General features: G+C 39.4%; 1 protein-coding gene and 1 long non-coding RNA gene across 5 annotated transcripts; one reads left to right on the top strand and one right to left on the bottom strand.

Annotated features, from left to right (window-relative positions):
* Positions 1 to 36843: 36843 nt before the first annotated feature.
* Positions 36844 to 194740, bottom strand: CALCR (calcitonin receptor). 4 transcript variants are annotated; one of them, XM_064677812.1, is made up of 14 exons: positions 194374 to 194726; positions 156866 to 157008; positions 104015 to 104103; positions 95460 to 95613; positions 92043 to 92153; positions 85048 to 85160; positions 81717 to 81808; positions 76729 to 76855; positions 61205 to 61358; positions 56249 to 56309; positions 56086 to 56152; positions 53377 to 53595; positions 44877 to 44918; positions 36844 to 39135 (listed from the first exon to the last, which is right to left on the bottom strand). In XM_064677812.1, exons 3-14 carry the CDS (start codon positions 104060 to 104062, stop codon positions 38914 to 38916), a joined length of 1410 nt encoding a protein of 469 aa, XP_064533882.1. In that variant the 5' UTR covers positions 104063 to 104103; positions 156866 to 157008; positions 194374 to 194726; the 3' UTR covers positions 36844 to 38913. The 4 variants fall into 4 exon arrangements, with proteins under 4 accessions (XP_064533882.1, XP_064533874.1, XP_064533890.1 ...); XM_064677804.1 differs by lacking the exon at positions 156866 to 157008 and having other exon boundaries at positions 194374 to 194740; XM_064677820.1 differs by lacking the exons at positions 156866 to 157008; positions 194374 to 194726 and adding an exon at positions 193419 to 193507.
* On the top strand, positions 174984 to 176373 carry LOC135420771 (uncharacterized). The gene is made up of 2 exons (XR_010433730.1): positions 174984 to 175281; positions 176180 to 176373. It is a non-coding gene; the product is annotated as an uncharacterized LOC135420771 (long non-coding RNA).
* Positions 194741 to 232538: the final 37798 nt, after the last annotated feature.

Raw genomic sequence — 232538 nt, 5'->3', positions numbered from 1 at the left:
TTTTTGTGCAATAGAGAATATTGCTTAAATATCATTTATGTTTTAGAGGAGAGTTACTTTAATAATAAGAGAATTTCCTTCAGTCTCCAAGTAGAATGACCAGCAGTGCAGAGGTGGACAGTGCATCTATCTGTCCTTCTTTAGCCTAATGAAGACTTTAAATCCTGATCCCCATGCAGTAAGGGCTCTGATGTTTGCCAAACTCAGCTGGAGCATAGATGAGCAGTTTTCAAGTCTCTGATTAGGCAAAGCCTGTCCCTGCACTGATCAGTGCACAACTGGGTTTTCAGCAGTCAGCTTCTCTCAGTTACATCTCACGGTGATGCTGTTCTGCAAAGAAGCAGCTACTGGGACAAAAATAAGGGGAAGCCAACTGATTGTTTGCTGTGGCCCTGGCGTAAGATTGAAGTCCTTGCTTTGGAGTAGGTTTAATTATTCAAAGCAGAATGGAATTGCCGGGAAAGACCGCCTTGGAACAGCGGTGTTTCAGCTGATGGGAAGTGCACAGAGCAGCCCCTGGAGGTGTTAATTCAGATGCCTTATCTGGTTATGTACACCAATGCTCCATGTTTTCAGAAGAGTAGCTACATTTTCAGGTAACTGACAGTTCTGGATTCTGTTGTTCCCACATGGGTAAGAGTCTTCCCATGTCTAAAATAAAAGCTTTGCTTGCTTCTGAGAAAAACTAGGCCCTGGCCATATCTGCTTAGCGAGCCCTGGATGTAGGGTATAGATTATAGCTTGTTGTTCACTGAAAGAAGTACCTCCCTTGTTTTGTCCCCACACCGTTAGGGGGGAAAAAAAGGATGAGTGATCAATGGCTACCCCAAAGCTTCTGTGAGAGGTTTGTATTCCCTTTTAATTTTTGCAGATGTGAATGACAAAAGCATATCTTTGATAGATACCCAGTGAAAAGCTGCAGATGTGGGTTGTGCTCTTGACTTGTTACTGTGCCACAGAATACACAAAAAGATCTCTCTTCTTACTATGGAAGTGATATATTGGGGTCTTTGCTGTTTAAGACCTGCTATACTCTAAATGATGCAAATGTGGCAGTTGTCAGATGCCTGATGCAGTTATTAGCACAGTACTAAGCATCTGTGAGTTTTTAGGACCGTTTATTTCTGGAAGTGTAGGAAGATGTCATTGATGTAAATGACTTTGACCAGGGACTGATTCCTGGCCCTGAGCTGCCAGCTCAGCTGTCTCCTCCAGCACAGTCTGAATATTTAGGCAGCCAAATGTTCCAACCATCAGCATGTTCATGAATGGCTTATATTTTGCTGCATTTCAACTAGAGAAAATTTTTGCCATAAATAGTAGTGCATCATAGCTGTTAGCCCTTCCTTCCCCCCTTGCACGTGCAGCCCAGTGTTGTGCTGGTGTCTCTGCTGTTTAACAAGGCACTTCTCAGACCTTTATGCTGAAGTCTGTTTATTTTTTAATAAGATGTTTACCTCTGCCTTCTCTTGCTCAAAATCCCTGTGGGAAGATGCAGGGCTCTGGGTGATGCACATGTGTTTTTGCCTGTGTGCAGTAAGATAGCTCTTGGTGTTCGTGGCTGCCCTGGCCGGGAGGATGGATCCCCCCATGGATGGCACCTTAGCTAACAGGTTAGATACCTACAGGTTGCATACCACAACAACCAGGTCACGGAGCTGTCCTGAGCTTTGATTCAAGTTCTGCTCTGTCTTGGTGCCTGGTGTAGGGAAGTTTGTTTTGTTTTCCTGTATTTTACTCACCCAAGAGTAAAAGAAATTATGTTGTCTCTCATGTTTTATGAAGTGCCGTCAGGCTGTGGTATCATAGATGTGAACTGGACTTTTAGTGACCATTGGTGACTTAACCCCAAGGAAGCTGAAACATGAACTCTTCGTGGAGAAGATGGCACATAAGGAAACTTCCTTTCCTGTGTCTCAGGCTTTTTAGATGCTGTTTCCCTTGTATTAGGACAGAAGCCAGTAATCTCATACAAGTTCTTCTGATGCTGTGCTCCAGACCACACTGGGCTGTGCCGCTGCACGTGTGGCAGGGAACCCTCCTATGGACCAAAAAACATGGGCTGAGCTATAGATAGGACTCTCCTATGCATTACAATGGTCTGCTACTACCAGACAGATTAGGTAGGGAAGACTGTCAACAAAATTAAAGGGAGATTTATCTCTTTTTTTTAAATGATAACATGAAAGGATACTAAAAATATATACACCCTCATGGCTGTCCTACTGTACACCATCAGTAAAAACTCATGCCCTCTGTGTGACTCATGGGAGTAATTAGCTACTATGGAGCTAAGTACCCTGAAGATACTGCATGGATGCAGACTGAAAGATGCCTTATTGGGAGGGAAACTTCCAAAGAGGCATGAGCTATAAGATGACAAGACATTTGCAAATAAGATCTCATATGTATTGTGATGTTCAATGTGTTTCTAGCTAAAGGAAAATGTATTTAATGAGCTTATCAAGGAGTTTTTCATTTAGGGTTCAAGCCTTCATCTTCCCCTTCTATGTAAGTGGTTTTCATTGCATGAGTTCTCCTCCTCTCCCATTTGTGTGTACCTAGAGCCCATGCTTTCCTCACTACATATCCAGACACCTGGAGTTATGCAAGGATCCTTTCAGAGAGCGGTGACTTGTGAGAAGTCTACCTGCAGGAGCCCACAGCAGCACTGCTGGCAAAGCACTTGCTGGAAGAGGGGCCAAGAGGGGCCACAAAGGCAGCAGGCTCCATGTGGGACATCTTAACCCAGTTATAGGTCTCTGCTGGCTTTATGAACCAAACATTTGCTGTTCATCAGCAGAACTTCTTACCCCATGGAAAGAAGCAGGAGAGGCTCTGGGGATCACCTTTTTCTTTTCCTTGAAGCACAAGTTATTTTTCTTAAGGTACACAAAGTTCTTGAGCATTTGTTTTCTTTACAAATAATGGGGTTTTTTTTTGCGAAGCCCAAATCTGAGACTGTTACAAATGAAAAAATCAGGTAAAGAGACCTGGGAATGTTTTTTTTAATGCCTATCCATGCTTTTTAAGATCTGTGTTTTCAATAATGGGAAATAAGGGGATGATATCTTTAGATGCTTTTTTTTCTGGGGGCATTAAATTGATTAGCTTTAATTGTCTGGGTGAGTGTGCAGACTCTAAGCTGGTAGGCTCTGTTTAAGATTCTACATGATTAGAACTTGTGTGCTCTTATCTCATGTCTTTATGTTGAGACTCATTTCTGTATTAAATTTCAGTTTTCTGCATTTGAAAGGAGTGAATTGTATGAATTATTAAAACACATTTATTAATCTCTAATGAATGGTTAAGACTGGGAATTGGACTGAGTGACATATGTGCACGAAATTTTGAAGCCTGCACTTTGTAGGTATGAGAAAAAAAATCTTGAATTTGATTAATAATTTTCTGGAGGTTAGTTTGTGCCTGGATTACAACCTGAAAAATAGAAGTACAGTATTCTCTGGGGGGTTGTCTGGTACTTCATAGTGAATCTTACTGCTTTCATTATTTCATAAGGTCAGTGAAGGATTTTCAGGCTGAACTCTTCTACTCTCTGTTCCCACATTTTTTTCCTGAAAACAGTATAGTGTTCATATTTTGTCTTTTATTAACTTTAATTTTTTAGGAAAAGAAAATTACAGAAAATGCAGAAGACTGGGCTTCTTTAAATATTTTATTATTATGTTACCTTGCTTTACTTTTACAGGATGGATTACTATGTAAAAAAAATTTTTGCATTTTTTTCTTTTGCATTCTACTGTACACTGCAAAATCAAAAAGAACATACTAATGGTCAGTGGCAGCTTGGAGGAAAGCCTTTTTCATTGGCATTACTACCAACTTATATGAGTCTTGCAACAGCACTCAGGAGCTCCAGTCATAGACCCCATGATCACTCTGCTGAGATTTCAGTCAAAAATATGAAATTAATGGTTTCTGTTGGCTCAGAATTGAATTTAACATAGGTAGCAGGCCATATTTGGGCAATCTCTGCTGGCTTGTTTATATAATTACAGCACAGAATCTCCCTCATCCTCCCTCCTATCCCCCTCCCATAGGGTGCTGAGTCACCCAGTGGAGCTGCCTCTCTCCCCAGAGACCAATCCAAGCCTGTGCTGCTGCCAGCACCTTCTGTCAACACAGCCAGGTTTAGCACTGGAGTCAGTGAGGGTGGAGACATCAACCCTTGGAGTTGAAAGCAGAATCCAGCCCTGCGATTGTTGAGGTGTTGACTGTGCCTCTGTGGGACCTTTGTGACCTTCTGCACTGTGCCAACTGTCCTGGCTGTGTTGCTCTTCCAAGGAGAGGGCTGGAAGTGGTGGGGCAGCTGGCCAGAGAAAGGTTGCGGGGCACTGGGCAAAAAAAGCGGGCTGGCTGACAAGGACCTGGGGGCTGGTGACCAGAGGAGACCTGGCTGCCAAGAGAAAGTCATCTGGTTTGTTTTACTGCCTTCCCCACACTGTTGAAGCAGGGGAGCAGCCTGAGGGACTGCTTTTCTCCCTCAGAGTCACGAGCTCTCAGCCACGGTGCCCAGAGAGGACCTCTCTCCTAGAGAAATCACCAGCCAGTCTCTGCTGCCTGCCCTTTGTATTAGTGGAGTTTCAATTAGGCCATCACTCCGAAGCACCAGCCTCTCTTTGGTAGTGACAGATGAGATGCAAGTATAATTAAAGGAAGAAATTAATCCAATTTGATGCATCTAATCTTAGTTTTAAAAGAATGCTCCAGGGAGGCAGTGGGGACTTACCTTTCAGCATGTGCTGTAGCTTGGCTCTGGCTATAGAAGCATTTCCATGCCAGTCTTGGAGCAAGGCTGACTGAGGGTATCAGCAGGGTCTATGATATAGAATTACAAGAGTAGCCAGGCAACAGGCCACACAGGGTCACCACCTTGCAGGGACAGTATTTCCAATATGTTCCTGGGCTAGAAAGGGGAACGAGTGGTGAAAGTCCCACTACAAAATGGATGCATTTTTATATTGGTTTTGTGGTGATGAGATTCAGGACTAATGCCGTGAGGGACCAGAGAAATGGAAAATACTCTGCTCCTGTGTTTGACAGGATCTCCCATGACCTACCGCAATATATGGACAGGAGGACAACTGAGCAAAGTGGCCTCTCTGTCACCTGCCATGGAGAGGGAACAATAACCCTTCTAGTTCCTTCCCTGTGATCTGTTAAGTCAGCCTAATACCTAATTTTAAGTATTCATCTCAAATAATTATTTTGTATTCAAATGTATCCAAATAAATGTTGAACAGTTTCTTCTAGAAGGTGCAGAAAACATTGTGTTTATATAAGCAGTCAGTCTTCACTGTGCATTATATACCTGCCTGGGGTATCAGTGAAAAATTATTTGGAGAATGGGTGTACATGTATTGTCTGTTGTTTAGAATGCCTATTTTGTGAAAATTAGGCTAGTCCAAATAATTAGGTGTAATGTAGAGTAAGCATAAAGGTGCTATAAAAAGACTGAACGTGCTCTGGAAGAAGAGTTAAAATTTCATTACTCCTGTTGCAGTCTCTAAGAGCAAGGTAACCTGAGCAGGAAAGGGACTGCTTTGACAAATCACTTCTATTTTGCTTGCTACAGTAGCTTGCAGACAAAAGACAGACTTTTTGTTTAATGTGTTGTGTCAGATCATTCTCTCTTCTGACTCAGCCACCTTCCCCCAACCTTAATTTACTCAAATGGCAATTTGATTGTACATATATACATCCCATTATCTTCCTAAATGTGGGCCTCAATGTTTACTGCAGCACCATGGCCTGTATTTCCCCTATGAAATTTAAAGGTCCCAAACAGTTCTGTGTGTAGAGGAGGAGAGGTGGGATCAGGCAGGTGGCATTGCCCTTGCAACCAGAAGCAATCAGGCCATTGCCAATGTCCTCTCATGCATGGTTCAATCATGTGCCCTTAACTGGAAGAGGTGAGGAAGAAACCTGAGCAGGGTCTAAGGTGTCTGAAAACTGGACGTTTTTCAGAACATTGGAGCATTTAGTCCTATATAGAAATTGCTGGCCAGAAGCTGAAGCCACTCAGCCAGCTTGGAAGATAAATTCCTTTTGTAAGGGACAGGGTGACCCAAATGTGGAGGAGACCAGAGGAAATGGTGAGGGTCCCTGTTTCCTGCAAACAAAGTCATCGGGTTTTCTTTACAGAGCTTTCCTGTGACATTAACCTGTGATATGACATAGCTTCAGTGTCACTGTGCTTTTGTGGGTCAGAAAGGAATATGACACAAGCTTTCAGAGTTTCTCAAAGGTAGAAAAAAATAAATCCCAAAATACAGAGGAGACTGTCATGACTGAGGTAAAGGGAAGAGGACTGAAGCAGTGAAAGTCCAGAACTGTTTCTCCATAACACCAGCGGAGCACAGGAGTAGGAAGGTGGCAGAGCCTGGCTTCAGCCAACAAAAAGGCAGTGAGGAAAAAACTGACTTTGCAAAGAAGAACTGGGAGGAAACAACCTTGAACAAAATATTGAAATCCAACCTTCTATCAAAAAATGCCTTGGAATAGTAAATCCATCAATTGAATTCCAGTTAGATTCAAAAGACTCTGAATCAAGCTTTTGAGATGAAACAAGTAAAATGAGAAGGAAGTAGTTTCTGCCATGGAAAGTAAAATGTCCTTTTTATTCCATAGAGACACTCATGTGCTCGGGGCCACTGCTATATGTGAACTCTGTCAGAAAGACACTTTTCTCTACCATAATCCATTTGCAAATTGAGTCAGTGAAGTACCAATTAACCTTAGGTCATTAATTTTAAATACACAATCAATTTTCTTTCCTTTTTTTCTTTGCTTTCTTTTTTCTTTCCTTTTTTTTTTTTTTTTTTTTTTTTTTAATTTGTCTAATGTTCTGTGGGGAGGCTTGGGTCCTTGGCCTTCAATAGATCTTTTTTTAATACACCAGTATCAGGGCTCAGATTACCATTATCCTTGGCCTTTGAGCTGCTGAAGGCATTTATATGCTTTCAGTTTTACTCTTTATCCTCTACTTTCCCAGGTGAGGTGTTTTACAGAGGGCAGGAATTAGTTCCAGCTTTTATCTTGGTTGAGAATGTGAGTCTATTCTGAGTATTTTTGGGAGGCAGAGAAGGAGCAAGAGTTCAGGATCTATAAAAACAAATTCCTGCTTTCGTTCCTTTAGTTAAATGATTTTTTTTATTTTTATTTTTATTATTTTAAAGTTGTTTCCATATTGTTAGGTCTTATATTTCACTTTTCCTTCCAGATGTTTTTTTAATTTTAATTTAAGATTCAAAAGAATAGGATATGTAATGGCTTTTATAATTTGCCAAGAGGTCCTCTGCTCTGAGCTTCTTAAGCATTTGGTAGTGTCTCTTGGTCTCCACATACAGTTTGTTATACAATTTTTAGCTCCTCTTAGGGTTTTATTTAGTAGGGGCTACATTGAGAACAATCAGCACAGTGATCGTCTCTGAGTTTAATCTTTCAGGAATCAATAGTGCTGAGTGGTGCTTGTCAGCACTTCCATGTTCTGGTCTCCGATTTTCTACCATAGTGGGGAATGCCTGAAAGATTTGCTCTAGGAGGGGCTTCATGATGTTGACCTAACTGTCCTGCTTATGTTAAGCCATACTTAACAGTGCTTGTAATAGTGCTGCTATAGGAATTGCTGAGTATTATGGGAAACTACACAATTCTTTGATTAGGCAGGAGTTCTATTTATATAAAGGAGTTCCTTTAGGAGACCCATCAAGTGGTTTGCCAGCGACTCAACTCATTTGCATGCATGGCTGATACCATGAGGAGCTTCACTGTGCAGCACCTGAGTACAGTCAAACATAGGCTCTAATGACCTAAGAGCTGCCCTGGAATGGATTCTTCTGCTTGTGAAAGAAGAATGATAATGTCATGCCACCTGATTTTACTCATTTTCTTATCAGCTATTTAAAAAGCCCAGGTGTTTAATTTTAAAAATTGACCACACTAAATATTGGAAGAATACTAAAACCCCAAGGCCCCTCCATAATAGATAAAATGCACAATTAAATCTGAATTTTACGTGCATGCAATTTAGTAGAATAAATTTCAGTCACTGAACAACGTCATGGGAATTGAAACACACTATGTCTAGATAGGTGGGTGTTAAAAGGATTAAATTTTTTAAAATGAGAGAAAAAAAATGAGTCAAGGATGCTTTCTCTCAAACCAAACAGGGCCAGTGACTTGTCAAAATATGACAGTCAAACTGCAGAAGAATTATCTGGACAAAAATTGACCAGATGTATCTTATCTGCCCCTCAGGTTACATTCAACATGAACAGACACAATATTTTCTAGCGAGAATATTGCAGCTCAGTGAATTGCAATACCTGCTTCATGCCGGCTCCTGGCTACTAACAGTCTCTGGCTTCAGCTCCCACTTTAGGCCACTGTAAGGGTTAAATGCACACAGGTACCCCCAAAATACCAAGCAATGGAAGGATTTAGGAGAATGTATTTCCAAAACAGTTGAGAACACTTAACATCCTGGTACAAACTGCACCAGACCTAAGAAAAATCATGCCGCCTGTTCTCGGGCTTTTATCATTCCCAGCCACCCTGTTGTAAGAATTTATCTTCTCTCTTACCCAGGGAGTCAGCTTCTCTGGTATGCAGGAGGAGAAAACATCTAAAACTGTCTCTGGGAAAGATGTCTCCTTCTAGTCAGGTGAACCTTCTTAAGCAAAATAAACCCTCATCTCCTTGTAATGACTCTTCCGGAAGGGTCTTCTGCGCTTACAGCCACAAGCTGTGTGGAAGCACCTGGCTGCAGGGAGCCTGTCCAAGGTGTCCCATGCTGCCCCAGGGCAGAGGGAGGCAAGTGCCAAGCACAAGTCTGTTACCATGCCAGTAATCTAGCAACTTGCCAGTCTTGTTTCTACTTGCAAAGTGACTACAGCAAGAGAGAATTAGAAGTCCCAAGCTTCTGGAAGGTGCTGGACTTAGCATGCACCATGTCTGCAGGGGAGGTGTTGGCAACCCCGCATAAATCACAATGATTCCTTGTGAGTTAAACTCCATGTTAACCTTCGACGACTCTTCCATGGCTGTGGAAGGAGAGCTGGCTCAGATCTGCCATCCTTGCGTACACATTTTCTGAAACTACCAGCAAAAATTCCAGATGATCAAGAATGTGTAGTTGTTTCTAAATGGATTTATATTAGTTCAAAGAACATATGGAAAGGATCTATCATTTGATTTAGGAGTTTACGATGTTGTTTCTCAGAAATATATCTTAGAACCTCTAGTGTCTTTCTACCTGGCACAGGAAGGATTTCTACTTGCAATATTTCATGGAATTACAGCTTGTGTAATTCCTGACTTACATTAGGAGCTGTAGTGTGTTGTCTCTGTCAAAAAGTGTTAAAATAGTTCTGACTAAAAATAGTCCATCAATACTTTGAAATAAATTGTACTTTTTAAAAAAGCAAACCACCTGATTTCTGCATATATCTGTGCTTCCTGTTTAGAGTTCAACCCCCTAACTTTTATGTCAGAGTTTTTGCATTTTTGTTAATATTAATTCATATTATTTAGCTTCCAGTTGCTTGGTAACCGGTGACAGGCTTATGCTTGTCCTATTCATAAAGAATATAGGAGAATATATAACACAAACATGAGTCAGTTGTCCTGCCATCCACTCAAGACATGCTATCCAGGGCAATTCTTCCATCTGCTCTACGTTTTATTTCTCTATTTTCTTGATTCTATGCCCTTTTCTGGAATCTACTTGCATGCTCCTGCTCCTCCTCTCTTTCTCCCTTGCTCTCCACTGCTTTTTTAAGTAGGAATAATACTCTTGAAATGACCAACTGCACTCAGGTCCTCTGTGCATAATGACTAATTCTTAACTCTGATTGCAGTGTGACAAAAGCTCCACTTGGCCTGTGGCTGCCAACAAGAACCTTTAGCTTTCCTGGAGACATTTGCTGTGCAATGCAAATGAGTAATTCTCTGCAATACAGTGGCATTTGAGAGTCTGAGACAACACAAAATGGATCCAATCTAATAATAGAGTAACTATTCATAAGATATACTGTATAAGTGGTCTGGGTGGGAGATCAGCTGAGTAACCAATGGGGTGGACAGGAGGGAAACATTTAGGAGGATTTTACTCTTACGCTGAAATTCTTTTGATCGTCAAAAGAGAGAACATAACTTTATATGAGAACACAAGAAGTTGTTGTTGGTTTAATTAAAAGTTTTTAGAGTTTAATAATAATATTATTCTAGTTATGATACTGCATATTCATATTCCATATACCTAATTCAAATTAATACTGGAAATCCTTGATAATAGTGTTAAAATGTTATAAAATGTTATAAAAGTTATAAAATGTTATAAAATCTCCTTTCTAGTATATTTCTTATGCTCACCCCTGTAATGCTCCTGCAGGGTGACAGGTGAACATTTTCAGTGTATGTGCCTGTGGGGGGTGTTATGAGGAGCTGCCAGTGCCCTGCAGCATTCACCAGGGAAGAGAAGGGTTTTTGGTCTCCCTCCTCTTTGCCAGGAAAAATATAATTTTAAGTTTCCTTACTCCACTTTCTTGGGATCCACTTGGGTAAATTTTGTTTGCTTTTTGTAGCAGTTTGTTTCTGTGCTCTGTGCACTGCTTTCCAGTTATTCAGTTTTTCTATTTTTTTCTTACTGCTAGAACTGTTTTTACCAAAGCAATGCAAGGTTGCACACCTGTACGGACTGCTGACTTGATCAGTGTGATTTGTTTTATAATCTGTGACCTCCAGTATCATCCTGCATTTGCCACCTTCTACACCAATTTCATCCCAGACAGTTCATAGGTTTTTTGATTCACACAACATAGCTACTTATAAAACTATAAACTACAACTTAACCAAAATTTTCTAGGAGTGATGTTCAGTATAAGATCATTCTGGCTGATATTTGCCTATATCATGTGCAGATTTTTTTCTCTTTCAGGCACAGGTTGACCGGATCCATCGTCTTGGGTCAGTCCAAGTCAGTCTGAAATTTGAGGGTAAATTTATATGTGCATATGTGGATTGCATAATTCTTTCAAAGATGATTATTTACACGTGTATGCTGAATGGTAGCTATCGAAAAGGCCTGATCCCTTGAGCACATAATATGATTAGTTCTTTGTGTTGTTTGTGTTTTAGATAATCATTGCTGAGTGGTTGATCCAAAATACATGGAGTCAGTGGAGAGAGCAACATCAAATCTTAAATCCTTAAATCCTCAGTCTTTGCCTTTGACTGTGGAAGCCAGGTTCTGCGTGCTGTTTCATTAGGGGAGTAACACAGAGAGTTGTACAAAGGAAGAGTAATAGACCCAGAGCAAGCTGTTGTGAACACTGTTGTCTTACAGCTGATTCCTATTTCCTTCCCTGCAATCCCAGTTGCTGCTGTTGAAGTACATAGGTTGATTAATTTTCTTCATGTAGAGGGATGCTTAATCTTTTGAGTCCATTTCCCTGACAAGTTGTTTGGGTGTTTTTTGTATGTTTACTGAGAATAAACAAGTTGAGGGCAGACAGACTGTAGGATGTTTTGTGTTTCTGCTAGTGATGTGACTCTTCCTGTTTTTCAGACTGAAATCTCCTGTGGAGCCCCAGAGATAGAAACCAACCCTGGGAGTTCAGGCATGGCAAAGGCATCAAGCAAAAAAAAACCCAAGGCAGCAAATTTGTGGGAATATAAAGCCCCCAGAATCCTTCCTTATCTTAAAGTCAACATAGCTTCATATTCTTTATTTCTCAAATAAAAATATGGTTCCATTTAAGAAAAAAATCCAAAAGTATGAATTAGTTCCAAATTGTTTTTTGTTGCTTTGCACAAAAGTGCTTCAAGTACATACATTTGTATAAAATTTGAATGTTTCATGTCATACTATTTTCTTCATTGTATGAGTATATTTTCTGTCTGGTTCCATTTTATGAAAATAAGTGTTTGATGTAAAAAGGAGTAGCTCCAATAGCCACCAGCAGAGAGGTAGCTCTTGTGACATTCATTTGCACTTAACAGCAAAGTACTGCAATGTATGCTTCAAATATTTTGACTTTGTGCTGAAAGAAATGGGACCATTCAAGCAATTAACTTTAGATGTTTCTTTAGATACTTTGTTGAATCAGCATATAATTTAAGGGAGAAAATGTTATATAATGATTATCTTCAGAAAGCTTGGCTGCAAAACTATGTAGGCAATATAAAGCACTACTATATTAAGCACAGGTAAATCAGTAACCTAGGGTGAGCCAGGAGGCAAAACTGAGGGAGGGCAGGGCAGCAGCCCAGGTCTTAGGCACTGCTGGGCAGAGCAGCTTCCCTATTCTGAATTTTATCTGTATAATGCCACATAATGCATACAGGATGCCTTAGAGCCCCACAGGGCTAGGCCAAGGAGGAATAAAGTGTCCTGGAAAAGGGCTAGACTGAGGTAGTAAGCACTGGGACCAGCCTGTGCTGTCCTCTGCTTCTTATTGCTGTGGACCTCTCCTGGTGTGATGCACCTAATCCCAGTTTTCCCATTTATGAAGGACAAGTGCAAGAGTGTATTGCACGTAATAAGGGACTCAACTATCAATATGCTTTTTATACAAAGGCCTAGAATCATTTGTAAGAGACCATCCTTGCAGAACAGATAGCAGCTCCCTGGTCAGGTGAATGCAGGTCCCCATTCAACCTGCTTCAAACCAAGGACTCAAAGATGCTGGCACCTGGCTGTCAGGCAGGGTTGCTTGTGCAGTAGTAGCAGGTATTACACAGGGAAAGACCTGGCTGAAGTAATCATGGGTAAAAATTGGGTGTAGTTTGTTCCTGTGAAACACAATGAGAGGAAGTAGCATCAGAGTCCTCTAATAGTAGCTTCTATTAGAATGCTTACCGTGGGGAATGGACTCACATGCTGCATTTTGATAACAATTATCTAAAGTCATTTCCCAGATGTAGAAATTCAACCTTTATCAATTTTTCTAGGAGTTAGAGAGATAATTTCTGCAACACATGGCCATTTTCCAACTCATCCTGCATATCCGGTGCGTTCTTCCCCTAATGTTGTTTGTTGTCACTCACAGACACTGCTAAAAGATTTTAATTTCCCATCTGGAAGCTGTGGCTGTCTTAAAGCTGTCCTCATCTATTTTATCAGTCAACAGGAGGAATGAGGCCCTGGGGTCTTGAAGTGTAATTATGAGTGAGATTAGCCCAGCAAATGAAAGACCTGCATATCTCTTCTATAAAGAGACACTGCTTTTCTGTGGTAGCTTGGATCATAATTTCAATAACGAACCTAACTGGAGTTTGGTTTGCTGCATAATGCACTCATCTCTTTATTTTCAAGGAATTTTTAAAATGCTGATTTGTTAGTGTCTCTATGACCAGGTTGAGCATTTTTCATTCAGTTTTGCTCAAATAGCAGCTGTTAAATGAAAGACCAAACAAAGAGACTTTAAGTACATTTAATATATAACTGAAGGTAAAGGATATCTGAAATAAATGACTCTGAACAATCTAAATAATAGTAAAATCCATCAGGTTCAAAAGTACTAACTACAGACTCAGCACAAAAGTAAAACAAACTTGCCCAAAACAGTCAGACACAGTTAGCCCACAACCCACGTTCAGGAATTAGTGAAGGTGAATGAACAAGGACCAAGAACAAAGCTTGAATAAGTCAACAGGAGTTTTTACTTTGGTATTAATGGACTTCGAGGCCAGAATTCTTGGTTTTCTTCTGTCCCTCCTAAAATCTGCATCAGAAACCCTACTGATGTCAGTGACTCAGAAACCGATGGCAGAGGTCCTATTCAAAAATTAAACACAAAAATCTTGCCATTTACTCTGAAATAAAATATCCAGAACTGGGTGGACAATGAGGATGTAAGATCATGACCACAGTACTAGCTTTTAGTGGTCCTTCTGCTCTGTGTAACTCACGGCCCTGAAGTGTGGGAAAGGTTTGATATTCTGGCTCTTGGGTTACTGTGGACATAACTACTTGAAGAAACTTAAGCTCTTAAAAGCCATTTACTGCCAACGATGCAGTATGTAGTCATGACAAATCTTCAGGACAAGATGGGTTTTCAGGTTCTGCACTTTGAACTTAGGTGCTTAAAGTGGAGTTCAAAGAACTCCACTTTAGCATGTTTTATAATTGATGCTTTCTTTTCCTACTCATAATAATAATATATTCTTTATTTCATATTTTATTATGCCTGAAGAAATGCTAATGTATTGTCATTCAAAGAACTACATGATGTGTTTACATAGAACACTAAATTGCACAGTTTTGCAGATAATGAGGTTCATATTGTAAATAGAAATATTTCTGTCATTGTTTCAAAGCTATTAAATTTTCACCTACTGCAATAAAAGTAATTGACAATTTTTATGAGTCATAACATTCACAGTTGCCACAAATGTTAATGAAAAAATGGAATGAAGAAACTGCCTGAGTGACAAAATTCATAACTTATACCAGACTTAATTTGTGCACTAATGATAAGCTCAGCCTTTTATGGATCCACAAGTTCTGTCTGCTCTGATCTGTCACACTTTTTCAAATATTGACAATACTGCAGCACTGCTGCTCCAAACAGTACTGCTGCCATTGTGGGGCCATTCTCTGGGGACATAAATTATTTTGGCTCAGACCTGAAACTGTTAACAACTGATCAACAAAATTAGAAATCTAAGGTCTTATGGTATTGGAGCTGAGACTCTCCTTGGCATGAAAACTGCACAGAGATTTGGTTTGTTTGCAGATCTGTGTGTCTTTGAAGACTGTCTTGTGCTATGATAATGAAACATGAACCAGTGAGAGCTGGAACAAACATCCTGAACATGCAGCCAAATTTTGAATCAAACGACTGGTAAAAGCTGTTTGAGAACACTGGCAGACTCAGATCTTTCTTGTCATGGAGCTGAGAATGACAGAGAAAACTAATGAGCTTCTGGGTGAACTTACCAAAGATGTGTCTGCTGTTTTCTGGAACACTTCCAAAGAAACTTTGCAGTTGCTTTACATGTCCAGGAGATCTTAAAAGGAAAAATGTCCTCAAATCAGTCAAATGAAAATTTCATGCCAGACTTATAACTTCAGTGGAAGGTCTAATATTTTTGATTTTGATATTTTATGATGTTGTTCTCTTTACTTACAGGACTGTGTGCTGAGAAGTAAGGCTGGTAAGGGATGATCTTAATTGAAACTGAATCTCTCCCAGCTCAAAATTGGAATATTGTCTAGTTCAAATTCCTTTGTATGTTTATAAACTGATGAGAACAGAGGTGACTAGACATTATAGTTAACAAAGTTAACTAAGTTGTTATTCTATGAGCTAAAGGATATGCAGAGTGTTGCACGTTAAGCTTATTAGCAACATTAAGACCTACTAATTATACACAACTCTCACTAAACTGCCCTTGAGGTACTAGATTAAAAAGCCTGATAGGTAAGTATTTAGCTACTCTAAGTGAAAATAACCAAAAAGGGAAAGTGCCTTTTTCAAGAGGTTTTAATGCTCAGGGCTGTCTTATGATTAAATATCAGGGAAAAATACTTCTAGAAAACTTCTGCATAAATCACTGTGGTATGAGAGCTGGCAAGGATTGCTGGCTCTCAGGCACTGTGTTAGTTCATGGCTCCCCACCTTACCCACCACAGTGCTGGGTTCACTCTGGTTTCACATGGTGTTTCTATAGGTTATTACTGTGTTTCTCTGACAGTAAAGCGTCTCAACGGTGTGCATCAGCCTCATATGGAAACTAGTGCATGTAGAAATGTCCAAGAGAGTATTATCACTATATGCACCATACTCTTGTGCTGCCAGTGCAGTCTGTAGCTATGCTAACCCACGTCAAACCACAACAGCAATGGGTTTTTCATTAAATCCCTTTATCCTTTCAGCAGAGCTCTCCAGGAAACTGCCTGCCTTGTCTGTGGTGTAAGTTGTATCCTCACTGCAGACTTCAGTCAGTGTAGCTACGTGAGTTGGGGTAGGGTATGTGGAAAATGAGACCTGCATAAGCTCTCTCCTAGACTTTACCTCTGGTACCAACCAGTGACATATGCAATGGAGGGTCTGCAGCAAGCAGGTAACTTCTCTCTCTCCATCCTTTGTTGCTCCCCAGTCCTCTAAAATACCAAATCTGAGTTGCCTGTTTTCACTTTGAGCCCAAGAAGTTCACCATGGCCTATACCTTGCCCAAAATGTCAGCTGTCCTCATATTGACTGCTTTCCAAATCACCATCTTTGTGCTTTCTCCTATTCTGTGTCTCAGGTCTGGGGAAAAATGGCTTATCAATAACATCCTCCTGCTGACCATGCTGCTTTTCTGCAAATCACTCCCTAAAATTCTTTCCTTTGCTTTGACATTTTCAAAACATAAGAAACTTATGAAGTTCCTGATGTGCCAAGACTAGTGTCTGTCATGGTGACCAGCACTGTCTCCCTGGTTTCCTGAACTTCCCATCTGTCTGTGCTTGCTTTTCTAAAGTGCTGAGAACAGTGACTCCTCATGACACCTACGCAGCAGAACAACACAGAAACAATAACAATTGTAAAAAATAATAATTTATAACAGCATTATAAAACAATGGAACAGCAGGTAAGATAAAACATCTGTTAAAGAATCTCTATTAAGGAGAAAAATGAAAGAGCTTAGCTGCTTGACTTGATTCAATAGCAAGTGGACAGTACAGAGCAGAGGACAAACATAACTTGGGAATACTTATGGAAGGATGACTGTGTGATGCACAGAGTAAAGGTATGTGCTTTGATGGGAGAACTGTCACCACTCAGATTTTTCTGGAGGCAGGCAGGCTCCTAGGAACATTGTGAGCCTTGTTGACTAAGTTCACTCTTTGTATACAGTCCTTTTACTACAGCCTAGTCACCATTTCTGACTATAGATCTCACACTTAAGCACCTTGTGGAAGTGTTTTTCTAAGCAGACACTGCTACAAGTCCACCTCTGCACCATGGGCAGAACTGTGCCCTGTAGTCGCTTCACCACAGGGGCAGAGTATGGGCATAAAATGGAGGTGGCTCGTGTGAAACAGTGCAGTAGAAGGCTGAAGTCAGTCTGTATCACAAGAAGGAAATTGCAGACAGAATAGAAAGAAATGTATGACTGAAAAGGCATCAGTCAGATTTGTCATCAGAGAGATTTGTGTTACCTCAGAGATCCAACACAACTGGGATGTCTGATTGGCACTGGCACAGGAATATGGAACATACAGAAAATCCATACCTTTCTGGAGGTGCAGCACCTGAGCAGTGTATATTAGGGCATATAACTTAGTGCTAGGTATGACTTGTGCAATGAATAGTAGAGCTGCTTTCTTTTTCTAGACCTCTGTTTGGGCTTTAAACAAACAGGAGATTTTACAGAATAAAATTCACAGATCTTTCCGTGAAATTGCTTTAGCAGTGATGTTTTTAATCCACCAGTATCTGCAAGTTATTGTCATCTTTGATAACTGCTGTTTTCATGTGCCAATCCTTAAATTGCAATTTCAGGATTTTGAGATTTTTAGATGAACAAAGTGCATATAATACCAAATGTGGCATCCTACGTTTGTATGCCCAGTTAAAAAGTAACATATGCCACTGTCACTTTTTGAATCCCTCTATATCCTCCTGTATTTTGTTTAGAAACTTTTTTTAAAAGAAATTGTATTTTACTATAGGATAATAATTTAAACTACTTCACTGAAGCTGCTGGGTATGACAGATGACTTCCAGGACAAATGATGGGACCATTAAATGCCTCATTTAGCAATAGCTGTAATAATGAGAAAGCTTAGCTTCATGTAGGCCTAAGCAGGGGCTCAAGCACCTGATTGAATAGATTCCTCTAGGAATCCTGACATTGACTATAAAGATAATTTATATTTTGGGTTATTTTGCTCTGTGTATATCACTGTGTGTACAGAAGTGGCAGAAGAAGCAGAGAAAGGGCAAGAAACATAAGAAGACATACAGAGCAGACGCAATGATGGCAACATGGAAGTAGTCACACCTTGGTCCCAATTTGTTGTTGCCTTCTCAAATGGGACTGCTGATGGGTCAGGCATGGCACATTGTGAATAAGGGCACAAAAATTTAACTTCATATCTGAGACAGGCATGTAGGAAGGGTGTCCTCTATCAGCCCTGAGAGGTAGGGAACAGCACAGGCAGCTTCTTACTTTCCTCTGACCACACGTGCACAGAAATGAGCTGCTGCATTAGAGAAGTCCAACCTAGAGTGGGTCTCCTGTTGAATGGCAGCCCTCAGGAAGAAAGAGTTATAAACAAATAATTATCATCTTTAGGATATTCCCACTTTAAGTGATGGAGCCAATGAGAGGAAGGCAGATCTGATGGAAAATTAGAAAATGCATTAGTTGGCCCTGAGATAGATGGAACTGTAAAAGATTTCTCCTAACAAATTAGGACCACCTGAGATTTCTTTTTGCATATATTGAAAAATAATTATTCCCTTAAAGCCTTCAAAATATGGTGAGAAAATGAAATTAGTAAATATTGCTTTTCACATCAAATTTCAACCTTTCAACCTATTTTTTATAGGAAAAACATTTGCTAAGGTAAGGCAGTTGCATGATTTATATTTCCTTGTTGTTATGTAGCATTTCTGCTCTGCAGATATCAGTTAGATAAAGTAAAATTTTTATTTCACCAAATAGCTTGTGACAATAGGATGATTAAGAAAAAATTCACAGGACTAATATCATTGTAAAAAAAAAAAATCTTTGTATTTTTAGCAGAGTCCCTGTAGATTTCCAGCATCATCTTTGGACAATTCCAGAGGTCTTTGCCTGTTTATTAAGTATTATTTTTTTCTGTTAATTTTGGGATCATTTTCCATGAACCATATCTACTGTACCCCAAGCTTAAAGGCGACACAGGGCGACTGCTGAAGTCAGGGAGAACTTTTTTTTTTTAGGTAAATAAAATAAGTATTATTTAGCTTAAAGACTGTAGCTCTGTCATTTTTCCTTATGGTCTTGCTGCACCAAGGGAACAGCCTTCACAGGGTTTAACAGCTCAGGAAGCTGGAAGGTGTCCCCTCGTGCTGCTTGTTGCTGGAGCCATCAATCTTGATCAGAGCTGGCAAACATACCAGGCCTTTGTACCACAGTCTGAAATGACGTTCCACACTGATTCAGTAACAGAACCATTTTTTGGAGACAAAATCAACAGCTTTTTCTCTTCACCTCATTAATTAAAATTGCCAAATTCTGACTATTAAGATAGTCTTTGAAGGCAATGGAAAAATAAAAAGCTAATTTTTGCTTAAGGATGTATTAGATCCAAAAGCAATGTAGTTCTGCACTTGCAGAGTGTTTCAGTCCTAAGGGTCTGTCCACTTGGCTGATTGTGTGTCAGGAAACACACATTTTTCCTACACCTTGTCATCAAGTTTATCTATAAATGATCCAAAGACAGTAAACTTTCTCAATTCTTGGTAACTTTTGTGAAGTGTATCAAATTTGTAAAGCTTCAGGGAAAACTATAACTTGTCCTTAAAATGCCCTTCTGTTTTCATTTAGCCTATTGGTTATGGAATAGTTATTAAGGCTGTTTGTCCTGGTGTGGTGTGCTCCTTACATAGGCACCAGAAAATATATTATCCTCTGGTGTATGCTATAACAAAAAGGAATAAAATGGGCATTTGGGTATGAAGCTGATGTAAAAAGTAATTTTTTTCAATTTCCACAGGGGTTGTTCCCACTTGGTGCTTCGTCCCAGCCCACTCTGGTGCTCCTGCACCAGCACCCCTTTTCTTTAGGGAAACCTATGGTCCTGACTACAACTGAGGCTGAACATGGCTATATTATCTTCAAGCAGATCAGAAGGAAACAGCAGGGGATGCTGCTGCAGAAGCAGCTATACCAGGGACTTCACTGCTTGTTTGTCTGGTGCTTCCATTAGTCACCGCTCCGGGACTGAAATGGAACAGCAAGAGCTTCAGCAAACTTGTTAGAGAACTCTCATTATCATTGCTTCTTTTTAACACTAATGAACACTAATATTTGGTGCTTAATCTAGTGGATTTTTGTGTTGCAAGTAAAGGGGGTAATTCTGCTTAGTAAGACTCCTGCCTTTGCATCACTCTTAAGCCCCCTCAGTGTTCAGCCAAATGAAACATCCAAGAATGTACGTTTCTCTCTGCTTTCATTCTGTCTTTACTGAGGGATTACTTGTTCATTTGTCTTAAAGGCAGGGGAAAAATTGTCAAGATTTTATTAAGAATAATTGAGCTCTTGAAGTAATGTTAAATAGCCTCAGAAGCAGGCACAAAGGTTCTGCTTCTCTTTGAAAGAAAATCAAACAGCTGCAAAAGCAGACTTAAACCTGTTCTGCTGAAGACAGGGTAGTGTATACTCTGCAGTAACATCCCCATGTAGCTGTTCTTGCCGTGTCTGCAACAGAAACTTGCACTGACAGTTTGATCCTCTCATCCATCTGGTTTCCTGCTTGCACTGCTGCACAAAGAGCCCCCTCTGTGTTGCTGGCCCCAAAAACCTTGTCAGGTTTATGAGGAGATATTTGTTCAAGGTATATTGAAGAGATCTCTGGAGATTTCAAGAAAAGCTGCTGGGGTCCTGTGGGGACATTACACCTCACAGATGTCTCTTACCTGCTGTCAGACAACAGATGGTATGTATTTCTCAAATAAAGCTGCAAAAAGCTGCAACAGCAAGGTGAGATTTGAAGTATTAAGTATTGTTTAGTGAATCCAGAGAGCCTGTTACTTTTATTACTTACTCCTTGAAACCTTAGATTTAAGCAACTTTGCTGAGGTGGCACAACGGGCTTTTGGACCTCACTAAATCCCCAGCAGGGACCTCTTTGCTCTGGACAACTTTGCAGCCCACTGGGTAAAAGATCAAACATTTTCCTCTGCTTCTATCATCCCCATCTCTGAAGCAGGAGATACTAGGGCTGAGGCAGGGGGTACCAGGCTCGTCTCTGCAGCAGCTGCCAAATGGCCAAAGGCTGCACGTGAGCCAGAGCCAAGGGCTGGAGTTTGCCACTGCTGCCACTTCTTGTGCCTATGTGGCACTGTGCATCTCTGCTGAGACTCAGAGCTCTTACTCCTACAGTAAAGATAACTTACCTTGCTTTTCCTGCCGCTTTCTATCTATCCCACCAAATTTTAGAATCTCCCACTTTTGCCATGGACTAGCTGGCACTACACACATTGTGTATGGATCAGCAGGGATGGGAACAACTGCTGTCATTCAAAGATGAACTCTCTTGTTCATAAAACACAATGTCACAGTTTGAGCTACCTCTGTGACCAGAAAGCAGTTTTGGTGGGTTGTGCAGCCTTGCACACAAGCTGCTTTTCCATGTCCCCGGATGGGATGTGCTTCCAGCTTCACACCCACTTTGAGTCAGCCCCTGTCTGTCCTCTGTGCTGTACTACTTTAGGTGGTATACATCAGTCCAGCCATCCTCCAGGTAGCTGTGCTCCTCACTGTCACATGCGTTGGAATGAGTCAGGAATCTGCTTGCTCTGCTTTGTTCTAATGAAGCTTTGAGTTCCTATGAGATATTTCATCTCAGGTGGAGTGCAGCTATCCAAGCTCCTGTTTTTCCCCTCAAACTGAACTCAGTGCATTGCAGTACAGTTGTAGAGGTTGGATCCTAATTGAACCATCTCCTCTCAACCATGTTGAATATACAAATACTGTGTCCTTGCTCAGGTCATTGGAAAACAGGAGTCCAGCTGAGGAAGTTCATCTCCAAAGACCCAGATGGGTACAGGCAAAGGGAAAGTGGCTTGGACAAAACACTCCTCTTCGTGTGTTTGGAGTGGATTCTTTTTCTCTGAGCAATTTATCCCAGATTGTTTTACAACATGTCTGCTTCCTGTTCTGCCGACTCACCACTTTGAGCCTGTGCCCATGAAATAAAATACTTTAATTTTTATGTGTGTTTTCATTTCCTCATAAAAATTGCTGTACATATTTTTTTCCTCTCCAATCTCATTTGTGGTGCTTTTTTCTGATGGCAACCAGAAGCCTTACATAAGGCAGTAAAGCCCTCCAGGGTTCAGTAACCAAGTGCTGGTGCTTATTTCCACCTGCTCAGGAACAGCACAGAAATTGCTCATGGATACACTTGCCCTGCATGCAGCAAAGCAAGGAAGTGAGCAGGGAGCTGCTGTGAATGTTGTCAGCTTGTTGAGCCAGCTAATTAGGCAGGGAGGCCTGGGGGAGAGTGGCTCTGCCCCATTTTGCCCAGTGTTCAGCTGGGGCCACCAGCATAGAAGGACATGGATTTTTTGGAGCAAGCCCAGAGGAGGGCCATGAAGGTGAGCAGAGAGCTAGAGCACCTCCCCTATTAAGACAGGTTGAGAGAACTGAGGTTGTTCAGCCTGGAGAAGAGAAGGTTCCAGTGAGATCTTATTGTAGCCTTCCAATACCTAATGGGGGCCCACAAGATTGCTGGAGAGGGACTTTTTAAAAGTGCATTTAGTGATAGAACAAGGAGAAATGGCTTTAAACTGAAAGCAGGTAAGTTTAGATTATGTAGTTGGAAGAAATTCTTCACTGCGAGGATGTTGAGACCCTGCAATGGATTGTCCATAGAAGTTGTGGATATCCCATCACTGGAAGTGCTCAAGGCCAGGGTGGATAGGGCCCTGAACAACCCAGTCTGTGAAAGGTGTCCTTTCCCATGTCAGGGAAGTTGGAACTAGATAATCTTTAAGGTCCTTTCCAACCCCAACCATTCTACGATTCCATGATTCTGGAGGAAATGCTGATTCTCGCTCTAGTTGGAGTTCCTCTCCCTTGGTAGCATGGCTGGTGACTTACTGTGCAGTTCTCTCCTTTACCTTACCCTAGCTCCCTCTTTGGGTATCATTCTCCAAAGTGAAATTCTTGCTGGAATTTGATGAGGGTTGTTTCCACTGAATTTGCAAATGTTCGTCCCAAATGATATACTATTGTAGTATGTTACATGTTATGCTATTACAATACATAATAATACTATATAATGTATAGTATATTGACATATTGTATTATATTTCATTATATTATGTTATATTATATTATATTACATCTTCCTTGAGACACCTTCAGAGCAGATGTACCCAACCCAGACTGTTGACCTATGAAAGCTGTAGCTCCTTCAAGGTAAAATCCAACTCTGGAAATCCTAACTGCAGTAATCCAAAGTAACTAATAACTCAATGAAAAAAACCCTTCCTGTTCCTGCCTTTCTAAGACCTACATAAATATTTTTTCTTTATTTACACAAGGCAATCATACAAGAGTTTTCATTTTTAGTTTAGTTTCATGGTAAGTACATTTTTGTGGTGAATACTGTGTGTTTTGTTACCAAGCATAAAATACTGTTTATTGGCTTCCTTTGAAAGATTTCTGAATAAAAGTAGTTGCCACTGTTTATTTTTATGGAATGATGAGGGTTTTTTTCCAAATTATAGAGATTTGAAGCATATAAACAAAATAATTATTGTATTAGCCTTTTGACATAGTATTAAGAGTTTTCCAGTTTGGTAAAATGATTGAAAATATGTTCATAGGATATGATTTTCTCTTAGCATATGCTACACAATGTGTAGAGATTTTTGTTTCTAAAATTACTTGTTTTATGTTATTGATACATCTGGCTAAGTGACTGAAAGAAAACAACAGTTATACATAGCTTCAGTGTTCTTGAATCTCATTTGACAGAAAATTCATAGAATACACTTTTATCCCATGCATCACTTAGAGCATTGGCAATCATTTTTAGGCCTGAAGTGTACTGTCCCTAAATCAGAGACAGTTCTTGCAACTTAGCCCAAGACATGAAATTGATAGTGGTTTGATTTAATGGTGACCAGGAAAAGGATATACTTCTGTATCAGCCATTGGGAGAGATAAACTACATGGAAATAACAATTGCTAGAGCCCTTCCAGCAATCTCCTTGGTTTCAGTGCTTGGAAGCTGAACTAATTTTGGTCCTATCAGTCTGTTCCAAATCTTCAGTGAATTTATAACACGGCTGTTACAGGGACACATGTTTCAATCAACTCAGAGTGGGTTTTGGATCTTCCTAGAATATATTACTAAAACTCCTGAAAATGGAAACACAAGCAAACTGCAGACAGCCAATTAAGGAAGTGGATAATTAAGAGGATCATTCAGATTGAGCCTCAGCCTTCCAGTCATGACAGATCCTGACAATTTCAATCATCAGTTGCAGCAATGCAAAATTCCTATGCATTGCTCTTATAGAAACCAATAGTTTTTCCTCTCTGAGGCCTCTTTTGCAGAGACTGACAGTCATAATTGTTTGGAACCATAGATCAGAAGGTATAACCAAAAGATCTGTAACTAGAAAAATTGATGAAGTCTTCAAATCATGGTGAAATTCTGGGGACTGAGGCCTTTTGCAATAAATTGTAGAACATTTTTGTTAGAAATCAACCTAGACAGTGTTCAGACTTTTTGATAGTGGGAAATGGAGAAGGAGTGGCTGGTTGGGGTCTTCAAGTGGACAAGAAATCAAAAAAGAGGCTTTGAGAAATGACACATTTTGTTTTCAGGGAGAAAAACTTGTTTCCAAGTCCTTTCTGCTAGATTTTTACCATAACTTCCAGATGACCATGTAACAGGTGGTGCTACATGGTTTTTCAGTGTTGAGAGCCTGCAAAACTCCCCTTCTCTACACAACCCATATGATGAGGGTATGAAACATCTTCAAAAGCTGACCTTGAGGATTAGAGTATTAAACACCAAAGTGCTTCAACAGAAGTAGAGGTTTCAATTTACCATACATTTTTCTCCAGGCTCATCTTCTGAGAGCACATCTTCTCTTTCACAGGTGGTATCAGCCCTTCTCTTGCTGCCATTCCCCTTGGGTCCAATGATGTGAAGTGTGTTTTTCTCCTCCTGACCATAACTGAAGAAGGTTGTTCCCCAATTCATCATTCACTATGAAAGAAATTAAGCACAAGAAGTGGATCCATTATGCATTTTCTCTGGAAACAAAGCCAATACCGGGGTCTTCCTTTTCCCCCTCCTTTCCCACATGGCACTTTACATTTCCTCACTGCACCAAATTTATCAAATGGCTGAGACAGATACAGGATAAAAAGTAAATTTTTTTTGAGTTTGCAATTTATCTATTTATTTATAGTTAGAGAAGATAGTCAAAGTAGTCTGATTCTAACTGCGTATTTAGAAGTGGCTATCAAGCAGGTAGAGGGACACTTCAGGTACTTTTGTAAATTGCCATTAGTCTGCTTAGTAACAAATGCTATTATTCCTAGAAAAGAATCTTGCCAAAGAGGAGGGTGGACTAGATTAACACAAACTAGAATTAAATATCCAATATACCAGAAGCCCTAAGACAAAAATACGATGTTGTTTAATGTATTAAAGACTATACTCTGCTGGCTGAGGCACTGTGAAAAAAAAGATGACAGAAGAATTAATTAGGAAGTGAGGGATCTTGAAAATAACAAAAATAGTTCTTAAAGAAAAAGTGGAATTTGTTAACGAAGTGTTAACCTCTGCTGGCACTTTTGTAAAATAAATCACATCAGGTGGAAAACCAGGAAGCTGCAGGGTTGGGTGGGAGCGGCTGCAGGCAAGGCTCTCCTCCTTCTGCTGCAGGGACTGAGAGCTCCCTGAACCCCTGGTGCAGGACAGGTAAGAACAGCCCCAAACAAAAACAACCAAAACAAACAACCCCCTCCCCCAGATAGTTATTGCCAGTCAAAAAAGAAAAAAGCTTCACTACATCATAATACTATTTTAGTCAACCCAAACCCCTTTGTTCATTGCGAGGGTAGTTGGCTGCATGGCAGCCTATTTACCTCCTGGTTACTTTGCCTGCTCCAAACACACACATTACCCTTGGGGTGAACGTAGAGAATAGCTTGCATAGGGCTTCGATGAAATTTGTTCAAGTATTAAAAGGTACACACATTTACATGTAAATATATGTGTATTTGTAAGAAAACATATACATTTTTTGATATGCATTGCTTCTGCACTTTGCAGAATGAATTCTCAGTGTTCCTTCCTCAAAGTATGAAGTGCCCCATGCCCAGGCATCAGCCCTTTGCTCACCTGCTCTGTGTAATTTTAGCATGGGCTGTGAAAACAGTGTCTGTGGGCAGACTCCCGAGCTCTTCAGGGAGCAGACTCCCCTCTTGACTTTGCCTTGCTATACCCAGGAAACAGCACTTCTAGCCATTGCCTAGGATTTTTGGCAATGAAAACACTTAAATAAGTAATAATCATAATAAAGACTATGATTGTCTCTATCAGCTTAAACAGAACCTGAAAGATAGCTCTGAGCAGTAAAGGACACTGTTCTACTTGTGTTTGGGAGGAGTACAAAAAATTGCATGATTTTCTTTTCTTACTGGCCATCAGTAGAAAAAATATCAATAACTTAGCTAAAGAAGTCTGGATGCATAAAAATGTTGTTTGGATTCTTTAGAGATATTTCTAACTCAAACAAAATAAAAACAGATCAACACACGTTTTACCAATGCTATTTTCGTGCAGCCAAATTGTTTCTGGACAGCAGTGATGATAGTGTGATTTGAAAGCTCTTCAAGCCTGGTCTTTTGAATAGGAAATATATTCCATTTGGATGTCATGTTTTTTTAAAGGTGGATAAATTCAAATGTGTTAACTTGTATATATTCAGTTACAGTCGGATTGTCAGAAAAATTATAACCTTGCAAATCCCTCTATTTTTGGCTCAGGGAGGTTTTCTCAGCTTCATGCAGATTGATAATGACTTCTGCATGGGCTGTGCATCATAAAGTAAAGTGGTGTTGGTGCTCCTTTTATGAGACCCTGACAAGCCTAAGAAAGAAAGTAACCTTATAACATGTGTGCCCCACAACACACATTTTAAGGCTAGAAAAGCTAGAGAAGTTCTTCACAATAGAGTTTTTTCTTGTTTTGTGGTGCTGTAATTAAAGGAGCTTGTACCGTCTCCAAAGAAAATTCCTTGTAGCTCACAGGAATTTAATATACATCCCCACCAATTTTTTTTTAAATAATTTCTTTTTTTCCCCAGTCACTGTAATCTGTGTTGTTTGGGCAGTGAGGGAAACTTTTCATCTTTGTCATTTTGCCCTATGGGTGTGTGAGACCAGAATCATCACCAGTGAAGAAATAACAACCAAACCCCCACATGAAACCTCCCCTGAGAGCTGTGAAAACCTGAAACCAGAACCAAGTCAACAGGAAGACACAGTTCCTCCACTGTCTATGCCTTCTTTCAATATCAGGGGGAAAAAATGAAGCAAATAAGAATATGCTCTTAGCAAGGAATCCAAGAAGTGAGATGACCCTGCTCATGTGCATGGTCTCCAGAAATCCCGACACTTTGAAACCAGTTAGTTGAATTAGGATGACGATGGCAGTTGTCTGAGAGATAGACATGAAGAGAGGAAAAATTATGCTATAAGAAAAGATGTCCAAAGTGGGATTGTGCTACGAATTTTGCATTTTGAGTTCTGTACAAAAATGCAACTAGAACACCTATATTCTACCACCATATTTCACCATGGCTCCTCTTTAATCCCAGTTTCTTCTTAGTGTCAACTGTAACACTGTGTTTTGCCTATTGTAGTTTCCATCTTGGAAATTGTGGTTTAATGTTGCAGATGCTTCTAATTTGACCACACTGAAACTTGGCTTTATTATTTACTCAGATATGTTTTCCAAGAAATCCAATGAGCTGTGTTTTTTGAAGTGCAGCAAAAATAGCACAACTCTGTTGACTTCAGATCTATTTTCCAAGGTGCTGCATCCAACACAACCTGGTTTTGAGAAAATAGAAAAGTGCAAGAAAATTGCTCTTAGTCTGTGTCTATTCTGAATCTCTCACAACTAACTCACAAACAGTGGAGACAGACTCCAAACCCAAAGGAAGCTGATGAAGATTAACCAAGACTTCTACTTCCGTGGTTCTTGCCAGCAAAGGACAAAACAGCACTCTCCATCAGAGCTAGAATGTCCCATCCATTTCATGTTAAATTAGCCTGAGAATGTCAAAAGGATAGAGGCTTTCCAGCATGCAGGCAGTGGGAATTTTTCAAGGTTTTCATGACAAGGAAGAGTTTGGGCTTTTAGGAGGAATAAAGTGGTGGCTGTTTGCGGGCACAGGGCAATGGCTGTAGTCACAATAGAGGTACTGATGTATTATGAATCCTTCTGCTAGGGCAGATTATTTGGGGGTTAATTTTAGACTTGCAGAAGTATTCACTACCTTGCTCCTACACCATTAAGGATCAGATCTTGGTTTGGAGATTATTACTCTGACATAACCTTTTCCATGCTGTGCTTTATGGAATTGTTAAATTGGGGGATATTTAGCAGAACAAATAAAAGTACAGATATTTGACCTAGCAGAGCCAGGGAGGACAATTTTCTAAACTTGAGCCCATCCTTACATGAATTTTAGAAATTCATGGTACCAAAATACCTTTGAATAGCTAGGTTTTCTCTCTTGCTGTAACATGTAAAAGACTTCATGCCCATTCTGCATGTCTCAGTCACACAGTCTGAATACAAACCACCTCTTACCTGTGTCCTTGAAATCCATATGAGCAAAAATGTCTGGTGTTCTTTTTTTTTTTTTTCATTACAAAATCCATTCACACTCAAAAGCCATTTTTGAAAGTTACTAATGTCTTGCAGCAGAGAAGAATCTCAGAGCAATATTCAAAAACAGCAGAGAAACGTACAAAATTCTGTGAAGCAGAGTGGTTTTCAATTTGGAAATGGAGCAATCATCTTTGGCTGTTGCTTTTAAACTGCATGGACACACCATTTTTCTGCATTTCAAATCTGAACTACTAGCAACATTATGGAAAAATATCCATAGGGATGAAGTCTATTTTCATGGGCAATATTTTGAGTGCTTTATTGCCAGGAGAAATAAGCAACCCTCCAGAAGACAAGTAAATGTTCGAAGCTTGGAGGAGAGTTTCCCCACTGAAAATGGAATATTGTTAACAAGCAATTATTTGTTATCACAATATTACCAAAGACAACAGCTAGGTACATCTCTATCAGTTCTGAGTTTGTTTGTCTAATGTCCTTAAAGTACCTCCTAAGACAGACACTCAGAACCCTCTGGGGCCATCTGTCCCTCAAATGAGGAAGACTTTCTATTTCTAACACAGGTCACTGCTAAGAGAAATCCATAAATCTTGTAATTTGTCCAAAGAATATGAAAAAAAAAGTTTTCCCCCTATTTCTTTGCAGATACTCCCTAGGTGCAGAAGGTTCCATTAAATAAATACATACTTGATGCCAAAAAAGCATATATCTGTGAGGTACATTTGCCAGCCCAAGGAACCTGATGTGTAGCAATGTTCCAGCCTCTCCTGAGCATCTTTGGAATTCACTGATCAGAATAGCAAATGCAACTATATTTGGGAGGTGCCACTGAAAGGCTTTGCACCTTGACTGAATGAAAATATTCTTAGGAGGCATTTGAACACCAAGGTGCCCCATACAGGTAAAATTGCCTACTGTTATTTAAGTATATTGCTCATTGGTGGTGCTTCTAATGTGAAACATTGCATCAGAACCAGGTCTCTCCTGGAAGATTGATAAACACCTCTGCCAAAATTAGATTCTGCTGAGAAGCTGATATTTTTTGAATGTTAGTGAACCAATCTGGGAAAAACCTCTTGGGCTTTTTCTTTCTGAGGGATGCTGACATTCACATACACTGCAGGAATGCCTTGACCGTGTCCATTTTGCCCTTGTACCAACAGAGGTGTGTTTATCAGGTGATATAAAGGAGATTTTAACTTTCTTGGTAACTTTGTCACCGGTGGTGCACACAGTGGTTTTCAATATTGTCTTCTTGACCAGAGAGAGGCAATTTTACAGCAGAAACAGAGAAAATGAACATACAAAGGTTGCTAGCAAAGACTGAAGATAATACTGTATGTATTGCATGCATTTAATATGCAATTTTTAAAAAACATTTATATGTAGATGGGCCTCATTCATGGCGAAGGGTTCAGATTCAGGCATAGACATTTAAAAATGTGTGCAATATATCCAGCTCTTCTGCACACCAGCTGTGCCTCAGCCTAATAACCACCTTTCAGCAGATGAATTGCAGCAGCATCGTGTAGGAGCTGAATCCTCTTCCTGCCCAGCAACACTTGAAATTGCATGACTTGAACCACAGTCAGATGACTGGAGCTACAGGTGTGGAGTCTATGTAGGTATTTTGCATTATATGTGAATTTTTAAATATATGCATGTATGTGGTCTCTGTATCACAGCATGCTAGAAAGTTCCCTAAGACAGGGCTTTCGCAGAAGCAATTGTTGAATGTTTTTCCTTCTGATTCTTTAAAATGTTTTAAATATTTTAAAGAATTCACTATCCAGAGGGAAGAAATTAATTAATGCTCATGGCTGAACACTACTGCAAAGTACAAAATTTTGGTACAAAAAATTTTTGGTACAAAATTCCTGTCAGAGAGCAGAGAGCCAGATCAATCACTGAGGAATTCATTGTTTGCAGGGAGGAAGGGACAGCTTTTCCCCACTGACCATTGTCTTGTGGGGAACTTTGGACTTAGAGACAGCTTACAGACAGCTTAGATGTCTAGAATACATGTCTACAGTTGTCTGTCTACAATAAAATGGTCTGACAGGTTGAGAATTTTTACCAATGAAAACATGCTTGGAGTAAAGTCTAAATTCTGGGTGTAAGAGCCTAAATCTGTCAGTGGAAGTTTCAGTGCATTCAGTGAGTCTGGCACTTTGTTTGCAATCATTTTCTCAGGACCACACAGTAAGTCTGTGGCAGGGACATGACCCAAATGTAAGTTTGCCAAGTCCATGCAGTCCACTGCCTTAACCACAATTTTTTTCTTGATTTTAACAGATATTTCTGTGTTCTTTAATGCTATTGTGCTACTAGCTCATAGCTGTCAGAGACTTTAAGAAAACCCGTGAGGGTTATTCAACTGTTTAAGAACCAGTGTTTGGTGTTTGTTTATATCTGAATATCTTAACAGAAGACATTCCAATGGTTTTAAAATGAGTCTGACTTTAATTGCAAAAATTAAAATCAGTCTCTCACAAAGCAAAAATTTGCTGAATGCTCTATTCTATACCAAAGAAATTGCATCTAAAATGCTCCTGTGCAAGACATAAATTAAGAAAGGGTGATTGACTGGCACCTATCTCAACATGGATCCCAGCAGGGCAAGAGCAGGTCAAACTTTCGAGGGTATGTGAAAACCCTCTCCAGGGCTCTATGTTCCTGCATCTGCTGCATTAGGAAATGTCAGAGCAAGACTTAACTACTGCACTGTTTTCTCTAGCATTGCTCTCTCATCAACCTCCTCAGATCTTTGGGGGAATGACCTGAAAAGATAACAGCAGCCCCCACGTGTTTGCAGCTCCTGTGGGGGACATGGGTGTTACAGAGGCAGTACCAAGCATCCCCTTCCTGATCCATCCACAGCCATTAAGGCTGGTAAAACAGGATCTGTAAAGGATGAAATTCTTGTTCCCACAGAACTCAAGCAGCTGATGCTTTTGATTTCAGTAAGGTTGAGATTTCACTCACATCATTGGTCAGTATTTCTTTGTAAGATTTTCTACACTTGCAGGAAGGTTTAGCTTATGTACATCACACAGCAACAGAACAATTGGTTTATAATCAGAAACATACATGTGGTGTAGAGAATCATCAGTGTATTTTTATGGCATAAAAACACATTGCGCAGTAAATACTAAAGTAGACAATGAATTTCTTGGCTTATATCAAACTCAGGGATAATTCAATTATAACCGTGTTTTCATTTGTATCAATCATGAACAATGAATTTTTGACTTGTGTCTGTGCCTCGGATTTGCCAACATGGGAAGTCTTCCTATATTTTGAAGCCTTTTCCATTTTGTGAGCCATGCATTTCAAGCATCATCCAACAAAATTTAATTGCATAAAACTTTCCTGCCATGCGCATATAGTAATATTCTATCTAGATATGAATTACAAAAAAAAAAAAGGCAACCAAAAACTTTTATATACACATGGAATTGCTTAAATTATATCCAGGTTTTTTTGTATATGTTTCGATTACTGACAGTGTGTTGCTAATTTACAAAAACTGTATATGATGAGCATAAAATGTATTTATTTAATTTCCTTGTCCTGGTTGCATTAATTTCTTTTGCTGACATGCATTGGTAACTGGTTGGTAACTGATGTACCATTCTGCATTCAGGAGTGTTAGTACTTGTGTAATGTAAAACAAATGGATGAAAAACAGGGACCTTTGCTCGTGATATCCTGATGTATAAGAAAAACTAATACCGAGGACTTCCACATGGGCTATAGTTAGTATGGAGAAATATGACCTGTTTTTTGGGTATTTTTGGCATTTACCAAAACTTGAGAATTCATGACGAACTATTCATCATGTATATGGCAGTGCTTGTGTAGATGATGGCACATCTGGAGTGACCCGTTGTCCTTCACTTTCTCACTAACTCTGACTTCCCAAGAAGTCTGCTATAAGGAAGAAATTTCATGAAAAATCCTTCCAATCCCTCCTTTCAAAATTGAAGGTTACCTTGTGTTGGATACACTTGCACCATAATTGCCGTGAAGACTCTGAACGGCTGCCAGGTCAAAGCTGCAGCCTCTCCAGAGAGGCATCTCTCTTCTGCTGCTGGAGAGGCAATCATGAGCATGGCGGCTCGGTCCTTTGGTGTTAAATATTTGCTATATACCCAAAGACAATAAAAGAGCTCATAAAAGAAAAAAGCCTGTAGTATAAAATAATTCAATAAGAAAAACTTTTTCTTAAGCTATTTCCTCTTCATTTGTTCTGGGCCTGGACTTGATAAACCTGCCCACACAATCTCCAGCAAGCAGAATATGGGCTCTGACCATTTATAGAGCCACAATCATTATAGGCAGCTATTTTATGCACCTTTTTTCCCCGTGGAAGCATATAGTGGTGATGCTGTCTCTGAACCTGAGATACAGCTTCTTTCTTCATGGACCTTATGTCACAGATTTTTTAAATTGTGCAGAAGTCTCTCCCACCTATTCTCAGAAGGAATGTTAATTGCGATGCTATTATATACCTAGAGGGTTTATTCATTAAAATCTTGCTTGCACACACACACTGCAGTGGTCAGTGGGAAGAGCTGTACATCTCCATGTGTACCAATCATCTCCCAGAAAAACCTATCCAGATAACATGGTTCTGATCAGCTTCGTGCCACCATCTGGACTGAGACACTTTGACTTTGTTTGCCCAAAACTAAAGAAATAACTAGGAGGTAAGAGAGGAGAGTAGGATACAAGAGGTTTCCATCTCTCAGGTTTTTCTATGTGGTCAGCATGGACTCTGAGAGCCTTTTCCATTCTTTTTATTTTGATCTTCTAGAAGCTGTTATATGCTAAGCATTTAACAAAAGCAACTATTTATCTCTTTACCTATAACAATGAAAATATATGTTAATGGCCAAGTAACTTGTGAAGTTTGTCCAATACATGTAGCATATATAAACGTGGTGCTAGTAGACATCAAACATTTCTCAACTGTATTACACCAAGTATTTTCAGTGTTTGTTAATATTTAGATAACCTCTAAAATCAGAGAGGGAAAAATCCTGCCCTTAGCCACATTGCTGAAGTCAGTGAGAATTACTGCTGTATTACCCAGGGTAAAATGAAATAAAAGGTTTTCCATACCAAGGAGCTGCCTGATCTAAGGTCAGTCTTCTCCACAATAGTAGGTCTTATGCTGGTGAGATAAATGAGGTTATCTGTTCGAGAGTAGACATGCAGCTGGGAAAGAGATTATTCCTGCTCACCTCCCCGTCAGCCCTTTTCATCAGCTCAGCCCTGATTTAGCAAGCTGAGAAATGCAGTGTAGCCAATGTTTCTTGGCCAAGTCATTCCCATCATGAACACATCTGGTATGGGAGTGGGCAGATCGGTGACCCATGGGGTCCTCAGAAAGCATTAAGGTAGTTAAGGGAGGCTACATACCTTCTCTGCCCCACAGTGTCTTCCACTCCTCACTTCAGCTTTGTGCATTTTGTGGGGGATGATGGGTCACTTTCTACCTGAGCACAGTTCTTATAACAATTCATTGTAAATATATAATATAATTCATATGTATATATGTATGTATACTATCTAGAATTACCAGATGGTTGATTTTTTGGTGCCTTTTATCTGACATTCAACTTCTTAAGATTTTTTTTTTCTTTTCTTCAAATGACAGGATTGCATTCTGTCAAAAATAGAAAGATAATGTTACTCTGCTTCTAAAGATACTTGATCTGTGTGCTCAGACTTTTATTCTTAATTTAGCTTTAAATCTGCACCTACCATTTCCATAATTCCAGTGGGTAGTAGATGCAAACTGTAAAGGAAAAATGTTTCTGCTGAAAGTGTGTAGGATGCACAGACTGGGAAGTAAACGCTTCTTATGGTGGCAATACTGAGGTGGAGAGAAATGCAGAGCAGATGAGGGAAGGAGCTGTATCTATTTGACCACATTATGCAAACCAACATCACTAGCACTTGGGAATGGAGGAGTTCCATGTAGTCACACATCTGCACATTTCACATTACACAAAGTAACCTCCTGTGGTGTGGTCACTTCTCAAAGTTGCATTTGCTTACAGTGAGAGAAGAGGGACCAGATTATTAAAATTTGTGCAGCCATCCGATGTCCTTTAAAAATTGACTGAAGATAGTTGGTTTCTTTTTAAGATAGGCTTGGGAGGTCCTGAAATTGGATTATAAAGAAAATCTTAAGTGGCATTTAATGAGAGGTAAGTACCTTCCTGCCCCAGCAGAGCACAGTGCCCATCTCTGCTGCTACAAAATCATAGAAAATAAGTTTTGATAGGAATTTGGCAGGTCATCTAAATGATCTGTCTGCCAATGCAAGTGAGCCAGGCCTAAATCATCCCCAGTGCTGTCTGTGGCAATTTGTGTTTCGTGAGGCTCATATATAACATCCCTGTTAGTCATCTTACCATGCTGCTTTCTTCTCCAGCAGCAGTATGACATGCTCAGTAATGGTAACCTTCTCACCGCTTGATTTGACTGGTTAAAACAGCTCTCCTTCACTAGGATGAGGGGGACATACTGTTCTATATTTGAGATGATGAGAATTCCTTTATTTTCTCAATGATGCTCTAAATACTCAATAAAGGGATGCTTAAATATAGATTTGGGATCCATCTGTAAGTATATGAAAAATTCTGTACTGCACAGAAACATCTGCAGGTCATAAAAAGGGTACTTTGAACTTAAATCTTACAGGTACCCTAATTACTACAGCTGGCACAGAACTACAGGTGTCAAAACATTGGTGTCATTTCTGGCACCATTCTAGATCTCAGGGCTTGCCAGGGACTTAAATTTCACTAGATAATTGACTAAGGAGCTGATCGTGTTCTTCTTCCTGAGGTATGCCAAGCTGGAGGTCTAACTTTCCCTCACTGCTGGCCAATGACATTTTTTCCCCCCTCCATGTGGCAGCACTGAGTCCAAATTTCACAGCTGAGCTCAGGTTTTCTATGCCTCCAGAAGGCAGACAGGGCATGCTTCATACACTGCAGAGTCTCATTGGCTTGGGATCAACTACTGTATCAATACAAATATTTTTTAGGTCACAAATCCTGATATTTTTGAGCAGTGACCAAATAACTGCACATATTTAGCTTCATGAAGACACATCAGAATTTTAAAATTCCAAGCAGTGGAAATGTAGGTACCTTCACATTGTTAGTATTTCGGACTTGCGTCTTTGAAAATCAGCTCAGATTTTATTTATTGAGACTAGCAAAGGATGGGAGGACAGAAATTCACCATATTTGCATGGCTGTTTTTAACCCAAAGCAAAGTTATCGTGCTACATGAGTGCTCTGTAATGTTTTAATTAAGGTAGCATTATTGCTAAGAGTTTTAATACAGATAAAATTGTCTGTTTTACCTTTGTTGCTGTTTTATTTTAGCTAAAATATATTTATTAAGTAAATGAAATAAAAATCAAGTCTTACTTTTGACATTCCATGCCACAACAAATCTTTTAATTTGTGCTGTGTTTCTGTACCCTGTAAAGAATAACAACCAGCATCTTCCTGATAGATTTCGTTGCTCAAACAAAGCAACCACTTCTGCTGGAGCAAATTTTCAGTAAACTGGGTTTTCATGTGTTGGATATGGTGTGGTGTTTGAGAGGAAACAGATACTGCAGAGGTGATTAATGTAAGGTTGTTTTCCTCTTAAAATACACCTTGCATTCACGGATTCAAGTGTCAGCTCCTTCCCTACTTTTTGATACAATGATATATTAATTATGCATTTCTGCTGTTCTTGTGAAATGTACTAGAGTCAAACCACCCTACTGTCATAATTGTAATTACTGAGGTTGTATCAGTATTCCTAATATTACCGTCACTAGTGTACGGTACTATTTATAAAGCAGAGAATGAAATGTACCTTATGTGTGCAATGAAAATGTTTCAAACCATCTGGAGATGAGGAAAATAGCATTTCCCATCAGAAAGTATTTTGATAAGAAATGACTCAGTAAATACCTTCAAAACTCAGCCTTTCCTACAAAGCCCAAGGGTGATGACAACCCTAAACTCAGTGTGTATGTGAGACCAAAGCTTCAGTGGCTGCAAATCATCATCCCTCCACTGAAACCAAAGCTTCCACAAAGACTGCTGCAACCACACTGAAGCTCCAACTGAGACCCTAAACCTCAGATCCTGACTTTTCAGAGTACTCTACTAAACAAAGCAAGAAACTCTTAATAGTGAAGAAAGAACACAGTCATTATAATGGCAAAGCATTTCCATTTTGTACATCCACATGAACATAACAATGAAACAACTTGCACTTACATGTTGTAAACATGTACATCATTAAAACCAACATGTTCATTATTAAACTCTTAATATTATGCACACTTCTTTTACAATCAGCTCATTTGTATCTTTAGAAACCAGGAATGCCTTCTGGAGCACTCCCAGGAAGTGTGGTGTGTCCCAAAGCAGTTCAGAAATACAGCATTCATAGCAGAGCCACTTTATTGTCTTTAACAACTGACTCCTCCACTTCCTACTGTTCACTGGTGAAAATAGAAATAACAATGCGAGAAATACTGTTGTCTGAAAAAATAACTATCTTCGTATTCCTTGAAGTCTGAAAAATAGGTATGTGGTTGGAACAAAATACACATGAAGGTATTTTTTTGTAAGTGTTCCACTGGATTAACCAAGTGATGATCTGCAAGACAGCTTGTTCTTGTTCCCCAGCTCCTCTCTCTTGTTCCACGGTCGCAGAGCCAGGAGCTCATTCCTCACACTGGGAAGTGTTGGTAGTGCACAGAGGTTGTATGCGTGTGCTGGTGGCAAAAATGGAGTAACCCTCTTCTCTGCAAGGCATTGCCTCTTGTATGGATAGTGGGAATTCAGTCCTCTCTCTCAGTGCTGGGTTTACACCTATCCCTCATGAACTCATTCCTGGGAGGGACTTTTCCAGCAAGATGGCGACTCATGTAGGTAGTCATGTACATTGTCCCTCCATTTAATATCTACAAATTAAGGGTAAAGCAAGGAAAAACAGCCTGGTTGGATACAATATTTAAAAATTGTTTCAAATCACTATGAATGAAGTGGTCTCCTATTTTTGAGGTCTACACCAAACTGTATTGCATAAGTCATTCCCGAACACTGAAGAGAGTTGTTCACCACTCATTGAAGTTAGCAGGGATTTGTCTGCTAATTTCAATAGAATCTGAAATAGGTTATCAAGGTTTTTGGCAGGACTATCTGATGATTAGGAACTCAGGAGAGCAATCAAATTCTAGAAATAGATGCGTCCTGTGCTAAGACATTAGTTTCTCATTTCTTACATGGTATCTTTACCTTTACTGTCATGATCACAATTTTATAACAGAGACAAACATTCATCTAACATTAACCTCGGAAAGTCCATTAAATAAAACTGTAATTTCCAAACAAATTTCACAAAAAATTGTGCCTTAATGATGAGTTTCTGGGCAAAGTAATAGACTCACAATTTTTCCTATAAATAAATATTCTTGAACTCTCGGTATTATTAAACAAAAACTATTTTGAGATGCCTTCAAGATTTGTGGGATGCAGCCTGAAGAACTGATCTGTTTCTCTCAGGGTGTTTGAGATCTTGGTATGCAATGACTATTTCACCTTCATTTGCTTTATGCACCTGGTAATGGGATGATAATATTCTGGGTATCCTTTGGGGTTGGTAATATTTTGGGGCATCCTTTGGAAATCATCAGGATTTCAATACTTTGGAGTGATTTTCTGCTGTTTATATATTTGATTTGTCTTGCAATGTGCAAAATCTTTGAAGCAGTCATCAAGCTCACGAAAAGGGAAAAATAAAAGACTCTAAGCCAGTTACATCTTGTGAAAGTTGGTAGTTTAAAAACTAGTGTTAAAGAAAAGTAGAGAAAACAAAAAGTGCTGAAAGTTTCCAATTGCCACATACTGGTTCTTTCTTTCCTGTTTGCTATGGGCTACCTGCGGTTGTCACGAATGTTGGGTGGTCACTTTATATGGCTGGTATCAGGAGATGTGGAGATTACACAGCCTGGTAGGCAAGTCCATGTTCACTCCCTGCTGCAGCGCACAGGAAGAAATACTATTTCCAGGTCTGCATCAGACTCCCTCACACCACTGCTGTCAGAGGCTGATGTGGTTTGAATATGATGTGTCCTTCCACCTGGGCCTGCACTCTGACATAGCATCTTGGATTTCCACACTCCCACCCTTCTCCCCACTTTGTTCACAGGCAGAACATGAAACAATGTGTTTGCAATGGCTGGTGCTGAGCTAGGTAGATGTCTCTCCAGACTTTAATGCAACGAGTTCAGAGTCCTCTACATATCTTCCATTTAGCTGTTCATTGTTGGAATCATGGTGATACAGGTAAACGGGGACCTCTGTGATTGATGTTGCTGTGTAGGAGGTAGATCGTGTGGAACAGTGCTCGCGGCGCCTTTGGCCCCACTGGGTTTTGTACTGTGTCCATTGCCTCTTCAAAGCTCCTTGGACCTGTTAAAGAAACATACTTAGAGTGAGGCATAATGTAAACCCCTGAAACTGTAGAACTTTTAAAATAAGAAAAGGGAAAGGGAGGGGAAAGGAGGGGAGAGAATGAAAAGGAAAAGGAAAGGAAAATGGAAGGAAAAGGAAAAGCTCTAGGTCTGATTTCATCAGGTTCAGTCTGCCTCTCTCCTCCTGTCTTCTCCAGAAGCAGCTGTTCAGCTCTTGGCCTTAACTCTTTCCCCGCCTACCTTATGGCAGCAGTAAGAGTTTCTGCAGTTGTTGCTGCTTGTGAAGAGAAGGTATAAGTCAGCTCATCCTATAAATGTGGAACAGATTGCTGCATGGGAACACAGTAGGATGCTATAGTTAGAAGAGAGAAGAGGAAGAAGGAATGGGGATTAAAACCTATCTGATGCTGCAGCTGGATTCTCGCCCCTGGAATGCCTAATGCATTGTGATATCTGAAGAAATTTAGTCTTGAGTAAAACTGGCCATGAATGTCAAAGTGTAAGTACTTCTAGAGCTTGTTACGACTAATTTGTAGAAAGAAAGATTTGGAGGATTAGTAGAGCTAAATGGAGATTTTGTCCTGATAAGTTAAGAACAGGTTCTGTTCTTGCAAAATGTATAGCAGGTCATAGCCTGCTGCATGGCAGAGAATTTCAACCTTTGAACATTCATCTGCTAGGAATAAAACATTTTATTAATCTTTTACATTAACAGTGATGTTATACATGACACTAAGATATGATTTAAGCTGCTGAGTCCTGCCAGGGAAAATGAAGCCCTTCTCCAGATGCGTGTTCACGGTGCTGGCTCTTGGTAATGCTAAGAATATGAGCAGGAAGTGGGAAAATGTTGGTTTTTTTGTTTAGATCAATGATTCCAAACACAATGTGAGAATAGGATCAGTTTGATGTAATAATCTGATATAGCGACTCCCTCCTCCAGAGGTAGGCAGCTGCAGGTGAGGCACTGTGATGACAGGAATCCTAGAGTTTCTGTGCTCCTGCTGAAGTGGGCACTGTTTGTCATTTGGAGAATGTATTGCTATTTACTTTCTCCTAACAAATAAAGAAAAGAAAACAAATGGCTGAATGCAGATTAATTAGATATCGAGCACGGGAAAGGCCTATGGTCACAATGGCACTTTAATTGTGGGGAGTGTGAACAAAGTTTACTACGCCAATACTGAGAATTAAAGTGAATGGCTGCATGTGGTGATGTTTTATATCACACCATCACCAAAGTTTATTAGTGAGAAAGAGTTACTAGGTGAAACAGTAATGCAGTTTTAGTACTTGATACAGAAATATTACACACAAGGTAAAATCTGTAAAGAGTTTAGTCACTTTAAAATTGCCTTTTGATGTTACAGTATGAATATTGTAGCTTAGTCACTCCAGAAGCTATGGGGAGGGACTGAAAGAAGAAGTCTTCAGACATACTAAGACAGTGACTTTCCCCATATCACACTGGGGTAGTGGCTTGGCTAGACCATAACCATGTCTGTGCAGAGCAGCTCTGCCTGCCTGCAGCCACCTCTCCAACACCACCACCATGTTCACTAGCACCGCCAGCCATTGTGGACTTCTGGCCTCCTCTGCCCCACGTTGACTGTGTTTGCACTTTTTCCATTCAGATTAATCTCAGCATCTTTACTAAAGGCAGCAAAACCATGCTCTTAGAGCCCTTCTGTTCTTCTTCTAGCCCCCTTCCCCTGGCCTCTGCACAGACCCCAAGGCTTTGATCACTCTTGCATGGGGAGAAGAGCTGCTGTGCAGGTGATGAGCTCCTGATAAGCTCCCAAACTGCCTTCAGCTGAACTGGAATCTGACAGGCCACCAGGACAATCATAGGTCTGGAGATGTTAGCATAGTTAACTGAAGAGGGAAGAACAATGTCCCTGAGTGTTACAAAGCCTGTCGTGAGGAGCTTATAATTTTTTTTCTTAGAAGGGAGTGATGTTTAAATTGTATGTATGGCCAGGGAGAGAACAGGCACATCCCTTCCTGTTCAGCCCATGATTAGAAGTGCCATTATATAGGTTTAAAAGGCTCTACAGAGAAGAGAGAGCACAAGGTCAAAGCAGCTGTGTTTTTGTTCTCTGCTGAACCACTCGCCTGTGCAAGGATCTGTCCGCAAACGGATAATGGATTGTACAAGCTGCTGCACTTGAGCAAAACCTGTTAATCTAGATTTCTGCTATGATTCCAAGGATCTCAGATGATCATAATTCAGTGCCAACCAAAACCATTCAGGTATGGATTTTAAATACGTAAGCAGCATTACTGAAAGTCACATGCACAGCCACAATGTATTAATAACTGAGGAGGTGCCTGGGGACAGGAGGCACAGGGCAGTGCCTGCCATGTTTTCTGCTGTGATAGCAGATGAAAGAAAGTAAAAACTAAAACAATGAAGAGCCTGAGCTTATTTACTCTGCTATTCCAGACTTTAAAGGTTTTTCTGTTCTTCATTAGCCATTCATGCCTCATTGACATGTAAGATACATGGCTGTTTTTTCTCCAAACTGACTTTCCATTTTGTTGTCCAGCCTTGCAGCCTAGAAGCATTCCCAGGCTTGGAAATGTGGTCTGGTGAGCCGACTATTGCAGAAACCTTGTATCATCTGTACAACACTGTTGTTGTTGGACAGAGAAACTACAGTTCTGTTGGATACAAAGATTTTATATGAAAATGCACAAGAAGAGCTATCATTTTAAAAGTCCCAACCAAATCTTTTGTTTATGTGTTGTTCCACATGAATGCAGGCATTGGTACAACTTCTTATTACTATTTTTACATTTCTTTCTATAGATGGGATCATGGAACTAAAGTGAGATTAGTGAGGTAGTAGGCGATGAATGCACTGTAAAACACTGTCAGGTGGTTCTGAGTTGAGCATTGTTTGTCCTGGCTAAGCTTCATGTGTTTCAATCTTGAAGTTAAATACTCCAGCAGGAAAAAGTAAATCCCAGATTATACAGGCTTTTTGTAGTACCAAAATTAATCTCCTTGCCCCACACTGAATTTTCTCGTGAGAAGTAATTTTGACCTCTATGGCAGCAGATGTATGCAGCAGCTTGGAAACAATCTTCTATCATGATTAAAGACCAGACTGTGGCTTTGGTCTGTATTCTACTGCACACAACAAGACTGGGGGGAGTCAGCTGAGTTCACTTGGCCAAACTCAGATCAGCACTCCCTTTGGAAGGATATAATATCAGCTCGGCATTAGTCTGTTACTGCTCTTCTGCAGATTTTGTGCCTTATATATCTACAGATTGGGTAACTGCAGGAATAAAACGGGAGGAAGGGGATCACAATCCTTTCATCCTCTCTTGGCAAAGTCCAGCCTAGCTACTCTAGTGCATAAACTTTGCTTGATGTTTATTGGAAATGTGCTGATGCAAGCACCAAACTGTCTTGAGTCTGTCTTAGAGAGGTGTCATCACTGACTCTCTGCTCACTTTAATGGGAAATTTTAAAGAAAGCTTCCCTTATTGTCTAGTAAATAAAATTTCCTATAAGAAAACAATGACAGGATTTCTCAGAATTCCTGCCATTGAAAGTTGCCTGAAGCAGATACGATTTTAAAAATGGGTATAATGTTGAAAAGTACCCAAGCACCAACAAAATCACTCTCAACATGTCTGGGAAACCTGAATCCTCATGGCCATTTCTTCTTATTGCCTGACACTTGGTCATGTTTCTGACCAGCTGCTCCACCAAGGAATCATTAACTGTACATATTGGCAAGCAGATACTTCAGATATATTCATTATTGCATAACTTGAGAATTGTATTCCTGGAGTTGTAAAGGTGAATATGCTCTTCTGACACTGCAGCATTGCCAAAAGTACTTTGGAATTAGAGCCAGCTGATGAAACTAAGAAATAAACAGTCTTTAAGGCTCTTCATGTTTTCAGTGCCTTTTATTGCTGCCTTTCTTCTTTTTTAGCACTCCTACAGCCCTTAATTTAGACACAAATCCATGTTTTCTCATTAGAGTTGGAGAATTATGGAGTAAACAACCTTTTAAAATAAAGCTATAAAACAATAAGAAAATTTGTTCTGCAAAATTTAATCTGAAAAAAAATGGAAGGTGATGCTGGGAGAATGAAGAAGGCGATGTTCAAGACCAAGATTTTGGGGCAAAACTTAGTTTGGAGGCCAGTGCGGGCATACTGGAGCACTGCTTGTACATAGCTATGCAGTCATTCCTACAGGGAGAGGATGCTTCAAAAACTGCCTGACTGGTCTCTACTTTCTTCATGCCGGGTACCCCCTACCAGGGAGAATCAGAAGTTTTTCTGTGTTTCCAGGGCATGGAGACTGGACTGTGCCAGCAAGTGATGACAGTAAGAGAGAAGGAGAAAGGTGATAGTTGCCTGCAGATCCTGTGGACAGAAATGTCACAGAAAAAGAGTTGTACATCTCTTCAACTTTGTTTAGTTGGATGCATGAAACCGTGAACTTTTGTAGCGTGATCTTTACAGCTACCATTTCATGTTAGGTTTCAGGATTGGTAGTTGCTCACATTTTGCCGTTCTCTTTCATGTTTCCTGAGAAGCCATGCCACAGAACTGCAATGGGAGGCCTCTCACCTTTTCTACTCTTGAGTTTCTCTGTACATTTACACAGGGAGCCAGACACAAGCAAATCTACAGAGATGTCGACAGCTCGTGGCAGAATTTAATATTCTCTGCTATCCTGAAAGTTATCAAAGCAGCCAGTAGCACCTTATCAATAACATAATTTGCTTCAAGTCTCTATCAAAACATAAGTGTGGTCACATCATTACTTGGAATTTGCTACTTTCTAATAATATACAGGGATAAACAGGAGCACAAATATCTGTCTGGGTTGACATACTGAGAGTTAGCATCACAAAGTTTATCCTGTGTCTAATTCATCTGGTCTGGATTGAAAATGATCTTTTTAATGGAATTCCTAACTTTGATAAGATACATGGTGTTTTATTTTGCTACACTTGAATGCTCCTGATGTATTGAAAAGGCTTTTTTTTGCCAACCATCTTTGAAAAATGGCTTGCTGTAGGAATTTAAATGGTTCTTGACATATTCTTACCTGCTATTTTTTGTAAAAAAAAAAAAGGTAGTGAAGTGGACCTAAAAGCCAGTGTAGGTGTATATACACATATATGCTCTAGTTGTAAGAGAATGGGAGAGATCTTTGCCTCAAGGACTTTTATTTCTCAATTACTACACAAGAAACATTGACTGTAAAAAGGCCAGTGCTAATCCTCGAAGGAGTGAAAGTAATTGCACTCTTCCAGCTCTGGCAGTGCTACCAGGGATGGCCTCTGCCATGGCTCTGGGCCTGAACGCAGCACTGGGTTCTGCAGGACAGACCCCTGAAGGTCCCCACTGCTTACTGCAGTCCTTCCTGTTGTTTTCAGGCAGGAAGGGGAGTAGAGCATTTTTCTCCTTTACTTAGACCTCCATATCAAACTGCAGATGGTAGGGGAGAGTCTCATGCCTGTACCTCATTAGGTGCCATCTGCTTTGTAATGGTAATACACCTGATTCATCTGCTCAGAGACATTCAAGTCACACTCTGCACAGAGCTTTCAAAAACACACACAGCTGCTTGTCTATAGAGTAAAAGCAGCTTCGTGTAGTTTCAAAATTTGTGATGTGACATGCTTCACATCTGCATTAATGAACAATAGAGTGACTATTTTTCAAGTTCTGGTAATTTTCTGTATTTCACATACTTACCTCACCATTGAAGAAGCAGAATATAGTAGCCACGAGTAAACCCTAAGAGAAAGGAAAAGAAGATCAGAACATGTAAAATTCTTTAGTGCAATTTGGAAATTTGGACTTGATGGATACAAAATAAAAACATTAGTCTACTTCCTCTGCATCACAGACACTCCCCATCTTTCACAGTTACGCTATTAAAGGGATTTTTGTCTTTTTATCCTATTTTACCATTTTCTTCTGTATTATTAGCATTTATAGATTATCTGTTTTGTCTATGAAGTTATTGATATATAAGAGATGTAGAGAAGGAAAATTAAATGATTTGTAAGATAGAGAGATATTTTGCTTACAGCTGAGAATCACACTGCCACTGATTTTTCTGAAGAGATGGCAGAGGAATTGTGTCCTATATGCTGCCACTGACTCGTCAGAGTGCAGCTATCCAGTTAGAAGTGTCAGCCATGGAGAATCCAGCTGTGCCAGGAAGGCTATAAATTGAATTGTATGTCAGGATAAGTCAACTTGTATGTTGGGCATCACAATGCACAGAGAGGATGTGAAAAGAAGTGTAAGTGGTCAGAAAAAGGAAAAAACCCACAAAACAGATGAGTTACAAGGAAGGGGAGCAGAAAAAAAAAAAGATACTGCAGATCATAGCTTAGTCCTTAATAGCTTTAAATTAATTTAATCATCACCACAGTTGTTCAGATAATATTTCACCACTGCTACAAGATTAAGCAGGGCCAAGGTAGGAGTATGAGATGAGAAAGCGTGAAATTAATGAAAGAGAAAATTCTTGCACAGAGAATCTGCCATTCAGGATTAGGTAGTTACACTGGTCCATGTCCTAATTTCACTTGCTCTTATTAAAATAGCATTACATAGTATCACTGGGAGCCAAATGCCTTCATTTTAAATTACTTAAAGCAGTTATTATAAGCTAAACGTACAGCAGTTTGTGAAATTGAGGAGAAAACTGCAATGCAGCTTGTGTTCCCAAGGGCTGCTTTGAAGAGCTTTACAGCTCTATCTTTTTTATAAACCTTCATTTAACTGATTACCAGTTAAACTGAAGCTAAGGCTTTGTAAAATGTCTTGGACTCTCAAATGTATATGTTGGACCACAAACACAGGATAAGCAATAACTGTTTTAACAAAATGCCTATATATTAAAGATATACAGGCTGGTTTGAACATGTGCTGACCATCTCAATTTTGACAACTATTTTACTAAAACAGATTTTCCTGATGCAGAATTTGTAACTTGACATAACTTCAAATATCAACATAGAAAAGCATGTAGAAGAAGGATGAAGGGTAAGTATAGTGAGAAAGTTTTTTTCATGTTTTGACAAAACACTATTCTCAAAAAACTCAAATCCCAGCCTACAATAAGCAGTGCACATCAGTTTGTCCATAAGCTTTGGGCTGAGAAGCACCAAAACCTTACTCCTCCAAAGCAGGAGTTTGTCAGATCAGACATCCTCAAATGAAAATTTTTGCAAGGGGAGAAATTGCGTCATTTTCTGCTGTCCTGCATTGATGCTCTTCGTGCTGTGTGCACTGCAGTGATGTGCAGAGTCTTGCAAAACACCTGCTGTTGAACTGCATGGTTCATGGTTCAGCAGGGGTCTCACTATTTTGCTAAACATTTTTACTAACAGCAGTCAGCCATAATGGCAAATGATCTCCTCTGGGAGCAGGGATGCTCGATGGACAGTCCACAGGAGGCATGGCAGACACAAAAGCCAGCAAGAGGAGAGAAAGAAGCAGAGAAATTTTTTCTGAGTCTGTTCTTCAGTGAGAGTGTTTAAGGAGAATTTGGGAACTGCAGTTCACCTAAAGACAGAAATTGAACCCACTATTGAAGTGAAGCCATTTTCCATTTCAGTTCCTCTATAGTATTTGAATTCCTCTGTCACATCCTGCAATTGCCCTACTTTTCTTCTGTTCGAGAGTGTAGTTCCCTTAACTAGTGTCTCCTCCAAACAATTTCTGACAGAAGAGCTAAAGAGGAAGCTGTGGTGATGCTCTATAACCCCTTCAGTTGTTCTTCTAGTTTAGAGTGAACTGAAAGTACACCTGGCTCCTTGTTATTTTGAAACCATGCATATTGTACATGTTCTGGCTGAAGAAATTACCTTCTCTAGTCTGTCCCATACATGTTTCATTGCTTTTCGTCCACCTGCCATGGCCCTCTGGGCTCCGTCATCAATATTTCTATCTATTTCTATTTCTATTTCTATTTCTATTTCTATTTCTATTTCTATTTCTATTTCTATTTCTATTTCTATTTCTATTTCTATTTCTATTTCTATTTCTATTTCTATTTCTATTTCTATTTCTATTTCTATATTTCTATTATTTCTATTATTTCTATTATTTCTATTTCTATTTCTTTCATTTTACACATAAAGTTTTACCCATAGTTCAAAGGACTATTGTTATCTTCATTTGTAAAGCTACAGAGATACCAGTAGCAGACACCAACTTTGTCTCTTTGGAGCCAGGAGGGCTTGGGATGACCATAATTCTACAGTGGATCTATTACAACATGTGACAGACTGGATGTAGGTTAATTATTTCATTTAAGGCCCATGGGCTATTTCTCATATCTCATTGACATATGTCTTCCATATTCTCTCTAATTGCTGCTGGTTTTTGCTCAGGGTGCAATTCTTGCCAAGGATGAAATCCCTAAGTCAATTGTATCTCTCTTCTACTGTGTGGAGTTGTTAAATTGACCTGTGATATACTGTCTGCTCCCAGTAAGATAATCTTGGCTGTGGTATTGAAAGCAGAAATGAAAAATATATTTATTTTGAGATTAAGGCCTTTAATGACTTCTGAAATTCTTTATTTCTGGAATTATGTGAAGAACAGATGAATGTGGCTTTTGGCTGAATTATGCCTTAGGGATTGTCCAGAGTCAGCAACTCTCAGACCTTCATATACCTTATTGATACTGTAGTGAGTTTTTCCCTGTTTTTAAGTGCCTATACTGGTCCAAGGACATTCTTTGCTTGACAGGTATTTAATTTGTATCTCCCTCTCCTAGAAGACATAAGTGTCTTGAAAAGAAGTTCCAGTTATTTGCTCAGGTTAAAAAGAAACAAACAAAAAATACCTATGCAGATACTGCAAATTTACATAGGTTTCTGGTACCTCTTGCTTTTTTAATTCTATCTTATGTCTCCATAAAACCAAGAAAGCATATATAGGCATACTTATTCCTGACCATGTTTCTGCCCTAATTGATTACACACTCTGTTGCTGTTAAGGCTTTAGTGGGATGGTATATTTATTACTGATGGTAGATGATGATGGCACATGTAATTGTACAGATGGTCACAATAAAAATAATCAGTTTTTGATTCTCTGTGTGGACTTTGGTCAACATCCATTCATTTGTCACTTTTGGATCTGAATAGATAGCAATAAAAATCCACCATGGCCAAGGTTCTTCATAGAAGTGTAATTCCATTCCCATCTCTCTCATTTCAGCAAAGATAAAAAGCTTTGAGAAAAACAAGAGTGTTCCTCACCATCTTCATTCACAGCAACAGCATCTCTGAGGTAAATGACTGGGTTATAAATTGTTCATTTATGTTAGGTGAAGAAAAGAAAAGCAAAGTGAAGAATCTGTCTGTGCAGTTTCTACTGCTACTGAGGTGGGGAGATTGTCACAAGAGGGCTGAAGACAGCAACTCACCAGCTGCAAAATGATGGAGACATCCCACCAGCCAAAGCTCATGCTTCGCTTCTTCTCCTACTCTCTACTGGAGGTTTCATTACTGTAATTTTGTGCATGAAGTTTTCAGACAAAAATGGCACTTTATAATATCCAGCTTTCAAAAAAGTATTTTCCCCAACTTTTATTGGCTCAAAATATTAAAAAGTTTTGAAATTACTAATAACGCAAAAAGAAAAAAAAGAAAGGAAATAAAAAACTCCCACTTATGTTGTCAAAAGCAGTCCTATAACCTTAACTTTGCACAGAAGAAGAAAGTATTTCTGTCTGATGTGACATCACAGAGGATATTTATTTCCCTATAAATTGAGAAACAGATGGAATGAATACCTTCTAAAATGCATTCAAATATCTCACTATTTTTAAGAAGCTGCTTTTAAATGGGTTAATTTTATTCTGCATAAAGCTGCATAAAAAGCAAAATTTAAAAGTTGGAGGCAGTGGGGATATATATGTGGTCCAAACCCACGCCTAAAAGACTCAAAATACCCTTGTACCAGATCAGACCTCTGTGAGCTGCTTCGCCCTGCCTAGCAGGGCAGGTGCTTCAGTCCTGAGGTGCTACTTGGAAGCTGATGAGTGGCACAGAAGGGATCTCACTTGCAGAGAAAGAAGACTTTGATTATTCTCTGTTTAACAGATAAAACTTTTCATTTGCCAATAAAACTCAAGGCCTTATGCTGAATAGCAATTTAATTTCTCATTAGAGGAAGACTTGTACATTTAGGGCTACAGTCAGCAAGGTATTGCGAAGAATAACTTTAAGTGCTTGTGTACTGCTGTTGGTTTGGGAGCTGTTCCTCCACTGCTCCCTCACAGATTTCCACAGCTCTTCTCTGGCACAGTGACAGGGCCATGTTATGTAACCTGGCAGCCTCTACAACCACAGCTTGAAGGTGCTGGAGACAGAATTCAGTAAGATGGGACAAGTGGTGGAGGGAGCTTGCAAGAAGAAGTTTGTTAATCCCTGGGCTTGTTTTGAGAGCATCTGGGGAGGAATGTGTCTATAAGTGGGACTAACTGATGCATCATAGAGTTATTAAATTTTTCTGTTATTCCCTTTTCCTTGTGAGGCCTTTGCTGTGGACTGACATCAGAAATCAGAAGCTGGGATAATTGTCATTAGTAGTAGAACCTCTGTCAGAAGCACAGCACCCTAATCTCTTTGCAGCCTGGGACTTTTCCAAAGATTTTCAGTGGTTCCCAGGGTGAAGGAGGTGGCAGCAGCAGCCCCAGGGCTAGCAGAGGTGCAGGAGACCCTGCCAGGGTGTCAGGCACAAGCCACATTCTCTCTTGCTTTATCTCGGAATGGAGAGCTGAGTGCAGGACAGAGGGTTGTTGCTGCTCCACTCCTTTGAAGGAGGCACTCTCTTTGCCCAGGTGCACCATTTCATCTTCATTGGCCGAATGATGGGGCTTTTCAGGCTTTTTACAGATGTGTTTTCACGCCAGAGGAGTGCAAGGAGCCAGCACATCCTGTACCATAATGCTTTACACCCTGAGGGAGTTTTCATCTTTCATGCGCTTTCAGCATCATCTAACAGGCTTTTTAAGGTAAATCTGCAACTCACTGGCTTTCTGGAGTGCAGATGTTTGCTTTGTGATGCCTAATTTAGGAGCTCTGTTTAATAAGTTAGCTGTGTGTTCACCAATGTACCTACAGCACCCCAATCCATGCACGTCATTCCAGTTAAGGTGTGCTGGTTTTGTGTGGGGTAGTTAATTTTCTTCATAGTAGCTAGTATAGGGCTCTGCTTTGGATGTGTGCTGGAAACAGTGCTGATAATTCAGGGATATTTTAGCTATTGCTGAGCAGTGCTTGCACAGAGCCAAGGCCTTTATTGCTTCTCATTTCACCCCACCAGCGAGTGGGCTGGGGATGCTCAAGGAGTTGGTAGGGGATGCAGCCAGGACAGCTGACCTCAGCTGATCCAAGGGATATCCCAGATCATATGGTGTCAAGCTCAGCATACAAAACATGGGAAAAAGAAAGAGGGGGATATTTGGAGTGATGTCCCAAGTAACTGTTACGAGTGATGGAGCTGTGCTTTCCTGGGGATTGCTGAACACGTGCCCTCTCATGGGAGGGTGTGAGTGAATTCTGTGTTTTGTTTTGCTTGAGTACATGGCTTTTGCTTTACATATTAAACTGTCTTTATCTCAACCTGTGAGTTTTGCCACTTTTACCCTTCCAATTCTCTCCTCCATCCCATTATGGGGAGTGAGTGAGAGGTTCTGCGGGGCTGAGTTGCTGGCTGGGGTTAAACCACAACGTAAGGGTTGAAATATCTTTCTTTTGCCTCATGCAATCTTCAGCATTCTGGAGACTGAAGAGATGATACTGGTGATGGTGAGAAGAAATACTCATTTCTACTTTTACAGGATCCATGAGAGGTTGGCTAGCTGGGCTGGAAAAGTACACACATTCATATTTGCAGCGCAAAAGCCAGTCTTCAATTTTTTTATCATTTACATATCTGCTCTATGAATCTGTTAAGAAGAATCTGGTCTATGTGAGAGAGACATACAGTAGACATACAGTGTTTGTGAATTGCTCATACAGGCATATTTGAAAAAACATTTCTGCTTAAAATGGTGAGCATTGATAACAGTATTGCAAAAAGAGCAGGACAATTCAAAACCAGACTGGCTTCTGTTATTCAAAAGTGATTTCGGCAGAGGAAACCAAGCATGTGACACCTTGATGTGTTGTTTTTCTACTGAGAAACCATTCTCTGAAAGAAATACCATTACATGGTTTCTTGTGTGAAGAAATTCTTTCTCATCTTCAATCCTCTGAGTTTTGCAATAAACTGCAGTGCTTGTTTGCACCATTTCTGTGTACATGAACTGCATAACACATATCAAACCTTCATGCTCACTTAAAGCAGTGACATGCTGTTGAAAAACCGTCTCTCACTCTGTTCTATAAAAGGCATAAAAATTACTCATTTAACCAGTGCAGAAATGGAGAATGTATTAAATTCTCCACCAAAAAAAAAAATCATATTGCGCCCATGATGCCTGCTTGTATATGACTGACATGCTACGAGGTGCAAAAGCTAATAGACTACTGTTAGTTTCTGGAGGGGCAGGCTGTGATGTGGTTTATGAAAGCACAATAGCTAGGAGGGAAATGCAGCCATTACAAAAGCTGATACAATATCTGCTAATTACATACTCAGTCCTAATAGAAAATGAACACCAGAAGAATGATTATATAGCTGGCTATCTTAAATATGCATACAAGAAATGGTTGGGAAAGGATTAAGAAAGTTTATTTTAGAATATAATTAAAAATCCACTCAAAGTGGAAAAGGGAGCATCACAATCAGCTGCAGTTAGCAGGACAACTGCACAGCCCTCCTGAAAGGTCACATTTTGGCAGGAAGCACACTGAGATTATACTGCAGAGATATCAAGAGCTCTTCTGTGAGAGCAGAAGGAACCTATCAGAGATGAAACTTTGTCACCTTGGATCCCTCCCTCATCCAATCCCCTTCATCAGTACAACTTCCATTTTAACCTCAGTTTAGTGACTTTCTAGTGCATAATGATCACAATTAGAATTGTTAATTAAGACAATTATAATTGGTTTTGCAATTTTCCAACAACCTCACAGGATTTGCAAGCTATTTTAAGAGTAAAGTGATTATTGTAACACTCTCTTATTCTAACTTGCTAAAACTGTAAGCAAATAACTTGTCACCAGAAAACTAGTTTGGAGATATTACTTTACAGCTTTTGCCACCAAAGATGTGACAGTAAAGGTAACAATAGAAGAAACAGACTCTCATTCCTTTAAAGCAGAACTGTAACATAAGATGACATACATTTCAAAAACAGACCTATAACTGCAGTTATTCTATGCATGCAGTAGCAGGCACACCCACAGTTTTGAAGGGATAAAGGCAATAAGCAGGAAATAAAATCTGGCAGGATGCAGAGATTTTGACAGCATTATTTATCCCTTCATTATGAAAAAGTACCACTGATTTTTTAAGCTGTTTTCTTACTACAACATTAACATTATTTCTGCATTTAGCTTCTGTATGAAAGGAAACCAGAAGTAGATCACGGTATTCACCCATGTTGATCACTATTCACAAATGCATTGGAAATCTGCCTTTCCTAGTTAATATAAGACTGGATATATTCCAGTCAGAAAACAAGATAAGCCAGCATTTAAAGTCAATTAGGTTTGCTTTGTTATCAAAAGAAAATAAACTAGACTTGCTGAATGATGCTATATTTTCAAAGCACTGATGAAATCAACATGTCAGTCTTGTAATTTAAACTGCCTAGTAATGTAATTCTAACTCCTAAATGAAGCTTAATTGTCTCAGTGTTTTCTTCTGTGCGTGTTGGCATTCCCTCTGTACAACAGTTTGCATACACAGCTGATTTTAATATTAACTTCACAGCACCAGTTTCAGTCAATTTGAGCATTTCAACAGAAATTGTGTTGGAACACAAAAGCCCTCTGTGAACTCAGTTTTCTCTCCATAGTTTAGAAATAGTGTAATCTGATAATTTTGGCTACTTATTACATTGTTTCCCCTATCTTTTCTCTGTTCTTTACACAGTGGTGCTGCTTGTGCAAAGGCAGATAATCCAATAATGTGAAAGTGTTTAGAAAAGAACAGAAAACCCACAGACATTTTCAGCTTCAGGGAAAAAACCCTGACAGCAGTATCTTTGAGTAAATTAGCTTAACAGCAAACACTTTAACTACATTGAAGTTGCTACCATATAACATACCTGGTAATGCATTAATATATGCATGATGTAATCATATATTTCTCCAGCAAGTCGGTTTTCTGGTCTCCAGGGAATAATAACAAACTGAATTCCTAGTAAGGGCACCAGGATTAAAGTAGCTCTAACAGCTTTCATATACATGTTGGACTCAGCACGGTGGGTATCTCTCAGCTTTGTCACCAAAACTCGGACAATGTTAAGCAAAAAGAAAAAATTGACCTGCAAAGCCAAAGCCATTGTAGGTGAAAGCATTCAAATTAAACAGACACCAAAATAAAAGTACAGAGTACATAAATAGCAGTAAAGTGTAGCTTTTTAGCTTTATTGTATCTCATAATGGGCAGCTCCTGGGGAGTCATGTCTTGGTAAGTACTTTGAAAAGATAAATGTACCAGAAATGATATGTTAAGCAGCTCTACATGCTTAGGAAGCCTGCATGGATGCTTCAGGCAGGCAGGGATCCGTTCTAGGAAGCACTGATGTTTTGACACTGATGTGGGCAAATTTAGGATTTCCAGGGAACACTTAATCTCATTTTCGTGTCTAAAGTTTAAATGAGGGGGATGAACTGCCCCCTAGAAGTAACCAGTCTAACAGCTACTGAGCTATCTTGCCAGGTGAGACAAACCCCAGCATGTCCTTGGGCACATGGGACTTATGGGAGCACATAATTTCCCTAAGGAATATTCTCCTTGGGCCAATACCTCAGGTTTGTGAAGCCAGCAGGGCAGTAAGGCTGCTCTTGAGGAAAACCTAGGCTACCCCTTGCCTCCACCACATTGCAGGGACCTCATGGTGCTCTACCCATAGGTAAAAGGAAGCACTTGCTGTCTCGGCAGAAACGCCAGACACTTCCGAAAATTTTGCCCCTGACCCTTACAGTCAGTGATTCCAAGCAGCTCAGCATCTCATCTCCTCAGTCACTTCTGGAAATCTGATCTCAGCACAGTGGAACCTGCCCTTGACCCCTGGCTTCACAGAGAGCTCCTTGTGGGATGTGCTGAGAGCCTGCAGGAGCAGGGAGGGCAGACCCAGGCTGACAATGAGCCCAGTGGTTACCCTGTGGACATCACAGACTTCTCCCTCTCCAGTGTACCCAGATCACTCTTTTCCACTCTGCTACAGTAAAATCAGGCACCTATGCTTTGGAACTTTATTAGACATTTTTGGGGTGATTTTTTTAAAATAAGTATGTAAGTTGTATAACTTACATAGCTCAAATTCCATAGATAAAACTTCAAAGTTTAATAGCTCAAATTCCATAGCTAGATGGGAAATTTCAGTTGATTCTTTCAGAACGATGAATCAGTAAGCTTTGGCAAAGCATTTCATCACTTCTTAACTACACTGAGAGACCTTTCAACTGTTTTACATTTGTTCTCTACTGGAAAAAAGGAATAATAAATTACTTCTCAGGTCCCATTCAGCATTAAATCTAAACCTTATTCTTCATCCTATTCTGACTTCACCCACTCTGCTTAAACTTCACTTTTAGCATTTCTGGAAGTAACCAAAAAAGTGGAAAAAAGACTTTACAAAAGTAAAAACCTTTGACTCTTCTGAGTCAGTCTGTCACTGTGGGATTTTTGTAGCAAATCAAGCAGGATATTCTGTAGACATTGACAACTACACAAGAAAAGTAAGAGTGGAAATGGCATAAGCACAAGCCAGAAAATACAATGCCTTATTTTGAAAACAGGTAAAGATTGTTCTTTTTTTTTTTTTCATGAAAACCAGTCCCCTCTCTTTCTGTTGTGGCTAAGATGTACAGACTTGGATCATGATGATAAAAATAAAGGTTGAGTGGCCTCTCTTACATGTTAATTGGCATTAAAAGAGCAGATGCAATTAATATCAAACCAATAAACCCCAAATAGATGTGATTCTATGGGACGAACAGACTATATGACAGGGAAGGGCTCCTTCGCATTGCTGATGTTCAAGATTGCTTCTCAAGAAAGGGCAGAAAGCTTTGAGGTGGAAAGTTGTTTCTTTATTCAAAGGTGTTCCCAGTACTCACTGCCCTACTGTTTGATTTTGAGGTAATAATTGCACATACATCCATGCAGTGTTTGTAAGCATGAGGCAGCTCAAAAGCTGAAAGTTCATCTTGTGTGACACAAACTTAGGCTTGGGTTGAATAAAACCCTTTCTGCACCTTTCAGGAAGGTCATGCCAAACAGCACTACTGGCATACCACATGTTGTGTGTATGCACACTGTCAAGCTGCACTTTGAATCTTGTCCTTCTACTCAGACAGCCCAGTCCAGTCCCTTCCCTGAGACTTGTTTAGCTCCCTACCTTTGGACCATAACAGTTCAGTGACCAGTAAAACTCATGCTGAGCAACCAGCCTGTGCTCAGCTCACCCCAGCTAAAGCATAGCTAAATGCCTCATTGATGTCACATAAATGCAGTATATATTCATCATAAATAAGTTACACTGGGATAGAGTGACTGTCCTGATTTTCTAAAGCAGCTAGTGAGTCTGTTTGCCTCAAGAGTCTGATTCTTTACTGGGAAGTCCCTTTACAGGGACTTGTTTTTCTGAAGTATTGAGAACCTGTTCTTGTAACACTGAGTACAGAAAGTCCCTTGCTACTTCTGAGTTTTGACCAAAATAGTTAAAGTACAAAAACTTCTACTCTGTATAGATTAGCAGCATTTCTAAAATAATTACTCAACAGTTAATAGCAAATAATATTCTTACCAATAAAGCTGCCATTACAGGCCCATGAACAATATAGAGCAAGTGTGTGTCAACACTCATCCAGCAGCTGGAAGGGAAATACAACATTTATTATTAACTTGAATAAAATTTGCTGCACAGTTAAATACTGCTAACTTCCTTCAAAAATAGATATGATACTCACTTGTCATTGAAGTATCTGGCTCTTGCAACAGCATGAATGGATGCTGGCATTAAAGGGAACCCTGAAATGATTGAAGTTATAGATCAGTCTTGGTATTTGTTTAACTTGAATTTCATGTATCTCACACACTAATAAGTCTCTTGTCTACAAAACACATGGATGTGAAATCACAGCTTTCAGGTAAGAACTGTAATCCATTGCACTCAGGCCCTGGCATTACCTCAGTGGTGAGATAAAAAGAGATTAATGTTCAAGGCAGGTCAAAAGGAGAAGCAAAGCCCACAGACCATACTCTTCTGGGGCATTTCAAAGCTGCTGCCAGGCTCCCCTGAGCTGCTGTGGCTTGTGCAGTGAAGGGTGTGAGCAGGTGGTGTGGGAAGAATTCAGGGATCATTCTGTTCTCAGAGGAGTATTCCCTCAGGAAACCAGGGACACTTGTTAAAACCATGTAAATAACTATTGAGCAAGAGAGAGGCACATGTGTGCCAGATTATGGAGCAATAAATAACAGAGCAAAGAGTTTCCCTTTTGGAGCCAATGGTACAAGTAAATATTTGGAGCTAGGAGGTTTTTGGGGGATGGGGATTTGTAATATCTTCTGTAGGTTCCCAGCCCCTGTGCAGCCAAGCCCACCCCATGTAGTTTTATGTTCGTAGGGAGATGAGCTGTGGATACCATAAATCCATGTAAATACTGTGGATACCATAAATCCTGACTTATTTGTGACACCTCAAGGGAGGCCACTTCTCTGACAGGGAGATGACAGGAGCAAATTTGCACTGAGCTTGGGAACATGCCATGTGCAACAAAGTGGAAAGCTCAAGTTCTTATTTCCAGCCTGACACTGAGAGTGACAGTCTGGTCCACTCCTGTCCATCTTCCTTCAGCTTGTATGTCATATTCCTCTCCAACAGGCTAAGAGACTGGAACTGGTGAGCCTGCACTATAATGCTGACTCCAGTTTGTACAACCTTGCACATACAGACAGCTGGCCAGTGGGGAGATGATGTACTGCCTTGTCTGTCCTTTGCAGAGAGCCTGGAGTACACCTTTGGTGTTACTGCTGCCTGCTCCCTAAAAATTATGGATGTTTCTACTGTATTTTGGACATTCTATAATTATAAATGCAAATGTGTAAAAATATCCCGCTAATACCATGATTAGTCAAAGAGGGAAGAACATGGCTCCATGTTTCTTCAGGTGTTAGTGATTTCATAAACAATTTTAGAAGAGTCAGAGAATCCTTAGCCATATTGGGAGGACAATGCATCTGTGGGAGAACAAACTGGATTGCCTTTTCCTTTATATGTTGTTAGACAATGATGAGTTGGCCTCTGGCTGCAAAATGCCTTTTTTTGGGTGATGATGCACAGTAAAACAACAAAAAGCTCAGAATAAAAAGAAGGGAGCTTCCAACCTCAGGGTGAGCTTATGGCACTGACAGCTTGAGAAAATCGTTTTGATTGGGAAATGGAGCAGGTCTAGGGCAGTTTTTTCGACAGACTGAAATGCAATTTTTAAGGGGCCTTTCTGCAACAGCAAAAATTCTTCAGCTGAAAACTCTGGCCTGGAGTATTGCAAGTAGAGTGAGCCACATGATGTAAAGAGACCTTTCTTCTGCTAAAAGCATTAGGATATTTGGCTCAACAAACTCACAGGCAAATCTTAAAAATACAATGGAAAGTCATCACTAGTCAGTTGCAGGGTAAGAAGCTCATGACTCTCTACAGCTCAGATTTCCAGCTGCAGGCTGGATGGGCTCTTCTCTTGTAAAGGGCCAAAAGGCCGAGAGTTATTGAGAAGTGAAGCACCAAGGCCTGTGGGGTGGTGGTAACAGGTATCACTGCAGTGTCCCACCAACACATGGGGATCAGTGAGTAATGTAGAGAAGGTGTTATCCCAATCATCCCAGGAAAAGATATGATATATCACTTTAGGTCATGCCAGGTCCTTTATAGCACAAACTGGCAATTATGTCAATATTTCCAGTACAATTTGGGAGGCACTCAGTTTTAGCACTGTCCAAATAAAGGATTCCCTTTTGACTTTTATATGGGTGAAGCTGCCTGAAGCATCCAGATAGAATGGACTGTAGCTGGATGCACACAGTTGGTACTGTTTTATTTCCCTGCACAATGGTGATTTCCTGACCCAGTGAAAAAGAAAAAATGAGAAACGACATCCCTGGTGGCAGTTCCCAGAGAAGGGTCAACTGATGGCAGCAGCCTTGAAATACATCTGTCCAGGTCAGATTCCATTTGATCATCTCAAACCTTTTGTAGAAGTTTTTATATTTGCTCAGATTTTTACTTTTCTTATAAAGCTATTTTACAAATGTCATTAGTGATTTTTCCAAATAAACTGTATCTTCTTGCATAGGGATTAGCAACAGCAATGAATAATGAGTAACTTCATCTTGTGTTGTACATTTGCTTTGATCTCTTGAATTGCAATTCAGAGCACAGTCTGCTCTGGTTGCTCTGTATTGCTCTTTGGAGAAACATATCTCTCTCCATTGATTAACACAGCTGGAGGTTTAAAGTTAGACTGTGTTACTACTGCTTCTGGAATTAGGGGAATTACACTGATTCATGCAAATTTAAGGGATGGCCAGATAGTCCTAATGAGATCATTTTGCTATTAATACTTTCTACTTTACTTAGGAGGTACTAATGATCACCTTTTTTTGTGGAAGTATTCATCTAGTTTCATAAAAAAGGCTGCAGACATTGTCGTTAAGAGTTGTGTTCATTTTTATTAACCTTTTCCACCTCAAGGTATCAGCACCCTACTACCACAGCCACCACTCTCTTTATTTTTTGGGCAGAGCTGCAGATCTAATGAGTATCTTATCAGGTAACTTCACTGAATTACCCACCATGCTGCTAGTGTCATTCTCAGCACTATTACAGCTAGCTTGTAAGCTTTCCCTGCAGGCTAGATGTCACAGTTGCATTAAATTGTATTGCCTAAATTGAACGTCACCAGAAAAAAAATACGCTAATGACCATATTCCTCTTGCATAATTGGATATATTTTGGGAAGCCTTATTCTGCAAAATATGAACATAGAAAAAGCTTTGTCTGGAAGGAAATGTTTAAACTGGCTCTTCACACGATTGCCATTTCAGAGCCCTATGAGACCTTTTATATTCAAATATTCTGAACTCTGAAAATTTTATGGCAGAACATCTTCTTGCTCCGAGAGGACTCAGCTATTTGGATTGACAAAGTCCAGAAACCTTAACTTGATTTATGGTTCTTCAGGAAGGTTGTCTTCATTTAAGAGCTGATAATGTTCCACATACTTTTAATTCCAAGAGCATGACTGGTCCCTCACTTCTCAGAAAAGATGCCATTCTCGTAAGAAAAAAAGAGTGCGTGTTGGCATTCCCATTAAAAAAAAACCAAAAAAAACCCCAAAACTCCAAAACCAAATTCTTACATGCTTTGAAACTGTTATCTGGCACTACCATCCATATAAACAAGAAAATCATGCTAATTTTCTAGGTGTCTAATGTAGGTGTCCAGAGAGCACTAAGCCTTATACCATAAGAGGAAAATCATTTACCAGACTTTTAAATGAAAATCCAAACAGAGGATGAAAAACTTTCCACTTTGCTGTTACTGCCTACTTAGGACCCAATACTGAATGCCTACCTAGCAGTTGAAGACAGTGTTTTAAATTTCTTCACAAGATTTAGAACTGGGTCATTTTCCTCTGATCCAATGATCTAATTATCTATATATATAATTATCCATTAAATCTAATAAAAATTTCCTAATTTTTATCTGTTTATGCTGTAAATGAAATAATGGTGAAAAAATATAACATCTCCAAAGAGAATGGAAAACAGAGTAAATTGTATCTGTTTCCAACTGGGATTGCATGAACATCCCTAAGTGCAATGGGACAGTGGATAAAGGTTCATAATTTGCTGCTTTGCTGCCCCATGGGAACTGGCTTACCAGAAATTGGAATGAGACCAGAGATTCATGGTTCCCAAATTGGTGAAAAAACCCTTCGTATTGATTTTCTGTCAACACCGATGTGGACTGGATTTACAATAGTGATTTAAATGTGAAAGAGACTCCTTTGTAATATACTGGTTGCATTTACGTGGCCATTTATTGGACCAGACCGTCCAAAGGGTAAATATCTGCTGCTGCTACCAATTAAAAGGCAAGGCATCCCTTAACGTAAACAGAAGAAATCTGCATATTTAGAGGTGAAGAACCAGAACTGGTTCCTTGGGCAATATGCATGTGACTACATGCAGTTTGCATCCACAATGTGTGGGATTGTAACCTCTCTCAAATAATATCAAGGAGATTTACTTATTGACACCTGTATGTTTCTCTGAAATGCTTTAGAGATCACTGCTGTTGGACAAAAACAGCCCTGATAGCAGAGCTCTTATCTACTCAGTAGGTAAAACTGAATCTTTTCCTTTAAAACAACATATGCAAAAATATATCTGATACTGGGTTCACTTCCAGAGAAATTCTGGTTCCCCTTTTTGCATGCTGTGTTTTTTCGCTTTGTGAGACATAGATACTGATCTTTACTCTTCGTCATGCCAGAAAAAATATACTTTATAGGTAATGTCACACATTCATGTTTTTGCATATGTGACAAAAACAGAGAGCTTCTGTTCAGAAAAGAGATATGCTTGAATAGAAATATATTTATCTTCCAAAGCTTTTCTTAACAGAACTTAAGCATTTCTTTCTGGAAATCCCAAGATGCAGCAAATACTGATACTGAGCAGGAGATACTGACTCCTGCTGTTTTTTGCAAGTCTCTAAGCTCATCCAAATAAATGCACTGAAATTTAGGACCCGAGAACTCAATCTTAAGGTATGATCTAGTGATATAAATACAACAATTCAGGTATATAAGTGCTAGAAGAATTCAAACATCTGAAAGAATTGCTACAAATGATAACATACATACCCCAGCCCAAGAGGTAATACCAGTGCAAACGCTGCTCTTCAGCAAACACTGCCACTACGATCAGTGTATGAAGATAAATGCCTTCGCAGAGCATCCAGAAGTAGTTGCACCCCAACATGTACTGATGAAAGAATTGCAGCACTTTGCAGCTTACCTGTTAGACAAACGAGAGAAAGTCAAACACTTGACCAGCATTTTGCATTTAGGTAGGCAAGGACGAATGTTACTGCTAGGCTATAGGAAAACAAAGAGGTTTGTTCAGCACCTATCAGTGAGAGGGATTTTAAACTTTTATAAATGAGATGAACTGAACAAACGGCCCTTACAAAATAGAAAAAAATTATCATAACAGCACTCCAGAAGTACCACATAACAAAAAAATTCCCTTCAAAAGTCAGTAATCTGATATTTTTTAGAACTGAAACAAGCAATTTGTTCTACATATAAAAGGAAGGCTGTGAAGACAGTAACATAGAGCTCCAGTTTAAGTGATTTTTTTATCTTCTGATCAAAATTTTCAGAGGTTTATTCAGGTGTCTGTCTAAGCCAGATAAACAGCATCCAGCTCTCAACTCGCTCCTTTGGGAAAAGCAAATGCTGTTGTGGAGATTTTTTGGGTAGGGTACCAGGGGTACTGTCTTTGACTCTGCGAGAAGACAGGTTCACTTCATTTTGACGAAATAAGAATTGACACAAGGAGCTAAATGGAGCTGGTGAAGTGGTTCCCATATGTGGTTCAGACAAGGTTGCAGACATAGATGTTGACAAGAGATTGTGGCTTCAAGATGCTGGGAAGCGGTAGGGAGATGGTGGAGGGAAGCATGTCATGTCCACTACCAGAGTGCCAGCTTGTGCTCCTCTTCTGAAAGGATCTCGTGTCCCTTCACTTCCTTGGAGAGGGCTATGGGTTACTCTACCTGGACTTCCTTGTCACCAGCACCCAGGAGGGAGAGGAGAAGTGTGTAGGTGTTACTGTGCTGGCAGAGACCCGCTGCTCCTGGGAAACACCACATGCTATCTGGAAATCTGATGTCAGAGCAGTGATGGACTGTATGGGATGTTGTTAGGATTTACTTGTCTCTTTAAAGAAATATTTTGGCAGCTCAGTGAGTAGAGGATTGCATGTTTTGTGTCCTCTGGACTGCCCCTCTGGACCAGAAAAGCTTGTGAGCCATCCAGTGCACCATCTTCTGTTGCTTAAAATCATTCCCAATTGATCGAACATGTGTATTTAGGTCTGTTTCAATATTTGCAATGCAGCTTCATGCTCATTAAAATATCAGTTTATTGATAGGTTAGTATATAGAATTCTGACAGGATTAGCTTGAAGGACTGATTTTTATTTTCTGGTGATTCATTATTTCTGTTCATCACACAGGACGGAACAGACTGTCACATCTTTTCTCCACACTGCGCCTGAACAGTTCTTAAAAGTATGTACAAAAAGGATTGCATACCCTATCCAATCCAACCAACTAGCAACCACCACCACCAAAAAAACTCCAAAAAGTATTTTCTCCTTTTTCTGTGGGCAATTGTATTAATTAAGGTTCTTAAATCATTTTTGGACTATTTTTCATAGGTGTGGGTCAATATGTTTCTTGCTCTGCTCCCTCATCCATGCTCAATGCAGCCTCCCATCTGGTGGCTGGCCTTTCTCCCTTCTCCCCTTATCGATCACCCATCCCTACAAGGGCTGCCTTGACTGACAGGCACTTCCCAAAGACCATACACACATTCAAGTGGCACAATCTCCGGCATCAGCCAGACACCCTGGCCTCTAAAAGGCCAGGAAACTTTCTGAGCCATCACAGCAGTTTTCTGTGTCCCAGGTTTGGGCTGAGACAGCACCATGTCCCCCTGTGGGGGTCTCCAGGAAGGAGCTGCAGGTCACAGGATCCATCTGTGAGCTCAAGGTATTGTTTCCCTGACGACTCTAGCAGGAGTGACTCGGGGTGCCTGCATGTTGCACATTGGCTGGTCCCACTCCTGCCAGAGCCAAAGTTGTCCCAGCAGTCCATCTCGTCACCAGGGCTCTAGAAATAGCCTCTCCTTCAGCCTGGCAGCTGGAGAGGAGCAGTCCAGAGACGGTGAATTCTGCAATAAATGCACAGTACTTTCTCAAATTTGTCATTTTAACTTAATGCTTTCACCATTTCATATTGCCTAAACTGAAAGAGAGATCACTGTGGAGTATCCTTGCTTCTCCATGCCAGCTGTATGCACTGCTCACCAACTCTGAGCAGAGAATGACTGAACATACCTTCCATTTGAACTAAGTCAGTCTTTGCTGGAACTTTTATCTGTAGCTCAAACAAATGCACACACAGAAAGTACACTCCCTGACAGCTACAGAGCTAAGCTTCATTTCCTTCATTTCCCAACATTTCTTTCTTTCCTGTATCCTCCATCTGAACTATCACTTGTGGCTTTAAAAATGAAATAGTTTGCTTATCTTTTAGAGCAATGAACAACATATGACTCTTTTGAGGAATTTAATCACTTCTCATGTAATAAGTTACAGAAATAAGAGTACCAGTGGCAAAGCATGAAGGATTGGTGTGAATAGTACTTTGATACATATCATATTAATTTGAGAATTTATCTGAAAAAGTTAGTATAAGGAGTTTAAGCACAACAATGCATTGAGATGAATTATGTTAAATTCATACTAATCAAAGGGCAATAAAAATCAGTCTTTGCTTTGGACCTAAAAAATGCAGCATGTTTCATCTACGGCAAAGTGATGCAGTGGAAATACTTTCCTACAATAAGGAAACTGTTTTTCTTAGGTCAGAGCATGTAAAGGAGATGAACCTGTTACTGATGAGAACTGGACTGGTACAAATAAGACATGATAAAGATAACCAATATCTTGGTGTACATTAGTTTTAATTGAGGAAATTGCAGAAATAGTAAGATTCATATAGTGTTTATTACAGAAAACAAATAAAATAAAACTGCAAGAGGATGCAGAAGCAAATCTCGCACCAGTTCAATGCTTGATAACTGATTTCTTTACTATAATTTATAAATGTTTACTGTAATCTATAAAGACTTGTATCTATAATGTATAAAGACTGATATCTTTACTATAAGGGTGGTGAGGCACTGAAACACGTTGCCCAAAGAGGCTGTAGACAGCACTGCCCTACACACAGTGGTGACTATGTAGCAAGGGAAAGTGTGAAAAAATTATCAGGAAAGCCCTCAAAGCCAGCTAACCACCTAAGAAAGCACCTCCTTTGTGGGTCTGGAAGGATGTCCAAAAATAAACCTTTTTTTGGCAAGAAACTCACCCTGCAAGCAAAGAGGCTGCCTCCTGCTACTTGTTCTCACTGCACTGATGGACACAGAAACTGAGAAAGATTCTTTACTGATCTGCAGGACAGCACCCAAGAAAAAAATTTCCTTTAAGTTCTCCTTCTTTATGAAAGTAACCCACAATGACCTTAAATTCTGGCTAACTCAGGGGCAGAAAGAGTCAACAGGAATACAGTCAGTCATATTCTTCTCACTTGCAAATCTTGCTATGAGTCATGTAACTCTTGCGAATGCCTCAGCTGCAGTATGCAAGGAAAGCACCTCAAAAGGATGCTGGAACATTTCCCAGAGAAGAAGGTAAACAATTTATTCTCCTTTTACCAGGAGGAGCTACAAATGGTGTCTGTGATGTTTTACAGGACATACTGGCATGTTATAAACACTGTTAATGTTCCAGTCGAAGGAATCCCAAAAGTCCATCTGCCTACACAGGACCTTGGAATTGCACACTAATGTACTTGGCATGCTGCTCTCCTCAGCCAATCCAGCACCCCCATGATCACATGTGCTTTTAATTTCTCTGTTAAGGTTATCAGTTTATAGCTCATGGACAGAAAACTGCACCATTAACTACCATCACTACCCACTAGGGCAAATCAAGACAAAACCCTCAGACTACATAAACCCCAGTATACTACCTTTAACAATAATAACAAAATGTAATACAAAATAAACTGCTAACTGTTTTTGAGCAGGTCATCCCAGTAATTCAGTCAGAGTAAAAGGTATGACTCAGTTTTGGTATGGTAAAGTCGTACAGACTCCTGTGGGTCCTCATTCTTGCGATGCTTTCCTTGTTGAAGGGACTCAGACTGTCACGTTGGGAGGTCTGTGTTTTACATCAGTCCTTGTCACTCCACAGAGCCTCTCCTATGGAAAGTGAGGGTGGGATAGCCCCTCAGTGTGCATAACAAAACCTCTCTTCTCAAATGCCCCTGACTGACATTTCAAATAAATTGATAAGAACAGGCCAACCAAGGTTATTGATTTTAAGCCAAGCCAGCTATATGAGCCATCAATACAACTGTGCACTTCTTTGTTTAAAGGGAAGTAAACATATTTGACCTCACTGTCCTCTTCACCTCTGGGAAACCTTCCCAGCACATGGTGGCAAAGGACCCTCCCTAAGGAGGCCTTGCCACGGAGGCCAGACATAATTTATTCAAATTCAGTTTGAAGCCAATACAATATATTATCAAACATTCTAAACTTAGCATTTTAAATGACTAGCTTCAAGTTTGATTACTGCTCTGCCTTAAAAATTTGTTTTTTTTTCTATTAGAACACTATTGTATGAAAGTATTCCTAAATTCCAAGTATCCACATGTAGCACAAATAAGCAACAAAAAGACTTCCCAAAGCAAGACAGTACTAAGTATTGTAGCTGTAAATCACTGGCTATCAGAAGTTGTACCATTATACAATGTATCTGCAATGAGTCATCCATTAAACTGTGTTCCAGTCAGAAACCTGGCATACTGGGGCTTGGAAGAAGATTAATGCTTTAATATACTTTTAAACCATTTACGGAACAAAATGTACACAGTGGCTCAGAAGGATGCTAGGTTTTGTGCTATAAGAAAGCAAAATACGAAATTAAACAACAGGAGATATTCTTAACAGCATCTGTGTCCATGTCTATGCTATAGGAAAGCAGACAGCCCAGAATTACATATTCTGGACAGGAATTAATACAGTGACATCTGCACATACTTGAGTCCCAGCTGCTGTAGTGATAGCTATCCCTGGGCTGCAGCTTCAAACTGCAGGGTTGAGCTCTGGAGGGGTTCCCGTGGCACATATGGCTCTGTCTCAATATGCAGTGGCCACTGGCTTCTCGCCTGAAGGATGCACCACGGCAAGTGTCATGCGGGGTACAAGACAAAGCAAAACACAGCCTTGTCATGCCAGATGGGTTTTATCAGCTTGGTTTCTGAGCTGGGGCTGCTGCAGGGAGGCAGCTTCTCAGGGAGGTATTGTAAGTATGAGCCTGACCGATGGAGGAGAGCAGAGAGGCCATCAGAGAGGGAGAGAAAACAAGGGCAGTCAGGATAGCCTAAAAAAATAGCACAGAAATACTGCAACCTGCTGTTCATTTGGACAGGATCTGCTGCCACCTTCTCCCAGTGGTGGGAAGTAATCTCTGATGAAAAGGGGTAAGACTGCAGCTATTCCAGGCACCTCTCCTCCACCATCACACCTGAGCAAGACCCACCAGGCACAGGAGGACAGGACAAGGCAGAGGCTACTCAGACGTATCCAGGCATAGCTGAGCTCTGGGCATCGTGCCCAGAGCCAGGCTGGTTTAAGGCTAGGTGGAGTATATTTAACAGCCAACTGTACTTACCTTATGTTTGAGGTGTAACCTGCCAAAGCATTTACCAGGTACTAGGTAGATATATAGCTTTGATGACATACCTATATATATTCCATGATTCAGTTAAATGCTCCAAGAGTTTTCTAATGATATGACTGGTATTTGTGATACTAAATACAGACACCCAATCTGTCTCTCCTGTAATCAAAAAGGTAACGTGTCAACAGAGATGATGGAGATCACAGTACAAATTACCTCATCCTAAAGGATATATCTGAAATAAGTCAGATGGATAGTCCCTGGATGCATCTTTGTCTATCTTTAGCATGGGACGACTAGGTCAGCTGTATGTATTTAAAAAAATGGTGTCCAAATGTAAAACATACCTGACCTTAAATGCTTACGAATGTTTTAATGTTTTAGATGCACTCAGACTCTGTTCCAGTGTCCATCCTGAGGAGATCTGGTGCAAGGGGGAGTCCCCAACCCTCTGAAGGACGTTGGGCCAAGGGGACACCAGAAAATTTAGAAGTCAGTGAGTTGGGTGTATGCAACCATAAGACATTCAAAGGTGAAATGGTGAGGAAAGGAGCTCAGTCATCCAAAGAACTGACCTATTTTGGGCTAACAGCTCATTCTGCCACCTAAAGCTAAAGGCCATGTACATAAGTTGCCCAAACCTTCCGCTTTTTGCCTCCTGCTGAAAGTCATTACTGTTTCTTCTTCCATACACTTGCTCCATGTGCTTGGCTGTCATTTGTAAAGACACTTTGACGCCCTTTCATTTATTTCTCTTCTGCTTCAGGCTACTTTGGTTTGGTCTTAAATATCTTTGAGAGACACAGGGTGGCAGGGTTGTGGCTAAAAACGGGCAGTACTGCTGGACTGCACAGCAGTCACTGAAGGGCAGTGAAATAACATGGATGGTATAAATTTCATATAACCTGGAAATCTGACTTCATGGTATGGATGTGCAGGATGAAGTAGCCCCTGTAGAGGAATGAGCACTCTTCATTTATTTACCCTGACCTATTTTAGCCACCTGCATTAGAGTGAGGAGAATGGTCTCTTGAATCGAGACACAGCTGCCTGCACTGGCAGCACTGCCATTTAAACAGACAAATCCCAGTGAGGAAAATTGGAAACATTCTGGTACTGTCCCTCTGAGGGGAATTCCTTTTAGAAGAGTCCATCTTCTGAAGGATTTTGAAAAATCTACTTTTTGGACAATTCCAACTCAAATTTCTCATATCTTAGATACAATCTGCTAAAGGCATAAGGTAAGGAAACTTGGAGAGGAACTCCCAGTTTGATTTGAATTATCTTGAATTAGTAGCTGCTCCTACATCAGCTAGGTTTCTAGACATAATTGCTTCATATTCCCACAGAAATATCAAAACTTAAGCTCTTAAATGTTCTGTTCATGTTGGAGGCCTTGTATACAACAGGAGTTAATTAGAGGGTGCAATGTGCATACAGTATAGCACAGAAGCCATCAAAAAGGCAATTGTTAGCATTTGTATTTGTTGATCTGACATTTAAGAAGTGGCTACTTGACATTTTTCTATGCCTGTGTTTTTAGGAGCTAAAGACATATCATCTATTTACCTTTCAGTCTCTCAGATGCACTGGAGACAGGGCAATTGACAGAAACTTATGGTCTCTCAGGTCCTATCTCGCATTTTTAAGTCATCTTCACTTTGTCATCTCTCCCATCTCTTGAGGAAAACCAAAGGGAAAAAATGATAAAAAGCCTCGGTAAGGCATGGAGAAATTAGTGTCAAATTTAGGTCAAACACAGCTCCACATTGTGGAAGACTGATAGTCTTTTAGAGACTGCTATAGCTCAGATCAGAAGGTAAAGTAAGTATACCTTTCTTGACCAGCAGTTCTGGAGGCATGTCATGAATTTCAGCAAATCTGGAATGGATTCACCCATTTGGCATACAGCCAGCGTGTGCTTTGCTTCAACAACCTCATGTAGAGACACCAGTGGTTGCAAATGGCCACTGTGGCTAAACAAGAGAACCACAGCTGATGACAGCAAGAACTAGAATGCTGAAGTTCTGCTGATTTTGGGAACAGCTGTCCTGGGAATGCTCGCTTTTCACTGTCACAATGGCAGAGCTTCAGGGTCCAGAGATGGTGCAGGTACATAATGATTAGGCAGAATGACAGGTTAAATCTGACTTCTCACAGAGACATTTCAATCTGCAGTTTGGACTTGTGCTGGGTATCCGGTTGCAGGTTGTACCTGAGCAGAAAAGATGCAGACAGAAAATCTGGGAACAAGCCCCAGGACCTGATGCCTTCAGCTTCTGGACAACAATGCATTTTTCATGACAAAGTCCTTTCTGGAATCACATTTCTGGAAGAAACAGCTCTCTGGCTTCTAAGTAAGAGGCTGCATGTAGGGATCCCACTGCCAAAATATCATCCACAGGATCTGATAGAGCCTAGGTTATTTTAACATGAAATACCTTGGGACCAGGCTACATGAAGGCTATCATCCCTCACTTCGTGATGCTGCAATAGTTTTGAAGAAATCTCTGCCTACTAATAGATAGCCTACTAATAGATACAGCTTTAAAAGAAGAGCAAGCAACTGAAATGTAGCAGAATAATTCCCGAGGAAACTAAGACAAGGAAAACTTCCCCAGAATAAATACTTATTCTTAGACTCTTAAGCCTCCTTTTCCCTCTCCTGATGCCAGCTGTTAATTTGATGGTGACTTTCCATTGAGAAAGCAACCATAATGTTGTTGAGAGAGCTCAGATCTCTCTCAGAGATGGCTACTGACTCCTTTGCAGCTCAGATTTAGTTGCTGACATAAACAACAAATACTCTTCACAGAAGTGTCATTTACAAATGCTGTGAATGTCCTTTAATCATCCATACTTCATATTCTGGGCATGGCACACCATGCCAGATTAATGAACCTAATGCCACCAGGATTACATGGTCCTTTGTTTCCTTCATTACTCTGAGAGTTTTGAGAATATAAACAAGAATATAAAGACCTTGGGAAAAATGATGGGAATTGCTGCACTGCTTCATGCCATTTAGACACTGAAAGATCTGTCTTAAAATGAATGCAGCTATTCTTTCAGCCTGAAAATCTGTGAGAATTCTTTGAATATGGCTGGTTCTGAATTCACAACATGCCTTAGTCTGCATTAATCTCAGTGAACCTTGTGGGAGGGGGAGGACTTGATCTTTCCTAGGATGGAGGAAGAAATTCTGATTTACACCTCTATTACCACAGTGTTAACCAGTGCAGCCCAGTGATTTCAGTGAGGGTGAAACCGGTGCAGCTCCTGCCACAACAGTCCTGACACTGACCATGAGCTTACTGCTGGCAAAAACTTCATTTGCAAATGATTCACCAGCATACAACGAACTCATACTCTTAAAGGTAAACACATGTTAACTGAAGTCACAATCATTCTGTGCTCCAAGGAAGGTCACACTGCCCTCTGCTCACATGCACAGGACACTGTCAGTGATCCCATGCCAGCTGTGCCTGGGTGCCAGAGCTGGAGAGCAGAATGTCCTGTCCCTGTGCATCCTGCACAGTACTGCTCCATCTTCCTTGTCCCTGCAGCTTAGCAGGGCTGGACAGGACTAGTGAGGGAGAGTCTACACAGAAAATGCTATTAGGTAAAGAATTATACCCTGAGAAGTGCAATTCTGCTGATACCAGAGAAATGCAATGACATCAGGAGCAACTGTCCTCTCCATGGGTCAGTTTGCTTTTGTGGATGAGGATATAGGCACATAGAGCAGGAATTTGCTTTCCCTGTCACCTCCTGCAGTTCTCCCTCCATAGGCACATGCACATCAGGAACTGTGCTTGCTTGCACCACTCAGGCTCAACCATCACAGCTATAAACCTCAGAAATGTGATATAGTGTTTTGTAGTCCAATTAAAAAATGCTCCTTAGCAAGGACAACTTCTCTCTAATCCTGAGGATTAGTGCCCAACCTTCCTTTTCTCACTCTTGTTTTATTAATTTCCCAAACTGCCATTGGCATCATCCTTTTTGTGTTTGAAAACAACACAAATTAAATGGATCTTAGAAGGATGTTAGTGACTACACTACTTCCTGTTTCAAATAATAGTTTGTGACTCTTCTGTCCAGGTAGAGCATTTGCTATGTCAGGAAGGAACATGTGCCAATCAAACACTCATTGTTCTTTTCTGCTTTACTGATGAAAGCTAATGACACTGTCACAGAGGAAATGGGAGATATGAGCTTTTCTTCGTGTACCTGCTCAGGCAATGGAAAACTAATGGGATTTATTTGAACATGTCAAAAATTATTCTGAAGCAAAGTCTAAAGCACAGGCTCAGTCCTTTGCTTGTAAATGATGAATTAAAGGGTTTAGTTCACTTGCCCACAACAGGCACTTTTGCTCCCTCCTTTACTCTGGAGCTGAACAAAAAATGCAAGAATTTCACCACTGATCATGGTGTAGTGAGATATAAATCTGGTGGAAAACCTTTGATTTCAACAGAGCTTAGCATGGATGTAACTGCAGACTGACTTTGGCCCTCTATGATTTACAGGAAGGCAAGTAATACATTTTATGAAGTCAATGTAGAAACATAATCTGCAAAATCACAAAATTTGCACAACTTGTAAACTCATGAATACACACTGGGCCTGGTCTTACCAAGCCTCATTCCTATACTAGATGAATGAGAAGGGCAATAGTTTAAACAGATAGATGAAGGGCTCCTAGGCAAGATTATGAAAGCTTTCATAGAAACACTGACCCTCTGCTAGAGCAGAAGATACACTAGAAGGCTAAGGAAACATAACAGCTAAACACTGGTCAGTAATTCTCTGTTAAGCTGAAGTTTGGTCTTTGATTACTTTTTCATCCAGATAATACTCTAGAAAAGCTTTGTGTCATCTCTTTGTGGCTAAACTGGCTGCAGAGTCTCCTACAAGTAATCTAGTGGAAGCAGGACAGAAGAACAGATGGACTTAGATGAAAGACTAAGGAGATGCTTTGAGAGTGACAGGAAAGCTCTGGAAATAGTTACATTAGTAAACAATCAAATTATTTAACAAAATGGCACCTCCTCAAGCTCCACTCCAAGTATAATACATGAAACAATTCAGAGGATTGAAGTACCCTTTTCTTTTGTGGAGCTCCACCTTTGTTGTTTCCAGTTGGGGTTGCACTATGGAGACTCCTGGGACAAGTAAAGCAAACATATGTCACACGGGGCAACAGTTCTTCCATTTACCTTCACTGCTATCAGCTATTAGCATCTGATTTGTGAAAAATATATTTTCAAACCCCCAGACTCTGCCAGGTTACATCAGAAGGAACTGAAAGCAATAAGAAATGAGAAGGTAATATTTGGTAAAATACTGGTAAAAGTCCTAAAATTGACACTGTTCATGAAATGCTGAAAATCCCCTTTGTTTGCTTGGCTTTCATTCCCTCTTTATCCCTTTGAGAACAAGGGAAGTCACCAGTATCGGAACCCCATAAATCACAGTAACTACCCTTTATACACTCCTTATCTGCCCACACAGTTTTATTTCTACTGTTTTATTGTAACTGTGAGAGGAAGAAAAAGTTAATACACTTGGGCAGTCATGGTTTTCACTTGAACTTGTCAATGGCGATATATTTTATAATGTTCTAGTGTCCATCGGTACACTAGATTTTTTAGTATTGCTACTATCATGGACTTGCTTCAAGACTTTAATGTTAGTGGACACCAGTCTTTGTGCTCTGCTCTTCATTTTCTCTTGGTCTAATTAATAATGCTGAGTGGGAAGCAGCCAAAGTGGTGTCTCCTGAAGGCTTGCTTCCTCCAGGAGACGGGTTTCGGGCACTACAGATAACCAACTTTGTCATCCCACCTCATGCCCACAGTGATAGAAATTTTAGTGAAATGGTTGTGAAGGGCACAGAGACACAAAGTGCATGCTGCACTATTGGCTAGAGTGGTAAACTAGCTCAAGATATTTAAAACATATCTACATCTACACAAGGAGGCAAGAACAGGCTCCAGCCTCTCATGCTCCATGTCCAAGAGTTGAGTTAGTTATAGGTGCCACCAGGAGAAAATGAAATCACGCTGCTTGTAATAAAACAGGAATTGCTTCTGGTTCTTCCTTACCATCTCTGCTGCCGGACCCATGTGAGAGGATCTACAGATACATTAAGGCATAAAGAAGCTGTATGACAATGAGATGGGACTTGACAGTGAGACTGGAGAATACCTGAACATATGCTGGGTCCTTGCTCTCTGATATACCATGGCCAAGCATGAGAGCCCACACAGGGCTCATAGGAGCTCCCTGTGGAGCACTGGCCCTTGCTATGGCCTCTATAAAACTGCAGTTGAAATATAAACTTTCACACCACACAGTGCCAGAAGCAAGGGTGAAACTACCACATAAAAGGTGAAGAGGCAACAGAAGAACCTGCAGAAACAAGAGAACAGATATCTCCACCAGAATAGGAAAGTGAAAAAAATATAGTAGGATCTGTTAAAGTTTTTATGGAAGAGATTCTAATTATTGAGGCATTACTGATTTTTGATTAAACCTACTCCCACCTACAAACATATTTATATTGGTGCCCATGGAGCTGATCAATTGCTCAGTTTCTCATTAGCAGAGCTGTCCCTTCAGTCATTAGCTGTATCTTCCTTTACCTCCATCAGTCCTGAGTATTAAAATTACTAGTATTGTAGAATACAGAAAATGAAAAGCATAGATCTGATGTGTAAGACAATATTAATAGATTAGGCAGCAAGAGTTTTATTTATGTTTCTGGAGGTTTTAATGGATAACATAATGTGCTGTTCACAGATCATCCTTCTACTGTGGGTCAGTCTCATTTAAGAAGGTGATAGACGATAACTCTTCCTATAAAAGCTGCTCCAGTAATAGTGTAATTAATGCAGTTCCCAGTTCAGATAAAACCTTCCAAAACAGCTCATATCAACTTTTTCAGTAAATGTAAATAAAGGTTCATACATGTTTCCTGTTAATTTTTGTTTAAATGTCCCTGAACCTTGTCCATTTCTCCTTTGTTTCTTGCATGACCACCTGGGCTTGCATCTTTTGCTTCTATCATTTCAGATCCAGATAAATACAATGGAAAGAGAGACAGAGGGAGAGAGAAAATTATATAACCAGTAAACACAAAGTAAAAAAGCAAATTACGATTATCAAAGACTTACCATTTTATGTAAGCAGAATGATCATCAAAGGATTTAACTCTGTGCAGTAAACTATATGGGAGTAAGGATGCAGTATGGACTCTCCTCATGTAAATGATGCTTTGTATTGTCTCACATCTTTTCTGTTTGGATCACAGGGAGAATGTTCTATCTTGGTGTTAGGGAAGAATTTCCTCTCTTGCTCCTCCTGACTTTTCTCTTTGTTATTTAACAGACCCTTCTTTCTTCTTTCAAAATTATATGGATTTGTTGATATCCTCATAAATTATGTATCACTGAAAGTATTCTCCCATGGCATTGCATATTTAAAATCTATTGTGAAACTTTAGGAAGGAAAAGAAATGCAGGAACTATTGGAGTGAAAACATATTTATTACTTTGCAGAATAAATACCACCAACCTAATCTCTGTATATGCCTGTTACATGAGTGATATCTGTGATTGTTTGAAATTCCTTCCACACATTTCAGTATTTCTGTATATACTGAAGGTGAGAGCCACACATGTGAGTCTGTTAAACTCAGAAGATGCACAGGTGGAAAGTGGATAAATGCAGCAAACTACTGGAAATCAGAAGCAGTAATCTTCAAATGGGCTTACTAAAACAGAGTGTGCAGTAGGGATAGAAATAACCCAACCTATAAAGCCTTCATTTGCTCTGTTAATAGGCATCAACATAAAAGTATTATAGGAACTTTTAATTTTTTAAACATTTTAATCATCAATCCTTTAAGTCTTCATATACTTATATGAAGATTTTGTGTAATTTCGTCACATGCTAAAAATTTGCTTCTGTCCATTTTCTTTTCCCAATCATGTATTTACTAGTTTATTATGTTGCTAAAATAGCAGAGTACACTTTCTAGTAATGTTGGGAGACTTTGAATCTATTAACAAAGCACTTCACCTCCTTTTTTTTTAAATTTTTTTAAGGAAGGGAAATCTAGTATGTGAGGCAAGAGTGTACCCTCATTCCATACTTGACAGAAGAATAAAAATGAGAGACCACACATCTTTTGGTCCCAAGTTTTGTACCTTGCCTCTAGACAGCATTTCGCTGCTGAGTCAAAGACATGCAAATTTTGATTGGAAGAAAGCTCAAAACAAGGGTTTTGCTCATCAAAGCATCTGCTTAGCCAATAGCTGCAGCCAGGTTTGCTAACACAGCTGTATTTGTTAATACCAGGGGAAGGACACTGCTTGGGTGATTTCCATGACTATATTCAGCACTAAGGCTCCTCTTAATATTCTGGCCAGAGACCTGAAAGCTGACTGCATACATAAACCTCCGCACCACTCTGGGGCTCCACAGCCTCCAAAGGTAACAACTGATGTCACTTTTTACACTATCTGTTGCCACAGCAATGGAGGTCAGGGTTTTCATCAGGTGATGCTCAGTGGGCCAGTACCTGTTCTGTGGCTACATGGCTCTATGGAGCCTCTGAGAGCTTTGTCACTGACTTCACTGGCGTCAACATTCCACTCCAAATAAAGATCTAGACCAATGACACTAGATACAGTTTTTTAAGGAAATCTTAGAGCATAAGACTCCTTCCTATGGCCTCAACTTTTAGTTTAAAGCACTTCAGAAATCTACTTCTGTTGTCAGAAAGTATCATTCTTAACCCTGAGGTAAGGATTTTACTTCAATTTACGTGCCTGATATCATCTGCCAGCTTTTTATCTTCAAATATCAAGAGTATTTTCATTGCATCTCTTGCACAGGCTATGTGCATATGATGCTATGCAATGAGGAGAAACAAAATGTGTGATTTTTAAATTACTCTTCTGCTCTTCTATTTTTTAATCTCCAGATGGTCCTTGAGACTGGTGATATCTTCTTTAGGCTACATATTTCCTGCTTCAATTAGCTTACTTAACCAGAACACATCTGAGAGACACATACATGATCAGATAGTATCAGGTGCTAATGTTCAACCGCTTTCATGAAATTTGAAGATAAATGATTGAATCATAATTGAATGACCTTATTAGAAGACAAGCTGATCAGTGTTAATATGAAACTTGAGATTCCCACGTTTGCTCTAATTTCACATTGGCTGGGTCTGTTGAAAGGACAGCGAGCACAATGTGTTAGGGAGCAAGATCAGAGCTGGGTGACTGAGATCTGCCACAAATATTTATCAGCTGGCATATTTATCAGAGGGGCTGGCACAATTTGTATCACTACCTAAGAGCAGTGAAGGAAACTAATGCTTTGATTTACCACCTCCCAAGAAAAAAAAATGCAGCATACAGATCTTTATGTGTGTTATTTTGAGAAAAGCCCCATCTCTCTCCATCCTGTCCCTCCACCGCATGTGTGCATGTGAGGAAGGACAGGCGGTCACTAAGGGCATCTGTTCCTTCAGGGGCTTTGTTGGGAAGCATCACATAGTTACTGCCGAGAGCAGTGGGGATCTGACACATATTTGTATGGATGGGCTGGCTGGAGCAAATCTGGGGCTTGTTCCAAATTCAAAGATTTTTATTGCTTGGTGAAAGATCTGAGCAAGGTTGAGTGAAATTCTCAGAATGCGCACCCTCCGTGTGTGTTTCACCAGATGGATATCGTTAACTGATGAATGGGGATCCTCTGCTTTGGCCTGGCCACAGTGATTTTACTTGGGTGTTAAGATGGAGAGGAGTCATGCAGTACTTACGGGATCCCTTTTTACAAGGCCCGGGTTAGGGACAACAGCAATGAGGTGGGCAATTGTAAACATGGAGTTCAGCACATATGAAAAAAACAAATTCTTATGCAGTGTTATCCTTTGACAGCTGAGGCTCCTGAAAAATATGTAGCACATGTCGTAAATTAGTATTTTTCTTCTGATGTCACTTTAACAAGCTCTTTCTGGCAACAGTCTCTCAAGAATGCCTTTTGGCAAGGCATAATTGGAAAATACATGCCTTGCATTGCAACCATAACCTTTGACAAATTTTTGGGTTTGTTTTTACACCTGTTTAGCACCACATGCTTTTCAGACCATGTTGTAAAGAGCTATCTGGCTACATTCTCAGCCCTTGATGCCTTTCTTTATTTATGGTAATCAAGCTATTAAGCAGTGAAGCAGAACCCTGAGAATTATTAGATGCGCATGATACAAGTAATGAACATCAGAAATACTGCTTTATAAGTAACCGTTCCCTGGAGACCCAATTTCTCAAATACTCAGATGAAGATTATTTTCTACTTCAGGAATTAGTGGTGAGACAGGATGGGAAATTTGGGCAGGAATCTCAAATTACAGGGGGATTTGGGTTGATATCCTGCATGTTTCTAACTCCAGCTGAGATCTCAAACCAGAGGAGGTTGTTTTCCTGCTCAGAAGGAGCAGAAATCTTTTGAAATGACTGATTTTGGGGAGGATAGGATTTATGCTGTTGTGGGTAGCAGAATTTCACAAGAGAAGTTTGCAGAATTCTTGTGAAACCAAGTCATGACTGCAGTTTCAGTCCTGAACCATCTCCCTTTCTAATTCATGCCCAAAACCTCATGTCACCTACTCAGATACCCCTGAGGCAGAGAAGGTGGCCCCTGCAGTGCTCCATGCCCCAGAGCACAGTGCCAGGCTGACAGAGGGTGATTGCAGAAAGGCAATCACAGAGCTGTTAGATAATGCTGTGATGTCTGTATTCAGTGATCACTGAGAGCAAGCAGGCAAAACTGCTAGGTAAAAACCAGAAGTACTGCTGTCTTGCTAAGGCAAGCTTCCCACTCAGAACTAGGAGTCTTTTGCAGTTTTTTGCCGTCTGGCACGGAACACAGGCTGTAACTTTCTGATTCTCTGCATGTCGCGGTCAATGCAGAATGCACTTTCCTTTAAAACAGAGGGCTAATCTAACCAAATGAACCCTTTTCTGCTTATTTTGCTTGTTTACTTAGTTATTTTCCTTTTTTAGCTCCTCATTTATCTGCCACTTATTCTTCATTCTCCTTACACCTATTTTCTGAGTCATTGCATGGAATTCTTCCTTTAGCTTTAGGTCATCTTTCTGGTTATGGTTATGATCATTCTGCAATGTTCACCACGTTTCTTGACCTCCTTATTTACCAAGACTTTTTTTTGGTTCAGGATGTCCATGAGATGCAGGTCCTGGTGGATAGGAATGAGAGTATCTCTTTACACTTGTCCTGATTTTATGACATTCCATTAAGCATCAGCTAATGGCAAATGTTGAGCACCAGATATGGGGCCAGGTGCACTTTCAGTTTGGTTCACTGTAGAACAGGATATTGTGCAAAACAGAGTATTCTTTGGAGCTATTTTTTGCTATACTATGTTCTTGTGCTTACTCCACCTGTATTTGCCCCCATCGCAAATCTTGTCTGACGTTCCTTTTCTGCTCCTAAGCTCTGGTGAAATTTATTCAGTCCTGAGTCCTTCTCCCCATTCTCCATCACTACACTTTGCCTATGCTACTTAACCCCACTTTTCCTGGGACACTGTAACATGGTCATCTCTTTCTGCCTTTCTCTGGCAGCCCTGAGAACAGGATTGGTGTGACATCAATCCCCTTCCCAAGAAATAAAAAATTCCCTGTTACTGGGAGCAGTTTTTTCAGCTCCTGGCCACAGGCATGCAGATCCTTGTCTCTCCAGCTGCCTTTCTACATGGCTACAGATACAGACAGTCTTTTGTGATAATCTCAGCCAGGTCCATGTGTCTCCACTCCCATTCCTGTCCTTCCTCATTTCTTTGCTTGACTTTTGGCAGTCTTATTTATCTATTAAATTGGACTATCCTTCTCTGCATATTGCCATTGTCTGCTCTCCAACCTCCTTTCCCTGCCTTCCTCTCTCAGTTTTACTCTTTCCTCCTTTCCTCTCAGTATTCCCTGTCCTTTTTTCTTGATGCCAGCTTTCATGTTAAAGACACATCTGGATTATCAAACGCATGTTTCCATACCCTCACTTTCTAATTTGACCTTCAGTGTTTGCCATCATAATGGCATCAGCACCTGCCTGACTCAGTCCACACCAACAGGAGAACATTGTAACAAAACCCAAACCCTTACTTCATTCATCCTTTCTGCTGGTTTTGACAATCATCTGCAATCTCCTCCTTCTCTGACCTCTCTTAGTTCTCTTCCTGGCTCTCTTCCTGTTCTTAATCATTGCTTTGTGGTGTTTTTGAAGGCTCCTTGGCACTGCCTCCACTATCTTTCTGTATGCTCCCTACTGTGCTTCATTAATCAGTATGCAAGAAGGCACAACTAAGCCAGTTATCTGTATCTAAAACTTGTGAGTTTTTTGTGTCTCTATGCTTCTATCTATTGTCTCTTTAGAATTTCAGAGTCTCCTATGTTTTTCATGGTTTCCCTTTGTTTCATATTGATTCTGTCTCCTACATGTCCTTTGACAGAGGTAGGTTCTCTTACCTACTCCCAGTCACCCTTACTTTTGAGTTCCTATCTCCACTTCTCTATTACAACTAGGATATTTTGACTTTTCTTCATAGAACCGTCCTGTGAATCTTTAATTTCTTCTCATTCATGAATACTGAGAATACCAATTTTCACCCCCAGACACTTATTTTCCATCTTCTAATCCCTTGTTTAGTTTTCAAATTATTTTCATGCTTTGTACCATGTTCTCCCTTACCCCTGAGGAAAACTCCCAACAAATTTCCACAGATTACCCTTCCACCCATTATCCTTTTCCAACTTCTGTTAAAAGCCTTGGTAACAATTAACTGCAGGTGTATTCATAACATACCATCTATTATTCTGGCAAATCTAAACTTATTGTACTCCCCATCTGTCTTTGTACAAATGCCTTTGTTTTATTAATTCAACTGGAAGTGATTTGGAGCTAGGACTCCCTCTTTTCTTTTGTGTTTTATCAAATAACATAATGAGGTCTCAGTTTGCAAGTACAGAAATATTGCAATAATGTGATGATACATGTAGCTATTAGACACTCTATTTTATGAATACTCTGTCTCCTGTTATGAGTTAGTATTGCTTAGTGATGCTCATCACTACTGTTTCAGTATTGCCTTCTGAAAGCACTGCAACATCTGTGATGACAGATCACTATGAATCTTGATGTCCCAAACTGAAATGAAAATAAATCTCTGCCAGGGAAACAGCAATCCCTGCAAGTTGTTCATTGCTGCCTCTACAGTCAAAGGTTATTATACAGTCCTGAAATCATCTCTTGCTATCTGATTGACTGTCTGATTGACAGTTTCCCTTCTATTGAAGGTCAAATAATCTACTGCTGTCATAGCCAGATGTTAGAAAACAGCTGAAGGTAACATGAGCTGTGCTCCCATGCAGCTTCATTCTCACTTTCTTATGATTGTAGCTTGGTCTCCTCTTTGTCTCCCATTTTGAAGCACTTTGTTTTAATTCCTTTCTCTACTTCTTCCTGTAACCTTTGTGTCATGGATTAGTCATGGAAGGGGAAGGAGAAGTGGAGGAGGAAAGAGAGGAGGAGGTGTGTTACTATTTGGAAGGCTGCTGCAAAGACTAGTCTTTTCACAAAGCCTGGGACTCATCGGGATCTTGCGTTGTCCATGACTCAGAGGTAAGAGTGAGTCAGACAGGCTGACCCTGCCTCATTTGCCACAAGAAATCACCTTTCTGGTCCATTTAGGGCACCTTATTTGACCAGATCCTGTCTTTACTGTCCCAAAGAACTCATGCCAGGTTATAGGGTTCCAAGTCCGATTAAATTGTGCTCTTTCCAGTTTCGTCAAAGCTATGGTTTTGTGGTCTTTATCTACTTAGATGGGAAGAGAATTCATCAGTTCACTGGGAAGAGTTTCTAGCTACCTCTGTATCTGATTAAGGCATGTTATCACAGGTACTCATAAAATTGCCTCTCTGGAAATAACCAGAATTTACAACCTGTATTTTGGATCCACCTATTTTGAGTTTGCAATCTTACAGACTCTTATAGTCTATGAAAAGCCCAACCATTTAATTTTCCTGTGTTTCCTAGACTTATTCTTGGTGGTGGTGCTGTTGGGAGCTTGATCTTTTACAACTCTTCCTGTCTGACAGCTGAGGCACAGACATCTAATTGACAGCAGACAGGTTCACCAAAGAACAAGATTTAAATGCTCCAGTGAAACTGCCATGCAGTAGCTGCAATGCTTTCAGTGAGTATCAGTTTAGTCTCTTTTAAAGTTCTGATACAGCACATCACTGTTTTTCCTTTTAATGATGATGGCAGGCTGCACAGTACTGTCAGATTCACTCTTAGGGCTGAGTCCTCTAAGAACCTACTCAGGTCAATAGCTTAGTCCTTCAGTGTCATATGGAGGTATTTCTGTTCTTCAGGAGCTTGGGGCTTCAAGCCACTGCCCTGTGCAGTCACTGCACCTGACAAGGTCTGCACATGCTTTTCAAGGAACAACTGGCAAATGAAAGGCCTTACTCCATCCCCAGTTACACCACTTCCTTGTGGGCTGCTCTTTTACACCAGTCTTGACAAACAAAACAGCATGATCTTGGCTGCACAACACTGGGAGATGTCCCATTGGAGAGAGGACCCTGTGCTGAGATTACTTTACCAGCATTATCTAGAAAGGCACTCAGAAGAGCTGCTTCTCACTGCCATGTCCCCTTCCAAGACTTTCTCTGGTTACCACTTGATACCCCTCAGGAAGGAAGAGTGTCTGCAAGAAACACTTACTTGAAATAGAAGAAAATTGCCAAGGAAATCAACAGGGATGTTATAGACAAAGCATGGCCAACGATCGCCATATAATAAAGTATGAACGCCATCTGCAATTTAACAAAATGAAAAGGCAAACATGAACAATTTGAAGGCACTTGGTGTTTTTTTCTCATTAAGGAAGAATCTAAAAAATCGATCTCCCATTTTGCATTTTTCTTTCAAGCATTCTTTTTCTATATATTGTTAATGTCAGCAATCTATTAAATGGAATGACTCACAGTCTAATGGTAAGTGCTTCTTACACGTGTTGATCCGTTCCTGTTACACTGCAGGAACTGGTGAGATCTCTGCTCACACTGTGTGTCACTAACTTTCCAAGCTCTAGGAGACCACAGCAGACATAATACATTCAGATTTCCAATATGCCCAGGACAAGTATTGCAAAAAGAGCTATTAAAGAGAATAGCTTGCTGCAGGATTGGTAGAAAGCTTTTATGGGTTGAAAGCAACTTAAACAACAGGGATCAAAAGCTTAATGGTCACTTTTTAGAGATGAGTCAGTAGTTAACTGTCCTCAGGACTCCTGTTAGGGCTGGGTTTTTGTTCAACATATTCATCAGTGATCTGATGCAGAGAAACCTCTAAGTTTCCAGGTTTTACTTAGGTCTTCCAGATAACAGTGAGGAACTCAGGGCCTTAGTTTCTCTGCTGAGCTTATTTTCTTTTCAGTTCTACTTTATTTGTTTTACTTTTGCTATGCATGACCATTTTCCCTCTTTTCAGTGAGTAGAGGAATTGCTTTTAGCAATTCAGCCCTAAGTTTTGCTATTCACTTTTTTTTTCTGGTGTTTCCAAGTAATTTTAAACTTTGCCTTGAGAACAAATACGAAAACAATTCAGAAAATTAAGACATTCCTTTTAAGAAAGGTGCACATCTTCTTACATAGTTTGGTCTTCAGTCATTTTACAACTTTGGAATAAGCTTCTACTTTCATTGACCTAGGTGGTGGTGGCCTGAGTCAGATTTAAACCAAAGTCACATTTACACTGGTCTGACCACGTAGAAGTGACATGATCTGAATTTAAATACCATTCACCAAGTTAAGGAGAACTACGCATATTAACTGCAAATACCCTAGGTCTCCTAGTTTTTCTTCACAAAGACTAGCCACTACATTTTTAGTGAGTGCAAATGCTTGACAACTTATTCTGAGAGCACCAGCAATCCCAGAGAGGGCAGACCTGAGAGTAGAGAAGACGATACAACTTTCTGAATACAGAGTAGTGGGAGAGGTTTTTACCTGTGTGCATGTGACATTTCTTCCACTACATACTGTATGGTTGCTGTGTTTTTTCATGACATTAAATGGATATATTCTTAAAGCCTGAATTTAATTTACAGATGACCTGTTCAAAAGTACTGTTTTCCTGCCTATCCTGTATACAACCCTTAGGCTGAAACAGTTAGAAGTAGGAAAGGCCTCCAGATAGCTATGTGCAACTCTGTGTCACCCCAGAGGACTCTTGGTTATTCAATCTATCTAACTTTCAGCTTACAACTGCTAAATCAACTGTGTATCTGGGACCCAGAACTGCATTTTTGATTACTCCATGTAAACTTACTACGCCAACTGCTTAAAAAAGCTTTCAAAAATAGCAATGATGACAGATCAGAATGGGCTAAACTGTCAGCTAATAAAGTATAAGGTTTAACATTACATTTTTAAACACTGACCACAATTTTTATTTTTTTTTAAATAAGCTGTCTCAAAAGTATAGCATGTTGTTATTTTCAGTTAACTTCAAACAAATAATGAACTATTTTACTAATTTTGCACTCCTTGAACTAGCAACCTGTCATGTCCCTTTTGACACACAGGACTTATAACATACTGACACACAAAATTTTTAGTTTATTCAGATTTTTCATGCTGTTGTTTTTTTGTTCCTGTAGAATTCTTCCCTTGAGGCAAGAGAATTCTCTAGGAGTAATACTTTCTACCAAGCTAATTATATTATGTATAGGTATGTGGAAATAGTCTACAAATTAAGTGCACTCCTGTTTTTTGAGGATTTGTATTAAAGGTCATAATCGAACTTGGCATTTCTGTGGAGATAAATTCTTTCTGCATTTTCCATCATTTTTCATTTCAGAAGAATCATGATGTGCGTATAATTTTCCTTTCTGTTCTATGTGCTCTTTGCTTGAATGATGTTCAAAATTGTTCTTCTAGAAGACACGGATAATAGGTAACAGAACTAAATTTTTTGCCTCCTTACATGTGCCAACATCTGGAAAAATTATATTTTTATGGTGCTTCCATTTAATGCCTGTGAGCTCATACCGTTACTGTTATTCTTTCCTTGTCACACAGGTGAGCCCCATTTTACCATGATGGTTCCTCATGCTACAAAAACCTTTAGAATTCATGTCCTGCCTAGTCCAGTAGACTTTTCCAAGGCTCTTTGGATCATTACTAAATATAACTACATACTGCTTTTTGGCTGCATAAAAAAAGGTCCTCCAACACAAATCCCAAATCAAATCATGTCTTGAATCTTTTTCTTCCATGATTCCAAATAATCACAAATTATTCTGTCACAAATCTGTAATCAGATTTTCCTGGAGCTCCACTCATATTTGAGAAATATGTTTATTTTCATGAGCTTCCCTAACTTGATTTTTTTTAAGCTTTTCTCAGATTTCTCTCTCTTTATTTCTTTTGGTTCTCTTATATTTAGTCCTTCTCTTTCAGCTTAGCAACTCAATTTTGGAAATATTGATGCAAATGCTTAATTCCTTATTGTAAATAGTCCATTGACTTCTGTGAAACCATCAAAGTTAAATGTGTTCACGCTTGTAGATTTTTCTGGATTAATGGTACCTTCATAAATATTTATTTTGAAAGAGAGTGAGTACAGGGTAACATTCTTTGCTGAAGAAAAATAATTTTAACTTACATTAATATTACCAGCCCTGCAGAGAAGACATCAATAGCTTAGAATATTATTGTTACAGAAAGCAAAATTGGGATTGTAAAAGATTATTTTATAACTGTTGGACAATTAGGGAAAATCATAGGAATTAAAATGCATTTGAAAAATATTGCAAAACTTGTCACATGAATTGCTACTAAATGATGCACCCCACAGCAAACCTATACTTAGCTTTGAACACTCATCAAAAAAATTTAATAAGCTAAAATCACAAGAACAATGCTATTCAAACCTTGTGCAACAAATAAAGATGAAAGATAGGGCTATTCTGTTCTCTGTCACACGTCTTACTGCTAGCCCAGCCCAAAACCACTGTCAAACAACCACTGTCTCTTTAACTTCATCATACCTTTAGTTTTTCAGAGGTGAAAGAGTTGCACAGGGTGTAATTGGACCAGGTTCGGTTGCTCTCAGGATGGCGGAACCAGTTTCCAGTTTCATCACAGTATTTTGAAGCCCTCTCTGATGAAAAATTGCAATAATAGTTATTTTAATGTATGCATATTACACATTTAAAAATCTATTAAAAGGAATTACTTTATTTGGAAATAACATGTCTGTGTAATGAAATCCAAATGGTTTTCAACCTCTGCAATTAATATACATCTTGATGGTTTGTTGTTTTGGCTTTTATTCTGAGATTTATCTGGTGGTACACTTGTTGTTTATCTGTCTCCTTTCGCCTTGAATGAGTATATATCTAAGCCTTCATTCAAATGCAATTATTTACATGATAATAATCCCTTTAAAGAGGCTGTTGAAAGCTGTCTAGGGAAGAGAAAGTAACCTCAGGCACTGATGTGTGCTGTGTCTGTGTCCCCCCAGCCATGCTCACACTCCTGCTGGGGAAACTCTGGATGCTGAGGTACAGATGTCGTTTGTAATCACCTGTCAAATTTTGGACTGGTTCCTCGAGCCTTCCCTCAAGCATTAGCCAAAAAGGAGTCACTGGAAGGTTTGCCCAAGTAACAAGGGCAGGATAAGATCATAAACTTAAACTATTTTATATTTTCTTAGATAGTGACACAGACATTTATGAAAAATATGTTTTTCAAGTCTGGCTTTTAAAACAGTCAAAAAAGTCTACCTTGACTTTCCTTTGCCTACTCTAGCTCTATAATTTCATTGGCTTTATACTTATGTTATCAGTATTTTTAGTCAATACACTTTTACAGAGACAATTACCATTTGAACATACCTATTTTCATTTTTCTGTGGTCAACATTGCCACTTATTTTTCTTCATCTGATGACTAATAGTTCTATTAACTTGGAAGATTCGTATTCCCTCTATACAACCTAAAGAAAGGAACTGATCTTATGGGCAAGGTAAGGATTGTATAGACTGAGCTTACTCTTACTCTGACTAGAAATACACTTTATACAGTGCCATTGCAGAAAAAAAAAAAGACAATCCTCCAGAACACAGCATATTTTTGAAATTGTTGTTGGTTTCAAATCATTGTTTTGGGAGAATTATTAAAAATCAATATGTGATCAACAATACCAAGAGGAACAGTACATGTTATCTGAGCCTTCCATTGCTGCGACTTGGAGATAATCTCAGACTGCCTGTGTAGCAACGTTCCCTTTGTACTCTTTGCCAGATACTATCGAAAGCTGGAAAAAGTCTTCAGTCACAGAAAAAAGATTAATGGTTATGTTCCCATGGAACACAGTGTGCAAACATTGCACCTACTATCCCATGCACTCTGCAAAGTGCATGGCTTTTGTTAATATGCTACAGAGTATTTATGGCAATGTCATCCATCATCTCTGTACTTCAGCGCCTAGCTAGACACTCTGACAGACTTTAATGCGGCCTTAGAGATAAACCTTTAGTCTCATACTTTTTCTTGAAGTCAGATAAACACAACTGATCCTAGTCTGAAAGCGCCAATCCCCTGCAGATTTCTTGCTCTGATGTCAGAATACAGAACTGGGGGATAAGCCCTCCTCCACTGTCCATCCCAGGGACTCAAACATCTCAAACATCTCTTCTAAATCTTTTACACAGAAACAAAGCTGCAAGCCTGCAACTCAACCACTGTTCTGTTCCAAGTTATTATACGGTGGGCCAGCAGCAGGAGGGTTATTATGAATCTGGGTACGCGTTTGCTTTTTTATGCTAACCAGAAGAATATGGTAAAGTCTGAAGAAATACACATATGCAAGGATTGGTAAGACAACACTAGCAAGATAAAATGGAAGCATGGGCTTTAAGATTATTAAAATACTACATAAAAGCTAATTTTTTAGGCTTTATCTGTACCCTATCAGCTTGGATAGGGCACCACTTGAGCATCACATTACTCAAAGCCAAAGAACAGTGACATTGTGTGGGATTCATCTCACCTGACTTTAGCAACCTAAAAGTTATGTAATTCATAGGCAGTTGTGCAGAATCTATGCCGTCAGCTTAGAAAGAAGACATTCCAGAGCTGTCTGGGAAAAACAGATGAGAGAAATCCTGTCCAAAAGGTCAGTTTCATGGGAACAATGAAGTGTCTTGAAAGATTAATCAGCAGCAATAATTTTGTGTGTATATTGTTTGTGCCACCAATAGTGCTTTTATGAATCCTATTTTCATAAAAAACCCTCAGTAATTCATATGTAATGAATATCTTAAAAATTCTGGAACCATATGATAGCTCTATCAATTAGGCTTTTTACATTTACACCAGCTCTATAGCTAGCACATTAAAACATCAGTTTTTTATTTATTGCTGAGTTATAAGCTGGAAGTAGAACAAAGTTATCCACTGCTGCAGTGCTTGCTCAGCTCATACCAGACATTGGATTCTTTGCCATTTGGATAGACCTGTGCAGTGCTTATTTTTGCAGATGAGGGAATAGTTGATGTAGCACATCTGATTTACTTACATACTCAGTAAAATATTCTGGAAGAAATTTTTTCATAAATAAAAAAATCATCCTTTATAATGCAATGGAGAACCTAGAAAACTTCAATTCCAGTGTCCTAATAAGTGAAGAGTTATCACTATCTTCAAAGTGTCTTAGTCAGCAGAACCAGAATTGGTATAAAAGAATCATATTGTGCACTGTGGGGCTAAGAATTGATTTTTATAATACAGCTGTCAAACTTGCTAGGAAGCAGGACAGAAAGACACAGAAGGAGAAAAAAGCAGCTGGATAAAGAGTTGTTCAGATTTGTCTTACTTATCGTTATCTAAGTAAGATAACGATAGACAAGAAAAGACAAGAAAATATGACCAGCAGAAATCCAGGGCTGTCTATTTTAGTCAGTCATGAAATTTGCATTTTGTGGCACCAAGAGAAGGGCTCTCCCAGTGTCAGAGCAGGAAGGCAAGGCTGTACTTCCATCTTCCTCGATTAATCATCAACTGAGTAATTGCTTATGGATACATATGGGTCTGTTTCCAAATTACACTTCTAGAAACTCTGCTCCTGGAGCATCATGAAGAGTCATGAGTAACAGTTTACAAAAGAGAACTAAAGACAGAAACCCAAATGAGTGGAGAACTGAGGGGAATTTTGCTAAATGCAGCTTCTTCTTACAAAGGCTACTGCTCTTAAGCACTGCTCTTTGCCAAAGAATAAAGGGAGTGAAAATGAAACGAAAAGGTATATGTGCCACACCAAAACTTGCACATTCAGCTTCATTGGTATGTGACTGCACCAAACTAATCCTAACTAAATGCACTGTACAAGGACAGAGAGGTGGGCAATATAACACTCCCCTGCCACAAACCCAACAGCCCACATATGACACAGGGCAATGCTCAGCTCCTCCTGTTGCCCCTGACAAACCTGTCTTGCTAGAAGGCCATTATATCCACAATATATTTTCCTTTTTTCCATCAGTAAGAATACTGGCAGCATGAATTACATACTACATTCCCATAAAACTCAACTCTTACCAATTTCAGTGTGACCTGGAACCATTTCAGAGGGATTACACCAAAGATTAACCTGTCTAAAATATGAATACAAAATACAATTCAAGAGGAACTGTGCATGTTACCTGAATAGGGGCATATGAAACATCCCTGCTCAGAGCTTCACAGCCAGGAGTGGACTAGACAATGAATTTCCTGCTGTCACTGGCATGAAAGCAGTAGGTCTTGTTATGTTTTCCAGACAAATTGATTTGTTTTCATGCATTATCACATTGTGCATGATGTTCACTGCGAGAAGGAGATTGCTTCTTTCAGAACACAGATTCCTATCCAGTAAGAACAAATCTAAATTCAGTGTAATAAGTGCAGTAGCTAACTGTGAAGTTGTCAAATAAAAAATGAAGAGACCACTGAGATTGTTCCCCTTTGTTTTGTTTCTGTGTTCTTTTCTTCAGAATATGATTTCACCTTGTTTACTTTCTAACATACTCTAGTGATTTCCTCTTGGCATCAATGCTGAATATTGTTGGGGATCAAATATAGAGAGTTGGTATATGGGATGCACAGATGCAGACTGGAGGAGGATTCATTACTATGCTGCCGGTAATGTTTCACTTTTCCAATTACAAATGTCATCAGTATCAAAAGAGAAAAATGTATCTGAAAGACATCATTTTATTCCAGGACTCGAAGCTATCCATGGCCTCTAATGAAGTGACTTAACCATCAATATGCTAATATGCAGTGGTTCTGCAGGTCTTGGTGCTGGCCAAAGCAGCACAGTATTAAATACTTGTTTCAGAAATCCATGGGGTTACTTACATGCCTAAAATATATGCTGAGGTGGTTGCATATCAGAACCTCAATGGGGAGGAAATCTGACAGTCACTACAGTTTTCATCGTGGGAAAATGTTATTCTTCAGGATGAATTTTCTGTTTCTCAGTGGAAAATTCAACTGTATTTTCTTTAACAGGAATAAGTTACCAAAGGAAATAATGACTTGTGACACAAAATCTGACAGACTTCTCAGGACAGCTCAGTCTGTGCTTCTGGCCACCTGTATGTGGCAGCCACTTCTATTAGCAGTTGATAGACTTGTAGACACCCCCCTGATTTCTGACTTCCCTGAGTCTCCCTCCTACTTTATCAAGTCCCCATGTGACAACTAGCCACCTGTAAAGCAAAGGCTGACTACCCACTGGTTTGATGCCATAGCTGTAACACATGCTGGGTTACTCAACAGTTATTCTAGGAAAGCAGCTCTAGCTCAACCAGGAGATGCTGGGCTGCTGCCAAGCCAGGGAAACAGGGTTGACTGACCAGGATGCAGCCACTTGACTGACCAGGATCCAGGCAAAAAGGATGACAGGTGCTGAAAAGGAGAAAAGAGATGTACCAGAGGAAAATACTGGGTCCAGAAGACCACAGGTAATGTTCTTTAAGAGGACAGCAGAGAGAACAGTAGGAAATTAATTACTGGAGGAGGCTTTTCTTCCTATGGGTCTGTACAGAGTACAGGAATACTAAAAATTCCCAAATCTCAACTTTTAAAGCATGCCAGAATGAGTAACTGCAGTACATACACACTGTGGGCCAAACTCTGTGACAGGCATCTGCACATTAAGGAGTGATTTGCAATCAGTTGTATGAGCCACAGGCCTTGGTGTTAATGAGCATTAGTAAGTGGAGCGAGATCCTTCTCCATGGATGGCTTCAAGTGTTACTTTGAAGAGTGCTGTTGTAGTGGAGCAATTAGTTCAGAACAAGTCATTGGAGACAGACAAGTGGAAAAGCTGAGAATAGGTGGCTTGGGAATGAGCAGGAGAGTTGCTCTGTAATCATCCCCGTCCATGAGGGATGAGGACCCTGAATAGCTGGGGAAATCTGTGATCACAGGGCTGCCCAACACCCATCTTTGCATGTATAAGCTGAGCATTGCATGGAGTATACCTATTGGTGACTGTTAGTGCCACATGTTTTGTTTTTTTTTTCTTCTATAAAGCCCATAGAAGCAGAGAAAGCAGAAGCCTTGTAGTAAATTTTTCTATTCATAAAAGGGGCTGTTGCCTTATGGGAGGATACCATGAATAAAACGGGGGCTGAAGCAGAAGGTAGAGACCCCATCCAAGAGGCACCTCTAACATGCATGCACGAAGAGGCTTGTGCAACCTCAGGATCCAGAGCCTCAAGCTCTCTTCTGAACATGGGCACTTCTGTCTGGGAACTGAACCAGGTTTGGTCAATTCTTTTAAAATGCTCTTTTGGAATGCTTTGAGAAAATACTGTAATGGTTGAAGCACTCGTCCACAGAGAGGGAGACCTAAGCAAAAGTCAATTCTCCAGCTGAGGGTCTCAGCTCCTCAGTCTGTGTCCCCAAGGTGCTCCAATGATAAGCCATGAGCATGACCCTCCTGCAAGACTCCTCTTTAAAAACTACGACACTGTACAGAAAAGAGGTCAAAACTTCTGTGTCAGAAAGCAAAAAAAGGGCACAGAAGAGAAGACCCTGCCACATGAGCTCACTTTCCAGGCACAGAAATGGGCTTCAGCCAAATGCATACCGGGTTCGATCCAACATGGAAACTACGCTGTTTTCTAAACAGGCAATATGCTCGAGAAGATCAACAGTTTTTGCTAATGGTACTTGGTAATTAACTCACAGAGATGTGATGGTCTGTTTCCTTCATCTCCAGTTGGGCACATACATTTTGGCTTAAGTTTGTTGAAAATTTTTAGATTTATATGGCCTCCTTCCCAAATGTTTAATTTCATAGATTTTAACTGCAATTGGTGCACTGTGACTATGTGGAATTTAGCACATTGTGGCATCAAGCACCACCTATAAGCAACATGTCCTGAGCATGGAACACACAACTCTCTTCAAACTGGAGTTAAATTTGTGTCTAATATTTCCTTGAATCTATTTTGCAATATTCCTGTCCTTGATTTTCCCTTTCATTTTCCTTTTAATCTTTTTTGAATTACTTCTCTCAGTCTGACTACTAGTATTCGTATGAAGAATTCAATTATTAATTGAAACTCAGAGACTGAAAGAATGTTATTCTACTTATCTTCTATAAAATGATACTTTCCAATAAAAATTGAACAAAGAACATGCTGACACATATTTCACACAAATAAGCATTTTCTCTTCATTATAAAAACTTAGAATGAGGTGCTAAGAATATTTTGATATTATAACTCAGAAGTTGACATTTTCATAAACTAGGTTTCATAAATCCATTGTTTACATTATATTTACATAAATACATATAAAATATTTTACAAATGAAAATATATAAATTAGGTAACCCAAAACCTTGATATGTTTTAATTTCAACCAAAATACCCTAAGATTTCACAGTGCTGCAAAAACATCACTGCAAACATGCATCCTCTCAATGGCATGAATGTTTTGAAGACATCCTTCAAAAGATAAAATGATAAAAAGAAATACTGTACCGGTTGGATCAAAGTCTGGAAAATAATCCGGACAATTCTGAGCAGTGATCCTTCCAGCAGGTGTATCATCCCAGCACAACCAGCCATCCCATGTTCGGTTGCAGAACAGACCTGGACATTTAAGAGGGTTTCAGGAGTTAATTCAACACACGGTCACTCCTGAACTGTTTTTTTCTAGCCTCTCGAGGAATATTGCTGCCTGCAGACAATCAGGTTTTCTTTTTGTAATAAATTCCTTTATTATTGTTACACTTAGAGCGGCATTCAGGGGCTACAAGGAACTTGTTTTTGCTGACCTGATGTTAGTTGTGTTCATTTTACTGGAAAGTTATGTTTTAAATTCTGTTGAATTGAGCTTTGAATGTAGCTTTTGATCCTAAAAATTTGTCTTCTTGATCCTCCTTCTGTCCCCAGCTGTAAGCACCTACACTAGTGGTAACCAAAGACCTATTAGGCACCCACTTTTCATTTCACCTTCTGCTGTTCAGGAGGTCTGAAAATTGGGTCTTTGAAAGGTAAAGGTAAGGAAGAGTTTGTGGGGACATCCCACTAAAAGTAACATTTGCAGAGACAGGTCCCTGTAAGGCTGTTGCCTTTTTCAGCACCAGAGATCAGTACCTACATGTCCAGTGAAGCAGATGCAAGACTCATCTGTAACAGGCAGATTCTGCCTGCTGATGTTGCCTAGGTAGGCGTGCTGTGATCCTGTCCTCATCATGCATCTTCTGGGAAGGTAGTGCAGTCGGGGCTGTGTCGCTTACAAGGGATACTTCCACCCCCACAAGCAGCGGCAAAGTGAGGGAGGCAGAACACAGCTCATTCTTGATCCCCAACAGAGATGATACCTACTATGGTCCTCAGAAACTGTGCTGTAAGACTGCTTGCTGTAATGTGTAACATGACTCATTGTGGACTTATAAAAGAAATGTATTAAAAAACCCCCTACACTTCTTAGTTATTTTCAACTTAAAATCAGTTTGTGGTGTGGGAAAAGATATTTATCATCATGACCATCAGGTTAAAGGGAAATAGAATGAGAAGGTACATCTTGGCTTTTTTGCTCTGGTCCTGAGGAAGTGTCAGAATGGCTGCTATGACCATGTAGGTTGATTTTTGAAGAATTATTTAGAAGGTACCTCTGAAAGTTAATAAAATATGGATAGCTAATTGCTTCTGGTGCTTTAGAAACTATCCATAGATAAGCTTTCTTACTAAAGCAAAAAGGCTGTAAAAAGTCATCTGAATTGTTCAAATTTGCACCAATAAATGTTTATAAGTCAAAATAGCTGTGGATTAAAAATTGAAAGCATAAATAATTCTAAATTAATATTTTCCAGATTAGATGTCGTTCAGAAAAGACATTTTTATACATACTTTTACCTAATTTTCTAAGATTTTATGCACATACATGTTTCTGTTATCAAGTTAAATATGCTAATGCTATTTTTCACTTAAATAACCAATCATGATATCAACACCTGGTTATCTTTCCTTCAGGTACTGTCATGTTTTTCTATAGCTTTGAAATGTATCTGAAAGACTTTCAGGAGTATTTTTGTAATAATGAAGAAAAACAAGAGTAAAAACTGTTTGCAACTTGAGCTTGTATTTGAAAGACAGTGTTGAAAGGGGTTGGAGGGAACTTCTATCTTTAAATCCTCTGCCTTGCCTGATAAATAAAAAAAATAGCACATGTCAATCTATACATTGTGGACTGTGTCTTTCAAGGTAACTAACAGGATATATATGTATACATACATATATATATATAGATATATGTATACATATATATGTATATATACATATACACACACCCCCCCATATATATACACCATGTATGTATATATATATATATATATATATATATATATATATATACACATGGTGCTGTCCTGGAGGGGTGGTCAGGTGTTTCCATGCGCCTGAGCCCCTCGTTTTATTATTTTTTCAGCTAAAATGCAACTTTAGTAGTGCTGGCATCATTCTTTCATCACCCATTGTCTTCATTTTGGGGTTATAAATGAATTAAGTGCATGTTGCTATGAACATAACAGTCCCTAATGGCATCAATTAAAATCTAGCTGCCAGTTGAAGGAATGCAGGAACTGCCACTGCTGTCCTCCTGGGACAATGCTGCCCTTGAGAACACTACTAGGAATTCATGTCATCACATGAAATCCCAGCTCATGCTGGAAAAAGAGCCTTTGCAACTAATCACACAAACAAGGTGCAGAAGAAATGGGAATCCAGTGGAACCATCAATGGATGCAAAAATTACTTTTTACAGAGCTGGAGACTAAAAGAGTAATCCGAGAAGAAGACAGCAAGTTATTTCCACCATAAGTCCAGCAACTAAAAGGCTTGTTTATGTCTGAAACATCATGCTTTATATTCCATAACCCTATATAACTACTTGTGGGTTTTCCCCATCATCAGCCTGAATTAAAACCTATTTTTAGCAAAGTCAATCTTTATATTCATTCCCAAACATTTCTACATCAAGACTTGAGTATCTTAACATCTAACTGTTGTTTGAGTCTTACAGAGCTCAGTAAAACCTTTGTGATAAAGAGCTATAGAAATGTCTTTGTTCTTGTATTACATAAAGTTCCACTTTGTCTCCAATCCATGTATTAGGTTGGGTGTTTTTATTAGTGGGGTTTTTTTCATGTGTTTTCTCTTTAAACTATGTCCTCAATATCTCTGTTCTTTACTTGCATGAGTCTTCACAACTCCTCTGTTATTTTTTTCTCTAGCCTCCTCATATCTTCTATATCTTCTATAAGAAAAAGTGTCCAGAACACTGAGTCCCAAACAGAAATCCTGCTTTATACTATGTAACTGTAGCACCACTGTTTTTTGTCATTTCTCTTTTTATCACCCTTCACATATGCCTCACATTTAGTAAAGATGAGTGCTCAGTGCCTTATAAACCTATTTTTGCTAGTGTTACTGTTGAATATGGAATGTCTGGAACTTCTGTGTTGGTACAGAGCATGACAACCAGCAGACAATACACAAATGACAAAAAATTGAAACAGAGAGTAAAGCAAACAGAACAACATTTATATTTAAGAGATTCCCCATTCACAATCAGGTCTCTGTGTGAGCTTGCTGAGAGGTTCTGGAGGATGCCATTCTCTAAGCAAGAACAAGAGACATTCAAGCAGCAAAGCACTGAGCAAGAAACGTGGATAATGGAGGAAGGAAGCATTGTTCATTCCCTGGGCTCCTTCCAGGCTTTTTTATCTCTTTGCACTTAGGAGGATGTAAATGTGACTTTGATTACTGTTTGTGGGAAGGAAAGTGCACCCTGAGGAAGAGTATGGGTTAGCATACAGAGGAAAGCGTTTCTTTATAGTTCTATAACCAAGCATGGTAAAATACAGACAGATTTTTTTATAAAATCCTTTTTACCTTTTTTCTTGTATGGAGGAGCTCTGTTCATCCTCTCATAGCATTTAAACTGTGAATCTATTATCTTCTGTCGTATGACTGAATTTTCTGTTACTACAGGTTCTAATGTAGGATCAGTATAATTTACAGTAGAAGAAAGACTTGGAACAATTCTCTGTACAGAAAGGAAAAACTGTTAGTACAACTGAATAAAACAGGAGGATAAAATTAAAAAAAAAAAAGTGGGGACCAGAAATATATTTTGCATTCTTCAAAGGCCTTTTATTTGCACCTGTTTAGTATTATGATGGGCCTTGTACTGCTTGCAAAGTAAATGCTGAATTTTATTAGTTTACCTCATTAAAACCACAAGATTTTAACCAAACCCTTTTTCTTGGCAAAGAGAGGACCATTAAATACTTGATAAAGTCTTCAAAATTTTTTTATTCAGTTTAGCATCTGCAAAAGAATTTTGTATCTTCCAATAATTACACCCATGTATTTCTGCTCACTTGTGCCCATTTTTTTCCTGACTGCAGACAAAATACCTCAGTGCCACAGCCTGGGAACTGATTATTTCATGTTTTATGCCACCTGCTTTGAACTTCTTCAACTGCTAAGGTCATAGAAACAATGGGCAGAGAGTTTAAACCTCAATATCTGGCCTTAGTTCCTAGTTAAGTACCTAAATTTGAGTCCCTACATTTGAGTCTGAATAACAGGGTCCTCTTCAATCTAGTGGCATCTTCTGAATTCTCCCATTCTGAACCACCTGCAGTTTAAAGGGAAGGATCATTGCCTCTGGAAGGCAAAGCCAGTCATGGTTTTTTGGCATCCATCCATCTGTCAGTTGTACAACTCAGGTCTGTGAGTGGAAATGAGAGTGTGGAGCTTTAGTTAGTTCTGTTCTGCCTCAATCCTATATCAGGAAACTTCTCTGCATGAAGGTGACAGGCAAAGTTAGTTCCTCTGCTTCCCCAAGAAAAAGAACATTGCACTTTCCTTGCATGACCCTCTATCTTCCCCTATACTAAACAGTACTAAAGCCATCACAAACACATACAGACTCATTTGCAGGCTTCAAAATCTAGGACTGTCATAAATATGCAAACTTTACCATTTTAGCAGCAAATGCCAGTACACAGATCTTTAAGCAAGCACTTGTAGATGCGCAAATTGAAAACATAACAGGCTTGAAAATTCAAATATCAGCTTACTTCTTACACTTTTCCTCCCCTTTTTTTAATTGCACATCACAGGCAACTGTATTGCATAAATACATTACCTTTTTTCCTCATTTGCACACTAAAACACCTTGGTAAAATACACAGTGAAACCACAGTGTTTGACTTGGTTGGAAAAAAAAAAAGCCATTACTTTTATCCTGATACAAACCATGTCAGGATGTATACTCGTATATCTAATTAATTATATTTTCTTAATTTAATCTAATCTCTTTTGATACAAACATTTTCATTTTCAAAAGTATACAACTGCTAGCTGGAAGACCTGGAGGCAGTTAATCTTGTTGCACTCAAACAGGTACTTGAAATAAAATAGGAGGAATAAAAAGGAAGATATTTTCTGGCAGAAATAAATTTTATGTGTATGTATACCCCCCAAACAAATATATACTTGGACAATGAAGCCATTTGGAACATTTCATCTGGCCATCCAAGTGAAAAATTAAGTATCTAGAAAGCCAGAACAGGAAATACAGAAGTGAAGCGAAACATCACAGATCCCTTACTTATAAAAAGATTAAAGTGGAGTTCATGAGAATAATTTTAAAAACCAGCCAAGCAATATCCTGAATCCAGCATGTAGTGTAGGAAAGCGCAGATGAGGTTCTTCAGACACCCTCATTTTTATCTTAGCCCTTCACGTCCATGTACCGTCACAGGCTCTGGTGCTTTCTTGAAGTGATTAATAGATACTCCATGCTAATTTTCCCCATTTTTATTTTAAATAATACCTCAGTTCCAAGCTGTTTATATTAAAGAGAGGAATATCAGTATCATCAAAGAGAGCTAGGAGGACTTCTGTGGCATTGCCTCTGTTCTTGACAATTTCTCTGTTCCTCTGCGCCAGTTTGGGAACACAGCTATGTGTGGGGTGATAATTTTGGGGGGGTAAGACACAATTCAGACACCAAAGACTGCCTACTCTTAAAGGTCAGTTTAAGAGACTTGTTGTGTATAATTCCTGACAAAGTCAGATCTTATTGGGTACAGTTTAATGCAAATATTTTGACACTTGAAGGCAAAGAGTACCTGTGGTGGTGAATAGACTAAATGTCTTGGATTGTGCACAGAACTATTTGAAAGTGCTCAACCATGTAACCAGGGGGCCCATTCTACTGCCTCTGTGCAAGGCAACCATGGCCCAGGTGAAATTGTCAGCAAAATTTCTACTGCCTACATTTAGGACAGGAATTCACTCAGAAAGATTAAAAATACGGATGACATTGTGTCACTAAAGCTCAATGGGACTTACTTCATCAGTGGAAATCACTTAATGGCCTACAGAAAAACTGAAGCTTAGATAAAGATTTGAATAATAACATTAAATTTACAGATTTTCAAAGTTAATTGTCCAAATATCTTTCCGGGCACTTTTTATGAAATTGAATAGCTTGTGTGGGAAATCAAATTAAGGGGTCATACATAGGTATGTCACTGGTATTGTTCATCTGCAATATGCCCTTTAAATGTGCTCTTCCCATTGATTGCTACTCCTCATTTCTGTTTGCCTAGAGCTGGCCTTGGAAGCTTGAACACCATTTTTTTCTACCTTAAGATCAGATTTCCATTTCAGCAGATTAATGAAATATTAATTTGGTGGTTTGCTGGAGGTTGAGAAGCCACATCCCTGTTTGAAATGCTGCTTTTTCTACCATGTGTAAGAGACACCGCTCTAGGACCCAGAGCCTAAAGCCTGACCTCTTAAAGTCAGTTCAGTGGGCTGATGATCTAGCCTTATATTCCTGCAGTTAAGTCAGACAAAAATCTTGCTACAGTTTGTCATGTGAGATGCTGTTATTTGTTTTAGTCTTCCTGCACTCCTTATCATAGGGGTCAGAAAAGGGCAAATGGGTCAGAAAGACACCTCTGGGTCATTATTCTCTTATCAGAAGTAACAGGATTTTGGGCATGATTACATGGGAGGGAAAGCTTAGTGTGTACCATGTTATTGGGAGAGGCTGGGAGTGTACCATGAATCTGTGTGTCTATGTTTGTATCTGCTCTCAGGGAATTAATGATTGGAATCACCTCTGCTACTATATTTTAATTGTTATATCTATGCATTTTAGGAATTAAGATTTAAAACGCAAGTTTTCACCATAAAAAAGCCAAGAGTAAGTAATCTTGACTTGGTAACTACCTACAGCATTGAACAGATTTTGAATCTTCAGAGTCCATTACTGCATATTAAAAAGCTTTCCCATCCATCCGTCCATCCATCTGTCCATCCATCCATCCGTCCATCCATCCATCCATCCATCCATCCATCCATCCATCCATCATCCATTATTTTAGGTGGAAATATAAATGATGTTGATACAGTAAAGGAATGCCTCATTCATTTATAAATACTCTTTATTAAAGAGAAACAAATAATTCACAACTTAATAATTGATGTGCTCATTGCCTGAAAATGATTGGTATCATTTCTTCAGAAGAAAATTGTTTAAGTGATGTCCCATGCAGCAGTTTAGCAGCCGTACATATGATGTCACTCCTAAAAGTCCAAGTAAATGACGTCATACATACGACCACCAAGCCACCACGTGACAAATGACTGTTATAAGAAAACAAATTATCATTACAAGGAGAAAAAACAAGATTCTGATAATGCTGAAGTTCACTTTATACCTAGAATTAATAAAAGAATCTAGAGAAAGCAACTTGGCTTCATTATTAAATTATACAGGAAGGAACAGATAGTGTCCTTGTTTCTGTAAGACAGACAACTACTATTAACCTCTGCAACACTGTGCCCATTTCTGCAAGGGAGCATCCAGATAAAGCAAGCATAAAATTCCTTCAATTTTTTCCCCACAAAATATTGCATATGATGAACAAGTAACCCCACATATTTTTCTTCTGCCATCAAGGAGCTTGCAGGACACTAACTGTAACAATACATGACATTTAGGAAAAGAAGATATTTGTAGCTTTCTTTATTTTTGCTTTTTTCCTCCTTTCACTAAATACAGTAATTTAGTAACATTTATTGTTGAGTTCAGTCAAAATATAGCTCAAATTCTGTATGCTCCAACTGTTTGATATTGATTTCAATAGCTCAAATGTACAATTCTTTTAGAACTGCTATGTGTAGTCACCACTTTGTGGATCACTAAGCTCCTGTTCTTCACTACATCACATCTTCGAGAGAGAGCTCAGCATGATTTAGACTGGTGGCAGAGCCTGTCTCATACTTTGACAATGTTTGAACTACTCTTCACAGCTGCTAGTGTTAGGACAGAGAAGAAAACAACTGTGATGCCTTAGGAAAGTCATTAGTGTATGGTACTCAGTAAATATAATAATTTCTATCCATCACAAATGTGCTAGGAAACAGCAGACAATTTCTTTGGGGAAATACCACAACATGACTTGCTTTACTTAACCATTGAATATTAAAATTTTCTCGTACTCTACTATGTTGGAGCAGGATGGTAATTATCTCGGTGGCACCCTATACAACTAACACGGCGGATTTTGGCAGCTGTTTAAACAAGCACAAGATTAGCAGTCACAGTAAATGAAGATAAGGCAGTTGTAATGAAAAGCAACTCAGAAATCTTACAGTCCTTTGCCATTGCTGCAGGATTTGCTCACATGAGGAAGCTTTACTTGCAGTTTATCCCGATGCAAGCTGTGGGCTTACAGAAAAGCTGCAGAATATTTAACAGATTTTTGCTTGCAGCCCTGATTATCATCTTGCAAGAGGCCTCTTTAGGGCAATCAGCTGCATAGCAACAGCCTTATTTTTTAAATAAGCAAAGATGTAGTCAAAATTTCCTGATCACCCCTGAAACTGGGTGAATAGAGCAGAATACAGCATTCCTTTCTCAGGAAACTGAGCAGCTTGAGTCTCAAATTCTCACACTAATTCTCATCACCTTAAAATACCAGCAGATTGCTTTCCAGAGTTTTCCTTGTGTGAGAACAGCTTCAGAACTTGCCAGTGTACTTACAGCTTGAAGCAACCCATAGTTACACAGGGAAATACTAACTCACATCAACAGCTTCCAAAGGCATGGGTTCAGGTGATAAGACCCAGGAGGACCTCATCATCCAAGTCTGGGGAAGCCCCTGGGCTCCCAGTGGTGCCAGACAGCAAGCAAGTTCTGATGAAGGAAGATGAAGGAGGCTGTGACAGATCATCATCAGCTCTTCTGGCTCACTGGAGGGTAGGACCTGCTCTGGACCAGATGCTGGAAGAGTTGCTGTCTAAGCAGGAAAAGGCTTGTTCTTACAGTACCTGCACAGAAACGGGTTTTAGAGACTGGTGGTGAGAGCTGTGGAGCTGGGCAAGTGGCAGGAGGCCAGGGAAGCACATGGCCCCACCACCCCATGTGAGGATCAAACGTGTGGCAAGTGCTTCACTAATGGGTTCTGGAGATTTGAATTTACCATGCCACAACTGTATTCCAAAAAGCACCAATTTGTGCAGTTACTGAAAATTACATTTAGGTTTTCATATAATTAATTTTCAATGTTTTGTGAATGGGAATTATTGCCAAGACTTAACAGGAGTTGGCAAGAAGCACCTGACTCTGTATAGCTTTGTGACTGAGGCTTGGAAACAATTTGACAGATTCGTACCTAATGAACTTGCACAATTTGTTTTTTACTGAAAATGAATTTATTTTAAAATACAATCTTGGTCTAATTGACCTAATTGAAAATAGTGTGTCCTTCAGCTGCAGCATCCATTAAGTCCTTACTGTGCACTTTGTGGATGGCTCCAGACACAAAATCAGAATATGTGAGAAAATTTTCTCCACCAATCCTCATTTCCAGAGTAAGAACAAACTATCATTTGTAGGCACTAAATGACAGTTCTTATTTGACAAAATAATGAAGAGAATACAAATCTCTTCCCTCAATGTCCTGCAAAATTGATTGGTCACACTGGAAAGAGACCCAAACCTGCTTTGTCTTCCTCATTCTCTGCAGTTTGATGCTGCTGGGCACACTGTGTTGATGCTCCATCTTTCTTGTGAAGAGAAATGTGCATTGAGGAGATCAACTAATTGCTCCAGCACAGAGGGGCTCATGTGTTTAAGGAAATAAATCTCAGTCACATTCTGTGGCTTTCAGTAATTGCCAAAAACTAGAGAGCAACAGGCATAAAGTGAACTAAGACATAATGAACAGTTAAATTTTCTAATGATATTCCCTTGGAAGCATAGAGAACTATCTGGTGATGCATTATCCTGCATCCAAAAGCAAGGGAATCCATCATAGAGGAAGATAATAGTTCTATTTCTACATTAGATTTTGGAACAACTGTTGCTTCAGTTCTTGTTTGGCAAAAGCGAATCATTATAGACCTGTACACAGAAGTGCTATTTATTCTACACAAAAAATGACATACATAAGAGAGATGGTTTGTTTCAGAAGGTACCAAAACCCCATGGTGACAAGTCTAAAGGAGATGGTGGGGAGGGGTTGTCTGTGCACATCAAGTAACTAAGGTCTATGACAAAACATTCAAGGAGAGATATGAGAAGAATCCAAGGAAGTCTTCCGCAAAGCACTAACACTGTATATAGGACACGGAGTGCTCCAACACTGAGTGTATTAGAGAATCACAGCTACCCTAAGAAAGGAGATTTCAGGTAAAAGTATGCCCTACTCAATAGTGGTGATCACTGCAGGTGGACAAATGGCACAAACAGAGAGATTGGAGCCCAGAGGAGAAACACAAGGACCCCAACAGGTTGTGTTGCTTTGCAACAGCTTACAGTGACCAACTGGGAGTGCAGGACACAGATGAGAAGATGAATGAAAACCATCAAAGCCATCAAAGAATAAAGATCTGGAGGATGGTTTGTGGGGTGAGTAGAGAACAGGGGTGGAAGTTCAACCCTGTGTCAAAAAATCACTTTAATTATTACGTCTTCCTCAATCTCAGACAGCAGCTGACATGTCTCACAGGTCTTGGAACCAAGGAGTGAATAGAAGAACCAACGAAGTGGGAACAGTCTCTATGGAAGAGAAAGACACTCTTCATTTATTACAAACTACAAATAAAATGTAGAAAATGAACGTTTCCTATCAGCTACAGGTGGGGAAATCTTCGGGAAAATGACTGGTGGCAAATACTTTTCATATTTGATCTATCTAACAGCAGTGTTCTGGTAAGTGTCATCAAGGAAACAGAGCTTGTTCATGGTCTATTTCTATGGCCGTGACTTCTGCCCTATCAAAAAGTAAACTAATCTAAGAGGTATTGAAGTAAGCCATAGCATGCCCCCTGCAGTGGGAAAAGAAGGCACATTGAGATTGGAAGAGTGAAAATGAAGGAAACTTGTGCTTAAGTTATCCACTGAGGTCAGAAGCTGAAGAGCCCTCTGTTGCAAAGATATTTAAAAAAAGGGGGATGCAGATCTCACTGAGGAATTTTTTAAAGAAATCCTAGCCCAGGAGTACTGCAGGAATGCGCACAGAACTAACGTTGCATACATGCTACATGGGTGAGAGATTTAAAAGATTTGAGGACAACACAGCAAGGATTAGCCCAGTTCTTCTGGGTTGACCTACAAATCCATGCTGTAGGTTGAAGCACCTCAGGTGTTCAGAAATGCTGTTGGCAATTTTAATTATCAGAATATTTACAGTCCTGTCACTTGACTGGGAAGAAATATAAACTCGAACTGTTTCTTTATTTGGCATTGGCTTGTTACAGGAAGAATTGCTTTTATATCAAGGCCCCTGTCAAGCTGTGCAGATCAGCTGGGATTCAAACCCAGAGGGAAGCTGGTTTCTCTCAGGCTCTTTGTTATAGACATCTCTGACCATGGGTGATTTCCTAGCCAGGGCATTGCCACGTGCAGCCTTGTGGGATACGTAGAACAGCCACAAGCGGTCACAAATACCAGAATACTCAGCATATTATGTGATTCTGTGAGGTACACAATCCAATAAACAATCCAGAGACTGCAGTTGCTAGTGTTACCCAACATGTCTCCTAGACCTGTCTCTACAACATGGAAGTTGTAGTTTGTCTCACACAACATCATCAAGGAAGTTTTCAAACACTTAAGTTTCCATGTCACTGCTATGTTGTAGCTTGTAAAACATAGAAATAGAAAGCCATACCCACAATCTTCTTCAGACTTGCAGTTCTGTCTCACCAGAAAACAATGATTTCAAGTCTGAACTTCTATGAGATAACTTATTTAGAAACTTCATTAAGCTTATTTTGAAATTTGTCAGGAAGGTAACTCATTCCTTCACCTGTGCAGTATAACAAATACAACTCTGTACTCATTTTTCTGAACATCACTACAAGTTTGAATTTGGCAAGTGTTATGGGCACTTCTGTTTTCTCATACTTACAATTAGAAGGATGATCAGTAAGAAGCAACTCTGGGTTGTTTTTCTCATTGTGGAGTCTTCCTGGAGAGACAACGTTGTAGCTGACCCTTCTGGGAATTAAACAACAAGAAAACAAAAGCAGTATTGGACTTCAGCTGTTATGATAAATTCCTTGTCTTTGCAGAGGAACATCTTTTTAGACATGCAGTGGACCATCTGTGTGTGTGTGTGCGCCCCCAGCCTTACGTGTGCTCATGTTTTATCTAAGTGGAGGTTGGTACGCTTTTAATTTAGTCTCCCCTGTGGACCTCTGGTGGTGAGTACAGATGATGTGGGGTACAGATCCATGTTACTCTGTCACCAGCAGCAACTTTGGGTTAAGCTATGCATCTTTGCCAGCTGAGGCTACCTCGGTTATCCTGATTCAGGTACTTCTAACCTACACATAGGGCTGCAGACCTATGAAGAATCTGGATATTTTAAACATGACCTACAAAAACCAGGTCCAGTTTGCTGATAAGCGGAATGGCAGCTCAAAAGGTATATTTTATGGGACTAGAGAAAGAGAGAGGTTGGGTAACCTCTAGCTAGATGAAGCAGGTGTGGCAGGAAAAGAGAGAGAAACTGGGAACAACACCGTGGGATTACACGCTCCCTAATGCAGCCAGTTTGGCTGGGCTCCATACAGACACCACAGCAGTGGCCCTCAGGCCGTTGAAAATTACTGCTTCAGCACAAAGTACTGGAGAAGCGGAGCATGGACACGACACCACGGGCTTGAAGGGAACTGGATTGGCAGCTTTTGTGCTTTTCTATCTTTTTCCCTAAATCAACACCCACCTGGCCTTTCTGGGAAAAATATCCAGGGGCCACCAGATATAATCATATTGCTTCACAGTTGTAGGAGGTTCAAGCAAGCAAAGACTTTTGCATTAACACGTTATTTTAAGTCACAGTTTTTGTTAAAACACGTCATGCCTTCTGATATCCCACAGGCCACTAGTGGTGCTTGGGCTGAACAACAAACAACATGTGGCTGAGATCACCTGTCACAGTAACACAGCGGGCACTCACACATCTTCATTCTTCAGACAGCTGAAAAACTAGGAGTAAGGTGTTTTTTACCTGGGTAAACAATCCTGTGAGCACTCTACACATCTGAAACCCGAAAATTTAATGGGAAAAAGGCGCACCAACTTGGATGCTTAGTCTACTTGACATATAGTAAACGACACAATCACTTGTGTAACATTTTTCTCAGCAACAGCTTTTCTCATCTTTAAATGATTTAGAAGGTCACTCATTTTCAGAGGGCAAAGGAAATATTGTCCTCATCTAACACAGAAATCTGTAATCTCAAAATGTAATAAAGGTGTGGCACTTCCAGTTCAACATAACACAACCGATCCAACAGGATTGTTGCAGTCGTGTCACTGAGATTACATAAACCACAAAGTGATAGAAAAGAGGGTTCAGAGGTTTTGCCTCTAATAAGAAGCAGCCTTATTACTGTTTGAATCTTACCAGAACTATTCTTGTGCCAGTGGTAATGTGACATGTAAATGACACAGAAATAATATGCAATTACGCTGTCAGCCACAAACTTGCGTTTGATCATCAATGGTAGGCAACTCAATTGAAGCAAAAATTGGACAGCTAAATCAGAGAGCAAAATGCCTGGAATTGTCTGCGTATTCTCCAGGCTATTCACTGCAGTGTGTATTGGTTCAAACTGCCAAAAAATTAATGAAGAGCATATAAACGATGGCTCTTGGTCAGCTGTGCAGTGAGCAGATGTACAAGCATGAATACAGTGTTCATGGAGTTACTCACTGTACTGCAAAGTCTCTGGAGTGTGGTGTAAAGCCAGTCTGGTGGGTGCCTCTGTTCTTGCTAGCCTCATCACCTCTGCTGCATCTATAGGGATTTGGTATAAAGTAGGCAAAAGAAGGACTTTGCCTTACAAACTGTCAACAGCTTTAAAATACAAAATGCTTTCCACAAATGGCACAGATTTTAGCACAATATTGCAACCTAGAAAGCATAAACAAAACCAGTATCAATTGAAGGTGCCTGTGATACGTCTGCTTTTCCCGCACTTTGTGATGGCAGTGCTTGCAGCACTATGTTGGGTTACAGCTGCAGATACAGCTAAATCTTATCCTCATGGGATTTTGTGAACATTTGTTATTATGTACTGAAAGAGCTATTTAAACTGCTTCTTTCTCCTGTCTTTCCAACCAAAATAAAAAGCCATCTGTAGAGTATTTAACACATTATTTTCCCCTCTGTTAACTGTGATGACTGTGCCATATGATACTACATATGAGTAAATGAGTAAGAATTATTTCCCAAGCTAAATCTTATATAGTCTTGTTATTTCTAGTCTTTCTTCTTCTAGCCAACTCTAACCACAGGAATGGCTGACATGCCAGACAAAATCCAGCACCTTTTTTTCTTTCTCTTTCACAGGAGTCTTTTCCAGGGACAACAATTTCAATAATTGCTGAATGACAATATTTTAACAATCAAACTCTAAAGTCCCTGACAAAGAAGTGGCTTTTCTCTACTTTTGCCATAAGACTGGCTCATAACACTACAGCACACTTGGGTTAGCATCACTACTGGATCAAGGATGATGATCTCATTGACATTGGAAGGTACACGCAGATGCAAAGTGTTGGTCAATGGGCAGGGCAGAAACAAGAGGGAGGAAAAAAGACTCACACAAAGGGGAACCCGAAGAGATGGACCCTGTCAGCTTTGGGACAGAGGAACAGACCAGCATCTCCATGGCTCTGTCCCCATCTCCAGCAATCCAGGTTCAGGTGTGACATGACGTGCAAACTGCAAAGCAGTACACTACACAGACCATATTTTGGGGTCTTTTGTGCTAGAACTATCACTTTTTAACACCAACTGACACTAATGCCCATAGGCAGCTGGCTTGCAGCTGAAGGAAGGCTAGAGCAGCCTCATGGAGATCGTAGCTGCACTGGAGCTGTGCCATCAGGAACACAGGGAGAAATCAGAAATGAGTCTGGTCCTTGGTGCCTACTGACACAATGATTCAACCACACAAGAGCTTCCATGACAATACTCATGGAAAGCATTTTCTCCATACCTTCTTCTGGCTGCTTGGTACCACCTGACTTGTGCTACCTCCACATCCACAGTACAGGGCCACACTATGAAGAGGTCAGGAAATTAGTTTTTAGCTACACAGTTTTAAAATAGAATACATATTTTACCATTAAAGAAGGAGAAACAATATGTCAAACTGTTTTAAGCATAGGTGTTTTCAAGATGTTTCAAGGTATGCATGAGATTTTCCCGAGATGATGCTTATTACAATAAACAACAGGAATTACTGATAATGTACTGATAGTTCTTGGGATCACTGGAGCTTATACAAGAATGATTATTATGGGGATTTCATACAGTTATGACCCCAAAATTTCATTTGGTGATGTTCCCAAGCAGGTCTTTTAGGTGCTTTGCTGATTTTCCTGTTCCTATACTATTTAGCCTTTTTCTGTAAGTCCAACAATGTCCTCCCTCCATGTTAAGATAATACAGCATGCTTTATGCATTTCAATTTTATACTATCCATATATAGGGATTAATCATGAGCACATTGCTAAAGCCCAGTACTTTTCCATGATTGTATTAATTCTTCACCCTCTGTTGCTTATAATAGTTACATACAACATCCCTGTCTGTTATTTAAACTAGAACATTGTTCTTTCTTTCTTTGCAAATGTAGCATACCTCATTATGTGCTAAGGTATTCCTCCTGCTTCAGCTATTATAGTAATACCATTGACACTTTGGGATTAGTCCTGAAGCTTATTTGAAGATGAACACAGCATCCTACTTAGTAATGACATCTCTTTTGTCTCTGTCCAGATCTCTACAGATGCAGTATTATGCTGAACAGGGCTTCAATTACAATTACCACTGGGTTACCCAGAAGGTGGGACAACCCTCCCTGCACAGCCATTTGGACAAGGCCAAAGGGGAGTCAAATTTAGTCAAAAAGGAAGATGTAAGGGGGAAGATTCAAATGAGGGCAGTAGAGCAACATTTCCCTTCCAAGTTCTTTTTGGAGGAAGAACTGGAAAAAACTTCTTCTTTAATTATTCTGCTCTGATAAATCTGCAGTGCCATCTTTCACAATAGTGCTGACATATCTTTGGAAGAACAAATGGTTTTTAAAATGGTGTTTGAAATGAGACTTTGAAGAGTTATTGTTAAGTACTGAAGTGTCATGTAAAAATCTCTTTCTCATTGTGTGGATCACACTCAGACACTTTGAAACTTCACTTGTGACCTCCTCATTCAGCTGCAAGTTCCTTGCAGGGTTTTCTTTCCACCTCATTCAGCTTTCTCAGAGTGAATAGCTGGGTACCCACCTCCAACCCCAAGGTGTCTGTGCCACCTTACCTAGATAAGGCTTGCAGGCCCTCCTGGGAGGTGCCTTGCCAGTCAGCGCAGAAAGGCACCAACCTGCTCTGCCTGCATTGACACAGGACTGGGAAACACAGGGCAGACACATCTAAGCAAGACACAAGCAAGCCAGCAGATCTTGCTGCTGAGCATTTAAGGTATTTGGATCCAAGGAGGAGGTAGCGAGTCTGTTTGCATAGCCAAATGCACAGATAGTTTTGGGGAAAGTATGAAAATTGGCCCCTCACTCCCAGTGGGACATTTTACCTTGGGTTCCTAATTTTTAGGCTACTGCTTTGGACCAGGAATGAGCTGTACACCACACTTCCAAGGTCCTGTGCAGACCAGCACTGTAGTTGTAGTCCTGTCGGGCAGAGGAAATGCCATGAGTGTAATTCCCACACATGAGAAGGGAATAGAGTCAGACCCGCCTATTTCCTTAGCATTTTCTTTAGCTGTTAACCTGCAATGGTCTTCAGGTGGTTTTAACTGGCACCAGGATCTTCGGGCATTTCCAATGGAAATAGTGAACTCTGCTCAATTCTTTCTAATATACCAGAAAACTGGTGACCATCAGTCCCAGGCAGAGACATGGACCTCCCTACAGCCTCCAGTCAAGCATCCAGGAACACAAGTCAGAAGATATATCTATGTCTTCTACTCCTGTACTTCCTATGGTTCACCTTTATAAAATTCCTTGACATTTTGTCTAAACTTCCTGAACTTTTCATATGTAAATCTCCCGAGAAATACAAATTCCAAATTCGAAATTTCAAGTGTCAGGCACCTAAAGGCATTGCTACATTAAAATTGCAGGCATTTAGGACATTTGCTGCTTATCTCACTCCTTTTAGCAGTCTTGTACAACCAAACACTAAGCCGTGTGATGACTACTCAGTTCTTATTCAAACAGATCACCATTAATTTCCATTAGCTTGCCTGGTGGAGACGGTGAACTGTGTCTTGTAGAGCTGAGTGTTTGCTATGTTAACAAACTGAAACTATCAGCCATGGCAAATAGGTAATTTCAGAGTTACACAGACCAAATGACCAAATAAATCTACTTTATTGATTCATTTGGATTACATGGGAGCTGCAATGCTTGATACTTCATTTTTCCATTTAAAACCAGTCAACAAGAAGGGGCTGTTATACCTTAGGTTTCCCTTTAACCAAATCCTTTCTAATAAACTGAACAAAATAGAAAGAAAATAGCTACAAACTTGTGTCTATTTTTAAGCTAGTCATAAAGCTTTGAAAGCCCCCACACTACATATCTGAGCAGCCAATGTGATCATACACACTACAGGGAAAACTGAAGATGGTGGGTTTAGACTGGCTAATAAAACAGAGACAAGTGTACTTTGAAAGAACAAAAAAAGCCAAGAAATGTGCTTTGAATGAGAATTATTTACCTGGGACTCTAAAGCCAAATAATTCAGAAGATTTTCAGAAAAGGCTGAACTTCTTATGAAATAAAAGATAGTAAAGCATTACAGGATTTAGAGGAGCTGCCAGTGGCACCTGGTTGGGGGGCCCTTGGGAGGTTTCCATTACCTAAGGAGGGGAGCTGAGGTAGCTGGCTGAGCATTGTCACAAATCCCATTTGTATTACACATAGGTATGGAAGGATATAGTACTTCTGCATCCTCTAATGTCTGTTCATCAGGGGTGATTTCTACCACATATTAGTAGCCAAAAAAACCCTCCACTTTTTCAGTACTTAGTCTCAGGAAGAGACTAGTAAAGTATTTCAGAGGATTTGTTGGTAATTTGTTTGAAATACTTACACAAACTGGATCATGTAATTTCTTTCAAAAATTTTAGGTTTTATCTTTTTCAGTCTTTGTCACCTAGGAAGGTGTAAACCATGTATTTTAGCCCAAAGTGTTAATGGGAATATGCGAAGTGTCACATTCCAAGCAGTTCTGGAGACTGGCATCTACAGGACTCTGTACCTTGTTGCACTTCTCTGAATTTGGTAAAATCATTGTGTTTTAGCCAGAAATAGTGGCTGAGGGACAAGGTTTTATGCCTCTGCACCATAGGCTCTTGCGATACAAACAGTGGTGAAAGGACAGAGGGTTAGAATTACTTAGTTTGGAGGAGATAGTTAGTAACAACAGCACATCTGCCCAATATAGACCAGTTTAAGCTGTTATGGAATTAGAATTAAAAGAAAATTGACCTTGGTGCATTTGCAGTGAAAGAAGCAACAAGGTATGCAATTACACTTTTACTCGAGCCATAACACAAAACAGAGTGAATCACACTGTGACTCTGGAAAATGAGTTCATCATCTTCTATCACTATTCAAAGGATACACTCTTAAAATAATCTCATTGTAACAAAACAATAAAGAAACATTGAATTGAAGAAACATAAAAATTAAGTCAGGCTCTCAGCACCCATCAAAGTATCACAGAGTGGTCTGGATTGAAAGGGACCTTTAAAGATCATCTACTTCCAGCCACCCTGCCATGGGCAGGGACACCTTCCACTAGACCAGATTGCTCAGGGCCCATCCATCCTGGTCTTGAACACTCCTAGGGATGGGGCATCCAAAACTCCTGAGCAATCTGTTCCAGGGCTTCACCTCCCTCATAGTGAAGAAATTATTTCTAATATTCAATCTAAATCTACTCTCTTTCAGTTTAAAACCATTGTTCTTTGTCCTGTAACTACAGGCCCCGGTAAAAAAATCTGTCCCCATCTTTCTTGTAAGCCCCTGCAGCCTGTCTTCATAGGAGACAATTCCAGCCCTCTGATCATCTTCACAGCCCTCCTCTGGACCCACGCCATCAGGTTCACATTGTTCTCATGTTTGGGGCCCCAGAGCTCGATGCAGCACTCCAGGGAGGATCTAACCAGAGAGCAGTTAGAGGGGCAGAATCATCTCCCTCCATCTACTTGCCACACTGCTTTTGATGCAGCCCAGGATATGGTTGTCACATCATATTGTTCGTACTTGACACTGAAGGCTTTATTTTCTTTAGTTTTTACAGTCGGATTTGAAATACTAATGTTAAATACAAACCACACACTTCTGAAGCAACACTCAGGAATTTACTAGTTCTGCTTTCAGTAATGGATAACAAGATAAAAAAAAAGTTTAAAAAACTTTTTAAATGCCAGTAAATGGTACCATGTTAAAGTCAAATATTTTCAAGCTACAGAACAAAGAAGCAGAAAGCTGTGTAATAAAGAAGAGAAGTAAAATCTATATCAGAGCATTCCCGCTATTACGAGTGTTTGAATAATGGGACTACATGAAGCAGCTTTGGCCACTGGTCCACTACTTGATAGATGAAAGCAACCACACTGCAGGCATGCCTAGTTCATTACTGAACATTCCTAAAAGCAGAACACTTCCTTGCCAGTTTGCTACACTGTGAATCTGTGGTTTAGCATGTCACACAGCAGCACTGTATAATTTTCACCTTTCAGGCCCAGCTGCGAAAGGTCTTTGCCAAAGTGCTTGCAATTTTTGGGGGACTTTGCAGCAGTGCTTGTACAAAGAGCAAATATGCAATTATCTAATCTTGGAGACACTGCAGCTTGAACACAGCCAGAAGCTTGGGATGAATACTACTCTGCTGCAGAACAAAGATTTCAAAGGAGTTGCATACATTTATGTGAGAGTAAAATCTTTTGCATAGCCTGCAAAATTAAAGCAGATCTTTGGAATAAGTCTCTCTCTCTCTTTCTCTCTCTCTCATTTTTTTTTTTTTCAGAGAAAAGGTTTTCACAGTCCTCATCACCTGCAAAATAACCTTTGTGGCTAAGATTAATAACATGAGTATAATTTACAATGAGAATTGTGAAGGACAGAACCAAATAAACATTGCTAAAGAAAGAAACATACTGCACAATTTCAGTCAAAACTCTGAGTTAAGAAAAAAGCCATATCCATGGTTGCCTTATAACTTTAACTGGACTAGCATCCTGACTGTAGTGTACATAGTTTTTATGTAGGTTTTATGTACAATAGGTACAGTACATGTCTGTCTATGTATTTAAAAATACATAAAAATGCATAAAAATACATAAAAATACAGAGACTCTAACAAGTCCTTGAGTTTACTGGAACAAGAATATGATGACAAAGCAAATCTGGACGGACTTTGGAAGCACACATGAAGAGTTAGGGAGAAGTAAGAAAAACTGCAGGATACAAGTTGAGTGTAAGGGTACTCCTTTTTCCAATTACCAAATTCTTTCTGTATCACATTGGAAGAATCTTCATAAAAGTGGATGAATGTAACCTCATATATGACATTCTCCCCTCTTGGATCAATAACTGTTTTGATCAGTACTTTCTTGACTCCATAAATTAAGGTTTTTGTTAAAAAATTTTTCTTTCAGCTGCAGCACATACTGGAGGGAAAAATAGTTATTTAATATTTTTTTGTGTCCAATTCTCTCTCCGTTTTCCATTCAGTTCTTTCCCAGGCAAACTCCCACTGGTCTTTTTTTCCCCTAACCATACATTCCTACAAATTATTTGAAGCAAGTCGATATTTTACGGGGTGGGAAAAACCCCAAGAAAAATATTATACTTTCTTATTATGTCAATGCTTTTATATAAGTCATATAAAGTGTGAAAAATCCTGTGAGTAGATTGTTTTAAATAAAATGCACATGACATACATTTAAAGCATTTTCTTCCCACTTGGCAGCAGAACAGCCCATGCTACAGCTGGATGTAGGTTTCAATTTTGCCCCAACAAAAATGAGCCGGTATGGAAATAATGCATTTTTCTTGAGGCTAGTTCTAATTTTATAGCAGCTCTGCTAATAATGAATAGAAATTTTGATTTGAAGTCAGAGCATGTCAATGTTGATCTCTAAGGGCTGTATGTAATGGGGTATTTTAAATACCGTAATAGGAGACAAATTTTGGGACATGCAAACCCTCTTGTGACAGTCTCTGAAGAACCCTTTGTGTGCCTGAGGTCTTGGCTAACTTTTAGAGATACACCAACTGGTATACTTGAGAGAATTATTTACCTGCTGGTAAATCTTGTTTTACCTATGCTCTTAAATCATTGTATCTACCACAACACTGATATTTTTGTATCACATCTATACTGCAATAAATAGAAAAGTGACCCAAAGCTGTCACTGCATTTTAAACTATTTTTACAACTGATCTAAAGATTAATAAAGGTAAAATAATGTAATGACTGATGCAGATACAAGGAAAGATGGGTAAATCAGTAAAAATAAAATTATCTGCATCAGATATTACAGATTAATTGAATATCACAGCTGTAGTGTTTGAATACTGTGTTGTCCCTGACAGGAATTATGGCACCATTATTATAAAGGGTTAGATTGAATGTAACAGTCTAAATTTCCAGTTTCAATTAGCGCCAAATCTACACATTTCTCACTATGGCATTATATATTCATTTCAGAAGTTCAACAGGGCAATTACATATGGTAAATTACTATGAACTGACATTTAATCAAGAGGTAGCTATTAGCCCCTAAAATTCTGTGGAAGACTTTCAGATTAACATACATGAAAAGAGGCAGGTAAGGCTCACGTGGACACACATGCTGAGGTTAAAATAAAGGGTAAAATGGGTCTTTGGCTAGACCTGAAGAGAGAAGGTTAGTTTTTTCTTCATGGTTCCTCTTTTCATCTGTAAATTAGAGTAGATTAGCAAGAAATACAGATGAGGGAATGGGAATCACCTGAACAGTGAGACAAGCCATTACTGGTGTAACTCACTCATTTACTCTTAGAAAATTTTATGAAAAGCCTTGGTTCTTTGTCCCAGACATTCTTCCAGGCTTGCAGTCTGGAGTCCAGGGTTCATCCAGGTGTCCCAGAGGGATAACTGAGTCTAGACAAGGCACAATTTATTTGCAAGAAAACAAGACCAGGAGATGGCTAAATTAGATGGCGGCTAAAACATGTGAATGTGCCTTGTGAACTGAAAGGTGGATCACTACTTGCTACCAACATTAGCGTTGACCTTTCAGGGACATCAGCTGCCAGCCATGCAAATGGCAGCTCTGGTGACCTCTTCCTCTGCTCATAAATATTAATAAGCAGAAGATTGACTTGTGGGGTTCAGAGTCTCAACAATACCTTGCACAGATCCCAAATACCCATTGTTATGAATGGCCAGCCACCTATCGCAGAAGTTTTATTGGAACCCCACTATTCAGGTCCATGAAAAAAAGCTTTATTTTCTGGCAGATCAGTAGTGGATGTAATGTTTCCAAAAAACCTCAAAAATGGTGAAGCAAGAAGAACCCAGTACAAAGGAGAAACAAGCCTTTTCATCACAACCTTGCCAGCCAGGAAGAACAGAGCATAGTCTTTGGATCAGTAGGTCTTTGCATCTTTCTGCTAAGATGAGCTATCATTAACATGTTCTTGAGTAGTTAGTGAAGCTCTGCTTGTATTAAGCTGCATTTATTGAAGATCTCTTCCTGTCCTGCAATCTTAGTCAGACAGAAAATGTGTAGCCTAATTTTGTGCTGGACAGGGCACCCGCGGAGACCAGGGCCTGCTCCAAAGCATCTTATCAGCCAGGACCAGTGAGATGGGCTGTGGGTAAAGTACTGTGTGGTCTGGCTCTCACGTGCTCCACTGTTAGGACTGAAATCCTCTGGGGCCATTGCAATTCTCAAACAAGTCAAAGCCCAATTATTACCACTTATAACATAATGTATTTCTTAAGGATGTCAAAACTAACTCTGAAAGCTCCCTTATGCCACGGTTTGCTTTTGGTAAAATCTTAATACACACTGTCTAAAGTCTGCCTTTAGCAGAGTTTTACTTGCCTGGTCTGCTGAAATGAATTTCTGGCTCCATTACCCAAAGAATTCAGAACCAACCCCAAAATGATAGCTGAAGTCACAGAGGACAAGCCTCCAAGTTTTGAGTCAGCTGAAAATATAAAGTCAATTTTCCTTTCTGAGCACATCCCAGACCCACGCATGTGCCAGGGGCCTGTTCTTCAGTTTAGCCTATAGAGCTAGAACTTGTGTGCTTATGTAACATCTAGGCTTAGGGTTGCCCCAAATCTTCCTACCAAATCCAGCTGCAGGGACAAAGGATAATCTGGACCACAAATCATAAAGTTAAACAAGAAAACAAATACATCCAGTATAGCAGCCTATTTGTAAGGTTTTTCAAAATAAAATCCTGGAAGTAGGTTGTATTTCTGAGCAAGATTTTTCCTGTTACACCACAGGTTGCCAACTGGCAATGAATTAAAAGACTCTCTATGCTAATAATTTGAAATATCCACCCATGATCTAAAGCTTCATGTGGAAAAATAATACATGGTCTGTTCCATAAATTGCATTGCCAGAAAAAGGGCCTTCATATAGAAAGTACTTTATATAGCAGATAGAAGACAAAAGGGAAGCATATTTGCATGAGCACTGAGATTCAGAAAAGACTTCTAATGGCTTTGGAAAGAAGTCAGTAGTCTTTTCAACTGCAACTAGAACTGACCTTGCTTGACGTCCTGACTGTCTCATTGAATCCAAATGTGTGTGTGCCTATGTGTATGTGTACGGGCTTCTGCAGAGCTATGTAAAATCTCAAGATGTACAGAATGTAACATAGCCTAGCTCTTATGAGATCTGTAGAGATCATGTCTTGAGGCTTTTTGCCCTTCTGGTGTTGATTTTGACCTTCTGGCAATGGAAAGAGTTCAGGCTTTTATCTTCTTATAAGCAACTTGGAGCTTTTGCCTAAAGCCTGCCAAGTATTCATCCTGATGAAGCACTTGACCTTTCTATGAAGTATGTTTTTCAGGCACCACCAAATTAAAAAGCATCTAAAGAATACTTTTTCTCAAACAATCGAAATATTTCTAATTATGTCTGCATTTTGAGTCTTCTACACCACACTCAGACAGCCACCTTCACCAAGTGAGAGGCCCAACTCCGTTTTTTTAAAGTATGGTTTTGCGTATCATATAGCTCACACATTGTACATAGACAAGCAAAAATGCAACGTAAAAGCCATGTATTTTGTTTGTGGACTGCAAACAGCATCTGCATATTTTTTCTTTATTGAGATAAAAATTTCCTTAATATTTTAATTATTGAGTTCTTTTATTAATTCAGTTGTTATCTGCCCATGCAAAACAATACCACTTGTAGTCTCATTCATTGATCCCATTTGAGCAGGTGTTTTACATAGCTACAGGGAAAAGAAAAAGCAATACTTTAATAGAGGAAGACATCAGTGCAAAACAACAAATGAGCTCAGGAGCAGGATTTGCACTGGAAAATAAAGTTGTATGTTTGTGAAGCTCTGTAGCCTGAATCTTGAATGGATAGTCTCATTTGGAATGGAAGGAATAGAGGGTTCTACAAAAGCAACCTTTTTGTAGAATGAGTCTTGCCAAAGCTGATATTCCACCTGTGATCTTTACTCTTCCTTTGTAAGAGTACAGTTCACAGCAAAGACACAAGTAGCAGAACTTGCTTTTCCATGGCAGTATGTCCCAAAACTTCTTCTTCCAGACCTCGTAGTCATAATTCCCTTCCCTACATTTAGCATGTTCCCACTATCCTTTATTTCCTTTCCCTCCTGCAATTTTTCCAGAAGACACTATTCCCACCTTTAAATTTAGTGCAGTCCTATAATGATAGCACAGATTTCCACAGCACAGGAAAATGGAAAATCTGGTGCAACATTAATTTAGTTTAATTTCAGTGAATATTGTGCTAATTGCTTTACATGATTCTGTAAAACACATGTGGAATTAAACTCAAAACTTGGCTCTATTATGTCTGCAAAATCCCCAGCCCTTTGCTATAGAATTAGGCTAAGTTTATGGAGCTCTGGTTATACATTTCTGCTCCAGGGATCACACCATGCCAAAATCATTCAACTTTACTTTCCATCTTAAAGAATGGAGTTGGTAATCCAGATTCAGTTGCAATCAATCAGGAATCCCACAATCCCTTTGAAAATAGTTAAAAAAGAAACAGAAAAAAAAAAAAAGGCAAACCAAACCCCCAGCCAAAAACAAACACTCAAATGAACAACTCCCCAAACCCTACTTTGTAAAGTGAGTTCTGGAAGAACCACTGTAAAAGGGATTAAATGCATTCACATCGTACAGTTCAAACAGCTGCTAAGCAAAGTATGACTAAGTCCATTCATCCTTCTGGGGCAGTCTAGTTTAGGCACAGCTTCAGAAATGCCCCCCTCAGCAGGCTGCATGTGGACACCCAGTGCATGGCCATCATCTGTATGCAATTACACACTGCCAAACAGATAGAGGAACTGCTGGACATGGGAACAGTACATATTCCTGAATACCTTTACGTATTTTTTAATTTACCGCAAATGGTATAGGATAACAAACTTTCACTTTTGGTAGTTTGTGGCAGTCCAGAATTCCTGAAACTCCACTTTTACTCCAATGTTATCAAAATATGAGGAGTGTTCAATGACAGTGGGCAAATTTATGCATTTTGCTGTGTTGAAGTGTTTTAATTCACTGATCTCCTGTAACCATGGTGGTAGTAGGGGAGAGTATGTGAAAAATCTTGCTGCTCCTATGATGCAACAACAGTTCCTCTTTATCTTTTTTAGTAAACTCTTGCCCAGCCATTCATCTATATTGAGTAATTCTACCAGACTAGCTTGCTTATTTGACATTTGAGTTAGAATAACGAATGAATTAATTTCCTGACTTGTATATATGGTTTTGTACTATTTTCTTCTTGTGTGATCTGATCTACGTCCAGCAAAACCATCTTTTGGTACAACATTTATGGACAGATCTTGAATACTGCTCTTTTCTTGGTATCACTTTAACACCTATAGCTAGATCATTAAATTGGTCTTTGATTGTTAGCAGCTCAAACCTGGCTTTACTTTCAAGAATTCTGCCAGGAAAAGTAGGACATAAGTGGAAAAAAATAATCCGTGCGTGAAATGAACCACAATTACCTTTGACATAAAAGGCTGAATAAAAGACAATACACTTCTTCCATTGATATATTTTATTGTAATAGCACAGATTTTGGGGGGTTGGTATTTGGTAAAAATTACAAGAAAAAGGACAAATTGTCCACGGTGACCCTTGTCCCTTACTTTCAAACTCAGCTAATGCCAATTATAAAAATCAAGTGCCTATGACATATTTAGGTTATGTCATTAGCTTCCATTCAGGACAACAAGCATAATATCATTGCTTAAGAAGAGGCCATCACAGCGAAAAGATTTGTCGAAGCCTTTTTATTTATCTCACGCCACAGCAAAATAAAAGTCTCACTGAGTACTAGAAAATCTCTGCTGAAGGTATTTGAGATTGTTTCCCACCAGAAGAGATTCTAGGTAGTAAGAAATTGTTCTCAGTTGTGCTGTGCTCAGGTCTTGTGTGCAGGAAACACTCTCCCTTTGTTTCACTGGATTTTACCTGAGCAAAGTTACTTTCCCTCCCAGCTACACTCCCTCCTTGACCACAAAATAGAGTAGAAATACTGCTGAAAATGCCTGAAGGAAATTTTTGCAATACCAAAAAGGAAAGTTTACACTCTTACTCTGTGCTTTGAACACAACTCAATAGAGACCTGCCATCTCTTTGACATGCACTACACTCAGTCCTTGTTAGGCACAGCATCTAAGTGCAAACCTAGCTTTAATAACCATTTTTATATGCTATTTAACTGCTTTGCTGAAATGAGGCTCTGGTGTCCAACAGTTAAAGTTATGATCTGGTGGAACATAATGCATGGTTGCAACCCAGAATTACTGTGTCCTACAGCTCTTGGTTATACACCAAAAAACGTTCTGGGTGGAACATGAAAAAATGTCACATTTCTGTCATATACCAGAGAAACCCTTCAGTCAGTTCCTCATACAGAATGAGGTTCTTTTCTGCCAGGTTCTGAGCAACCAAACAAGGTACTCAAGAGATAGGTGGTCTTACACAATCAGGATTTAAACGTATCTTTTGTTAATCAATGATGTATTTTGCCTCCCTGCTGAAAAGATGCTAATTGATTTACTTCCCTGTAATTGAAGAAGGAGAGGAAGAACGACAAGATGAAATTTTGCTCATTATTCTCTACTAGTAGCTACATAACAACATGACTATCAAGTTTTACTGGATTTTCAAGTCAATGAGTATGTACAGAACATGCAACTGCCAAAGAATAAAATTATTAATACAACATATAATTGCATGTATTTAATAGGACACTGCAGTGGCTCTAATTTACAATCTGTCTTCAGGCAATATTTCTTCAGACATCAGTGAACCACATCTGCCTCATATTCTGATACAAATCAGGATTGTCTACTAAATGCTTTGAAAATTTTCTATAGTTCCTTTGCTAGAAATGAGGGGGGAAATTTTAGCCCTCTAGGGAACTGCAGGGTATGTCCCCTTGGGACTTTTCATGAAATCAAATAAAAAGCATAGTTCACTTCATCTAGAACAAGACCTGTAATCATCACATCAAATAAAAAGATCCTCAAATTGAGGTAAAAGACAGAATTTCCTGTGTTTCACTTTATGTTCACTGTCTCACTAGATACCACTGAGAAAAGCCTGGCTCCATCTTCTTCATTCTGTCCATCAGGTATTTTTTTCCCCCTCTAGGAACATCTGAGAGGGTGAGATTGAACTATACATCTGTGCAGACACCTCTATCACTTCCGTACTGTACACTGATTGACAGTGCATTCTGGCCAACAAACTGCAAAAGTCAGGAGATTTCAAAGATACTGGAGAATCCAAGAGATGCTTTTGCTTAATCAGAAAGGGTTGGGTTAAGATGAGCACACTGACTTCCACAGGGAGATTCAGGTGCATAGGTCACGGAAGATGACCTATGTGTCGACAGGACAACAGATGCTTGGAGCTCTTTACACCAGGTCCCAGCCACTACCAGGGCTTCTGGCAACAGATACTGAACCAACTCCTTAATCTGATGACTCAGCCAAAAAGTTCCAACACAGCTTGGTATCCTCTCACTGCCAATGTTCCTGTGTTCAAGGGGAATATACAGCATTAATCTGGCTTACAGTGCTCATATTTCAGGAGATGCAGGCATAGTACACAGGACTGCTGTATCCTATGTTAGTTTTCTGAAGTGACTGATCCCTAGTTCACATTATGAGTGCTATCCCTTCAGATCTATACATCCATAGACCTTCTGGTGGCAGAGAGGAGATCACCAGCAGAAGACCATCTACACCCTGAACAGTTTGCCAGAAGGTGCTGTGGCTTCTGATGTCTCTTACCTGACATCAATGGAAGTGTATGTCACATGCTGCTCTCTCCTATTACTGGATGGGACACTTCCCTGCTGAAATTCTTTGCCCACAAAGGGCAGTGGTCACCTGAGTATCAGGGTGCTAGAGCTTCAATACTATTTCACGGGACATTTAACTAAAGCCCCTCTGTGCATATGAAATAAATCCTCTGTGTTTTGTCTTGGCATAGAAAGCGAGGTGCTACAATCAGTGGTCCTGCCTGTTCAAAAGGGTTCCTAGTGAAAAACCCGAGCACATTAGGACAGTGCCAAAGCTCCACACTCTGACCCTATGCAATCATATTTCAATCCCTGAGTTGCAAGGAAAATATTAGTCCTTAATCATGTACCATAACAAAACTAGCTGCTTGAGTTCATTAAAAAATAAACTCGTTTTGCACTGCCTTTTTCATTTTATATCATTTAGGCCATCATTTAAGCTACAAATACCATACATATCAAGAAAATCTTGACTAATACCTCCTACCTGAACTACTAGAGAATATTTGTTTCTATGTGACAAAATGCTGCTGATTAAACAAGAGACATGAAGCAAAGCTTAGATGAAAACAGAGATTCTGCTTGGAAGATTAGGACTTTTTCACATCTCTTTTGGAACAGAGGAATGACACTATTTTCTCTAAAGAACAGAGGGAGATATATGCTTAGACTAATGGCTTAACGTCACCTAAAGGGTCTGTATCTTTCTACAAGGTACACCTTATTTTAATTTCTCTCTATAGCTATCAATCAGAAAGCCTTCAAATTGCTCTGCTCTGGTGACATAGTTAAGGAATTACAAGCAGATACATAAAATAGCCTAAAAACCCGTTTGCCTTTTAAGGGACCTTAGAAATTTTTTATGAAACTTCTGTTTGGATGTGTTGAAAATCGATGATGTATATTTAGTGCTGTAATTTTAACTCTCACTGCATTTGCATTTCAGCTTTTATTTTCAAAGGAAAGACAATGAAATGATGGCATTATTTTGGAGCTGTGCTAGGTGCTGAAAAATCAGCAATGCAGAGCTCCTTCTTAGCAAAACTTGGCATGCTCCCTCTTTATTTAACACTGAGCCCCTTTTCCAACAGCTGCAGTGAAAGTTCCTAGGAAAAAAATGATTATTTGGTACGACTCATTTTTTGGAAGACTAGCACTGTGATTTTTCAGGCAGCAAGTCTGTATCTTTCTGTTTGCACAAGACTTAACCCTTGCAAAAGAAGTGATACAGTGAGTACTGGGTACAACAGGGTCTCCTTGGGAGTTCTTGTGCCAGGATAGAGGTTAGTGTTCAAGTAGAAGTTATAGCTAAATAAATATCTCATATGACATTTTAACTGTAGAAATAACAGTTTTTGGCAAGATTGTTTGGCAACCTCATTTTTAATGTCAGATTCTTCAAGCTGATCTCAGTTCAGAACTTTGAGCATTCATAACACAGGTGAAATTTCTGAAGGTTGAATAAAGACTGTGAGACGTAAAATATCTAAAATAGGGAAAATTTTGGGGGACAAACTGTTGTTCTATTTATTTCCATATGAATCAATGTACACAAAATTGATTTTTAACTGAAAATATTTTTAAGTAGCTTAATTTCTGAGTACTGCTTCAAAGCTTAATTCCAGGTCTCAGTCACTAATAATATTAATATACTGTTGATTAAGTAGAAATAAACATCTGACCCATAAATGTAAATTAAATGTAACAACAGTTTAGTTACTAACAACTCTGAAGTTGCACGAAACATTTCTTCTGATTTAACTTTGGCCTTACTTCGGTGCTGTTCAAACAAAGTCAACATTTGGTATTGATTTCAACGAAAAGAAGTTTGGAGCAGACAGAGAAAAAGAATGCTGCTGCAAGGAGAAGGGCAGGCTCCCGCAGAGAGCAAAGCTGACAAAAAGACAAACCTCTTCACTCATCACGGATTTCTAACTCAAACATCCTCCCTGATAATTGCAGTTCTGAGCTGGGGCACATAACACTGTCCACACAAACAACCATGTCTTGCTCGAAACAAATTTAATAATGAGCACTGAGAATGAGCTCACTGCCCTGTTTAAGTGTTATAAAATTTAACAAAACCTCTGTACAGACTTTTTACCACCGCACTGATAGAAGTTTGCTTACCCGCTTTGAACTCCTTCCACAGGCTACATAAGCTGAAGTTCCAACAAAGCCCAACAGAGGCTCCAAAGCTAGAAGAGATTTTAAATCTTCCAGTTGGTAAAATCATGGGATGTCTCTGGGGAAGCAGGTTCTGAGTATATCTGAATACTTATATTGGGCTGCTTCCTGAAATTTTTTTTCAGAAGCCAAACTGGTATTCGAAGCTCACCAAAGTTTGCTGTCAGATAGGGAAATAAACTTTTTTATTCTGCAGAGATAGAATGAAAAACCCTGTGGATTGTGACACTGTAAAACCAGAAAGAACAGTTATGATTTCTAATGCCAGCAGAGAACATATGACATTTCTTTTTCTTTCCTGGATACAAATTTCGGACTTTTTTCACTTTACGATCTATGACTTGAACAGGACATTGCACCTTACTTGATGATAAGTCAGTAAAAAATAATGGAAAAACTTCCCCCATCAGCCTTGAGATTGAAAAAAAGTTCTAAAATGGAAATGAGGTAGTGTGAAAATTAATGTAGTTCTCTACTGATAAATTTCTGTCAGATAATAATGTCAAACACACTCTATCAGTACTGGTAGTTAAAGTAAATTCTCCTGATCTTATATAACTGCTTTCTAAATTTATATGTACAGACTGTAATGTCTGCCTTCAGGCTTATTTTTTAAGGGAAACTATACAAAATTTTTGCATTTGATTGAAAACCAAAGCAAAAGATTATTTTCATACTTAATGCAATCCTAACAACAACTGCACTTTTAGAAAACAGCCAGGCAACAATATGGTTGTACATCAGGCAGATATAACTCAGACAGAGATATACTTCTTGGTTATATACAGCAGCCTGCCTAGAGATTCTAGTTACTAAAATAATTGTGCAGACTATATAAGAATAACTCAATTTTTAATTGTAGTCATTCCTACTACTGGCAAGAGACATCATAGTCCAGATATCTATACTGCTTTACACATGGAGGAAAATTGGGTGCACATTATGAGGGCCCTCAAGGACAAGATGACAGTCCAGTTCTTTTGGGGACCAACTGACTATCTTCTCCTTTTCCCCATCTAGAAAATTTGCCTCCTGATCTGGTTTCTTCTTGCACCATGTGATGGAGAAGACGAGAGGCAGCATCTAGGACTTTGCATCTGTGCACTGTATAAATTCATGCCTCTCTGGAAGCAGCTGATCAGTGCTTCTTCCCATATCAAGTATTCCCAGAAAAGAGCTGTATAATGAGAATAATGGTGTGCTGTCCATGCCATGGAAATAGATGTAAGCAGTGAGGCCACCTTGGGCTGGCCACCATGTGGAGTGCCACCACTGCAGCTGGGATGGAGAGCCTCGCACACACAGGGGACTCAGAACAAGAACAAGAGGATTTCCTTCTGGCAGCAGATCAAAGACAGCTGAAGAGAGTTCCGCAAAACATTCATTTCTTATTAACTTGTTAAACAAATTTAGGCTCTTTTTTGCTTGTATTAATTCATCTGTCAGAGCCCTCAATATCAGACTGTTTATAAATGTAGTTATACAGTTACGAATTGGATAACTATATTTTCTGTACCTCCAGTCTAAAGTGAATCACTAACACAGAAATCTTGCTTCAGTGGGTTTATGAAGCACTTATGTGCTTTATTCAATTCCTGCCAGTATATCTGTCCAATCAAATTGCACTCTTCAGAAGCCACACAGTTCAATGTCAAAGCCTTTTTAAACAAATCAATGCCACAACCTTTAAGAAAGCATCTGTCCTGCAGTTCCACACAGAGTCTTTACCTTGGAGACACAAGACATAAACAATTTGCAATACAACAGGACAAATCCTTATCCTTTATTGTCAGTAAGTTCAATTTAGTCCCATACATCACTACCACTGCATGTAGAGTGCCACTTTTTAATCTTAAGAGAAAAACAGCCAGGCTAATGCACACAACCTTCATAGTGCCAAGTCTCTTAATGAAACCCTAACTTTATCTAAGAATATGCATGTTCAGACTGCCCCATCCCCAGAAGTGTTCAAGGCCAGGTTGAATGGGGCTTTGAGCAACCACGTCTACTGGAAGGTGTCCCTGCCCATGGCACAGGGGTTGGAACTGGATCTTTAAGGTCCCTTCCAAACAAAACCATTCTATGATTCTGTGATCGATGAAAGTATGATAAGCAGTCACCAAAAATCTTCCTTGGGGCTTAATTACAAACTCTGAACTGAAAGTCTACATGGAGACTGCTATTTCACAGCCTAATTTCTGCATTCCCCTTGAAATGTTAAGCATGTTGCAATCCATTCATTATATACTGGAGGATTTTCCCAGCCAAGAAAAAGAAATGGCTAAAATAAGTTTTTTTCCAGATAAAAATGTGAACTGTGGTAGTTCAACACCTCGGTTAGCTGTATCATAGCTACAGTATGTATCCTATCCTAAATCCTTTTCATGCCAAATGCCTGAGAATTCACCTACTAGTGTCTTTACATCACCCATCCCTTATTGCTATATTGCACAGCAGACAGACATTTAACAGGCACAGGAATTCAGTGCACTGGTTTCATAGCAAGCAAAATCTTGGCAAATGGAATAGCCTAGCAATGTGTAACAGTAATGAAATGACAATTTGTGTAGAAAGTCGATGATCACAGCAGGCTCCACTATCTCAATGGTAGGAAAACCTATGAGACAGCAATTAATTTTGGCAGAAACACAAGAGTCTAATACTACTAAGATTTTTATATCCCTTGCTCTTCAAAATGTTTTTTCATTTCTTTTAATTTTTAATGCTACCTCTGAAATCCTATACCTCTATTTTTTGTAATGCTGGCAGTGCTGGTACATTGTTGCTGAGACATAAGCAGAACAGACACATCCAAAACCTCTCCTTTCAAGAGAGTTGAATGTGGAACTTGGAGACTTGCCTTCAGCATTTCAGTGGAGAAGCAGCAGTGTCTTGACCAAAGTGAGGGAAAAAAAACCACTCTTGTGCAGCATTGCAACAAACTCCTCAAGGGCAAGCAATGAGACTGGAAGGTATGGTTAGTCTCAATCACTACTGCATCCTGAAGGTTCTTCTCCTGTGAGACAACTCATGTTGTCCTTACCTACAGGTAAGTGTGCAGGTTTAATCTAACACTTAATGAAGATGTTTAATCAATGTAATAAACCTAACCCTCAGTCTGAGTGATGACACTGTGACTCATGTTAAAGAGCCTTTTACTTCCCAAGCAGACACATTGATTTCAATGTCATCATTCAAGGGACAAAGGTCAGCTCAGCATGAGCAAAAATAGTGGGATCTGGCCAGCATTCCTTTAATTACGGTGCTTAAGACACATTCAGAGCAATCAGATATTAGGAGCACAGTTTTCTTCAACAAAAGCCCTTCTCAGAACTGGCCTGAGATCACTAGTGATACAAACTGCAATAGTAAGTAAAGAAATAAATCTGTCGCTTTACACTTTGTCAAAGGTGCAGGTGGGTAAACATCAATTTCTCAGGAAAAGTAGAGTATTGTATGAAAAAGAAATTATTCTTTTCTTTTTGTAGCTGCATGTTCTAGTATGTTAACACTTCTGAGCAATTTAACATTTAGAACACAGAGCAAGTATGCTCCAATGATTATGGTAATAAGTTTGTACCTGATCTTTTTATAATATTATGAGAACATGTTCTTTCCCACTTTTTCCCCTTTTCTTGTCTCTGCAGAGACACTATCAAAGGATGCCTGAAGGTGAGATATGGACCCAGGAATGTTAAATGATACCTGAAAAATCTAGTTCTTTCATGTTAATATTCTTTAAAAAAAATGGGAATCTTAAAAACACTATAATTTCCAGGTGGTATCTGGGCTATACTACCATCTTTCTTTTCACACTCAGTCAAGACAAACAGGTACCTGTAGAACATGATTAATTCACATTCTGATTTAAATGTTTTAGGGTGATACAAACTTGTACATTTAAATGTCTGTTTCTACAAAATTTCCGTATTTCTCCATTGCTCCTATGAACACCATGTCATGATTTTGATCAAAGTGCAAAAGAGCATCTTCTGGGGAACAACAGCAACACCCATTGCAAGCATTGCCCTTCCTTGATACTTCAGGGTGCTGTAGTACATTCCAAACCAGTATCTGCAATCAAATAATCATGATGACATCAAACTAGAGGTTGTTCAAGTCAAAGACACAGTCCAAAAGAAAAGCGTGAAAAACTGTGTCACCTGGATGGTTAGAGATACAGTCATGTGAGGATGTATAAAATTCCCCTATTAGGGTAAGAAAGAAAACTTCAGCACATCACTCCAGTGGTGTTTAATTCCTACTACCTGCTGTCCTTAATTGCTGTCTCCCTGGACTGTGACACCATTAATTGAATCAGAAGGAGGAAATGCTTAAGACAGGCAACTGGGCATCTGACTATTGAGTTTTTCCTTCTCTTAATATGAATCACTTATCATTCTTGTGAATTTGAATGTCGCAGATGATAGCTATATTGAGTATGTAGCCTGGCTACAGCCCGTTGTTCTCCACTGTACAGCAGTGCAGCCTGAGCACTGAAAGGACAAAAGGATAATGTGTCATAGATATGTTAAGATCACTTGAATGGAGAATGACCGGGAATATCTGGATTTGGAAGCACTGGAAAGAACAACTTCCAGGAGAGAGGTTATGGGAATGCATATGCTGATGACATATATTAGAAGGTCACCAAGATGACAAGTCATTTATGTGCTTCTTCTCAGGGCACCCAGCACCAAGGCAATGAATGGCAGACTGAAACAAGTGATGTACTAAAACAAAGGCACCCTACAAGCACTCTGAAGCAAAGACTCATTGCATTTAGGGATGATGGTAGGAAGACTGTGAACAGAGCAGGAGCCATAAAAGACCCATATAGGCAGACAAAAATCAGTGTACAAATAGAGGTAAGTGTTTCCAGGCTAAGAAACACCCATGAGAAGGGAGGAGGATTCAAAAGCTTCCATCCCTAGTCTTGCAAGAAAGCCTGGACAGACCACCTGGGTACAATGTGGTGTTTGTGTGCTGAAGACATGACTTGGGCATACACATTTTGGAGCTTTGTGAATTTGTGGTACAAGAGTGTGACCGAGTAAAACTGATTTTGTTTGAAAATAAAACCACCTTTCCCTCTCTCGAGGACTCACATTGGGCAACTGGTAGAGATACGTGTTTAGCACATGCTCAGTAAGGGACTTAAGTCCATTCTGCCCTGTCTAACTCATATCAGACCCTTAAAATCTCTCACATTCCAGGCTTAGCAAAGACATGCAGTGTTTCTATCCTTTTCTTTTTGTTTACAAATGATCTGTGCTGAACCTGATAAACTTTTCCACATAAGAAAATTATTGAAATGTACATTTTCCTGCATGCTTTTTGTTTCAAGAAACTGACATTGTCCATCCAAATAATGAGTCAGAAAACCCATTTTGATACAAACAACACAAGCAACATTAGAAATAACAGAATGCCTCATTATCAGTTATGTCTTATTCAAGCTAGAAATACATTTATATTCTCACGTATACACAGCTATTCAGGAAACACAACATAAATTATAGCAATTTACTATAATGCGGTTTTATGATATTAAATCCCTCAAATGAGCTACCTGTAGGTCACACATGAAAAAAAATGATTGCATTGTGTTACCAGAATATTGTCAAAGGGTCCAGCAACAATTTGTTTGTTGGTTATAGTAAAAATGCCCATTTCATTTTTTTGAAAAGACCCTATACCACAGAAGCTGTATTTCTAGCAAAGATTTCCAATATCCTTGTGAGGTATTTTGAACTGAGCTATTACTCATTCCCTTCACCTGGCCTATTATGTTCCTACTGGGAACAATTTCCATTACAATCACATTTTTAGGAGCGTTGCAGGAAGGAAGCTCTAGTAAACAGAGAACAGTCCAAATTTCTCAGTGTGCATTCACAAGGTCTATTATTCCAATATTTTACAGACAATTCAAAATATATTCAAATACAAAGAAATGCATTACTAGATAATGTTATTATTTATTATTTAAGGGTGATAGACTCATTGGATTGCAATTATATATTGTATGTTTTGGCACAGTTCACCCTTCATTTCATGGATATGTCTGTTTTCAGCTGCAATGCATTAGTGGACACTAAAACAACACCGAAAAGGGGCACTGTGGCAATGATGGCATTAAGCTTCTCAGGAAGGCCAAAATGTGCAAAGAGGTGAAAATGACAGGATCAAAGACAAGTTCAAAGGCATCTCTGCATTGCTCTGGGATAAATACAGTAGTGATGCCTTAAGGTCCATTTGTTTTTTTCTTATTTTCCTAGTTTTATAAGCTTTATAAGTAAAAGTAGGTTTTAGAAGCAGCAGCCCTTATTCCTCACCCTTTAGCACAGTAGTTTACACATTCCTCAACCCTCTTACTCCATTCTATGTTCCCCATATCAATTCTACCCCTGAATTCCAGTAGAAAATGTTTAGTCTTTTGCCAAGGTAAGGCCTATGGTGTTTAGAGAACATTCATATCTTGGCCTGAACCACATAACATGGTCAGAAACTAGGTGACTGTGTAACCTTCGTGTTCTGAAGAAGATGAAGATGATGAAGAAAAGCTCCCAGACTCAATTCCCAGGGGGTGGGCCAGGGAGTGGATCAAGGCAAAAGCTACCGGATGGACAAACTTCGGATTGGTTACAATTGTTACAATTATAAATTGTAACATCTCGGGCACGGAAGGTACGCGCCTCTTGTAAGGGAATTAAACCCTTTTCTTATCTCATCCTAAATTAACTGCTCAGGAGTTTTTTTTTTCCTCAGCTCCTATTAGGCATCAGTAGGATATTGCACTGGTACAGGAAACGATTTGCAACTCTCCATTTACGAGGAAATTCTGGGGCCATATAGCTGGACATAGGGTCTTTCCAGTCATTCCTAGGATGGAAATGGCACCTGAAGGAGTTTCAGCAGCAGCTCCATGGCACTAGCTTTTCCACAGCACACAGAAACTGCTACAGTGACATGAGGCCAAGGTGTGTATTGTAACTCCAGCAAGAAAATTCAGTGCTACCTGGCATTTTAGTTCATTGATCTCATTAAACACTACAGAAAATGCAGCAACACTTACTACATCAATTTTTCAGGTGCAGAGGCTGAGGTCCAACAAAAGAGCAACTTTATGTACTAAACTGGCATCAAATACAAGACAGAACTGGTGTTTGGTTCTCATACGCTTACCTACTTCTCATGTCAGTCTTTATCGGGGCATCTACAATTTGGAAAAGCTTGCTAGCAATTTTGAGGGAACAGTTTATTACAGAGAGCTCCACTTATGGAAATATGGGCTTTAGATGTGATTCTGTTTCTGGCTGGATTTTCAAGGACTGAAAATGACAAATAGCATTCTCTTTAAAAATATATATAAAAAAATCATCCTGTCTTATGAAACTTTCTTTCTGTTGTTTCCTTCTTGAACAAGTTCCTGCCTTGTCAGAATGGATCCTTTGAAAAGAATAACAATAATGCTGAACTTAGACTGGCTGAAAACACCTGAACAAATAAACTGGCAGAGCCTCCTGTTGATTTCCAACTTCATCTCAGTCAGTCAACTGAGATCTCACTTGATGAAACATAAAAAATACACAAGATATTTCTGAATATATTTCATGAAACTTGGAAAGCAAAACATCAAAGAAAAAATCCAGGCCATAAGATTCCTTTTAATACTGCTGTTTTCACTCAAGATTCAAGTGGTCCCTCTTTGTGTTTCACAATAAACTGTGACCAGAAAACTCATGCTTTAGTCAGTCTGCACGAGTAGGCAGCCTTTCCTGCACGTTGTTTTTATGAAAATAGTGATTTCAAGCTCTATTTGCTGCAGATGAAGAAGTTATAAGACAGCAGAACAACATGTCACAGTGGATGGGCAAAGAGTTGTATATAAACATATTGGCAGCCTTCAGATTTACTTTCATCTCATGGTTGACATGTGGAAGTGCATGGCATTGATTATAGCACATTCTTTCAAGTACACTTGTGAGACCTATCTGTGAGTATGTGAATGGTTTGTGAACAGCTCTTTTCATTCTGTCAGATCAAATCAAGAGCAGAGGTAAAGACCGTGCTGCTAACTTGTGGTAAAAATAACACCATAACAAAACTGTAGTATCTGTGTACTGTTCCCATCTATATGTATTGGCTTGTGGCACAGATAGGACTCTATGGATACATAAATACACAGATAAGTGTGCCACAAACTACCACAAAATGCATGGTAAACCTCACATTCTGGGTTTATATATTTATAACTGCCCTCACTGCCAAACATGTACGATCAGAGGTTTGTGTTTCTCTAACTCCAGGACAACTGCAAGAATGCCATCTTTACCCAGATATTACTCATAATCCAAATGGAGGAGATGCCTGTTACCTGAAGACATCTGTGGATGAATGTGTTGCAGACAGAGAAAAGCTTGAAAGAACAAGATTTGCAAGACAGAGCTGGTGTGAGCCGCTGCTAGTAGGGGAGAAGTCAAGACTGTGTCTCTGGAGCCATCAACAGTGCTAGTTTCTCTCTTACCACAGAGTTAGGCTCCAATACTTGACGTTTCCCCTCAAGACACATAAATCACCTTAGTATTCTCCAGTGAAATCTGATTCTGCATTCCCAGTTTTCTCCACAGATGCATGGGGAGTTATGAGTGACACAGGGCAATATGATGTCTTTTAGGGGATCATCTATAAATCTCTCAAGATATGTCTTGAGAAGGACTACCCAAAATCTGGCTTACAATAAACGTGTTTCTTGCTCATTCAAATTGTTGTCATCTGGAGAATATTTGTGAGACATTTGTTCTACATAGGTTATTGAATTAATTTCAAAGAATTATCTAATTCATTTGATCAATCCTCTTTCTTCACTGAGAATGGGATGGTGAAGCATATAACAAGAAGGGTGAGACAATTATTTAGTCATAGAGATAATAAAGGCTTCTTGAATATCTAGAGAGAATACAGCTTTATCAGAACTTCTACGCAGTTACTTTGAACCTTGTCTTAGAGTCAGTGGTGCATAGTATACATGGATATTAGCAATATGCATCCACCCTTATCTCTAGGGAACAGTGCTTTTCTTTTATCCTGCTGGAATTTAATTAGGTGAAACTTCATTAGAATTCTCTATCTCATAAATTCATCAAAACAGTTTCATCTGTAACTGTAATCTCAGCTCAGGAGAATTACAGGAACCCAGTAAGACACATCAGTTCTTTTCTTGCTTGCTAATAAGCATGCATAAAGCTGAACTACCATACCAAGAATCAGTAAGCCAATTCTAACGTTCTTTCATTTTTCTTAGTCTTTGGTTTTCTCTTGAAGTCCAATCTCTGCCTTCCAGAAATTTACCTTATGTCAAGAAGTTGAGAACAGTGAAAGGCAAACACTGCTAAGTGACAGTTGTACTCCAGAGAGCTGCAACATCCATTCTGGAACCAGCTGCTGCATTTCAAGAATCAGTCAAGTATTCTCCTAGGAGCCCTTGTTCAGGCCAGCCTTGAGTATATTTATTTTGAAGTAAACAAGAGAACATATGTTATGATACTAAACAGCAGCACTTCCTGGTTGAAAAGACTGTAATAGATAACTCTTGTATTTGTACTCTTGTACTCATGCACTTCCACATGGGACTGAGATGTGGTACAATGCCTGCAGCCTCTCTTTGGGATGCTGCAAGGCCACAGTGCCTTGAATTTACATCAGCAGAGCACCTGGCTTAGATTAAGAACACCTTGCATGAGGTGTTTGTTCTGTTACCAGGAAAAATGAGAGAAAAGAAATAAAAGTCAGTTAGTTCATTTTAATTATGGTTTGACTGAACAATAATAAGTCTCAAGAAATATACTTATAAAAATACTGCATGATGAATTTAGTGTTGATAATGTCAATATGAGTCTAATTCACTAACATTATTCTGAGTTCTTCAAATCATAGACTAACCTGTGCCTGAACTGAGAGCCTGGAAGATAAAACCTCCAGTCATATCAGTTCTCTGGGAATATGCTGGGCTTCTCCTTTGAGCTGAACAAATGCTATAATGAAGTCCTACTCTAGCTTTCACATTCTGATTATTTGCAAGTAGCTGTGCATAATGCCACTTTGTACTCTGACAAAGAAGATTGTGTGACAAGGTCCAAATCCTAATCTCTCTACCCACTGAAGCAAAGCCCAGAAGCAGTTCTGTGAAATCTGTAAAGGCTGAATAGAATTTAGTCAAGAGCATTTTCAGGCCTCAAATCTGCAAGCACTTTTCTATCTGCTTAATATTATGAACATGAATAGTCGTGGACATTGTAAAAGTTAGTTGGAGTGGTTTTTTTAGTTGTAGGTTTCAACTCTTTCAAAGTATCAACTATTTCTAAACTGTGGTTAATAACACTGCTTAGTTTAAACCTTTGTCACTATGACACGGTCATTTTTAATTACTACTGGTGAACTTAATTTAAAAGGTTTAAGAAGCATGTTTTCATTTATTTTTTCCCAATATTTTAATCCTCAACATATCATCAGCAAAATTTTCTGTTGGTGCAAACTCCTGCAGTTCCTCACTAATCTATGCCATCTGAGAACTTCAAACTATGAATTAATTCAAATTATCATTTAACTGAATTACATCTTTTATAAGAACAGATACACAGTGCAGATTGCTGCAGCTTCATATTGATTACTGACTTCTTAGTTTTATTATAACTGTATGTAGATTTATAATTATAATGAAATACTATAAGTGTTTACCTGACATCAATACTCATGCTACTTTGCTAATTAAATATGGCATTCATAATACAGTACTCTGATTAAATCATTACTGATAACGGACCCTCTCCAATTGGTTGAAAGCACTGAAGAAAATTAATTAAAATATTAGTAAATTGATCTTCATTGAACAAAACCATTCAAATATGCAGCTAATCTCCTGCTAGTTTTTTTTGACCCAATTTCAATAATCAAATCCATAACCAAAATCTAAAAATGGAAAACATGAGAAATAAGGGGGCCTAAAGAAGTACAAGCTTTTGCACACTGATGTCCAGAATGCCCCTAAGAACACCAATGTTGTATTTTTGTGTTGTTTAGGCAAGGAATAATTATTCTATTGTTAGACTAATCGTGTGAGGTGGATGACTACTAGCAATCCCACAATATGTAAAAAAAGAAAAAAACCGCCTAGACATTTCCATAATAGCTGATGGTATATTTTTGTGCATAAACTACACAATCACACACACATAAATTGCACACATTGCACATGCTCTTGGCTACTAATAACCTAATTAGGAAAATACTGGACTTGTGCATGCCATGTCCACATGTATAGTCATCTTTGGAAACTGGAGGAGTTGTTTAATTCCTAGAGGTACAGCCCAGAGGGATAAAACCAGCTAGTGAAATATTTGTATCACATTATGTGGGAAGGTCATTTTATATGAACTCTTCTCCAGTCAAACAGCTCTTAGCCTCAGCCTTTTTCTGGTAGCCTGTGACCAGCAGAACTACCTGTATCACTCATCCTTGCCCACGGGCTTTTCCAGGGGCTGTGGGGCAGGTCCTCCCTGGTGAAGACCGAGGTAGCAGGCCTTGCCCATTGAGATCAGTGAAGGGAAGGACTCATTCAAATTTTTAGCTGTCTCTAAGGCTCACTTCGCTTCCTCAATCCTCTTATCGTACCCTCAGAGAGATGCACAATAAGAATATGAAGTAGTAATCCCTTGAGACCCTTAAAATACTTGAAAATAAAGCAAGATGAAACAGAGTCTGCCTTATCCCCAAAGATTGACCCTAACCTCCCCCTTTTTGATTTCACCTGCCCACTGTACTCATAGAACTGAAAAATAATCAAAGAGCATAAATTAAATGAATTGCTTTATTTCTGGAAATAGCTCATCATTCTGTTAAGTTGCCAATTTGTTATCTGTCCAAATGATAAAGACATTTAGCTCATGACTGCATTTGCTTGAGGAAGGAAAGCAATGACAGCAGGAGAGGAATACTACTGGGCTATTAATATTCACTACTATAATGATGTGGGGTCTCAAAATTAGGGCCACAACCTCACCATGATAACTGAAATGCAAACTGGTACAGCACTGTGTTCAAGACAGTACCAAATCACATGCATTACTCAGGTTACACAAGCGTTAAAAAATGAAGGAAGAGAAGAGCATGATAAAACAACTGCAGGTCACAACCCACCAGATGCTTGCAACTACACAACTCATTTAACACTAATATTCAGTTCTGGTCATTTGAATTGTTTAGTACTGTACCCAGTGGACTCATTTCACAGTTGCTTGAAACAAACAGTGTTACCCACACTGCCTTTGTATTTACTATTCTGCCTCAAAAGGCTTGAAAGATGGAGAGGCTAGATGGAATGAAATTAAATGATTAGTTAAAATTTTTATGTAACTGGATGCGTACAGAATTCCTTCAAGCTACAAAACTGACAGAGTTGCTTAGACTATTTTCCTGAACTTCCTCCAATTTCTAATGAAAAGGTACACAGAAAATGGAAATGTGATAGATCTCACTTTGAAAAAGAAATCATAGACATCACTGAGGATTTCATACTTAGACAGAGTATCAAAATAAGTTTAGTTAGCTGACATATATTTGCTGCATCCAACACAAAAAGAGTATCTCTCTCCAAACCTTCAGAGAAAAACAGAATGGTTTACAGAGAGAGAACCCTCCCTGACAATGCCTGTGAAAACAATTAAAGGGACCTGTTGACCTCTGGAAGAACAGTGCCTAAGTGCGTGTGTGTGTGTGTGTGTGCTTGTGTGTGTGTTGCCCTGCCAGACAGTCTCCTCACTTTCATAAATTCAGGTTAACTCATAACAACTTAGAATTTATGTCTTGTCCCAAAACTACAGCCAACACAAGATCTGAGTCACCTATTCCAGGGAATAATCTCATGAAAAGTATTCACTAACAGTATTACAAACATTGCCTTGTGCCAGACCTTTTCTTTGAGGTTGGTTTCCAAAAAAAGCCCAGTTTAATATGACTTAGCCTACTCTCTAGAAGAGCATTGGAGAAGACAGGGGAATGGTGTAAAACAACTAAAATGAGATTGGCTTAGCACATTACACTTCTTTTGATGCTTTCAGGAAGTTTGTGAGAATCTGTGGAGAGAGATAATATTAGCAAAATATGGCAGTAAGCTGAGTTTTCAACAGCTATTGATCTGTGCCTCTGAGTTCAGTGCTAAGGTTTCTATTTTGAAAACATCGTGCCTCTTAAGGCCTTTTTCCCAGCACCTACACTCCCCTGCAAAAAGGAAAAGTGCCTCAGCATCAGGTTAAGATGAGGTTTCAGGGGAAAAGGGATGGATGAGACCTCTCTGAATAGTACAAAATAGGTGAAATAGGAGCAATTCATCTAGCTGTTCATGCTGTAAAGCACTTAAATCCCTTTTCCAGAACTAGCCCTTCTAACTTAGGCCGCTGAAGTCAATGATATTTTACATTGATTTGTCTGAGTTTGCACTTGTAACCTCTAGCACAGCAGGAAATAGGTCTTCACTCCCTCTGCTATAAGACTATCTTTCACCATACACTGATAGAACCTTCATCCTTTCCCTACGCCCATCTCAGCCTGATTCAGTCATATTGCAAGAGGCACATTTAAAGAACTGAATCGCTGGAACATATTGTAGCTCAGTATATTTAGACTGATATCTTGTAAGTCTGGTACCCTGTCATAAAAATATATTATTACACCATTTAGTATGTAATTTTAGTATTAATATGACAGCAATAATTCTAGGAATGAGAGAGGTATTTACTATAAACAAATCCAAAGAATAATAAGACATACCACCCTCTAGAATCCATTTTGCCATCAGTTATGCATATATTACTGACAGTATAACCAGAAGCTATAGAGTGTGTACCACTTACAGAGCTGGAAGCAGTGGAAGGCACACCTCTGTCATGTCAGAATACTAGGAGCAGGATTCAGCTCCTCAAAGCAGTTGCACCCACCCACATCTCCAGCTACAGGGAGAGCCCAGGGTGGCCCTGAGCCTGGGGTTGGAGGAATGGTGACCTCAGTGTGTAGTAAACCCTGCTTGAGCTGCTGAGCTGCCAGAGAAACAGCCAGGTGAGCAGACTGTGTGGCACCAGTGAGTTTGCACCAGAGAGGGACAGGTTCTCCAGGATCCAGAGCCTAAGCCCCACATTGCACAGGAGGAGGTACAGCAAGAGCATGAGAACAGGGACTTCCAGCACAACAGGAGATGAAAATCTGTGACTCTGGAAGCAAGGGTGCTCCCTCTCCAACTGCAAATGTTTACTGCAAAATTGATGAAGCCAATAGGAAAACTTTATTAAAGGGGAGAAGTTGGATGGAAGAGGAAGGGAAAATGCCTATAACTTATGCACTGGAAGAGATGAGTGTTAGAGATATTAAAATCATAAGGGGAAGAGAACTAGGAAAGAAGTCCAGGGATAAGCACTGTGGGAAGTAATGTAGCCGAAAGTAAAACCAGCATACTGGCATCAAAACAATCTGACCATCATGGACTATCTAAAGGAGTAGTCACAACACCTGGAAGTCTGGAGCAAGCAACAGAGGATTCAAAGTCTTTCCTTTGCTGTCCTCCTGCACTGACCTGCGAGGATGAGCTTGGTGTGGGCCCAGAACCACCCCCAAAGCTTCCTCTCAGCACTCACTGTGCTAAGCTTCTTTCTCTTGGAAACTTCTCACTGCTACCCCAACACCAAGCATTACTGCACATTGTGTCATGTCATCAGCCCTTAACCTGCTGTGCTCAGAGAGGGAAGAAGGCAGAAGACAGGATCTTATTCTGGGAAAATGGGGGAATTCTATTCTCACAAGATGCTGCAGTTGTCAAGGCTGAGCCAGGCAGCCATTCAGGGCAAGCAGTTTCAAAAATTATTATGTATTAAGATTTCTCTCACAGCTCACAGCCATAGGGGAATTTTAAGGTTCTAAAGGCACATTTTTATGCTGTAACCCTGTTAAGCAGACAAATGACAAACAGCTTTTTCACCACAGCTCTGAGCCCAAACCCCAGACTCCACCTAGAAGCCTTGTGCACTGCCTGTCCTTCAAATCCAAAGATGTGCCTAAAACACTCTTCACTTACCTGGTCAGACTTTGGTTCATGGGACTGTTGAAGGTGGCTGTGGTGGGAGCAGGCCGAAGAGGTATCCCTAGATATACTCCTCAGTGATATTCAGACAGATCCAGGAAGAGAAGGCATGATGGAGTGGCACTGGAGATCATGCTCTCCTCCAGACTGCCCTGCATGGTCCTCTAGACTGTATGGTGCCCAGACTAACAGATGAGTGGAAGGCTTTGTGCTATGCTCCCATCCAAAGACATCTTCAAACTCTCCAGAACAGTCATGTCTTCTATATCAGCCCAAAAGTATGGTGCAGTGTTTCTTCTTCTGGAATGCAACTTTCATTGTCTCCACTAATCTTGCACTGCTCACAAGTCCTACTTTAGCTCCTGGTGCTCATAAGGCAATATCTCCTGATATTGCCACAGAATTACACTGTTTCTGCAGACACTTCTGTCTCTCTCACTGCTCAAATTTATGAGATGTACTATTTCCCCAGGGACACGGGTTACACTGTGCTAGTTTTCTGAGACACTTGAGGGGCCATAGATGTTATCAGTGCAAAAAAGAGAAGGAGAAAAAGGAATAATTTTAAAAAGTGGTGAAAGAAATAAGGGGTTCAGCACGTGGTTCAGCACAGAAGATAAAGGCTGAGCATTTCAAACCAGAAGGATGGATGGAGGAGGCTGGAGCAGCAGGGTTTTAAAGTACTAGGGGCTTGATGTCAAGAGCTAACAGGAAAGCATATATGCTCTTTATTCTGTTATGGAGGACAGGAAGTGTGTCAGGATCCTTTGTGAGCTGTTGATGGTTAAGAATCATTTGTAGGCACATGCAGATTAGGTATGCCCTTGGGGACAGGCTCATGAGATCCAGTCCTAATGTTCCCCCAAGCACTGAAGCACAACTCCAGTGTGTAGGACACGTTCATGTGCACCAAAACTAGAACCTCAGAACCAAATCAGAGAGGACATCAAGGCACGAGTAGTGAGTGGAAAGGTGTTGCATTAAAACTACCTGACAGTTCAAATGATATCATCAGTGTAGATGCAGCCGGACCCATTTTCCTTCCAAGAGGAGCAGAAGAAACTACGCCACATCAATTCCCCCACCTTTATCTATCAGATATCAGATAAGAAGGCTGTGAAAAGACAGTCTGTCCTGAGTCCCAGAGCTTGGTCTTTTTGAATGTATGGTCATTTTCCAATATCCAGTGAAGTCAATTAAAGCCTGCAACTAGTGGCAGCAGGCCCCAGGTTTTGCACTCACTCCCTTTGACACCAGCATCCATCCAGGTGTAACTGACTTCAAGCAGCTATGTCACAGACAGAATACTAGTTTGGGGCAGTGAACATATCTTGAGTTCCACTGAAGTGGACAGCATGACAACAGCCATGAATTGAGACAGAGCTACTTGCTGACTAAACACTAATTAATGTAAAAGCAGATTTATAAAGTCATTTGCATGTTTCATCAGTCAAACCACCATTGCACACAAAAGGGGAGCTCAAGTCTTCTTCTTAAGTTGCTAATTCACCAAACCCTGGCTACAAAGAAATCCATATGCAGTCATCCTTCAATCCAGGATTAAGTCTTTTATGAATTGGGATAATTTATACAAAAGGATGGATCAGGATTATAGATTCTGGTTTCACAAAGTCAGATTCTGCATACTCTGACTAATAGTCCCTTTCAGGAAAATTTTATTCAAAAGAAGATATAAATACATATGTAAATCTGAGTATGCAGTGAAGTGTCATCGCAATCAGAAAAGCCAGAGACAATTTAAGGGAGTCAGATTTAGGCCTGGATTTTCATATTCTTCTAAACTGAAACCAACAGGAGCCAAATTTAACAAAACCATTGACCATGAATTGGGCCATTACTCTGTATTTCTGAACACAGCATTGTCTGCTGTGTACTTCAGGTTCTTATCACATTTACTGTGGAGATCTTTCCTTTCACATGCAGCATAAGGGCTTATAAGCACCAATTAATACATAAGTAGAGATGATAGACGGCTTAATTTAGAAACAGGAAATATTTAACATCCACATGCAGCAGCACTCAGGTTCTGTCACTCCTCATCGATCCTTTCTACACGCATGCTAAGTCTCATAGTTAGATACACCTGCTTGCCCTAACTAGCAGACATGCACATTGTTGATATTGGTTTAACCTAAGCCAATTTTTAAACTAGTGGCAACTCAAGGAACTAATTATGAACAAAATTTCAGCACTATCTCTCATAGAGTCCTGGATGTCTGTCAGAGCTCTGCAGTTCAAGGCAGGATTTCTCTGTTTTAGATAATAACTCGACCACCCAACTGTAGTAGTAGTAGTAACTAGTATTAAAAGTGGCAGCAAGTGCAGCTTCAAGAGAGTCCTTTCATATTGATTCTTAATCACTATCTCAGATCCTTAATCACTTTCTCAGAAGAATATCAGCAACCATTTTGCTTGCACAGTTTCATGTCACCACAAACCCTTATTAGGTAGATAAAAGTACTGAGTGCATAGTTAAGACTGTGAAGATGCTAACTGAAGCTTTGGGGATGCAGGTGTGCTTAGGCAGAGAACAGTTCTCAAAATGCCTCTTTTCAGTCCTTATAAAGAGTTTAAAACATCACATTTGTGGACAATAGTTACGTGACATTGGATAAAATCAGTTATTTTTGAAAACTATCATAGGAGCATAAATAAAGGACAGAATTTGACGCTCAAATAAATATCTGCATTTTCAATATGTAATGAAACAAAAAAATAAAAAAAAGCTTTATGCACAGAATTAAGTACAGATCTCAATTCAGGTTTTTCGCGTCCCCATATTATGGAGAGGTAAGATCTGGGCTTCAGTTTCTGGAGCAATTCAATTATAGAGCAGCATCTAGTCCTCCACTTTCCAAGAAAACAATTAACCCATTTTCAGATATATTCTTTTCATCAAACTACTGAAACCAATAGTCTTCTATACATTACTTCACCTTAGATGTTCCCTCAAGATTTGATGGAGAGCTGGTTACTGAGACAGACACTCTACTAGGAACAGTGTTCACTGAATGACATATTCTATAGGATACCATTTTATTTCTGTTTTCATACTGCTTTCTTTTTATTTCTATTACCAAATGGTAATGTTCTGCATAGAGCCTGACTGACTTGTATTTACAAATATATACTTATATGAGAAGTAATATATAGGCAGATTGAAATAGGCAGATTTCAAGTCACTTTAGCTTGGATACACCTAGAAACAAGTATTTTCTTTTCTTAGTGCTAAAGCTAATAGAAGGAGAAAGCTTCCTTTTAACTAAATCTCTGATAACAATTTTCTTAATAATTTGATACCCTTAGTGTCCATAGCACTGTAATAAATGATAAATTTAGAAATGGCTAAAACATTTTAGGAGGCTGTATGAATGGTTATTAACAAAGCACTTGCAGAGATTTGCATGACTGTGTTGCTGAGAGCACTTGAACAGCAAGAAGAGCTATGAAGTCCATTAAAAACTTCAAACTGACTTAATGTGAAGCAAACTGATACTAAATGACATTAGCGAGGTTACACATGGAAGAAGGGACAAAGGTAAAGGAAATGGATTTAATATATTCTACTTGCAAGAGTGACTAAATCTCAAGGAAAAATATTTTATTTTTATCACATGGAGAACTAGGAGGAGCACAGATTATTATCCCACTGGAGATAGAGCTCAACTAACTCTTTTTAACCAAATTATCTCCTCAGGTCAACATCAAACATTTTTAAACCTTTATTTTCTAAGGACTGTGACTCTGATTTTTTGTGTGTCAAAATTTAGGATAAAATCACATATGGTTGCATATAACACAGGTCTTAGACCACTGACAAAAGGAAAGAATTTGTAAATGACTGTCCTGTATTTCAGGGGATGGGGCAAAGATATCACTTTCTAGCTGAAGTGTTCTGCAAACTGGGACACAGATGTCATCCCTCTGTAACAGGAACCACAAAGAGCCTGGAGGATGATCTACCTTTGAATCCTGTGTTTTGTGTCCTTTTCAGCTGGCCTGGGGATGTAGCTCTCAATTCCAAACAGTTTCATCACTGCTGATAGTCTGTCTCAGAAGAAAGATTGAAAAGAATGGTTCACCAAGGGAGACACAGGCACAACTGTTTCCATTACCTCTGTTTGGCTTGCAGCAGCAGAAACTTTTTTTATATTTCCAGTCTCTACTTTTACTAAAAGCCCCATCCTTCAGAAGTGTGGCTGGCACTTTAGCACATACCATGGAATTTTCTGAAATCCCCTTTTTCAACACCTCTGCTGGAAAGACAACATACATGAAGAATCAAACTAGACTAGCATTTCACCAGGAAACCTGCCATCAAGCAGGGGAGCTAACACACTAGGTATGGAACAACAGGAGCACAGTCATAACCAGAGCTCTTAATTTTCTGCTGTTCCTGCTAGTCACATTGGTGAATGACTAATTTCAGCCATTCTTGATGCCTTCTACGGAGGACTGACTGGCAATGAGAAATGCTATCTTTTGGCAGGCACCTCTAGGGAAGCAGAAGTGAAAATCCCAGAGTCTCTCCATGCGAAGAATTAAAACTTAGATCAGGGTTTATTTCTGATTTGGAGTGATTCAGTCTTTGGACAACAAATGTAGGCAGCTGATTAATATCAGTCATGTATGCAGAACTCAGAGACACATATTTGATTGAAAATGGAAATCCTCACTAAAGCAATGTCTTAAAACCTGCAAAGAACTGCCTTAAGCACTTTTGAAAAATTCCCCACACCAGTGACTGACAGATACTTTATATTTTTCCTGCTTAACTTTTTGTGAAGATTGAAAGAAGCTTTCTTAGTACTGCCATGACACTGCATTCAAATTGTTTGTCAACAATGCCACTTTCGTTCTGAAGCAAATTTGCATGCTATTTGGAATTGCTCTATGCATAGCAATTTAGAAACTGTAATCCAAGCTTCTCTATTACTAGGAAAAAAGGAACATATTTCTCAGATAAAACCAAAATAAACAAAGCAAAAACTTCTGAAATATATTTGCTTTTGAAATGTAAATCTCTGAGATGAGTAATAAATTCAAGTGTTCAAGGATATTGCCAGATGAGTATTTTTTAATTACACAAATAATGTTCTTCACATTTTGTATAAAGAGAGGGGTCATTTTGCACAAAGGATAATCAAGAAATTTGGATTGGCCAATCCAAGTCAGTTGTTGTCCACACACCCACACAAATGAATAGAATGAGTGTGATTGAAACCTTGGGCATGCTTGGCAACTCCCAATTAAGTCTATCAAGATAATACATTTCCATTAATATTTTGATTCCAATGAAGTAAAATTTTCTCAACAGAGAAGTGCTTCATCAAAAATGTTTAAGGCAGCCTAAAAAGGCATTTCATCCAACTGTTTCTTAGATGACATGAATAATAATATTTTTTAAACCAAATCTGAATAGTTTTATTATAGATTTTTAAATTTTTAAAAGAACTTATCAGGGAATAAAAAAAAAACCTTGAGAAGTAAATGAGCAGCTTTACTTTCTAATAGATTAGCTTTGAAAAGCCTCAGAAGGGACACTGAAGAAAGAACATGTTCTGTTCCATGGCAGAACAGAAATTGTTCAAGCTATCATCATAGTTTCAGTTCTGTTTGCTGTGCTTTTAACTCAAGACAAATGAATTTAGAGTGCCCTGCAATAGTAAATAATTGAAACTTCTGACTTTTAGAGGAGACACAGCTGTGTTGGAAACATGTCTTACTAATATTGTATTCTGATTTTTGCAACACTTGAAAAGATACACAACTATCACTTATTTTCTCTTTTTCTGGGAGATAAATTTGTGCTTTTTTAAAAAGTGAAAAAAACTATTTTACTTAGAATAGTATTTTACACTATCTGTGACATTTAGCAAAGGATGGAAAGATTGTGTTTCTAGAAGTGCAAAATGTCATAAAACATAGAAAAAATGTCGACAGTGATTGACAGATTTTAGAAGGAATGTTTACTTTAATGACTGTCACATTAATTCTCGGAAGCAAAACTATAGGTATAGGGAATGAGATTAAACAGAAATACCAGAAGAGGGACAAACTGTAAGCAAACATTTTTTCCCCCCAGGAATATTACTAACTTAGTGTATTTCAGTAAGATGTTTTAGTATTGTTAGGAGCCGATTTTCTTAAATTATATAGAAGCTTTGAAATGTCACGCCATGGCTGACAATTGATTTGTAGATCTAAAGTCATATGCTAGGAGAACAGTATGCTTTATTCAGATTAACTAGGTATTACTGGAATCTAGAAGAATTGTGAAAGAACTCAAAATACATTTTTCAAATAAAGAGAGATGTATTATGGCTAGCAGAGTATTTTTAGTACATGTTAGAGCAATTAAAAAACATCTTTCATTTGGAATTCACATTTTATTTGTGTTTTGTTTTTTCTTTTACTATGAAACTATATGAGTTAATATACTAAGAAATTTACCACCATCATATTTGTTTTTACCTTGTAAACTGATTCCTCAACTGCTACTCTGTCATTAACCATTACGTGTGCTGTGGCAATATCCAGGAGACCTTGTCACAGACCTTGTTTAGCAAAGGAAAAACATGCAGAGGAAAATACATCCATGCAAGTAAACTCAAGTCAGTGACAAGAGAACTGGGTCAATACAGAGGGACCACAGAGTAAAAGGAAGGTCTCCAGTGTAACAGTCAATGGTCTCAATAGCCTGACCACTGCTGAGGTCAATAAATATCACAGAAAAAGTGGATTTGTAGGGGAAGAGCAAAGTGATTATTCACCAGGGGCTACTCCCAATGATGTGAAATGCTCCAGGAAAGAGAAAGAAGGGGTTTTCCCTTAACACTTAACAAGTGGTTGGATACACCAGGGTTATTTAGAAGTAGAAAGAGAGGATGAATAACTGACAGTGCCTGAGATATGTGACTGTCATGAGACTTAGCACAGTGCATGCCAGAGGAGCCATAAAAGTGAAGGAAAAGAGACTGTGAGCCTGAGGAGGCTGAACTTCCGGAGGGATACAGAGGCAGGGTTGATGCCCTTGACGATGATGGAAGACCCAGATATAAAAAAAGGAAATGAGATTACACTGGAGAAATTAAACAACTCAGCCTAACTTCAATATCCAAAACAATACTGGAGTGTGATAAAGGACAAACAATTTACAACTACCTAGTAAATAATACACCAATGAGAAACAATCCTTGTATGTCATGAAGAAATTGTATCAAGCCAGACTAATTTCATGACAGGTTATCTAGCCTTTGATGTGATTTGAACATGATTTTTCTAGCACAGTCACCCACAACATTCTCACACAAAAAAATGGAAAACTTGGTCTAGGTGACAGCACTGTATGATGGATGCAGACCCAGTTCTAAAAGAAGACTCAGGGATTTGGTACAAATGGTTTCCTGTCAACAAGGTGAGACATATCAACATTGTGGGGCTCTCTCCAGAGTCTGATACTATCTCACTTTCTTAATTTCAAACTTTCTCCTCATCAGTATGTGAGGTTATGCATGGAGTATGATGTCCCCCTTTGAACACTTTTTGAAATCATTTTTTTAATAGAGATGGAGACAAATTAATGTTCAGAGGAGAGTAACATAAAATCTGAATGAAAGCTGACTCATGAGATGTGGTAAAAGATGTTTAAATATAGGAAAGGAAATATTCAGCAGCATTTTGAAATACGAAAAAAAGGTTAGTTTTTCTGTTGTTCATGAGTGATAGGAAAAGAGACAATCTGCGTAGCATTCCACAGGGGAGATCCGGTTGCACATCAGAAAAAGCAGTCCAGCTGCACATTTAGAAAGCACACAAATAGGTACCCTAGTGTCTTTATAGAAAATCATTTACCATTCTGCAGCAATAGGAAGAGAGGGGTATTTGCACATCACAGAAGAGATGATGACTTATTATCTGAGAAGTAAGTTGGTGACAGACTAAGAGGTATCTGTGGCTGCATAGGGAAGTTCATCACTAACAGGTGACATGACCTGGGCAAAAACGTGGAAGCAGACATTAGACCACAAGAGACAGCCTATGACCTCACAATGATAGTCCATCTAGCCCAGCTATGTGGTCTATTCTTTATTTCTTTCTCCCTTCCATCCAGTGTCCATAGTTATTGGAGTAGGGCAGTTTAGAGTAGATCTTCTCATCCCTGTCTGCCTATTCCCTATAGTGTCTATCAGCTTGTTGTCCATTAATTTGTCCAGTCTCTTTTTGAAAACCTGTCAATAGTCTCTGCTCTTCACAGACTCTTGTGGTAACAGTAAACTTCCATTGGTTCACTACTTGATTCTATCTGTTTTAAAGTACAGCTCCCTCTTTCCAATCTTGTGGGACTTCTTGAATAAGTCTGGCATGCATTTATCTCCATTTTGTAAACCCATCATGATTTTGTAAACCTTGAGCACATCCCCACAGCTTTCTCTTCTCCAAACAGAAGACTTGAAACCACCTAAGCTTCTTTACAAAAGGTGGCTACTTCATCTGTTTAGGTCTTACACCACCTTCTTCGGGGTAATGGATTTGAATGACAGGCAGGACGGGAGCACAGCTTACCATTTCAGGTTTCACATCTACCATGTAATTTTATACTTTAGGTAAAACCTGATAAGCAAAAATGGTGCCAAAGCCCCACTCACAATGCTGGTGAATGCAAACCTCTCTGCTGATTCTGTTTAGCCATGCTACTGCCTCGTAACTGCATGTCAGAGGAACACTTCACATAATTGCAACACATAATGTCACCATTGTGGCTGACAGCTGAAAATCATTTGCTTTTGGCCTCTTGTTTACAATACCAATCGAATCATCTTCCTAAAGAACAAACTGCCACCTGTGTCCCTTCACTAAGATATGATAGCAGAAGTCATTGAAGTATTATAACCAGATGCAGAATTACACCTAGGCAATGGGAGTGAAGTTAATAGGAAACATCTCCATCAGCATTTTCTATTCTGACAAGGAAAGGAGCCAAAAGAAAAGGCTAACTCTGCTCCTGCATTCCCTGGACATTCAGTGTGGTTCTGTTCATGACTGCTGCTTTCACTGTAGTTTTAAATTCAGTTTCACACACTGTATATTTTCAGTTCTTTTGTAAGCAGTTCAGGTATCACATGAAAGGTGCCTTTATGTGGCAATTGACTGCTTAGTGCACAAGGGGATGAGACACCAGCATACACTTATCTTAAAATTTAGGAGACTGCTTGCTTAATGAAAAGTAGATCCCAAAACCTGATATGAGACAAAAGCACTAGGAGAAGAATAAGCAACTGCATTAGAAAATATCTTACAGAATTACTGACATATTCACTCCGCTGTACAAAGGGTCTGAGAGTGAAAGGAGATATCCTTACAATAGTGTACTGGGATAACATTGACCACCCCTATGAAGAAATGAAACCAGAAGTTTGAAGCATCAGCTCTAAAAGTTTACTGAGAGAAAGCTAAATAGTAAGAGAATGTGTATGTATCACTGTGGTTATAGAAGGTCCCATAAAAGCACAGGTCCATTGGGACAGGTGGAACACACAACTGACACATCTCTGGTTTCCCTTATTAGCATCATGGTCAGCTCCATCTCACTGTTGGAAGGAGGAGACAGCACTGCTGTGCAAGTCCCTCTCAGGAGCAGGTGGTCAGCCTACAGGTGGTGGTGTACATTTTCCTTCTGTTCCATATTATGCTGGTAACTGTAGTAGAGCATCTTTGTGATGGCTGAATGCACAGTGATGACATCACCTTTTGTTTATCTTTGTTGTCCTTTGATGAATGACAACTGAATAAAACAGACTGTGAGATTGTCCCTCAGCAGCAGTAGCAGTTTAATAAACAACATTACGTCTACCAGAATATCAAGTTTCCACCTCTCAAAATCACTAAAATGAGTGCAATTAACTAACTGTTATACTTAGGATAAACTAGTACATACACACGTGGCAGGTTTATTCCTAATTTACACAGCTACCTCTTTAAAGTATCTGAATTTTGTTTTTTAAATTGCCAGTGACACAAGTGTGTCATGATACTCAGGGATTTTGTGCCAGTTCCTAAGAGTTGAAAGCATTTGAATCCTGTACTTGTGGTGAAATACCTACAATGATGAAGCAAAGGACTCAAAGGGACTGATAAGGATTAAACCACAAAGTCTTACACAATTCTAAAATAAATGGGAAACAATTTTCTGTCTTCAGAGGTGGCTAAAAGATACCAAGTTCTTCAGCTACATGGATGCTTTAGAAGCCCAGAGGTTATGCACAGTATCTAGGCTAAAATAAACCAGGTGAATAATAGAATGTTTGCTGCTAAAAAATCATTAATTTCAGCAACATTAAATTGCCAGTTGCATCTACAAAAACAGAAGCTGTAACAATTATTACCAATTATTTAATCTAACAACATTTAGGAAGATTGAAATACAGAAAGATAATCTGCTGTCCTAAGGTTCTGTAAGCATTATCTTTACTGGCAACATTTTATGGAATTTTGCAATGATAAAATGTTTGGCTTTGGAAGCACAAAAAAACACCTTTTGTTTTGGCTTAAGATTCAGCACTTCATAGCTTTCATCAATCTTCACATAATTTTATTTTAGCCACTGTGCATATCCTTTGCATTATGTATATTTTTAACCTATAACTCTGATAGAAAGCCACACAGTTGTAAAATTAAATATCAAATAATAAACAAATATGATACATTTACAAAGATAAAATCATAGAATCATTAAGGTTGGAAAGGAGCTCTAAGATGATCGAGTCCAACCGTTAACCCAGCACCACTGTGTTCACCATTAAAGCACATCCCCAAACCTTCTGAACACTTCCAGGGACGATGATTCCACTCTGGGCAGTTTATTCCAACGCTTGATAGTGAACACCTGTCATATTTCATGGTTTCTAGAGTCCTGTTTGGTTAGTCTAAATGCTCTCCTTATCTAATCATCCTTTACCTGGTAAGGGTTGTTGTATACAAAGAGTCTTGTCATCTGTTTCATCAATGAAAAGTGGCAATTTAGAAATATATCTGTCATTTGCTGAGACCTGTAAATGCATTTCCATGCTCAAGTTCATAAAGATACACTACCACAAAACACTGAAGCAGTTAGGGAAAGTAAACCATGGACAGGGTTCTTATCCAAAGTTCATCCTAGTGAGCTGGAAAACTTCCTTGTATTTTAACTCTGTTGTTATCTACAAGCACCCTCTCTCTGTCTCTACTGCTACTCATACTGGGGAAAAAGAACTGGACAATAAAGGAAGTGCCAGGAGAAGATTTAGATAACCAAATAAGTATCCAGTTGGAATTTAGGTACTTTTTTTTTTTTGGCACAATTACTGACCTAAAAAAATGCATTTCCAAGAAGTACCTAAACTTCACAGTCTTATGTGCTTTACAAGTTCCCACACACCTAAAACTGTTGGCCTGTGCCTGCTGCTGACTATCAAATTCCTGATGTGCCTGAGCAACTTGGTGACTGTCTCAGGGCTAAGCCTCAAAAATTATCGATTCCTCCATCAGAATCCACTGTGACTGTATCTGTATTTGCAATTAAAATAGCATCAAGGTATGGTGCAAGTACTGGTTTGCAACCATCCTTCCTCTTATCTGTTTAAATGTGTCCAGCGGTGATTTTGATCCACATTAAATAACACTATCGCTGGGACTGTCTTGGCGCAGATCACAGGGGATACTTTGGGCCCAAGGCAATTTTCAGTAGGCAGTGCAGGAATAACTACGTAGTTTTATGGGGGAAGAGAGAGAGGAAAAAAATGTTCAATTTCCTTCCCCCCCTCCTCTACTTTCTTAGCTTGCAGACTGTTTTGGACTGGCATAGTCTGTATTCTTCCTACAGGAATATGCCACTGTGTGCAATGTTTAGTAGTGATGTCACCTACTTGGCTATTCCAAAATCCTAGGTAATCCTACATTTCTACATTCCATACAATCATAATTTGTATAGATTGCCCAAAAGAGTAAAACAGAAAATATGCACAAACTAAAATCCAGGACCTGGTTTTGTTGCGCGCAAGTTGTAGGCATGAACGTTCACCTTTGATTCTTGTGTTCTCTGCACAGAAATCCAGCCTCAACATCAAACCTGGAGAGTACCTTTACTGTTATCACAATCCCAAATGAGTGATATGAGACTATGGCAATACCACAACCACAAACCCTTACAAGAAAAGGTCATGTAAAAAGCCCAGACGCCCTGCAATGCAGTAATAATACATAAATAGAGGAATTATAAATATTTTAAAGGGTATTAGCCATGATCAGTTCTTGACTAAGGGAGGGGGAAAAAAGAGTGAACTTGGCTCTACACCTAAAGAAAGCATCCCAACTGCATATGCCCACTGGGAATCAGTGTCTGTCTGCACATTCTCACATTCAAGCCTGCTGACTGAACCTACCCCTGAGGCAGAGCAACAAGAAGGATTGCTCATCCTATGACATTATTTTTAAGTGCTACTTTTCATAACCAAGCTTTTCCACACTGTGTCTAGTAACCGAGACAGAACTTTTTAGCCTGGATGAGAGGCCAGCTAGACGGGCAAAAAATTGCTTGGATGGTCAGGCTCAGAGGTTGCCAGCTAATGGCTCACACACTATCTAGAGGCCTGCAACAACTATAGTATTGCATGGCTCTGTACCAGGACCTGTCCTGTTCAACATCTTGCTCAGTGACCTGGAGGAGGTGATGGAATGCACTCCCATGAAACTTGCAAATGATACCAAATTGGGAAGAACAGGCTCAAGGGCAGGTGTGTCATGCAGAGGGACCTAGACAGGCTGGAGGAACAGGCTGCCACAGGAACATTAAGAAATTTTATGATAATCTATGCAAAGTCCTGCACCTGGGAGGCTTGACAGACAGCAACCCGTACAGGAGCCAGCAGCGTGTTCTGGCAGCCAAGACGGACAACAGTATTGTGGGGTGTACTAAGGACAGACAGAAGATTCAGGGAAGTGATTATCACTCTCTGCTTGGCACTTAGATCACATCTGGGATACTGCATACACTTTCAGATTCTCCACAAAAAAAAAGAGGTGTTAATAGAAGAAAGTGAGTTCAGCAGAGAGCCACCAAGAGGGTAGAAGGACAAGAGACAATGAACACGAACGTCAGAGTTTCTAAGAGGATATAAGAAAAAAACTTTTATACCACAAAGATAGTCTCCCACTGAAGCATGTTTCCTAGAGAGATTGTACAGTCTCCATACTTGCAGATTTTCAAGAGTCAACCAAAGAAAGCCACAAGCAACCTGGTTTGCACTCCTAGCTGATATTGCTTTAAGTTTAAAGATATTGGACTGGAGACCTTCTCATATCTCCAACCTCAATGAAGCTGTGATTCTGTGGTTCTATGACTCATGATTCCCTCACAACTAAAGTTTTACAATATATTTTTATGGGCTTTACTGGAAAAATTCAGCATTCTTTTGTTTTCTTTTGGGTCATGCACTTTGAATTAGAATCACCTTATTGTTCCAAGACTCAGTTGAACTGTTCATTTTCACAAAGAGGACTGCAAGTGCTAATTAAGTTGATGCATTTTGAATTGTCAGTTTGGATATCTCAGCTGTCACAATTATGTTGAAATAAATTATATGCATTATCAAAGGGTGAATATCATCATACCCATGTTATAACTAAGGAAGTCTCAGAAGAGAAGACTTAATTTTCTCATTTTCCTGAAGAAAATTAGTTGTATTCCCATATCACAAAACATGAATTTTAAACCACTAACCTAATTTATGAAACTTAAATACTTAAAAGGTGGTTTGAAAGAACTTACGAATGTGTTCTTGGTAATTCTGGCATATTTTTTAAGGTAACAAAACTTGCTAATGTTAGAACATGTATTAATGTAGACAATTTGTGTCACTTAAAAACAGCATCTGGAGAATAAAAACCCAAGGTTTTTCCCAATGCGCATCTGACAGACATCATGACATCTACATAATAAAAATATTTTTAAAAGTTTTTTGTTGCTGAATTCAACATGAAAAAATCCACTGTTGATCATGTGAACAGAATTGTGTGCAAAGTTTTCACTTTCTTTACTGCGATGTTACTAGACAAGAGGGCATGGTCTTAAGCTGTGCCAGGGGAGGTTTAGGTTGGATATTAGGAAGAAATTCTTTACAGACAGGGTAATCAGGCATTGGAATGGGCTGCCCAGGCAAGTGGTGGATTCTCCCTCCCTGGAGGTTTTTAAGATGAGACTGGATGGGGCACTTAGTGCCATGGTCTAGTAACCACAGCAGTGTTGGATCAAGGGTTGGACTTGATGATCTCAGAAGTCCTTTCCAACCCTGCTGATTCCATGATCTATTACTTACCTATGAGAAAAGAAGCAAGACTAAGAACACAAAATAGCTTCTCCACAACTTTGCAATGAGAGAGCTCATTCTACAAGTATTACAACCAATTACAACCACACAAGCATCCAAGAAATACATCAGATATGAAAGCGTCATCAGAAGAGTCTGCACTGGACTTCTCTGTGGTGAAAAAAGAACCATCCGCACAGCTCGTTCAGCTGCAGATTGCAGGGTACATGCTGTGGATATAGTTTGCAGAGCACTCTATGTGTGTTGCAAGCAGAAACACGGCCTTACAGGTAAAATATAAATAAAAAAAAAATCACACTGTTCGAACACAGCAAGCAAGCAGATAATTGTTGAGTCTAAGTGAGGGAGCCAGGCTGTTCTACACAAAATGCTTACAGCAGTAAACAGATAGGAACCCATTAAACAGAGGGCAGTAAAGAAATGTCTTTGACTAATGTTCTTTTCTTTAAAAGATAGAGACAGGGAAGAAAAGATAATGTCAGTTAAGGTAACAGCAGATGAGACCAAATAATTGCAGATGGTTGAATGCAGAAGCTGCAGGATGTACTTTACCATCAAGTGGGTACTTGATAGGAGCTATTTATGTATGAAGTGTTGCCTGAGAGAACCCACAGGGAAAAAGTGCCTGAGTGCTAGAGAGGCAGCTGGAAATCATGATGGAATTCAGGCAAGACCTGAGGACAGGATGAAGGGAGGAAGAAGGTTCAGCAAAGAATACCAGATGAGAATGACTGAATAACATCATGAAGAAGAAGAGACGGGCATTGAAGAGGGAATGAAAAATAGTAAAAACTTCCAGAATGGGCTTGTTGCTCCAAAAGACTAAGACAAAAAAGAGGAAGAAACAGAAGAGAGAAGGAGAAGAATAGCTAGTGTGTCAAGAAGAGCAGACAGGGATATTGGGAGGCTAGACAAATGGGAAAAATACATTGAAGACTCTGTTCCTCTTTCCCCTTTTTTTTCCAATTCTCCTTCAGAGATCCACTCCAACAGCATGGAAAGACAATTTAGGGACTCACTGGCCCAAATTGCATTAGTATTTTGGTTCAAAGCAGAACAGTTCTGAATCAGATGACTTCAATATTTCCACTTAGTTCATGTCAGTTTTATTGGCAGAGCTTCTTGGTTTCCACAGTTAGGAGAAAACTACACCAGGAGTTGTTCTCTGAAATATAAGTTAAAAGCATGCCTGCCCCTGAAAAGGATCTAAAGAGCCAATCCAAAGTGGGCTCCACTGTCACAAAGTTCTACCTCACCTGCATGAACATCAAAAAGTTCTTACACCAACAAGTGTTTCTGTTACAACATGAGGTCCTTTGCATGCTATAAAATGAATCAAATGCTAAGTATCTGCTACCATATTTATCAACTGCCAGCCCCTGACTCTTTGAATTTACAGCACTCCTTCCTCCTTCATCTTCTCTCATTCTAGCTTGGAATCTTTATTTAACTTCCCTATGTCAGTTGTTATCTGCCCATCTTCTTCTATTAGTCTTCATCTCTCTTGGTACAGTGAGTTGAAAAATTCCAGAAGATCCAGCCAGGTACAAATTATCCTATGCCATGAAAGGGCTGAATGTTTCTTCAGCAGCAGGCTAGCACTGGCAGTCTCAGAGGCTTGCATTATGATTGATGCATGAAGAGAACTGAAAAGCCAGACAACCTTAAATTTGAAAGGATGAAAATCATTCTTGGAGTGCAAGGGCAACAATCATCCTTTTGGGGCAGCATGGCAGGCGTATTCATATTCTGTAGAGCTTGAACAGATCTTCTGGTGAGAACTATTTTTGCTTATGCTGCCCAATTGGCCATCTGTGCTCTGGGACACATGACAGTGTATCTGAAGCACGCTCCCCAGCCACTCTGAGAGCCTGTGCATGCATCCCACAGAAGATCACTACAAAAAGCAGAAACTGGAGTACTGTGGCTTGTTTCTAGTGCTTTTGAAAAGCAAATCTCTGTGTCAGTGCTCCAGAGTCCAGTTCAGGTCAGTGTACTCTTTCCATGCAGGCTTTTATAGTGGAATGGGAATAACATGATGTATCTGACACTTGGGTCATGATTGAGAGGAAATGGTGTATGTTGCAAAGGCTATTGTGCTTTTAAAAACGTCTGTGGTTATGAGCTGTGGGGGAACTCCTCCATGTGACAGATAGCTACATCAGAAGCTTCCCTCCTAGTCCCAGCCTGTACAAGTGCTGTTCTGTGTGCCAGTGACTGTGCATGCAGCATGCCATAACACAATCCCACTAGAACCCCATAGAGAGGCTTGTGCTTCACAGCACCTTCCTTTCCTTCAGCATGGTGCTTTATAGCCTGGAACAAGGACTGTGTAAATGTACACAGTAACCATATGGATCCCATCCCTGCCTGTCCAATGAAATGAACAGGCAAGTTCTTCTTTGCCATGGTATACAAGTTATGTAAGAGCTCTGGTAAAGTGACAAATTTCCTCCTCTCTCTACCCCTTCACACCTCATGCAATGAAAACTACTGTGAGCAGTGCAGAGGGGGAGCAGTGCTGCTGCAGTTCTGTTCTCAAACTTCCTACTCTGTGGTGCATATCCTGCAGTCACTACATCATGGGGGTAACACGAGCTTGTGGAAAGGGTGTCAAGTACACAACTGCTTTCATTCCTGATTTTGGTGGGTAGCCTGCAGATGAGGGATCAGGAATGGGTGGTGGGTTCTGCAGGAGGAAGGGGAAAGCCATTCTCTGCCACTTTTTCTGACATGCCATACAGCCTAATGGGGCCCTGAACCAGCATCCAAGGGTATGGGGATGGAGGAAAATTTGTGCGATGGCAGGAATATCAGATAGCTGTTTGCGTGGTGGCCATGGAAAGTCAGCCCAGAGCACTGCAGAGTCCCTATAGCACATGAGCTCAGTTGTTCCTCAGTGTGGACAGGCAGTCAGGGGTAGGAGTGGAATCAGAGCTAACACCTGTTGGGACATTTCTCCTGTGCTCAGGCCTCATCTGCTACCCTGGGGGCTCTTATAAAAGGCTCTAGCCCACTTTCCATTCAGTGCAAACAAAAAAAATCAACATGAGGGAGCAATTTCTCTCTAGAAGACTTCTCACTCCCACTGCATAAAGCCAGCTCTCTATCCTGCTGTTCCCTGCTTGCAGCCAGTCTTGGTGACCACGTGTAGGAACAGAGGGGTCCTCTGTTTTGATCAAGGGACCAGAATAACCCTAGGCTGGAGCAAAATCCCCAAATGCGTGTAATGAATATGTGACAAACATAGCACCAACTGCTTCTTTGATCTACTGATTTACTCCTGTTGTACCAAATTCCTTGCTAAGATAGACACAGATAGCAATATAAGAACTGACAGATCTGTTGCTGCAGAAAATGGAGGGATAGTAAAGATAAAAAATGGAGGCTTTTCACAGAAGTTAATAATCCCTATAGCTGCAAAACATAGCTGGTACGAAAACCAGCTGTAACTGCTGTTCTTCATAACACATTAAAAAGATACTATACTTAGCTGTTTGTTTAGGCATAAAGAAAACACAGATCTACACCTGTATTCTCTGCATACATAAACCAGAATCAAAGTCAACGCAGTTACATATCAGTTGTCTAGTTTCAGCAATCCTGTCAGGGCCAGCTATAAATTATGGGAGATCTTTTCTACAAATGTGTTGGAAAGTGATCAAATTAATATTTGTGTTAGCATCAGGAAGAAATAAAGCGGGTGTGGATGGAGGAAAATGAGGGCTGGCAGAGAACATTGAAATACCAGCTGTAATTATAAAAAGAAAAACAATTTTACATGCATTACAGAGTTTGGTCACAGAGCTAAGTGCATCTTTATTTTTATGAGCTTCCCTATTATCAGGCTGTGCAACACAACCATGAAATTAACAGTCAAATATGGACCTTAATCCTGACATAAATAACATTCCCACAGACAGTACTAGGAGATTTGTCAGAAAAGTGTGTTCAGAATTTGACCTCTAAAACTAATAGTGTTGGTGTTTCCCTAGTCATAACATCTCATTTAGCTACCACAGTAAGGCAACTGAAACAGCAGAAAGCACAAAGAAGTCAGTTGTTGCCAGATGGCTCCGTCTCTGCAGCCATTACTCAGACAAATAGTATTTGCTCACACAAGGCAGCCCAGAGCATTTACTGGAGTGTAACACAACTTATCAGATGAATTCAAGTTTCATGATAAATCTTTCTAAAAACAAGCTGTGGCAGAGAATCAATCTTTCTTTTTTCCAAACATGCAGCTTTTGAGGGTAAAATCACTACTTTTTACTAAAGTCATGATAGACAAATTACTTGTTTCAGCGACTTTAAGAGCCCGTAATTAATTCAGGAAAACCTTAAGTGTCCTTTTAAACTAAACAGCTAGCTTGCAATCTGAACTCATCAACAACAAAAGCTCACCAAAGCATGGGTGTTTTAACAATTCTCAAATGAGTTTTTATGTTTTTAAGCAGTTTCCTGACATACCTGAAAGTTGTTATTTGGCTTTATGCTGGAAGTAGTCAAACCTGATTGAAGCCCACTGATGACAGCAGGAATCTTTTCTCTGACTTGAGTAGCTTTCAAAATACAGCCAGTATTTCTTCAGGAATAATGAGACCACTCAACTCCTGAAAGCAATGAGAAAACTCTCAGTGACTTCACCAATTGTAGGACAAAGATCATAGTTCTGGACAGGGATTAAATTCTGCTAAGAAGGCTACCACAGCTGTCAGAAAGATACTTTAGCTGACTGATATTTCCCAGGTATGGTGATAAATTGGATTGCTGATTTCTTGGTTATTGTCTTAAGTCTACAATTTGGCCTGCATTTGCCATCCAGTCAGTCACATGCTTAAAATTTGTCAAGTTTCATTATTTCAAAACTACTTTTTCTTAAACTACCATACATTAAAATGAAAGAAAAAAAGGGTACAATGAAAAGTACAGTCTCAGAACCATACATTCAGAAAACTGAAAAGGAAGCACAAAGGAAATCAAGTTGTTGCTCTCCTCAGCAGTGAGGGAAAGGCAGGTCATGCTCCTCTTTCTTCCACAGAAAATGGCAAAATAGCAGCTCCCTGGAAGTAGATCATCTGGTTATTTGGCTTCCCAGTTGCCAAATATCCTGTAAGGCACAATAGGAGAAGGAATATGTCCTGTTCCCCCTGTGGTACAATGATCCAACATTTACAAGAGCAGTTTATTTTACACATAAGAAGACAGTAGTACTATCTCCAAAAGAAAACTAGGACAGTCTGTTCATCCCAAGTTCTGCTTTCCAAGTAGCTCAGGCAGTTTTGGAAGAAAAGGCTTTAGAGTCAAATCAGTACTGTTTAGAAGTAGAATAAAGATCCAGTGATCTATACGTCCATTCTCATGCCAGGGGAAAAAGATTTGATTCTAAGTATTGTGCCTCCTGCATTTGATACAGATAAGAATTTTTGAGTTGGAAAAGATTTTGAAAATGGCCTGAGATTCCTGGGAAGCTTGTCTCTGAATATAATCATATTGGAAATAATATAATAATATACAAACTGTTTTGTAGAAAGTGTTTTGGGATAGAAAGCCCTACTGAGAGCGTTTGTCTCATGTCCCTGCTATTTCTATATATAGACAGAAGCTGTTGATGTGTCTTCTGAGCAGGGATGTTTCATAATCAGAATTACACTGCTTCTCATGGAAAGCAAGCAATTCTTTACCATGAATATCTGAAATGAGGCCTCCTTGGTAAAATGTAAGGCATAACTAATAATATAGATATGGTGTGAAGTATCTATTGAACATACTTTCAAGACATCAGGAGGGATTTATCTAACTTTCTAAGCACAGGCAGTAATACTGAAGAATGGGATGCTTCCTGGCACATAGTTCATTACTGTTTGCTACACTTGATTTTCAAAAGAAAAATATCAGAGGCTTCTGATATTATCCATAAAACCCATTTAATAATGGGCATACAGAAATACACAGCAACTGTATCACATGGACACTTTCTGAGGTTCTGTTTTTACTGACACCAAAGAAACCAAAGCCAAATAGTCAAAGCAATTTAATTAATTAAGAAAGCATACGCTCATAGGGAGGCTTTATTATCTTATTTGCCCTAGAAAATTAATTATGTGTAGTCAATGTAACTGTAACCATAGTGCTGTCATTTCATGAGCAGTAAAAGAAAACAAAGCAACCCATGAGTGCAGCAGTTTTAATAATTGCAAATTTGAAGCACATTTCTTTCTCATTACATTTGAATATACAAACTACTGTGCAGTAAATTTGGGGTTTAGGGATGATGTCACCATCTTGCTTCTCTTTTACAGAGAACTATCCAATTCAGCATCAGTATAAAAATAAAGAAGAAATCCTATTCTCTTCAGTGAGATATGAATCTCAAAATGTAATTGAAGCATTACCTCCTGAATTCATTCTAAAGGCATGCAATACCTTAGAGACAAGAATCATTCCCAGTGCAGTAGAATGGCTGCATACTTGAAACAGGAATAGACAGGAAAAGCAAAAATTACCATTCCAAAGCTTCTTCAGCCCCATTGCCCATTAGGTATTTTATTTTCTTGTTTACAGTTATGCTACAAACAGAGATTCAGCAGTAGTATACCTGGAATTCAGCAGCACTACTTTTCTTCTGATGCCTATATAATTGATAGAGGAAGATATTTTATTTACACAGCTGTGATGTGTTTTATAAACAGGTTGATTCTGACTTTCTCAAAGCTCATGGAGAATTATTGCAAAGGAAAAAAAAGAAAAGTAGACACAAGGTCCCACATGTTTGACGTCTTGCCATGTGTACAGATAGGACCAGAAACTACTGCCTTTGTCTAGTTTTTCTGGAAAGGGGCCAAAGCTTTTTAAGGACAAGCAGCACAACAGGTTCCTATCTGAGCATGGCTGCACCAACCACTGCTTTGTAGTCCCAAAGCACTATGACCAGGCCCAAAGCAGTAAGACTGGCTCCCACTATGGGATTAATATAGCTCCTGTGCTAAACATCATCTAGTACCTTCTAAAAAAAATAAGGAAAGTTCATTTGCAAAGCAGAGGCAGTTTCTCCATCACTTTTATAAGGGCACTGGTATGACAGACACTGCTGTCATCACAGTTCCCAAGTGGAAAAACAGGATTTTAATCTCAAGTAGCACTTGCTTTCCTCAGATAACCACATTCTTTATCACAAATGCTTTATCTTCATCATGCATTATGAATAATCTCACATTAGACTTACCTCACAACAGCTTATGCACAAACAATGCTCTGAACTAACAAAATCCCCAGTCGTATTTGTTTAGCATGTTGCATCAATGGAAAGTTTTAACTCGATCTGTTAGCTGAAGGTCTTTTGGTCTGCTGAGTCACACACGATTAATTCTAACAATATTTTAATTTCCTACATGATTAGGTAACTAATGATTTGAGATGAGATTGGGTGTTCTAAACTGAATCAGAATTAGCATTTTTTTCTTTGATGAATTAATTATAATTGATTTATGAAGTGGCACTCTCTAGGGGCCTGACTTTGCAGTGCTTACTGATGAGGCTAAATTCCCGTTGAAACCAATGAGCAATTTTCCTCAATAAACATTGAAGGATCTGCCCTTAAGGCTTAGAAGTTATAACCAGCACCAGCCTTTGAACCACTCTTAGGACTGCAATTACAAACACTCCAGAGCTATAATCCTAAAAATACATTTTGCTAAGAACTACAGCAGAATTTCTGAGTAATGTGTACATGGAGTTATCCCAAGAGTTTTATGTCTTTCTATGAATGCAGTATTTTACTAGCAAAATAAATGCAGAAACTCGAGTTGGAAGTATGTGGGCAGTATAATCCTGAAGTGTTCTCCACCAAAACGACTGAGGGTGTGCTATGCAGATGCAATTCAGTTTTCTCCATAATAACCATTCATCTTAATCCTTGTCTTGCAATTTCTTGATGACCTCTCACAAAAAAAATTAAGAAGCTGACTGTTTTTGATAGTCTAGGAAGGGATTCAAAGTCACACTCATTTAGTGTTTTTGTCTTTTTTTAATGGATTGCTTCCCATTATTAAATAGTGCTATTTGTTTTTCCTAGAGTAAATGGACAAAAGCTATTTTTTCCCAACAAATAATTTTAAAAAATTCAGTTTTGTGTTGCAATTAAATATTTTGTGGCTTTTTCTTTTCTATTTTTTTAAATCAAGGTGTTGGCCTTTCAAGATCCTCTTCTTTATAGACTTATTTATCAAGAAGCAAGTCTCTCAAAAATGAACACATTTTAGAACCATTTTCCTGAGATAATTCCATATTGCTTTTTAAAGCAATTTGACAAGTATTTTTGATGAAAAAGCTCCTAAACAAAAGTAGGTGCACTTATTCCAACTTGAAAACAACTTTAAAAGGCCATTTCCTAGATATTAGTACATCTTCATTTTTGAAGCAGCTGTTGTATTAAATCTGCACATGAGTTATAGCACCTGTCATCTTCTGATGTCATGAAGTTGCTATGTAAGAATTTGGATGGACTTTTCTCCACTGGCATCAGTGGGTGTTGAATCAGCCATGAAGCCTCAGTCCGGTCAGAGCTGAGGTTCAGTAGACTAAGAATGACCCCTGAACACAACTTTGACTTGAGTTTCAAAGCCTTAAGAGATTTCACCTTTTATAGGATTTTGCAGGGAGGGAAACAGGGTTTTCACTGATATTTCGAAGAGGTATGTCAAGCAACTTTAGGAAAAGATGGACTAAGCAATTATTTCAATAGTGAACATGAAAACAAAATTGGGAAAGAAAGATGTCTCCCTATCATGCTGAATACTGAAACTGGAAAAGTCTGATTTCCTGAACTGTCAGTATTTTGTGTAAAATAAGCATCTTCTAGAAGTTTCTATGAAGAATGAACATTATTCCTGTTGTTCATTATGTAGCCAAGTATTTCCCCACTGTTTTCAGAAAAACAGTTATTGCTGTTCATTTCTATAGAAACACTCATATATCTCACAGTAGTAGATGGCTGTGCAAGTACTGCTAAGGTAATAATTTTCGGATGATGTTACAGTCTCTAACCCAGTAGCATATTTAAAGATACATTCGTATATTCTTTGATGAAAGCAACCGGATATCACATAAAAATATAATCCAGAAAACTGAAAAGATGAGTCCACAAAGGTCTCAGTTTTGTGATGTTACTGTACTTTTTGGAGACGCATAACTTCATCCCACTCTCTGAAGATGTATAAGAATCCTTTATTGTAGCCTTCTGGATGGTGCTGATTGATTGCCTCCGTGTACCAAGTGATGCATACACAGAAAAATCTTTTGTCTCTTTGTTGTGGAAGAAAGGGATTCAGTTTTATGTTCTTTTTCCTAACAGATTAGTGACTATCCCCAAATAAAACAGATTACCAAGGACCACAGGCTGGCTATAGTAACAACTTCAAGCCAGATTTTACTAGTTTTCTATCTTATATTAGTAGCATCATCTTCTGCCTGAATAGCATCATCTGCCTGAAGCCAGTGGCACTTGCACAAAGGGTTGCTGCTCAATAAGTACTCCGGGATCTAGGAAAACCATGGGTAAGTTCTGTCTGGGGTGCCTGTATCAACCACAGCTCCCCTGCCTCCAGCTATGTCCCTAAAGAGTACAGGCAGAGTGAACTGCAGCACTGAGGACACCAGAGTTCACCTTTCCTCTGTATGCTGAGATGTCCCAACTATCTCACTGCAGCTGAAGATTCACTCAGATGAACTTTATTTACCATCCAGTTCCTGAAAGTGACTGTGATGGCTGGCTTCTCCACACTAACATACAGTTGTTTTGTCCACTGTAACCGGTAGGTGCCACTTGCCCAGAGCTGTTTGTCTTGCAGGACGTGACAATGCTGTCCTGGCTGTGACATGGGACTGAGCGGAGACCTCATGAACCAGGTGCAAAATCCACTACAAAGGACTGTAATGACTCCCTAAACAAGAACGCAAACTCAGCAGATGGTGACACATCTTCCCATAAAAAAAAAAAATGAAATCCGTTGTCCCAAGTATCTATGCCGCACTGATGAATACCAGGTAAATCCCTATGGAAGGGAATGATTGTTTTCTTATCCAACAAGCCATCAAAACCAATGAAACACTGAAGGCCACGAGTATAAACACAAGTTTAAAAGTGATGTCTGAGTAGCAATCTGTAAAAATCGCCACCTGGCACCGGGTGAGCTCTGCAAGCAGTCTTGTCAGAAAAGCATTTAAGGAATTCTGAAGAGGGTCCCTCTTAGATGCCATATAGGTTGAGAAAGCTTGTTCCATACCTGCAGTTTCTCCCTAAACAAAGATTATTGTGCTTTCTGTCACAAAATGAAATCCAGACTGCATTATCTAGATGTCCCCTTTGATTAGGTTTTGTGTGATTTAGATATTATTCTGAGTACTGACATTTAAAATCTACAGTGTGAGTTGTGTTTTAATACTCCAAACGTTCAGGGAAAAGGTATCAGGATCTTTAATCCAAATGTTAATTTGGTTTTCTGAAAAGCATCAGGATGAATTCTGATCAGCACTTCTGCATTAGCTTCTGAGCTGAGTTTTAATATCATACGTAAAGATGAAAGAACTGATCAAATGTAGAATCTACTAGGTGATTTATAAGGTCAGTATTACAATGGATAAGTTTTCTACAATCAGATTAACTTTTTTCAACCTTGCACTGGCCTGCAAAATTGGATCTCAGTACAAGCATGAATAAAGTGCATTCTCCCAGAAGACTGTTGAGTGAAGCTGGCTGAACAGTAGCATTTCTGATTTGTGAAGAAGTTTTGGAGGGAAACAGGGAGGGTTATTTGGTTTTACTCCGAATCATATAAAGAATACTTTTTTTAATTTCCCATGAACTGGAAACTGAGAGACTATTTCAGTCTTACAATCCCAGCACGTGAAACTTCCTCCAGGAAATAACCTCACTGCACCCAGCAGCTGCTCAGTGAAATCAACATTCTTGGTACTTTCACACTTGCTAATCACCCACCCCAGTTTCTCCAGCAGCTGCCAGGGCACCCCAGCCCTGCACCCCCCGCACAGCTGCCCTGTCTCCCCAGCTCATAGCCCTGCTTCTCCAATCCTGCCCCTGCAACTACACCCTGGAAACCCATTTATCAGCAGCTGGCCAAAAATCCCTGATTGCCACAGCTTTCAGGCTCCAGCCCACGGAGATGGAACCTGTCAAGCCTCTCCTCTCTGTAACAGAAAATGGGAAGCCCTGGAGCTTGTAGGGCCTCAACTCTTGGGAGCCCTCATCCACCACTGCTGTATCAGGCGATCCAGTGCATCTGACTGAAATTTTATTTAGCATAAATAGTTGCAGACAAACATTTTTTATTTAGGGACAAAACATTAGTTCCCAGATCTCTGGTGTGCAGAGGTCATTCCTATTGAGAATATAAAACAAGAGAAACCATAAGTGGCAGGCAGACCTCTCTGTCTCGCCATGGTCTCATTTTCCCTGAAGGCAGGTATCCATATGCATATGGAGAAGTGGATCCTCATTCTTGTTGCCTTAGCAGTGAAGCAGACTTCCACTAAAGGCAGTGGTTCTTCTGTGTAGGATTCCAGGGTATGATTTATTCCAGCATGGAAAAATCTGCCTTTCCTAAGGTCACGAAAAAAATATATCAGTGCAGTGCTTTATTTAGAATCCTAGACTGCTGTATTTCATGGGGTGCTTAAAACTGAGTTCAGATTAATATTAGCAAGATGCACTTAAAATGATGAATTTACACATACACACTGTAAAACAATACTACAATTTTCGTTTTCTAAAGTACAGCTTATAGAAATAGAAAATTATTATTTAAACTGCTGAACAAGCACAATACAAAATGCAGCTCATTCAGGACACCGAGATTACATTTATACTATTAATCCAAACATGTTCAAAACAGTTCTCTGGGACTAAGGCATGCAATAACCCCCACATATATTGCTCAGCTCTCTTCTCTTTGAAAACAGGGTATCCACGTCCCAGCTGCCTATTGTGTACGTGCCAGGCCCATGCTAGCTCCCAAATTGCACCCAGCGATCCTTGGGAAAACTCTAAATTGGCTGAGGTCAAGAGTGTGACAGAGGCTGCTCCAACAGTTTTGAAGTATGATGATATTGAAGCAATTGGGAATGCAGCCTGAGATATATCCACTCTTACAAAGCCTTAAAAACTCTGAATTACTTATTTGTCAGAACTGTATAAATACCACTCAAGTAAGCAATCTTTTCATTGTACCAGAAAACCCCTGGAGTGTGGTATGTATAATCCGGGACAGTTACTAATGATCTGGGTCAATTACTAACGAGGATGAGCCAAATGAGAGGTTTGTTTAAGTACAGTATGTTGACTAGGAGCTTTAATTTCAATCTTTCAGGATTTTTTTGCCATCTAAGGGTAGTTACCCACAAAAGACTAGATGCACACTAGAATGACAACAGGTCTTGAATCTGTCTTCAGATTCAAGAGAAAATCATCACTTCATTGAAATGTTTTCATTTTCCATTGGGAAATATCATGATTCTATTAGGAAAAGCTAAATAATTTTGTGTGTTTATGGGGGAAAAGAATTGTCATATTATTTCTGCTGTTAAACTGAGATGACATATTATTTGTCTGATTCTGAGCTGCTGCAGTCTCATGTGAACTAAGTCTGCATTCCCCTACCACATTTTTTCTATGAGTAAATTAATATAATTGAACAAATAACTGAAAAATCTTATTTGGGAATATCAAAATGTTTTGCCTAATGTTGACATTTCTTATTTGGGATACTTTTGAACTTTTTCTTCCCTATAAACTTCTGGTTATATCCTAAAGTAACAAAATTTGTCACTACAGAAACTGATGTTTCTGTCGAACGATTTTATGACCCCATTTTTCTTATTCCTCTGATGAAACCAAAAAAGGAAATTAAGACATCTAAAAATTACTGATTCTATGACACTGTACGTTGTTTAAAATTATGATTTCTTTTGTATCTATGACAGTTCAGAAAAGTCAATTATATGGTTCATGTCTTCAGCCTAAGGGGTTTTTCTCTTTCAGTAATATCAACATCAATATTGAATTATATTGCCTGTAACTAGTACAGAAGCTGCTGCATCGTTTTCCCACATGATGCACAGATCATTAGGAGGACAGACAAGAAGGCATAAGAATTGACAAAAGTGATCAAATTTTACTCACAGAACTTCCAACAGTCTATTGAGTACATGGTCACAAGTCTCCTTTCACCACCAGAAATAACCGACAGGCTTAATGTAATGAAATTATTTGTGTAAAGTGATAAAGGAAGTCAAGAAGACAATCTAAACCATGTTTCTGTTAATCCCAATCAGATATGCTGACATCCAGTATATTCACTTATGTCCATGTAAGCACCCAAAGGTCATAAGGAAGACAAATTAAAAAACTCCACACATTTAGCTTGTGATTAATGAAAAAATTTATTGGATTCTACGACATACTAAATTGATCATTTTTTTCTCTGTTGTTTTACAAGGACAAGAGCATGAACCCACACAGAAGCCTTTTTGTCTGTGCTGTCCATGACCCACACATAAAAAAAGATGGAAAGAAAAATCTTTCACCATGGTAAATCCAGCATGTTGTACTCTTTATCACTAAGTATGTTCATTTCACCGATACCCCTATGTACAATGTAAATATTTCACAACGCCTGCAGACTCTTCTAGTATTCTTGTCAGAACAACATATATAATTCTTAATAAAAGCCAGGACGGTGATGAGGGACACAAGCTTTACACTAGTAACAGTCATTAGAGAAATATGAGCCATAGGACCTCTTGATAGTCCAACAATATTACACTCAGTACAAAATGTCAAACATTTTGTAACCCATTCTCTAGAGGATCTTCTTAAAATCAGGCTGCATTAGATATTCTGCATCTGTTACTTCTGCCTTCCCGTGTATTATATACTCCTTATACACTTTTCATCCTATAATGGGATTTCAGGAAACTATTGCCACATTTTGCTAATGCTGTTTCAAAAATTTTGTTTGTAAACAAACATTGAGTACAACCTGAACGCAAATGCTACTACAGAGAAGTGTCTATCATAGTCAAAATAAATTTAGCCTGCAGAGTTTGCTGAGAAGGAAAAATTGTTCGTATTATCCAACTGAAAATGAAGAATTCCATCAAGATGGCAGGAAGTATAACTGTAATCCTAAATATGATGATTACCTCCTCAGACAGTTGTACACAGAAATGCTTAGACTACACCATTACTCCTCTCTGTCATCAATACTGAGCAAAAATCCCATAGTAATTTTTTCTATATAGCCTTTAGACTAACAGCCAATATTATATCTCAACATTAAATATGCTTACATACTCCTGATCTGAAATCCTAAACTATTTATCCCTTAATTATTCTATTCCATAATACTAATTCAACAAATTGTCAGTAAATTGTATTTAAGACTGTTTTGATACACAATCAAAAGGAAGTTAAGGAAAAGATCAAATGTTTTCATTCTAATTGTACTGACTGTGAGCTAGGACATAGTCAAACTTCCATCACGATTGTGAAGGTAACATGATTGTGTTACCTTGCATCAATAACACAATCATATTTTTCAAGGCAGAGGATGTAACATTTAGGTAGTACAGAAACATGATTAATTAATAACTTTGTAGTAACATATCAAGAAAAGAGTTCACTCAAAATCCAGATGCAGAAACAGTCACCACAACAAAACTATTCTTCAAGATTTTTTTTTTGGTGCTAACAGTTATCATTAGAGTTACGTCCTTGTAAGTGTGAGGGCACAGCTTACAAAAAAGCCACTGAACATTCTAAGTATATTTTTGTTATTTTATTAAAACTGATCCTAGGAAGTCAATGTGAATTTATTCTGTAATTCGATTGCAGCAACCAACAAATATTGTGTGGTTGTAATGCTTTATACCAGAAAAGCAGCATGCAGTATGGATGCAATAAAATGTACTTTACGATGGAACTAACAGATGAAAGAATAAAGGGAAAATAGACTGGAAGGGAAAGACAGGAGTCAATAAAATATAAGCTACACAGGGAGATTAGGAGTCCACAAAATGAAAAGGAACTATTCATACAAATGCAACACAGAGGCAGGCAGTGTGTTACACAGACAGACACTCAAATTAGGGACCAATTGGTCATACGGAAGGCAACCTGTTCACGCACATCATTTCTGAATAATGTAGTATTTTCTAAATCAAAAGAAAGACAGTTGTTTTTGAGTTGCAGCAGAATACCTGGTCAGGATGATTTGGGGCAAGACCTGAACTGGCTTGCACTCTTGGCCAGCAAAGAATCTCTAGGGTTCAAGACTTGACAGCCAAAAAAATTTAAGGAAATTTAGCTCCTTGTACATAAGCAGGAAGGTCCAAACCTTGACAGAAGATTTCAGAAAAGCTGACTTCAAGAGGCTAATTATAATTTCTGCCAGTTTTATTTACATGAAACTAAAAGATTAATTTTTGTACAGCTATGTATCATTTGAATACAATTGCAAAGAGATGTAGTAATGCCTATATTGTTTCTAATTGAAGTTTTAATGTGAACGGCTTGTTATTAATTAAGACTCAATTACAACACAATACCCCAAACAGATGCCAGAAATACACCAGAACTTCCCTTCTGATCAGGAACCAGTCTGGCTCTTATAGCTGCAGTGATTGCATGTCATAGTTTGAAATTGGCCCCCCCGAGAGTTTGGGGGCTCAGAGGTGATTGGGTGCCAGGGCAGTGTTCCCTGGAGAGCCAGTCACCATCCATGTTGTTCACTTCTGCTGAAAAATCATATATCACAGCACCGGGAGCTGTTGGCAGTTCTGCTGTTGGTGTCTGCTGCGTGTAGGTGGAGAAGGCCAGGGGGTGGCTGGGCTCCTTCTTGCCCCCCTCCGGGGGAGAGGGGAGCCCTGCGGCCCCCCCAACTCTGCCTGGGCCAGAGTTAAGAGGCAGCATTTGGAGTGTGTGCTGTGAAGGAAAACATTCACAGCACCTGAAGTAAGAGGGAGGAGGCCAGGCCCTCTTCCCCCCCCTGCAGCTGCGGGACGCTTGGGACAGTGTATAACTAGACCGAGCTACCTGTGGCCAAGGCTAGGGGGCTTTCCCCCCCCATGGCATTGAGGCTGGTGGGGGGTGGATTTTAAGGCTCAGCATTTGAAGCAGAGCCAAGTGGACGGGCTGATAACAAATCAGCTCGGCGCTCAGGAGAAGAATCCCAGGCGAAATTGGAGGCAAATCAAAGAGAGAGGCCCAGAGGATGTTTCTGCCGTGATTTAAATGCAGGACAGCTGAAAACCCAGAGGAAGAATCAACATTCCAGGATGCATACGTTAATAAGCTACACTACAGCAGCCTACAAAAACCGAGGTATGAGACTGGGAAAGGGAGATCACACAGCAGACCGAGGAGAAAGGACTCAAAGCTATCTTCTTGAACTTCGTGAGGAGAAAAAAACTTCCACAAACAGCTTGAGGTTGGTAGGGATTGTTCAGGGGCCCAGAACACTCCCATGAGAGAAACTGCATTACCCAGCAGCCTTGAAAGGCTTCTCCTGGACTAAAGTTAAAGGGAGGGGCTTAAAAGACTGATAGAAATGTAATACTATTTATATATAGTTGCCTTTAGTTTGTATAGTATTTATTTCTGTAAATAAATGTATATACTTCCCCTTCCCCCTATAGAAGCCTCTGGCCTGAAAGTTTCTCTCTGGTGTTAGGATAAATTGTGGGAAGGGGTGGGGGGAAGCCTGGAAATTGGATTTTGGATTTCTAATGTGGCTCAAACTGCCACACTGCATCATCAAGAACTACATGCGGTAACATGGTGGTACAGAAGCAGATGTCTTGACATACTCAAAGCAGAGCAGGTGAAGCATTTCCCTTCCCCCAGTGCAGCCACAACAGCAATTTCTTGGAGGTTGGACAAGGCCTTTCCTTCTACACACAAATTAAACAGGCACTTCCGATTTCAGGTTATTAAGCTACAATAATTATTACCTTTTCCTTGAATAAATTTTAACAAAAAGAGAATCTGCACATATCTTTCCTTTCCCTGTGTGATCTGAAATAGGAACTATCTTCCCCTTCAAGACTTCACAGACCTCATTTTCCTTCATTTTCGAGATCTAAGATACACAATACAATTCTGTTTTCAATATTAAACCCCAGTTCTGTCCTTCCTCAGAATCCCATTTTACTGCATATCAGTTGCTCAGATGAAAAGAACTAACAACAGGAAACTGATATATATTTAGCTGACCTTAATGTGACTAAGCGGCTGGAAACAAGGGCAGCTTGTACCATGAGAATGCCACACAGTACTCTGTGGACACCAATTTGGAAAGCATTGGTAGAACTTTAAACAACATTCTCCAGCTAGACATGCTTTCCAGGAACTTTTGCCACCTCCAGAGCTCCAATCAGGCTCCACATGCCATGTAATTTCAGTTGTAACAGCTCGCTCCCACTCAGAACTCAGCTGTCAACAAGAAGGAGCTCTGCATCAGAGGAGGAGGCATCCCCAGCCACCAGAAGCAGTGGGAGGTACTGTAGACTGTCGATCAGTGGTGATGCAAGGAGATGCAGAAAACAAGAAAACGTAACAGAAATAATGCACTTAATTGTTTTCTAAAGAGAATAAAAAGAATCTGTTTGCAATTTTTTGCAATAAAAACTGTGTATAATATTTTTAGTGTGTAGCTGTCTTAATGATAAGGGGATGTGAGGCACTGGAACAAGTTTCCCAGAGAAGCTGTAGCTGCCCCATCCCTGGAAGCTTTCAAGGCCAGGTTGGATGATGCTCTGAGGAACCTGATCTAATGGAAGGTGTCCCTGCCCATGGAACGAAGATTGTAACTAGATGATCTTTTAAGGTCCCTTCCAACTCCAACCATTCTGTGATTCTACAATTCTGTTACTTCTAAGTCTTCAAACTCTAAGATCCTTTCCACTTAACCTAAGAAGCTATGTTGTAGAGTTTATGGCAGCATTTCTCAACCTATGTTAAACTAAGGACCACCTTACTCTTTTGAAAAAAATACCTGTAGATCATCTTGAAAAAAATACTTTTTAATTCTCTGGTGAAAAACAGCTAAAAGCTAGCATGTTCATACATTTTCCCCAGTAGGTTTCCTTTACATGTGTGGGACTCTGGTACAGAGTTGGGTATATTTTTTTTTTCAACTGCCACTGTTTCACACATTACCTTTACAGGCTCAGAGTTTGACAAACTGTAAATCACAGTCCTCAATTAATTTAGCAAACACAGAAACAGTTATAAACCTACATAATAACTCTCGCAATGTCCTGTAGCAATACACAACATGTAAACTACTGACCAGTCAAGCTAGCTACACCACTGAAGAGGGGCCTTTGAAGATGACTCCTGATGCCAAGCTGAGAAGTACAAAAACCCAAGGCATCATAAAATAATCAGGTATGAAGGATCATTTCCATTTCTTTGGTGTTTCTATTGGGTTTTTGTATTTCTATGATTTGGAAAATTTCTTACATGAGTCATAGTTTGAAAGTGGCAAGTTCTTCAGTTCCAATTCCTGAAAATGTTGACATTTACTATACCCATTTTTCTGACATTCAGTAAATTCACCCGGTAAAGTTTAAAAGTTCATGCTGACTGCTAGAAATTACAATATCAGAAAAGTCATTCAGGTTGATTATTATTTTGAAATTATCCATTTTGCTTCTAATATAGGTCAGTGCCAGCAATAGTCCTCTTTTGACATTGTGGAGAAAAGTGTTCATCAAGCCCAACATCAACTTCAGTGAGATTTATGTTTCCATCATATAAGCAGAATTGGTTTTGTAGTTAGCTGGGGTACCTTAAAACAAGGTACTCTGCAAAGTACTCTGCAAAGCACTCTGTACAGCTGAGCTGCAGCCACTTACTTGTAAGGGCAGGGAGTGTTGTGTTTTGCAGACCTCTGAGCAGTACATCAGATTAAAACAAAATGCCCTGCCTCCTTATACTTGTTTATTTTTTACTAGCAATATAGTAGAGTTCATTGGTGAACTTTTGAGTGATTACTTCAAGTGATTTAGCTCCCATGAAACTAAACTGATACCAGAGATTAGAGAAAGACCAGCATTGTGCCCTATCTCTATAGTAGACATGCACGGGTTGATTCTGGTGACAGTAAGACCCAGAGAAGTTTCACAAAACAACCTAAAGGCTATATGAACTCTGGTACACAAAGTTAACCATACAATCCAATTTTAGCAGAATATGCAGTCATATTTCAAGCTTGCATTATTGTACAGTAGATCTAAAGAGCATAGTTACTTCTCTCTAGTGATCCTAATTTTATTTGCAACTGCTTTTCCTCATTTGAAATTTGCAATTCAATGCAATCAATTTCACTTTGGTAAAACACTCTAATGTGCTCTAATAAAAACAGGCAATTGATATTCTAATTCTGTTGTATTGAAACTAGCACTGTATTATGAACACATATGGCAAAATATAGCAAGCACCATGGCAGCTACTTAGAGGAAGATTCTTCTCCAGTTGTTTGTGTAAAACATAACACCAGCCTGCATGGCATTTTTAATTTCAAAAGGCTAGAAGGTACTTTACAAATTACACCTTCAAATAACAAATCATCTTAATTTCTGTCTACTATTTCTGAGATGCATCAGAGTAGTCTTCTAACACTTCACAGCAGTACCACATCATAATTTATAGACCACTCTAGCAAATATTTTTTATGCATGAAATCTTTCACTGGGACAGGATCTAGGACAGCAGAGAAGACCACAATTCACATTGATGCTGCATGGAGAAAGAATATATAGAGGTATGATGTAATTACAAGAGAAGGATTCTATGAGTTTTCAGAAGATCTTTTCTGAGAAAGTCATAAAAATAAGAACTTCCCCCCTTCTATTGACTGGATAAGAGGAAGCCAGGGGAGAAATGAAACATTTTCTGTTTTCGTTGCATGTTCCCTTGCTGGGAATTGTTTTTAGACAATAGTTATCACCAACAATCTCATAAAGAAAAACAAACAAAAACAGTAATGTCCTTAATTACCATTGATTAATAATCAGAATCTTATTTTTGACTGCTCTCTGTGTTTAGTTATCAAATATCTCTGCAATATTGGTTCTGTATTGGTTCTGATAAAGGGTACCATCTAAGGAACCACTCTTGTTGACTTACAAGAGTGTCTTGTTGACAATCTTGAAGTCTATAAACCCTTGAAATTTGATGAAACCAGATCAGATGTCAAATCAGGCCAATCAACCTTCTCAGGCTTGACCTGAGACACAACTTTCATTAATGGCAGAGGCAATCCTGCTGGTAAGAACCCTGAAGAAGCATGGAATACTACAATGTCCAAAGGAAAACTAGAAGAGACTGTACGTATCACTTCATGCATTTGGATGAGTCCCTTGATTTGTGTGTTTGAAGCCTTTTCTTCAGAGAATCTAAAGCTCGACTCCCACTCTAATTTTCCAAACAAATTTTCTGACGCATACCTTTACCCTCAGAAACTATGAAAGCTCATGCAAACTTTAAATAGGAATAGAATTAGAGTTGGTTTTCTTGCTTTAGTTTTTTTTGGTTTTTGTTTGGTTTTTTTTCAGGGGCAGATCATTATATGCAAGGCAACGGTTTCTGCATTACATTTTCAAATGTGAGCAAGATTGCCTTCAGAAGGATCAACGGATTTGCACTGATGAAATATTATGGCACAATATTTCACAAGACACATAATTATTAGTCTTACTAATACTTACTAATAATACTTCTCTCTCTTACATGTGCTACCTACCAGCACTGATTTAATCAATTTTTCTTCTGAATTAAGGTCAGATCAATTACGTCACAGAAAGCCAAGCTTATTTGTGATTCAATTACTTCTTATGTGTGTTTTATGCTTTTATTTTTTAATCTTTCTTGATAAATGAGAAGCTATCAAATTTGGACAAACATTTTTACAGATCAGTTGGCAAGCAGGCAACAATAATAATACCGAAATATTTCCATAGAAATGAGCTCATTACCTGTCTGTTTGTGGTGAAAGAGTTTTAAATGGGTTTTGCATATGTGTTGCCAATCTGGTAGGTAGAGATAGTTGCAGAAAATGTAGTTAATAGATAGACAAGGCAAAAAGTGTGGTCACAAAGCAGTTGCATTCTGAACTGCTCAATTATTTTGTTAACTTTGACCTTGTCTAATTCCTGATTGATAAGTCAATAATGAAACAAATAATTCCTTCTCAGAATTATCCACTCTGGGTATGGGATAGAGTTGTTAAGAAGTTGCCTGACTTGCCATAACTGTGTTGGTCTTAGTGGTGACTTCAACTGAAGGACATTTTGCCAACTTAAAGACCCATGCTTATTCACCCATTCTCTTCTAACTTCATGAACATACAATTCCTTTCTGAATTCTTTTAAAAATTACTTTCAAACTTTACTTGCTCCAGTCTGTCTTCTGGACCTTTTCTGTACTTGCCCCAGTCTATCTTCTGGATCTCTTCTGTATTTTCTCCTTTATATATTTGGATTTCTTTTGAATTCATGTTTTCTAGTATCTAATAAGTAAATCTCTGCCATGTCTTCTTTATTCATACTGGATAATGCTATGTCATCCTACTGTCTCTTTTCCTGCTCTCTTGTGTTTCAGTTTTACTCACACTTCTGTTTTCAAAGTTGATCTATGAAAACTTTTCCTTCCTGATTAAAGTTCCTAATTTCACTCAGTATCTGCTATAATTTCTTAATTAACTCTGTAACTATGTAATTAAACTTTGCCACATTTTCTGAAACATCTGACAGGAAAAAAGCGCTCCAAATAAACTTGTAGTATTACTGAATAGGTTGCTATTAACTGCAGCCTATCATCCAGCTAGCTCTGTTTCTATCAACATTGAGTACATCCTTCTCTTAGCTGGTACATCTTCTGCGATGGAAACAGTGTTTTGGTTTGGTGTTTGAAGAGCCCAATAGTTGTTTCCAACTACTCTGAGACTGACAATAGCATAATTTAAAGAAACTGTAATTATACACAGGGATAAAGGTTCCCCATAGAATCTGACATGATTAATTCTGCATTGAGGCATTCAATAGCTGTTCCTTCCTCAAACTGGACCTCAGTTCACTTAAATATGTGGGGAGTCTGTCCTGCACACTACTTATTGGCAAGTGATAAGAGTACACTTATTGGAAAGAAAAGAAAATTCCCTACATGGCCCTCCTCACATACCTGCTTGGCAGTGTTTGGCTCTGCACAGATCTCAGCTAGATCTAGGACCAAGCTGCAACACACAAAGATGTGAAACATCCCTGGGGGTTCCTTTGTCAGCACAGCTCTCCGTGCTTGCACATTAAGCTGTGACAGATACAGTGACAGGGCTGCAGATTTGTTAAGCAATTGTCACAGAGCTCGAGTTATGATTACAGGCAGTCCTTGCTACCAGACACCTACTGCTTTAACATCAACAATGAAGATGAGTCACTAAAGCAACTTGGGAGCATCATAGAGCAAGTGCTGAGACAAATATCTTTGTCTGCTGTGATGGTGCATTCTGTGACATCTAAGAGAGCACTGCCCGGGGTCTTTTCTGCTTTATTATGTCTCTCTCCCCAATGTCTATCTCAAATATTGAAACTCCATTCCTGCTGTAAGCTCAAAGGGAGAAGGAATTTTGCCCTTTCACTTTCCTCCAGTAGTCCACTTATTTTAGAAGACTTTAGCAGTCTATCCAAGCCCGAAACTTTATTAGGGTCTTTCCCCTGACCATGGTAATATAGGTCCTCTGAGCTTTTTCCAAACAGCAGCAGCAGGTTTATAAATTGGCATGATTTATACACTGCCACTCACACTCTAAAGGGTGAGTATGATCCTATCATATGAATTTCAGTCTCGTACAACCTGAGAAAGTTATGGTTGGCAGCAGATAAACAGAGATGGTCTGTCTGCAGACTCAGGAAGATGACTTTGCAGTTGACATTTGGTTAGAAAATTATCCTTAAATTAAATTAGTTTAATGTGGTACGGCTTTTTTGACACTGGTACCAAAAAAAGTTTCACCATACTTTTGCTTTAAAAGGAATTTCCTAGCTCAGGAAATATTCTTTCACTTTATATATTTACCAGCAATAATTCACATTCTTTTTTTACTTTTGTCTTTTGAGGAGTTTTGTCTCTGTAAAGAGAGATTGTCCCAGGCAAAGGAGACAAGGATGGAAGAAGTTATAGAGATGGACTGTTTAGTCTATATGTCAGAAGCACAACACGGAGCACGCATGTTTAGAGAATATAAAAGCAGCTGTATGCCCCTTAAAACAACATCCTCAACACAATTTGGGATGAAATGTCTATTCAGAACAAACCTTCACTTAAATAACAGAAGGAATGAAAATAGCTCAGTATCTCAACCTCACTTTTTTTTAAACTTTACTTATTAGAGTGACCTGACAATCTGATGCAAATTGACTGGATAATTGATTTATTACAGTACTAGGACTTGGAGATACAGTTTGATCCATTGCAAATAAGCAGAGAACAGTATGGCATCTTTATCCTCACAGCAATTCACAAACTTCAGAGCAGTCAGCTGGAGAAAAATGCTTCAAAAAATCACTGTCTAAGCTTTGATAAAGATCTGTCAATCCTATTCTGTGCAAAGAGGGATTTAGAACTAGTGAGACTTGTTCAGCTATCACATATGTTTATTTCAGATCCCGTATTATTAGACAGTGGCTAAGATTTTTTTGTGTTGTTTCCAGCCACGATGAACTGCAGCAGACTTCTGCCACTCTTCTCCTCCAAGCAAGGTGAACCTGCAGGCAGACCAGGAGGTGGCTATTCAATTTGAAGAACAGCTGTTTGGAAACACTTTCTCAAGACATTGCCAGCTGCTCAGCATCCTGATCCACTACACATTTCTAAACATGTTAAATAGATTTATTTTCCACTTGCAGTCAGTTTGTGAATTACCTATGTGCTTTCAGAAGGGGCATTGCTTTAACTGAATGGATAGCTGGTACCTGATACTGATGTCCTGTGCCAAACACTAACAGCTTGAAGCACATGCCTATTCAAACTACATCCAATGACATCATCATTCATATGTGGAATTATGTGCAAACAGAGATGCAGAGATGGGTTTGTAATAACATAGACTTCTCCAGCTATCATAAGGATTGTTTCTTAGGAAGAAACAAATGGGCAAATTTCAAAAATTAACAAGATGTAAAACAGGCAAATTAAATGCAGATGATGTCACCATCTCAGACATCAATTGCTCAAACGTAAATATTTAATTTAGACCAGAGTCCTTATGTTAGAAACCACAGAAGTGATTTCAGTAGGTGCTGTGAACGTGCAGGTCGTTGTAAACTCCCTCAGAAACTTGCTTTGAACCAATGAGTGAAAATGCATTCTTTCTCTTCCCTTTCAATTCCCAAATACAGATTTTTATGAAGCTTGGGAAATGCCAAATTTGAGGTCTATGACTTAATGTCCTCACAACAATACACTTTCTGCGTGCCCAATTCTGTGATAATCCATTTAAATTCTGCAGGAAAAATACTTTAAAGTAAAAAAATCCAAAAGCCAGCTGATACCAGCAGTGTTAAAAGGATGCCACCTACTGGGCACCTCATCAGCCTCCAGTAAGAGATCTGGAGAGGTAGGTGAAGTAATCTAAGAAAACTGAAAAAGTCTGCTTTGCAGGGTAGCTCCATAAAACTGGGAATAATAATAATAATAATAATAATAATAATAATAATAATAATAATAATAATAATAATAATAATAATAATAATAATAATAATAATAATAATAATAGCAACTATTATTATTATTATTATCATTATTATCATTATTATCATTGTTATATCTCTGTGCTCCTTAAGCTAAGGATTTCCCAAAAACTCTGTTTTCTTTCTTTTCTGTCAGCTTTCTCATGCCTCCTTTTTTCTTTTGTAGTAGCAGCAGCAATAGACATGTTTCATAAGCATTTATCTTTGTACTTTCCTATTAACTCTTCCCCTCATGGTGTCTGTATTCCTGATGACAAGGTTGCATTTTAACAATCTGTTCACCACTTTTCTCTGTGGTCCTCCTTGAGGCTAATAGGCACTGTCCAGGCTTCCCACTGAAAACAATTAAAATATGCAATATATGCACACAGAGGCAGAGATTCACATACATGCAGAGGTAGACACAAGGAAACATGGTGGAATTAATATCGTGCTGTAGGAAAAAATTAGGCTGTGCTTTAGGCTCTGTTTCATATGGTGTCAAAAAGAAAAGTTAAAAAGAGGTTTCAGCTTTGACTTTTATTTCTTAATTTTGTGAGACTATTTCAGCCCTGTTACTTGATTGTTTGCCCACTACATTCTGCTTCAACTATTGGGTCTCCTTTTTATTTACAATATTGCTTTCTGGAAGGAAACTGTCAGGCAAATTTATGTCTAATATCCCTTCCAATTGTGGAGTGCAAAATACCACAAAAACCTGGAGAATTGGAACAAGTTTATAAAGTCTCCAGGATTAAACATAAACCTTCAGAAAACTGTGTAGTTCTTGTGCAGTTCATTACAGAGGACTAAGAAAACAGAGAGATGCTTTCTCATTTACCATTGTGACCAATTTATACTATTTTAGCAGAGTTAAAAGACTTTGAAACAAACATTTATACCTACCATCTCTAGATTCATTTTTTACAAAGATTAATGCAGTGTAAAATTAATTATATAAGCAGACTGTCTTTGCATTAGACCCTACTCACATTTTATTAGATCCTATTCTCATTTTCACTCTAGTCACTTTGCTACATTGACAGTACAAAGAGGACTTCATATGAATCAACTTTTTTCAAGTAAGAATTAAGGCTTTAATATAAGAGCAGTGTGATGTACAGTGGGTCACTGGGTTGGTTTACATAGTTTTAAAACAAGCAACACTATGCCTACTGAGGGTATCCTCCTTTTTGTAACTGTAAGAAGTATTTGGTGCAGTAACTGATGTGGTAATAGCACAGATGTGCTTTTTATTCATCAACACAGTTTCTTCTCACCCAAACCAGAGTGAGCCTACTCACATCGTTCTAACTGCCCGCTCCATGGGACCGCTATTATTTTTTACTATTTCACTCCTATTGTCATAGCACAATAATTTATGCTCAACCAGCACCTGGGTGTCAGCAAGTCAAGCCCACTCTTTAAATTCATGCTCACAGAGCTTTTGCGCCTGTGGCTGTCCAAAGGAACAACTGTATTACAACACTCTCTGAGTGTGCCTGCACTGTGGCAGGACCAGCCATCACACTTGGCCCAAGTGCGATGTTGGGTGTGTATGTGCCCGCCTGAGAGCAGCACTGAGGCAGCCCGAGGCAGCAAGCAGAGATCAAGGCTGCAGTCTTTTGTGTTTGGTGCTACATCAGCCTGGTGACATCCCTTCTGGCCCCCACTGGCATCAGAGCAAGCCAGCATGGCTCAGAGCAGCACCGCTGGCAACAGGCATATCCCTGTCCCACATGTCTGGTGGCCAGAAAAAGCTGAAAGGGTTGCTGGCATCTAGCTTCCCTTGATTACAGTTTCTGAGGCCAGCACACACAGCCTCCACGCTGGGAGTACCTAAGATCAGTCCAGTCTCCTCATTAGACACTGAGGAGATTAATTTTGTCATGTATTTTTATTGTATTCTACCGTCACACAACTTACTTGTACAGTACTTTGAGAAGTACTACATTTTTCCTGTCCATATGGCAGTGCTTCTTACTTGCTATATTTGCCTAAAAAGGTTAAGTTCACTTAGGATGAGAATACTATGGAAAACAGTTTGTGAAATGCTGCTTTAATAAAATTATAAGAAAAAATCGAAATCACCGACTTTTAAGAACACCAAATCCACCTTCTCAACCTTTCCACCCTCATGCTTTGACTATACCCAAGGATTTCAGATACCCTGCTGAAACATCAAAGAGAATTAAGAAGGAGGAAATTACTCAGGAATAACAGTGTGCAAATTAAGCAGGAGGAGAAAGAGGAAAGACAGTTTTCAACTAAATCTCTCTCTCAAATAGTGGTCTCCAAAAGTCTCCCTCCCTTTTTTTTTTTACTATGAACTGGGAGTTCTGTCATACATAATCCTATTGCTTTGGAATTCAGCAGATTTTGAGGAAGTCTAGAGGTGTCTTAAGTACGGTAAACAAGTATCTTTGATATTTGACAGTATCCCACATTCTAACTAGTTTGAATAGCAGGTCACATTTTCTATTAGTTCCTGTCATGGAAGAACCTACTCCTGACACGCTCCAGTCTCACTGACAGGATGGGAGTGCTTCCAGTTACGGGAGCTAACTCATGCCCTGGCACTACTTAATTTCTCTTGCAGCGTGTAGAATCTGCCCTAAAAAAAATACCTTAAAAGGAATCAAAGTATGAAGAACAGATTTGTACCTTCTTTATAAGGCTAATGGTAATGATCCACAGAGAAAATGCAAGTTCTTAATGGACTAGTATTAAACCTGAACATTAACAGACTCTCTCTCATACTGCCACCTTCTTTAAGATTGATGAGTTTAACTATTCAGTGGCATTGAGATCACTTCAATATTGGCTCTCAATGGTATTCTAACTATAACACCTTTAGCTTTCTGAAAATCTTTTGCAGTCTAAAGCTTTTAAATTTCTGCATTGTTTTCACTTTCCACCTCTGCTTTTACTAATGGATGAAATTTTTAGCAAAAATTCTGTGTTCAATGATGTTAAAAGGTCTTCTAAAGAAACACATGTGGTTCATTCCTGTGTTTGTATATCACTGGTGTCCTTATGTCATATAGGGTCTCTTGTAATCATATTAATAAAACCAAATTCATGTAATAAAGTCAGATGATTAAAGACTCTCCAGATTATAAAGGTAACTCTGAAGTTAGAAGGCACTTGGACGACCTTTATCAGCCTTCTTGGGGATAGGTACTACAATTTTAATTGCTTGTCCTCACACTTCTTTTCTCATTGGAATTCTTCTTCAAGGGGTTTTAAAGGATGAACAGTGCCCACTGAATCAAAATTTATTCAATACTTTATCACTGGTATTCAGTGGATTTCATTTATTGTACATACATAAAACTCTGCATGGTAGACAGATTTATTCATTTCTTTACAAGGCTTTTTCCTTGGGGCTCATTACTGCAGTATAAATGCTTCACTGACAAATAACTAACCTCCAAACTACTGCTGTTTGGTGAGAGATAGCATTATCGGGATTCCACAGATGAGGAGCCCGTGATGCATTGATGGGTTGGCATCCTTTCCTTAATCAAAGACTTCTAAAACCTACTATCTGCTTTCAGTAGCTCAGCATATTATACACAGGAAGGATGAAGAGGCACTAAGACATGGAATGAAAAATGTTGAAAAGACAGCTGACAGTGTATTGTGTTTTCATAAGTATTGCCATGTATATCACTATTGCAATGTCCCCAGCTCATGTAACACATCCTATAGAGATCATTCCCATGGAATGCTGCCTTTTATTTCAAGGTAAACTGTATCCATATTTTCTAAAATTCCATTTTTGGATTGCACATAAAAATCTGTTCCTCCTTCAAGTTCTTACAGAGGTGACATAATTTCTGCTATTTAGCAGATAAGTTGCTGACCCTACTCTGAGTTTCAATTCCTCTGAAGATATGAGTGCTTTCAGCCCTTTTCCTTTCTTCCATTTGTGGATATGCTTGGATGCCTTCTTTCAAGACCACAGTAATTCCCTGAGTCATAGAAAAAATAGCCTGTAAAGGGCCTCTGGAGATAACCTAGTAAACCCTCTGCTCAAAGCAGGGCTAACTTCAAAGTTAGATCTGCTTATTCAGGGTCATATCCAAGCCAGTTTGAATTTCTCCAAGGATGGAAATTTCACAGCCTCTCTGGGCAATCTGTTCCAGTGCTCAACTGTTATCATTCATCTGCTTGCTCATGATTTGGATCTGACTGTGATTCGGAAATGTCCCCAGTATCATGTGACTAACACTATCAGGTTTTAGTGGCATTCACTCTGGTAAGAGCGTGAGACATTCTGCTATTTCAAGACCTTTCTTCTTTGATATATCTTGTGCAGATAATTCACCAGCAGGCTTTTATGAAACACTGCCTTCTGGATAAAGTGTTGGAAGGCACTAATTAGCTCCTCTCCCTGTCCTATCTGACTTTCTGGTACCAAACTATGCATCTAACATAATGAATACGGTTGTTAGAGAGGGCCTGGAAGTGATGACATTTAGCATGAGTGGGTTGTTTTGTTCCTGTCTCATTGCATGATTGTTCTTGTGTTGATTTGTTCCTGATTCATCGCTCCTAAAGATCTTGAATATCGATGCACACATGGAATACCCTATCATTTTTTCTTCTCTACTGCCATCATCAAGTAAGCCTTTCCAATGGCTTCTTCATTTTTCTAATTAATGTCTTTATTGCCAAAGGTCTTGCAGTGGAAATAGCTATCACAGTGCAGTATGCAGCTCTAGTACTGCCTTGTAGGTAGATTCTGCAGCAAGCACTTGACATCCTCTGTCTTCAAACAGACACATAAACGCACGCTTGACAGGCTTGCTATTCTTTTCCAGTATTCACTATTTTTAATGTATTTATCAAATTTAATGAATAGCTAAACTTTAAATCCAAAATTATTTCTGCAGGAATGTCTATTATAGAGATATCTGGATGCTTACTTGTATCTGTGGACTTTTACCCACATAGAATAAATGTTCTTGTATCCTACTAGCCTTGTTCTGTGCCAGAGATACAACTTTTTCTGAAGTCAGTCCCAAAAACTTGTACCCCAATACTGATGCTTGTTTTTATGGCTATTTCTTCCTAATTTATTTGAAAATATGTATGGCTCACCACTATAAATCTCCTTTTTTTTTTTTTTTTAACAGTAACATTGCTGCTGGCTGCTTTCCCCAGAGACCTTTTTCAGCTGCACACTCTTTGGCTTTGATCTTCTCAGTTTGCTTTGCAGTATTTAAAATACATCTTCTTGAACACCTGTTTTTCATTTTTCATTTTATGATACTTCAATGCTCACTGGCAATTTGCTCAGTTTGTGGCTATGGAGCATGCTTCTGAAGTGAACTGTGGTTGATGCTTCTCTCTGGGACCATGCACACTGAGTGACTGCTGACCCACATTTTATCATCTACATGTCATCACCATTACTGAGGTGTCCTCTCATCTGATCTGTGTCTTTCATGCTCTAGCTATTCTAGTGGTATTCTAGGATGTTCAAGTGTCCTCCACTCACATACTTTTATTTCATTCTTACCTCTCCTGCTGGAAGTCTCCAGCACCACACTTCTCCTCTGAAAAAAGAATCTTTTTATAATCAGTTTCAGCTGGCTGATTCACTCACACTAAAGGACTCAGTAGGTCCTCAGCTTTCCTAAGATTTCTCTCTGAAACCATATAGTTCAAATCGCTCCAACAGTCTATTCACATTTCAGCTTCACAACTTTTTGCTGCTTCTCATCTCTCTGTACAAAAGAATATGAGAAACAGAGGATCTTCCTCCTTCTTTGCCTGAAGTCCAGCAAAAAAACTGATTCCACCAACAAAACCTGTGCATTAAATGAAGCTTTCTTCTTTCAGGTCTACACTTCTTGCCTTCCTCTGTATGAGGAACATAAAATTTTCTCCAGATTCTCTCTGTGAACTTGGTTTAGTTTACCATAAAGACAGTTAATATAAAGACATAGCTAACAGTATGCAAGTCCTGCTCACACACTGAATGCCATGAACTAAACAGAATTGCTTAAATTAACTAGCTTTTCAGATAGCCTCTGTATCCTACCCTCTAAAGCTCGACACAATAAACCCATGAAGAATAAACACCACTGTCCAAAGATCATTACATCAGTGTATTACAATGGTGAAAATGGCTCACAAAAGAGACTAGAACCTTTAAAGTCTGCTACAAAAGTTCAGGAGGGCTGAAATGGTCACAGCAGTGGCAGATTGACATCCTACATGTTTCAGTCCTGAAGGAAAATAAAACCTTACCAGAAATCTTCACAGAGTGTGCTGATAGCACAATACTGGTGAGACTCTGGCAGGTCATGTACAACTGGCACATTGTCAAGGGTACTGCCCTGAGCTTCTCCTTTATGAACTTTCTTCTGTTCTACTCCTGCCTCCTCCCACACATTAGCTGTTTCTTCTCACCTACTCTCACGGTACTCTTCATTCTTTCAGTACCGTTCACAATTCCTAGTCAGACCTAGCTCCTTCCAAGCTTTCTGCCACTGCAGTTCCAATCTCTTTCTCTGACCTTTAGTTTCTTCCCTTCTTAACTATCTCATTTTCCTGACTTCATGACTCCAGTATATTTAGTGGGGAAGGGGGGAGGGAATTCTGTCTCTTCCAATGCATCTTCCTCCTAATGTGCTGTTCTGCTAGTTCCTACCCTAACGAGCCTCTAAATGCCTCTTTCTGGAAATGTCAGTGGTTTTCAGTTATCAGTTTGTCCCTCAGCATCTAACTTATTGCACAAGCTTGTACTTCTCAAATGACTCCTGCTCCAAATCCACAGTTCACTGGCCCTCAGTAGTAACTCCTAATTCCAGTTCCAGTATCCCTCTTCCATGTCTGAAACCATTTCCAGTTTCCCACATTCCATACTGTTTATACCTCTTCCTGCTCTTCTTTTGTACTTTAGGCTTGTTCTACGTGCTCTCACGTAGGTAGCACAAACTGGCTTATAATACCACCTCAAAACTGCAACTACAGATGAAAACTCTAGAAGATTCAGGCTATACATGTGTGGGTGTGTTCTTACACAAATGGTAGAAGGTTCAGCCTTGACTCAGAAGCCATCTACTGCCAAGTCCATTTTCCACCACATGGTAGCAAAAGAACTTCTCAGAGAAAAAGAGCGACCAGAACTTGCAAACATAAGCAAACCAATATATCCTGCACTGGAGGAGATTTTCAGCAAACATGAAAATTATATGGCTAAAACTTTTCAAATAAATTCAATAGATTGAAGGTAGAGACAGGGTTGTGGTGGTTGGTTTTTTTGTTTTTGTTTTTTTTTTTAATAAGTATGCACTGTGAATAGAGCTGTATGCTCTCCCAGTATCTCCTCCAGGCTGTTGTATCCTTCTCCATCCAAACTATGTCCATTGTTGAGCACAAGACACTCACTATATTATGGTGCAATTTAAAAAATTGAAATAGTATTTAACAGCAATAAAATATTTTTATACATAAATGAAATTTTGCTCATTTCCACAAGTATTTTTATAATGATAGTAAAAATCTGGATTTCATTTTTTAAAGTCCTGTAATTCATCAATATCTTTTCTTTGCACTTGAAAATATTTGAAGATTTTCAACAGAAAAATAAGTTCTGAAATACAATTTTTTAAATTCTATACTGAAGTAATTGGCATAACTAACTGTCTTTAACTGTTACAGTCATCTGATTTCTCCATATGAAATTACACATCAGTGGGAAACCATAATTCATCACTTCAAGAAACCTCTTATCAAACATATTCTTTCATGTGATATATGGCATGTCTGTAACATTTGATTATAGTAAAAAATATGCTGACCATATGTTGCAAGGTATTTACATAAGTAGATAAATTATAGGCCTTGATACTAATAAAACATTGTCCTAATATTTTGCAAGAGAAGGAAGATACTTTCAGATAATAGCTGAGGTTCCAGAGGACCCTTTCTGCGTACAGTGCACACACATACCTCCTTCTGGCTTAACCACACACATTTCTCATGCACTGCAGACCAGTAAACCTAATTTCTTTTCCTCTTATTAAAGGGGAGGCTGGTAGTTTAAATAAAAAGATTTTTGTAATTTCTGTCACTGTGCAGGCAACTCAGCTACAGCAATGACAAAATACTGGAGTGGGCTTGGATTTTTAGTACGCATGTAAATCTCAGATGTGAATTATTTTGAGCAGCAGATGAAAGAGAAATGATACAGTTACTCAGTGAGTACCTACAGATTTTTCCAGTGATGACCTCTGCTTACATCAGGCATTTCATGGGATAAACACATTTCCTTAAAAACACTGCAGATCTGATTGGCAATACAATCAGTAGGCATTTAAACACTTATAAATCCAAACTTACGTGTTTTCTTTTCAGTGCTGAAATTACTTCAGTCTTTAGGAAGCATATACTATGAAATACCATGAGACAATAAAAACAAAAAATGCAATAAAAACCAGCTGAGTAGAAAATACTGGGTCTGCTTTATCTGTGAGAACACATGGTAATAATGATTATTATTTATTACTTGATCCTGTTTCAACCCAAAATGTACTTGGCAACATTTGAACACAGAGGAAAACATTGTACTGTAACACAAACAGCTCAAGGGCTTAAAAGAGTCAAGCCCTTCAGCAGTCTGTGGTAGTAGAAGTGGCCCTCAGAAAATTAAAGGAAGTCTCCACTCACACAATTTGTTCCCTATAACCGACTTTTTCTCAAGACCAGGGCTTAAAGGATTTGCTCAATTCCAAGCACTACAGCTCCACAGTCAGGAGCCCATGATCAGGTGTGTATGGGTTAGTCTCTGCTCTGAAGCAAAGCAAAGACTTACCAGAGATGCTCCAAATTGGTCAGACTAAACTACCCTTTGAACTAGCCTCACATGAATCCTGTTTGCTATTTTCTTTTGTTAGAAACAGAGTTCCTGGAAGAGTTGCAATATAAAACATTATGATTCAATAATCCACTCAAACACCTGTATAATCAACCAAACCAGTATCAGTGATCTGTCTTATCAATATATTGTATATGCAAAATTAAACACTGGAATGTAAGTGAAATTTCCCCTGCTAAAATATTTGTAAGTGAACGACAGTGCTGTCTATTACTTAATTAGGCATTTTGTAGCATAATTTTCCAGAAGTTCGTCTCTACCACTAAATGTTCATGTGAATATAGCATTCAAAGCATCTCTTTCTTCTGAATTATCTATTTTCTGCCAAATATTCTTTAAATTTTGTGTTAATCGATGCAATTTCTGCATCCCATACCTTCAGTCTTCATAGTGTTTCCGTCCCAGCAGCAGCAGCACAGCTGAGGATAACAGCAGCAAACCTACTGTTCCCTTCAGTATTGTTTTGGAGACAAAACAAAATGAGGATCCCATTAGGAGCTGGACTGACTGGTGAGAACAGGAGTTCTTATCAGGAGAGATCCAAATTTTAGTCACATGAGGAAACTCATCAGTCTTAGATACCTTTCTCTACCAAAACTGAGAAACTTTAGGAAGTTTCTCTATACAATCTAAGTAGTAAAGGTGTAAGCATCCTGTCTCCTGTCCCTCAATATTTAAGGCTGGAGGAGATTGCATGCAGCTTGTTCAGATGTATGAAATGTTCAACCTATTTCAGGCTGCTAGTATTGTCTGGAGAGAGATTATCCTGACAATATAATGATCATCTAGGATCTTTTGATGTTTATTTTACTCCACTGGAAGAGAGATGGCAGCTCATAACATCAAAAGAGCTGTAACTTTATGGGACAGCACTCATACCTCTTCTGTGAGGAATCACACTTATCCATTAAAAGATGCTTACCATCAGATGTTGTCTGACATATGGCAAATTACACCATCATGTTTCAACAACAAAAAGGGAGGGCAATGTAAGAGAGGAGCCCAGTGATGAAGCACCTGCACAGCCACAGGTAACTAAGACTACAGAATACAAGCTACACACTAAGGCTACAGGCAACTAAGATTATGTGAATAGAGACAAATATCAAGAAAGAAAGTTGGATGAAATCACATGATGATAGTTCTGCTCAAGAAGTTTAGGTTGTGCAACATAAAGTGAGACACAAACAAGTTCAGTACTGAAGGCAGTGTAGAGCATCACCAGTTTGGCGCTGCACCATAAGACGGGTAAATTTAAAAAGAAAAATTTCCTGTAGCATTCATGTTACTTCTTCATAGATCACAAGCCCCATCCAACTTGGCCTTGAACATTTCCAAGCATGCGCCAACCCCAGTTCTCTGGGCAATCTGTTCTAGTGTCTCGCCACTCTCATCATAAAAAGTTACTTCCCATTATTCAGTCTAAACTTGTCCTCTTTCAGTTTGAAGCCATTACCTCTTGTTCTATATCTATATGCCCTTGTAAAATGTCCCTCTCCAGCCTTCTTGTAAGCCTATTTTAGGTACTGTAAGACTGGAAGATCTCCCTGGAGCTTTCTTTTTTCCAGGCTGAACAGTTCCAGCTCTCTCAGCCTGTCTTCATGGGAGAGGTGCTCCAGCTCTCTGATCATCTTCATGTCCCTCGTCTGGAACTACTCCAACAGCTCCATGTCCTTCTTAAGTTGGTGGTCCCAAAGCTGGATGCAGCACTCCAGGTGGTGTCTCACAACAGCAGAGCAGAGGGGTAGAATCAGCTCCCTTGACCTGCTGGTCACAATTCTTTCTATGCAGTCCAGGACATGACTGGCTTTCTGGGCTGCAAGAGCACATCACCACCTCATGTTGAGCCTTTCTCCAACCAATTCTATGATTCACTTGAATCATGACAGTTTGATTTGCTACAGATAACTGCTCTGGCACACACAACTTGTAGGGAAGATCAAGATACAAACGAAATACAACTGCAGAGCTACCTGTGATTTTTCTAAGCAGTTAACATTCATTACTGATATCAGCTGGACGGAAATCAAGACTAACAGAAATGGAGTCATCCATCTGCATACATCACAGGTGAGACGCTACAGTCACTTGATCATCCTCATGTTAGAGGCATGCCTCAGTGCTGCCTGAGAGAAATAGAAATGGCTAATTCACTCTATGAATTTATTCAGTCTTTGATTACCTTTCTCTCACTTCCACTGAGGTCTAAAAAGTGCCATGGATTACAGCATTTTTTGTTATGTGAGCACTGAAAATTAAGTAAATATTTCACTATTAAAAAACCACAAGCAGAAAATTTAGTTGACCTTTGAAGGGACACTGTGCCAAATGTGGAGTCTCATTCCAGTCACTAACAAAAAGGTAAAACAGAAGTTTAGTTTGTTTTTCTTTTACAAGTATATCTCAGCATAATCTTAATAATGGAGCCTTGACATATTTGGAATGGCAACATTTAGTTTTCAGAAGCATTCAGTATATTTAAAAGAGATATTCTTAACTGTCAGCTTAATTCTGAGAAGGCAACTGTGAAGATAAGACACAATTCATCTTGATTCGAGCAACCTCCAGATATGTCTGTAAATTCACTTGGCATTGCCTGCAGATGTGTTTGATTTCTAGGACAAACCATCAGAATAAAAATCTTCTTCTCTAATTGTCAAGAGGTAATTCATCACTTCATAGAGCACCCAGGAAGAGAAAGGCATTTCAAACACTTCCTTTTTAATAATAGCAATTTTCTAACCCCCTGCTTTAGCTTTACCTCAAGATAATGAGGACATCACAAACTAAACATGTCAAAGCCACCCAAAAGTTTACATCATATCTTACTACTCCTTTAAAGTACATACCACTAGAGCTACCATGAATAAAATATTGTGAAATCATAGATTCAAAAATACTGAAGAATCTACTGAACGTATTATTCATCTCACCATTGGTAACAGTTAACATTATTGATCAAAAGCCACAGGCTAAGGGATTTGGTTCTTATATACACTGCTGAATATGACCAAGCAGGAAATTATTTGCTAAACAGTGTCACAGGAAACTGTAACACTGAAAATGTGACATATGAAACTGAAAGGCATGCTTATTTCCAAAACCACTACTAAAAGTGTGGTGTAAACAGCCAATTCTGCCAAATTTGTGTCAAGTCTTTTATATTACAAATTATAAAAAAGCCAAGGTCCAGATGCCACTCCATGTCACCTTTACTGAACCCCACATGATTACTGTGCTAAAAACCAGGAGTACAGCTATCATGTTGAGGTGCAGCAGATAAGATGCACTTCTATGAACTGCATTTCTCAGTTTGTTTTGTGTACAGCATGAACAGGTAAGAACACCAGTACTGTACCATCAGCCCATCTTCCGGACCCAGAAGTCTTCGTCCCTGCAGGTTCCCTGGGTCTCTGGTGCACAGGTTAAGCTGGTCCTTGCAGTAGACCACCTTTCAGGACTACAGTTCAGTATGTGGCTTGAACAGTGCTAGTTCACCTGTCCACCATATGATCCTAATTCAGAAGGCATTTAGGGGACCATGGAAAAACACATGGCAGCACACCTCTGGTGTCCTTTATATCTACTCTTGCTCCAAGTATTATTCCCTATCAACTATGGTCAATGACTCCACTTTCTTCTTGTGGCTAAACACCAAAATTTCTTCTTCTGCCTTGTTTTAATGGTAAATCTTTGCATATATCCACACAAAGCAGCACAATCAGTCAAATGGAGCTCACTACTAGAGGTAACTACCACCTCCAGGTCCTTCCCACTCTGAGGATTCATATCCTTAAATGAGGGTCACCTCAAAAGCATGGAGCCAACTGAACAGCTCATAGGCTCACTGGTAAGGCGAGACCATATCCTTGGTTTGTTCAGCGGATGCCCTGAAGAAAGACTCTTGCAGTATGTGGATACCATCTTGATTAAAAAGGTGTCCAGCTGAAACATGCCCATAACTTCAACACTTAACACAAGACATGGATTTTCCAGTTGTAATTTCCAGGTGACTACCAAGACCAGTGTTGTTGCCAGTGCTCCTTATTGACTGAGATGTGGCCAATTATCTCTTCCATTGTTATCTTGTATTAGGTAGTTCTTCATGTGAGCAATTCAGTGTGTCTCTCCACTTAAGTTACTAGTAATTCACTCCATTGAAGTGACTGAAAGCAATGTCAAATGGAAAGTGGGTATAAGACCAAAAACCAGTCCAAACCAATATGTAATTATGTGCTGTTCTTTCGTAGGCTAATACTAGTAAAAATTAAGGTTAATACTGAAGAAAATAAGATCAGAGGAAAATAATATACAACCTTAAGGTACTGGTCATTCATTTCTGGGTACCTTTATCAAAGAATCAATTAACATTTAATCCTGTTAAAAGGTGCTCAGTGTACCCTTGTTAAGTAAAGAGTATTCGTATTTCAGACCAAGATTACCTGTTGGCCTACTGCGTGGCCTTTGGCAAGATGTCTTAGACTTTACTGACTACTTACACTGCAAATTTTTCAAGGGAGTGAATTTTACTCTGTACATGTAGTTGTAGGTAGGGACCTGACTGGATGCCACTCTAACACAAACAATGGTAGAGAGGGCTCAGCACATAATAAGATCACTCGTGAAAGGCCTACGATCTGTGTTAGCATTAATGAGACTTTCAATATTGACTTCAATGGCAATAGTCAGGACCCAAACATCAATTACCAGAAATAAAACAAAACTGAGTTTACCAGCTTATTAATATGTAGTCACTTTCAAAACCAAATTTCGTGGTATTTGCCAGCATAACTTTGTCAAGTGTAGTTCAATTATTTAGTTGCTTATTTTCCCAAAACCTCTATTTGCATGCATGATTTTTAAAACAAATATAGAAAGAGTTCCTGAAAAATCATTAGATAGAAGAACTCAAGTCATGATATGCTCTTTCTTCTTCCACTTTTACTTACCCAAAACTACTAGAAATTATTTGCAGCTATGTTGGTCATGCCAACATTATTATATAACAGGACTTGCACGTAGCTTCTTACAGGTCTACAGATACAGATTTAAAATTAACTGGCTAGGTTTTAAGCATTGTTCCACTTTACTTCGATCTGGAAGAGAGCTAGAATAAAAACAATTCAGAAAACATTCTGTAGAAAATTGTTTTCATTTTTAATGAAAATTCTCAACTTCTTCAGATGCTTTTCAAAACCATTCAGCTGTAGACATGGAAAAAAAAAGTTTGCTAGACTCGACTCAGTTCAGTTTATTAAGCAAAACCTTGTGAATATATTATTCAGTAATATTTCAACAAGGTTTTTAGAAAAGATGCTTCTTTTCTTTCATCTCCCAATAAAGCTTAAAACCCACAGAGAACTAAATTGTAACATGATTTAATTGTTTGCTGACATTTTTATAGTACGTCAAATATTTAGCAGTTTACTTGTAAACTTCTTTGACACAAGCAAGGTAATCGATAACATTCCCTCATACTGTCTGAATACCTTTGTTAAAATACAGTACATATTCAAACTTCAATCCAACTTATGATCCATTCTCATGAAACAAAAATCAGAGTATAAGACAAATCTGGACTGTCTACTCCTCTTGAAAGCACAATACAGTTTATTCTATATAGTTTTTTAACAAGTATTAAAACCTGTGTGGCTCTTATCCACGATTCTAAAGCAGTACTGTATAGAGTTGCTAGAAGTGCCATTACCAGTCAAATTGAAACATTGCCACTTGAATTTCTAACTAAAGTTGGCTGTCACTCACAATAAATGATAATGAAGACCTACAGTGAAGCCCACTCTTTGGAAAGGTTAATTGGGATTTTGCCATTGATCTTAACAGGACCAACATCTACTCAAGATTTATAAAGTTAGAATACTTCACTACATGCCAGTAGGTAGAGAAACACAGAATTTCAGTTAATTTGGAATTATTTCATGTCAACAAGCATAAGACAGCTATAGCAAGCATCGGAGCAGCAGCTTAGCAGAAGTTGCCTACTGGTAAAGGTTTTTGTATGTCTGAAGAAATTAAAGAAAGTATTATCTCTCCTGAATTTAATTTACCTGCTTGACAATTATACCTAGGATTTTGAGTGGTGAATTAAATTCCCTCTTCAGCTCAAAATCACCTGCAGTTTGAGCTGCTGGTAGCAAAGAAATGTTATCCTTGTCAGCCTTGATGCACTCAGCCCTAGAGCAGCATAGGGACCCTTCCACTGACCAAACACAAAGGTTCTCCCCCAAATATCATCCTTTAATAACTGAAGGGGAAAAGGAGTAGAAGCAAGACCTTGATTTCATTCAGTGCCTATAAAAAAGCAAAGGTATTTTAATGTGATGTCTTGATTAATTCATTCTAAGCTCCCTTTATCCAGACTACTTAACTCTAAAGTGCACAGTCCTGGAAAGAATATCACACGCTGTATTATCCTTAAGAAGTTCAAGTGTATGTAAAAGTCAGTGTATGTAAAAAGCATAGCAGGAAGGCAACTGTTAGGTATTGACAATATTGACTTCAAGAGATCTTGAGATACACATCTTTCTATTTACTCTTTTTATGAATGATTTTTTCATTCATCATTTTGGTCACAATTGACATTCTGTAACTAAAATAAACCAGAAGTTTTTCTCTTTTCTTTCAAATTGTCAACTACATTAACCTTGTCAAGAAACCCACAAGAACAAAATCAATATAGCAATTTAAAGACAAAATTGGCAGGCATTATATTGTACTTGGACACATCCAGTAAATAGCCTCATACATCAAACTACTGTCATCAATGGCAATATTCTGAAACCTACTAATGTTGTTTATTACATTTGTGGTGTGAAATGCCAAAGTAAGTACAGATATCGGTCCAGTAGATGAATAATAACACGGAAATAATATCTCACATGCTTGAGAAGCACGGACTAGTGACTCAGGTGTCATTTAAACGCCCTGTACTTCCAGCACGGAGAGTGGCTGCTCTCTATAAGCGATACGGTACCAGCAGCGACCTGCTCGCCCATGCAGAAGCCGCAGCGGGAACTCCGGGACCCACCGCGCCCCATCCCCGCGCCCCGACGGCCAGCTCCGGGCAGCGCCGTCCGTCCTGTGCCCCTTCCCCGGGGTAGCACCGCACACGCCGACGCTGCAGGTCGGAGCTCCTACAACCCATTCCCTCTTTCCCCCCTATTTCTGGCTGCCCTACCAGCCGGGATGTGACTCCTCCGGCATCCCCCTCTCCGCCGCTCGCTGGACCCTCGCGGCTCTCCCGCCCCGCGGCCGCTCTCCCGAGGTGGCGGGTGGGGAAGGGCAGGCAGCGAAGTTCGCGGGACTTACGGTGGCAGCGCTCCCAGCGCTGGCGCGGCACCTCTCCCGGCCTCCCGTCACCTCGGGCCACCTCCGCGGCGGCTCAGCGCCCGCTCCGGCGCAGCCCGGACGCCCCTTCACTCCTCGGAGGAGCTCATGGGGCCGCCCGCTCCTCGACACCCGCCCGGTGGGTCCCCGCGTCCCGGAGGCTGCGGACAGACACCAGCCAGGGTCGAGCGCTTCTGGCGGGGCTGCGCCTCGGGCAGCATCTGCCTCCTCTCGCCCGCGCCGCGCCCACCCCCCGCTCCACCCCGGGCGCCGGCGAGGCTTCGCGCAGACGTCGGTGCGGGGCGGCCGGAGCCCGCCCGGCGGCGGAGGCAGCGCCTCCTCCACCCCCGCCTCCCCGCGGCTCCCGTTCGCTCCTGCCGCCGGGGCAGCCGTGCCGGAGCCGCCGCTGCGGGGGCGGGAGGAGCGGGGGCCGCCGGCGCTCCCGACACACCGCCTGAGAAAGGAGGGGTCCCGCGGCGCGGGGGCGAGGGACGCCCGGCCCGGGGGCCTGGGTTGCGCCCCCCTCGTCCCCGCGGAGAAGGCGGAGGCGGCAGCGCGGCGACTGCCCTTTGTCAAGGCGGTGCCTTCCGAGCGGGGCCAGTGGTCCCCGCACCGCCGCCGGCTGGGCTGTGTCCGCAGCGAGGGTGTCAGGGGCCTGACCGGACACCCCACCTCCTCCTCCTCTTGGAGAAGGTCCTCAGGCTCGAGCCAGCGTTCTGGTCCCATCGCGGGCACCTTTCCGAAGAGGAAAGCCGGGGGAATGCAGGGTTTGGAGCGTGGGACCCTGCACTCCTGCACCTGGGCGAGAGGGGCGCTACCCCGGCAGCGGATCGCGGGCTGCCGGTGCCCCTGCCCACCCCGGGGATGCTACCCCGCGTCCTCCCATCTGCCCCGTCTCCTCTGATGCTCTTCCAGCTTGCATGAACCATCTACCTACCGACCACCGAGCTGGGGAGGATGAACAAGGGGAGACCGCAGCATTCACCGGACAGCAGAGTCATCTAAATTCCCATTTCTGCTCCAGAAGGTGTGTCAGCGTTTTAAACCAAATGAGAGGACGAGGAAGACCTGGTTCCGTCCACCTCTGCTCTGCTCAGAAGGGCAGACCCCAATAACATGGGCATCCAGAGGCAGCTGAGCCAACAGCCCCCACCTCGCGGAAGAGCGTCGAGTGGTTGTGCGTGAAGTATCGCAGGGAAGGACTTCTCTGCTGTGACTGCTCCGAGCTGCCCAATGTTTAAATATCCAGAGAGCCACAGTGAGGCTGAGACGGAGCGAATGCACAGTGATTCACCTCAGCACTCCTAACAGACGTATCAGTGTGTACAGCAGATACTGGGGTGTCTTCCCAGTAGATGGAGTCAGGAGGCAAACAAACTTGCTCAAAAGGTACCACCAGCCGGCTGAGAACAGCTTTATTCTTTCGTCTTTCTGTGCGAAGGGTGTTACTGCCATTAAATAAAAGGAACTTTGACACTGGCTTTGAAGTCGCCTGGCTTACTTCTGAATGGAAAGTTAGCTCCTACGGAAGCAGTTCTCAAGTGTTTTTCTTCCACCTACTACTTTCTCTTACAGATTACAGTCAAATTTTGCAGCTTGCCTTTCTCCCAGAAACCTGCATGCAAGCTGAGCTGGCTGCCTTTCTCCAGCACAGGCCATGGTGAGGAGGGCAGGAGGGAAAGGAGCAAGGGAAATTAGTGCTGAGGAGGTGGTGCTGGGCTTGGCATGCACCAAGTTCTAAGAAAAAGGAACTCCTTGCCACTTTTTCCAGCACCTGTTAAAATAAGTGCCACTAGATAATACTGTCAAAGAAACTTGTCCTCCTTGATACAAGAGGGGATAGGAAACATAATAAAAGTTGAGACACTTAAAGAATACTGATGTAAATCATCATCCCTTTAGGATTTAAACTTTTACTGTAGGTTTCATCCTTTATCCTTGTGGATACAGAAGGAGAAACAGTGGAAGCTGCTTTTATGAGCTTTAATAAAGCCACAACTTTTTCACTGTTCACAGCATTCTCTGGCAGGAGCAGTGAAGTTAAGGGAGGTTCTCATTAGCTGTGCTAGGTCTGGAACCATGGAGTAGCACCCCTATGGACTCACTGCAGTCCTGTCTCTCTCGTGCTACAGCTGTCCCTAGGTGGGCTTGGATGAGTCATGGTTCTAAGTGCTTGAGATGTTTGTGGAAGAGGAACTGCTGAGAAGCAAAACCTTAACCTGAAGCCTAGGGAAAGCAGGAGAATACCCCTTCCTCTCATTGCAGCAGTAAGTTGAAAGAGGTAAAATAGAGAGCTTTTTCATGCCTGATAGCCTGGAATATTTTCTTTTCCAGAGGTTTGAGAGGGTGTGAATGAGTGGGTCACCAAATAGGTACAGATTGCTTTAAAAGATAGAAAAAGCAACTGAATTAGGTGCATGCAGGTGATGGACTATTTACCAGTAGCTTCTTCCATAGTCCACCCATTTAGGTTTTATTTTCTTTGTGTGTGTGTTGTCTGGCTAGTACTGTTCATTCTATGATTGGAAAGCATCACAGTTTCAATGAATGGTTTTATACTTATTTCAAAACAGGCTGTATGTTGCTCTGTTTTCTTAGTGAGTAGCATTCATTTGCTGAAGTATAAATCTGTCATCCCATAATCTGGAAATAGGTTTCTTAAGGTTTGGGTGGTTTTTTAGTAAACTTCCATTTTGTTAACCATTACCTTGCACACAGAAGCAGCACTTTCCCATTTGTTCTGCTATAAGCAATTCTGTTGTGCCCCATGGGACTGCAAGCATGAGTAGTTACTATTTAGCATGTGTGTGAAATACTGATCAGGCCCATAAATAACCATTGGAAAATTATTATTAACTGTACCTTGGTGTTTTTATTTCTGCTTGTGCTCAGGAGTCATTACAACACTGACTTCTGCACAAAAGAGGTGGCTGAGCCAATGTTTTATGTTGTGATATTATAGTGTTGCTTTGTATGTGAAAAGTGAAGTAAGACCAAGCCTGGTTCCAAGATTTCAGTGATTTTATTCTATTATGAGGGAAAACATTTTTCCATATAGTATGGAAAGTTGTGTATTTCTGTAGTTTATCTTGTTTGGACTATCTTTTTTTTTTTTTTTTTTTTCTTGTAAATATAGTTTCTCTACCTTTAACAGTACTGCAAGTAAGGATGTCACTTGTGAAAAAGGCATTGTCTTAATTTTCTTCGTCAGGTGCAGAATTTGAAAGAAAAATCCAAGTTCCCAGCTGGACCTATAAACTTTCCATTAATTGGGTAGAGATATTTTCTTTTGCAGATGTGTGCATTGCAAGCTGTTTGGAGGTGAACTGTTTCCTATGATCATTTGTCTATCTCTCCTGTGTGGAATGGTGTACCCCATAGGAACTACCCAGAGCACAGTATCTTCAAATAAGAGTTTGTTCAGATTTAGTTTGTTTGAAACGTGGGAAGTGTGAGCACTGAGCTGTCTACAGAAGACCATGGAGGCATGCTGTATACTTTGATAAACAGATCATAAATAATGCATTTGAGTGAGAGCTACATTCACAATTTGAATAAAAAAGTGGAAGGAGTAAAAGACATAATTTAAACAGAAATGGTGTCATGGTTTGAGATAGCCCTGAAATCCAATGTGATAATGTTTTATTGATGTGTATAGAGATTTTGATTATATTTTAGTTTATTGAAGATTGAATGTTGATTAGAGTTTTTTTTCAGTTGTTGTGATATGTTGACAATTTCGCAGGAGCGAGGGGTGGAGTGTTGTCATGGTTTGGACCTTGTTTTTCCCCCAGAGGCTGAAAAGTGGTAGACCCCAAGGGGTGGAACCCCCTGAAGTTTTGAAATTCTACCCAATGGGCGCTCCTGCAGAAATGTAAACATATCACAACCAGACCGGAAGAGAGGAGTTGTAGTTTTGGTTGTTGTAGGAGAGGTGGCCATGTTGTGAGCCACAAGGAAGGGGCTCTGTGCCCCTTGGGGCCTCTGGCCCCCTCCCAGCCCCTGGCTGGGGGGCTGCAGGGACCTGGAACAGCATAAAGCTGGGCTAGGTGCCTGCAGTTAAGACGGGAGATGTTCTCTCCATGGGCGCAGAGCAGCAGCCGACGCTGACCAGAGAAACGGTGGCAGAGAGCCAGAGAGATAAGACCTGAACTGAAGAAGCAGCAGAAACAACATGCAGCACTACAGAGAAGACTCCTGGAAAGGGAGAGAGAGAGAACCAGCAGCTGAGAGACAGAGTTTGGGGTAAGACTGTACCAGATCCCCCAAAACTCCCTTGGAGACCCTCTTGGAGAAGAGGGACATGGACTCCTATTTTAGAGGAGCCTTGGAGTATGCAGCACGAGAGAGAGAGGAGCTGAGAAGCTCAGGGCATCCCGGAGCTGGACCGGGATGGCCAGATGGAATGCGGGGGGAGTTGACCTTGGTTCTCCCCCCCCTTGCACTGCTGCCGCGGTGGCAGCCTGAGAGACAGAGCACGGAGCTCTGCAAACGGGAACTTGAATCCCCTGAGGAAGGGACTTTCACGAAGATGCCCCAGCATTTCGTGATATGCCTGTGGTGATGCGAGTCTTGTCCCTGCTGGCAGTCCACAGGTGAGGCCTTCGCTTGGACCGAAGGAGAGCCGAGGGGCTTGGAGACCCCCTTGTGTATGTTGAACAGAGATCCAGCTACAACAACCCACTTACTGCTGCATGGAGGACAGAAGAGGAGCTGCTGCTTAAGGACTGGAAGGGATCTGTCCTTCTTTCCCTCCTGGACTTTTATTTGGAGGGGAGAAGAGATCTGGTCCATTGTAAATACATGTCATGGTAGAGATAGTTGTGATCATGTGTATAATGTGATATGGTATTTATTTGTACAGTCATTGTAATATATTCCCTTTCCCCCACTTTGAGTCTGGTGTGTTTTGTCTGGAAAAACCCATCTCACATTAGGTTGAGATGTGGGAGGGGGGAATGGAGCTAGGGAATTGGATTTCAGGGCTATCTCAAACCATGACAAATGGTAATAAATTTGGCCTAATTCAGTTCAGGGTGAAAAGAATGGGAATTTGCCGTTAGCTTCAGCACCTTTAAGGCTTCCATGGGAATATTTAATTCTTTTGCATACAACTTTGTAATAATGACTTTGCATCCCTAGAAGTGACTTGATTGAAAACTCTGAGGATAGCTACAGCATTATCAGCAGCAATGCAGGTTCCTAACCCTGCCTGCTTGAAAACACATCAGCTCTGTGAGGAGGAAATCTCATGGAGTGGCTATAGCTGCTGTTCAGGCCATGCTATCCTAACCAGATGATTTTCTTTAATTTTCAGAAAAAAGATGTCACTCTGGAATTAGGGATTTGAAGAGAGACAGGTAAACAGATTTATGAAGCTACTACCAGTTGAAGAAGTCCATTGCAAACATGAAAGGCAACATCAGGAGAAGTATAGAAGTGGCTGGAAGGCATATGAACAATTTAGACCAGGATTATTAGAGGAACAGGACAGTGTTCTATTTCTTTCCCAAAAATATCAAGTCATCCAAGGACTGTTTTTTTAAGACAGCCCTTTCCACAGTGAAAGGCTTGTGTTTAATTTTATGTTAGTTTTGCTTGTAGAAATCTGAAAATCAAGACTTACTTGTTTATCCAGCATCAGATACCTCATTAGAATGATGTACAAATTGTCTTAATGTCACAATATTTAAATAAGATTTATTTAAATAAGTTGATCAACGTACAATAATCTCAGTTAGTTTCTTAATGTACAAAAAAACCATGGGTAGTTACATTTGCCTTCTTGCTTAAATGTCTAGTTTTAATTTATGTTATTTAATCTATCCAAATGTTCATTCCACAGTCCACATCTCAGGACATTCTAAGAGACTCTCTGAAACATTTTGAAGTGAGAAGGGAAAAAAAAGACACATGTCTCTAAAAGAGAATTTGTTGCTGGTTTTTGTTGCGTTTTTGTTGTTTTGTTTTGTTTTGGTTTTTTTTCAGAAAAACAGTCATTAGGAGTCAGTAATTAGTAATTAGGAGACAAAATGGCAAAGAAATAGGAAATGAAAAATACAAGAAAATTAGTCGTATTCATGTTTTCAAAGAATAAGCAGAAATGAAGAGACATTCCAGTTGTAAGTATTTATAATATATTCAATTTTCTATAGAAGAGACTATTTTAATTTAGCAATACATGTTTTCATTATTACAACACTCAGTAATTATGCATATTGGTAGCAAAAACACAGTGGGCTTTGCTTGCTCTGTATAGAGGAAGGAAAGGGAAAGCAAACAAGATAATGAAAATCTGGGCAATGGGAACATTTCCAAAGAGTGGGCACCTGATTCCCTCAGAATGAGCAATTATTTTCCATCTTCACTTGGAACTCAATACCCTGGGCCTCATTAAGCCAATGTGTAGCTGTACATGGTTCTAGAGAGACTCTCAGCCAAGCATCAAAAAGAAGAGCTTTTCAGGAGAACTAAATGCACCAGCAGTTGCAAGAAATGTCCTCTCTGGTGTAGGTACAGTATATAAACCATAAAATATTCTAGATTACACGAATTTTCTCTGGAAACTATTTCAAGAGCCTTATGAAATGTCTACAAACTATCAGCAGCCATATTTAATAAATCATACATACTTGTAAGGTCCCATCAATGTAATTTTTACATTAATTAATTCAAAGATGATAATATTAACAATATTTAATAATATGAGAATTTTCACATTATTTGGAGTCATAGGCAATATAAGAATCTATCTATTAATATTCAAGAATAATCTATGTATTTTCATACAGATAACATTTTCTGTCTTTGAAAGAGCACGATGTATGTATTATTAAGGCTTTACTTACGCCTCAATATACGTTTAAAGTGAAACTAAAGCAGTGTTATATTGGTTTTGGGAAGAAAGGTGAATTTCAACCTCAGATCTTTACTCTGCTAGACAGAGATTTTTATTTCTGATTAGCATCTTAAAAAATCTCATTGCTTGGAAAATATAACTGTAATAGGCACATAACCGACTAAACCCCAGCTCTTGACAGTAAGTGTAGTCTTAATCATTCTCATTGACATAATTTGTTTGTCACTCAGTTTGGCACGTCTAAAATCAAGTTCTGCCCCTCCAGACAAGTGGTGTGTAGAAATCTCCTTTTGTTGGGTATGAAAGTTGTCCCACAGCAACACAAGGAGTGACTGATGTAGACTTACTTGGGTGCAGAAATGTTTGCAGGATGGAGGTGTTAACCATGAACTTTAGAGGGAGACACTGCTGCCTCTGATCAGTAGAATGCCTACCAGTATTAGGACCTTATATGCATGCATGTACTTGAGCAATGTGAAGGGAGGTGCCTGGCACATATTTGGCCATAATGTCATCTAGTATAGTGAATCTGGGAAATGTTTCAGTTGATTGTCAGTATCACAAAGAGATATTAGAGAAGAAATCTGGTGGATTTTTTTCTTAGATCTTTAAGTAAAGATGAAATTGGCAGAATTAATTTCAAATGAGTAACCACCTTTATTCAATATTGAGAGACAGAGCAGCTGAACTGAAGAGGCAAAAGTTCAGAGTTTTGTCCAGATACATCTGTATTTCCTTATAGTCTTTGCTTCTCTGTGACTCTGCAGCCTGTAAGAAATCTGTGGAGTAGGGACTAATTTTCAGCGTTTCATCCAGCATCAATAATATAATCCATATTAGTCTAGAGGGTTTGACTAGCATGGGAACATCAGCTACTACTTTATAGTTAACCTTACTGTTAGGAATGGGGAGCATAATTATGAGTAGATTTGTAAATATACAGCACATAAAGAAAGTAGGATGAGAATGTTTGCATCTCAAAGGACTTAAATTTAGGTTCTGATGACAAAATTGCGTGCAACTGGGGACAAATGCTATCCTGGAGAAGGGAAAGCACTACAGAGATAAAATGCATGCTTATGTTCACATAACAAATTCACCTTCTCATTTTCAATGTTATTCTACTGTCATTTGTCTTCACACATGCACACAAGCGCAAGTACATATTTATTCCAGTATTGTTGTTAATTGAATATCTTTGATGCTGTTTTTCCTGTAACAGCTGCCCATTTAAATCTCATCAACCAAACTTCTGATAGAAACTAAACGTAGTCACTGAGGGTCAGATACTCAGAGAGATCTGCAAAACACAGAACACAAGTCTTGAGGGAAATGTCTGAGCATAAAAACATTGCTTACCTTCATCTGAATTCTAATTCTATTTCACTTTGTACAGCAGAGGCACTTTGTACAGCTGTGCATCTGAGGTCTCCCTTAATTGCATCTCCTCTTCCCCTAATACATAAGTGAAATCACATGTAGAGGTCCTAGATCAGTCCTGTATTTCTGAAAAAGCACTGTAAGACTCGTCCTTCTTTAGTCAGTTGAAGCAGATGCAAACACAGACTGAGAGATGTCTGGCTCTAGAGGTTCTAGACATTAAAATGTAACAAGATCTCCCAGAGGAATCTCATTTTCTCTGGCACTTTTTTTCTATTTCCATTCTTGATACATTTTATGGCTTTGAGGTACAACCCTCTCCTTAGTTCTTATCATCATGAAGTCTTTGCAGCTAAAATGTCTAAAATACTCCTTTGTGTTTCGTGTTTGAGCACACTGCTATTAGAAAGGAAAAAAAAAGATGATGGAAAGGGAGGAGATGCAGAACCTGTCACCTTCAGAAGTCCAAACCAGTCATTTTAGCTACTGCTGTGTATGAAAAAGCAAGAGTATTAGAAGTTTTCAATGAGAAGACTGCCAATGCATTTCAGTCTTGGCCCGCAATATCTTCTCTATTTGTGTTCTGGACCTTGTCTGTGGAAGAAATTTGGAAAAAAGGTTCAAGGGTTTATTTCAGATACCAGTAAGTGAAAAATATGAAATTTGTACATGAATAAGAAATATCTCAGCCAATAAATTGCAATTGGAAAGTAAATCTTTTGCCATAACTTCCTCTATGATATGGTTTTAATACATTTTATTAAGCTGAAATATCTTTTAAACTGTTACTTTTTGCTGCCATGTACTAAAAGTAAATGTATAGCGTGGTTTTCAGTACTGTTATGTTCAGAGTTGTGCTTCATCTTATAGAGGTTTAACAAGGTTCATCTTTTCAAATTCTCCATAGCCTGATTTTTATCACTTAACTTGCAGTTTTACAGAGTGTGAAAATAATTCAAATTCAGGCAGCAAATATACCCAGGGCTCTCACCTCTCCCCACACCACTCACGCATACACATATACACAATTATATCTTTATTCTAGCAATATTATTGATCCATTTGTTGTCCAGTTAAATCTCCCCAACAGAACTGTGAACACAAATTAAATGTGAGCAGTGTTAGCTGGACACTCAAAGAAGGCTGCAAATCACAGAAGAAGATTTGAGAGAGATGTGCTTAAAATTTCTGGTCCTGGTTTGAGCACATGGTATGAATTCAACAGTTACAATTTCTATATACTCTTTCTAAAGAGGAAATTCAGAGGACAGCATTAGAGATGTGGTGGGACCAGTTTGAATGCATATTAATCTACTGCAAATCCTGATCCTTTGTGCAGGCCACCATCGTCTTTCTAAATGTAATGTCACTGAACTCACTTTGCCAGATGATTTTTCCTAGTGATTAATTAATTTTTTTAAGACATGGAACCTGGCTCATCATATTTCTCTACAAGGTTGGGTCCTTAGAAGCTGAGTTGGAAACTGATGGTCAGTAACTTTTAATACATAAATAAAGTGTTTAACGCTAATATTATTTCGATATTTATTAAACCATAATGAAAACGGAAACATTTGTGGGTTTCATTCTTTCTAACAATGATTCTATTTACTGCAAGAGTGTTAGATGGTGTATGGTATGAAATATATTTCAGATGACACAATTCTTATTAAAAGTTTGGACATTAATTTAAAGGTGTTTCCAATCCCTTCCAAGAAAATTAGATAGGATAAAATTCCCTTCTTCCCAGAGTAGCTTCAGTCACACATCACAAGTATAATACATGTCATTTAGTAACAACAAGCACATGAATGCCAGGGGGCTGAACTTGCTTATGCAAGTTCATTTTACTTTCCAGTATAAACTATAAAATGTTCGTGATGTATCCTTTCAGCTATTCAAGATTTAATGTAGTTTTTTCCTGTAAGGTAAAGGACTCTGCTCTTTTTGCTGTTGTTGCTTTATGTTTTGATTTTTTTCAGGACAAGGTTGAGAATGCAGCAATGTTTGGAAGAGGGGACTACAGATTTTGTTTGATTTGTCTTTTTTGAAGTTATTATGAAGCTGCCTGAGATCTTTGTGCCCAGAGGAAGGCCATTATATCAAGACGAATTTTCTTACTGTAAGCATGTGTTTAGTTCAGATAATAAAACAGTCCAAATATTGAAAGTATTTAAAGATTTTCCAGACGTTTTACAATACAATATTGCTTTAGAAGTGTCTACTCCAAAGTGAACGGACATTTTTGAAACTTGATATAGAGATAGTGCAACATGAAAATTCATTTAGTTGACTTAAATTATGCTTTTTTTTTTTATTTTTTTCCCCCTTAAAATAATGGGACTGGGGACTATATCAGTGATGTTCCCTGTTACTTACTATCAGATCTCAAACTGAGGTTACAGAGCCAGTCTCTCCAGTCCCGATTCCCCTGAAGCCCATGTCCAGTCTAACACTGAATTCACTGGCAACACAATATATTAGTCAGTCACCATTTTATTGCTTCATAACTTTGAGATGAAATTAAAACACTTTTTTCTTGTAATTTCTAAGAGACATGATGATGTATTATGCTACCTTGGCTCCATCATGCAGAAAAGGTCGTCTGAAGTACCAATTGTGCTGAATACTCACTTCTTGTTTTAGACACACTGACTTCCTTGATACTCATTTAGGCCATATAAAAGGCAAGACAGTTCTCTCCCTTATCAAAGCACGGTAAGTTACCTGGCAAAAAGGTTTAGAAATCGTCCCAGTCACTTGTGTTTTCCCATGAGCCAGTAAAGGCTGTTTCACATTGAAGGGAGTGAATATTATGGCTCTCTATTTATCTTCTCATCTGCTTTGGCTCACTATTCTGAAGTTCCTAATCTGTACATGCGATAAGGAATCCTGCATGAGTCCTGCTCCAGGACCCTAAAAGTCCTTTACTGATTCTACTTTGAGCACTGTAGTTGTAGATTTGGGTATGTTTTTAAAATAAAAGTTTATTTTCTTCCAATTTAGCACTCATAGATTGGAAACCCATCACCTTTTTTTCTAAAATGTCTATAGCATCTTTTCGTCATTGTATCTGAATTCTTTTCTATTTAATTGTCTTTATGAAATTTCATTTCCCTACTGTTCTTTGGAGCTACTTGAGATAGATAGAAACAGTGTGCTAGCAGTGAGTAAGAAAAGCTGTTGGGAATGTTAAGAATTAAGAGAGGGAAGCTTATTTGTTCATGGCTTGAGTCGGTTTTTTTCCCTGCATGAAGATGATTTGTGATTCCTGAGCCACAACTACTCTGTGTGTCCTGTTATGAGCAAAGTTAGTATGGAGACCACCAGGGAGAGCACAGCTACATCAAGGAGAGCCCAGAGGATGCTTCAGTCAGCCTGTATTTGCCTCTAGAGGTCTCCCAACATTTCTTACTTTTGATTGTCCAACTGTACCCATTTGGTACCTCTGTCAGCTGCCTTCGACATGTGCTCTCCCCCTTCCTGGCCATCCAATCATGCCATGGCCCTCAAAATTAGCTGTGTAACATTTGGGTTTTGTGGTTTACAAATACAATTCTTTCTTGTTGCTATCTAATATTATTGTACTTGGTCAACAGACCTTAATGCAGCTCATCTAGGAAGATTTGTTGTTACATTTATAGGAGCTATTTGGGGGAAAAGTACTGGGTAATGCAGACAGTTTGTGTCATAATGGGTAAATCTAGTGACTGTAAATGAGTATTTAATTGGTGTAGTCCATGAACACATTTCCAAGCAAAACATATGCAAAACTGAGTGATATTGAAATGTCTTTGCAGTACTTGTCTGCAGAAAAATGGAAAGCCCACAAACAGTTGTACAATGGTCTTGGTTTGCCCCTTATGGCATCTCAGAATATGTCAGCTGGAAAAGCATCTGTGCCAGGTTTCTTTCTTCCTCAGTGCTGATGGCTGCTTGACTGTTCCAGCTTTTGTGAATGGGATTCAGAAGTTTTTTTGGGGGTTACTCAGCCTGTTTCATATCGTCATTTTACTTAGATGTCGTGACTTCGAAGTGGCTTTGTCTAATTTGCATCAGTATAGTGAGAAGACAGATTCACTCACTGAATCAGCACAGTATAACACTTTCCTGTTAGCGTGATCCACGTGCAGACTGAAGCAGAATAGGATGGCATACCATGCCACCCATTTTGATGTGAATTTAAACCTATTTTCCCACTCTGGGGGAGGAGAATGTGGCTGCATTCAGAATGCCAGCAGGAACTCAGCAGGAACTGCTGCCTCTCAGGCACAAGATGGAGGCAATCAGGTCCTTCCTGCAGATGCTGTGGAGCTGCTTGGCTTGGATTGCTTCCTCTTCCATCAGTGGGATGCTGTTGATCCTGCCCTGAGGAAAGGCAGTGGGTCCTGGCGTGCAGCCAGCAACCTGGCAGCAGCTACTAAGTATCTCTCATGCACCTTGCCCCTGAGAATGAAGAGTTTCTGCTCACTTTTGCATTTTAAATACCAAATGTAAAAGATTAAAATGGCCAGCCTTATTTAAAGCAACCAGACCCTGAGGTAGGCAATCAAAAAAAAACCCCAAAAACTTAAAGGGCAGTTAGCTAGGGGAGAAGGCTTCACAGGAAAAAATTGGAGGAAAACAGGAACATACAGTATCTTGAACAAACAGTCAGTAATGCTGTTGTACCCCAGCTAGTGTCTGATAACTAGAGCCCAGGACTGGAGAGAGATTTGCTTATGTAGGGGAGTGAGAAAATGCTATTTCTGAATATCTATTCTGATTCAGTAGAAAATTGTCAGAGATTTGGAGGCAATAGGGTTTTTCATAGGGGACAATGTGCTATGACAAAAATTAATTCCCAAGTCATTAGTAAAGATGCATAATTCATACAATAAGTCTTTGAAATAATATAATATTCTTCTAGAAATTTATATATTGGATGTTTTAAAGAATGAAATTTGAAATTTGTTTCAGAGCTAATTTTGTGGCTAGGAATGTCCTGTGTTTTTTAAAATTTGCATTAAAATATTAAGAGGCATGTGACCATGGCCATTTTTGGTTTAATGAAAATAAATCAAAGGGTTCCTGATTTCCAATTTTGGTTGTTAACTATGTTTTAAAGTAGGGTTTTTTCTTGGTGAATATATATGTTTGGGCATTTTTAACTTTTGAATGAGACCCCTAAAATTTGTAATATTTGTTTTAACTTAGGGAAAATTTCTTTAAGAAAAATGAAACTATTGAAACTGTTATGCAACAATGGGAAGAGGCTGCTGAGTCCTTTTTAACAAGGCAACTGTAGGATGGAATTATCACATTTTCATGTTCATTTAGCTTTCAAATGTCATACCCAGATGGAAAGCAAGGAGGATCATGGCTGTGGCCTTAAATGAGACAGCAGCTTCTTTTTGAAGAACTATATTCAACCATCAAACAGCAGCTGGATAAAAAACAGACCAACAAAGAGCTGTGAGAGTGATCAGCCACCAAACAAGAAAGAAAATTTAAGGAAATTTATTCAGCCTAAAAGATACTGAGAGAAGACGTAAGAGATCATTAAAAAGGGAAAGCAGATTATGGTCACTTACTTGCTGCAGGTAAGAAATAAGATATCATGGCCTTAACTTTAAATAACCAAGATTTTAGGGTGATATCAGGAAATTTTTTTTTGGTAGTAAGGAGGGTGAAGCAGAGGAATAGATTACCTGTGAGATGTCATATCTTTCTCACTGGAAGATCTAAAGAACTGATCATGCAGTCCAAAATAGTTTGTACGGACTGCAGGACAGTCTCGTCTCCTACGTCTGGTTAAGCCCTTGCTGTGCCTATCTCAGACAAAAAAATCATCATCTCCTTCCCATTCCCCACCCTGTTTTCCAGGCAAAGTAAAATGAGGCATGTAGGCCACAAAGCAGATAAAATTACTTACAGCAGATATGGGGAGTGCAACTGTGAACTTCTGTCACAAATTGCAACTATTTGACAACTATGATCATTGATTAGGCAGAGAGGTGAGCTGGCTGGCTTCTCTCCAGATTCCTTTCAGTCTTATTTTTTGGTGATCTGCTGCAAAAAATAATCAGAGACAAGTTTGAGCTGACAGCCAAACTGGTTGGTAATTATCACTCTCCTTCATACAGATGAAGAGTAGAAAACCCCACATCCCAGCACAACGTTTGTACCTCATAATGTAACTGAGTGGAGGTGAGAACTTACTGTCGGTTGCAGCGTTAGACACCTGTTATCACAGGTATCATTCTGACCCACCAGTCCAGAGGGCAAAATACTATGTGAGCTTTGACAGACCTGGCTTGCTGTGATTGGAACAAAAAGCAGGTAACCCTGTGAACTTTTGCAGGTGCAAAACTTGCCTGAATAAGGAGACACTTGGCAAAAAAACATTTCAGATTGTCCTGCTGCAATGCTGCCTCAAAAATGAATTAATTTTGACAGTTCCAAAGGAGATGGGAAGATAGGCATTGAGCTGCTTAACCCTTTTCCTCTCTGCTCCCTTTCTTCCCCTTGTAAGGTATTTGCATACTTACAGTGTCCTCAGACCCTAAGGCCCTTGGAAATATCTCCAAGGACTTTCTCCTTCATTGTCCTCCTTACTTCAGGAGTTGTCTCCAAACCTAGTAAATTCTTGAGACTCTGATGTGAAAAATATGTGTCAAAGCAGTAAAATGCTATCTTCAGAGCTGGTGTCAGTATCTGCTATTGGAGACCTCTCCGAAACCATACCATAGGTTAAAAATAGGGCACTGAAGAAACACTCAGAACAATTTTCTCATTTCCTAGCTATCCTTTTAAAAACAGGTCTGAGTATTGTGCACTGCATTTTAGACAAAAAATAAAAAAATCATCTGCCAGTACAATTTAGAAAAGCTGATGACTTTAAAGACCTTCAACACAGAGCTGCCACTGATAAAAACTTGCTGTGACTCATCTATGCTTTGTGTGAGAACAAGTAATTTTGCTACTTACTTTTGATTACTGGATTTGAAACCCTCTTGAAATCTTCCAAAGGTCTGAGAACTGTTAAGGTGTGAATCCTAAAATGGGGATCTATTACCAGAAAAACTGATTTTCAAGGAATGGTTGATAAAATTTAAAATATAATTGAAGAGGCTCAGGTCCATGTACACAACAAATGGCCAATTTTTTTATCTTGTTCTACTGTGAAGAAAAACAGCACTCAAGTTCAGGGTAAAAACAGGTGAAAAGAATTTATTCACTTACAGTTATAAAAGGTTTATCCACTTCTGTATACAAAGCAGAAGAGTTTATCTGCTTGCGTGTTCAATATTACGTCAAAGACTAAAGCAAGAATGTTAACTGAGTAAAGTGATGAAAAAGCTCCAGAAAAAAAGTTTTTCTACATCAGTCCATATATATATGTATGTACATGTAAATGCTATATAAAGACTATTCCATATTCTGTCTATACTTAATAAATGAATATATGTAAATAATTCCATACTAGACAGAAAAATACAGCCAGATGCAAACAGGACAGACAGTGGCAAGGCATGGGTGCCTTGCCTTGGTGGACAGCAAGTTTAGCACCAGTCAGTATGTGTCCTTGCAGGCAATGAACATAACATGCAGATTAAAGAATGGGCTGATTGCTGAGAGGCACTTCTGAGGCCACATTGGGAGTGCTGTGTCCAGATCTGCCTCTCATAAGGTGGGACTAACCAGCAAGGGAATGACAGATTGGAGAGTCCAGCAGAAGACTGGTAAAATGGTCTGGGGGTGGAGCACTAAGGGAGCTGGTTTTGCTCAGTCTAGAGAAGAGAAGACTATGAAGGGACCCGATATTTGTCTTCCACTACCTAAAGATGTATTACAGAGAAGATGAAACCAGACTTTCCTCAGATTGGCACAGCGGGAAGACAAGAGGCAGCAGTCACAAGCTGCCAGAAGATACATTCTCAAAGGCTGTAAGGAAGAATTTTTCATGGTGGAACTGATTCAGTCCCGCAGCATTTTTCCCAAAGAGGTTGTGAAGCCTCCAACCTTGGAGATTTTCAAAACTCAATTAGTTGGGACCCTTCACAATCAGGTCTAAAGTGGAAATTACACCTCCTGTGAACAATCCTATGTCATCTAGACTGTTTTTGAAGATGCTTATGAGGAAGACTCCACTATCTCCCCAGACAACCCATTGCAGTGCTTCCAAAGAGTTGAAAAAAAATACTCAAAGCAATTTGTACATTTTAACTGGACTAAATCAGGTTCTAGAAATATTTGTAACATTTACATTGCAAAGCTGTGACAATGAATACCAGACAGAGGGTGAGACTGAATACACTGTATTTCTTATGGTTGAGTTGGAGGAAATGGAGATGGTTAAGCATTTAAATCATAGCAATGCATTATCTAAAGCAGAGGTTAGCAGCCTATTCCTTTCTAGAAAATGGATATGTATTCCAAACACTTTTGGCAGCCCCTGTAGCAAAGATTTCCAAAATTAGTGACAAAAATAGATATGGCTGCAGAACATAGGAAATTATTTCATAGCTGTAGTTCCCCATCTCTGTTTTTGTAAGACAAGTAAGAATATGCATGAAAATACATTATTCCTGGTTTATGATATTCTAGGAAGTTAATTACCACGAATCCATTGTTGTATTGCCTGATGTTTGTTATGCCTGGACATTTATGAAGAACCCCAAAAGTTCATGCTTCCGAAAAAGCCATAGAATCTGAATCTTAAACATTACAGTTTTATCCTCATTTTTTTATTTGCTATTGTGTTAAGTGTAATCCCAGCCTCTATTTTTTTTGTTCCCCTAGAAGTACTAACCAATCTTTCATAAACTCTGATTTACAGCTAATTTTGAACCAATTTCCTACCTCCTAGCTCACTTCATTTTTGTGTTTGTTTTAAAAATAATGCTGATCAACCTCTTTCTCTATAAGAATGTTTTTATTTGTATCATTATATCTGAAACATTTTTTGTTCCTTTGACCTCAGTAACAGGCATATACCATCAACTCAGTAGTCTCCAGAGTCTCATATTTACCATGTATGTTGAAATGCCTTTTTAAACAACACAGAAATAGTATTGAACAGAAAACAACACCATATAAAAAGTGAGTATATGAAATGTGTATCTTCTTTAAACATTAAGATCTATGTTCATCAGATACATGAATTTCACCTCTTCTTTTCTTCCAAGTCTCATTTCTACTGTTAACGACTGTGGCTGAAAGATTTTTGACTGTAGCCACTGAAAGAACATTGTTTTTGCAGAGGATCAGGTCTCATATTTTCAGGGCCTCCAGTTGCATGCTTAAATTCAGTAGTATCATTCTAACAAATAAAATACTTATATTAAGAATGGCAGAATCAGCTTGTCAGTTCCCAACAGAAGCCAGATTTTTTTGTTTGACAAAGAGATCTCTGACACTCCCAGGATTTTGATTGTTATCCTAGTCTGTGGCTTGATCCACTCTCTAACATCCTGTATGCCATGCAAGATTTTGAGGTTAAATTCAGCCATCACAGGTGTATTTTGGATTGTTCGTACAGGGTAATCTATGAATTGCTGCCACAGCACTAGTAATATGACAAACTGGTAAGTCTAAAACCAGATCTTATCTTTACCTGTTGCACTAACTCCTAGAATGTTTTTTTTCTAAGGCTGCTACATGTCTAGATTTTAAATTTCTTGAAATTGTTGTCATGAAAAAGCACACTTTCGAAAGTGTACTAAGACTAAATGCAAATAAAACTTAGTCTTTGAAGTGGAAACAATGCAGATGTATCTTACAAACAGTGAAAAATACCCTTTTATAGGGTAGCATTTCTATACTTCAGAGAGACACTGAATAAACAAGTTTTGGGTTTTTTTTCAGAATCTTCTTGCCTTAGTTTATAGCAGGATGTGGAATGGCTGGAAAACTAGTTTGTGTTTACCTCAGAGAGTTTCAGGCAGTTGGGTTGTAACCTATTACACTCCACAGGTCCAGCCAGGAGCCTGCTCCAGCATGGGCTTCCCATGGGATCACAACCTCATTTGGGCATCCACCCGCTCCAATGTGGGTTCATCCACAGGCTGCAGATGGATATCTGCTCTGTCATGAACCTCCATGGGCTGGGCTGCAGGGGGACTGCCTGTCTCACCATGATCTTCACCACAGGCTGCAGGGCAATCTCTTCTCTGACACCTGGAGCACTTCCTCCTCCTCCTTCTTCACTATAAATTTATATACATTAAAGCTACGATCTGACCCATTTCAGACCTACTTTCCAATGAAATAAGTTGCTCACAAGAGCCCCTTGACAAGACCTTGATTAATGATAAACAGGGCTCCCTCTGAGTAACTGGGATGTAGGTAGTCAGGGTTCTTTGCATAAAGTTTGCTGGACTGTGGAGCCCCTTTGACAACAGGCTCATTTATCTTTATGGTCTTTTTTTCAGAGCTGATTTAAGGCTTTGAGCTGTTCCTCACTTTGGTGTATGCATTCTCTCTCTTCTCAACTTTATGCACCGATTCACCTCTTAGAATCTTCAGCCTGAACACAGACTAAAAGGCTTAACTAAAAGATTTTTATTTATTTCAGCTTTGTGTGACTTCATTAAGGAAGTAACAGTACTTGAGCTGTGGCAGGATCCTGAAGACAGCTGTAGGATTGCACAGTGTTCCCCAGAGTCATGCTTTTAACAGAGTCTGGCTTTTTGGTAAAATGCTTAGGTCTATCAATAGGGAAGTAACTCCCCTGGCAGCAAAAATCCCTTTTTCCTACAAAAAAAAAAAAAAATCTCTTCAGTTCATTATAGGAATTTGTACTTGTCATTAAACAGGTAAATACTCATCTGATGGTGATGTGCTACTATTATCGGTAGCACAAGGCACATAGTGTGACCCATTGATGCTTGTGATACTAAAGGAGACATTCACAGCACATAGCTTTGTGATCAGACATCTTTCCATGGCCCTGGCTCTATCTAGCCACCTCCAGTTTATTTATTATCATTTAATTTCACATCACTCTTCCTTTCCCCACAAGTACTTTTGAGCTTTTCTCCATGCTACTGTTCTCTAATGAGCCCTCTGCCATTTCAGTTTCCATTCTGTCCTTCAAAATACTGTCATCAAACCCCATTCATCACTTTTTTTTATGTTCAGGACATGCTACTATCTCAAGTAAATAGAAAAAAATAGCATAATCAAGAAAATATTAAGAAAAACAGCCCCTATACAAATCTGTAAATGTCACTGTATTTTCTTTTGCTTCAGAAATTTTACCTGCAGCTGGTGCTCTCTCTTCATTATCTCCATTACAGTGTGCTCTGAGAGGCCAGGGCCCATCTTTGCTGTGTCAGTAAATCATCTTGTATATCTGAACCTTGAACCTAGAAAGCATTTAAGAGTTTGGCCCTCAGTCAACTTTGGGATCTATAATGTCTTAGGTATTCAGTCAGTAATAAAATGCTTTGCAAGATCAGCAGTGTATAAACAACAACTAATGCTGTCTGTCCCTCAGTCTCTGTCTTTGCCTTAGCAACCAAAAATTACTTTGAAGGGTATTTTATATGTGATAAAGACGTGAAAACTGTTAATGCATGAGCCAGTCAGGTGGACATCAAAGGATGCTTCTAGCTTGTTCAAGGTCTTCTGTATTGATGATGGTGAGCTGCAGTTACAATCAGAGGAAGTGAATTGTAACAGGAAAGAGTGTGAGATGCCTGAGCATATTTTCAGAGAATCACAGAACATGCTGAGTTAGAAGGGATCCACAAGGGTATCTAGTCCAACTCTTATCCCTGCACAGGACCATCCCCAAGAGTCATACCATGTGCCTGAGGATATTGTCCAAATGCTTCTTAACTCTGTCAGTCTTGGTGCTGTGACCACTTCTCTGGGGAGCCTGTTCCAGTGACCAACCACTCTCTGGGTGAAGAATCTCTTTCTAATATCCAACCTAAACCTCCCCTGACGTAATTCCAGGCCATTCCCTTGGGTTCTGTCGCTGGTCACCACAGAGAAGAGATCAGTGTCTGCCCCTCCTCTTTCCCCTCACAAGGAAGTTGTAACTGCAATGAAGTCTCCCCTCAGTCGCCTCCAGGCTGAACAGACCAAGTGACCTCAGCTCTTCCTCATGTGGCTTCCCCTCTAGGCATTTCACCATCTTCATTGCCCTCACTTGGACACTCTCTAACAGCTTAATATCTTTCTTATATTTCAGTGCCCCAAACTGCTACAATATTCAAGGTGAGGCCACCCCAGTGCAGGGCAGAGTGGGACAATCCCCTCCCTTGACCAGCTGGCCTTGCTTTGCCTGATGCCCCCCAGGACACAGTTGGCCCTCCTGGCTACCAGGGCACTGCTGACTTATATTCAACTTGGCATCAAACGGGACCCCCAGCTCCCTTTTCACAGCACTGCTTTCCAGCATCTCAGCTCCCAATCTGTACAAACATCTGAGTTGCCCCAGCCCCGGTGCAGAATCTGACACTTTCCCTTGTTGAACTTCCTATGGTTGGTGATTGCCCAGTCCTCTAATTTGTCGAGGTCTCTCTGCAGGGCCTCCTTGCCTTTGAGGGAGTCAACAGCTCCTCTGAGTTTTGTATTGTTTGCAGACTTGCTTAGTATCCCTTCCAGTCCTGTGTCCAAGTCATTTATGAAGATTTTGAAGAGCACAGGGCCTAAGATGGAATCCTGGGGAACCCCACTAGTGACAGATCACCAGTCTGATATTACCTCATTCACTATTACCCTCCGTGCTCGACCTGTGAGCCAGTTGCACACCCACCACAGGGTGTGTTTATCCAACTGTGTGCTAGACATTTTGTCCAGACGGATACTGTGAGAGACAGTGTCAAAAGCTTTATTGAAATCCGAAAAGTTACACCAACTGGTGTCCCTTGGTCAACTAGATGGGTTACATTGTCATAGAAGGAAATCAGGTAAGTTCCCTAAAAGAAGGTTTTAGTTTCTCAATTTGTTAGCCCATTTCTCCACCTTATGTAGTATTTAAAGTAGCTAGTTCATTTCAACCAAAATTGAGAGTGGATAGGATGTTCCACAATGTTAAATTCTAAAAACTTTGATGAAGAGTTGATAGACAGGCAAGATCCAAATTGATCATACCAGTGAAGAAAATGATGCTTTAGTTCTGTCAAATCTAAATACCTAAGAGGGGCAGCAGACCATTTAGCAGCTTTAGCTTTGAGCTTGTCCTAACCATGCTAACAGTAGATATGGGGCATTTGGTGCAGCTGGAGGCACCCTGGAGACAAGACACAGAAAAGCTTCAGTGGTATTGTGTGTGGGTGGAGTGGGTGGAGATGCACAGGGGGTGCAGGACATGGAATCAATAGGAGCTGGGATCTGTTGCTACCATTGCCTGTAGACAACTGGTAGTATATTTTTGATAGTTCAACCCTGGAAAGGTTGAACTAAAGAAATCCTTTAAAGGAGAAATACAGTAAGGCTAATATTGTCTTTAATTTCATATTGTTACTGCTGGTTTTATTGTGGTTACTCTAAGAAACCTTTTCTGTGGTATTTTAAATATCTTTGACACAGATACCTTTGAGAATGAGATCTGGAAGTCAATTAGCTAGTGGCACTGAATTCTGCCCATCTGGAATCAAATCCTATTCAGCTGTATGAGTTAAGTAAATGTTTATGTTATTAGGTACTCAAAAGTTTTGTAATAAATGTGTCACAAGATGTTCTCTTCTGGGCAGTCTGAAATGTATGCAGTAGGATATACTTTCAAAGGGCTGGAAAGTCTTCCCATCCACCCATATTTTATAAATACATAGAGCAGATTGGAAAAGGATTTGATAACTTGCAGCACAGTTCTTACAATATGAGTTTATCTAATCTGTCACAGGTTTACATAACCTACACTTTCATGCAGCAGAAATGATACATGCAGTAATTCAGTTTTCTAATTGTTTTCAGAATCCATTAAAGCAAAAAAAAAAACCAAAACACTGAGATTCTGGCTTGTCATACACATTGCTGATCCATACCTGTAGTCACATATTCAATGTATTAATTCTAATGTGCTTTTCCAAGTGTGGAAATTAGTCTGCAGCTTCTAGTACAGATTTTCACTCACAGTGCAGGCCAGGAAGCAGCTGACCACTTTGAGGAGGAACACCAGAATAATGACTCTTTTGCTTTTAGAACAACTTGGTAGAGTATCTGCCTTCAATTAACTTTGACATTTCTGACATTACCTTGGCAGTTTTAAAATCTCAGGTCTAAATGCTTGTTGAATACCAATGTCAATCCTCAAATAAACACTTTCTAATTTCATTTAGAAAAAAAAAAAACCCAAATATTTATATTTATGTACAATTTAGCTTCTGTCATTGAGCAACCTGGTCTAGTGGAAGTGTCCCTGCCCATGGCAAGGGGGCTTGGAACTGGTTGATCTTTAAGATTTCTTCCAACCCAAACCATTCTATGATTCTCTGATATATTATCAGAAATATAATATTGTCCCATATTATCTAAAAATGGACTGAGTGGTATTCCTCTGCTGAGGTACAGTCATACCTAGACTGCATTTTTATTCCTGCCTGTTTTCCTTTCAGTTTTCTAAATTACTTGTTTAATGACATGCAAATGCAAATGCCTGAACATTTATTGCAGAGGAGAAGTTATTTTATTTCAGGGGTCAGGGGATTTTATTATTTTGTTTTGTTGATTCATGAGTTTATGTATGCATTAACTGAGAACAAATATTTTATTACCAGTTTGTTCCTTATGTGTTGGTTTATTAAGTTTTAATTGATTTTATATCTCAGAGGTATTTGCTTTCTTATAATATAAAAGATACTGTGGAGCAATTTTCACATTATATCAATTTGCTCTGGTCTATCTTTGGAAAAATCAATAAAGTGAGGTGAAAATAAAGTCTATGACTCACTGGCTGATATACACAGAAAAATGTCACTTTTGCAATGCATTTTTTTAAAATCATTACTTAAAAATTCAGTGTGGCTTGGTTCATATTTGATCTCTCAACAGATCTAAAATCCTGCTTGGTGAGCCCTCACATTGTCACAGGGAAATTCCATGCAAACCACCATGCCACAGTACTACTGTGCACAGTATTACTGTAAACAGTGCCTCTCAGCTTTAAGCTGCATTTCCATGGAGGGAGTTTTCAGCTGCAAGTTGACACTAATACCCAAGAGGTGAAAGCCTCTCTCTGCTCTGGAACCAGTCTCCTCTGGGTGGTTTCTGTCCTGCTGCTGAAGGGAGGTTGGGCTTAGAGGGCTGCAGGGTGGATTGATGGTGTCTCCTGCATCATCAATCCACCTACAATGCTGCTGGAGCAATTCTTGCTCATTTTAAAAGTCACAGGCATACTTGGTGTGGGTTTAATATGGATGAATTTGCTGCTTGTCTTTCCATGGAGTGATAAGAAATTTAATTTTTTCTTTTCCTCCAGTTGTTAAAATGAAATGCATATTTTATGGCAAGGCTGTGGGATCCTTTCAAAATTGGTATTTTTTATCACAGCTCATCTAGATGCATGTCGCTCCTAATAAAACATTGACATTTTACCTGCTGGAGTGTTTGTAGTCTTCAAAAAGACAGACTCATTGGCTCTTGGCTGCTCTTTAGCATAGCACAGCCTGCCCTTAGATTGACATTATGTATAGTATTGTTATTATTATCATTATCATTATCATTATCTAACATTATTTTTGCTACTCAGACATGAGACTGACCAGATCAGCTGTATTAAGGACTGTCTAATGTAAGGTTTCTGCCTCCAAATATTCTGCACTGATTAGACATTTTAACCAAAGTTTTTGTTTTCCCTTTCAAAGAACATTATGCTCCAAATATTAATGAACCGCAGATACTTTAACTCCTGCTTTGATGTCTTACAAAGTATTTTCCTGTCTGATTTCTTGAACTAGTTTTTAGCCTCAGAATTGCTTTCCTGTTCATTATTCCCTGTGAAGGGTGAATTATTTCTTCACATGACTGTCTTGTCCCACAGGCTCTTCTGTCATCAGGTATTCACAGTGGGTTTGTATCTCTTCTCCTTGATCCAACAACTAGGCTTCCTGTAATTTCTCAAATTTTGCTTTAACGAAATTGATTACCAATCAAGAATGCAAGGAGTATAGGCTGTGATTAGACCCATGGAGGTCAGACCCACAAATATAAGTGTGCTTAGACTATACTTGTGTAATCAAGATACTCTATGAAACATCAAGTAGATCTTAAAACAGCAGTGGCAATTTCAGTGAGAAACATTCTATGCGCTATTAAAAATGCTGCAAAAAAACATCTGATATAACACAGCAGCTGCTCCATTTTGCTCCATTCTGCTCCTGTAATTTTAAAAAGAGATTGTTATCACTGAGGAAATAGAGCAAGAAACAAAAAATAGATATAGCAAGTTAGCAGCAAAGTCTCTGTGCTGAATTAGATTCAGCATCATTGATTCTGGATGCATTTGTACCTGCTTTAGTATCTATAACAGAAGTATTTACTCAGAGCTCAGGTGGGATGGATTTTGTTCACAAAGTTAAAAGAGTGGTATGGAAAATAAATGTATGGTCACTGAAATTATTGGGGACAACACTTTACAGGGCGATCTGCTTTGTAGTCCCTCCAAACTGCAATGCAACGGCGCTGTGTCAAAAGCGCCTCCTCGGGGAATGTGACCTTGTGAGCAACTCCTGGAGGAGAAAATGGATACGGCAGAAATGCAGCCTCTAGTTCTGACCTATGAGAGGATAAATGAATTCAAATTGGCACAGGTAAATAAGTTGTTAAAATATGAGAGGCTTGAACTTTTTAAGTTATTTTAAAGCAAAAGAGTGTATTTTATACCTGTAGCTGCCTCAACAATATCACAATGGTAACTACCTAAGTGTGAAGGGAAGGCATAGAAAGTAAGAAAAAAGAAGGGAGTGGAAGGTTATGCTTTCCTGTGCTAACTGAATTTGGTATAACCATCTGTGCTGAAAGAAATAATCTAGAGATTCATGGAGGATTGGTACAGGAAATTAATGAAAATACTAAGAAATTCTGGAAATATTTGATGGTATTAGAACTGTGTATTTCTAAATGGTCTCTTTATTTCCTATGTCTCAAGTTTCTATTCTGCAATAGGTCTGTATCTTAATTAAGAGGAGTAGTAGTTATATGTCTTTGAATCAAATAGAAAGTATGTGCAATGCAGAATAGGATGCTGTGATTTATATTGGTTTTCTCTGTAGCAGTTTTATTTTAGCACAATGGATCCTTGGTTCTGGGTTGAGTGCTTTGTGATAGACTGGACTGGAAGGAGCTTTTTAAATAACATTACTCTTTTACACAATAAAGGACTATGTCATACATGAACTCTTTACATCTTGAGGATTTTGGTATCACAGCAGGTGTTCCAGTCTCATATTTCTTTGGCAGAGGAAAAAAATTTCCATTGTAATTGGAGCATGTTTGTGAAAGTTACAGGTCATCTATAAGGCAATCCTATATAATTCTCATTGTGAGAAGAAGCATTTGAATGTTTATTGCCATTTTTTGTGTTCTAGTTTGTCATGCTCTTGTGTGCTCCTATGTTGCTTCCTGATTACACTGTTGTTAAAGTAAGTCATGAAGTGTAAGCCTTCATTTCAGTGAGTTAGGGGGATGCATATACACATTACAGTCAATATGGAAATTTAATAAAAAAGCAATTACAGATAAGCAAGTCTGCCCACTTCTGCTTGCAAGCTGTAAATAGCTGATCAGAGACTCATTTCAGTGGGTGAACATCTAGTGAGTCAGACTCTTTTCTTACAGTTAATCATTGTTAGATGAACCTCACTCCCTAAATGGAGTGAAAGCATCGTTCCATTTTGATAACACCTCAAACCTCTGGTTACCATTTTGTGCTAGTTTTGGCTGGGGTAGAGTTAATGTTCTTCACAATGCCTAGTATGGGGCTGGGTTTGTGGTTGATAATGTGTAGATGTTTTTGTTGCTGCTGAGCAGCGCTTACGCAGAGCTAAGGCCTTTTCTGTTTTTCAAACTGCCCCTCTGGCAAGGAAGTTGTGAGTGCATGGGAGGCTGGGAGGATACACAGCCAGAAGAGGTGATCCAAACTGACCAAAGGGATTTTCCATACCATATGGCATCATGTTCATTATATGAAGTAGAGGGAAGAAGGAGGGAGGAAGGAAGGGATGTTTGGAGTGATGGCATATGTCTTCCTGAGTAATTATATGTGATGGGGCCCTGCTCTGGCTGAACACCTGCTTGCCCACGGGAAGCAGTGAATTAATTGTTTTTGTGCATGGCTTTTTTTCCCCCTTTTAAACCGTTCTTGGCTCAACCTACAAGTTTTACTTTGATTCTCCTCCCCATTCCAACAGCTTGGGGGGAGGAGGGGGTTGAATGAGTGGCTGCATGGTGCTCAATTTCCAGCTGGGCTTAAACTATGACACATTTCCACAGATACTGTAGAAAATTTTATTGCAAGGGCTTAATTCAGTTTTAGCAGTTTAGCTGATCCCACCATCTACATTGTAATCTATTTCATCTCTATCTGAATTAAAGAAGATCCTGAGCAAGATCATCATTTATGCACAAGGTTACTAGCAAGGACAAACTCTTAAGACTTTTTGTGCCAGCCTCAGAATATGAGGGTTGTATGCCTTCTTCTGAGCTATAAGCTCTTTTCCAAGTGTCATGCATATTCTTCTCACTGTAGCATCTATTGGTGGGGAGCTTAGTTTGGGTTTTGCCATCCGTGTATTTTGACACATGATATTATATAACCATATTTATAGATTATTGTAATGTATAAAGGCATTAGTAGACATCTAGGAGTATGTAAGTGTGTTTGTTCCAAATGATTCAGCAACTCACCACATATTTTTATCAGCAGAACTTACCCACTATTGGTTTCATTGTCTTTTAGAGATCCTTCAAACACTGAATTTTCATTAGTCACATTATTTACTTCTCATTGCTTGCTTCATTTACAGTTAGGACCTTCATATCCAGTGTCTAGAATTTGACTGAAAATCTGGAAGATAAATATGAAAAAACCACTTATATTTCCTATGACTTTAGACTAAGACTTTAGGCTAATTAATTGGGTGACCTTTTGTTATCAAGGCAAGAAGTTATATTTCTGAGTAAAAATTTGGTTATCAATGATCAAATTGAGACTGAACTGACTGGAAATGAATAAAACATTTTTTATCTGGACATGTTTCTCCATCTCACATGTTTGTGGCTGGTTGCCTACAGCTAGAAGAAATATTTTTTTCTTTTGAGCTTTTATTAGGTTTAGCAACAAAAGGCATTTTACAGATTTACTTTTTTTTTTTTACATAAAAATTGCTGCCATTTATCAAAGAAGCTCTCAGTAATCTTACTGTTTCTGATAAGGGTGTTAGGAGTCAATGACCAAGCAATAGTCAGGTTCTACGAAATTACTGGGAATATGTAAAGGTGTGATAATTTTTTCCTCCTTATAGAAAGTCATGGACCAAAGCAAGAAAAGTCCCTGCTCCATTTAAATGTATGCAAAGAAAAGAAATAGCTTTTCTTTTTGGTTGGTTTGGGGTTTTTTTGGGGGTTTTTTTGTGGTTTTGTTTTGTTTTGTTTTGGGTTTTTTTGGGTTTTTTTGGGGTTTTTTGGGGTTTTTTTGGTTTTTGTTTGTTTGTTTGTTTGTTTTTGTTGGTGTTTTTTGTTTTTTGTTTTTTTTTTTTAATCAGGTAATTTAAGGAGTTGTTAGCTCTAAAACCAACAGAAAAGTAAAGAGAATACTTTGACAAGTACTGTAGTTGAAAGACTTCAGTCAATTTATTGTATCCTACACTACAGGAACTGATTCAAATCACAACAAGCATTGGACACTCAATTTGGGACTCACACTGAAGCCTGCTGGCAGCAATTTATTGTAGCTGGCCCTTATACAGTTACTGACAGAAAGATTCTTTCTGTAGCTGTAACAAGGAGAACTTTTTCAGAGGAATATAGGTGAATACATAAAATTAATTTCCTGGCTTCAACAGGATACAGGATCAGTTTTAAAATATTAATGCCTAAATTCTGTACAGATAGGATAGTGTGCAAACTAACTATGCTTTGTGCACTTAACATAGAGAATTCCAAGTGAAAAATTCATATTGGAGATACAAAGCTGGTAAGTGTTTCTGCAACAACATATTAATGTTAGCATGGATGTGTCCTGTGGGTTTCCAGTCTCTGAAGCTGCAGCTGAGCTGGCCCATGGCAGCAACAAATGGGTAATTTCATTAACTAACATGTGAAGTTCGTTCAGATCAAGTGAATCGTGTTTTCTCGATATAGACTACTGAGGAGTTTCTAAGGGCTAATCTGCTTTTTTTATTCAAAGACACCGTCCTTCATCAGCTCTGGCTGATAGTTTCTGGTAAGGTCAGTCTCCATCATATGCAGCTATTTGCACCTTCCTAACATCTTTTCAGGTAAGAAGCACACTGAGCACCTCACACAGGGTTAATGACATCAAAACCATATTTGGATTTCATATTTTTGGCAAAAATTTACAGGCAAAAAAGCCCACTTTCTGACTAGTTTCAATCATAAATGTTTGAGTAAGTGTCAAAGTTTTTAGGAATATATAAAAGTTCTTGACATGCTACCAGTACTACTTTTTTCATCTGTTTATCTGTAACTTGGAGATGTCTTTTTTCTCTGTAGACCACCTAACTCTCTTGGGCTGGAGAGGGGAACCCCAAAAAACATCAGGATAATTAAAAGATCACTCTTCTACATTACTGCAAATTGGTTTTCTGTGGACATGATCACTATCCACCTTCAAAACTTGTTTGTCCTCCAGAAAGTGTTTTACTATAAGAAATCTTCCAGAAAGAAGACTCCAAATGGCGGTGGGACGTCAGAGTTCAAATATCTCATGGGATGGAAGGCATGAGTGCTCACTTACAGGTCCTTTAGGGGCTTATTTCTTCATGTCACTGGAGCTTGTTTCACAGATCACCAGAGTTCCTTTTGTCCTCATCCATTCTTTTTGGTAAGCACAAACTCAGTTTTTCCTGGTTTAATCTTCACAGCCCCATTTATAAGGTTTTCTTTCACTGGTGCCTTCCTTTATCACAGTAAGAAATGTAGACTTCTGTGGCTGTGGCTGTTTAGACCCTGATAAATGTGCAGCACCATCTTTGCTAAGCTACCCACTGTCACTACACCCCAAAAGAGCTGTTCCAAAAGCAGCCTTTTCCTTTAATTACTTCAAGTACCTGGAGGCTAATATAATACAATAGGCTCATAAAATACATCAAAACAAAGAGCTTCTCTGGGCCTCTGAGTAGTAGATGTGTATAGTCACATCAGCCAGAGGAGTTCTGTGAAAACTGTCTGTTAAACAAGCTGATGCACTTGCTTTCCTGAAAACCATAGCAATTCTAAAATATGTCCATAATAAAAGGGAGGACAAATCTGGACTTCCGAGGGAGCAGTGTACAATGTGTATTTCTTTTGTTACTTTCATAATAGGAACTGGGAAAGAATATTGTATTTTAAAATAATAATTTCCCTTAAAATCATAAAAAATGTGGGAAAGAAAAGGAATTTTCCATAATGAAAGAAAATTGAAACTGAGATCCATATGCAGTTATAAATGGGAAAAAGTTAATAATGAGTGGGTCCTGTTCAGAATTCTTTACCAAATTTCATTTATTCATAAATTCAGCCTAAAATACGGTGAAGCTAAGAACATTTGGAAGGCTGTTTGTTGCTTCTATTTAAATTAGGAAAAGAGAAGTAAAATGTGTTATGTGTATGTGTATAGATATTCAGATATTCAGTTGTATAGCATAGCTTATTCTTCAAAGGAATTTGTGAAAACAGACAGTTTTCTGATTATGGATTTGAAGATTTGCTTGTAAAGGAAGCAAAAACAAAAAAAAGAAGCTACTCTTTTAAATATTAATATTTCTAGGTATCTTTGGACACATTTTAAAGTGGAAAAAACATCCTCATGCATTGCTTTTTTCCTTCTTGCTAAAAAAAAAATCTGAAAATTTTTATTAGCCTTAGCTGGAAAAAAAATAATATTCCCCTGTTCACTAATATTCACTGATGGCTATTAAAATTCATTGATATTCATCCAATAAAAATTTTATTAATAAAATATCTAAATGAGGAAGCTTGCTCATCTCTCATCCTTAACCACCATGATGATTTCAGCAATATTCAGTAGAGACTGAAGAATCAGTTCATACAGAACTTTTAGCATGACAGAGTTCAGAGGGGAGAGAACTGTGATTCAAGTGCACCTAGTTAAGCTCTACAATCAAAGTGGTGATAGTAGCATGGTCACTGCTTCAGATGCTAAGACTGCAGCTCGGAAGGAAAACATCTTATTCAAGGTCTACTTAACTAGTGAACTTCTTCCCTAGAAGTGAATTTTAGTAGTTAGAACAGTCAACTATCAATATTGTAAGGACACTGTATAATTACCAGGTAGATTCAAAGCCCCACATGTGCTAGAAGCATTCATTCAGACAAGAAAGTGAGAGCAACTTATAAGTGACCTTGTTTTTATTTCTTTACAATGTCATCCTACTGAATGTTTTTTCCAAATCTAAGAGAAGTTGTAATCAATACAGCTGCTGCTAAGTATTCCTGTATGAGATAGTTACTGATGGTGCTTTCTTTCTGATGAAGTGGTTGTGGAATTAAAGCTTGAACCTTGAAAAGACTTATGTATACTGACACCAGTATTGGCTCTGAGGAGAAATGCTGTCCCACAGCTGACGTAGGAGGTCACCATACTCAGAACTGTTGCCATAAAGATTTGAGAGCTGCTGCTATCAAAAAGGGCAGCTAACTTGTACTTCTCATTTCTAGAATGCGAATGAAGATCACTTTGAGTTCAGGCATTTCGTGTTCATAGAGTGCAATTTTACTAACAGAGCGACCTTTTCAAATGATGATATTTATCCACCATTTCAATCAGTGTGCTTCATGGCCAGAGTTGTTCTTTGCAGACAAACACAAAAAACCATAAGCAAGATTCATCGAAGGATTTAGATGAAATACAGAGTCCTGGCAGAAACACTATGTTTCTCTGTAAAACACACAGGAAAAGACTGATGCCTTAGGATATGAACAGAGCATCCATCCCCCACTGAATGAGACAATCATAAAAACTAAGCACAAGTCTTACACCACTGCTGCCTCTGCTGTACAATATCCAGCCACTGTATGGGTGATGGAGGTTGAATTATATTTGTAAAGTAAAATATACACAGGTATTCCCCCAAAAATGCCAAGGCAGTAGAAAGGATTCGAAAAGGTTTATTTTGGAGGCAAGGACACTAAAACTTGCAAAAACCTGACAGTGCTGCAAAACAGTATTGGGCCTCAGGGAAAGGCAAGTTCCTGCACTCTTCTAGGGCTTTTTTATCTTCTTCCTGTCCTCCCCCGCCCTCTCTGGCCTGAGGAGGCTCTGTACATGTCTTCCAACGTTCTCTCTCCTGCATACCAGAGAGAGCATGAGCTTACTCACCACCTTCTCTGCAACTTTCTCTGAAATGCAGAAGGGAAAGGGAAAAAAAAAATCTACCCCTCTTGAGAGAGGCACTTTGCAGCAGAAAAAGACTTCCTAAGCGAAGAAATAGTTCTAGCTTCCCATTACAAATTCTTCCAAAAATGCATCTATTCCTGCAACTTCAGCTTGAGAAAGTTCAGACCCTTCAAGACTGAGGTAGCAGGCTGTATGAGCCAGCAGGCTGTCCTCTGTAGGTACGCCTCCCCTTTCCACTGCAGCTCAGCAGCAGTGCAGAAAGGTCCACTGCACCAACAAGAGAACATACAAGAGGGGACTTGATTCTGAAGATTAACGATTGGGAAGTGAAGCAAGAGTGCTACATCAAAAAGGAAATGTGTAAGACAGGTGCTTGTATAATATAAACTGCTCCAAAAGGAAGGATCTCCATATCCCCCCTCTAGACAAATGAGATATCTAGCTACTCAGCCACACTATCTTGAATCAAATATTTTACTAGAGGTTCAGAGGAGCCTGATCTGACAGCTCTATGTGAGATGGAATCTGGCAACACCTTTTAAGTCTTATCTAAATCTGATCCCACAGGAAATTAGATGGTGTGGCATTAGCTGTGTTTAGGGATAGGCTGCAAGATGATCTGACTGGGGACATTTTGGAGACTAGATCTGGGCACCTGGAGAGCCTTAGTCAGGGAGGTAAGCAAGGAGTTAATTTCTTAACTGCAAGGTGTCTGTCTGGAATGACAATCTATTTTTGACATGCCTTAAATTCCCCTTCTACCCTGTTCTAGGCATTGTTGTGAAATCTAAACCCAACACGTGTGTGTTTTAAGGTTTCAGCATCACATCATGCAAGTCGGGACTGACAAATGCGTGCCACTATCATCCAGAAGGTTTGCCTAATATTTCTGATTGCATTCCCAACTATGCAGTCAGGAGACATAGCAAGGAATTCAGATGTACTCTTCAGCCACCAGAGACACACTTGAGTGAATTACTAATCTCCCTAGACACCTGGAATGCAGATAATGAATTTGTATGTAGAGTCTGATCATCCACCAGAGTAAATTGGATCATTCCTCATTCTGCTGTGGCAGGAGGATTTTAAAGCTCCTATTCTGAAACTCCTCTCTTGCTATTGGCATGGCTAGATCCTCCAGAGCACTCACAGCTGTGCTACCTTTTAACAGCCTTTCCTTCAAAAAGGGAGAAATGACGAATTCAGCACCACTGGTCTAAGCTGATAAAACATACAGGCATACATGGCAGTCCAAACCCACTCTTCAAAGCAGCAGCTGACTTATGAGTCATGATATAAAGCCCAGTGGCTTGGCTGCATGAGGTTTCTAATTGTTGTGGATTTGGCCAGCTCCTCCAGCTTCGGGCCAGCATTATGCACAGGCTGGGACACCCAGTGTTCAGTAAAAGGAGCACTTCAGCAGCTTCAACATGTACACCAGATAAGAGATATCATGTTGTTCTGGGGCTGGCAGGATCCCACCCTCCTCTCTCTGAGTGATTGCTGTTGTGATTGCCAGGAGCTTCCTCTGCCTCCAGCAGCAGCCTGGTGCTTCACTGGGATTTGCTCCCAGCTGGGCAAGAGCACACCTACAGCGCATCATGCTGTCCTCAAACCACCCTTGAGTTCCCAGATGATGTCCCTTTGTGTATATAGAGAAGCAATCTTTGGGGATGACTAAAGCTGTCTCCAGCAGGCACACACCATGAAAAAGGAATGTTCTAGAAGTCCCTTTTCCTGTGCATGACTGTAAATGTGGATGAAGGAAAATGCACCTGAAAACAGCAGGCCAAAGAGGGGATAAGTGCATGCTGAGAAAGCGGTGAAAGTCTCCCCAAAGTACTAAGCTTTGGAAGCTCTTGAGTCTGCAGAAACCAATAAGCTCACACCAGCAAGAAACTGGTGGATCTGCACAAGGCCACTAACACACATTAATGTTCAGCATGACTTGTACAACTCAGCTTGCATCCACAAGGGCAATGGCTGCTGTGAACAGACAAAGTCTGTGGTATGATGCACACATGCAATAGAACAAAGTAACCTCCGAGAGGCTTTCCAAAATCTGACCTCAAAGCCACCAGTGTGGCAGTCCAGCCCCCCACTTCTGATTACAGAGCTGGAGCTGTCTCCTTGCTCTGGTTCCAGCTGGGTGACAACAATGAATGTATGAGTGAATTAGATCACCTCTATCCCCTCTCCTGAAAACAAGGAGGTTTCAACAGGGACCATGAGTTGTCCAAACTTCCATATTTGCTCAGAAAATAGAATGATGAGAACTGCTCACAGTTCCTATAGCTCGCCTTATTGCTCCACTTGTTTATGGTAAAAAACCATACTTGATTCCAACATTTTCTCTAACTTTCCAGCAAATTTGGCATCCTGTAACTTTTAGCACTGTATCAAGGTAAAGCATTATGCAGACCAGGTTGTGGACAGTCTCCTTTGCTTTAAAGGGATAAACCTTACAGCTTTTTTTTTTTTTCCCTGCATAAAATGCAAGCTTTATGTTTCTTATTGCTGATGTGTTCTTTGGTAAGGTGAGAAGATTTTGTGGGTTACAAGTTGTGTATGAAAGCAAGAGAGAAAAGAATTGAGTGGTGTTGTAGTATTGTGCTTTATACCTCAAGAAACTTAATTTCCACTAAAACTCAGGCAAGACCCAGGGGTGAAAATTAATGAGACACAATTAATAAGTAACCTTAATAAGCATTTTACATTTACCTTTCAAGTAGCCATTAAAGCAGTTCACACAAAAATGTCTTTTAGACTTCACTTAAAATAGCCAGTTTTCCTCTGCTCTGCTCCTAGCCCTGAGGCTGGCCCTGTGGTTTGAAAGTATTTTTACAAACCTGTGCAAGCAGCAAATGTGGTCAGTTCTAATGCTCTGTTTGTCTTTTTGAAGGTCCTTGTATTTGTCAAGTGTAAACCAACAACTGGCAAAAGTGCAAAGACCATCCATCTTCCACTCTGTATAAATCACTTGAAACTAAAGAGTGTTTTCTTTGGTTTCCTTTTTTAAGAAGATCTTATGCTAGCTTCTCTTTTCAAGTGTGTTTTGAAGAGGAGGTCATCATCAGGGAATTCTGTATGAGCTTATTTTGTGTTTGTTTATCAGATGTTTTCTGTAAGAAACTGCTAATTAATTGCTGATTGATAAAAATTAAATAGGCAGCCAGGAGTCCCTGAAGCAGCAAGCAGCAACTGAATCCGGTGCTTTGGGAAAGAAGCTTTTCCAGGGACTCTGGGTCTAATGAATACATTGACACAGCAGGTCAACTGCCTCTGCTCATGTGGGATTTTGTACCTTCTTCCTCTGACACTAGCTAGACTGTGTGAAGGATACAGATGCCTCTCTATACATTATTAACCCTTGATGTTTCTGTTCTAATCCACTCAAGTAGTTTGCTGCTGAATATATCAGAATTTCGTTGAAAGATTTGATTTTTATGTGATTTATTTTTGTGGTATCATGTTGTTTTGGTCCCACTGACAACTGGGACCAAATCAAATATTTCAGACAACTGCCAATCAAATATTTCAGTGTTTGATCTCTACACTATAGCAAAGATATTCCAAAGGTACAAAGTTCACCTATTAATAAAAGTGTTTGGTTTGGATTGAGTTGGGTTGGATTGGGTTTTTTTAAGTTTCTTTTCCTCTTCATTACAAGAAAATGACATGAAGCCATTCCTTTAAGTCAGACTCCAAAGAGACAGAAACCTTTACAAGAAGAGCTGTTCCTTCACTGCAGAAACATCTGTCAAAAACCACCATGGGCTCAGCCTTTTTCTTTTTGGTTTAACAGAAATGAAATCAGTGCCATACTAAATTGTTACAGTTTCATCAGCTATCCTGGAAATAAATTCTCTGACTACATGTTCATTTGCTGTCTTAGGAAGTGTTTTGATATTTAGGATAAGAGTGGGAAGCCACTGCTTTGAGACAGTGTTCTGGAGCACTTTATCTGCCTTATCTACATTTAGATTCAAACACCAAGAGGACCTAGTCATGTAATAAAACCAGGTAGGTACTCTTTGAATGAAGGTGTAGTTGTAAATGTGTTTACATACTCATTGGATAAGGGCTAAAGTGTGTATATGTTCGCTTCCATATATTTAAATGAAAGCAGATGAAGGAGGGAATGATCAGGCATGACACTTATTTAGAAGTGTATGGGTGGGGTTTTTTCTAATTTGGTAAGCAGGCAAAAGAATAATTCCTGAAGATCTGACCTGAAAAAGAACTTCTAAACTTTCACTCCTGGAAAGATAAACTTGCTCCTACCTAATTTTAGTTCTTTTTTTTCTTAACTTTCAAATTTAGTCAAATTGCTTGTCAAAATGTCACATCGAGAGAGTAAAAGGAAAAAATTTCAATGTGTTAAAAAATGCTCCACAATTGCTTTGTAAAGTTATTCTTCTTATTGACAAAAGATCAAAATATAGCATGAATTTATGAATAATTTTCATAAACTTGTATGTGCATCACTTTTGAAAAAAAGTAGTTAAACAGAATTTTTACTTGCAGATCAAGTTTTATTTTAAACCTACTCAATATTTCTCACTACTAACCCTTTTGTCAGTTATATAACTTTTCTGGAATTTAAGCATTTTAAATTAAATTCTCTTTTTAAGCATCTACCACAGACCAAATTTTTAAACTTAATTTCTGATGACATACTCTACCCATTTTTTTAAGATGCTGGTCAATGTAAAATATACTATTCTGATTACCTAAAAAAATGTTGGCATTTTGTTTTAGATTTGGGTTTCTTTGTTAAATTTTCTTGTTTTGGAGCCAAAAATTGAAACATGGAAAAGAATACAACAGGGATATACCTTTTCTTCTCACTGCTCATGTATTTTGTACAGAGTAGTTATTTATAAAAGCTTGCCAGATACATTTCCCTGTAAGTAAAATTAATAAAACTAAGCAAGACTTTCTCTGGGGAAGCACATGGCCAGCTGTGCTTCATTGGGATGTAGAATCAGGAAGAAGGAACTCTCTACCCTCACCTAGCCATCAATCTCAGCTTCAAAGCTCAGATGGTGCAGAGAAACTGCCTAAATAAAAAGGGAACAAGAACCAGAGCTGGTAAGAGGTGGGTTGAGATATGGCTCTATAGTGTCCATAATTTGCTTATCCTTGGTAGAAACTCCAAAGTTTCGTTGTTTCTTTCTGGTAGAAAACTTGCATGTACCTTGTTCTCAGAACATCTCTTTCCCTCTTTAGTGCTGGTCCTCAGGGAGGATGACAATGCATTACTGAGGGTTCATTAGCTCAAGCAGCAGTCAATCAGAATGTTACTACTAGGAAAAAATAGTCATCAATATGATGAAATTATGGGATTTTCTTCAGTTTCCTCCAAAGAACAAGCAAAAGATAACATCCCCAGACCCCAGATTCTGAGACTCTTTTGTATTAAATAGCTATGGTGCATATTTTTTTTTCATATAGTGCATGGTCATTGTGGTTTTTAACCCTAGGACTTCCTTGTATGCTGCCTGATGCAGAGCTGATGTGGGAATGAATCAGGAGCTTAGTTTGTTTTAGAGAACAGACACTGAGCTGAGAATCAGGCAGGGTACTAAAGGGAGAGGTGTCACTATATGATAGAGAACGTTGCCCGAGAAACCGAAGCCTAGTTCTAATTTCCCCATTGAGGTCTTGAGTGGTCCTGGACAGATCAGATAAACCGAAGTTTTCTCTGTGGTACCCATTTTTCAGCTGTCTGATGTGGGAGCTCTGGTTTATAAAAGTACAGAGAAATAGCAACTGCAGCTGGAGTCTCTGCGATTTGTCTTATTTTGAACACGTATTTCTAAATAGCACAAAGCTCTCTGGAAATTCAGACCCTATACTACTTCAAACAGGACATTCAAGTTAATAAATATTTGTCTTTCATTTCTCTGTGCCTGAACTCCTCCTTTTATATTGGGAATAACACCATCTGTCCTTATCCTCTCTGTCAACTCACACAGAGAAGGAAAGGAATTATCCTATTGTGAGAATTGGGCTCAAATGACATCTGTAAAATGCAAAACGTATGTTTTACATGCAAAGAAGTTTCTGGCCCTTCCTGTCTAAAGTGATGGCAGTTGTGTTCCAGGACAGAAATTTGAAGAAGTGGAAGAAAACTCCAGTTCTTCGGGCTGTATTGATGGTTCTCCTGGCACGTGCTGGATGTGATCCCTTGGGTCTGTTGGAATTAATGCACATCTGTTGACTTCAGCCTGGGTTCAGAGAAGGGGTTTCTTTCTAAGGCTTCTGAATTCTTGTTTAGTGATACGCATTGATGGGTTCATGTTGGATACACTCTTTTAATCAAACCTTTGACTGTAAATGGTCTGCAATGGTGCAGACTTCAGTGGTGCAAGAAGAAGGGTTTTTAAGCTGCCGCTGGAGAACACTTGGTGTAATGTCTTGTTTCGTTACCTTCTGCTATGAACCCCTGTGCTGCTTCAATGGTCATGTAATGAAGCAGAAGGGGAGTCATTCTGCTGTCCTTATCAAAGTTGTATGGCACTTCACTCTGAGGCTATTATTATTTTCAGAGTGAAAAAGGGGACTAAATAAGGCTCTAGAGAAATACTTTACATGTTTTAGAAGAAAATTATTGCATGTCCATTTTGTTTAATGAGCATACTTTATAAAGATGGGTTTGAAATTTTTAATTGACTATACTGGAGGTAAAAATCACTGGTTAATTTACAGAACAGACATTTGGGTAACAGCCACCTGATGAGTAAATTTTCTATTCAGAAAGCTGAAGCTAGTAAAGAAGATTAAAGTTTTGCATAAGTTGCCTGCTTTGTTTCATAATGCCTCTCTGATTTAGACTACTCACAGGTCAGGGAATATATGATTCATCTTCACTCGTCCCATACTTTTACTTTGCAAAATAGCCACTGATTCACTGTGAAGTTAATACCTAATGGCTTCTCTTATGCTCTGCTCATATACAGTACTGTTCAAGCAGTGTTGAGAGCAAGGAAGTAAGGGGCATATCACTTCAGTTAGCACAGAGGGGGAAAAGAAATTCAGTTGTTGCCAAGCACCAAATGAAGAGAAGAAAAAAATACAGATATAGCTGAAAAATAAAGGGAAAAAAAACATGTGCACTGTTCAGTTACAAGTTCTAGTACCAGGAATATAGAAAATGCACTTTTCTTCCTCTGAAGCAGCATGGTTGACTTTGCATATTAGGTTTATCTCCACAAAGATTTTATAAATATTTTTCTCAAAACTCAGATAATAATGGTGCAGACCTAGGATCATTTTAGCTGTGTTATTAAAACTTATATAATTTTGTCTGGCCAAAAGACTCCTTTTCTATCTTAACTCTATA

The sequence above is a fragment of the Pseudopipra pipra genome, chromosome 1 (assembly GCF_036250125.1).
Source record: "Pseudopipra pipra isolate bDixPip1 chromosome 1, bDixPip1.hap1, whole genome shotgun sequence".
NCBI lineage: Eukaryota > Metazoa > Chordata > Aves > Passeriformes > Pipridae > Pseudopipra > Pseudopipra pipra.
The sequence above is the reverse complement of the archived record's forward strand: the minus strand, read 5'-3'. Positions and strand labels throughout refer to the sequence as shown.

Coding starts and splice junctions, on each gene's coding strand:
- CALCR (XM_064677794.1), bottom strand. CDS start 122,936: ATGATTTTACCAACTGGAAGATTTAAAATCTCTTCTAGCTTTGGAGCC. Junction 81,809..85,047: donor TCACCTCTGAAAAACTAAAG/GTATGATGAAGT, acceptor GTTAAATTGCAG/ATGGCGTTCATACTTTATTA. Junction 56,153..56,248: donor GCCAGATACTTCAATGACAA/GTGAGTATCATA, acceptor TTTCCCTTCCAG/CTGCTGGATGAGTGTTGACA.